The 245,856-nt window shown below is 47.1% G+C and overlaps 4 protein-coding genes and 1 long non-coding RNA gene across 14 annotated transcripts; 3 read left to right on the top strand and 2 right to left on the bottom strand.

Annotated features, from left to right (window-relative positions):
• The first annotated feature begins 4,931 nt into the window (after positions 1 to 4,931).
• Positions 4,932 to 124,170, top strand: Ptk2b (protein tyrosine kinase 2 beta). 5 transcript variants are annotated; one of them, XM_021654565.2, is made up of 32 exons: positions 4,938 to 5,088; positions 24,526 to 24,669; positions 69,885 to 70,125; positions 88,955 to 89,133; positions 89,529 to 89,616; positions 90,669 to 90,748; positions 98,994 to 99,056; positions 99,248 to 99,302; positions 99,715 to 99,855; positions 100,091 to 100,165; positions 100,713 to 100,814; positions 101,882 to 101,999; positions 102,416 to 102,455; positions 102,818 to 102,864; positions 103,641 to 103,691; positions 104,115 to 104,212; positions 104,999 to 105,083; positions 105,421 to 105,521; positions 105,797 to 105,912; positions 106,892 to 106,992; positions 107,158 to 107,247; positions 108,006 to 108,210; positions 110,581 to 110,689; positions 112,008 to 112,073; positions 114,143 to 114,268; positions 118,759 to 118,905; positions 119,032 to 119,067; positions 119,371 to 119,395; positions 120,283 to 120,329; positions 120,972 to 121,109; positions 121,348 to 121,428; positions 123,142 to 124,170. In XM_021654565.2, exons 3-32 carry the CDS (start codon positions 69,922 to 69,924, stop codon positions 123,355 to 123,357), a joined length of 3,030 nt encoding a protein of 1,009 aa, XP_021510240.1. In that variant the 5' UTR covers positions 4,938 to 5,088; positions 24,526 to 24,669; positions 69,885 to 69,921; the 3' UTR covers positions 123,358 to 124,170. The 5 variants fall into 5 exon arrangements, with proteins under 5 accessions (XP_021510234.1, XP_021510281.1, XP_021510240.1 ...); XM_021654559.2 differs by lacking the exon at positions 24,526 to 24,669 and having other exon boundaries at positions 4,932 to 5,088; XM_021654581.2 differs by lacking the exons at positions 4,938 to 5,088; positions 24,526 to 24,669 and adding an exon at positions 53,090 to 53,112.
• Chrna2 (cholinergic receptor nicotinic alpha 2 subunit) lies at positions 124,022 to 149,492 on the bottom strand. 5 transcript variants are annotated; one of them, XM_060391355.1, is made up of 8 exons: positions 149,333 to 149,492; positions 143,232 to 143,384; positions 135,154 to 135,299; positions 134,003 to 134,154; positions 133,558 to 133,602; positions 131,390 to 131,499; positions 127,604 to 128,639; positions 124,022 to 126,489 (listed from the first exon to the last, which is right to left on the bottom strand). In XM_060391355.1, the coding sequence occupies exons 3-8, from the start codon at positions 135,224 to 135,226 to the stop codon at positions 126,364 to 126,366; spliced, it is 1,542 nt and encodes a 513-aa protein (XP_060247338.1). In that variant the 5' UTR covers positions 135,227 to 135,299; positions 143,232 to 143,384; positions 149,333 to 149,492; the 3' UTR covers positions 124,022 to 126,363. The 5 variants fall into 5 exon arrangements, with proteins under 5 accessions (XP_060247338.1, XP_060247339.1, XP_060247340.1 ...); XM_060391356.1 differs by lacking the exon at positions 149,333 to 149,492 and adding an exon at positions 147,340 to 147,385; XM_060391357.1 differs by lacking the exon at positions 143,232 to 143,384.
• Positions 149,493 to 151,241: 1,749 nt separating this feature from the next.
• Positions 151,242 to 191,474, top strand: Ephx2 (epoxide hydrolase 2). The gene is made up of 19 exons (XM_021654550.2): positions 151,242 to 151,420; positions 155,310 to 155,394; positions 159,410 to 159,569; positions 161,634 to 161,824; positions 162,500 to 162,622; positions 165,725 to 165,793; positions 167,186 to 167,281; positions 167,773 to 167,851; positions 170,097 to 170,131; positions 173,168 to 173,194; positions 175,174 to 175,259; positions 177,231 to 177,342; positions 183,677 to 183,751; positions 184,906 to 184,939; positions 186,093 to 186,192; positions 186,860 to 186,929; positions 188,948 to 189,028; positions 189,399 to 189,457; positions 189,616 to 191,474. Exons 1-19 carry the CDS (start codon positions 151,320 to 151,322, stop codon positions 189,692 to 189,694), a joined length of 1,662 nt encoding a protein of 553 aa, XP_021510225.1. The 5' UTR covers positions 151,242 to 151,319; the 3' UTR covers positions 189,695 to 191,474.
• Positions 191,475 to 196,085: 4,611 nt separating this feature from the next.
• Adam2 (ADAM metallopeptidase domain 2) lies at positions 196,086 to 238,363 on the top strand. Its single transcript, XM_021654859.2, has 21 exons — positions 196,086 to 196,149; positions 196,497 to 196,573; positions 198,954 to 199,009; positions 201,041 to 201,119; positions 205,894 to 205,970; positions 206,510 to 206,678; positions 208,881 to 208,937; positions 210,960 to 211,031; positions 212,296 to 212,462; positions 214,057 to 214,138; positions 214,917 to 215,053; positions 219,991 to 220,171; positions 223,772 to 223,864; positions 225,667 to 225,862; positions 228,845 to 228,950; positions 230,647 to 230,830; positions 233,409 to 233,486; positions 233,772 to 233,901; positions 237,035 to 237,194; positions 237,634 to 237,695; positions 238,072 to 238,363. Exons 1-20 carry the CDS (start codon positions 196,086 to 196,088, stop codon positions 237,665 to 237,667), a joined length of 2,199 nt encoding a protein of 732 aa, XP_021510534.1. The 3' UTR covers positions 237,668 to 237,695; positions 238,072 to 238,363.
• Positions 208,518 to 215,507, bottom strand: LOC132656496 (uncharacterized). Of its 2 annotated transcripts, none has more exons than XR_009594242.1 (4): positions 215,136 to 215,507; positions 212,621 to 212,696; positions 211,422 to 211,517; positions 208,518 to 208,904 (listed from the first exon to the last, which is right to left on the bottom strand). It is a non-coding gene; the product is annotated as an uncharacterized LOC132656496 (long non-coding RNA). The 2 variants fall into 2 exon arrangements; XR_009594243.1 differs by lacking the exon at positions 215,136 to 215,507 and adding an exon at positions 214,698 to 214,772.
• Positions 238,364 to 245,856: the final 7,493 nt, after the last annotated feature.

The following is a 245,856-nucleotide window of genomic DNA, read 5'->3' as shown; positions in this document are numbered from 1 at the left end:
GTAAAGGACACCGAAAAGCTTAGTGGACTGAAAACAAGAACCAACTGTTTGCTGTCTGCAAGAAACACACCTGACTGTCAAAGACAAAACAACACAAAACAGAATAAAACAAAACTAATACCAAGTGAGCGGAACACAAGACCAAAACGAAGCAGGAGTGGGTTTATCTGTATCTCATGTAGTTTGTTTCAAGATAAAATTGGACATATGAAGGTGGCTGCATATTAATAAAGGAGATAATAAACATTGGCATACTTAATTTCGCAAGCCAAACACTGCCCCACATAAAATAACAGGTCTGTATGCAATAATAGTCTATCTTCAATCCCCCACTCTGGTCAGTTGATAGGTCTTCCAAACAAAAGATTGTCAAAGAAACGTCAGGGTTAATCTGCTCTATTGATCAAGAATGCTCCATGTAGCCCATCTTCTCAGTATTCCACGGAGTTTACTTTCAAACGCATCATATTTTTTGCCATAAAACCAGTTAACAAGTAAGGAAAAAGTCTGGCATCTTATCAGATCTTAGTGAAATGTAAGAGAAATGAGTAGAAAAACTACAGGAACTACGTAAAGTCGTAAAGCAAGATCAATGCATCATTGGTGTGGCTGACTGGAGGAATTGTAGGGGAAGGTAAACAATTCCTAAAATAGAATGAAGCCGAAACACAGTTTGACAAAACTTTTGCGATGTAGTGAAGGTAGTTCCAAGGCGGGAGTTTAGAGCTCTGAGTGTGTAAATTTGGAAGAAAATCAGAAAGAAGAGTCTAGAGAGTTGGGTCAGCAGTTAAGAATACATAATACTCTTCCAGAGTATTGAAGTTCAGTTCCCATCACCCATGTCAGGTGGCTTGCAACCGCCTGAAACTCTTATCTCCAAGGGGGTCCTACTCCTCTGGTGCCTTGGGACACCTGCATTCACAGATATAGACCACTAAATGTAACTAAAAATAATAAAAATAAATCATAAAAACTATAAAGAATGCAAATAAATAATGCTTCACTTCCAGGTCTTAAAAAATAAAAAAATTTTCTAAACTCCAAATTAGTAGATGGAAAGTGATAAAGATAAGACACAAATTAGTGAAATGGTAATTAAAAGAATAATACAAAGAATGAATGAAGCAAACAGTTGTTTTCTGAAGACACAATAACAATGACACTTTAGCCAAACCAAAGCAAATTAATAAAGTTAGAGATGACAATGGGGTTGTTACAGCAGATAACAATGAAATTTAGAGGATCTTTAGTAGCACACTTTGAAAAACTTCCAGGAAATTAGAAAATAGAGAAGAAATGCTTAAATTCATAGTGATGTCCAGGTCATCCTGGGCTTTAGAATGAGGAAGGAAGGAATGAAGGGAGGGAGGGAGGGAGGGAGGGAGGGAGGGAGGGAGGGAGGGAGGAACCAAAAGAGAAAGAGGAGGGAGAGGAGGAGGAAGAAGGCAGGGGATAGAGAGAGTGAGTGAACCCAGGTGGATTCACAGTCAAATTCTAGCAGACCTTTAATGGAAATTTAACACCAATGTCTCTCAAATTTTTGCATAAAAAAAGGGAAATAATCCTGACAAACTCAGTCTATAAAGGTAGTATTTCTTTGATACCAAAACTGAAAAAGAATGCAACACTAAGAGTAAGAAGAAAATTACAGATCCGTTTCCTTTCTGAAGAACATTCTCAATAAAATGTTTGCAAATGAAATTCAACAACGTATAAAAGATCTCAAAGAATGACAGAATTGGTTTTATCCCATAGATGCAAGGATGATTTGATTTTTGCAAATCAAGTAAATATTACAGCACATAAACAGACCCAGGGACAAAAGTCATATGATCTCACCAGCTCCAGAAGAGCCCTTTCTCAGGTTCAACATCTCTCCACAATAAAAGTCTTACGGAAAATAATCAAAGGAACATACTTCAGTCCAATGAAGGCTACATATGATAAACCTATCATCAATAATCTACCAAGATTTCCTCTACCATTAGGAATGAAACATGCTGTCTTGTCTACCTGCTCTTACTAACGTAATGCTTGAATTGCTTACCTAGAGTAATAAGGCTAGAAAAAAGAAACACAGAGGCCACAAACACAAAAGATTCCTATTTGTGAGTGTTACGATCCTAGAGCTAGGGCTTGTAAGACCCTAAAGATTCTACTAGGAAACTTACACATAAGCTCTTTCGGCAAAATAGCAGTACACAAAATTAGCATACAAAATACAATAGCTTTTCTAAATGCCAACAACAAAAATCACCAAATAGAAATTACGACAAGAACTCATTTATAACAGTTTCAAAAAAATAAATACTCAAGAATCAGGTGTGGTGGCACATGCCTTTTATTCTATCTGTGGTGAGGCAGGGACATTTGGTTCTGGGAGTTTGAGGCCAGTCTGGTCCACATAGTGCATTCCAGGGCAGTTGGGGCTACCTAGAGGGACCATGTCTCAAAAACAAAACAAAGCAAGCAAGCAAACAAACAAAAACCTGTAAATAAACATAACCAAGGGAGTGGAAGATATCTACAGTAAAAACTTTAAAGCACTGGTGAAAGAAACTGAAGATGGCATTTGATGGTAGACAGAATTCTCAAGTGCATGGATTCATGGGTACACAGGAACAATTTGGCAAAATGTCTCTATTTCCAGAAGCTAAATACAAATTAACTGCAATTCCCATCAAAATCTCAACGACATTCTTCACAGAACTAGAAAAAAAAAAATCCTGAAATCAAATAGGAGCCTACAACCATTCAAGATAGCAATAGAAATCCTTAGGGGTATCAAAATAGCTGATCTCAAGTGGTATTGCAGAACTAGGGTAATAAAAACCATGAAATACTAGCCCAAAACAGATGGACAGGACTCTGAAATAAACACACAGGTACATCCACCTTGTTTTTTGACAGATTGGTCAGAAACATGCTTTAGAAAAATGACAAGCACCTCAAGTAGTGTTGGGAAACCCCCCAATTTCCACATGTAGAATGAAACCAGATTCAAAAACCAATTCAAATGGACCAAAGGCTGTAATTTAAGACCTGGAACTTTGAAAATGCTAGAGATATGGCTGTAGTTCATGCATATGACCACACAGAGGCAGCACACACAAACCCAGCTTTTCTTCAACAGTCGCGGCTGCCGGTCCCTCAGGTGGATCTCCCCTCCGCACCACTAGACTGTCACCCATCCGTTCCCAGGTGCAAGAATTCAGAAAGCCACCGTTTGCTGACACCTTCGGCCACCCCACTACGGACACCCTCTGACAGTTCTTTTTGCGTTGCGGTCATTTACCCCAGACACCGTTCCCACGTCTTCTCTGCTCCCACGGCTTTACCCCTTCACGTGTCTTTTTCTCTCCAAGCTCTAGCAGAAGAATCCCACCCGGCTACCTCCGACACGTCATTTCCATCAGCATCCCCTCCAAGCTTGCATGTCAGTGCAGAGATGGTTGACAAACGGGACAGTTCAGGATGAAAGAGAGGGTCCAGCTGGTCCAGCTGGTAGGGTATGCTGTGGAGATGGGGCATTTGAGAGTGGGTGATGCTAGCTTCAGATTAGGGTTTTCAGTAGACATGAAGAATATAGCTAAAATCTACATTTTGTTACATCTTAAGAAACATGAACTTTATAGCATTATTATTATTTTATTATTATTATTATTATTGGTTTTTGGGGGACAAGGCTTTTCTATGTAGCCCTGGCTATGTTGGAACTCTCTCTGTAGACCAGGCTGGCCTTGAACTCAGATTTTCACTTGCCTCTGCCTCCTGAGTGCTTAATTAATTAATTAGCTAATTAATTAATTAAATTCTGTTTTCTCTTGGGAAGCCATCACCACCGCTCTGGAAGGTAGGAGAAAGTGAATGGTCTCCTGGGACAGCAGGCCTGGTCGATTTAGGGGTGGGGTGGGGTGGGGTGAAGAAGTCATGGAGATGTGGCTTTCACAGGTGGTTGGGCAGCTTGAAGTTCATGCCGCCATCTCAGGATTGCTATCATCAGAGACCAAACTGTGACCAGACCCCAAACCCCGCAGGACACAGGATAAAGATGGCTGGGGGAGGGTTTTCTGCTAAGCCCAGCTCACTGACTTCCACTTACGGGAAAGTCAGAATCTTTCCGGGGCTAGAGAAGTGATGTGACCAACTGCCTTTGATCTGCCTCAAGTCCTACAGGAAAGAGGTGGCCATCCTCTTCAGAGGGCCAGCGACACCCGCTGGTGTAGGAAGAGGATCCCAGAAGAAAAACGTGCATCTTCTCTCTTCTTTCCTGGTTTTGTTTTTGAGACATGGCCTCCTACAGCCTAGCCTCACTTTGAACTCCCCACTGCACAGCCAAGGATAATATAGAACTTTTTTTTTTTTTAATTCAGTTTACATCCCGGTCGTAGCCCCATCTCTCCTTCCCTCCCAATCTTCTTATCCTAATTACAGAGATCCACCGCTGCACTCTGTCGTATGCCTTTGGTTCTGGGGATGAAACCCAGGCTGGACACTGTTCAGCCCCTTCCTGGACTATTCTTGAGGTGTGCTCTGGTCCTGTCTGGGCTCAGAAAGACAGTCCTAAGTCTTTCCGACCTTGTGAACTTGTACCAGTCATATCGGTGTCCCTAATATTCCTCTGCCCTGGTGGTGGTGGGGGACACCTCAAGCTCTGGGTCCACTGGGCCACTGCTGAGAACATGAGACAGGTCTGGCGCCCAAAGGCTGCCGAGAGGGGTGCCCGGAAGGAGAAGGCAGGGGTGGTAGGAATTGGGGTGGGGGGTCAACCCAAGGACCCTCCGTGGGGCCCTCAGGCAGCGCTGTCCCCCGGGTCAGCGGGCAGCTCCAGGAATTGCAGGCGGCGTCTATTTCAGAGTTTATGGTAAGAGGCTGGCTCCGGCACACACACAGACAGCACACCCCACCCTTTAAGGAAGTAGGGAGGAGAGCAGCAGGGGTGTGGTTAACGACCGAGAGGAGGAGGGGGGAAACAACCTGTCAGCCTCTTACTCAGCCCTCTGCGGGCAGAGCCTCGCGTCCTACCTGGCGGCCGCTCTCACCTGGCCCAGCCCGGAGCCCTGGCCCTAGTCAGCGCATCGCCCGAGGGTGAGTCCTGCGTGTCGCTTCCCCTCGCCGGGGTCCGGGACAGTCGAACGCTCGACTTAGATGGGAGGCTGGAGGGCGTGTGGGGGGTGGGGGTGGGCTACAGTTTGGGTCCTTCGGGGAACCTGGACCCGGCTGGAATTCCTGGAAAGGGAGCCAGGGACCCTGAAAGTCGCGGAGCAGGTGCGCTCACCGCTGCTAGCTTGCCGCCCTGAGCTGGGGGAGAAGGGATCTATTTTTGGAGTTCTTTTGAGACTAAAGGGTGTTTCCCCCGTTTTGTCCAGTTAGCTTATTCAGACAGGGGAAGGTAGGGGCACGGTTGAAGAAGGCTCAGCGAAGCTGCTGGTCTCTAAAGGCTGGATTTGGGAACCCCAAACTCAACCGGGGGGGGGATTCAGAACCCAACTTCCTAGCGCAGACGTCTGCCCAGGCACTAAGAACTCTTCTCAGTGCCCTTCGTCACCCCAGGTGGCTACATCCCCACACCTGCACCACCCCTATCTCCAGCCTCTGGGACTTCCCCCCACCCCAACCCGGAGCTTTAAGACAAGCGGGGGTTCTCCAAGAGGAACCATACCATAACTCGTGTGCGTGTGTGCGCAAGCGTGTGTGTGTGTGTGTGTGTGTGTGTGTGTGTGTGTGTGTGTGTGTGTGTTGAAGTTCTAAAGTTCACACCAGCCACCCTGGCTCATTCTGAAGCTGCTTTCGCCGTGCCACTCAAGGGTTAAGTTCTGGGCTGCTGTTCCTGCTGCCAGGCTGTGCGTGGGCAAAGCTTTGGGTGGGTGAAGAGTGAGCATATGGGTGATGTTCTGAGGCCCACCAAGCCCTGCCACCTGCCCTCACCCTCAGCCATATGATAATGGCATCTCCCAAACTGGAAGCAAGATTCAGCTGGGCTCCTTGAAGGAACCAAGCTGGAACCCCGGGGGTTGGAGGGTGGCTTTGCAGAAGGACAGGAACAGAGCTTGAGCCGGTCTGGAGACCGCTGAGGGTGGGGGTGCCAGGCAGCCCCTATATGCTCAGGTTAGTAAGCCCTTGTCTTTCACAACTGCTGTGGGTGGGGGGCAGAGGTGCAAGAAAGATGTAGAGCAGGAAAAAAAAAGTGACTCACGACAATAAGGGGGGAGGAAGGAGTCACACTGGTAAGAAAGACCTAACTTTGGCAGGACAGTCTGCTTCCTTCCACTCACTTACCAGCTTCCTACCTGTATCCAGGTGCTGCTTCTTGGTGAGGGGAGGCTTGGAGGAGCCTGTGAGTCCAGCTGGCCAGGGCCGAGCCAGGAGGGGCGGGGCTGCCGTGGGAAGAAGCAGAGTTCCACCAATACAGTGCCAGAGGGTGCGCAGGGCTGGTCAGGGACAGATCATGAATCTCTCTGGCCAAAGCAGCTGTGAGAACTGAGGATCAATAGGGATCAACCAACCAAGAGGCCAGAGCCCAGGAAGTACAAACCCAAAGCTAAGAGCAGCAAAAGAAGATAGTGGGCACTCAAAAGTATCCGAGAAGCCAGGCTTGCTGGGAGCCTAGAGTGCAGAGTTGAAGGGGAGCTGTCACCTTAAGTGGAGGAGGATCCCCAAGGCCTGGGAAGGCGTTCTCAGGCTGCCATGGCAACTCCTCTGGGAGCAAAGCTTGGAACCTTGAGCTGCTTGAAACTTCCCAGCGTGCCTCCAGGGTGGAGGTGCCAGATTTAGCAAATGAAAACACGGGGCATTCAAATTTGAATTTTAAATGAGCAAGTTTGTCGAAGATTTTGTTCTCATCGTAAGCATGTTTCATGCAGTATTTGGGATATACCCAACACTCAGGCATTACTCACAGTTTATCTGAAACTTAGCTGGGTGTCCTCAGACTGTCTGGGATGTGGAGGTTGGTGCTCTTCTGAGAAGTCTAGACTGAGAATTAACTCAAACTCAGCGCTCTGACAACATGCTTAACGCATATTTATTTTGTGACAAGTCCTGATAGAAATGGTTGGTAGCTCATTTCATGATTGGTCATGATATTACTATTCAGAAAAAAAAAATCAGTTCCCCTGTCAATTTATTCATCTGCACAGCCAAGGGAGGGTTTAAAATTTGTAAAAGCAGCTAGGCTATTTGGTGGTACCTTGGAAGGAAACTGGACCAATGGTCCTAGAATCCAACCTATGTAAAGCTGTTGGATTCTCTGTTTGTCTAGGTTTAGGGTATAAGGTATGAAAGTCTCTGGCAATACATGAAAATCCACACTTGGGTGCTACATATTACCTTTAAATAACACATTCACAGTGACCAAAAGAGCATCCACAAAATGCTTGGGGTGCCTCCTTTTCTGTTTGCCGTTATAGAATGCCTAGAGGTCTCCGGGGACCTGAGTTGGTTGATTCCTGTTTCTAGTGAGAAAAGTTAGCTTCTGGACAGAAGTGGGAGTGGGGGTGAGGCGAAGCTCTTTCCTCGGGGTTCCTAACCCATCCACTAGCCTGCTGCAAAGGCAGAGGAGACCAGCAGCTCTCTTTCTGGAGGGTGGCAGGTGGGAAGAGAGGAGTGGCTCCAACTCTAATGAACGGAAGAGAAATGTGAATGGATGAAAAGACACTCTGCACAGAACACCCACAAATGTGCCAGAGAATTGGGTTTTCATTAGCCTTCGTTTTATAGTAAGTTCCTTATTAGAAAACTCGAGCTGGGGCTAGAAGGAAGGGCACCTTGTGAAATCCTTCCTAACGTTAATGAGAACATTCCTAAGGAGTTAAGAGACCTCCTCGAAGGAGAGTTTGGGGGTGGGGGGAGTTGAGTTAAAGAGAGAGAGAGAGAGAGAGAGAGAGAGAGAGAGAGAGAGAGGGTGGAGGTGTTTCTCTGTCCCCAGTCCCTTAGGGTGCCATTCGAGATAGAAATAATTAGAGATATCCTGTCAATGAAACATTCAAATGCTGTGCTGTTTATGTTTGCATGTCCTAAGATCTGCAGAAAAGCCAGGTGTGTCCCTGGATTAGCCTAGCCACTCCCTGAATGTGGCTTTTCAAGCCCTTCAGGGTTTCCTGGGAAATAAGCATTCCACACGCAGAGAACGTGGATGCAGGGATGCGGTGCAAAGCAATGTTACAAGTCATTGTTCCCCCATAATTCTAACTGGGACATATGCAATATTCAGTTCATCCTAGAGTTGGCATGCCCAACTCAGGCGTTTAGGAAATGAGCTCTCGTGAGCACCATTGCAGCCCCACCATTCTTCAGGGATAGAAATCACCCTTGTCTGTGCTGCCTAGCCCTTCCCCTCACAGACCCGGGAGAGCTCTAAGTCCAGCCCTTACTCCACATGGAGGTGACGGTAGTTCCATGTGGCCAAACACTGCTGAGACAAGTACAACTGCTAGAGAAGAGAGGGGAAGGGACAGAGGCTCCCCTGAGGCGGGCCCTCATGAGTGGGGTCCTCAGTCTCTAGTTTTCTCACAGCCCAGGATCTACTCATCTCAGAGTACCTAGCCTGTCAGGAGAATGAGAACTTCAGATATTTAATCAAAAGGCAGTCAGACCAGAGAGGCACAGCTGGGATGGTTTGGGAGCCCAAACAAGGGGGGAGAGGGAGTTTGATAGTCATATGATTCTCATATCTTTCAGGCTGGTCCCAAGCCAAGGGAGAAACAGTGGGAGCCTGGTAGCACTAACACCCAACTTATATAAAAGCAGTTGAATGGTCAGGAGGCCAGAATAATAGTGACTCCAACTGGACCTTCTATGGACCTTCGGAAGGTCATTTATCAGTGGCCTCTTTATCTGTAAGATGTGGGTGGTAGCAGGGCTTTTGAGGGTGAGCTGAGTTCATCTGCATTAGCCAGGACACAGATAAAACAGAGACGAGAGCAGCCATTACCCATAGCAGGATAGAGAGCGTCCATTCTGACTCCCATGCTGTGCTGGATGCCCCTGTGAATGTCAGAGCACTGGCTGTCTGCTGGAGAAGCCAGGCCTCCAGAGCACCGGGGCTATGGCATCAAGAAGGACAGACTATCATTTCAATATCAACATCCCGGGAGGGAGGTTTTGTGCATGCATGGCTTAGGCCAGAGGTCAGCCTCAGGCATTATTTCCCAGAATGCCATCCACCTTGACTTTGCAGATGTGTCCGTCTTCGTTTCTTTCCCTGTTGCTGTGATAAAATCCTCTGACAAAAGCAACTTAAGGGAGAAAGCACTGTCAGTCATGGCAGGGAAGTCAAGGCAAGGGGAGCTTGAGGACGCTGACCCCATTATATCTTCAGTCAGTAAATGGTGCCTCCCACAGGGAGGCCTTCCCACCTCAGTTAGTGCCATCAAGACAGTCCTCCACAGGAATCCCACACTCTAGATTCTGTGAGCTGACAACACCAATAACCTCAGGATCTCTTACCATTTAGGTTCTGCTTGGCCAGTGGCTACCTAGCAAGTCCCAGGGATAGGCCTGTTTAAGTCTTCCCAGTGCAAACATTTTATCGCCTCCTGCTTGCTTTTGTTCTGTTTAAGTTTTTTGAGGTAGGGATTATGCTAAGCAGCCCATCTTAGCCTCAAATAACACCCCCATTGCCCTCCTCCCCAGCCTTCTGAGTGCTGAGATTTCAGAAACGTACTGCCGTGCCCAGGAAATTATTTCTTTTTTTCTGGTATTGGGGAGGAAACTCAGGGTCTCACAAATGGCAGGCAGTCTGACTCTACCAAGGAATTCCACCTCAGTCTTCTCTATTCCTGAAGTCACAGACCACCTCTGACCTAAGAAGAAGAAGGTTCCCCAGCTGACACCTCAGAGATGCCCGAGACAGGCACCCAACAGTTTTTACTTCAGCCGCCCTACTCCCAATCCAGCATGCTCTGCGCTAGAAAACATGGTGTCCACTGATACCCATCAGGCTCTGGAGCTTGAAGGCCCATGTAACAGTGTAGGCAGCAGAACGTGGTGGCTCTTCTTTCTAGGCCTTGCTATAGCGTGCAGAGCTCTGAGCTGTGTGAGGGGGTGGGGGGGGGGGGAAGGGGCAGCCTTTTGAGTCACTCTGCTGTTTCTCAAGGTATAATTATTACTCACGATGACAGTTTGATTGGGAGAGCAGACTCCAGGCTGCACATTTTCATGCATTTCTACCTAGATGCAATGGGCAGATTGATACCGTGTAGAGTTCAGTGTCTGAGAGATAGATCCTCCAGACAGACTTCGGTGGGCTTACTGGTGGGCACCTCTCTGGGTTCTGGGTCTTTCCAGCTTTTCCTTTTGCCCAGTGCTAAAGGGACCAGGACTCTTACAAGGTACCTGGCAATGTGCATAACACTGGCACGAACCGTGGCCAAGCCCCAGGAAGGTCGGGCTTGGTCTATAACTCACTGAATGTTTTCTCCCCCCCCACTCCTCTAACATCTTAGGTGTAGTTCACCAACACCATCATGCTTTCATGTGCTGCTCCTCCCCCTTCCCCAATGTGGCCATCTTTCCTGTAGCCATGGGCCTGCTGGGAATTTCTTCCCAGTTTGGATTTGCCTCTCCCACACGGTTCCTTTCCACAGCAGCAGCAGCGGCCACAGCCGAGGTTCTGGCTACTTGAATCAGGCACACTGTGTCCTGGTTTCTAAAGTAGCTTTGTCCTCTTTCCACTTCCTCCAGGACCCAAAACTCTTTGTTCCTCAGCGGCGTGTGGTGATGGTGCATTTCAAGTCAGTCTTCTCAGTTCACCTCCATACCTTCCTACTCGGGGAGTTGCCTCTCTAAGCAGGCTCAATGCTGGCTCCCCAACATCCGTGCATCCGCTCTTGGAGACATCCGGTTCAGGTCCTTCCACAAATGACGTAGATGCGGGGCACTGACCTCCAGAGTCATCAACTGAGGTAGCTGTAAGGGGGTGGTAAGCCCTGATTCCCAAGCTTCAGGCTTAGTGCTTCCACCTGAGTGAGTAAAGAGAAGCCCTGGGCTCGGAGCCTGGGCCCTGGAGTCTTCGATGACTGGCTATACGGTTTTGAGAATCTCTCTACTGTTTTTCTTATCTGAAAAAGAAGTGGCACCATCTGTCTTACAGAATCCTTGAGAGAAATGCTTGAGGCCTGTCTTCATGCCCCATAAAATATCACAGGCATCATGCCAGGGAAAAGGGATGATTTGAGGGTCAGGAAGACGTGGAGTCTTGGAGAGGGAATACTGGAAGTCATGGAGATGGTGGACCGGTCACTCAAGCGGGGATGTTTCTCCTCAGCTTGGAAGAGGAGATGCGGGTGGAGAAAGATCTGCAGACCTTACTGCTGTGTGTTCAGAGATCACCCTGGGATGCTGTGGAGAGGCTTCACTTATTTTCTCTCTGCATGAGCTTCAGTTTCTCACTTGTAATCCATTTCCCACATTTGTCAAGTGTTGCTCTCCCTCCCCATCCCTCCCTACACACGGGGAAGTAGCCTTCCCTCCTCCCAATCTGAAGGCTCTTATCTACCTCAGCAAGATCACAGTCTATGGGATGGGGGTGGCTACCAGGCGGCAATAAATATCTCTTAAGAGAAGATGGAGATTTATGGTGCCATGGGAAAGGCACAGCATGCATAAGACTGGGGTGGAGAGACTGCTTGTGGTTAGGCTGTGGTCACAGAGCTTCCTCGGAAGGTTAGGTGCTAGGAAACACTCTTGAAGGGAAATGGAACGTTCATCTGTGGGAACTTGGCCTGTTGGTTGTGTCCAAAGAAAAGTGTAAATAGGAGCCTGAGGGTGGGTGGAGAGGCAGAGTGTGAGTGACTCACTGTAGGTGGAGCCAAGGGCAGCAGAAAGCAAGAGGCAATAAAGGTAAAGCGTGAGATAACACCTGGACACGGAAGCTGAAGACTGGACCTTGTTGGGAAAACCAGGGGGCCTTATTGGGAAGGCAGCAGCAGGGAGCTGTTGAAGACGCTGAGTTGGGTAAAGGGGCTGTGATTAGATTTGAGGAGCAGGGTACAAAGTAAATGGGTTAGCAGAAAACTTGAGCTTGTGTGGGGGGTAGACTTTTAACAGTCCAGCCCTTATGAGTTAGAATAAACTTGTGCAATGCAGGGTGATCTCAGAGAGTGGGAGCAGGGTCCGGCAGAGTGTCCAGGCATCAACTGAAGTTTCCATTTTCTTGCTGCTACAGTTGGGCTTTTGGTGAGTTTGAAAGCTGGAAAGAAGGCTTGTGGGAGTTGTATAGGTTGTCTGCATTCTTCTTGATTCCTTTTTTTGTTTGTTTATATTATGGATACACATGCTTGCGTGCACCTGCACACACACATTACACACGAATTCATACACACATGTTCCTTTTGATGGAACTAGCTGTTCTTAGGTCTGTGTTAACTATAGGCCTGTCTACAGTATCCCATGGCGCTTCTGAACACAAAGCATTTGGATCTGCAGATCCTCTTCCATCCACATCTCTAGGGACCACCTAGACAATTCTCTCCTAGCATCTGTGCCATCCTCTTGCTGCAGCCTGCTGCGTCCAACTCTAGAAGCATCCCCACCGGAGTGACTCACCTTAAACCGAAGGCCATTTCCTCTCACCAAAGCCTCCCCTCCCAGTAGCCTATCTCCAGGCCCTTGTTCTCCCAGGCGCTCAGGAGGGTGTCCCTGACCTCCTTCCCTTCCTCTGCGCCTTCACCTTTCCCTGCTCACATCCTGTCCATTTCTGTATCTTACAGATTCTCTCTTCATGCCTCTAATTCTTCCCTTCCCCCTTGTATGGCTCCTACTCAGAGCTCAGGCCTTATCCCCTCAAATTACTCAATATTATTAAAACCTCTCTCCTCCTGCCATCCCTAGGAGCTGTCCAGGATAGAATTCTGAATTTCTTAAATTTAGAATTCAGGGCCCTCCTTTTTAATTTTTGAGATCATTATTTAATTACAGTGTTTCTTACTTCTCTTTCCTCCCTCCAAAGCCTCTCGTATACCCCTGTCCACTCTGCTCCAAGTTATGACCTCGTTTTTAATTAATTGTTGTTGCATGTACATAGTTTATGCATAATGCATGTATATAGGCATAGGCATATCTTTCTAAGTATAACCTGAATGGTCCATATAATGCTATCTGTATGCCACCGAACCTTAATCCAACCTAACCCACCCTTCCTTATACTCCCCAGGCAAAGCCCTTGACCTCGGCCAAGCTGCCTTGCTCACCTGTCCCCACAAATCTCTATTCCTGTGGAAAGCACCAGTCTCATCCAGCTTTCCCAAACCAGGTCCTACCTATTCCTGTCCTAAAGCTTACTCCAATTGCAGCCTCCAGGCTTCTTGGCTGCCATGATCTGCAGAATTTATTGACACATCTTCACATTCAATTCTTCCTAAGCGGGGAGGTGCTTTTTCTTCTTCAGTCCAGCATACACCCTCAGATTCCATAGTCATGAGACTCTGTGTCCCCATCACTCCTTCCCTACACACTTGCGCCTGTCTGAACCTGGCTACAGACTAGCTCTTCCTCATTCCTGGCACTGGGCGTCACGACAGCCAGTTGCGACACAAGCCTCTTGAACTCTTCAGCATCCAGATGCCTTCCTTCGAGGCAGAGATTTCCCAAATCCCAGAGAGGAGCCAGGGATCAAGGCGAGGAGCCTTCAAATGCTTTACAAATCCACTCCTCAGTTCCCTCGGAGGCTGCAGACAGTGTTTTATTTACCACCTCCCTATATTCTTGCTCTGAGGCTGTGGGCCAGGATGAGGAAAGCCAGATGATGGAAACTGAGGTAACCTCAGGGTAGAGTTTCAAGTGCACAGGGGAGAGACTCACAAGGCAGAGATTGGCAGGGATGCCAGGGAACAGCGAGGGTCATCGGTGTACGCACAGTCGCCTGGACTTCACCCTCACAGTGTATACAAGCCTATCTCCTGTGCTCGTGGACTCCGGTGTACATTAACTATTTCCAGAGTCGTCCCTAGCCGGCACCTGACTTGATAGAAAGACATCTATGCCGAGCACTCACATGCTAACCTGTGTTCACACCTACAGGCGCCTGAAAGATTGCAGAACCTTGCTGGGTTGGTGAGCTTAGGTTAGCGGTACACACAGTTGGGAGTTCTTGACACAAGCTCTCTGAAAGGTGTGTGCTTTTCACCTCCAAGTTCACACACAGGTTTACGGGGAGAAAGTTCATAGCTTTCACTTGATGCTCCATGAAACCTGGAGCTCAGAAGGTTAAGACAGGGGGGCTGAGGAGATGGCTCAGTGGGTGAGAGAATTTGCTGGGCACGCACATGGGCCTGAGTCCACACAAATAAAAAGGCCGGGCATGGCTGAAAGTGCCTGTAATTGTAGCTCTGCGGTTGGGGTAGAGACAGGTGGGTCCTGGAGATGGCCAGCTAGTCTGGCTGAAGTGAGGATTTTCAGTTCCGTCAGACCATGTCTTCAAGGACTAAGATAGAGACCAATCAAGGAGGACACATGTGGCCTTCTTCTAGCATACCCATGGGCCCTGCACATAGACACACAAGCTGCATACACACACACACACACCACACTTGAGCACACCCGCAACCCCCAAATCATTTTTAATAAAGATCAAGACAGATTCTCACTAGGTATTATTGTCAGCCTTACAGAATTCTCATAAACGTGATCTCAGGCTTTAGTTCTTCTCTAATTCAGATGAGAGACGCAGGGAGGACACGGTCTACCATTCTGAGAGCCATTGCTACGTTCCAAGGACACAACATGGCACTACCACATGGCTGGCATTTGTGCACCGGGCCGGCTATGTACGAATATGTGTCTGAGAATTCCCATTATCCCAGTAAGGAGGGCCTTTTCTGTTTTACTAAAGCTACTTTGAATATGTCAGACTTTAGGGCAATAGTTAATATTTCATTTTAGTGACACATTTTGTCACTAACAAACTATGTGACGTAGTAGGCTAACTTAAAAATACAGCCTTCCCCAGCTCTTTCATCTGTCTCCGTCATTAGAGACTTCCTACATCAGCCGTGGCTTGTAAATATCACCCCCCGTTGGCCAGGCGAGGTGGCTACTCCTTATTAGCTCACAACATGTTCGTTTCTACAATGACATTTTGAACTATATTTTAATGCCATAAAATGTACCTTTTAAAACACACAATTCATTTTTTAAAAAAAGTTTGTATTCACAGGTTTATATAGCCATCACCGCTGCCAATCACGGTTTCATTATTTTAGAAAGAAACCCGGAACCATGAGCCTTCATTCCCCACCATCCGCCTGACATTGCTAGCATGCTCTTTATTGGTGTGGACTTTGTCTTTCAGACAGAACGCGAGTGGAATTATGACTGTGTGATTGGCTTCCTTCTCATAGCATAATGTTTTCAAGGTCTGTGCATGTTGTCGTATCTCTTAGCCCTTCGTTCAAGTTTCATCGACAAATAGCATTCTATGGTATGGACACACACATTACAAAAAGGTTTTGAGAACTTCCATATGTGCATCCACTGTAGTTACAGCATTTATGTTCATACCTCTAACTCCTCCAACACCTTCTAAGTACCTTGAGCCTTTGTCTTCTATAGTACACACACACACACAATCCAACTAGTGGTGCCTGTATTTACATGGGTACAGGACTGATCTCAGGGCTTTGGTATCAGGTCTCATCCTTGAAGAGAATTTTCTTTCCCCCAGAAGCTTTTGATTACCTGTAGTTCTTCAATTAGGGGTGGGACCTATTGAGCCCCCTCCCCTATGTTGGCAAGGCAGCTGGTGTGATCTTACACAGACAACTTTAGTGTATCCAGGAGACACTATTTCACAGCAATTGACCTGGTTCCCTGGATCTAACAATCCTTCTGGCCCCTCTTCCATGATGCTCCCTGAGTCATTGGAATAGATACATAGAGATGTTCCATTTGGGTCTGGGCACTCACTCCACTATCACTTGTTCTCTGTATTTTGACTATTTGTCGTTCTCTGTATAAGTCCCCAAAGAAACCGTGTAAGTCCCCACGGACTTTGTTGGTGATATTTTATGTCGTAGCCATAAAATATCAAAGCAGTTTTAATTTGAGTTTCCATAATTGCTAAGGATGTTGAATATTTTAAAAGATGTTTTGTAGCCATTTTTATTTCCGCTTTTGAGAACTCTTTGTTCAAACATGTGCCGGTTTGAATAAGATGGCCCCCACAGGCTCATATGTGAATGTTTAGTTATCAGAGAGCCACACTGTTTGAAAGGATTAGGAGAAGAATTGGGCATGAGGTCTTGTTGGAGGACGTGTGTCACTGAAGGTGGGCTTTGAGGTTTCAAAAGCCCATGCCATCCTCAATCTCTCTTGTTCTGCTTGTGGATTGGGATGTAGCTCTCAGCCACTTTTTCAGCACTGCTCTTGCCTGTTGCCATGCTGTCTGCCTTGATGATAATGGACTAAGCTGTAAGCAAGTCCCCAGTAAAATGTTTTCTTTTATAAGAGTTGCCTTGGTCATGGTGTCTCTTTCTTCACACAACAGAATAGTGAGTAGGCAAAATCTGTAGCCCATCTTTTCAAATTAGGTCATTTGTTTTCTTGATTTTTTTTCTGAGTTCTCTGTATATTCTTGATATTAATCCTCTATCAGATACATGGCTGACAGATTTTCTCCCACCCTGTGAGCTTCCTTTTCACTCATTTGTTTCCCTTGCTACACTAAAACTTTTTAATTTTATGGGGTCACACAGTCAATTGTTAGCCTTGATGCCTGAGTAAATTCAGAAAGTCCTTTCCTACACTTGTGTCTGCCTGTGTTTTCTTCTAGTAGTCTCAGAGTTTCAGGTTTCACGTTGATGTCTTTGATCAATCTGGAGTTGATTTTTCTACAAGGTGACAGATAAGATCTGTTTTTATCTTTCTACACATGGACATCCAGTTTCCTCAGCACACTTTGTTAATGCTGTCTCTCCTATGCTGTGTATTTTGACACTTTGTTAAATATAAGATGATTATACTTAGCCGGGGGTGGTGGTACACACCTGTAATCCCAGCACTCAGGAAGACAGAGGCAGGTGGATCTCTGTGAGTTTAAGGCCACCCTGGTCTACAAAGTAGGTCCGGGACAGCTAAGTCTGTACAGAGAAACCCTGTCTCAAAAAAAAAAAAAAAATGACATGACTATAATTGTGTGTACTTAAGGCTACATTTTGTTTTCCTATTTCTTACTTGACAGACAGTTGTGCTTTCTACATTTTAACAAGTATAAATAATGCTGCTGTGAGTCTCATGTAAGTTTTTGTGTGGATATATATTTTCATTTCCCTTAATTATATACATCAGAGTGGAATAATGGGTCATATAGTAACTCTATGTTTAACATTTTAAAATATTTTATCACATTTATTTATTTGCATGAGTGTGTGTGTGTGTGTGTGTGTGTGTATACTCATACAAGGGCATGCCATATGTGTGGAGGTCAGAGAACAACATATAGGAGTCAGGTCTCTCCATCCTGAGCGTCAAACTCAGGTCATCTGGCTTGGCAGAATCATTTTTATCTGCTGAGACATCTTGCAAAGCCCTACATTCAACAATTTGAATGAAAATGGCCTCAACAGGCTCATAAATTTGAATGTTTGTTTCCCAGTTGGTGGAATTGTTTGGGAAGGAGGAAAAGGCGTGGCTTGTCGGAGGACATGTCACTGTGGGGTGGGCTTTGAGGCTTCAGTAGCCCACACCAGGCTCAGTCTCTCTTCCCCTCTTCCTGCCCATGAGTCAGGAATGAGTTTTCTTGTCCCAGAACCTGCCTGGTACCATGCTCCCCACCATGGACTTATCCTCTGAAACTGTAAGCAAGCCCCAGCTTAACTGCTTTCTGTTATAAGTTTCCTTGGTCATGGTGTTCTGTCACAGCAAAAGAACAGTAACTAAATCTCTATTTCTCCATGTTTTTGTCTGTACTTGTTACTTTTTGTAAATTTGACTTTCACCATCTTAGTGGCGAATGTGCTGTGACTTATTGCAAACTTCATTTTAATCTTTGTGATGACTAATGATCCTGCATCTTTGCACATTCTTGTGGACCCAAGATGTTTCCTTTGAAGAAGTATCTATTCAAATCCTCTGGAAATTATTTCTGAAAGTGCACAGTATAACCATCCAATTCACTGTTCTTTAAAAAGCTTTCTAAAACACTTGTTATATGGGGATATGCCTTTAATAAAAATTACTGAGCCTGAATCATTGCTTGAGAAAGAAAACAGTTCTGTCAAATGACCTTTACAAGCATGCCCTTACAGTAAGACCACTCAGGTAGCTTCAGACTCCTATTTTTACCAGTTGACTTTTGTTTGAAATATGGCAATTCAAAGAGAAATTTGTAATTTGAAAGATCTGCTATTACATTTCTCTTTTCTGATTTAGTTTGAGGGAGGAGAAACTTTCACCTTATAGTTACGCAGATGTGATATTTAAAAGTGGGTCAGTGGATGGCAGGATGGGTGGATGATGGAGAGATGATGGGTGGTGAGTGGATAAGCAAATAGATGGAGAGATGAGTAGATAGATAGGTAGACAGATGAAGAGGTAGAGAGGTGGATGAGTGATGCGTGAATAGAAGGGTGGAAAGAAGGAGGGGTATATCAATGGACAAATGAATGAATGAATGAATGAACCAGAAAAGGAATAAAATCCAGTGACCCAGTCAGCCAAGCAGCCAGACCGTTTTTTCCAACTTTCTGTAGGATCTTCTTGTTCCCACTCAGAAAAGTGATGTTGCGTTTTCAGTTTACACTCCACAGAGCTATATACAAGCAGCTTTTTTATTACAAGTTTGAAACAAGATACTATATATTTTTTTTTTTTTGTTGCTTGGAATATCGTTTCCATATTCTTTGAAAAGATGAGGGCTTGGTTCCTGGATGTGGCTGAGAAGCCCCAGATTTTATGCGACAGACATGTGCTTCAGGGACAGGACACAGTGCGAGGGCTTCTCATAGTTCATAATGTTCAGGCCCCTCCATTAGCACTTTTCCTACTGGTGGGAAGACTTCTGAGTCACTGTCACTCTCAAGGACATTTCCCTTCTCTGGTGTCCAGGTGGGACAGGCTATCCCACAGAGACCATAAGCCCCAGGATTCACCTTCAGCTTGCAAGAACAGAAAACACACTTGAGCTGAGAATGAAGCTCTTCATTCTTACTCTGTCTGAGAAATGGAAAGAGGAAGCGTGTCAGGAAAGAAGGTTCGGAAGGAAGCTGTGGCCAGAGACATGAAAAAGTGACAAACACAGGCCATAGCTGCACAGAAGACTTTTAAAGCTTCACAGCGCAGAGAGGGGAGAAGGAGCAGGTGCTCTGTGAATGGACCTTCATAGGAACATGAGGAGTGGGTGCCTGTAACACTCACACAAGAGCTGTACGGAGGGAGCTGGGTCCTGGGAGCGAGATTTAATAGGGAGCATTGTGGGTGGGGCTGGGACTTTTTTTTAAATTTCTCCCCTCTTCTCTCGTGTTCCCTTTCTTTCTTTCTTACTCCTTTCCCTCGTATCGCCCCCTCCATTTTCTTTTCCATCCTCTACTCTCCCCTTCCCATCCTCTGTCCTTTCTCAGGACACAATCAATACCATGTAGCTCAGGCTGACCTCTCATTCATTATGAAGCCAAGGATGACCAGGAACTTCTGATCCTCCTGCCTCACCTTCCTGATTGCTGGGATCACAACCATAAGGCACGATACCCAGTTGAGGTAGCACTGGGGATCAATTCCAGACCAATCATGCATGCTAGGCAAACACTCTAAATGAGCCCAAGCCCCAGCCCTGACTCCTCTTTTTGATGATCGTGATCAGTGGCTTTGGAATTAGGGGCTCAGATCTGTATCAGTCAAGGAAGGCTCCAGATTTGCTTTATGGACTCTTGGTATTTACTCGTGTGTGTGTGTGTGTGTGTGTGTGTGTGTGTGTGTAGGTGATTGTATTTATTGTGGGGGGGGAGTAACTGTACTTATTGTGGACCATGTGCTGTGCTAAACATGTGAATTCAGAGAAGAGCAAACAACTACCCTCCAGACTCCAGACAAGCTGACAGTGCACATATAAGGTGCCAGAGACAGGTACAAATGTCACTGAGTCTCTAAGGCCGGAGCTACCAAGGAAGCTAAAAGGACTTCACATGCGAAGTGGTTCAAGGATAGGTTTTCAGCGGTGGATGGGATCAAGCCAGAAGGGCGGCAAGGTTCTTCCCACACAGAAAGCACAGAAGACTGGCTGGTATGGGAAACTGAGCAGCTCAAAGCACCAAGATTTAGCAGAACTGTGGTGCGAGCAAGGCGAACAGGATGCAGAGAGGTGCCTCGGCACTCGGCGTTATTCTCAGGCAGCCAGAAGCCATTGCATATATAGGAACAGGACATTCAGTTGTACAGGTTTTTAAGCTGGAAAGACAGTCAGCATTTTGTTTTTCATAGGAGGGTTCTGGCCCTAGGCCAGAGCAACTCTATTGCCAAGCACAGAGAAGCTCCAGCTGGGAGATTTGCAGACAGGCATTCAGGGGTGTGGTCAAGGGCTAGGAACCAAGCTGTGCCGCTGATGTACAGCAGGGCACTGTGTAAATCCCTCAGGGACATAGACCTCAGTGCCTGTTATCCACTTGGGCACCTGTCATGTCACAGCTGCCCATCCTGCTGGCTGCCGGACACGGTGGTGGCATGGAACGGTCTCCCAAGGGCTGTTCCACAGGGAGCCCACATCCTGCTTTCTTCTTCAGTACCAGCATAGGCTGTGGGGGAGTGGGGCAGAGGGAACAGAGGGCTTGGCCAGGTTAGCAAGAATCAACCTGCCTCCAGCGGAGGTGCAGAGGGCGAGACAGGGCTTCTTCTCCAGGAATGGGAGACTCACGAAGAGCATGCCTAGCTGAAATGCATGGGTGGGCAGACAGATATGTGTTTTTGGCCCCACGGTTGGAACAGGAGAATAAAAGGATCCCCAGAGTGTCTGGGGTAGGCAGGGTGAGAGGCATCTGGCATAGGGAATGGGCTGGGTGCCGACAGAGGCTCACACCCCTCCTTCCCCCAGTGGCCTCTCCCAGAGCACGCGGCTGCTGCACTCCGCTTTGCCTGGCACATGTTTTCTTGAGATAAAATTATTTTTCACAAGTACATGCTTTGCTAAATGAAGCGGTGGGAAGGCCTTGTTTTGTGCCCTCGGTTTCCTGATCCTAATCCAGCAAAAGTCAGGCTTCACAGCTTGTACTTGGGGAACAACTTTGGTCTGATCTGGGGAGGCTCTAGAGAAAAGATCTGCAGGGAAGTTCAGGTTTCTGAGATGCTCTATGGCCCCTCCGGCAATGATGGACAGCAAAGAGAGCCGGGTTAAAACAAGACACACAGCACCTCACCAGCTGCTGCACAGTAGCTGAGCTCATGCATGGCTTCCCCAGCCCAGAGATATGGCTACTCCAGTGGAGAAGGAGCATAAGCAAAGAATGTGTGAGGACCTGGGGAAGCTGGTGGCAGCAATGGTCACCTCACTGACTACACAGTGAACTTAGATCCCCCAGCATAGCATGGAGTCATGCTTCTCAAGGCCATAGAATCTCCCAGAGACTCACTGAACCTTAAACTCCTGCTACCAGCTCCATGTTTTTTTGTGCTTGTCTGAGATACAGCCTTTCACACCTCTGAGAACCTTGCAAGGAGACCAGGGACACACTTTGGAAGCCTCTGGAATAAGGGACTGCAGAACAGGCCCCCAACAGTCCTTCAGTTGTGCTTCTTAAGGGTGTATCAGAAACCCCTTACCCAGAAACTTGGTGAACATTCCTGTGTCTGTCTACTCAGGCAGCCAGGCAGCAGTTGCTTCCTCTTTCTTGGTTCTGTTTGGGTTTATCCTCAGTGCTCCCTCTATGCAAAATGGTTCTAATGAACCCTGTTTACAACAACAATGCCGTGTCATCAAGATGGCCTTCCATCTGCTCAGGCTACACTGGCCAGTAGGCTGGTTTTGCCAGGCCTTGCCCTTGTTCCACCATACTGTCTTTTTCAGGACCACTTCTCCCGATGCCTACCTGTCCCCCAAATGCATCAGTCTCTGTGCTGTTTGTCACACAGGCCTCTCCTTCTTCTGCCTGATGGCATCCTTCATTGCACATACAGCTTCCTCAATGAGCTCATGAGTCCCCACAGCAGCCCACAGTGTGGAGATCTATCTACTGAGGACTGGACAATGGGAAAGAGGGGACAGCTACCGGGCCCACCAGAAGCTGAGCTGGCTGGGAGCCAGAGCCGGTGGGTTCCTGAGCCTTGAAAATTCTTTGGTTACCAGTTGTACCCAGGGAACTGCCACCCCTGGAGCTATATCAGAAATGTTTTCTTCAGCCAGAAAAAAAAAAAAAAAATACTGCCTTTGGCAATGAAATCTGTCTTAGGAATTTCATCTGTGTTCTATCCCTCTTTGTTAATTTTTAATTTCTTGGGCTCATTCCTTCATCTCTTCCAGATCTTTCCTGTTTACACCTGTGGACACAAAAATTGACTCTTCCCTTGTGCCCTGCAGCTCTCTGCCAGCTCCCTATTGGAGCTTCCCCCAACCCGACCCTGAGTCTTGCTCCTTGCCTCAGTCCACGCTCACAAAGCCCCTGGCATCCCTGAGGGTTATGGTGTCCCCGTGACCTGTGGATGCCACATAAATCCCAGAAGCTCTGCAAGGTTCCAGTCATGACTCTTGGAAGTTCTGCCCTTTGCTGTTTATTTATACCTGTCTAAGGATAGTCACCCTAGAAGGGACCCAGAGCTTCAGAATGCGTGCACCTTAACAGAAGCCAGCTAAACTTCTTGCTGTGCACTGCTGGTAACTACCCTTCAATATTTTATAAGTCATTAACCATTACCACACACACTGATTTCCAGAAAATGCTTGGAGAAAGAACCCCCAGGGCCAGTTCTGTGATGCCATTTTTTTTTTCAAGACACTGATAAGCATGCTCGCTCACCTCTCTGCCCCAAATGCTAAGGTCCTGATGGACCCCAGAGGTTTTGTTAGCAAGGTCTAAGGCAAAGAGCAAAACTCAGAGGCAGGGTTGGGGGAAGGGGCTCCAGTAAGGAGTTGGGGGGCTGAAGCTGATATTCTGGAATGTGTCCCACCAGAGGAGAGGGAGATTCTCCACTGTCAGAGACACAGGTCACAAGGATGAAAGCTGGGGCCTCAGTTTCCAGGCACACCCCCTCTACTTTCCAGTCATGTGACCACAAACACTTCGCATCTCCTCCAGCTCATCCTTCCTACACACTGCATCATGCCAACACTGACAGCCAATGTTTTCTTACTAGGCCATTGCAAAGATTAAACGGCACTGGATTCTCATATAGTTAATGCACTCTGTGTGGGACATTGTATGTCATAGATAATCAATGTTGAGTCATTCTGTGTATCAGCGGGAACACTTAGAGAAGACACAAGTGTGTGGAAGTGTAGCGGAAGGGCCAGCTGAACCCCATCCCTGGTCAGTCTGACTGCATTTACCCCAAATACCAGCTCTGCAGCTCAGAGCCTCAGCATAGTCTCAGTCACTTCCTGTGACTCTTAACCACCTCTACACTGCTGCTTCTTCTCTGCTACATCACTTCAAGACACAGCAGAGAACCGGGTCCCGCATTGACCCCAGGAACCCACGGACTATAGGAAGCAATGAGGACTTTGCAGGTTGCATCGAGACTTGGAGGGAGAAAGGAAAGGGGGAGACTAGAGGGTATAGTATTTGCTACCTCTTTGGTCTCCTCCCTACCCCCGTTCCCTTTGCAGACCAATAAGCAAACCCTAAGACCCCTGCCCCGGGTTCCCCGAGCCTCACCTTCCAGCTGCAATCATCAAATGGGACAGTTCCTACCTAGATAGTTTTCCCCCTAGAAGGATGTCTGTTTCCATCCCCTCTTCATCATTGACTTGCGTCTAAATAAAGGTGTCAAATCTTTGAGGCAGAGTACCCAGTGTTGAGATCTGAGTGAACTTGAGGCAATCACTGTCTCCACAGAGGGGGGGCTTCCCTGTCAGTGCAGAACTGGGGTGGTGCTACTCTGGCAGAGCAGCTTACTGTGAGACCTAATACTTCAGTTCCCCCAAAGGCAAAATAAACCAAGGGTAGGGTGGGGTGGGTTTTGTAGCTTGCGAAGGGGGAGTGTTTGTGTTTCACAGGCTGCAAGCCTGACATTCTGATGGTCGGACTGGATAACTTGTCTGGTCTAGGATTGCTCCATTGACTTTCTCATCAACTGAAGAGACAGGTGAAGGTAGATAGAGTCTGTTATGTACAAGGTGATTCCAGGCCTGCAAAAGAAATGAAACCTTTGACACACCTGTATTTTTCATGGAAGAGGTGAGTCAGAGAGGAGCTTATATGACAGCTGTCACAGAGAAGGCCAGGAGTCCAGGGCCCTGAAGGCCACATGAGGAATGCAGGAAGCAAGATACCCACAGGTTACAAAGAGAAGCTATGGTCTCCAAACTCTTGCTCATGCCTCCTTGCTTGTCCAGGGAGCTGTTTCTCCATACCAAATGGTCCTCACTGCCTCTTGCTTGTTCACCTGTAGATATCCTTGCCAGCTTGCTACCACATCATCTTCATGAAGCCCTCTTGGATCTCCTCTCACTTGGGTCAGAGAAGGGTCCTGGACCAACTGTAGAGGCCACGCTACCTTGAACAACAGCAAGCACTCTCCTCCCTCAGTCTCTGGGTGAGCCCTCAGACAGGCTTGCCTGTTTTTAAATCCGTTCTCAGCCCTGGCTGGTGACTTAGACAATATGATTTAGACTTTATGGTGTGCATAAAGTTCCCACGTGTCTCATAAAAACCCAACTCAACACAGAATTAAGCGTGGCGCACTGCCGCTCTGGAGCTGGGTGGGGCACGGTTCTGCTCTCAGTTTGGACACTCAGGAGTATGGCCTATGTTGGTGTATTTAAGTCTTGGTGCTCTATCTAGCATTTTGTTTATGGATGGGAAATGTCTCAAGAAAGAGATTATATGGAGCAATTCCAATAGAATTCTTTGCTTTCTACTTCAGGGTGATGTGGGGGAAAGCAATAGGTTCTTGTCATAGGGGAGAAAACAAAACAAAACAAAACAAAAAACAAAACAAGGCTAGGGCTGTCACCTTGGAACAAAGTTTTTAGGAGAGAGTGAAGTGGGCTGCTCTCAGCTCTGAAGTACAAACTCTTTCCTAATGGAGACTGTTTCTCTCCACCTCTGCAACTGTTGGAAGTGTCTCCTTCCAATGACGCCGTCCATTACTGGACATCTCTTATTGCTGTGCTGAATTCTCTGACACCGGGGCTAGAACAGCCATGCAGCATACAATGGCCCTCAGCGGCAGGGGATACCCGTCCTAATCAAAGCAGAACACAAAGAATCACTTCCCTTCCTCCTTTCATGAAGGGAGTCTTCAAATGTATGGCCTTTCTCATTCTCCCTGTTTTGGAGAAATAATTCTGTCTCTGTCTTGAAAGTCACGGCCAGCAGTAGACACAACACTGTGTGTGTGACATCAATCCCATTCCCCCCAGACAAGGTCTCACTATGTAGCCTTTGCTTGACTGGAACTCACTGTGTAGACAAGGCTGGCCTTGAACTCAGAGATCTCTCTCCTTCTGCCTCCCAAGTGCTGGGATTAAGGGAGTGCGCCGCCATACACAGGATCTCTTGCCGAGACTACCCCATCGAAGCAAAACCGACAGAGCCTTCTCCTCTTCCCACCTCACTTCCCAACTCTTCCCCAGCATGCAGCTCTCCGGCATGCACAACAGCTAGAACTTCAGCCTTGTGCATCATCTCTGTGCCGTCGCCTAGTAACGGTATGCTTAGCAACCAGTAAAGAAAGTGCGATCACACGATCACACCTCCCGGCATTGTACACGGAGCACTGCAGACAACACAAACAGTTCCTGATTTCTCTCTGCAGCTCCAGGAAGGTAACTTTTAGAGGTGGCCAGCATTCTGCTCCTGGGATACAGTGCTCATCATCCAGAGGCCCAAATTGGTTGCTGTTTGGCTTTCGCTTGGCATTGGGTAATATCTTTGCGGGGGCGGGTGGGTAGGTGGTTCTTGAAGGGCCGGATCTCTCTGCTTGCACTTGTTCTCAAGATGCCTCTGATGCAGTCAGAGAGGCTTGCAGAATCCTCTCTGCTCCCACGCAGCCCTCCTTGCACCGAGCCTGCATCCCCTGCCCCCAGCCACCGTGTCCCCCACATCCTCTTCCATTTGGAGATGATTCTCCACACCCTACCATTTACCCATCAGCTGTTGCTCGCCCTGTGCCTACAGCAGTTGGTTCTCAGCCTTCCTAACGCTACGATCCTTTATTACGGCTCCTCGTGCGTGCTGTGGTGACCCTCTCAACCATAAAGTTATTTTGTTGCTACTTCATAACTGTAATTTTGCTACTGTTATGAATCATCATGTAAATATATGATATGCAAGATATCTGATATTTGACCCCCCAAAAGAGGTTGTGACCTACAGGCTGAGGAACCACTGGCCTAGAGTATCTGTCTTTCACATACTCCTGTGTTGCTGAACTGTCTCAGCTCCCCATGATTTGTATGTCCTCTCTCTCTCTCTCTCTCTCTCTCTCTCTCTCTCTTCTTCCATTTATGTGCATCCCAACCTTCAACCTCTGGATGGGACATCACACAAGGTGCGCACGGGACTGGTAGCTCCCTGTTCAGTCTCCGACTCTCTGGCTGGCCGTATGGCTTCATGACACCCGGAGTCTCCAGTGAAGTCCTAACAATCCAGCTTCTGATCAGGACACCAAGAGACTACCTCCTTGTTCTTCCTTTAGCCCTGCTGCCTCTTAAGTCAAGTTTGCCTTCTGGTTGAAGTCTCAGGACTCAACGACCCGCAGTAGCCACAGAGCAGAGCCAAGCTAATGCCACTTGTTACCTGGGAAAGCAGGCTCGGTTCTCAGCAGCCATGGCATTCCATTCTTTACCTCGGAAATGCTCCCTTAAATCTAGAACTTGTCCTGTGCTGGCAAGACCCGAAGAAGAAAAATGCTCCAATGTTCTTTGTACACTTTGATCCTCTCTACAGTTTGTTTCTGAGAGAAGACGTTTCTTGCACAAATCCGGTCTTGTTTTTGCCGTGAGATGGAAGGAGATTCTTAGCTACCTGAGGCTCAAATAGAGATATGAGAGCCACCCATTCTGTGATGACCTTGGCTGGGACATCAAATCCTGCCAAGACGCTTTATCTCTAAACTGTCAGAGTACATTATAGCAACAGTTCCACCTTTTGTTCCCTGGGGCCCCGTGATTAAGGTGGCTAGGCGGCAGCTGGTTCAGAATTCAGTCTAAGAACATCTTACAAGCCTCTTCTCATTCTAGCTTGGGAATAAAACCAAAAACCAAAAACAAGTGAGTCAGAGCATGACCAAGGCCTAAGAGAGGTGCTGAGAGAGCAGTCCCTGAGGTAGGTGTTTGGGGTTTATGTCACCTGTCCTGCCACGGCAATTATGTGTCGAGTGAGCGGTAGCTGAGTGAAAGGCAGATTTGCAAATGGAGCCTTCTGGAAGCAAGAGGTATCAAAGCACACAACATAGGAGGTTTAGAGTAAGTCAGATAGAATTTGAGTGTTACTGAATCTTGAAGGTTTGGAGTCTGGCCAAGGATAAATAGACATTCCAGAGGCATGAGCACTTACCCCCAACACCTACTCTTAGGCAGTTGGAGGGTTTTCTTATAAAAGAAGATCTCAACAGGAAAGGTGGGAACAAGGCAAGTTCTCAAGGCTCTTGCCTTTCCTTTTCAAAGCCCTTAGAAAGAGGCATGCAGCTTCCCCGAGAGACTTTGCCAACCCCCACCTCGCAAGCCCGTGACCCCATCGGGGACCTAAGCGGGGGCTTCTTGTTAACATTCCTGCTTTTTAATAATAATAAAAAAATCCTCTTAGTCTCTAGAGGTTAGGTATAGTGAAGAGGTCAACCACGGACCGCATTAGAGCTGGCTTTGGAAAGGAAGGGGTATAAGATGAAGTTCTGTGGGGAGGCAGATTGATCAACTTTCTGCCCAGACAGCCCATTTTACTCATCAGTCACAGCTTAGGAAATAGTTCCCAAGATGTGAGTGGGGGTTAATTGCGTTTATTTTTCTCAAAATGTTCCTTTGACTTGCAAATAAAAATACCCAGGTAAGACAATAGGAAAGCATTTCATACCTCTGCTTGTTCCAGTGAGACTCCAGGCAAGACTGGAGCTGGATCTCCAAAGAAGACCTTTTACACTCCCAGTGCAGTCTTTGCCATTTTAAACGTTAAACTGCCGACACTTCACAAGTCACAGGATCGTTTCAGACACATTATCTTTTGAATAAAACATAGACATAATTCTGTGGGGAGATGTTAATCATAAAATATCGGTAGTGAGCCACTCTCTCGAAACACACGTGCAGCCATGGGGTTAAAAGCACTCGCCCAGGGCCCATGTGAAAGTGGAACGCGTGTGTTTGGTTTCTGTAAGCCGCATCCCACGTAGCAGGCAGGGAAACAGTGCTTATGGGGTGGGTAAAAGCACTCTGAACGCCATCCCCCGCACAGGCTCCTGTCTACACCTTTTGTTCCCAGCATCTCTTCAATAAATATGACTCAGTCTGATGCTCAGGTTCCACTTCCTCTGGGCAGGGAACTGACTCTGCGATGCCTATCCTGGCTGACTCAGGGGCCCATGGGCAGGACTGCCTCGTCTTTGCCCAGCCAACCCAGCTCCTTTCTGCCGTGGGATCTCTGCTCTCCCTTGCCTTCTCCAGATTTCTGTATGTTCACTGAAGAACTAGGATGACGTCTCTCCCTACCGCACCGTGCATAGATGTTGGTCCGCTGCCAAAGTGCTTTTTTACACCCACTCACTCCTCTACGTGCGGTGTGGAAGGCCAAGTGAGAGTCACAATGGATTCCTGTGAGAAACAAAAACAAAAACCAAGAGCTGGAGAGGTGGCTCAGTGGTTAAGAACACCGACTACTCTTCCAGAGGACACAGGCTTGCTTCCTAGCACCCACACAGCAACTCAGTATCCTGAAACTTCAGTGCCAGGACTCTATAGACACAAGACCATGGAGCAAATACATTCGTGAGGGTATAGCACTCATGCATATAAAGCAACAATAAAAATAAAGAAAAAAATGTTGTAAAGAAACTCCCCAAACCAAGAGAAGCATCTTAGCCTCTCTTCTCTTCTCTAAATGTCCAATAAGATAAGCAAGGACTTCATTTTTGGTGGGCAGGGGTATGGGAGTGCAATAGTGAGAGGTCCCCACACTTGTAAACCTCTGTTTTGCAATAAGAGTCAGCCAGAGGCTGAGATGGCTCCATGAGCAAAGTGACCGTCTTGTACCCTGAGTTCAATTTCCAAGTATCCGTGTAAAAGAAAGCCAGGCTTGGTGCTAGGCACTTATAACCTAAGCACTGGGGAGATGGAGACAGGTGGATTCTTAGAGGTGACTGTTGAGCAAGCAAGCCTACTCGGCAGGTTTCAAGCTACTGAGAAATCCTGTCCAAAGAAAAACAGGTGGAGGTACCTAGGGAACAATACCTAGAGTTGTTCTCCCTTCTCCCACTTTCATCCATGTGCATACACACACACACACACACACACACACACACACAACCACACACACACACACACATACACATTAAACATAAGAACGGCTTTATCTATTTTGGATGAACATTTTTTTTTCTAAACTCAAATGAGACGGCTTTTGTACCAAAACCAGCAACATTTTCTTCAAGAACCATAAAAGGCAGTGAATGCAGAAGCAGGGTCTTCTCCCCTGGGCCAGCTGAGGGTAATCACCTCAAGGATGTGGAGAAGCGGAGCGATACATGTTCACAAGACTGCCTGCTAGTCTAGTCTCAGGATAATAAAAAAGGACTTAATTAAAATATTTATTCAGCAAATGAAACATGTCTGCTACGTTATATACAAGATTTATTTAGCATTCACTATGAGGGAGCACTAGAAATTGACAATACAATTTTTTCATTGATACAGCTTGTGATGGGTTGAATAGTATGTCTCCATAGTCTTGGGTATTTGAACATTTGTTTCCCAGTTGGTGACGCTGTTTGGGAGGTTTAGGAGGTGTGGTCTTGTTGAAGAAAGTGTGCCACTACAGATGGGCTTTGAGAACCTAAAGACACAGACCACTCCTAGCTTAATGTCTCTGCTTTGTGCTTGGGGTTCAAGATGTGAGCCCTCAGCTTCCTGCTCTCACTACCACCCATTCGCTTTGCACCATAGACTCTCTTCCTATTGAACTGTAAGCCCAAATAAGCTCTTTCTTCTGTGAGTTTCCCTAGTCATGGTATTTCACTGCAGCAACAGAAAAATAACCAATGCGGGACTATTAATTTTGTAGGCTGTGGGTTCTGAGAGACTTTGATAAGGGTGGTATGGCAGAAGGGAGTGACAGTGGCAAGCTGTGAGTCATTCTTGGCTTTGGGAGAAGGTCCAAGCTATTCATGAGGGTACCCCTAATTTCCAGGGCATCTTGCAGCTTGTCAGTCATAGACTTCTCTACCATTGAATTTACTATCATGAGATCATGATAGTATCATGAGATCAGAAGGGCTCAGCTTTCTAATCAACCCCTCGCAAACTGCCCTGTGTGTGAGAGAACACAGATCCTCAAGCACTCTCATTTACACATGCCTCTCTCTCTCTCTCTCTCTCTCTCTCTCTCTCTCTCTCTCTCGTGTGCCCACATATCCTTTAGTTATTATGGCACATCCCTTGATCTACTGAGTAATGGAGGACCAGTGCTTGAACAACTAGGGCACATTTTCAGAGTCATACAGAAAAGAATCCATTAAAAGGCAGGGTTTCCCGCAGTTTAATGAACTTCTCGGCTGCTTAATTTAGTTCTCAGCTGCTAGGGGGTATTTACTCAGGGTACTCAAATGTGCTCTTTCTTGGCCACCTAGACCTGGCTGCAGGAGGCTGATTCTTGACCTTAATGCTCAGCTTAATTAGACTAAGAGTCACCTAGGAGATTAGTAAGGTAAAGCTCTAGGGATGTCTCTGAGCACATTTCCAAAAGCATCACCTCACGATGACTCTGAGCTAACAAAAGATTTAATCCACTGATGGATTCAAATTCTGAATAGAAATTGGTAGGACTGTAGAAAGTGGGACCTGGTTGGAGACCGTGGGTTGTTAGACAATATTGCTTTGAGGCAATACTGTGACCCCGACTCCTTCTGGTTCTTCCCCTTTTCTTCCTGGATGCTATGGAGTGAGACGCTTTCCTTCACTATGCCCTTCCTTCCAGATTTTTCTTCCTTGCCACGGTTGTAAAAGTAGTAGAGCCAGATGGCCCTGGACTGATTCCTCTGAAGCTGTGAGCGGAAATAAATCTTTCTTCCCGTGAGTGAGTTGTTTCCTCAGATATTTTGAAATATCAACCAAAAAAAAAAATCAATCCTGACTAAAAGCAGGGGGACATAGCATCGTCAAGAAAAGGCCTACTACAAAAGAAGAAAGATGAAAAGAAGGAAGACAGGCCCTGCTTATTGTCAGAGTACCTTTTAGTGGCAGATTTACAGACAACAGAAACCCAAAGGGGGATTTTTTGGTTCCCATATTCAAGATGTAGGGAAGACCCAGGAAGAGGCTGAGTTTAAAGAGGAACCAGGGCCTTACACGTAGCCACACATACCTGTGTCTCCCCTTCTATCTGCCCCTCATCCTGTGGCTCTTGCACATGTTGGCTTTATTTTTCTCAAAATAGTGTCTGCTGTGGTCCCAGCTCTGTTGCTCATATAAGAAAGCTGCTTTTCTTAAGCTAAAGTTGAAAACCTGTTAGGTTTGGCTAGGATTGAGCGTCTACTTCTGAATGATCCCCACAGCCAGGCGGGTGAAGAAGGATGTTGGTTGCACTTAGTTACTGTGTTCCATCCTGTGTGCAGAAGTAGGATGAGGCAGCTGAAGAGATGGCCCAACACGATGGGCAGCATCCACTTCACATGTGAAAGGGATGTAAGAGGTGGGGTTCCCACCAAGAAAGTGAGAGACATCTTTTGAAGGGGTGGGAGGAAGAATGGCAGGCAGATGAAAAAGGCGAGCCCCCTGTAAGCCCTGGTGGATTATGGAGTGGTTTGTGATCAGTGGCCACACATCGGTGTGACTGTGGCCATGACTATGAAATGTGAAAGACGATGGCATTGAAAGTGCTTGGAAATCGGTTATGTTATGATATTGCTGAGAGCTGAAACCTTGAAGAAAGAACAAGATAGCAGGGTTGAGAGGTAAGCATCAGGAAGTCTTTTATATAGGGCTGTGCAGCCTGGCCCCCTTCTGTGCAGTTCTATAACAGCTGCTGTAGGAAAAAGGCAGCAGAGTTTGCCTTCCCAGCTGCAGTGGCCTGCTGCCGGGCTGTTCAGAGCGATGAATGTCTTTGCTCATTGTTCTGTCTTCCTGGGCTTGAACCCAGGGTCAGCATTAGTGAGGATCCTGCCACAGAACCAATCCTGGTTTTCAAAGATGATATTTATATTGCACAGCTTATGTCTGAAACTGAAAAGCTACCTTGCCCTCCAGTCTGCATGGGTGATGTTTTTAAACAGCTATTTTTGGTTCTGCCTTTTGACTCTCCATACTGTGCTTTGCTCTTGTTCAAAAAGAGTCTTTGTGTTTTAGCACTCTGCTGGTTTGTATATAATAATGGCTTCCCAAAGATGTCCATATCTTAACTTCAGCATTTCTGAGTAGACTGTCCTGCATGGCAAAGGAAGCTGTGCAAGTGGAGTAAAGTTGAGGGTCTTCAAGGAGATGAGCATTCTGGATGATCATGTGGGTTTCCTGTGATGGAAAAGTGCTTATAAGAAGGAATAAGAGCTGGCTGTGGTGGTGCACACCTATAATTCCACCATTCAGGGAGGCAGAGGTAGGCAGGTCTTCGTGAGTTTGAGGCTGGCCTGATCTATAAATTGAGTCCAAGACTGCCAGGGCTACACAGAGAAACACTGTCTTGAAAAACTAAGAAGAGGAAGAAGAAAGAGAAAAGAAGAAGAAGAAGAAGAAGAAGAAGAAGAAGAAGAAGAAGAAGAAGAAGAAGAAGAAGAAGAAGAAGAAGAAGAAGAAGATCAGGGCTGATGGCTAGAGTAAGAGAAGGCAAAGTCACAGAACAATAGCCATAGAGATGGAGACAGAGAGACAGCAGCGGTGGGATTAGGGGGACAACTCTCCACTGAAGTATGCAAAAAGTCTCTAAAATCTCGAAAAGGAAAATGTTCTCCTCTAGTTTAGTTAACACCTTAATTTTAGGACTTTTGACTTCAAGGTTTATGAAATAAACATATGTCATTCTAAACCACTGAATCTTGTGGCAATACTTCATAGCACCAGTAAGAAATGTTCCTCTACGTTTCTGGACAGCAACTTGGCAGTATGGATTAGGAAGTAGAAAAGAACTTAATGCCTCCTCACTGAGTCATTCTACTTATCTATTACGTATGTATCAAGATGTTTTGTGTTACTGTGTAGGATATAAAAACCTTGGGACTACCGGCCTGAGGACTGTGGGCACGCTTCCTTGTTGCAGCATAACTTGCAACATGATCTTTATACAGATGGCCCTTGCCCTCCCGTAGTGGTTCTCAACCTTCCTAACGCTGCAACGTTTTAACACAGTTCTCCATGGTGCGGTTACCTCCAACCATGAATTCTTTTCACTGCCACTTCGGAACTGTAATTTTGCTCCTGTTATGAATTGTAATGTTTTCTGGTGGTCTTAGGCGGTTCCTGTGAAAGAGTTGTTCAGTTCCCCAGAGGGGTTGTGACCCATGGGTTGAAAACTGCTGCCCTAGAGAATATCGCTCTGAGCAGTATATTGTCATGGCATGTGGGGACTGATGGCTGTATGAAAGAGTGGTATGATGACAAGTCTGATCTATTGAGTCAGCAGCTGCTCACTGACCATGGCTGAGTACCAGGCCTGGGAAGGTGCATGAGGTTGATTACAGAGATGGTAACTGACACAAAAATTTCTCAGAAAAACAAAACAAAAACGACACTTCCCTTAAATTTTGAAGGATCGGTAGGAATGGGTGGTAGCTGTTTCACTAAGTTAGAGAAGACGTTTCTTTTTTCATCTGCACACATGTTAATGACAGCACATGCAAATGCTGCTTGCACACCAACAACTCTCAAGGCACTGTACCCTGAAGCAAATCAAGCACCCTTGAGTTACAGATAATAGAGGAAAATAAAATAAAATAAAGGAAACATCCCAAAGGTCCTCCAGTGGGTGAATGGCTCATCCATGCAATGATATACTGCCCAGTCATGAAAAAATGATTGAGTAATAGATACATGTCATAACTGAGGTGAATCTCCTCAGCATTAGATCGGATATATATATATATATATATATATATATATATATATAGCCAGTTTCAAAAGGTTGCATGCTGGTGGGGTCATTTATATAAAATTCTTTAAAAGACAGTTCCAGCCAGGCCTGTAAATTCAGTTCTCGGGAGACAGAGACAGTACACACAGTACCCTCGCTAGCTTTAACGGTCAGCTTTCTCCACTCTGGAGACATCTGAGAAGATAATCTCAATTGAGGGGTTTCCCAGATGAGATTGGCCTATGGTCAGGCATGTCTGCAGGGGGCTGTCTTAATTATTCATTCATTTTGGGGGGCTCAGCCCACTGTGGGGAGCACCATTCCCTGGACAGGTGACCCTTGATCGTGATAAGAATCCAGCTAAACACGAGTCTGTTTAAACCAGCAAGCACTGTCCTCCATGGTTTCTGCTCTACTTCCTTGGCTGTGAGGTGAGTTCCCTGGTTTGGACAGTGCTGTGTGGAATAGTAGACAGGCCTGGCGTCGGGTTTCTGCCTTGAGTTCCTGCTTTGACTTCCCTCAACGGACTGTAACCTAGAAGCATAACTCAAACAAACCCCTTTCCTTCCCTGGGTTGTTTTTGTCCACGTTGTTTGTTATAGCAACAGAGATGGCGTGCAGTAAGACCCCGTCTCAAAAACCAAACCAAAAGAGACAACCTTGTACAGACGAGAAACAAGTCAGTAGTTCTAGAGATAAAGAGGTTTGCTATAGTCTTGTGACTTTTAAAAGGCCACCGCACAGGGAAATTCCATTCACATTGATAGAACAGTGGAGATTGTGATGGTCATTGTATGACTGTACAGGTGAGACAAAATTACACACACCCACACACATTTGTGCAAACAAGGGAGCTAGTATTGCAGATGGTGAAAACAGGGCCTGGAGAGATGGCTCAGTCCATAAAGTTTCCTCTGCATGAGCATGAGGACCTGAGTTTGGGTCCCCAGAATCCACACCAAAAGCCAGGCACAGTAGCACACACAAGCTGTGACAGGTGGGTCCCTGGGTCTGGCTGGCAAGCCGGTATAACTGGATCAATGAGCTTCAAGTTCCATGGGAGACTTGCCTGAAAGGAAAAAAAAAAAAGGAGAGCCAAAGAGAAAGACACCTGACATTGATTTACAGCCTTATCACACACCTCTTGTACATGCATACACACATAAACACACACACACAAGGATGCACAGATGCAGGCATGCATTGACATACACATGCACACACCGAAACACGCATGCACATGGAAAATGGAGGAAGGACTGTAGCATCTCCCCAGCATTAGAGCAGTGCCTGTTTTCTGGCTTTGATAACGCACCGAGAGATGTCACCATTAGGGAAAGATGAAAGATGGGTCTTGAGTAACAGAACTCTGCTTCCTGTAATCTATAACCATTTCAAAATGGGAAAAAAATAGCTATAGGCTAAAATTTCTTTTGTTCCCAAGAATATCCTCAAAACCTGAAAATATCCAGGGCCATTTGAGTTAGTGTTTGAGCCCCTCGTTGTCCCCCTATGGTGTCCAGATGTTTGTTCATGGCCACATGGGACAGGGAGGTGATACTAGCAACTGAGAGCAGAGGGGACTGGAAGCTCATTCCCCCCCCCGCCCCCGACATCTGCAGGGCATTGGGCTGCTTCATGCCTGCCCATCCCATCACCCGCACCCGGGGTATCATACCCAGCTAAGGAAACAGGGAGATTCTGTGTATGTGAGACACTGTTGATGCCATCATGTGGTGTGAATCTAGCTTTCTGCCTTACCAGCTGTTGATGAGAGAAGGGACATAGCTGGGCAACAGGCTAGAGCAAAATGACCTCACTGGAGAGGCAATCCAGGCAAGGAGACAGATGGCTAAGATTTAGATAAGAAGACAGGCATTTGGTGTCGGCAATTATATGTAGTGAACGAGGAATAGCAGGTGAGATTATATCAGATGTTCTGAATTCTGACTTTAACACTTGAGTATCATGTGACCTCTGAAAAGTTATTTAGCAGCTTTGGAGCTCAGTTTCTTTTCTGGAGGTTGGCATCACAGAAGCCAGGTTGACTAATTTCTTTCCATATTTGCTGTTTGTTCGGTATTTAAACTCTATGTCTGGGTGCGTATACATCTTTGATCATAACTTAACAGTGAGATCTCCCACTTTAACATTACAGTTCCTCCATACAACCTCAGAGGAGCCCAAGGGGGGTGGTGCAACAAGCTGTTATCATGATGCCCTAAACAGTGCATGTTCCTTTGCCTCTGCTGGCCCCAACTTCTAATCTGTTTAGTATGTTTCTTTTCTTTTTAATGCTTATTTATTTATTTATTACACGTATGGGCGCTTTGCCTGCATGCATGTCTGTGCACAACAGAGTTTAGGAGAGGGCATCTGATCCCTTGAAACTGGAGTTACGGATGGTTGTAAGCCACTGTGCGGGTGCTGGGACCTAGGTCCTCTGTAAGAGCGACAGGTGCTCTTAACCACTGAGCAATCTGTCCCGCCCCTACTTAACATATTTCTATGACGTCATTTTATATTATGTTAGCCAAACTTCGTGTTCGCTTTTCCCATACCGTGACCTTTCATTGAGTCAGTTGTGTCTGTTGGAGTTCTAATGTCCTTACGGTCTTTGTAACTTTTGACATGTACTTGGATTCAACAGTCTTACAGTTTCCCCCTCAAAGCAGGAGGTGTTTATGACGAGCTGTCCCTAAACTATTGTCACCTGGTGTTCCAGTGGGACCATAAGTATCCTCGCTCTCCTGTTTAGTCCTTAAGATTATTATCTTGAACTTCGTGTGCCCTCCCTCTATTTGAATAATGCAGAAACACTATTAATGTAGTTTGAGGGACTTTTCGCCTTACACAAACACTCTACTGTTGTGTCCCTCTGCCCCTCTTTCTTCTCCTTCTCCTCTATCGAGTCCTCTGGCTCCCTGTGACCCTCCCAACTGCTCTGACTTTTTGAGTCCTTTGACTTCTGACTCCTGGGAGTCTCCACTCGGGTGTAATGGAGACTTCTGGTTTGGGGGATGAGGAAAGGATGTTCAAGTCCCTTCACTAGAGTACTGAGGATCATACATGCCTCTCTTTCGTTAATCCAGGCAGTATATGTCAATGAATTCACTCTATTCAGGGCTCCCTGCCCTCCCAGCTCTTCATACCCAGCAGGGCTCACAGGACCTGTAAGGAATACACACGAATTCACTGGCAAAGCTGTTATGGAAGGCAAAGGATGCTCTCAGGAAATCCCAGTCCCATCAGAGGCCTATAGGACCCGAGCTGACATGCTACCTGATAGGGCAGCAGGAGCCCAGGTCATTACAGCAGGGATTCCCCCAAGATAATGCTCCAAAATGCTGTGAACTCTCCAGTGACACCATAGATACTTAGAAGGGGGTGCAGAGGAAGAGAGGAAAGGAGAAAGATGAGGTGGAGGAGGAAAAAGAGGAGAGAAGAAGAGAGAGAAGAAAGGGAGGAGGAGGAAGAAGAGGGGAAGGAGAAGGAGGAATCTCCACTACCACTGATGTATTTGGATGAGTGAGATGGAGTGTGAGGAGCTAAAACTGCCTTCCTCCTGCCCTCTGATCTAGATTTAGGGATCCTCCCTCACGTGGATGGTAGCTAGGAGGAAGACTCTTCAGCTCTTCTCTAAATAAAACTTGATGGTCCTAGCCAGGTGTGGTGGCCCGCATCTGTAATCCCAGCACTTTGTAGACTGAAGTAGGAAGATCAGGAGTTCAAAATCACCCTCAGCTACATAGTGAGTTGGAAGCCAGCCTGGGCTACATAAGATTCTGCCTCACACAACAACTACAATACAACGACAAAGACCCTGTTGGTCCAGAGAGTTCTGAACTGGGGAAGGCACAACTCTGGGTCTCCTCAATCCCAAGACTGAAGCCACCGAGTGGGGTCTCATATACCCCATGTGCTTTTACTGTGGCATTGGAAGGTTATATATCCAAGGGCACTGGAAGGGCTTTTGCTACTGCATCTGAGATGGTCTGCCTGTCTCCCTAGGTGATGCTTAGAGATGCTAAGTAGACCCATGTTTTCAATGCTACCAGTGACACCAATTGGGCTTCTGTACCCCATTGAAGGGCACATAGGCCTGCGTGAGTGCACACACAGTGTGATCTAAACACCCTACTTTGGAATTTTTCTCACCCTTAAATCCATTTTTGCCACCGCCTCAGCTCAGTTTTGTCAAGAATGTGCAATTTTCATGATATGAAGGGACAGTCTGGGTCTCCATCGTGGCAGGAAGAGCAGCCTGAGTCTCACTTGAGACTTCTTTTTATTGATACACATCACTGGCAAGTCACTGGCAAGCTGGTACAAAGCCAGGTCTCACCCTCACCCTCTGATGACTCTGCTGACCCATTTGACACTCTGAAGGCAGGGCCAAGTTGAAGTCAGACCTCCGCCTGCACCTCCTGGGCCTACCTTTTCCCTTGGGCTAACGGGCTCCCTCTCTACTTCCGGGGTGTGAGTCACAAGTAGCTCCTGTCAGTGGAGCAGGTGTGTGTCATTTCCTTACTCTGAGGAGACCCAAGGTTGCACTATTTTCCACCCCCACAAACACCCTTATGGGGCTTGGATGCTTGCCATAGACACCCTTCATAAGCTGTTGGGGGGAGGGCTTCTTCCTCTCATTCTGCCATGCCCACCCCCTTCCTTTAGTAAATGAACCCCCCGCTTATACCTGTCTTCGAGCACTGGTTCCCATCCTCACCATGCTTCTCTGAGACCCGGTTCCCCTCTTGCAGAAGACTGGCCTGAAGAGACAAGGCCGGCTGATCTTCTGTCAGCGGACCTTCCCAGGATGAGAGGGTGTTGATAAGCTGAGAGCCCTCCTCAGAGAGAAGAGGTCTAGAACCGCTTGGTAGAAGGGAAGTTCAGCTCCTATTTCCTTGTCACATTCCTGAGACATTGTCTGTGGCAAAGCATTCCTGAGACAACTGTGTGGCCAGAGCAGGCTGAGAATTTTCACGGTACTGGCTCCCCCGGTGGGTCGGCTCCTGTTCTGCTCAGGGAAAACTGGGAAGAGCCTAACCTCACTAAAAAAGGGGCCACAGGAGGGCCAGCTCACTCTGTCAGGCCGTGGCCTGTGGTCTTGGGGCTGATGATGACGGAGCCTTCTGAGCCAACTGGAAAGCTCTCGGGGAATGAGAGATGAAGAAAAAGGCCTGAGGACACCGTCTTGTGAGATTCCCTTGAAGGAGTTGGCCTTTGTAGGTAGAGGGAGCTGAAGGAGCCATAGCTGTTATTCAACCATAAGAAGGGTCAATAAGTGCTGGCGAGATGTGATCTGCTCCACTGCATCCTTAAGCCAGACACAAGAAGTGACAGAAAATACACTTGAGCCTTCTCTTCCCTTCCCTTCCCTTCCCTCCCCTCCCCTCCCCTCCCCTTCCCTCCCCTTCCCTTCCCTTCCTTTCCCTTCTCTTCTCCTCTTTTCCCTTTCCTTCCTTCTTATTTCTTTTTTCCTCTCTTTTTTCTTTCTCCCTTCCTTCCCCCTTTTCTTCACCTTCCTTCCTTCCTTCCTTCCTTCCTTCCTTCCTTCCTTCCTTCCTTCCTTCCTTCCTTTCTTTCCTTCCTTCCTTCCTTCTTTCTTCCTCCCTTCCTCCCTCCCTCCCTTCCTTCCTTCCTTCCTTCCTTCCTTCCTTCCTTCCTTCCTTCCTTCCTTCCTTCCTTCCTTTCTTTCCTTCCTTCCTTCCTTCTTTCTTCCTCCCTTCCTCCCTCCCTCCCTTCCTTCCTTCCTTCCTTCCTTCCTTCCTTCCTTCCTTCCTTCCTTCCTTCTTTCCTATGATGTTTGTTTTGTGTGCATATGTGTATGTGTGCATACATGCACAGGCCTCAGCATATGGTGTTTTCTTCAACTGCTCTCTACTTTATTCTTTGGGAGATCATCTCTCACTGGGCCCAGCCTTGCCTTATTGGCTGGCCAGTGAGCTCCAGGAATCTTCCCATCACCTACACACAGCACTGACATTGAGGGGCATGCTGCTGTGCCCATTTTTTACATGGGTTCTGGGGTGCTGGACTCGGGTCCTCATAAAACAAGTACTTTACCCATTGAGCCAGCTCTCTAGCTGTGCCCTTGAACTTTCTAAGGAAGCCTTTTTCATTCCTCAAGCAATGGGGCAGGCTGCAAAGATGAAGTAACAAGCGTCTTATCTCTAAGAGTTTACAACAAGGGTGTTGCTCCTATGACCTGTACAGTTTCTTTTGTTGAGACCCTTTGTAGCTTGGATCAGAGTCCATCCTGGTCTCTTTCATCTCTGCGTGCTTTTGTAGCCAATCCCTACTCTGCCCAGACCTTGTCCTTTGAGTGATAGAGGCTACTGTATCCCCTGGGCCTGCATCTGGTAATGGGCTATATGATGACTCTTGGCTGTTACTCCAGAATTATCTGCCCTGAACCGAGTGGATTCCAGGTACTCAGTGTCTTTGGTGTGTGTGTGTGTGTGTGTGTGTGTGTGTGTGTGTGTGTGTGAACTCTTATGGGTCATTTTACCACCCCCAGGCTTATGAGTTCCAATTTTTCTCTCTAGAGCTGCAGAGGAGGAAGTGAGGAAACAGACTGGTCCCCGCAGGACTGATTAGAGTGCCTGGCCTCTTGCCCCCAACAGGCTTGTGCTTGCAGAGCATCCATTGGTTGGGTGTCTGCATCCTGCCAAAAGAGCCCCGGGCCTGGCTTTTCACATACCCCCAACCCCCACACAACCAACCCGGCTTTGCATTCTTATTAAATCCTGCAACATCTGCACTATCGTGTTTGTGTCACTGGGTCGGAAGCTGAGAACCAGGACAGTTGGCAATGCACGCGTGACATGGTTAAGAAGGGGTAGAGCTAGAGCTTGCCCCAAGACCTTTCTGCCCTTGGTACGAGGTGCCACCAAGAGCTGATTAGAGAAGGGCTATGCATCTTCAGAGGATGTCTCAGGAATGGATTGGGCTATTTGGTACCACACTCCTGGGTGGATGATGGCCTTCTCCTTGTATTTAGAATAGTCCAGATCCTATTCTAAATACAACTTCAGGAAAGGGGTGTTCCATCCTTTGCTTAGCTTACAAAAAGCCTGTGGGCCAGAGCTGGGGAAATAGCTCTGTTGGTAAAGTGCTACTGTGCAAGCATGAGAACCAGAATTTGATCTCCAGAGCTTGTACCAGAAGAGCTGGACTTGGCAGTGTGTGCCTGCAGTCTTAGCACTGGGGAAGTGGAGACAGATGGATCATGATGGTGTGCTCTCCAGCCAACCTTGCCTGCTAGGAGAGCTCCGGACCTATGAACGACTCTATCTCCAAAGCCAACCAACCAAATAAATGAATGTGGCTGGCTCCCGAGGAACAACACCCAAGGTAGACCTCTGGCCTCCGCAGACATGTTCAACACATGTGCAAGCACGCTCACACGCTCAGGCATGCACAAGAACTTGCAGTCAGGAAAGGAAACATAACAAATTTATAGTGAACAAGAAGTGACATGGAAGTAGAGAGCTCATCCTACTGGGGGCCTGGAGGAAGTTCTCGGGCAAAAATGGCATCTGAGGTGGCTTTGCACTAAGGAGGCTTGTATTTGCTGAGACATGGGATACGGGCTGGTGAGACTCTATTCTGCCCTAGACAGAATGTTACCGCAAATTCTCCAGCTGTTGAGAAACAAGTGTTAGTGACTTTCTCTTTCTCTGCTCTCCCACGATGGCCCCATGCCCAGACAGATTCCAGCCCAGCCTCTCCCCAGACTCCATGAAGCTCCCCACTATTCCCTCCATTGGTTGGTGGAGACAGCATCAGCTCTTCCAGTTGGCTGTGGGTGCTTTAGATTCTGCCTTGGAGTAACTCCCTTCGCCCACTCCTTCTTTATCTGTGGTGTTGTCTGTATCCTGGATGAAGTTAAGCTTGCCGAAAATCAGTGAACTGGCCACCAAATTGTCAACCTCAGGGTCTGTTCTTATGAACCTATCCCCTGACCAACTATGGGTTCAGCCACTTTTGTAAATCTTGGGGCTACTTCTGAACCCTGTAACTGACCCCAGATTTTCTTGCCATTCACTGGTAACCTTCTCATTCACATCTTCTTCACAAACCTTAAAGCTCCAGCTCAGGCCCCACCCTTCCCTTGAGATAAAATCAGCCCCTTTGCTTGCATTGCTCACTGTATGTAATTGCATTTGTACCTCTCTTGCATAAACCACACTGGCATTATTTAGTGTTTATGTTCCTCTCTCCAAATCTGCCTAAGTTCCTGATTCCTCCCTGGATTGTAGCATTTGTATCCTTTCCCTTGTTCTCCCACTGCGTGGGTACTCAGGCTGTCTGTTAAGTTTTTGGTAATCACAATCCTAGCAGTGTATTCCCAGTATAGCTGAGAAAGGCTGGAGACAGGGAGACCCATAACATGTAATTTAACCTTGGTATCTTTTCTATAGGATTTTTCTTTTAAAGTGAGAACAAGGACCTGCCCAAGCCCTCCTTCCTTTCCTAACAAAATACATTGCTCAAACATTTGGCCAGAGTAGGGGTGTGGCATAGCAGATAAAAGCGGAAAGCCCAGATCTGTCTTTTCTTTTTTAGCTCTACGATATTGAGTTATTTCAATCTCCCCACACCTCAGTTTCTCTAGAGGCAACACGGCGGAGGCATGAAGAGGCAGGACCGACATCTCCGGTTTGTTTAGAAATTTGTATGTATGACTGAAACATTCAATGTGCCCACTGGATGCTCATCATCCAAGGCTATTGTTACTCCTGGCTGTTCTTCCTCCTAGAAGACAAGATGTGCACATCAGGAAAACCTGAGAAAAGACCTGGCAATGCAGACTTGTTGCTCAGGGCTTGTTGGTAATTTACCTTTCAGCCACATCAACTGTCCTCAGAGGATAGAGATAGGGGACAATAAGGGTTGTCACACTAGCAGGCATGAGGAAGGATCCAGACACCACTCAGCTGACTGTATCTCTTACGTGGAGTGTTCCCATCCGTGCCGAGACCCAAGAGGCCTTCAGATCCATCCACACTGAGACCTAAGAGGCCTTCAGTCAGTCCTGTCAGCTGCCTTCTTCCCCAGACATGCTGCAGTCCACCTCAGCTTCATGTTGAATGGGGGCAGGACCTCCATCCACTTCCTGTGATCGACAGGAAGTCTGAAACCCAGAGAAATGAATCATGGTTCTTTGATCCTGAATGGCACAAGTCACAGCCTAGAAGATGTCCTGGCACCCGTTCTATGCCAGACCTAAGAACTGGTTTGATATTTTGAGAACAGACTCAACCGTCAGCACCTCAACTTCTTCAGTTTGTCCCCCAGGATGAGGGTAAGGGTTAATGCCCAAGTCCTGGGTTTTGTGTTGATCTAGTTTGTCTCCTATACATGTAGCAGAATCCAGCAGCCATGTCCAGTCTCAAGATCCGAGGCTCCCTGTTCTTGTGATGGCTCTGTCTTTGCCTAACTAACTTGAAAGAGTTCTTTTTAACACCCAGATCCTTGTCTGCTACAAATTCTACCTGCCCCATGTGTCCTTGGGAGCCCTGTCAGCAAAGAGATGGCCAATCTCCCTGGGGCAGTCCTGTAATCCTGTAAATCCCTGTAATCCTGAAAGAGGAACCAGGACTACCTTGGATAAGAGTTGGGAATGGCAGAGAATGCCCAGAAGTGTCCCCTTCTGCAGTTTTTGTGGTGATCCTGCCCCGTGCAGAGGGCTGTTTCGAGCTGGGATCCTGCAGAAGCCTCCTCTATCATTAGAGGCGTTTTTCAGCAAGTCTATTTTGGAGCTACAGCTGGGTGCTTCTCAGAATAAATAGAGCTGTGATATGGGGATAAAAGGAGAAAGAAACCATCTCTTTAGACTCACGCAGTCCCCAGTGTTCTGCAAGTTCCTATTCTCATGGAAGGGTCTCTTTCCCTGGGGCCTCTTCCTCTACAGCTCCAGCAGTGGATCTCCTATAAGCACAGGCTCCTGTCATAGGCAATGTTGGGCTTCCTGTGCTCTGGCCAAGTCTGTGCTGAACTCAGGGTCTCTACAAGTTACAAACTGTAGAGGGTCACAGAGTTCATATGAAGGTTGAATATCCCTTATCTAAAATGTTTGGAAGCAGAAATACCTTGGATTTTGCAGTATTTTGGATTTTGGAATATTTACACAGAAATGATGAGATATCTTGAAGACAGGCCCCATGTCATGTCTAAACATTTATTTCTCATGCACAACTCATATGAATAACCACAGGGTGGTTTCATACAATGTTTTAGTGTGCCTATTGAGATGGCACAGACATGGGATTTTCCATCTAAGTGTCATTGTGCCAAAAATATTCTATCAGTTGAGTATCACAGGCTTTGGATTTTCAGACTGGAAATACTCAGTGTAGTGGTTTGGTAGGAATGGCCCCCATAGACTCATGTGTTTGGAATGCTTGGCCATAGGGAGTGGCACTATTAGGAGGCGTGGCCTTGTTGGAGTAGGTATGGCCTTGTTGGAAAAAGTGTGTCATTGTGCAGGTGGGCTTTTGATGTCATATATGCTCAAGATACACCTAGTGTGGCACACAGTCTCCTTCTGTAACCTTCAGATCAAGATGCAGAACTCACAGATCTTTCTCCAGAACCACATCTGCCTGCTCTGTCAGCATGCAGCCATGCTCTCCACCATGATGATAACAGACTAAACCTCTGAAACTGTAAGCCAGCCCCGACTGTATGTTTTCCTTTATAAGAGTTGCCGTGGTCATGGTGTCTCTTCACAGCAATGAAATCCTAACTAAGACACTCAGCATGTGTGTCTTTGTCTTTCTCAACAAAGGATACAGGAGCTGGTCACCTTCCTCTTTTGAGATAACACAACTAAGATGACATCTTCTCTGGGGATTGCTGTGATGTAGATCCCTAACACTCTGACCACACAGCTTTTCTCCAACCTAACACCACCCTTATCCCAAAGCTGTGCTATATTGAAATCCTTGGAAATGAGCTAGGGCTGCAGGGGACAGAAGGTAAATCTGAGGGCATAGCTATTGACCAATGAGAACATGACGTGAGGTGGTCCCCACGGTAAGGCACCCAGTCCGATGCTTTATAAATACCCATTAAGCATGATTACTAAAGGGCAAAAAAGCAGAATGGCATGTGGCCTCATTTGAGGCCAAGTTATACTGTATCCCCTTGTGTGCCTCCCATGGCAAGCGGGTTTGACAAGGCATGGAGATCATGCAAGCCTCTGGATCACCCTTGGTCACAAGCCCTTGCTTCCTCCTTTTCTCTCTTCTGCTGAGGTGTGCTCAACTGCATTCAACCCCTGCCTCTCAGCTGATGCCAGCTGTATAGCTCAGCCCTTGGGGGGGGTGTTCTTGGGAGACTTCTAGAATCTCAGCATATGATAATCCTGAGAAATGGCGACAGGATGTCAAAACCTGCCACCTGCCCAAGGCCAGGAGTGCTCAGCCTCATCTGCTCTGTGGTCTCACTTCTCAGCTTAGGGAGCCAGGTCCACAGTGCTTTTCTACTTCCTGAAGCCATCTCCAAAGAAAGAGCTGGGGGCGGTAAGATGCTTGGCTTGGAAATGGACCCGTTCTTGGCTAAGTTTCTACATTAGTCTATAGAAATCTCAGGGGGCAGCTAAGTGGCACAGCTGTCAGTGTGGAGTATGGTCCACCTTGCTGAGCTGTGAGGGACATTGTAAGTACCCTTCCCAGTAGCTGAGGTGTGAATGCCAACACCACATCCTGGAGACGGGCCTGACTCTTCTGGCCATACAGCCAGGGTTGAGAATGTGGGTTTTGAACTCAACTTATCTTGGAAGTATATATCATTTCCCCTGTCTTAGCCTGGTGACTTTGGGCTGGTTCTTTAGTCTCTCTTTGAGTCTATTTCTCCACCTATTATTGGAGAATATGAACAGTATCTCTACCGAGGAATTCCTCACTCTTTAATTTACCACAGCATTTAGTGAGCCTACTCTGTACCAAGCATAATGCAGGAACGGACATAGTTTGGGAAAGGCTGACATGGCACCTGTACTGAGTTGCCTGGGCACTCTGCTAGGAGATGGAGTGTTATGTATATTCTACAAGAAAGTTTGCTTAATGCCATAGGAAATGCTTGGTGATGGCTGTTCTTTCATTCACCATTAGAAATATGGCAAAAATGAACCACCTTTTTAGAAAGCATGTTTTCATCTGGTTAAATCATTCTGCTCCTCATTTTGTGGAGATTTTTTATGAGTTGGGGTTTCCTGGGGGAAGAGACCAAAAGGAAGTATAGAAAGAGATTTAGTGTGAAGAGTTGGACAACATGATTCTAGAGGCTGATAAGACCCCAGCTCTACAGTTAGTAAGCTGGAGGCCTTGGAGGGCTGGTGGGTAAGCTCCAGTCTAAAAACTGGCTTAAGACCAAGGGGAGAACCCATGCTTTAGTTTGTTTTAAAAGACAGAATATCCCGAGTCCCATCTGGGAGGTCTTCTGGCAGGGGAATTCTCCCTTACCCTGGAAAGATTCAGTGTTTTGTTCTTCAGTTCTTCAACTTCTCGCACGGGGCCTATCCACCTTGAAGAGGGTGATCTGCTTTATACAGTTAACCATTCAAATACTGATTCCATCCAGAAACGGACTGGGAGATCCTCTCAGAGTGAGGTTTAACTAGATGTCTGATACCTCATGGCTGGCCTAGTCAAACTGAAAAAAAAAAATCATCATGAGGAACAATGGTCAGGGAGGTAGTAGCTGAGAATGACTTTGAGGACAGTGGGAGACCTCTGGGCTGTCCTGGACAGCTACCTGATCCTGCAGGGGAGGGAACCCTGCCTGCGGTCCAGGCAGGGAATCGTAGAGCTTGAGCTAATACAAGGGCCATGCTTTTATCACTTTATGGTTGTCCATTTTTGCCAACATTTAAAACAGTTCCCATTAAAAATCTTATTTGTACTTTCTCAGGAAAACCTTATATCGGGCAGATGTCTTCATATGTGGAAGATAACACACAGAGTTTGAACCCAGGCTGGCTCCTCTAGTCTGTAGACTGCTGTCCTGTTGCCTTGGCCTCTGGTAGTAATGCTCTGGCAACCCCTCTTAAGCTTCTCTGACCAGTTGCTGTCTAAAGTGACCCCACCCCAGGCACCACCAAGTCCTGTAGGGTCTTGGTAGGAAAACTGTCCTGTCCATCTAGGGGGTACTCAAACAGCTGGAGGGACCTGACTATGGCCAACCATATAGAAAGGTCCAGCAGTACACCCCCCTGCCCCGGGTGCTTGCAATGTTTTCTAAACTTGTGCCAACATTTACTATCTCACATATTATTCCTTATTACTGTTATTAAAGCTCTCAAGAGAAACTACTAGAAGAGGTCCTTTCTCCTTATTCTTTTAGAAGGTAAGGCCTAGAGAGATGGGCCTCCGGGTAGACTCTTCTAGAACCACTGAGTGACAAAAATAACATTGCTCTATTTCTGAGCACAGCGTGCAAAACAGACATGTGCAGGTCAAAGAAAGAAATTCTCCAGAAAGCCTAGGACTTCTACTTCTACAAAGCTGGAGGGGTAGCCCACTGAAGAGGGTTTGAGGCAATTCTAATATGTTGCTATTGGGCCATACAGTCCCATGCAGGGACAGCCACCTTCCACAAGGAAGGTTATCCAGGGGAAACTGTTCAAAGGTTCACAAGGCAGTGAGCTCTAGGTTGGGGGCTTCCAGGGGCGCAGAGACCCCATTCTTAGACTGCAGGTTTTTGATTTGGCATTGTAAATGCTTTTCACACAAAGGCAACCGAACCTTTTGCATAGCACATGTGACTCAGGCCGTAAGGGATTTGGAGCTCTAAAGATGACGTGATTTAAATCTGGAGGTTAGACGGTGGTGGGCCCATTTTGATGTGTTTGAATTTGGTGTGACAGTTTATACTGGTGAATAAATGACTGTGACGAAGGAAGACATTTGTTCTCATAGGTCCGCGGGAACTGAGAAAATTAAGTGAACAAGCTCAGGATTGGCTGCTGTGAATAATTTCCGCAGCCTTTAAGGAGTCAGGCCTTTCCTTGGTATCCTGGTCTTTGGCCCAAGGGTATGTAGGGCAGATAGGGATCAGTTCAGGATCTGAGAGTTCCTTAGAAAAGGTAGTTGGAGCTTAGGCTCCACGAGGTTGTTTTGCATGTGAAAAGTATGCTTTGGGCATCTGGCTGACCCCAGAAGCCCATCCCTTAAGGGCTTGACAAAAGCCCAAGTATCAGAGCATCAAGTTCATGGCCTGACAAGAGCACATAAGCAACTTATGCTCTGAGGACTGAAAAGATCAACTGCCCCAAGCGCCCTAGGAAAAACAAGTCAGGCTAGTTGACTTGTTTTCTTCTATCTCAGAGGTTCTGTAAATGGAACCAGAAGGGACCCAAGATTCCTGTCTTACTCCCTCTTTGTACAGAGGGCACTTCAACGCAAAGAGTTGAGCCACCTTTATCTGAGTCTCATGGTTGGTCGGGATGTGTGTAGCTCCTTTGTGAGAGTGCTTACCTAGCAAATGAAGCTCTGGTTTCATTTCCTAGCATCATGAAAACAGGACATTGTGTGCTTGCGGTCCAGAACTTGAGAACTGGAAGCAGGCAGAACATAAGTGAAGGGGGGCAGGGGGGAAGACAGCTCCAAGCTCAAAGGTGACAAAGGGTAGTTTATTCTGAAGCCAAAATAGGAGTGAATGTTCCCACAAACATAGGTTTAGGTCTCCCCAAATACAGTGTCCCAAGGTGGAAGCAGCTTCATGGAGTTTTTGTGGTATTAGAACAAAGTTATAAATCAAGGCATTTTAAAAATACATCAAGGAGATGGCTTACTTCAAGAGGAGAGAACCTCAGCTATAGGCCAGGGATGGTATCTGGTTCTTAGCCCTTCCATTGGTGGAAGAATAGAGTTTTGTTAATACATCCCAAATACATCTGTTCGTCAGGATATTAGGTCTGACACAGAGGCGGGGTCTGGCTCCTTGTGGGGCTAAAGATAGCCAAAGAGAATTTGTAATTAAGCTCTGGGGTTGCAATATTCCAAATGATCCATGGTGTTTGAAGAGTTAATTAGCCTTTGTAGATTCAGCCACATTTCAGGAATTCTTTTTTTTTTTTTTTTTTTTCAGAAATTCTCATTCATAAGTCCAAGGTCATTTTTTTTGCTACATAATAAATTAGAGGCTAGCCTGGGTTGTTTAAGATCCCATCTCAACAACAACAAAATAATGGTTAATTGTAGAGCAGAGCCTATAACTCAATGCTTTACCCATGTACCTTGGGGTTGGATAAGCCAGATGAAACATGCCTACCATCTCTGTCTATAACAGTCCTTAAACATTGGAGAACATAAGCTCAGAAATGCTTCCAGCAGCAACATAGACAGTTCTCTGGGACAGCCGGAAGATGGTAGCACTACCGAGGTCCCTGCCAACCCTAAACTCAGCCAAGACCCAAGATGTCAGAGCTGGGCTGCTGCTTGGGATGAGGAAACTTCAGTATGGTCCCAAGTTTGGTCTGGACCAAGTGCTGGGCAGTTATATTTCCCTCTCTGCCATCAGCCTACAGACTGTCACTCAGGCACACTCAAATAGCTGTGTCATCACTCCCGTTAAAGATGCTTTAGTGAGGCCAGCCAGTGAAGGCTGGGGAGGTCTCAGAAACAGAGAGACCAGATTGACCCCTCTACCCAGTGTTTAAAGAGAAAGAATTCAGAGACCAGACAAAGGAAGGAGCGGGGAAGAGATGTCATTATAGATTGAAGGTACAAGCTTAAATGGGGAGGGCAGCTTCCCCAGAGAGGTGCAAACCCTGGGTTTCTGGACAGGGTCTGGTGTACAAACTTTAATGGAAGGAGCATTATTCATAAGAAAGGAAGAAATATTCACGGGGAGGCGGCGGGCATGACTAAAGGCAGAGCAAAGGTAGGAAACTCAGGAACGGGTGGGGAATTATTTTCTGAATAGCGTTTACTCCCACTCCATGTCCTTATATGAGATTCTAGCATGTGTCATGGCATTAGGTGTGTGATGGGGACCGTGGATTCTGCAAGACGAAGCAGTTAGCAGTTGTTTGGTTCATGCCTGTTCCAGCTGGCTTTGGATGTTCTTGTGTCTGTATCCTTTGAGAGGTCACATGATGTCCTGCTGTGACACAGTCCTGAGGTTGTATCAACCTGTAGGTACTCTGAGACCCCTTCTAGTGCTGAATTGTGCAGTGTTCTGATTTAGTCAGGGATGGTCCAAGCCCAAATTGTTACCACTGCATCACAGAGGCAGAGGAGGGCAGGAGCAGGCAAATAAAGGAGCATTGGAAATTATTAGCTGTTTAAGGGTTGAGGACTGAAAGCTAGAACCCAGGCATCCTCTCTTCTGGAGCTGTCCTCTTTCTTCTGTTCCACAGGCTTCTCCTTCAGCAGGCCCTCCCTCCTCGTGCCATGCACCTGTGCCAGTGAACCTCGCGGTACCCAAGAGTTTCACAGTGTCCATTCATGTTTGGCTTAACGTTCTATCCATATTACCTGTTTGTTGCCAGAAGGGCTGTGGGATAGGCAGTGAACAGGGCAGCCTGTGTTCTAGATTCTTCCTTTCCTTACCTGGCACTCAGCCATGCAACGAGACACTTGACAAGTGATGACAATGTTGACAGCTGAGAATAGAACCCAAGAGTGGGAGGGGAACCTGCTCATCCAGTGCTGTGGAGGTAAAAAGAGTTGGGGTTGTCACCTTACCTGAGAATGAGCAGGGAACAGAATTCAGAATGAACTCGGTATCACACAGGAGCCAATGGATGAGCTACCAGGCCATGGGGAAGGTTGTATGACCCTCAGGGACTATTATGCTCTGAAATTCTAAGTATCCAAGACATAAACCCAGAGAGGAGGGACCTGCTGGTCAGCTTCACATGCAGAAAATATGGCAGGACCACTGGCTTGTCTTTCTAGGACTGGCTTTCAAAGTTCCTGTTCATGATACCTGGTTTTAACCTTGCTCATTTTGATTACTACAGAGTTTTTTTGAGCTGGGAGTGAAATGTAGTAGGTGATTAGTATAGGTGACCATGGTACGGAAGGATGTGTGAATACACCAGAACTTCACCCACAATGTTGTGTTCTGCAGTCCACAGACTGTAAAGACAGAGTGAGGGTCATGGCCAACACTTCCAGAGGGAGAGCTAGTATCTGAAGGCAGATGAAACCTTAATAAGTCCTAGGGAAGAGCTGTGGACAAGAAAGATCCCTTATCGCCAAACGTTTACAGAGATGCTTAAAGGAAGGATCTATGATCACAACCATGACTGATAGTCCATATTGGAGGCATCTACCTGGTGCTTTTGGAGAAAGAGTTCAGAAAGATGAGACAAATTAAGGAATTGGGAGGGTGATTCATTAAGGCAGTGGTTGTCAGCCTATGGGTTATGACCCCTTGGAGGTTAAACAACCCTTTCACAGGGGTTGTCCAAGACCATTAGAAAACACAGACATTTACATTATGGTTCATACCAGTAGCAAATTTATAGTTAGAAGTAGCAACAAAAATAATTTTAAGGTTGGGGGTCACTGCAGCATGAGGAACTGCATTGAAGGATTGTAGCACAGGAAGGTTGATACCAGTGAATTACCCTGAAAGGATATGCTCCAGAGGAGGCGTACTTCCCAAGACAGCAGCGTACCCTGGGATTTCGATAGCCTTATGGGCAGCTTTAATGGAGAGGAAATTATTCCTGGGAACGAGAGTATTATTCATGAATAATAATTTTTTTTCTATAACCGGGATCTTGGCTTGGGTCTTTGAGAGGTTAATGTCTCTGTCCTCAATTTTACTCTCTTCTGAAAAATAGAGGAACAAAAACCTAAAAACAAAAACCAAAACCCCAGAAACGACCAGCTGGGATTCCCAGTGGCAATCCCTCCGTCGCTGTCAAGTTTGTCCACACAGTTGCTTGTTTGCCCCTACCAGTGTCCCCAGTACCTGCCATCCTCTGAATAGGTCACAAGACTGACTGCCATCCTGTAGAAGGTCTCCCCTCTTCTTTATCATTTTCTTCCCTCTCACTTTCTATCCCCTCAGCTGTCATTTCCCCTTTCCACAAAGGGCTTTCCTTGTGGCCAGTGATTTTAACTCCCAGGGTCTACTTGGGAAAGCCTCAGGTCCAGACAAGGGAACTCACCCTTCTGTTTCACCAAGCTAGAACCCTCACAATGGGGTCTTGGGACTACCACAAACAGCTTAGAGAGGAGTGATGCTTTCAGTTTCTTGAGGAACTTTGCTCTAAGCAGCATGAACCTTCACACCCAAGATGCTGTTGGGAAATCATTCTTCTTAGCTAATCTTCTGGGGTTTTATATGACACAGGCTCGAGGGTGAGGGGGTTGCGCTATCTTTCTCAAGCGATCGGGGTCTCTCTCTGGATGTCAACTGAATGCGGTTACAGAGTATAAAATTTTGGTGTGTGTGTGTGAACTGGAAAGTTCTCAATCATCAAGAGAGAAGTGGAATGTGGTCCCTTTGAAGACCCTGAGCTCCCGGCGAGGGTCATAACCTCACACTTACTTCTGAGTGCCTTCCCCCCACCACACACACACATCTTATCTGCCAGAGAAGGTGGCCAGCACCAGTCCCCTGAGCCCTCTGCTACGTCCTTCCTGCCTCGAGTCTGCGGTGTGCCATAGAGAAGTGAGTTGCTATTCTTTTTCTGACTTCCTGTGATCTGAAACCTGAATGAAAGAGAGCCGATGAACCTGTAGAGCAAACACAGCAGCCTCCGTTCCACACAGGGAAGCTGGAGTCACAGTTTTTAGAGGTAAAACCCAGGACTCTGCCTCTGTTTCTGCTAGCATGGCTGCATGGGGTGTGTGAAAAGCTTGGGAGAGGGTGGAAGTAGAGGCAGGACCTTCACTGTTTTCCTATTTGGGTCAATATAGCTTAAGAGGTAGCCAAAACAATCTCAGAGAAGTATCCACTGCTGAACCAATCCACCGTGGGAAGGGAAAACTCCTGTCTCAAATAGCTGACTTCAGTGCTCCGTTTCTTCTCAGTTTACACTGTAGCTGTAAACATGGAGATGCATTTGTGTCAAAACTATACGTAAATTTGAGATCTTGTATTAATTTAACCGAGTCAGCTCACTGGTGTGGACAAGAGCTGACTCTGAATGAGGCTCTGTGTCCTGCTGGGATGGAAATACAATGGAAACACCTTGGTTTTCTTATCATTTTATGTTTCCTTTTTCTTCCTTCCTTTCTCCCCCCCCCCTTCATTTTTCTCCCCTCCCCTTCCTTTTTCTTTCTGTTTTCAGATAAATTGCTGGTCTTTCTTTCTCTCTCTCTCTCTCTCTCTCTCTCTCTCTCTCTCCACAAACTCCCATTCACAGGGCTTTGCTGTTCAAATTGTGGTCCCCAAGGGACTAGGAGATTGATTCTTCCCTTGCCCATCCCTGGCCACTTGGCTCTCCACTCCCTTTGCCTGGCTCTGGGTCCATGTGACCATTTTCTTTCATGGCTCCTCCTTTGCTACCTTTCATGCTATGGAGGTTTCCAGCTGGGTTTTTCCATGGCCTTTTATTTGAGTTTCTAACCAGGGAATGAACAGTCCTTTGGCAGCTGGAAGAGCAGCCAGGAAGCTGCTCTAGATGAGCTCACTCGGGAAGGGGAGGGCTTGCTCTGTGTTGGTATCTGGGTCCTCTCTACTTTGAATTCTCATAGCTAGGGTTTAGAAGACCAAAATTCCCCCAGAGAAACTACCTGTTTCTCTTCTAGTATCCATTTCTCAATAGAAGGCTTGAGTAATAAGACACTAAAAGAGAAAACGACCAGGGCACTCGGAAGTGAGGGCGTGAGACACCCAGGAAGGCCTGAGATCTGTCACAGCTCAGCCTTGATGAGTAACACACTGGCAAGGAAGGCCTTTGGACCGGGAACTTGGTGTTCTGGGATCCCACAGAGGGATGCATCACTTAGTTTCCTAAAGTCGAGTCTCACCAAGAAGATAAGGGCCGTGCCTTCCTAGGAGGTCAAGGGCTGGGAAACAGGGAGGTGTTGGGCACAGGAGACAAAGTGTCAGCAATACAGAACGAACAGGCTCGGGGGATCTAACAAGCTGTGGTCAGCCTTGTATCTTGTACTTGATAGTTGATGGGAGTATATGTCCCCCCACTGGGTCCCCTAAGTGGTAGCTGTGTGAAGAGATGGATATGTCGGTCAGCTCTGCCATAACATATCATACTGTCCACCTTAGGTGGACACAATTCCAATTAAAATCTTAAAAAGAGTCAGAGCTCTGATGCATGCCTTCAGCCAGTCAAAAGGAAGACCACTTGTACTTAAGCATTTGAGGTCTGCTTGGACAGCACAGCAACTCTGTCTCAAAACAATTGTTTTTTTTTTTTTTTAAGCAATCACTAGACAATCAAGGAAAAATACACATGGCTGGGCCCCGCTCCCAAAAGGTCTTCATTAAGGAGTTTAGGGTGAAAGCAGGAGAGATGTGGCCTAGTGATTGGTACCTGTGTGTACATGGACAGCGTGAAGGACCCAGGCATTATTTAAGGGTATATTATGGAGGTAGTGGGAACTGATCTCACTATTAGAATACAGAGCCCCTGGGTGTGTTTGGGGGTGGGCCCTCCTCCCTGGAAGGCCAGAAGATTGTTTACTGCTGTCTCTGCAGGATCTGGTGGCAAAGAGCCAAAGTCTGGGTCAATCCCATTCCATTGAAATCCTGGCCTTCTCTCCATCTTCATGAGATCTTTGTGGGGTAGTTAATTGCTCAGTGTGCGCTTCCATGCATGAGACTGGTGGTTATACGTGTTGTGTGTGCATGTGTGTGTGCGTGTGTGTGCGTGGGAGTACTTTTGGGTTGCTATTTCCTAATGCCAAGCCCAGTGGGATTTCCTGCTTGCCCGGGGGGGGGGGAGTAGAAGGGAAAGATTCTGTTACCTGCGCTGTTTTCAGAAATAACTCTTTCAGGAAGCATACAGCGACAGAAAGAAGGGATGGCTGAGAGCTCAGCGTCTCAAGGCTGGAGGGAACAGAAGGCACAGGATGGCAAAGAAGCCTGGGACATGATCTGAGACTAATCTCCCAGGACGTAGCTTAGACTCCGGTATGACTTTCCATGGTCCCTGGTCTCCCTTGCCAGGCTGCATCAATTGCCTGACAATACTGACAATACCCCAAACCTCAGTTTAGACTGGACCTGGAGATGCTGTTTGCTGCTTAGCCTGGCTTTGTGCTAAGAAGACTGGCCAGTCTTTGTGTGGTCTGTGTGGAGAACACAGGCGGTCAGACTGTAAGAAAAGGGGCTCAGGGAAGAGGCACAGCTTTATGCATGTGGGACAGATGGTACATGTCTTTAAATACACTGAACCAATATAGCAGCAAGAGAGCTTAAAATTGTGTAACTGCATGAAATTCTAAATGTGGGTGTGTTTTCATGGAGTTACAAATTCAGTATGCAAATTCCATTCTCTGTGGCTTAACATTTCTGTATATACCTTTTCATGTACTACTACTCTCGTATTTTCATCATGGTTCAACCGCTATGTTATTGCTATAGCTGAAATTTCCTTCTGAGACTCTTGTCATGATTCTTATCACTCCCTTGTGGTAAACAGCACAGCAGTGAACATCCCCGCACAAACGATCCACTTCCCTCACCCTAGACCCCATGGTGTGTCCAGGTTAGTGTTGATTGTCAACGGGACACAACCTAGAAAGACTGGGGAAGGGCATCTCACTTGAGGAATCACCCAGATCAGATGGGCTTGGGTCATATCCGGGGACGGCTTTAATTGCTAATTGATGTAGGAGGGCTCAGAACACCATGGGCAGCACCATTCCCCAGGCAGGTGGTGCTGGGCTAGATAAGGAGGCTGGCTGGGCGTGAGCCTACCTGCCAGCCAGCAGCAGTACCTTCCACTGTTGGTTCCTGCCACACTTCTTTGGCACTGAAGTTAGTCCCTTGTTTGGAGGCAATGCTCTGCAGAACAGCAAGCACTGCCTTCGAGTTCCTGCCTGGGCTTTGACGGGCAGTGACGCGAAAGCGATAGAAATGAAACTGGAACACGGGCTGCGTTTCTCACACCAGGTTAGCAGGTGTGAACTAGGCGGTATTTTAAAAAGCTTGCTCACCAGAAAGCCAGTTCTGAGTAACTTACCACCCATCAACATAAGTGTCTTTGGTTTTCCCTCTGGCTCTCTTGGCTCCTTGAAGGAGTTTGTAGTTGGTTTCTTAAAGTTGTTTTCATTAGCAGTTTTAACCACGAGGGTTTCTCCATCTATTTTTACTTTCCTGAGTCTTTTCGCACACAGGTGGCATCTTGTTTGCTTGACAGGGCATCTGGATTGTTGTTTTATTCAAGTCACGTTAGAATGAAGGTTGATGGCTGTAGGGTACAGATGGGGACAGCATGTTGTTTGAAGGTTTGGGGTGTGTGTTTACACAGTGCAGAACTTCAGTGTAGACTGGGTTTGCAGACTGGCAGATTGGAGCCTGGCAGGTGGAAGCTTGTCTGAGAGGATGTTTTTGTTGTTTTTAAGATGGTAGTGGGTAGGGAGGGTAGACATTGCCCTCCCTACTCACTACCATCTTTATAGTCGTCTTTTTTTTTTAAGTACTTGGGTTTTCTTTTTATTAGCACTTTTTTTGTTTATTAAATATATGAACCACATAAGGCCCCTTCAATAAAATTCTGTGGATTCATCTTACTACACACTTCACTCTGCTGAAATCCTGTCTTCCTTTCAGGGGTGCATAGCTAGCAACAGATGAAATTATGGGGGAGGAATTTTCGTTTAAGCAGCATTCCGGGAGCCATGTCAGAAAAAGCAATGTGCGACTGGGCTATGCTTCGACACACAGACACAGTCCAGACCTGCAGACCCCATAGTGGAGGTTAGGATGTGTATGGACAAGGTGTGTTGGTTAAAAAGAGAAATTAAGTTTTCATCTGTCTCTTAAGAAAGGAGAGTCTAGGGTGCCTGGCTCAGTCAGTTTTCCTTATCCTCGGAGTGGGAGAGACATCTGCCTTGAGGGGCGTCAGCAAAATAGTGGGAGCACAGACATAAAAAAGGGAACCATGTGTAGCCTAGAAAGCTCCTCATCTAAGTATTTACCAACCCAAGATTGAAAAATTCTATTTGTTCTGAACATTTATAGACTCATTATCATTTTTTCTAAAGTAATAGGGTAAATTATCATTTGCATATTAAGTGTATGAATGGTCTTGGGTTAAGTACAGTCACCTAGAGAGGATTTAGAATCTATCAGACGATGTGCATAGGTTAGACAGAAATGCCATGTCATTTATAGGAGGGCCAGGACTGTCCTTAGAAGCTGACACCTGTAAGGCCTGAGAATGAGTTCCTTGCAGACACTGAAGGATGCCTGCATGCCATAAAGACCCTTCTCCTCCTTCTTTCAGTCACTGTGTAAGTCTTGGCTGAAGGAATGAGTCCGTTTTTTTACATGCAGCCCTGTAACTTTCTGGAACCAGCACCTTACTTGTCTTCTCAACTCTTACTTCTCCCCTGGACCTCAGGGATCTAGACTCTTGTACCCTGGGTCAGGGAGTCCCTCACCCTAGAGCACAGACCCTTAAGCCCTGTGGTAAGCAGGACCTAGCTATATCCAGGGGGGCAAATTTGGGGGTTTTCTAGTTAGTACAACTACGCACTGACTTCTGATAGGCACATTACTTCGACTAACAGTGAGTTTCATTACATTTAGCATTAACCCAAGTTTCTAAACCAGAGAGCTGCTAAATCCAGTCTTCCCCTCCCACAAGGAGAAGACTCCACTTATTTATCGGTTTATGGGAGGGTATTTTATGTAGCACAGGATAGTCCCAACTTGATAATCTGTTGAGCTTGCTTCTGTTTCTTGAGTGCTGGGATTACAGCTGTGTGCGACTATGCCCAGCTTAATTTTTTTTTTTAACTGTAAGAAGGATTTGTCCTATTTCAGAAGTTAAACTTGCCTTGACTCAAAAGTCTGTGAAGATTTTGGGATTCGTGTGTGTGTGTGTGTTTGTGTGTGTGTGTCCACCTGCCTGTGGAGGTGGGAGTGGAAACTTGACCACCCCAGGTATCATTTTTTAGGCTCGGTCTACCCTTTTTTTCTGAGACAGAATCTCTCATTGGTTGGAACTCCACATCCTAGTTAGAGCATACCAGCCTGGTCTGCCTGGCTACCTCCTCAGCAATAGGATCATGGGACCATGCCACCATATCCGGATTGTTTTGTTTTTCCCTATTGGGTTCTGGGAAGTAAAATGGAATCCTCAGGCATGCAAGGCAAGTACTGCATTGGCTGATCCATTTTACCCCCAAGAATCCTTTCTGGTCGGGCATCTGGTCAGCCAGAGCTGTTTGAAAACTTGTGAATTTCCCTGCTTATCATCTGGCTTGTTCATTAACCTCTCCAGAAGATAGGCAGAGATCTCAGTCAAACGCCCAAACAAAGCTCTGGTTGGCCACGGCTCCAGGCCAAGCACCAATTTTGCATTCTACATGACTGGAAGTGGAGCAGTCGTGGGCTGAGGGATGACAGAGTGTGGTTTCCAAAAGGTCTTTCAGCTCAGAGAGTACCAAGCGCCTCTGAAGAAGGTACATGGCTTGCCTGGTGCTTCCACACACCTGGTGCTTTTTTTTTCTCTTGCAGGCCTGGGTGGGAAAACCACTGAGTGCCCAAGAGTGGGTGTCAAAGGTCAGAAGTGGGCTGAGGAAGCCAGTAACCCTGAAAACCGTCCTCCTCTGCCCAACTCTTACACTATCCAGACAGGGGAAGCCTGGAATGTCTTCTCATGAGCCAGTGACCATTTCTCCCTAACTCTGCGTTCAGAGAGATCATGCCGATAGCTGAAATTGGCCATGATGGAAATACTTACACCCGAGAAATGGGCAGATGCTATGAAACAAGGCATCCCCATGCACTGCCAGTAGCTAAACACTCACCAGGCTTTATCCTAACCGCTCCTGCTGCCTCTGAGGTCATACTGTGAGTCACCCTATTGCCAGGTTGTACTTATCAAAAATAAAAGCTTCCCCCCACCATACGAAGTTCAAATTCTTTAACAACATGTTGCCACATTTTGTTCTTGTTTCTCAGTGACCCCCCCCTTCCCCCACTCTTCTCCCCATTCCGGTATGTCATTTCATTTCCTGATCTTCTGGTTCATACTTTCCAGAGTCTCAAAGCCCATGGGCAGGTTTTGCTCAGAGCCAAGCAGTACACTTAAGGATGCTTTGTGGCTCATATCATGCTGTGACTGTTTTGTGTGTGTGTGTGTGTGTGTGTGTGTGAGAGAGAGAGAGAGAGAGAGAGAGAGAGAGAGAAAGAGAGAGAGAACGTGCGTGCGGGCACATGTGAACATGCACTAAATTCTTTCTTTTGGATTATGAATTTCTGTTGGATAGAAGTCCTCTTTTCTTGTCTGCTTGGCTTCTTATCACCAAGCTCTGGTATGGCTCCAGAGAAACAGAAAAATGGAGAGAAGAAGGAGAGGGAGAAAAGGAAGGAGGAGGAGGAAAGGAAGATGGGGAAAGAATGTGAAAAAAGAAAAGGAGAGAGGGAAGGAGAAATGCCATCTAAATATCACTCATACAATGGCAAATAAGGAATAGAAGAATCGTGATTTTTAAAAATTTAAGAGCGAAGACTGTCTCTGACATGGACTCTGTTGCCTGCTTTTGGATCACCTTCCCCCAGCTGGGCTGACTTGTCGGGCCTCAGGAAAAAAGGATGTGCTTAGTCCTGATGTAACTTGATGTGCCAGGGCTGATTGGTAGCAGGGACTCCCTTTTTCTGAGGAGAAAGGGAGGGGAGAAAGGGAGAAGAGAGTGAGAGGGAGGGACCAAGAGGAGAGGAGGGAAGGGGCTGTGATAAGGATGTAAAGTGAATAAATAACTAAATAAAAACAGTAATCTAAGGAGCCCTCTTGGGTTTGGAGGTGCTCAAGAGAAAGATAGATTGGCTACATAAGAGGACACAAATAGAGAGTTCTAAGGAGCTGGCAGTTTGGTTGCAGAATCAGGCTTGAGGGAGCTAAGTGGTGAGCCCAGGGATCCCACCCGGGATCTTCCCATCTCTGCCTTCCCAGCACTAGAATTGGAAGTGTGTATCTGGTAATTTTGTGAGGATGCTGGGGATTGAACTCATGCTGGTGCAGCAAGCACCAACAGGGCTCTCTGCAGCCCATGCTTGGCCGGAGAGAAAGTCTCAAGCCATAACTCGGGTTGGCCGGGAACTCATGCTCCTCCTGACTCAGCAAGCGGTGGGGTCAAGGGAGCCAGCCTGGGTGCTAGGGGCCATGGCAAGCAAAGGTCAAATGGGAGGGAGGTGAATCTGGCCCGCAGCAAGGACCATGCCCTGACCTAATGAGCGGGGAGAACAGAGGTTCCCTCAACAGAAAGGTAAAGCGCTGTGCCTCTGCTGCTCTTTGGGGAGCCTGCGGCGAAGCCAGCTGACCTGTAGGGAGGCAGGTGCTTCTAACAGAAGGCTCCAAGTAGGTAATGGGTGAGGGGGTGGAGAGAAAAAAATAATGTGGTGGAGTCTCAAATGCTTTTTGAATTACGCTGAATTATAGCTGGCAGTAATCACAAGCTTCCCGGCTCATTCCTTTGCCTGGAAAGAAGGGAAGAGATTAGGCAAATGGCTGGTTGTGGTCCAGGAGCTGCAGAATGCTGGCCCCACAGGAACCCGGGTGCTGAAAGGACCAAGTCCGTGTGTACAGCATGGAGCCTGGGGCACAGCCATGCACAGGAGCCCAGGAATGGCTCCTCAAGACTGCAAGGTCACTGCAATTAGTTAAGTGGCTGTGCCCAGCAGGCCCTGAGATAGGAAAGGCCTGCCTTCCCCATTTTGTTGATGTGGAAACGGCAGGGGAAGTGACTCAGAGACAGAGTGGAAACAAAGTGTGCCCCTCGTGACATTCTGACTTCTGCTGGTCTGAGTGGCTGGCGCTTGGACTGTCTCCCGTGGGGCTTCCTTTCACGGAACATGCTTCTCCTTTATCCTCAGGTCAGGCAGGGGAACCGGTGTGGGCAGAGCGGGAACTTGGAGTGGGGGTGGGGAGGCTTTCAAGGTGGACAGTTGGACCCAGGAAGGCAGTCTTTGAACTGGAGAGTCAGAGAGGGCTTCGAAAGCCACTGCATTTACTGCTGAGGCGGGTTTTGAATACTGGGCCTTGCCAATAAATTAGCTTTCCAGTTCTTTCTTTGGCTAATTCCCAGACATTAATTTAAAACAAACACGCATGTCCAGGGCTGTACTGCAATGACCCCTGCTTCTTCAGAAAGATTCTGTAAACAGATAGCATTAGCTTCATGTCTCAATAGAGGAAACAGGGGCCCAAAAAGATCAGCTGATCCAGATGGCCTAGCTGATAAGCTGCAGGGACCTCAGACCAAAACCACCAAAAAATTACGGCTGGCATTTCATAGAGGAATGGCCATTGTATGCACATAGGAGAGTGTGTAATGTGAGAATAAGGGGGTGTCTGTCGAACTGAATACATTCGGCCCTGGGAGTGCTAGCCAGTGCCAATCCCAAAAGGCCAAGCAGAAGACTGTGAAAGGTCAAGGCAGAAAATGGGCCATGCATACATTCCAGGACATGTCTCAAACCAGCTTACAAAAACGTGGTGACCCACACCCATACACCCAGCATTTGAGAGGTGGGGCCGGGAGGATCAAGGGTCCAAGGTCAGGAGCTAGGCGATGGCTCAGTGGGTAAGAGCGCTCGCTCTGTGTGTGAGGACCCAGCACCTCTGAAAAGCTGAGCGTATATCTGTCACCACAGCACTGAGGTGTCCCAAGAGCTCACTAGACAGCTAGCCTGGCTGAAGTGGTGAGTTTTTGATTTTGTGAGAGGCTTCACCTCAAGGCACTGAGGAGGAAGACATCTGATGTCCACTCTGGCTGCACGTACCCGAATAGATATGTTTACCTTCACAGTCATATGTAACTCCCACACAGAGACATGTATACACACAGTGTGTAACACTATAAAAGAATTCAAGGTTACCTGCAGCAGCCTAGCAACCTCAAGGCCAGCCTCGATACCCGAGACCCTGTCTCAAAAGAGCAAGAACAAAAACTCAATTCTCAAAACTGAATTCACTGGGCTACAGCATGAGTTCTCGGCACAGTCCTTATATTTCATATTTTGTGGTGGACACATGAAAACACTGCCAAGGATGCCATCTATCTACCAGCCACAATCTGGAAACTCTGACCCACGCAACCCCCATCTCTAACCATCAGAGCCGGTCAGTGGCAGAGGTTTAATATCAAGCCCTCACTAATGGCAGCGGAAGTTGGCACTGACCTGTCACCTTTAGCAACTGGTATGAGTCAGCGGCGCAGTTGGCATGATGTCAAAAAGATGACACCACTTGACTCATTCTGATGTAAGTTTCACATCCTCGTCCCCGGGGCTGCTGCGCCATATCACTGGGACATCTTGCACTGTGGACTTTGGAGTCAGGCATCATGGCAGCCTCAAGCCTCTGCCACTTGCTGGCTCTCTGACCTGGCAAAGCCGATCTCTGTAAGCCTCAGTTTCCTCTCAAAGTGCACGAGACCAGTTCCAATCTGCCGCATTGTTCTGGGAAATCAGACTGTTGGGAAAACTCCCCGTAGTATATGTAGGATGTGTTCCATATGAGATAACACTGCCTTGCAAATGTCCATCCAGCAAAGGACCTTCTTTCCCTGTGATGATCCCGAGAGCCTGGGGAAGGTTCTGGGAGCACAGAGCTTGGTACTAATGCTGAGTCATCTGGAAGAGATTTGAATCTGGCTTCAGTCCCTCCTCCTTTGGGCAGGTAGACAGACGGCTGGCCATTCAGGAAGAGCATAATTGAATTTCTTCCAGAAGATTAATCGGGGACTCTGAGACTGAATAACCCCCTGGAGTACCCTTTGGAAGTTTGGGCCGAGAAGTTCTTATAGCCAATCAAAATGTTTCCTGTTTTAATTTGGGCTGTTTCCTTGTGTTTGTTATTCTTTGCCTGTGGCCCCGGGCAGTTCTGGGAGGTCCGTTAAAGCCCAGGGCGGCTCAGAGCCAGGGTTTCACTGGTAGCATAGTATGGACATGTCTTTGACACCACTTGGAGGGCCAGGGCCAGACCAGGACACAGAGTGTTGTGGTTACCAGGGCTGAGAGAGCCCAAAGGTTCAGAGAAAGGGGTAGGACATTGGCTCATAAACTGAGGGTCAGATGACTTTGCAATCATTGAGAGCCAGAGACAGGCTAAGGCTACAGGCCAGACATTCAAACAATCAGGACTTGCAGGCACGTTCCGCTGCCAGCAATAGGAGCCATTGGGTTGCCTGTTCTCATCTCATCCTGACTTGGAATTCAGTGACGTATACTGGCAGCTTGAAATCAGCCACGATGGGAATATATACACCATAGGAGTGGGAAAGGCTGAAGGTGAATACTGTGTCCTGTAGAAAGTTACTGGCAGGGCAAACAAAACATGACAAAGTGGCAGTCACATTAGATTTTGGAATCTAGGCAAGCAATAGCCATGGAATGATTTCCTTTCGCTTCCTATTGCTAATGATGGGTTTTCATTGCTTCTCTTCCTTCATCTTCACAAGTCTTCTACAAGGTAAGCAGGGGGTTAGGAAAAGTTAACCCGTTTGCACAGGATTTCAGAATTATTGTTCTTACTAGTTTTAAGTTCTGGGACAGGGACGCAGGTAGAGTGAGCAGGAGAAACTGGAGAATCTAGAGTGAATCTCAGACCATGAGGACAGGCTTCCCATAGCACTACCTTCCAGCAACTCTGCTTCAGAGAGTTTAGGTAATTCCTTGCAGATTGCTGTCTGCAGAGGGTACTCTGGGCAACATTCCTGTGTTAATAGAGATATGGGCACTGCCTTGTGGGCTGGAGTCTTTGCACTCAAATCCTGTGTTTTCATTCTTAGTTCTTATAGGATCAGTAGAGAGAAAGTCTCCCAGGGAAGTCCAGGATTGTTTCTGGGCTGGCAAATACTGTCTGGCACATTTGTTGTTGCAGAGTTTATATCCCCCTTGGGGCAGTAATGCCTCTGTGTGTGCGTGAGTGTGTGCATGTGTGCATTTTAAGGTTTTTCCAGAACCTATGGCAGAATGACGATTCTGCCAGTTTCTACTGCAGTTTCCCAGGGACAAAATGCAGAACTGAGGGGCCCACATCAGGCCAAAGGTAAAAGCAGATTGTGGGTGACCGGAATGACTTTGCTAAAGTATTTCTGTCAGAGCCCTGTGGGCCGTGGGCCTGCTGGGCCAGGGGAAGCTGCTGAAGATAAGAAATCCACATCCTCTGGGCTCAGGCAACGTCTGACTTGTCAGCTGCTGTGGGCTGCTCTTGCTCAGAGGTAGGCCATTAGTATTTGGTCATGGTCAGGATAGGAAACAGGATGTTCACTGTGCTAGACAGTGGGTGGTCAGGTTGGAACATGGGAAGGCCCCCAGGTTTACCAGGTTGTGGTTTCATATATATATTCATATGTATATATGTGTATATATATATGTGCATGTATGTGTGTGATAGATGTATGTATTCTAAATACATAAACATTAAACTATTTGATATTTAATACATATTAATATTTATTAATATAGTTGATTTTTAAGAGTAGTTTTAGGCTTACAGCAAAATTGCAGGAAATGCAAAGAATTCCCATAATGCCACCCATCACCACACTCACAGCCTCTCCCGTTACCAATCCCACACCAAAGTGGAACACCTGTCACCTCTGCTGAAGAGTCACTGCTGCCATGTGGCCTCCTCTGCAGTGTAACATCAGAGTTTGTCCGTCACGCACCATCGACGGCATAGACAGGCGTGCGAAGAGACCAGCCCGCTGTTATGGAACCACAGTAAACATTTCCATTGTCCTAGCAGCTTCCGAGCTGTCCGTTCATCCCACCCCGCCACCTCACACCAGAAACCACTGGCTGAAAAACTATCTTTAAACTTTTGTTTTTTCTGCAATTGGAACCACCCAGGCTGTACACAGACTCTTCTCTTACTTAAAAAAAAAAAAAATCTTCATTTAGCAGTGTATAGGGCTCACACCTTTAATCTAGCACTCGGGAGGCTGAGGCAGGTCAATCTGTACATGTTTGAAGCCAGATTGGCATACACACTGAGACCCTGAGGAAAAAAATACTGAGAAAAATAAAATAAAATCACCTAAGAGTCTTCAGTGTATTTCATAGATTGACAACTGTTCTTGTTGTGTCTGTTTGTGTGTTTTGTGTGTGTATGTGTGTTTGCACACGTGTTCATATCTTTGAGGGTAGCACATCTGTGTGGGGGTGTTCATGCACCCATGTGCATGCGTGGATGGAGACTTGTGAACAGCCTTGGACCCTAACAATGCAGTACCATCCAGTTTCTTTGAAGCAGGGTCTCATTGACCTGGGACTCAACAAGTCTGGCTGGCCAGCGGGACCCCAGGGATCTTCCTGCCTTCCTTGACCCTGGGATGATCAATGCACCCCATCATGTGTGGCTTTTAAAACAACAGCCTGGGTTCTGGGGAGTGAGCTTAGATCCACACGCCTGCATGGCCACCACTGTGCCACGTCTTTACCCAGCCCCAACTCTCCTATTCCGAGTGAATGAGTTTCCATTGTGTGGATGCCAGTCCGCACATCCATTCATCTTGGCTGACCCCTCGTTCTGACAATTACGGATGAGAATGCCTCCCACCTCCACGAGCAGGTGCTGGCGTTGCTGTTACGGTTTCAAATTCTTTGGGTAAATACCGAGGGGCAGGACCCCGGATGGTGTGGTCAGAAGGTGTTTGCTTTTATCGGAGACTGCAGGACTGTCTCCTAAAACTGGATGCCACAATCAGGGGCCCCCACATTCTCGCTGCGGTTTTTCTCGCCCTCTCGGCTTTTTTGAATCGAAAGCATAGCTCTTGCTATGCGATGGCCGTAGCAGATTCAGGAGCATCCTCAGGTCCCTGATGCTTTGCCCTGGCCCTGTCTCCACCCAGGCTTCAACCCTCTGCTTTATCTTCTAGCAGTGATTTTTCCCTCCATCCCCTTCTCACCAGTGATACACGTGACATGTATCACGTGTTGGAGTGTTCCCCAGTTCTCACTATTGGCTATTGAATGTCACCATTACATTAGACCCACTTAAGTATTCTCTTACACTCTTCTCCAGCATTTCAGGGGTATCTGGCGTGTCTAGGATGTGCTCACTCAAGCTGTGGCCCTCTGGATGAGGATGCTACCCAGACTACGGAGACACCGGATGGGATTACCAAAGACTCAGACACACCCTGATCTCTTCATTACGGGTGCTGGGGGTTGTCTGTTGTAAACTGGATGCGGGCTTCATGTCCTTTCCAGTTGTGAGTCCGTGTTCCCTCCAGCATGACAGAGCAAAATTGTGGCGCCAGGTTTCCTGGTGGTCTCTTGAGTGTCTAGCCGTTGGCCTTCACTGTTAGAGCACTGGCATTTTGGTTCTGGTTGGCTTATACTACTGTAACAAAGGACCAGAGGCAGGGTAGCTTCCAAACAAAAAGCATCCAGAGGCCAAAAGGCAAGATCAGGGTGCCAGCACGGTCAGGTTTCGGTGAGGCTCCCTTTTCAGAAAGAGGGTGACAGAGCTCTCCTGGGTCCCTTTTCAAAAGACCCTAGCCCCACCCATTGGAGCTCTACATCTCAACATTCCTACCCTCTCGTGCCAGCACCTTGGCGGTTAGAATTTGAGTATAAGACTAGAAAGGGACTCAGGCATTCAGTTGATTGCAGATAAAGGCCAGTCCCTGGGGTCAAGAGTCATATGTCACTCCAATTGCTTGTTTTTATTCCTGGCTAGGACTATGCTATTTAGGGACAAAGCACCTCCTTCTTCTTCTCAGTCCTAGAGCAGCACTGCCATCATCCCTTCTGGATCCCCTCAGGCCTTGCCGCTTCAGTATTCTCCCCCATCTCCTGGCTGCCAGCTCTGCATCTTTGCCTAAAGGCTTTCTGACATCTCCCTTGTGCAGAACTGACGGGAAGTGCCAGGAACACTGAGCATAAGAAGTGGAGTATAAATACTCCCAGATCCCTCTCTCTCTCTCTCTTTCTCTCTCTCTCTGAGTGAGCTCAAGTACACCGCCCCCTTTTTGCCTGTCTTCCTTTCAATGCCAAGTTGTTCTCACACTCCTAGGGGTGCTTCTTGCAGACACCCTTCAAACAACTTCTGGATTCCTCATAGGTCAAGGAGGAGTCAGATAGATTGTTACGGCAGGGTAGAACGCTATGGCCCAGCATGCGTAGATAGAGCTATACAGACACAGATGAACTTGTAGAGCGTATATACATGTTCTCCCCCCTGTCTGTCTTGTCCCAAGATGTAGATGTCCTTGTGAACTCTGGGCCTGTGCTCCCACTTCCTGCCTGCCCTGACCTAAGGGACATGCCCTGTTTCTCCCTGTATTCTTACAATACCTCCTTTGTCCCTTCCTAAAACATGTCTCCTTTTCTGTTGTTGTTTCTGTGTGTGTTTTGTATGTGCATGTTTTTGTGGGTATGTACACATATACATGTGTGGTGTAAGTGCACATGCAGGTAAAGGTCAGAGGTAAACTTTGAATGTCTCTCTCATTCATTCTGCATCTTATTCTTGGAGACAGGATCTCCTGTTGAGCTGAGAGCTCATGGATTCAACTGGAAAGTCCAGCAAGTTCCTGTTTCTCTCTTGTAGGCCCCATGTTGGGCTTATAGGACCATGTCACCACACATAAGTCTTGCGAGGTTATGAGGATCTGAAATCGGGTCCTCCTGCTTGCAACAAGCTACTTAATTGATTGAGCCATCTTCATTATTTTGTTTTAAAGGAGTACTTCCTTAGAGTTAATGACTATTCAAATCTTTCCTGATACATGATTCAACATAAATAATTAATCATGGTCTGTATTCTGCTTCTAAAATACTCCACTCCATATTTGTATTGTAACACTGCAGCTCTATCATTTTCCCCTTGATTCCTGGTCTAGGCAATCATCCCCGAAAATCACACTCGTGTGAGAAGGGACACAAGCTGGAGGGTTTTTGTTTTGAGACAAGGTCTCATGCTGTAGCACAGGCTGGCCTTCACATTTATGGCAATCCTCTTGTCTCAGCTTCCCAGGTGCTGAAATGACAGAGGGGAGCATCACGCCCACCTTTAGATTGTTAAAAAAATTCTTGGACTCTAAGAAAATCTAGTCCTCACCACAAACACTCAATGACAGCACTGAGGACGGAACTTGAAAGGACATTGGTGACCCCAGTGTGAGCCTCGGCTGATGTCATCAATGAATAATTACAACTTCCCTCACTTCTTTTGGACATTCCCTGCTTTATAATTTTATTTATGCATTTTATCATGTGTGTGCATGTGTTTATTTGTGTGTGTGTGTCTGTCTGTGCATGTGTATGTGGTGTGCATGTGTGTGTGTCTGTGTGTGTGTGTCTGTGTGTGTCTGTGTGTGTGTGTGTGGTGTGCATGTGAATGTGTGTGTGAGAGAGTATGCCCACACACATGGGCATATTCAGGCACATGTATGGAATACACAGTACTGTCTGGAGTAAGCTCTCTCCTGCCACCTTCTGGGACCAAGGATGGTCCTTATGGGATGGTCAAGCCCCTCCCTGCTGAGACGTCTCACTGGCCCCCATCCCCTGCTTTAGGTCAGAAGGAAGTAAGGCCTTAATAGCTCTGTTGGATGCAATGGCTAGGTTAAGCACAGCCGAGATTCAGAGTGAATCACTGATTACCGAGATTCTTATAGTTTACTTCTGTGTCAAGCCAGGCTGCCGCAAGTACTGGCTGTACCATGTAGAAGCCCAGGCTAGCCCCATCTGTCATGCAAAACAACTTTTCACACTAAACAGTGCAGAATAGCCAAGGGCCTTTCTCTGCCCCCTCCCCCCCATGCCCCTTGACTCTCTTTCCTGTGATATCAGATACTCTACATGATGAGTACCTATGAGATCCAGGCCCCCTACATGAAAACTCTGGCTAGTGCTAAGGTTGTGGGCAGAGTAGGCAAGGTAGTGGTCCTGATCTGGGCACTCTGCTGTCTTCTTTGTTCATCTCTTGGGGCTACCTAGTCTGTTTCTTCTCAGATTTTCCTCCCCGTTCCTGTTTGCCTCCTCCTGTTTGCCACCATCTCCCTCCTTTTCCTGTTCTGCTGTGTCATGCTGCAGCCGCCTCCTCTCACAGCTGCTGCATGTGCTAAGTGTGGGCCTCTTGCCCAGGGAGCCAGTGTCAGAGGAGAATTGGGAGGGAGATTGGTCCCCTAGAAGATGGAGCTTGTGTGCTTGCAGGCCTTGAGCCTGGACAATACAGCTAGATGTTTTTGCAGCCAGCTCCCATGTGCTACGGCCTCCCCAGCAGAAACAGCTGGAGGCCTTTGCAGGGAGTTTTTGGGACTAGGACAGCGGGCTGTAGCATCAGTCCTAGAGCCTGGGGTTACACCAGCTGGGGGGATGAGGCATGTGGCTTGCAGAAGCTCACACTGTGGCGCTCTCTCTCTCTCTCTCTCTCTCTCTCTCTCTCTCTCTCTCTCTCTGTTGTCTCTGCAGGACTGAGATGTGCTGGTCCTAGCTGCTGTTTGAAAGGATGTCCGGGGTGTCTGAACCCCTGAGCCGGGTAAAAGTGGGCACTTTACGCCGGCCCGAGGGCCTCCCAGAGCCCATGGTGGTGGTACCGGTAGACGTGGAGAAGGAAGACGTGCGCATCCTCAAGGTCTGCTTCTACAGCAACAGCTTCAACCCGGGGAAGAACTTCAAGCTGGTCAAATGCACAGTGCAGACGGAGATCCAGGTAACGGTGGAGGACTCTGTTCCCTCGGCTAATCTGCCCCTCCTTCTACTTCCTGGACAGATGAGCAATCCTTCTGGAGCCTAGAAACCTCTTCTAGCACTGTCTGGCCAGGGCACAGGTTGGCATGAGGAGAGATGTTTTGAGCTTGCTGCATCAGCCTCCTCCAGCTGTGCGTGCTCTATTTTCCTAGGCAGGATTAGAATATACTGGCCTGTTTTAACCTGCATTTGTCGAACACTTAGTATGCAATTCCACACGGTCAGTCTCTCAGCGCACATGATATTGAATTGTCCCTAGAGTAGACACAATGAGGACACACCCATTCTCTTCCAGAATAGTCCTTCATGAGGACGGGAGGAGAAGAGGACTTGATCCTCAGAAGATTTTTCTGGAGGGCTCAGAATGTGAACAAGGCAACCTGGATACCTTGGGGAAAGTCTTCCCAGGTCCAAAGGAGCTAAATTGGCTCCCCATAACCAGCCCTTCTAAAGTCCCCTAAACCAATGTCCACCTGTGGCTCCTTTTATCAGTGATGTGGTGGTCCTGGCTTCCAGGTTGCCATGCTGTCTTTCACAGTGCACATCACGATTTGTACACCAGGGCAGAATGCAGGGACGAGTGTGCTGTCTCTTGCAGTCAGCATCCTTGCTGTGGCTTAGTGGACTCCAGTTTCCCGTAGCTGGTCTGGTTAGGGTCTTGCTTGCTCATCACATGGATTCTGATGAGAAAACGTGAGTGTGTGCAGAGAGTAAGACCCGGCCACCTTTCAGTATGCACTTTCCTCCCTCCTCTGCTGACTCTTGTGTCTTCCTTGGGTGTACCATTTTTTGCACATAGCTGATGCCATCCACTGCCAGCTCAACTCCTTCGATTCCCAGAAGTTAACATGATTTCCAAGTTGCGGGGCCACCATGCCGCCCGATTTTGATGATGGATGAAGAATCTTCAGTTATTCCCATCAGGATGCTCTCTGTGGAGACACCAGTGAGAGAGCGCTGGAGGACAGATGGGACAGAAGTAGGGGCACCACTTGCCATGAGGAGGAAATGGCGGAGAGCAGCTGGAAGGCTGTCTCGGGGAATAAACAGGCTTATAAACACTAGAGTTATAAGCATCCAAAGGAAAGATGGCTACAAATAATAGAAAGTATAGAACACTCACCTTGGGAATCTGGAGTTAGTGGGAGCTAAGGAGTAGCCTACAGTTGTTGTTTGGTTGGTTTGGTTTCTAGACAGGGCCTTGCTGCATGGCCCAGGTTGGCTTCACACTCAGTCTGCAGCCCAGACTAATCTTGAGCTCATGATAACTGTGCCTCAGCTTCCCAAGTGCTTGTATTACACACATGCAGGGTCCTGAACACAGTTCTTTAGCAAGGAGATCTTCCTGCAGCTGTGTGATGGCTCTGCAGTTATATGTACAACAGGCCTACAGAAGGGCAATGGATCCAAGCTCCGAGTATCTGAAGGATACTCTGGAGGGGTGCAGGGACACAGTGGATAATAAAAGAGTGAGATAACTCTCTTCTGGGAACTTATACCCAAGCCTTTTGATTTTCCCTGCTTATAGTTTTTCCTACTGATGAAACAGCACCTTCTAATGTCATCCCGTTGTTACAAGCTGTGACTTTAAAGCCACCTGGACTTCCAGTCAAGGGAAGCTCCATCTGGGATGCTTGTGTGGGCTTGGACCTGAATGTTTAACAAATCTGTGTGCATATTTTCCCCAAGGGGACCCTGCCCACCTGCTGCTTTGCTGTAGAGACTAGAGATGACAGGTGAAGCATACCTAGCACATAGTGGGTCCAAGGATGTGAAACTGTTGCTTGTGTGATAGATAAGAAGTACCTAGCACATAGTGGGTCCCAGGATTTGAAACTGTTGGTTGCCTGTTCCGTCATTGCCCTGCACAGCTATCTCTGAGAGCTCCTATTTTTCCACAAGGACTGAAAAAAAAACCTTCAGTTTTTTTTTTTTTTATCCACTTAGAGGCCTTCTTTTCAAACTGAGACAATGACTACATTTGTATTTTTTAAAAAGCACATAGTATTCTGCAAGGAGTATGCCCTGAGGCTAGGGATATGGAGATAGGGCATTATAGATCACTTGCCTGGTGTGTACTAGGTCCTGATTTCTATCTTTGGTACTGCAAGAAGGAAGGAGGGGAGGGGAGGGAGGAAAGAAGGAAGGAAGGAAGGAAGGAAGGAAGGAAGGAAGGAAGGAAGGAAGGAAGGAAGGAAAGAAAAAAAGGAAGGGAGGGACGTAGATAAGGAGGGAGGGGGAGATAAAGGAAAGAAAAGAGAAAAGGAAAGGAAAGACGCTGAGTATAAGAAGTAAAGAAGGGAAGGAGAAAGGGAGACAAGAAAAAAGTAAATGAAAGAAATGAATGAAAGACAAAATAAAGGAGGGAGGGAGGGAAGAATAAAGAGGAAATAGAACCAGAGGGAAGGGAAAGGAAGAATAAGGGCTTTAGAGAAAAGATTTATGCTCACAGAAGCTTGGGAAAGGCTTGGTACAATGCTGAGGACTGGGCTGTGTCTCAGCGGTAGGGCACTTGCCTATCATGGGGGAGGCCCTGGGTTCCATCCCTAGAGCACAGCTGCCTCAGCCCTGCTCTGAAAATCATGAACAGAGTCTTTCGCAGCAAGACTTCTCAGAACCTCCAGTGGGCTGTTTTACCTGATAAATTTCTAAGACATGGCCACAGTGTGGTAGTTTTCATTTGCCAACGGGAATTCTTAATTCTCTGGCAAGCCTTCTAAGGTGCGTTTCCCCCACCCCAATTCTGTAGAGCAGGAGAGATGGAGAGAGCAAGAGTAGTGGGAGCAGGGCTGGAAGGTGCTTGCTGTTAGTAGGAGGGAGATGTGGACTTGTACTAAGGGAGTGTTCTTGGGAACAGAGATAAGTCGATAGATTTGCATGTATCAATAAGGTAGAGTCAACAGAGACTGATGATTAACTAAACATGGGGAGGGAACAAAAGGAAAGAGACAGGATGACTCAAACTTTGGCTTGGGCAGCAGCATGGGTGCTGGCATCGTTCATTGTGATGAGAACAGAGGTACATGCTGAATCTACAGCTTCACATGGTTCTGTTTGAAGTATTTTTGAAACATCCCTATGGGGGAATGTGGGCCTGCAGCTCAGGAAGAAAACAGGACAGAGAAAAGAGGATTTGGGTGCCATCATGGAATGGGTGTCAGGCCAGAGAACCAGACCATCTATGAAGAATGAGTATAACAAGAGAAGGGTTCCAGTTAGGGTGATCAGGAAAGCCAGCTTTCAAAAAGTTGAGAGAGAAACAGCAGATTTGGTAATACCATGGATTTGATAATAGTGATGGTGACTCTAATGATGGTAGGGATGATGGCAATGGTGGTGGTGGTGATGGTTGTAATATTGGTGATGATAAGGTAGTACTGGTTATGATCGTGGTATTGATGATGGTGGTATTGTTATTGATGGTGGTGGCAGTAGTGATGGTAGTGATGATGATGATGGTGATGATGCTAACGGTGGTGATAGTAGTGATGATGTTGGCAGTAGTGGTGACAGATGATGGTGGTGGCAGTAGTAACAGAAGTTACTGGCAGTGACTATGCTGATGATTGTGGTGATGATGGTGATGGTGATAATGATGGTGATGGACAACGGTAATAGTGATGAAGGTAATGGTGATGATAAAATCTAACATTTTAAACCCCCTCATACATGTTATCTCACTGACTTCTCAAAAAACCCCTCTGAAACACATGGTGTTATTATCTCTACTTTCTATTTAAGGAAACTCGGTGCAGAGGAGTTAAGCAAATTGTTAGTTAAGTGGTGGGTTTTGTTTTCAAACCCAGACAGTCCTCCTCCAGAGTGTACACTCTTAACCAATTCAGTCTATGCAAAGAAGTGACTGTGAGTCAGAGAATCTAGGATTTGGAAATGAACAGCTCTGATAATGGTTCAGGAATGCGAGATAAAGGAGAAAGTATGAGGAACTGCAGCCTGACTAGAGAGACAGGACCCCAGTGCCTAAGACGAACACCGGAGGAAGGTGGCTCTGCTCTGTCTCTTTGAGTACACTTGAGATGCCTTCATATTTCCACGTGGCAACACTGAAACACCATCGGTAGGTGATTCTGGAGAGAGAGGCCATCTTGGCACAGACATTTGTATTAGCCAACCTCTGGATGGTGGCTGAATGAAATCCTGGCTGTGGATGAGACCATACAGAAGAGCAGCCTGAATAATTCTGTCTTCCACTCCACAAATATTGTTGTGTGGCTCCAGTATCGGCACCTGCATAGGATGTTGGCCTTCTCCAAACATGGTACAAGTCCCCATTCCTGTAGGGCTTCCAGACCAAGGCTATGATACCGACCCAGTCCTATGAATGAATCTTTAAAACGCAATGCAAGTGCTCTGATAGAAAGAAATAGAACCTGGGCAAGCATGCAACACAGAGAACAGGGTTGGTCTAGGCACCAAGGACCAGCTTTGCTTAATGCCTACTTGAGGATATAGTCCCTATGGTTTTAGGGATGGGGCCCAGGCCCACCATCCTTTCCTAAGACCCTCCTGAAGTTAGTGGCTGCTTCCTAACCGCCAAACTCTCCTCCTCATCACTTGGTCTTGACTTCAGTGAATTTTTCTGTTTCATTCTATGTCCCTTTATCATCCTGCCAGTTCTCAAACTGCTGTGAGCCCTTTCAGACTTCCAAACATACATCCCTTTGTAGAAACACTGCTGTAACTTCAACTCACTCTCTTAGCTATGTGTAACAAAACAGAAGCAATGGAGACTGGCCCACATTAGTGTCACAGTTCCACAGCATCCTTATCTGGGCACATTGCCAATTTCAAGGTTTTGTTTTGTTTTGTTTTTTATCTTGACTCAACTTCTCTCTGTGTAAATGTGAATACCCCCATCATGCTTCCTCTGTGATGAAACAGTTATGGCAAAAGCAGGCATGGCAGCACTTACCTATGATCCCAGCTTCCTAGAGGCTGAGGCAAGAGGATGGTAAGTTCCAAGGCTACAAAGTGAGACCCTGTCTCCAGAACAGAACAGCTCTGAAAATAATCACTAGCTTTGGAGGCTAAGTCCTTGCAGGAAGCAGGCAGATGCTAAAGAGACCAGCAGTGCCCAGATGAGAAATATGTGCTACCCTTCTTGAATTCCCACTCTCCTTTGCGTTGGTACTCATGGGAAACCGTGTTTGCTGGGAGCTCTGACTCTCCGTGACAGGTGGAGGCTTATGTCATCACGTTTTCCTCTAACGTGCTAGTTTGCTAGTCTGGGAAAGGGATTAAGACAACATCTTACAAAACAGCAGGAGGATGTCAACAGACGGTACTGCCAGGAGCCTCCATGTTTTCTTCCTATCCTCTAGTACCTCTTTCTTTTCTTTCCCCTCTTTTGCAGGTGGGGGTTACCATAGGTCCTGGGTTATAGCCCAGTTTGTATGCACTGTCCAGGGCTGATCAGCAGTGCCCTGCTAATGTCAATCCAGTCCTGAGCCGGAGGATACATTTTACGATCACCCAGGTCTAAGTGTCGTGCTCCTATCTTATCAGGACACTGAGGGGCTAGCTGTCTTCTCCTCTGGCTGACTCTTGCTGATCTATTCTGTGCAGGACTCCACCCATCATTAGAACCTTCTGCTTCTCCTATGGGAAAGCATCAAGCAAAGGGTCTGCTTTGCCTGTGATACAATGTATCTCAAGAGTTGTTCCCATCAGTGTGATGATATATTGTACCCCAGGAGTTGCTCTCATCTGTATGATGATATAATGTACCTCAAGAGTTGCCACAGCCCAGGGCCACCTCCATCCTAGGTTTGTTTTTCTCAGCCCCTGCCATGAACAGGTGCATGGTCAAGGTTTATTCTTACCAAGTGTAGTGACTCATATCTGCAATTTCAACATTTGGAAAGCTGAAGCAGGGGGATTTCTGGGAATTTGAGACCAGCCTGAACCACAGAATAAGTTCTGGGCTAGCCAGAGCTACTAGCAAAACCCTGTCTTTAAAGGGGACAAGGCTAGAGATAAGGCTCTTTAAGAGCACTTCTTCTTGCAGAGGACCCAGATTTGATACCAAGCACTTAAATGGAGGCTCACAAGTCTGCCACACAACTTGTAAGGGATCTAATGCCCTCTTCTGGCCTCTGTGGGCATCAGCTATTCCTGTGGTACACATTTATGCATGCAAGCAAAATAGTCAGACAAAAAAATATATCTTACTACAACCAAGGACCATTCATGTATAAAACCTAGAACCCTTGCTCAGATGTAGCCCATGGCAGTTCAGTATCTAAGTAGGTTCCCTAGTAAGGGGAACATGGACTGTCTCTGACATGAACTCAGTGGCTGGCTCTTTGATCACCTCCCCCTGATGGCGGAGCAGCCTTACCAGGCCACAGAGAAGGACAATGCAACCAGTCCTGATAAGCTAGTGTCAGATGGAAGGGGAGGAGGGCCTCCCCTATCAGTGGACTTGGAGAGGGGCATAGGAGGAGATGAGGGAGGGAGGGTAAGATTGGGAGGGAATGAAGGAGGGGGCTACAGCTGGGATACAAAGTGAATAAACTGTAATTAATATTAAAAATTAAAAATTAAAAAAAATCTTAAAAGAAAATAAAAGAAGGAAAGACCTCATCTTGGGTTTGTCCTGAACTGAACCCTTCTGGAGCTTCTCTCCACCCTGTCCAGATGCATCTCTTCTACCCTCAGTGGGCACTCTGGGTTGCAGGTGTCCTTTGGATGCTGCTTGCCTGTCAGGTAAAGAGGGTATAGTCCATCTCCCCAAAGCAGTCTGTTCTGCACCCGCTTCTTCTCACTATGATCTCCCGTGAATCCCCACAAGCCTCCCAGAATCCCCAGAGGGGGAAGATTCGGGTACTGTGACACACAGCTCTTCCCTATACTTATCAAGCTTCCCAGAATCCCCCGAGGGGGAAGATTCAGGTACAGTGACACACAGTCCAGACCTATACTTATCAAGACACTTACCCCAAGGCCTTCCTTCAAGTTTAGACCCGTCACCTAACTAGATACAGGGTATCACGGGATGAATGTTTTGGTACCCCCTAATTCATACGTTGAAGTCATAACCCCTACCTAATATGATGGATATAGGGGTGAGAACCTTTAGGAAGTGCTAGCACTGACCAAAAGACCTGTGTTGGAGACTACTACTTCCTGTGATAACATGGAAAGGTGAGGCCCTTGGGAATGTGATTAAATCAGGAATGGCTTGAGGAAGTGCTTAAGAAGAGGTTGAGAGCCTAGTGAGCTGGCTCAGTAGATATGATTGCATTTGCTCTTGCTGAAGACTGAAATTTGGCTTCCAGCACCCACATCAGGTAGCCCACCACTACCTGTGACTCCAGGGTCATGTACACAGCTCCTACTCCCATATACACATAGTGAAAAAATATTAAACATCATTTTAAAAAAGATGTCAATGAGAACACCCCTGCCCACCCCCTTCTACTGTGTGAGGACTTAGCACGGGCCCCATCTTGAAACCCTTGCCGGATACCAGGTCTGATAGAGCTTTGATCCTGGACTTCCCAGAACTGTGAGCAACATATTTTTCACTGTTTATAACTGTCCAGTGAGGTGCTTCATGATGGAAGAAGGAACAGATTAATACCAGGGTCAGGGCAGCAGCCCCCAATGGTTGACAGGCAAAGTCCTTGGCCCACAGGCCAGGTTCTTTTTCACCTAAGCATTCCTCACTTCCTTCAGTCAGAGGCACAAAGGCAAAGCCTCAAGGTTGGAGATGTGACTGGAAGAAAAGGGTGGGGGTCTCCATGCCTGAGGAAGCTAGTCCTAAGAGAAGGCTTGGCCTACATCAGGCTAACCCCCTCCATGAGAATAGCCCAGAGACAAGCAGGAAGGATTCAGTCAGGAAACCACAAACTAGCACCACACAGCGGCATAAAAAGAGGCACATTGACACACACTTCCTCTTTTCTGCACCCTTCTCATTTCCTGTGTGTGGTTCCAGCCCCTCACACATGCAGACACTCACTGTGGTGAGGGCAAAGATGTGAAGCCTGTAGCTCTCTCTTCATTTATCTGTGCACATAGGCCCGTGACGTCCACAAACGAGGAGTCAGGTGTCTGTGCGGTTGTTCTATTTTTGATCAGATGGGTTCATGGTTGAATATCCTCCTTAGAGCTCTTATCACCTCAGAACGAATGCTTTCAGAGTGATAAGTTATGCAAACTTTAGTATTTTGCTCTGCAACCACTATTCAAAATTGATCTGTTATATGAGTCGAGGACTTGGGGCTTATACAGCTTTTGTCTTCATTTCCTAAGTCTGCTTTAACAAGTTACTAGAAACCAATGGTTAAAACAACAGAAATGTTTCTTTCATAGCTCTGAAGACTAGAAGCCCCAAGGGCGGGGTCAGGACCTCACACACTCTTCCCCTCCCTTCCAGTGTCTAATGATGAACTCCTAGTGCTTTTGGGCTTTGGTAGCATCTCCCTGCTCCACCTCTCTATTCCTATTGTCCCCTCCCCCATAGCTCTTGTAAAGACACCCTTGATTAAGAGCCACACAGAGAGTCTGGAAAGACTGGAAACTGAGCTGTTTAGCTTAATTACATCCACATAGAGTCTCTTTTCAAATGTGATCTCCACCTGAGAACATGGGAATGTCTTCCTGGAATTTCAATTCCCTAGTAGCCATCTGTTTGGATCACTGGTATCACATCCAGGCATGTGTGGCGAGAGCACACGGATGTGCAGAGATGAATGTAAGTCTGTTTTGCTTTGACATCCAGCTGGGGTCAGGGAACCGAGCCCAGATGATATGTCTACTACTGTCCCCACAGCCAACGAGGCTGTGGGATGTGTGCCACTTTTTAAGAGATTTGCTTTTATTTATGCGTGTGTGTTTTTGCCTGTGTGAATGTATGCTTGGCGTATGTGTGGTGGCCTGCAGAAGCCAGAAGAAAGCATTGGATCCCTTGGAGCTGGAGTTACAAGTGGATATGAGCCACCTGACATAAGAGCAGGAAGCACGTTTCACCATTGAACGATTCCTCCAGCGCAACTTTGTCACTTCTTAAATAATCTCCTCCTATCCCCTAGCTTGTGATCCTGACTTCAGTGGTACCCAGTTTTTTCAGTGTGGTTTACAGTCTTCCGTAACACTCATCCACTCACCTGTCTGCTCTCTGTCTCCACTGGGTGTCCACACCTTAGGCGAGGACCCAGAACTCATCACCATTTCCTGAAGCGCTCTTTCTAGAGACTAGTTGGAATTCTACTGTGTCATTGTCACCATGACTAGGACATGAAGCTTGGCTGTCAGGTGGATGTAGCCCTGGATGTTAAACAGCTCCCACAACAAAGAATATTTTTACCCCGTTCTAGTTAGTGTTATTATCGATATGACAAAACACCATGATCCAAAGCAAGTTGAGAAGGAGAGGGTTTGTTTGGCTTATGCTCCCACATCGTAGCCCATCATGTAGGAAGTCAGGGCAGGAACCTAGCCACAAGAGCTGATGCAGAGGCCATGGAGGGTTGCTGCTTACAGGCTTGCTCATTATGGCTTGCTCAGCCTGCTTCTTTTTTTTATAGAACCCAAAAACACTAGCTTAGGAACAGTAATAGTCCGGGTCCTCCCACATCAATCACTAATTTAGCCATGCCCTACAGGCTAGCCTACAACCTGGTCTTATAGAAGCATTATCTCAATTGAGGTTTCTTCCCCTCCAGTGACTCTAGCTTGTGTCAAGTGGACATCAAACTAGCCAGCACCTGCCCCAAATGTCAACAGCACCCTGTTGAGACTCTCTAATGCAGATTAAGCACCATAGCAAATGGGAACACTGTAGATCCATCCCCCAGAGCAAACAGCACTCTTCAACTGTTCATTCGGAAGCAAGCCATGTGACCAATTCCCCAAAGCCAACTTCCCAATGAATTATAAAGTCATTATTTAATACGGTATCTTATTAGAGGGAAACTTTTTTTTTAAAGAGACACATTAACCAGCCCAGTACTTTCCTGTTTGCCTTTTTTTATTCTTTCTTCCTCTTGAAGCTCATCTTAGCATTAAGAGCTTTTTTTTTGTGTGTGGCATATTAACAATCAGAATTTTGAATAAAGCAGGTCTATATTTAACAGAGTTTTTTTCCCTAATTTTTGAAGACAACCCTTATGCTTTAAGTCAATTAAAGATAAGATGCTTGTTACTGTCTCAGCCTTTTTATTCTCTCTCTCTCTCTTTTTTTTTTTTTTTGAGTTCTACCTCCCATCTCCATGTATAACAAAAGAGAAAAATGAAGACACTGTTGTATTGAGCTTGATGCTCAGGCCCTAAAACTTGTACAGGTCTTTGCTCTGAGCAGAATGAAGTCATTTTCCTCTGCACTGTTTCTTCCAGAGCGCAAGTTTATAGCCAGATCAGCTCTGGGTGTGGCCTGATCGTCTTGGGCCTAATTTTATTATTCATAATCTTCCTTCTGCCTCTGCTAGCATCCACATATGCTCATGTTATCTCGTCATGGCTTATGGCCCCATCACGATAACTGCTATTTGTTGAGTGGCTAATGTGTACCAAGCACTGTCTGAGCTCTTTACGGAGTCAACATAAGGCAGGCCAGTCATAGTTATGTACCACATGTCAAAACACATTAGCCTGTCATCTAAAGAGAACTGAAAAGAAATTTAAACCTGCACTCTGTTTTCTTAGAAAGTTATCACCGGAAGATTCTTTCTGAGACAGGACATATATATATATATATATATATATATATATATATATATATATACTCCTCAACCAATTACCAGTTAGAACTCAAAGAAGGTCCATATCCATCTGATCCAAGAACAGACACGGGCAATTGCTTTAGTCCTAGTGTGTCAATGTCTTTATTAGATTCATAGGAGTCTTCTAACAAAATACCATCTCTAAGTTCTGAGGTCTAGAGAAGCCAAGATCAAGGTGTTGGTAGGACTGTGCCCTCTGAAGCCTGTGGGAGAATCCTTCCTTGCCTCTTCTCCAGGCGTGGTGATTTGCCTTCATCTTTGGTGTTCTTGGCTTACAGATAGGTCACTGGAAACTTGACTCTTCACCTATCACTTGCATTCTTGTGTGCACGTCTCTCTTGGTGACTTAATGTCCCCCTTTATAAGAACATCAGTCAGATGAGAGTAGAGCCTACCTAATGACCTCATTTTAATTTGACTAGTCTGCACAGACTCTATTTCTCAAAAAGGTTGCAGTGAAAAAAAAAAAAAAGTAGAGGGTGTGGCTCCATCATGCCTTTCTGGAGAAACAAAATTCAGCTCCTAACAATATGTTTCTGGATGTACATTTGAAGTTCTTTGGAGTCCATAGAGGAACCCAAACCCCCGTCAACCCAGGGAAGTAAGGAATGGATTTCCAGAGGCCCTCACAATGCTGCCCAAGGAATCCAGGGGGAGGAATCAAAACCTCTATCAGCTCAGGGGAATCAGGAGCATTCAGGATAGAGGTCTGCATGAAATGACATTGACAAAGACTCTCCTAAAATATGGCAGAGAGAGAAGAACCTGGAACCAAAGGGGCAGTTGGAACCAGGCTATCTTGGTGGAGGATGGGAAGGTACCAGGCTGTCTGGGAGGGCCTTGGTTATTATATTGTTTTTGTTTGCTTGTTTTAATAACCTGGCCACAAATACAAAAAAGCTTAAATAAACTTAAGGAAAAGTTAAGTGTGCCTTGAAGCAGATGAGCCTGAGGACGTAATGAAACAGAGAGGTCACTGGAAGTTCTGGAACGTGGCGGTCACTGGGAAGAAGAGGGAGAGGTCTGTTGCTCGGATGATCTTAGCAGGATCGTTTAATAATGGGAGGATTACGTCATTCTGCAATTTCAGACTTGTGTGAGGGAGATGGGGGGATGAGTCAGTAGGCCAAGTGCTTGCCACACAAGCGTGATGGCTGGAGCTCAGATTCTCAGCACCTACGTAAAAGCTGGTGGGTACGGCAGCCCACCTGCGATCCCTGTGCTCTGGAGAGCCGTGACACAGCAACCCCAGAGCAAGCTCTCTAGCTATTCTAGCAAAATCAGGGAGTCCTGGGTTCAAGGGAGAGACCCTGCCTCAGCATATGAAGTGGAGACTGTCTTTTGGAAGACATCTGGTATAATCCTCTGATCTCCACATGTACCTACACACATGTAGCCATGCAAACACACATGCATGCACACCACACATATACAAGTGAACATTAGAAAGTGGACAGACACAAACTGAGACAGCTATGACATCACTAGATGATGTCATCTCATGATGTCATCATGATGTCATCTCCTCTCCTAAATGTGGTCTACCACCAACTGAGGAGTCTTCATATGGTGCATGACCTTAAACCCTCTGGGTGAGGGGACAAGCTATCCGGATACATTTCTTCTTTGTTTCTGACCTACAAGTGGAAAAGTCAGAGATCAGGGAATCGGGGAAAGGCCTTCTAGTGTCTTCACACTATTTAGTACTTGAAGTAAATCAACATGATCCAAGAAGGAAGGAAAACCCTAGGAACACAAATGTTGCAAGAAAGTACCAGAAGTCTTTTATATTCTAGACTGTAACCCAAGGCAGCTAGAATGTGTGCCCTTGGGCACTGGAAGCCCAAGTACGGGATGAAGGCAAGATCTCTCTGAAGCAAAAGGAGCCCCGGGCTTATCTAAAAAGCCAGCACTTGTTTAAAACTCAGGTTACATATGGCAATTGAGCAAGTAGGGAAACACCATATACTGTCATTTTTAAGGAAGGCTTCATTAGCAGAGAAAGAAATATTGACTCGTTAAATGGCAGCTAATGAGCTGGGGGTCGGGCGCCAACACTGCTTCTCCTGTTGTTTTCGTGCGTGGGAGCACAAGGAAGGCAGGGCTGGAGGTAGCACAGCGCAGATGCGCCCCCTAAACGGAAGGCGTCCTCATCTTCCTACCTGTACTCACGAGCTTCTCCACGGCTGAGGGCTGTGTGCTCGCTGGAGCCATAGCTCCGGAGCTCTTCATAGTGTGCCCATGGCAGATGGCTGAATGCAGAACCATCTGCAGCTTGATAGGACAAGGATAGAAGATCACAGGGGACACTGTGGCCCAGAGAGCCTGCCATCCTGTCACAAGGTCTGTCTCCTCAGAACTAGATTCACAGCCTAGTTTGTTTTTTTTTTTTAATTGTATATCTTATTTTTTTTGAGATACTTAATATCATTTCCTAATTCTTTTCTTCCTTCCAAACCCTTCCATGGACCCCACCTTGCTCCCTTGCAAATTGATGGCCTCTGTTTCTTTAATTGTTGTTACGTGTGTATGTCGGGGGGAGGGGTGTTCTCAAATATATAAATGCAACCTGCTCAGACTGTATGATTTTACTTGCATGCATGTTTTCAGGGCTGACCATTTGTTTTGTCTAACCAGTTGGTGCGCCCTTCCCTGGGCAGGATTGTTTCTGCTGCTCTAAGCATTCCTCACTTGCTTATAGTTTGTTTGTTTGTTTGTTTGTCTAGAGTTTTTTTTTTCCCTCGTGAGATTTTTTCCCCATTTTATTTTGTTATGCTTATTGGTGTCATCTTTATTCAGATCATGTTTAGGCAGCCTTGCTGGTGAGACTTCACGAGCCTAGCTCCCGGCATTTCTAGGAGACATACTCTCACAGCATATCTCCTGTTCCTCTGGCTCTAAGGATCTTCTTGCACCCTCTTCCACAATGATCCCTGAGCCTTCGGTGCAGGATCTGTGTTGCAAGTGTATCAGTTTGATCCGTTAGAGTTATAGTTTTCTGTAATGGTTCCCATTTGTTGCAAAGAAGACCTTTCTCCATGACAAGCAAGAGCAACTATCTGTGGGTTCAGGGATCCATAGCCAGAATGTACTTGGGGATTAGTAAAGTGTCGATTATAGATTCTCCTCCAAGCTCCATGACTTTACTAACCCTGGGCACGCAGTTGTGAGCATCGCATTCATTTCTCCTGGTCATGTATGAAGGACGGACATAGATTACAATGAAGTTCTGCTACAATGTATCTCCACATTACAAAGTTAACTTCATAGGTTAAGGGCCCGTTCACCAGACACTCCTTTCCCCAGATCCTGAGCCACCCAAGCTTTTAGTATACACTGGTGGGTTCCCACTTTCTCAGCTTCAATGATTTACTAGAACAAGTCAAAGTACTGGGGGAAAGTACAATATTTCAAGCTGGAGTTTTACTCTAATGGAGACAGATTAACCCCAGCCAGCGAAGAGGTACACAGAACTTCTGAAAGACTCTGAAACAGGAGGCTTCTGTTCTCAGGCACAGAAATGCGCATCACCAAGTCTCTCAGGTGAACATCCTGATTCAGAGATCTATTAGGGCTTCGGATATAAGGTGTGGTTGATGACACGTGGACTCTTTAGCCACGTGATTCAACTTGATCCCCATTTACCCTCCCACCTTCCCTCCCGCTCTGGCTAACTCTCAGTCTCAAAGCTGCAGCTCTCCAAGAACATGGCCGGTCTTTACAGTCTGAAAAGCCAACACTTGGTTGGTCAGTGCCCCCTCCTCAACCCCGTGCCCCGTGCTCCTGAAACTGTGGGTCCACTGTATGTTAGGACCCAGCATGAATAACAAAGGCAGTCCTATCACATGGAAAATCCCAAGACTTGGAACTAAGGACAAAGACCAACCAAATCCTTTATAATCTAACTTCAGTAATCAGTCTGGTCAGGGGGTCAGAGGGTGGGGATGCCATTCAGTGAGACTGTCTGTCCCCAGCAACATCCACCCTCAGGAAAGACGTTGTACAGCTTGGGTTATGCCAGCCTTGCCTCACGTGAGCACTTCCAGATGGTCGTGTGCAACTGTTAGGAAGGCCCAACAGGCTCCGAACACTGTTTTTTTTTTTTTCTGATCCAAAGTGATATTTCAGATTCACCTTGTGTTCCCCATTTCCCCCCTCAGCCCTGGAATCATCTCTTTCAACAAGAGCCTTGGACCCTTTCCCTGAAGGATGGTGCTTGGAAACTAACTCTGAGGCTTGGTTTGAAATCCGATGTGGTGTGGCATTGCTCATTAAGCCCTCTTAGTAAGGACAACTCAAAGCTCTCCCCCGTCCCATTCAAAGCCAGTCAAACCACCATTTCAGGACAAGCCCTTATGACACAGTCATTTCTAGCTTCCACTCTCCATAGTTTGAGTACTTTTCCTAACTGTAAAAAATTTCCACTATTTTCATTATATTTCTCCTTTTGCTAAGCTCCTATGTAGGTGATCAATAGCACCATCATTCACCTCTCTCCAACCCTGGGCTGGCTGCTAATGCCAGCTCCTCAGCTTTGCTGTTTTGACCCCTGGCCATGTACACGCCACTTACAAGAGAAGGAAAAGGGTAAGGGGGTAGGGAGTAAAAAAGATAGAAGAATAAAACAAAATTTTGTTTTCATAATATAGTTTAAGCTGGATCTTGTAAGAGATTACTGCATTAAAATAATGTTCATTTTAAACAAAAAGTGTTGTGGGCTAGAGAGGTGGCTCAGCATTTAAGAGCACTGACTGTTCTTCCTAGGTTCAATTCCCAGCACTCACATGGCAGCTCACAACTGTCTGTAACTCCAACATGTAGGGATGTTCATTAGAACATAAAATAAAACACAATTTAAAAAAAAAAAAAAAAAAGTATTACTCTTGAGCCAAGCAACATTCCAAAGAGTTTTAGCTAATTTGATCTTCACAAAACTATTTAACTGGGGCTCTGGTTCTTCCTCCTTGTTCTAGATGAAAAGCCTAAATCTGGAGACCTGTATGCACAAATTTCTCAAAGAACTAACTTAAAAATGAAGGAAAAGAGATGGTGAGAACCAACTGTTCAAATTTGCCTTCAATATCCACTCTTAGTTGCTGAGCCACCTCTACAGCCTTCGCAAATTTTTTTTATAAAGCCCAAGACCTTTGGTCCAGAAATTCTACTCTTTTGAATTAATTGAAAGCAAATAGCAGTGTATCACTTTACACTGATTTTCAAAATTTCACAGTAGTTAAAAAAAAACAAAACAAAACAAAACAAAAAAACCCAGAAATGTTCTTGGATTTCCAGAAATAGAGGGCTGAATAAATATAGTTTGTTGATACAGTAGACTATATCACTCATCTCCAAAAAAGAACAACTAAGCTGACATGTGGGCCAGTGGAAGAGCACTTGCCTATCATATACAATGCCCTAGGTTTGGTTCCCAGCATAACAAAACAAGAGAAAAAGAAACATTTCCAGGGTGTGATGACATATCCCTGTAGTCCTAGTGCTGAGGAGGCTGAAGCAAGAGGATTGCAAGGTCAAAAACATCCTGAGCTAAATAATGCTTTGTGTCAAAAAGAGAAAGAGAGAGAGAGAGAGAGAGAGAGAGAGAGAGAGAGAAAGAAAGAAAGAGAGAAAGAGAGGAAGAAAGGAAGGAAGGAAAAAAGAAAGAAAGAAAAAAAGAAAGAAAGAGAGGAAGAAAGGAAGGAAGGAAGGAAGAAAGAAAGAAGGAAGGAAGGAAGGAAGAAAGAAAGAGGAAGGAAGGAAGGAAGGAAGGAAGGAAGGAAGGAAGAGAGAGAGAGAAGAAGGGAGAGGGAAAGAAAGAGTGAAGACAAGAAGAAAACTATGTACCACCATATCAACAATGTGGGCAAATCTTAGACATTATGCTAGGTGAAAAAAGTTGGGCAGAAAAAATGCCGCATGTAAATAATTCCATGCACGTGAAATCCTTTGAAACTGGGGGAGGGGATGGGTGCCTGATGTGGGAGCAAGAGTGGGAGTTAGCCACAAGGGTTGACCCAGAAAGAGAACTGTCTGAAGATGCGGAAAACATGTGTTTTTAATCAGTATGTAGGTCACATGAGTGTATTTATGAGGCAGTCCATGTATGGTTAAAATTTATATATTTTAACATGTTATATATGTATATACACATGTGTATGTGTGTGTCTGTGTGCATACATACCACCTTAAAGAAGAACTGAGAAGAACAATGGTCATGCTTGGGGTGTAAGAATGGCAGCCGCAGCTGGTGGTTGCTGAAGCTTGGCTGTGCGGGCAAGGAGGGCCCTTAGACTCCTGCACTTCTTTTGCATAACTTTGTGATGTTCAGTTCTACATAGGTTCCTAGCTATTGCAAATGAGGTGCTAAATTAATCAATTTCAGTTTGGTAAAGAGTAGGTCCTACCTTTCAGTACCAGAGGTGAGGGCTGCGTGTAGGACTCAGCAAAGATATGAGGGGTTCTGGGTAAAATGTCAGGGTGACCAAGTGGGCAGAGATGAGCAGGAGGTCGGTAGCAGAAGCAGGTGGAGATAGTGGCAGACCTTTGGCCTCATGTCTTCATCCACAGTGGCTCTCTCTCTCCGGAGCCACTGTGGATCGTGTCCTTCTCCTCCAGCCCCAGTGCTGATTTCAGAGCTAACGTCAGAGGGCTGGCATGTGCTCTGGTCCTCATGCCCCGCTCGCATGCGTCTCACAGAGCAGCAGTGAGCTTTTCTGATGGACATTGTCTTCCTTAGGAGGAAAGGTAGTTTTGTGGCTGAGGTCACATCCCATGGAGTTCAAGAGAAGTGGAAGGAGGCAGCTGGAACAAGACACACGGGTGTCCAGGCCCGTGTATGATTGAACATTATTTTAAACCAGCGCTGCTTAAATATTAGGCTTGACATTTTCCTAGAAGAGACAAAAAGAAACACACTTTCTTCTATTTCCAATAAAGGAATTAGTTGTACTTTGCTTACTGAATTAGACAACTTCTTGGTAGGCATGTTTAAAAAGAAAAAAACCACATACAGTCTAAACAACAACGTATCCCTCCTCTCCTTGGCCAGACTGTAGCCTCCAGGCTGGGGTAGGCTGATGTAGGCTGGGTATCCATGCATTTCAGAGTCTCAGCTCACATGGGTCAGTGTCTGTGATGTTTTAAATCTGCATCCAGGGAACTGCGTGCCATCAGGAGTGGTCAGCTCTACTCACTAGATATGGACGCACGGGATAAATGTGATTACCAATAGCTAAGCTTGTCTAGTCAGGGCCTTCTGATGGGCTTCCTGGCAGAAGCTGACACTACAGTTGACATTCGTGTTAATTGGGCTCTGTGTCTGGACCAGGAAGTGGTGGCATTGGTCTGTGGGCATGGGACCTGCTGAAACGGTGGGTAAAAGAACAAAAAGAAAACCCCCAAAGCAGAACAAGAATGTTAGTGGCTTCCTGTCCACTTTTCTGACATTGTATGGGCAGTGTGCCACTTAATTCTTTAATGTTTATCTCCTTCTGTCTCCTTCAGCTCTGCCATGCCCTAGGTCAGCTTGGCAAAGCAAAAACTAGAGTCCAGAGATCCAGGGCTGGGTTCACAAAGCCCAGCTTAGTCCTGGCATTGGTTTCTTTACCAGCTTTATGCATGGGGTAGTACCTGCTTGCTTCTCTGTGTCACGTGGACTCAGTGAAGTCACATGTGGAGAAGTCCTAGCAGGGCCTGGACTTGTACTGCATCCTGCTGGGCTAGACTGGAAGCCGACCAGAAGGGGCTTTTCCCGGGGCACGTGCTCAGCTGGTATTAATTGTTTTGATCTGTGATCTCAGCCTCTGCATCTTGCCCCCACTTCTGCTACGTCCTCCCACCTCCTCTGGGTCTGTCCCGTTTTGCCAAATTGTTCATTCATTGGGTAGAACACACTGTGCACCGAGGCTTGCACTAACGGTTAGAGAATCAGAAATAAATAATACCCAAGACAGATTGGCGCCCAGGGTTAGGGGATGCGCACAGGGAGCTCGTGAGAGCCCAGCAGGAGAGCATCCCTGAATCTTAGCCCTCTCATCTCCTCCCTAGGAGATCATCACCTCCATCCTGCTGAGTGGGCGAATAGGGCCCAACATCCAGCTGGCTGAATGCTATGGGCTGAGGCTGAAGCACATGAAATCAGATGAGATCCACTGGCTGCACCCGCAGATGACAGTGGGCGAAGTGCAGGACAAGTATGAATGTCTACACGTGGAAGCTGAGTGGAGGTAGGAATGGCACCCTCTCTCCGAGCGTCCCTCAGGCTCATAATCTTCTAGAAAATCTAGAGTGGCTTTCTAGATTAGTCATCCCCACAATGTCCTGATGCAAGTATTTTTGAGATCTACCCTGGGTTAGTAGTGAATCCCCATTTCAGGACAGGATCCAGGCACAGTTCCAGACCAGATGCTGCTGGTGCTATGGTGAAGGGGAGCAGAGGGTGGGAAGAAAGAAGAGCCAGGTCAAGGGTTGGTCTTTGAAATAAGGAAACTAGTATCTGTTGCCAGAAGCCTCATAGATATCCTTTGCATACTGAGGGGTAGAGTAGTTTTGACCCTGTGAGTCCTACTACTTTCTTGGTATTCCAGCCTCCCAGCATCATCCAGAATCTGTCTCATTGCAGGTATGACCTTCAAATCCGCTACTTGCCAGAAGACTTCATGGAGAGCCTGAAAGAAGATAGGACCACACTGCTGTACTTCTACCAACAGGTAAAACCACCCCCTTTGCCTTTCTTTTTTTCTTTCTTATAATACTAAAAGCTGAACCCAGGATATCATAACTGCTAAGCAAGTGTTCTTCCACTAAATGGAATCCTTAGCCATTTTTCCCCTGCAGTGTCTCTTGTTTGTTTGTTTGTTTGTTTTGTTTTGTTTTGTTTTGTTTTGTTTTGTTTTGTTTTGTGAGACAGGGTCTTGGTCTGTCTATGTAGCCCTGGCTGTCCTGGAGCTCACTGTGTGGACTAAGCTGGCCTGGAACTCACAGAGATCCATCTGCCTCTGTGTCCCAAGTACCGGGATTAAAGGCGTATGCCACCATGTTGGCTTCAGAAGAGTCTGGTTAAGCTGATAGAGATGGCCTTGACAAACTGGCATAGCCCATAGAGACCTTGAACCTATAATCCTCTGGCTTCAGCATTCAGAGTAGCTGAGATTACAGGCCTGAACCACTAAGCCTGGCTTCAGTTTTATTCAATCCAAAATGGCAATGGGAGAGGGGAATGGAGATGCTTGTCCATGGTGGAATACTTTCTTAGTTACTTTTCTGTTGCTGTAAAGAGGTGTCATAACCAAGGCTTATAGAGATTATTGGGCTTACAGTTTCAGAAGGTGAGTCCAATACTATTGTGAGGAACCTGGCAGTAGGTAGGCAGGCATGGTACTGGGGCAGTAGCTGAGGACCTACATCCTTATCTGCAGGTCAGAGGTAGAAAAAGACAGAGACAGAGACAGACAGAGACACAAAAAGACAAAGACAGAGAGACAGCAACAAAGAGAGACATACAAACACTGAGAATGACTGAGGTTCTAAAACATCAACCCTCGCCTCCAGTGACACACCTACCTCCACAAGGCCACACAATTTAATCCTTTCCAAACAGCTCCTCCAACTGGGGAGCAGGTATTCAAGTTTATAAGCCTCTGAGGGCCATTCTCATTCAAACTACCAACATGACCATGAGAGACACAGCCCAGGAGGCATCAGTTTGCTCCAGGAAGGAAAATGAGGGTGTGAGTCTGACCCTTGGCCTTTCTCTCTCCAGCTCCGGAATGACTACATGCAACGCTATGCCAGCAAGGTCAGCGAAGGCATGGCCCTACAGCTGGGCTGTCTGGAGCTCAGGTAGGTAACCGTGAGCCCTCTTCCAGGAGAGCACAGTGCTGGCTCTAGACTTGTTGGCTTGTCCCTCCTCTAGGAAGTAGAAGTAGGTATATGAAAGACAGAAAGAGAGGAAGAGGAGGCTCACGTCCTGAAGGACTCACCATCTAGTCTTCATGATAGACAAGGGAGAAGGGCAACTCCGACTCTCCCTGGTCCCCTCCCCTCCCGTGGCCTGCCCCTGTCCTTATCTCTAAGCTGCCCATTTGTCCTACACGTCCATCACTGCTGATGTCACTCAGGGATCCAGAAATGCTTCTACAACTGTGGTCTGGGTCTAAAAATACACCACACACGGATAGGAATCTCAGTCTGGGATACCCATTGCTGCATCCCAAGCTCCAGGAGGTAGGTACTCGATCTGTATGTGTGTTAGAGCACCATCCAACCACGGCTCCCAGTTGAGAGTGTATGGAGGTGGCATGTGTGCATGGTTAATTACAATTAGAGACAGAATGAGTAGGTCTCAAACAGTCTTCTACCAGGAGACAATAACCAGAAAGGAGAAAGTGGAGCTGTTCCTGGAAGGAAGCGAAAGATTTCAACTAGCAGGCAATGGATGAGATTGGGGCTGAGAACCGGGCATTCCAGACCCAGGGAATAGTGGAAGCAAAAGCCTTGGCTGGAGAACCACAGGGCATGCGACAGTGGAAGCAATGACCATCATGAGGGCAGGCTGATGACATCATTAGAGTGGGACAGAAGGACAGTCTAAGAAGGCAGGAATTACTCTTGGCTGTTGGGTCCCATTGCCATTTGGGGCAGAAGTGGACCCTGTGGCTAAACCTGTGCTTTTAGCCTGGTCTTGACCACGGCCACAACACCTAAGTTTGACCACCCATCTGCCATTTTTCCCTAGAGTCAACATCTGAGTAAACATTGTGGTTACCTGGGAGGCAGATGCAATAGAGTCCCAACCCCACCTTTGGCCCTGTGGGCTACAAGACCTAGGTGGGACCTTAGAAGATGAACCTTTAGCCAGTCTCCTAGGTTGTTTGGATGTAGTTAGCCTCATCAGAATTGCTGAAGGACTTTCATGACCCTTGCCAGGAAAACCATGACCAACTGTTACTTCTGTTTGGCCTATTGCATCATTCTGGGGGATTTCTGACTCTACCCATGATATTCAGGTTGACTGAAAATAAAACTCTGCTAGCAGTTCCATGGAACTGGGGCCTTAGAGAGAGGTTGATGGGGTCCATGGTAGGGACTGTGCAACAGGAAGGTGAGGGTCCATTTTGAATCGAGTATCTGAGATAGTTGGCCTTTTAAGGACTTAGGTTGGTGGCAGTTGGTGCCAGCAAGCAAGGACCCATTAGCACCCACCGTTAGACTCTGCCATCTTGCATGCCCAGGGCTGGTGCACCAGGGGACTTATGTGCCTTTGTCTTTCTTCTGTGCCTACTGGAGCCCTGGAGCCTGCACCGTGGGCTTCCTCTCAGAAATGAGACAATTCTGAAAAGCTGTTCTATTAATTTCTGTATTTGTGGGATGCTTGCTAGTCTGTGATGTCATTTTGAGATTCCAGTAAGCCACCTGCCCAGATCTGCTGGCCAGTGGCCTCATATTCTTACACCCTCCAATCACCCTTAAACTGTTATTGGTTAGGGCACAAATGCCAAGCATGGTATTCAAGGGCTAGAAAACCAAAGAAGTATCTGCACTGACCTCTAAAGACAGTCATCAAGAGGGTACAGTGTGCTGAGTCTGTTCTCTAACCACTTTAGGGTTGTCCCCAAATCCACATTTGTTTCATGATCCAAGATCCTGCCATATGTGTCCTGAGCCTCAGAAAGAATCAGGCTCTAACTCTGAGGGCCAAGTATGTGAAGTTTCAGTGGGTACATAGAAAACACCTATGTAAGACTGATAGGCTCCAGGCCCAGTGGTTTTCAAATGGAACAGGTAGAATGCACAGCTTATGTGACGATGAAGAGAATGGATGTTTAAAATCGGGTTACCACTGTTTCTCACCAAGAGGAGGACACATTTCTGAAAATCAGACCATATGTCAGAATCCTCTTGAACTATGGTTCTTTGCTGAAAATCACGGGCAATAGTGCCTCGTTCCACCAACACCAAGGATTGCATAACCTGCCTACAGATAAATGACATCACCAAAAAAAAAAAAGACATACCCTTTCCTGGCTTAAAGAAGCATGATATGTGCATATGAGAAGAGTCTAGTGACATCAAACCTCAGGCGACTGGGTTCCTGTTGAGAAGAATTGGGCTGATTGGGAAATAATTATACATATATAATGATTTCATGGATGCTAGGCAAATGCTCTCGCCTGAGACAGACCCCTGGCCCTCGCTTTACTCATTTTTATCCTTATTTAGAGAAGCTTTAGGTTCACAGCAAAAGTTAGCAGGAGACAGAGGGCTCCCACAGATTCCCGGGCCCTGCACACACACAATGTCCCCCATTGTGAGTGCCCCTCGAGACTGGTGTGATTCCTATGGTGGATGAACGCCCCGAATGCACCAGTGTTACCCAAAGTCCACAGCTCACCCCAGCGTCACCTTGGTGCCACACGTTCTGTGAGTGTGGACGAAGGCATGTGTCTGACTATTGAAATACCATGCAGAAGTTTCATTGCCTGGGACATCTGTTGTCTGTCTCTCCTTCCCTGGCCACCATCAATCATTTTATTGCCATCTCATGGTTTTGCCTTTCCCAGGATATCACATAGTCGAAAATGATATTCATTTATTATTTATCAAGGAGTGCTTCATAGATGCCAAACACATCACTTCCTGTAAGTAACCTACTACACATCGTAATATGAAGTTCATGGGCTATCTACTAGAAATTGGGCAGAAGGACCAAACAACTTACCTTCTTTGACCAGATAGAACCAGGAGTATTTCCCACACCAGTGCAACAACAGAACTTGCTGAACCAATCAGTGAATGTGTCTCCCAAAATTTGTTAAGTAGAGACTGACAAGATGAGGCTTAGAGAAAAAAATACGGTGCTTTGCTTCATAAATTCCACAAGGAATTTGACCCTGTGGTTAACCTGTGAATGTTGGCAGCAAGTTAACACTTTTTATCACTTCCAAGTGGATTTTGCAAGTCTTTATCTTGAGTCCTGGAGGTTGGGGGGCGAATCTGCCATGAGTGTGCACCAAGCATAGACTGCTGCCATCTGGTGTCTGTTTCTCAGATGTGCAGGCTCAGCCTGGGGAGAACCCTGGGTACCGGAGGCAGTCCAAGCAGGTGCGGCTTGACTCAGCAAGGCAACAGGGTGTTCCCTGACAGCCACCCAGACAGAAGGATCTCAGCACAGGGACTCTGGGGAGGGCAGATTCTCTAACTGCCCCACCAGGACCTCTCAGGGATGCATGATGGTCCCGAATGTTGGAAACACAGGCTGAGGCATAGTCGAGTTATTAGACACTTCTGTTGGTGGCGTTTCTATGACCAGTCTGCAGGGCGTGGAAGAGAGGGGTCATCAGGGATGGAGGGAATGTGCTATGAAAACTGCACGTCAGGAGACGGGCTATATGGGCCTCCTTTGCCTAATTCAATTCTACTCCATTCACCACTTCATGAAACATTCTAAAATTGCTGCTGGTTTTCTGTTTCACTTAGCAAAATGTCTTCATTTTTAATTTTTTTTTGTCATGGGGCCTCGTGTAGCTCAAGCCACCCCCAAACTCTGTATCTGAGGATAACCTTGAACTCCTGATCCTCTTCCCTATACCTCTGAAGTGCTGGGATGACAGGGTTGCAGTGCACCCTCATACCCAGCTCAAAATTCTTTTAAAAAGTATTGTTTAAGTATTTTGTAAGCATGATCCTTTTTTACAAATCTTAAATCCCACTCATTCTTTTACTCATTCATCCATTAATCCCACAAGGGCTGTGACCTGAAGGAACCACTCTCATCTGTTCTGGGGGAACAATCTCGGCTCCTCATAGGATTCCTCCCCTCTGGCTGGCCTACTCTTTTCATTTCCCTTCAGCCTGAGAAGGGCTCCATCTTAAAGTTTTAGTTTTGATTGACACATAGGGGTTGTAAGCATTCCTCAGCATACATGATTTCTTTATGGTAAGAATGTCCCAAATCCATCCCTCTTGCTTTTGAAATATGAAATTGTTATTAGCTTCAGTCATCCCACAGTGCAGGAGAGCACAGAGCATATTTCTCTTCCCACACTTGAACATTATGAGGTGGTCGGGGTTAGGGGGTAGACACTTCCATATTTGGGCAATTTCTTTACATTATATAAGACAGTGCTACCTCCCTCACTTGTCAGCACAGGGGAAATGAAGGCGGGTCTAGGAAACACTCATTTGGGGAATTGATCATCCACTCTTCCTGATGAACCAACCTGAGAGTCTCTCCATCTCGAAGCCTTTTCTACCCCCATTCCTTGTCTCACGCATCTTTCCCTTGACTTTAGGCTATTTCTGTTTACCTTGGCAAGTAAAAATGCCAATGAGATTTTGTTGCGTTTTGGAATCCCCAAGCCCACCCCAGTGACATACCTCATCCAGCAAAGCCATGCTTCCTAATTTTTCCCAATAGTCTTCCTGCTGGAGAACAAGTGTTCAAACATAATGAGCCTATGGGGGCTGTTCCACCACAATCCACTCCCTGTTCCCCATAGGCTTGTGGCCATATCATAATACAAAATGCACTTAGTCCAGCCGCAAAGAGCCTCCGTAGTCTTTCAGTCCCAACACAGCTTAGAAGTCTGAAGTCTTCGGAGACCGGAGGCAATCTCTCAACCGCAACTACCTATAAAATAGAAAAGCAAACTGCATCCTTCCAGCCTCCAAAGGAGCAGACTACATAGCCATTCTGAACAGGAGGGAAAGACGGGCGGTGAGGAAACACTGGGCCAAAGCAAGACTGAAAACTCTCAGGGCGATAGTTCAAACCGTGTTGCTCCATGTCTAATGTCAGAGGACTTAGGTGGCTCTGCCCCAGTGGTTCTCAAACTTCTTACTACTGTAACCACTAAATACAGTTCCTTGTGCTGTCGTGACCCAACCATAAAATTAGTTCATTGCTGCTTCATAACTGTAATTTTGCTTTTCTTATAAATTGTAGTGCAGATATCTAATATGCAGGGTATCTGATAAGCAACCCCAAAGGGGTCACAACTCACAGGTTGAGAGCCACTGCTCTACCCTTCCAGCTTTGCTGACCGAGACGTGCTTCCCTCTCTTGGGACGCTTCCACTCCCTGTATGCGGCTCTCCCTGGCAGATGCTCATGGCTCTGGCATCTCCAAGGCGTGGAAATCTCCAGAGCAACCCAGGCTTTTCCTTCACAGCTTTGTGTAGTGGCTTCTCGGTGGCTTTGTGCAGGGACTCCCTTGCCACACACCTGGCCTCAGCAGCTTTCCTGAGCCATGGAGCAAGACTCCGCAGCCCCTCTCCTCGTGTATCCTTCATGACTCAGTAACCCAGGAACACGTGGACAGCACTGACAAGTTTGAATGCCCAGTGGATAGCGCCTGGTCTGTTAATTCACACTTGCAAAAGATTTCCTTTGTGGTTGCTTTTTAGGAGAAAATTCTTCAGACTTTTTTTTTTTTTATGGGTTGAAAGCTGAGCTGAGTGATATCTTTCCAAAGAGCACCCTCTCTTTTTTCTATTTCATGTCAGGCCTCTCCTTATATCTTTCAGTACAAGCCTTGGCTCCAACATTAAATTTCTTGGTCCTCTTTTTTCTCCTTAAACTCTATTGTGCATTTCTTTTTGCCCTGTGTGGTCTTTTTGTTGTTGTTGGGCTGCATGAGAGTGCTTACTAATAGCTACACGACAGAGTCAACATAGGCTGTCTTGAAATCTCCTCCACCAAGGAAATTAATCCAATACTTTTTAATTTAGCCTCAGGCAGATTCTTAGGACTAGGGAGGAAAGCAGCCTCCTCTTCCTTCCTTCCTTCCTTCCTTCCTTCCTTCCTTCCTTCCTTCCTTCTTTTCTTCCCTTCTTTCTTTCTTTCTTTCTTTCTTTCTTTCTTTCTTTCTTTCTTTCTTTCTTTCTTTTTCTTTCTTTCTTGTCCAAATATCACAAGAATGCCTATCTCCACATTGTTCTCTTGAACACATTCTCCATAATCCCACTGTTCCACTCTTGTTTCTACTAAGATGGCCCATAAAGCATTCAACTGCTGTCCTAGCTAAAGGTCCAAAAGTCCTCATTCCTCCAAAACACACACACATACACACACACACACACACACACACACACACACACACACACGCAAAACCAAACCAGCATCATCAGGCCTATCTTAACAATAATTCATTCTGGGGCTGGAGAAATGGCTCAGGGGTTAAGAGCACTGGCTGTTCTTCTGAAGGTCCTGAGTTCAATTCCCAGCAACCACATGGTGGCTCATAACCATTTATAGTGAGATCTGGTACCCTCTTCTGGCATCCAGACACATGCAGGCAGCATACTATATAAATAACAAATAAGGTTGTTTTTTTTTAAGCAGGTTGTTTCAGATATAGATTTTTTTTTAACAAACAAACAAACAATACTCCACTCTGCAGGTTGTTTCAGATATAGATTTTTTAAACAAATAAACAATACTCCACTCTGGGTCCAACTTCTGTCTTTTTTTTTTTCTCTGATAAACACCATAATCAAGACAACTTATAAAAGAAAGCATTTAATTAGGTCTTACAGTTTCAGAGGCTCACAATTAAGTCCATGATGGCAAAATGAAGGAGCAGCTCACATTTTGATCTACAACTACAAGGCAGAGAGAGCACTGGGAATGTTGAATCTTTTGAAACCTCAAAGCCTGCCCCCACTGGCACACCTTCTCCAACAAAGCCACATCTCCCAATTCTTCCCAAACGTTTTCACCAAGTATTCAAACATATGAGCCATTCTCCTTCAAACCATCACACTTGATGGCTCAGAAAGCACTAAAATCTTCTTTTTCAGTTCCTTGTCAATATTTATGCTGTTAGAATGCAATTGTACAAAACAAGTGAGTGTGTACAGTCACCTAGGGCACATGTTACATAGCTCACTTGTTCTCACGTGTATGAACGATCTACATTCTCTAGAACAGTCCTGGGAAGGCTTGCTCTGAGGTTTGCTAGAAATGTGATGGGAAGCTGAAATTCAGGTCTCTGCACCCACACTGAGCCCCTCACAAAGACTGGACTCCAGCTGCAAGGGATTTGGCGCCTTCTTCTGGTCCCCATGGGCAGCAGTGTGCACACATGCATGTGTGAACACACACACACACAGACAGACAAAAAATACAATAAGTCTTATAATAAATATTCTTATATAAATATAATTTATATTAATATATAAATAAATATTGTCTAATATAATAAATATTAGACAAAGCGTGATGCTAGAACGTTTCCATGTCCTGGTTAGCAAAGTTCAGGTTCAGAATCCTGAGGACGGCCTGCCTGCTTGCAGTGTTAGTGCAGAACTATCCCCAGGTACTGTTTATAGTGTATTCCTTGTCACTTTATTTAGCCATAATACATAGTGTATATAGTATATGGCAAAATTTATTGCATATGCATGACTTAAAGTTGAGACGTTTTTGTACCGTCTGGCAGTAGGATTGCTAATTGTTTTCATTTTCTTCTGTAAATTCTGTAAGTTCTGTATGTACTAGAGTTAATCGCTTAGATGGAAATGCAACCATAGGCACCCGCATTGGGAGGTGATGTTCCTGAGCTGAGGGCTGGCTGCCCTAGATTATTTGCTTTTAGACATTTTATTATTTGCATACCTTCAATACGTGCGTGTGTGCATGTGTGTACAGGTGTGTTACAGTGTTTGTAGAGGTCAGAGGTTATCTTATGGGGGATCAGTTCTCGCCTTCTATCGTGTGTGTCCTGGGGATCAGACACAGGTCCTCAGGCCTGATGGCAAGCACCATCACCCTCTGAGCCCAAGGGTTGCTTGGTTTTGATGATGCCAATAGAACGACCTATTTTCTCTGCTATTAACTGTGAAAGTCAGAGCTGTAAAGCACATGGAGTTTCTGAGGGTTGCAGTCCATGAATTTTCTCTTTCCTCCCAGTTTCATAAATACCTGGTTTCATTTCTCTTCGAACCTTGTTCCCGCTGGTGGTCCCTGTATCTGATAGAGAAAGATGCTTGTAGGCCAATGCATGGACATTGGATGCCCTACTCTGAGCGTTCCACCCGCCAGCTATCAGCCCTCTTCCCCATGACATCTCTCCTTCTCTCCCCAGGAGATTCTTCAAGGACATGCCCCACAACGCGCTGGACAAAAAGTCTAACTTTGAACTGCTGGAGTAAGTTCTGCATCAGGCATGGCTGCCCCTCCCCTCCCCCAGTGTCCTGCTGTCCTATTCACTTGTCCCTCTCCCCAGCCAGGAGCTCCCAGGACCCAGTTCCCTGGTCTCCAGACCCTTTCACCTCCTTTTGGCTGGTCTGAAGTCCAGTGTGAGTGTGTCAAACGTGGCTTCTATGCTCCTTCTTTCAGAAAAGAAGTGGGTCTGGACCTGTTTTTCCCAAAGCAGATGCAGGAAAACTTAAAGGTGAGGGAAGCAGAGAACACAGAGTCCAGGGAGCCCTGTTCCATGTGTGTCCTGGGACGGGAGCTAGAGGGTCAGAAGAAGAGGACCTATGGCTGTAAGGCTACTCGGCTTAAGACAGCTGATGTGTGTGGTAGGCCCTCGAGGTCTGGGAATCAGGATGAGGTGCACCTGGCTCCATACTGCCCTGGAGGCGTGATTCGTTTCATGACCTGGGTCATGAGATTCCATGCCTCCCGCCTCGCCTTGCAGGGATAGGATGAGCTTCTGTGGAAGCAGCTGTGAGCTTTAGCAAACGCCTCTAAGCTTCTGTCATGGCGGGGCCCCCAGGAGCCATGTTGAGCAGTGGGCAGCCTTTCCACACAATCTAAGGCAGGAACCTTAACTGACTCAGCCCTCCTCACCCGCCTCCCAGCCTAAGCAGTTCCGGAAGATGATCCAGCAGACCTTCCAGCAATATGCATCACTCCGGGAGGAAGAATGTGTCATGAAGTTCTTCAATACCCTGGCGGGCTTTGCCAACATCGACCAAGAGACCTATCGCTGCGAACTCATTGTAATGGCCTGTTCTTCATACCGTCAGCCTACCTGACCTCCAGGCGGGGCATTGTGGGAAAAGAGGGAGGTGGGCAGGGAGAGAAAAGTGATGGGAGGGGGTGAGCTGTACGGTGGGGTTCAGGATGGAAAGGCTGCAGACATGGCGATGTTTGTTTATCCTTATGAGATTTCTTAAAATGTCTGAATATGGCTGGGACACATGGGAAACAGTCCCCTTTCTCCTTTCATTCCAGCAAGGATGGAACATTACTGTGGACCTGGTCATTGGCCCTAAAGGCATCCGCCAGCTGACAAGTCAAGACACAAAGGTAGAGAGAGCCCAAGAGTGAGCCTCAACCCAGCTCCAGTTCAGAGGCCTTTTCTTCCTCCCTGCTTCTTCTTCTGTCCCCACCCTACCCCCATCAGCTCTTCACCCCCATCCCCTTTTTTCCAGGAGAGAAACTTTATAAGGGCATGGCCTCGGTGTAGAATTGTTGAGAGGCTCTGGGGATAGCAGTGGGGTCAGACGGCTCATCATTTGCCGTGACACTGTGAGGAACGATAGAATGCCAATGCTGTTCCTGGGTTCACAAGGAAGAGCTTCTCCCTCACTGGCAGAAGAAGGCAGTGACTCCCTAGGAACCTGGGTCTAGTTCTGGCTCTCCCCCCAACTTGACATATGATCTTGACAATAGCACCTTCCTCCCTTTCTCTTCTGAAACCTGGGCATCTTGGGCTTCGGAGAAGTACCTTCCAGTTTGCTCTCCATCCTCAGAAAAGACTTCCCCACTCTTCACCATCCACCCTCACCCCCGTCTTGACCTTTGTCAGATCCCGGGGTCACATGTTCTTCCATCCTCCCTGCCCCTTTCACAGCCCACCTGTCTGGCGGAGTTTAAACAGATCAAGTCCATCAGGTGCCTTCCTCTGGAAGAGGGTCAGGCTGTCCTGCAGTTGGGCATTGAGGGAGCCCCCCAGGTGAGCACTGGGGAACCTGGGAGCTTTGTGGGTGGAATCTAGTCAAGCCAACCCGTCCAAAATCCAGCAGACACTAGGGGAATTTTTGTTGATCAAACTTGTTAAAAAAAAAAAAAGAAAAATAAAAAAAGAAACAGAACGGTACCCACGACTGGCAAGATAAAGAAGCCTAGAAGCCTACCACCAAACCCAATAATCTGAGTTCAATCTCCTCCCCCACCCCCAGCCTGTGTAATAGGAGACAAATGACTTAAGTGAATTGTCCTCTGACTGCCACATTCACACAGTGGCAACTTTGTGGCTTCTCTTCTTGGCCCCTAGATAGATAGAAAGATAGATAGATAGATAGATAGATAGATAGATAGATAGATAGATAGATAGAGATGGTAGATCGACAGATTCTAGATAGATAAATAAATAAAAACCAAAATAAAATCCTACTCAGTATCCAAACAAGGTTTTACGATAATAATGAGATTTAAGGAAATTTGGAGGAAAGTTGTTTATTTAATATCAGGAAAGAAATAGAAAAAGCTTTAGGGTAGGTAGAGGCAATTAGAAATAAGATACATAGCCAAAGTCTAATATTTAGCAAATAAGCAATGGTTTAAAAATCAAGACCCAAGAGACATGTATCTAGAGGTATGGGAGTGACCTCAGACCACCAAACATTTGTCTCTCTCCTCTAATCAGCATGCGCTGAGCTCCCAATCCCACCACCTCCCACTTTTCAGTTTCTACCTGTACATACCAAGCACTCACGAAATACAAGGCATTGTGCTGTGTCCATTGAGAGATGAGAGCAAGTGAGACCCAGAGCTGACCCTGCAATAAAGAGCAGTGGGGAGCCAGCAAAAGGGATGGCCAGTACGCCCCCTGGTGGCTGTCTCTAACAAAACACACACACACACACACACACACACACACACACACACAGACTACTTAGGAAAAGTGTGGCTGGAATCCCACAGAGGTGGGGCCCTGTCCTGCAGCCTCTTCTTCCTCCCTGTGGGATGGACTCTAGCAAGGCTCTGCTTTCTCACTGGTGGCTGGCCCCTTCTCTACAGTCCTTGTCCATCAAAACCTCGTCCCTGGCAGAGGCTGAGAACATGGCTGACCTCATAGATGGCTACTGCAGGCTGCAGGGAGAACATAAAGGCTCTCTCATCATGCATGCCAAGAAAGGTAGGTTTCTCTTTGGAAGCAGAATAGCCCAGAGGTGGATGGCAGAGGGAAGGTCAGACATTGGCCCTTAGGTAGAAGCAAGGGTTTTAGGAGCATGAGGAGGGCCTGAGTCTATTCTAGGTGGTCAGCTACTGGAAGCAATTGGGGGAGGGGGCGTTTATAACCTCTGGCATAACTGAGCTTTTACTAGCATGTGACCGTTATGTTCTGTGTGACCCTGATTGGGGACCAGTCAGGAAATGGGCGCGGCTGGAGCATGTGATTATCAGCAGGAGGAAGTTTACAAGGGTTCTAGTTCTGGTCCAAGCAGCGTCCTCGGTGGTGCTGACAGACAACCTCAGAAGCAGTGTTCCTTCTGCCACCAATTCGCCCACTCGGTCCTGGTTTCAACCCTCCTTTCCTCTACTTTCCCCTAGATGGTGAGAGAAGAAACAGCCTGCCTCAGATCCCCACCCTGTGAGTACGAGACTGAATCTCAGACTACCTGTGCTAGGGCTGGAAAAACACGCAGTGAACACCACCCCCCCCCCCTTGCTTCTGAGGGAATGCTTGAGTCTCATCATTTCAGCAGGGTGTGTGTCCCCTCCCAGTACACAACCATGGCAGTATTCCCTGCTTGGCCTGCCGCTCTCCTGAGGAAGAGGCTTCTGCCCTTTCTTCCGCCCTTGCCCCTTGGCGTCCTGGGCTATACTATCCCAGCTCACTGACAGCCAGCTTGGCTGCCAGGTGGGTGGACAGAGGTAGAGAGAAGCTGCCTGAGGGGACTGTTGCAGGGCTCTGAGGTCAGCCGTACCCTGCCCTCCCACCTTCTCCTACAGAAACCTGGAGGCTCGGCGGTCCCACCTCTCGGAGAGCTGCAGCATAGGTAAGCATGCTCACCGGACCCTCAGCCTCTGCCCCTCCCTCAGGCTTGCCCACCGCCTCTGCTTCGTCTCCTGATGGCACCAAGCCTTCTCTCCAAGTCACAGTGAAACACCTTTTCCACCGCTTCTCAGCAATGCCTCAGAAATATACCATTAGTTGTAATAGCAAGTGTGAGTAGTTCGCACCATGGAGCCATGATGGTCCTGGTCAGCTGTTACTGGCACAAACAATGCAGTAGATCGGATGAGCCAAACCCGGTCATTTATTCCTCCCAGTTCTGGAGGCTGGCAAGTCCAGTCTCTGCAGATCCTTGCTGGTGAGGGCTCTTTTCCTCACAGCCTCCTCGCTGTGTGGTCACGTGGTAGAGAGAGCACGCTCTAGTCTCTCCGTCCTCTTCTTTTAAGAACACTAGTTTTAATAGGAGTCCCCTCCTTTGGATGTCACCTAACTCTCACCACTTCCCAGAGACCCTCGCTGGTCATCAGACTGTAGGGTAGGGCTGCAGTACGTGAATTTGGGAGAGATGGAACCATCAAGCTAAATGAGTGATATGTTCCTTGGAACCAATGAAACCGAGCAAATAATCCCACACTCGAGCTTAAGTGTCTTCAGCTGTGCCCGCTATTTGAATCCTTGTGGAAGAGCCTAGACTCTCCCACATGACCTCACTCACTCCTTTGTCTGCCCTGGCTTCCGGGTAGGAGCCACGGCCTCATTCCTGGCTGTGCTTGGTGGTGACACCTAGCCCATGGGCTGGGCCCCTTTCTGTCATTGCAGAGTCAGACATCTATGCGGAGATTCCTGATGAGACCCTACGAAGGCCAGGAGGTACGTCTTGAAGAGGCTTGTCACCCCACCACCACCACCACTGTGGCCACAGTCAAGGCCCTGGGAAGCGGCCTCACGAGGACTCCTGGGACACCACAGGGGAACCTTCTGTCCTCCCTTCTTCCTCATTTACATGGGCTCAGACACAGAAAACCCGAGGGACCCTCGGTTTGAGAGCTGACATAGACAGATGACCTTCACTGGGTCTGTGTGGCTTCAGTGAGGACCTTAACGAGGTCCTCTGGAGGAGCCAGGGAGCTGGGAGCAGGGTGATAGAACTCCCCGGGTCTGAGACAATGAAACAATCTAGATGCCATTGCCCAGCCAACCCTGGGATCTTTGCTGTTAACCATTCAAGTTCCCCTGGGAAGAGCGTCTGGACTCTGGGCTCTGAGACGCCCCATGTTTTCTCCCTCTGTGCAGGTCCGCAGTATGGGGTTGCCCGTGAAGATGTAGTTCTTAATCGCATTCTGGGTGAAGGCTTCTTCGGGGAGGTCTATGAAGGTGTCTACACGAATCATGTGAGTCCCAGACTGTTACCTGGCATTCCTTTTCTTTGTCGGAGGGGTCAGAGAGGATGCTACCTGGATTGCATCATGGGTCTTCCTTCACACGGCCTAGGACTATTTCTGGAGCACCCAGGGAGTGAAGGGGATGAGAGCCATTCCTGAAATTGGAGGGATAGTGGACTAGGGTGGAAACACAGTGGACTCTGAGGCTCGTGGGAGAATGCAGAGGAGGAAGTAGGGTAGGATGCAGTGAGAGCAGGGTCTAAGTGGATCCAGCAGGAATTGGTGTCCAGGTCGCTGAAGCTGGGGTGAGCCTTGCCTATACGGTTATACTTCCAGCAGGCTGGAGAGGGCAGAGCCCAAGGAGAGGAGAATGGTGGGAAACCAACAGTAAAGACAGAGTAGGAAGCTTGCTCTCTTCTGATGGAGTGTGTGTGTGTGTGTGTGTGTGTGTGTGTGTGTGTGTGTGTGTGTGTGTGTTCTGCCACATGCCTGCTTGCCTTGTGCAGGTCAGGTGACTCTGTATTCTGGTCTGGACCCAGGGATTTAGCTTTCTAGTCTCTGAAGTCCTTTCTAGTTCTAACACAGGATGATCTGGAAGGAGAAAAGGAAGAAAACATGAAAAGAAATAGAAAAACGGGGAGTGGTGGCTTGAGGAGGGAGATGTGCCACATAGAAGCCACCCCATTTGCCTTCCCTTGGCTGGCAGCCAAGTCTGCAATGGCCTCGCTGAGGCTAGGGAAAGGACACTTTCTCCTGAAAAGCACTGGGGTCCCTGAAAACACACTCCTGTTTCAGAAAGGGGAAAAAATCAATGTGGCCGTCAAGACCTGCAAGAAAGACTGTACCCTGGACAACAAAGAGAAGTTCATGAGCGAGGCAGGTAGGCGTCCCCTGGGGAGGGGCCCCTGACATGCTCCAGGCCCTCAAAGATGAACGAGAGCTGAGAGTCTGGGAAGGAGAGAGGGTGAGAGCAGTAATGGGAACCCACCCCCACTCCCAATCGTAAAAGGTCTCTTTCCTTCAGATTTCACAGCTGGGGCAGGAAACTGCATTTGTCTTATGTGGCTGGGGTTGTCGTCTGGTGGTGGAACACTTGCCTGCAATGCATGGGGCCTGTTCATTCCTCAGGGAAAATTTGAGGGAAAAACAAAACAAAACGAAGCAAAAAGTTTTCTGTATCACCTTTGACCTGCTCCATCTCCTTCTCCCTCCCAAAGTGATCATGAAGAATCTTGACCACCCCCACATCGTGAAGCTGATTGGCATCATTGAAGAGGAGCCAACATGGATCATCATGGAACTGTATCCTTATGGGGAGGTGAGCTCGGGGGCTGATGGGGAACCCTGTGTGACAATCAGGCTGCAGTTAAAGAGGCCTGAGAGACATAGCAAGAGGTCTTTACAACTTCCTGCCTTATGTATTTAGCTGGTAGGTGGAGGAAATCACCAAAACACATTGCCATCTTTGAATTTGCCCCCATAGGAAATAAGGGGTCTTTGGCTGCTGGTAGCCTGGTATGTTGGTGGGGGGGGGGCATGCTGGGGCAAAATAAATGATTCTGACAACTTGACAACTTGTCTGTCTTCCTGCAGCTGGGCCACTACCTGGAGCGAAATAAAAACTCCCTGAAGATACCCACTCTGGTCCTGTACTCTCTGCAGATATGCAAAGCCATGGCCTATCTGGAGAGCATCAACTGTGTACACAGGTACATAGGAGCAGCGTGAGGCTCTTCCCTCCCTTGTCCCTGAGAAGAAGACAGTGCATAGAACTAGAGGAATGTGGTTCCCAAGACAGAACCCTTGCTGGTCTGTGGCGGGCAACTGAGAGTCAGCACTCAGTACTCAGGCAGTCTCCATGGAAACTCCTAGGGTACCGAGAGGAAGTCCGAAGTCTGAGGTTTCACTGTAGCTTTGTGCCTTCTGCTCAGTCCCGGCGAGTGCTAGGGGAGGGCTGCCCTCTTGCTCAGAGATTCATCACTTCCACTTTGCCCACTGGCTGGCATGCAGCTTAGGAAGAAGGCTAGAGAAATGTCCGGAGCATCCTAAGGTCTCCACGATAGTTCTCCAGGATCCCTGACCCACCATCTGCTTTAACTATGGCTGCATAGTTGGCCCTTTGCCACACTCCACTCCTCATTCCTTTGAGACCACACTGGGGTGCTCATCCCACCATGGGATGGGCATGGTCTGTGTGACTTGGAGCCTGATTCTGTGCAAAGCCATGTTGGAGATACACAACACCCCCTTGTTCATTCAGTAAGTGCTGTGGCACATCTACTCAGTATGGTCCATGTTGTAGGAGGTAGCACCAAGCCATGATCAAGAGAAACAAGAATCCTTTTCCTTAGAAAGCTCATATCCTAGCGTGAGGGTCAAATGGCTTGAGCCAAGGCAATGTGCTCATAGGCTTGTTTCCTTTATCTGTCTGAAGTTGGGTTTTAATAGCATCTTTTCAGTAGCAGAAACAGCAGGAAGTGGCATGGCCTGTGGGAAGTCGGTGGGCCCTTTGGGGATGGTAGTGATGCTAAGGATACAGGTCAGCGGGGCACTCTTCAAGGGGAGCCAGATGTTCCAGGAGTTACATCACCTTGGTGGTGTGCTCCTTCATGCTGGGGCCTGGCTCTCTTCACATGTACCAGGGTTCCAGGGCAGGTGCCTCATGCTAGTCTTTCATGCTTCTTCCAGGGATATTGCTGTTCGGAACATCCTGGTGGCCTCTCCGGAGTGTGTGAAGCTGGGAGACTTTGGGCTCTCCCGGTACATTGAAGATGAGGACTATTACAAAGGTGAGGGCCTCCCGGTTACTGAAACAGTTCGTAGAATTCAAAAATCCCAGAGCAAGGAAACCCGAGGTTCAGGCAGCCTCAGCCAGCAGTCTCCAGAGGGTAGGGATATAATTCTGGGTCCTGCCTCCCGAAGTGATTCCTGCAAACCTCTCTGTCCACACAAAGCCTCTGTGACTCGTCTCCCCATCAAATGGATGTCCCCAGAGTCCATCAACTTCCGCCGCTTCACAACTGCCAGTGACGTCTGGATGTTCGGTGAGTGGTGATTCAGGAGGGCCCGAGGAGGTGCTGGTTCTCACGTTTGTGGCCTGGGAAGGAGCATAGGGAGAAAGAGTCTCACATGTGCCCCTCAGGTGCCAGGGGCACTGAGAAGTCCCCAAGGCAGAGGGTCAGTGGGAGAACAGATGTAACATGGACGAGGGCCCGGTTGGGGATAAACTGGGCTCGTCTCCTTTGTGAAGACTCCTGTGACAAGCACGTGCTGAGTCACCCACCCTGCTATATGAGAAAGGCTTCGGGGGGGGGGGGGCTCAAAGGAAACTGACCAGCTTCTTTCAGCGAGGAGTTGAAAAGGAGAGACAGGCCCAGGTGGATCTGAAGGACGTATCACTCTGGACATCATCATTTTTCTTCCCATTTTCCACCTGAGGAAATTAAGGCTCGGATGAGTCAGGGCCTTGCCCAAGATCACACAGGCAACAAATGTCAGTACTAGTATTGTAGTATTACAACTCCCTTCTCCTCCCCCTGCCATGACGAGGAGCCTTTGATCCTCCCCTCCATGAAGAAGTCCTGACACCAAGATGATAGATAGTCTCCTCCTGATTAATCCTCACAGCTCCACGGGGAGGGCTCTAGGGAGTAGACTGTGGTTCATATACTATAGGAATAGGGCTGTCAGTGTCCTAGCTGAACCACTGTGGTGGGCGAGACCTCAGGGGAAAACGGCCAGTGGCCAGGGTTATCCCTGGGGACAGCGAGCTGGACAGTGAGCCCTCCCCCTCTGGTCTCAGCTGTGTGCATGTGGGAGATCCTCAGCTTTGGGAAGCAGCCTTTCTTCTGGCTTGAGAACAAGGATGTCATCGGGGTGCTGGAGAAAGGAGACCGGCTGCCCAAGCCCGACCTCTGCCCACCTGTCCTTTACACACTCATGACTCGCTGCTGGGACTATGACCCCAGTGACCGGCCCCGCTTCACCGAGCTTGTGTGCAGTCTCAGGTGAGCATATTGTGGGGAGCTCTGGGTAAAGGGTGAGGCTTTAGATATGACGGGGTATCCAGCCCTATGCAGCAGGGGTCTTTGTTCCCCTTTGTCCGACAGTAGGGTTCAGGTCAAGGTTGGCGACTTGATCCCCAGCAGTGACAGGTAAAATGGGACTTACATCAGAACTTCCTTCTGATCACCATTTGGAAGGTACCCCTCCCCCCCTTCCAATAGAAGTACAACAGTGCCATACAGTGTTAGAGGACAGAAAGCCGAGACCAATTTCACTGCAAGCTCAGGGGTGAAGGCAGCCAGAGGAAGCCCTGTTCACTCCGGTGCCTTGTGGAGCAGACTACTTATGCTTGTGACCTTTATCGCTCTCCCTCTCCATTTGATAGGCCTTTCCAGTTACGGAAGAAGGAGGTGTCTTGACCTGTTATCAAGACTTATGTGCCTGTTCTGTTTGGGGAGCAGTGGCCTGAGGCTTAGATCCTTCTCATTAACCCAGCTGCTGTTTCACCAGTGTCAGGGGGTCACTGGTGGGGAGGGGGATGTCACCTATCTTAGGGTTTCAGGGTTCCCCATCTTCCTGCCTACCACTCATGAGTGACCCAATGCCTTTTGCTTTTCTTTAGGCTAGGGATCAGCAAATTTCTGTTAAGGGCCCAGATAGTAAATATTTGGGACTTTGCAGTCAATGCAAATCTCTGTTGCAACTACTTGGCTCTTCCATGACAGCCAGAGGGAAGAGGCTGGCTGTGTTTAATAAAGTTCCTTCTGCATACACCAGAATTTGGCATTAGTTTTACATGTCATAAATTAAAAAAAAAAAGAAAAGAAAAATCAACCATGAAAAAAATCGTGGTGGCCATTCTTAACTTGAAACCATGAAAAAAATAGGTAGGAGGGTCAAGATTAGTGTGTGGCCACTGATCGCTGACCTCTGTCTTAAGGAATCTTGCTTAATGGCTAGATAATGGTGTGTGTGTGTGTGTGTGTGTGTGTGTGTGTGTGTGTGCGCGCGCGCACATGAGTGGGTGTACACCTAGGAACAAACCTAGGGTTTTGTGAATGTTAGGCAAGTGTGCTACCACTGACCTATACTCCCAGCTCTAGAGATTTTTTATTCGAGGGCAAGAAAATAGGCTCTAGACAAGACATGGAACCACAGGCTTATAAACCCAAAACTTAAAAGGTACAGACAGTAGGGTCATGTGTTCAAGATCATCCTCAGCACAAAATGAAAAAAAAAAAGTGAGTCTGATGGGAGGCCCAAGGGAGAGGCTAAGAAAGCCTGTGTGAAGATGACTACGTTTGTCTGTGGCTTGGAGTCTAAGCACACTGCAGAACTGTAGTCTTAGAATACCTGTCTGCTCCTGTCTTCCCTCCATGACCCTTCAGATTGAGTCTGCCCCATCTGTTGGTCCTTTGTAACGAAGGACCACATCTGTTGGTCTTTCATAAGGAAGACTTAGGAAGGTTCCAGGATAAAAAAAATAATAATAATAATAAGTGAAAGATATAGTCTAAAAGGTCAAAATATCTGGGGTGGAAAAGGTGAGGTCTTGAGAACCATGGGGAGCATTAGTAATTGCCTATCTCTGGGCTGACACCCACCTCCTACCCCTGGAAGAGACTCAGATCACAGAGGAACTTAGACACTTACTTCAGGCACAACCTGGCAGTCTTCTTCCTGGGTTAAGAAAGGGTCTAACTAACACTTCCCAACCTTGTGTCAAGCTTTGAGAGCTTGCACAAAATGCGAGTGAGCTCTCAGACTCCTCTGCTTGACGAAGCATAGTCGGTTATGGGTACCATGCTTGTGTGTGTGAATGTGTACATTTGGAGGCATAGTACCACATGGCATGAATTTGGCAATGCATCCTGCTTAGTGTTCCTTTGAATATGTGCACCTGAAGACCCTGCAGTAATTCCTGGGGCCTCTTGGCTGAGAAGCACTGCACTAGGAGAGAAAGGCAGGACCTCATCATAGCTGAGAGTAGACGGCAGCCCAGAGCATGCTACAGAGTGAGAATGGGGGGGAGGAAGCATCTAAAGTAATGGTCCCCTGATGTAGATGGAACTTTTTGCCAATAGCTGGTGCAGGAAGACTGGACGTGGTAGCGGTAGAGCCACCAGCCAGCTTCTGCCACCTGTTGGGCTGACTCTCTAAGAATCCATTTGAATCCATTTGTGTGACCCTCTCAAACCTTGATACAAGGACGGCCTCAGGATCCATATCCTAATCTGTCTCACAGACATCTCCTGCTGTAGGGAAGATGGAGGTGGAAATGAGATCTGGTAGCCCTCACCCAGGCCTCTCCTGACTTCAGTGTGTCCCCTTTGACCCGTTTTCTCTCTATATGTGACCTGACTCCTTGGCAGTGACATTTATCAGATGGAGAAGGACATTGCCATAGAGCAAGAAAGGAATGCTCGCTACCGACCCCCCAAAATATTGGAGCCCACTGCCTTTCAAGAACCCCCACCCAAGGTAAGTTGAAGCTGGGCCTCATTAGTCCCATGGGTCACAGCAGAGCCAGGTCTCTTTGTGGTCCACTGCCCTCTCAGAGCACAAGGAGGTTGCTCTCCTACAATCCTCTCTCTGTCCTGAATCCAAACCCCAACCATCCATCACAGGAGAAATCTGCCTGCTGGGAAGCTGGAGCAAGAACTGTTCTTCTAGGGATGGCAGATCAGGTGGCCATTATGATAAGAAAAGGGAAAGTCCTGAGCCCCTGAGACTCGGCTCCACATCCATGCCTGACCCTACCACCCCACCATCAGGTGGCTGAGTTTCCAGAAACCAGGGCTGTATTATCGAGAGCTGACAAAACAAAATACCACAGGCAGAATGACTTAAGCAACAGACATCTAACCATAACATTTGCAGGAATTAGGAAATCCACAGCCCAGAAAACCTCAAATTTAGTTTCTGGTGAGGGTCTATGTTCACTGTGATCAAACACCAGATGAAAACAGCTTAAAGAAGGAAGGGTTTATTTGAACTGTACATTTGAGAATACAGTCCATCACAGCAAGGAAGGCATGGCGGCTAGAGCCTGAGGTCACATGGCATCTACAGTCAAGAAGCAGAAAGGCGAATGCTTCTTCTAAGGTAGCTTTACCATTCTATATGGTCCAGGATCCATCCCAGCTCCTCCCAAAAAAATCATGATCCCCCCCACACATTATTTTTGGAGTGAATCTTCTGTCAGTTAATTTAATATAGAAAGCCCCCTAAAAGACATGCCTAGAGTCTTGTCTCGTTGGCGATCCTAGAGCTGTCAAACTGACAATCAATATTAACTGTCACAGGGCTCCTTCCTCGCTTTCAGATGGCTTCCTTCTCACCATACCCTCATTAATCAGGGGAAATGAGAAGGATTCTCTTAGCATCCTGTGTCTTTCTCATCGGGGGGCACTAATCCTATTGTGGGATGACCCCAGGCAACTCTAATCCTCTCTCAAAGACCACACCTCATAATACTGTCACATTGGGAGGTAGGGCAGCAATATATGAGCAGGTGTGGTTGGGACCGGGCACCAAGGATGAGTCCCTAGCGACGCCCAAACTGGTTCAAGGCCCTTTCTCACAGTCTGTCTCACAGGTGCTGTCTGCAGCCCTTCCCATCACCAACCACGTAACTAGCACTCAGTGCATGGCTGCAAAATGAATCCGATGACAATTTTGTTCCTATCTCTCTGCTGTAAACAAACAGAACTGTCTCTGACCTGACGGTTTCTTGGATGTGTTCTTTTTGATGAAGGGGAGAGCTAGACTGAGATGGGCCTGTGTTCTCTTTTTGTAGCCCAGCCGGCCCAAGTACAGACCCCCTCAGCAGACCAATCTGCTGGCTCCTAAGCTGCAGTTCCAGGTAAGTGTTTAACAAGATGGTGGGGAGGGTTGACTTCTTCCCTCATTAAGGACCTTCCTGAAATGTCATGCCTACACCTATGCAGCGCAGCAGCAAAGACCTGCTTAGGGGATGGAGAAGCCTGGGTCAGCTTTTTCTCAGCAGCCAGGAGAGAATTTTTAACTTATTTCAAAAGAACAGAAATTTGGTTCTTCCAGAAATTCTGCCTGTGGCCCAGTCCAGCCATCTTTGGTGTCTGCTGCTTCCTGTGCCTGCCTGCATCTGCCTTCCTGTATCCCTGGCTTCGCTGACCTCCTGTCCTGAGCAAAGCTTTCTGGGAAGGAATTCAAGGGTGCTGGGGATACATCCATATAGGATGGTCCTATAGACTTGATTGCCACCCAAAGCTCTATACAGAGGCTCTGGCCAGGACCTAGGCGGTCAGCACAAAGGGAGCAGGGGCCTATCTGAAGTGTCTGCGTCCTTGCCAGCCTTGAATCTCACCAAGGCTGTAGCCTGTGACTTATAATGTCCTGTGTCACTCTCTTGCATCTGGGTGAGAGATGACCCAGCCTCCTGCCTTTCCTTCCCCTACAGACCCTAGCACAGAGTTGTGGATTGCAAACAGAACATCTCAAATGACAAGTACCAATATTAGCCCAGCTGACACTCCACACAGGAAGACTGAGCCTTGCAACCAAGCTCACCTTGTCAGGGAGATGATCCTGTGTCAAAACAAGCCCAACCAAGAGTGGACACACAAATCCACTTTACATGAAGAAAATGTCTTGCAGGGGTTGATAATAATAACAGACTGGCAATAATAGTTCAATGTGTAAAGGCGCTTTCTGCCAAATGTGATGAACTGAATTCAATCCCTGGAACCTACATGGTGGAAAGAAAAAAGCAATGTCCAGAAATTGTCCTCTGACCTCCTCAATCACTATATAGCACGCATGTGCGCACACACACATACTATATAAGTTTTAAAAATGTTTAAGGTAATAATATTGTTAGACTGGTGGTTAAAGCACTTGCTGTGAAAGCATGAGGATTGGAGCTTGAAGCCCCAGAACCTTATAAATGCCAGGTGAGCATGGTGGCCATCTGTAATTAGAAGGCAGAGACAAGGAATCCCTAGAACAAACTGTCGAATTTTGAGACAAGCTCTGGGTTTAACCAAGAAACCATGCCTCAGTAAATAGCGTGAAATAGTGATCAAGGATGACCCCTGACATCAAGCCAGGGCCTCCATGTGTACTCACACACACTTCTACAACCACACACACACACACAGAGTAAATAAACTATTATTTTAGTCAAAATAATAGTTTTGCATATTAGTTTAGCATACCCCAGACACACATACACAAGAGAGAGAGAGAGAGGGAGGGAGAGAGAGAGATCTATATTTCTGGGTTTTTCTCCTGTGGATTCAGCCAACCAAGAATGGAAAATATGAAAAAAAAAAAAAAGAAAAGCCCATATCTGCATTGAATAGGTACACGTTTTATTATCGTTATTCCCTTAACAACGTACTATGCCACTGACATGGCCTTTACGATGTATTCAATATAAGTGATCTAGAGACGCTTGACAGTACATCAGAGGACAGCTGTAGGTACACAAACATAGCACCATTTTATGGAAGGGCTTCCACATCTACGGTGCATCCTGGAACCATGCACCCCCTAGGACCCTGAGGGATCTCTGTGTGTGTGTGTGTGTGTGTGTGTGTGTGTGTGTGTGTGCAGCCACTATCTGCAGGTTATCATCACAACCCATGTCACAACTGTGAACCGTAACCCTTTTCCAAAGGGTCCTAAGGTCCCGCCCTTGGTCTCAGGAGATGACCTGTCTGTGAGCACCCGTGTGAAAGGCGCTGTGCAGGAGGAGCGCCTGGCTGATGAGAGGCCACGTTGCTCCTCAGCCGGGCCGGGGAAACAGCGCATCCCATTCTTTGTCTGCGCCCCCGCGGTGTGTCCTCGTCCTTTTACTGTGTGCGTGCGCGCCCCCGTTCGTGGCAGCTAATTGTCCACCCTCTCGCCTTGTGCCCCTGTGCCTTGTGCTTCTCTGCTTCTCGTGAATAGGTCCCTGAGGGTCTGTGTGCCAGCTCTCCTACGCTTACCAGCCCTATGGAGTACCCATCTCCTGCTAACTCGCTGCACACCCCGCCTCTCCACCGGCACAATGTCTTCAAGCGCCACAGCATGCGGGTAAGAGGGCCCTGCATGCTGGGTGTCGGCCTCGCCACAGAGGCTGGTGGAGGGAGGTGGCCTGGGAAGGGTGCCAGTCAGACTACTGAGGGCCTCGGTGGCCCTCCTCAGCCGGACAGGACCTGCCTTTGTCCATACTGGTGCTATGGCCCATGCTGGCAGATTCTCTTCTTTCCTGAGTTCCCAGGAGTCAGGTAAAATAGGCTGTGTAGAGGCTTGTGGGCAGAGCAGAGCAGGGCCTAGGGTTGCCATGGAATAAAGGATCCTGGAGGTTCCCCCCCCCCATGCTGCCTTCCTAACTGATTGCTTAGGTTGCTAAATCTATCCCTGGAGGAAAGGCTTCCTCATAGTGGCTTTCCCTGCTGGTGTGGATATGGGCTCATGAGCCAGCTCCACCACTGCAGCCTCGTTCTCTTCAGTGACTGCTGAGGCCCCGAAGCATCCTGGACCAGATGCTCAGGTCTTCTGCACGAGGGCACTTTTGCTTGTGGGCGGATGTCCACAGCCACAGCCTCCCTTGTTGTCGGTTGCTGTGAGCGCTTGCTATATTTTCCCCAGCTACGGAACAGCCCAAAACACTTATCATTTTAGCTTGCATTGTATATGTATATACAGTCACAAACACATAACTCCAAAGATTTTGTGGAAAAGTGCATGTTTATTACAATATATTTGAGAAAGTATGTAGGCAATCACATTGATACGCTTCTGCGCTGTTATTCTTGATTTAGCAAAATTTGAAACGAGCATAATTTGAAATTCCGGGCAGCAAGATCTGTTATGAAATCAAATTTTCTCAAACTCGCTCTATTTTTCTCTGTGACATTAATTTAACCAATTTCTGTCTTCATATGGGCTTAGCCATAATCAACCCACGGGTTTTAAGCACGTGCTGTAATTTGGGCAATGCTCACCACCCCCCTGCCCTAGACCCTTTATTCGCAGCTAATTAAGTTTCAGGGAGCTTTGTTTGAAATGGTGGTTGTCTTGGAAAGAGGCTGTTTAGTGCCTGTGAGGGGCAGCCCTGCCTTTGCCTCTGCTGTGCGTCACTGCCAGGACTTTGTTCGCTTCCATAAAGACAACCTGGGCAGGTCTTTTGTGACAAGGGTTGAGAAGTGATTTTCATAAAGGAACTCTGCCTGAAAGAACATAATGAATACTTTTTAAATAAGTAAAAAAAAAAATAATAATAAGTATAAACCCCATTTTATGGTATCTATGAGACAGTTTCTTTCCAGCGGCATTCTGTCAGGAACGAACAGGTTTCCCACGAAGCATCTGAAAGCCATTAGGGAAGATTCAGAGGTGACAAAATGGTTTCCTCTACAGAATGGCTCCTCTGGGGTCTGAGGATTATCACATGGCAGTGATGGTAGCCCTCTCCCTCCAGGGGCATCACAATTCTGTAGTAAAGATCAGAACGGAGCACCAGAGTGCTGACCTGGGTACTGAAGGAAGAGCCAGGAGGCGCTGCCTTCAAGGCACAGGTGCACACTCACTGTACCACCTGTATGGCTCCCAGGGATGCTTTGGAATGGGGAAAATGGCAGTACAGAGATGGGCGAGAAGGAGGTGGCACCAGGAACCAGGACTAAGTGTTAAAAAGCTGTATGGTGAGGGGCAGGGGCACCTCTTCGCTAGAACAAGGAGAGTTTTATGTGGAGGTGTAGATGAGGTAGGAAGGATGAGCCACGGCAATTACAGGAAACAGCTCATGAACGGCATTCTGTAACACAAGTTCCTGATTCCTTCCAAGAAGTGTAGGTGTCTGCCACCGAGGAAAAATACCCAGAGTGTATTTTGCCCAAACTACAGTATAAAAAGGTTCAAGGTTTAGAAGTTATTATTAGAATTACTGGAGCTGGGAGAAGGCTCTGTGGATAAGGTACCTGCCAAGCAGGCACGAAGGAAGACCAAAGTTTGGATCCTCAAACTCACGTAAATGCCGGGTGGGTGTGCTTGTCCACCTGTAATTCCAGCCCTAGGAACACAGAGAATCCTGGGAGCAAGGTGGCCATGGAGATTAGCTGATTATCAGTGCGTTCTCAGTTCAACCAAGGGAGATAATATGCTTTAAGGATGTGAACAGCAATTAAGAAAGGTGACTGTCTCAACCTCCAGCCTCCATGCACACACATGCTCCAGCAACACATGCCAGCACGCGTATAAACACTTGTGCACATACACCCAGATAAAGAAAAAAGCAAAAAGCGCCTCCTTTCACCCTTTAGTTTTATTATGCAATTAGAAGGCATCAGAACAAGGTTTCCAGCATGTGTTTGCTAAAATATTTGCCAGGGTCAAGCCTGGAGCATACAGCACATATTACTTGTGGGAATCTCTTGGGGCCTATGAAATTGTTTAGTAGATTTCAGACCCCAGTAACTTATCCTATCAACATTTAATCTTCCTCAGACTATGTGTCTTCTTTTATATTCCTATTTAAAGATTCTGACAGTTAGGTTCACCACTTATTGAAAGTCCAGGGTAGCCATAGACCAGTATTGGATTTAACTGGGGATATTTTTAACATTAAAATGTTTACTTTTGTTTTTGGAGCACTGGTGTCTTAGGTTTTCTTTCTGCTCCCATAACAAAATACCTGAGGCTAGTACTTCACACAGAAAAGAGGCTTAGTTAACTCAGTTTTGAAGTGCTTAGAACATGGACAGCACCTGCTAGGCTCCACTGAGGATCTTCTGGCCACATCATAACATTGTAGATAGTGTCATGTTAGGGGAACAAATAACTTGTTCTATTATTCATTTATCCCGATGGGAACATAAACATGTTCTCCCAGAATCCAGGCCTGCGACACGTAGCTGCTTAACAGATGTGTTAAGCAGGATGTGTTGGATGAAGAATATTGTAAGAGGCACTGGAGAGATGGCTCAGCGGTTAAGACCTTCTTTTCCAGAGGTCCTGAGTTCAATTCCCAGCCGCCACACAGTGGCTCACAACCATCTATAGTGGATCTGGTGCCCTCTTCTGGCACGCAGGCACACAAGCAGATCAGGCATTCACATATACAAAATAAATGAATGAATATTAAAAAAAAAAAGAACGTTGTAAGAAATCAACACTAGTAATTGAATCTGTATGTGTGATGGGCAGGGTACCCCAGTAAACCATTTTAAAGCTATATTGTAACAATCAAGCCTTTTCTATAGGGTTAGTGGGGAACTCTTTTGAAGCCTGGGAGAGACGCTGCTTGTTAAAGTTATATATGATTTTTCACTTTAGCTTCTTCCTTAAGTGACCTATCAACTGGCCACTGCAAAGGGAAGGGACGGTTGATTCCTCATGAGGACACTTGAGACTGGGAGATTTATACTGAACAGAAATTTATCACTTCCAGTTTTGGAGACTTGGAAATCTAAGATCAAGGGCCACCTCTAGTGAGGGCCTCCTGCTGTTTTCTACCACGGCAGAAGAGATTATGTGGTTGAGGGAGCACAGAGCGAGGGCAAGAGGCAAACTCACCCTTCTGTCAGGAGTTCACATGTGTCTCAACTTGTTCATAAACTCAGTGCCTCCACAATCTTCAACTCGCCCCACCTCTCAACACTGTTGTCCTGGATATCTAATTACTGACGCATGAACTTTGGGGTGGGGAGGCACATTCCAGCCATAATAGGAACTTCTGGTGTTCATGTCACAAAAGGACCCCATCCCTGGCAAAGGGTTCTGCAGTCAAGAACACACACAACCTTCTTCCTCCAGGAGACCCTGGAGGCCAAGATACATACTCACAGTAGACGAAAAGCAAAATAGTTTGGAGGGACTGAGAAAATAACTGTTCAAATGCACCCTGGGAAGATTGAGGGGGAAAGAGGGGAACATCAGCACCCACCTAAGAAACAAAACTAAGAATAAGTCCAAGGCCCCACAGGCAAGCGAAGACAAGGATCAAGGCTAATGAGGAGGAGGAAGCGTTCATCTTGTGTCTGTGGCGTTATGCTTTTGGAAGTTCCGTTCTTCATCTCATCTCTTAGCTCATTCCTCTTGTCCTTCAGTTCTATCAGTCAAGCTGTTATCTTGGCCAAAGATAACAGGGTGCATGATGGTGGGCACAAGCAGTCCTGTACACCAGGAGCCCTAGCTAGCCTCACCATCTGTAGAAGCTTCCAGACCTGCCACCATAATGCTTAGGGTTTGGGGCAGGTTTTGTATTTCTGAGTCTGTTACATCTCTGCAGCCATCACAAATGCCAGCTGAGGAAATGGGCGGATGGTTGAAAATAGAACGTCGTTGGCAGAGCATGTGATAGTCGGAACCCAGTGCTCCGGGGTTTGGCACCCTGTTACAGTCAGGCATGTGGAAGAGGCTGAGACCAGAACAAAAGTGTCTGCCTTTGTGGCTACGGGATCAGGAATAGGCAAGAAAAGAGCAGCAGGCAATGCCAAGGTTTGGCTCCCCTGGGGCCCTGCAGCAGCTCCTCCCTGGGTCCAGCCTGAGGACGGGACTCATTGCAGCTGTTGCCCTCACAGGAGGAGGACTTCTTCCGGCCCAGCAGCAGAGAGGAGGCCCAGCAGCTCTGGGAGGCAGAGAAGATCAAGATAAGGCAGGTCCTCGACAAACAACAGAAGCAGATGGTGGAGGATTCCCAGTGGCTGAGGCGCGAGGAGAGAAGCTTGGTGAGTAGCCCCCCGCCCCACCCCTCGCCCTCTCTCTGTTCCTGCCCACTGAGGTGGATGCTCCCCTTGAACTGTTCATACTTTCTACTCTGGAACCTAAGTCCTTTGCTTTGGTCTCCTCCGCAGGACCCTATGGTTTATATGAATGACAAGTCCCCACTGGTAAGTCACCAGGCAAGGCCTCTTAGAGCCACAGCCTGAAAAGGCCTAATCTTCTCAGGACCCTGGGCCTGCCAGTTTCTGCCCTTCAGGCTGACCTCATGCCTCTCTCCACCCAAAAGCCCATGGGGACCCATACTGTTAGTGCTGCCTTGGCCTCTAGAAAGGTCACGTGGGATCAGGAGCTCTCAGATCCCCTCACTCATGGCTGTGATGTCGAAACTAGAAGTGGGGTGGGCAATGAGGGGCATAAGACGTTCCCTGGAGGCAGAATGGTGACACCTTTCTCTCTTCTGTTTCTTACAGACTCCAGAGAAGGAGGCTGGCTACAGTGAGTGTTTCCTTGGGGTAGCTTCTGCCTGGGGTGTATTAAGGGTGTGGTCCTATCCTTGTTCACTGTCCTGCCAGGAGCCGAGGGCTGTCTTTGATTTTAAGAAGGAAAAGGTACCCTCTGCCTTGTTTTGTCCTGAATGTGTGGACTCATTTGGATTTTTGAAAGGAGCCTCCCCTTCAACCCTACCCAGCCCCCACGCTGTCCATCTACCCCTGCCCATCTACTCTAACGGAGTTGGTGACTTCTTTGAGGCTCCTTTCTTTTTATCCCCCATTCGCATGCATTTCTTAAATGAATCTGGAACGCTCTCCGTTTCCGGTTCCTGAGCTAACGATCTCACTCTCCAAGATGAAAACTAAGACCGGGGGTGTAAGCGGCTGCCTTGGATGAGCGAGCTGCTCCTGCTTAGTGGTGGGATCAGAAGCGAGCCAGCTCACTAGCTCTCGAATCTTTGCTCACGATGACGGCAGCTCCGCCAGGCTGTGTGTGCTGTTGCTCATTAGAGTAGAGTCAATAGTATGACAAATCATCACGGGTCTTAAAATGTACCCCTCCCTCCCACTCCCACCGTGCCAGGGTGAGCTCCACAGGCTGTGGGACACTTTCCCATGGATGCTTGCTCAAAGGCAGCATTGCTGTACACCAAGGCTTGGAGTCTTCTACGCTCGCTGCAGTCATGTGTCCTTGCCTTGACCTTTTCTTTCTATGCCGTGGGCAGGTCTTAGCCCTGGCTATTGGGAAGGCATGAAGACCATAATCCTTGGTCTTGGGGTCTCCTGGGGTCTCCTGAGGGTAAAGATGGGGCATTGGCTTGATTATAAGGAGGTAGAACGAGAAAGCCCAGGTACCGAGAGCGTCACTACTCCCTTTCCTTCCTATTGTAGCGGAGTTCACAGGGCCCCCACAGAAGCCACCACGGCTCGGCGCACAGGTATGTATTGGGGTTACAACTGCCCAAAACTGAAATTCTCAGTGTCCCTTGGGATAATCCAGTCCAGTATCATAATTATAAAGATGAGTGTCAGAGAGCAGATGAATCTTGCCTAAGGCTTCACAGCTAATTCACAACAAAATGGGAGAAGAGCCAGGTTTTTTGTTGTTGTTGTTGTTGTTGTTGTTTTTAATCTCCTAGGCCTCTTCCCTTACTGGGGGAAAGGTCTCATTTGTTCAGCCTAGGATCAGGAGGTGTGGGCCTCTTCTCTTCCTGAGCTTTCCCCTAGATTCCAGCACCCTAATCTCTACTGGTTTCCTTGGTTCCAAAATGTGTATTCTCAGTATCAGCTTTGCACAAAACTTACCTGAGAAATGTTAAGACAATGTAGACCCCAATGCCAGATGACGTTCAGATTGAGCTAGTGTGATACTGGGTGCTTTATTGACACACCAACATTTTTGCTTGGGTCCCCCAATGGGTGGACTGTGACCCCAGAGACAGAAGGGGAGCCTCTACCCCTGGGACAGAGTGCTCTTGTTGCAAAGCAGAGGCCTTCTCACTGGTTGATATCTGTGCATTCCTGGGAAGGTATTACAGTGATAGAGGGGTCCTCCTGGCTCCCCATGATGTCTCTTTCAGTCCATTCAGCCCACAGCCAACCTGGACAGGACCGATGACCCTGTGTACCACAATGTCATGACTCTGGTGGAGGCCGTGCTGGAACTCAAGAACAGGCTCAGCCAGCTGCCCCCTGAGGACTATGTGGTGGTAGTGAAGGTAACTGACAGGGCGGAAGCGGATCAGGGTGGTAGGGGCTGCCCACCCGGAGCCTGGAAGGAAAACTACCCATGCCCTTCGCACTGGCCAGCCCGATAGACCCCAAGGAAACAAGGGAACCCCACAAGTCTAACCCCAGGTGGTCTCAGAGGGCAGACGCCTTCCTAAAGTGCAACTTCAGGGGGAGCAGCTTTTTCCAATAGCAAGTGGAACAGCTGTCCCGCTCTTGTTCTCTTAGAATGTGGGGCTGAACCTGAGGAAGCTTATCGGCAGTGTGGATGACCTGCTGCCCTCCTTGCCGTCCTCTTCTAGGACAGAGGTGAGTGTCCTCATTCCCTCAGCCTGGCCTGCTGTACCTCCTCCTGTCTCTGGCTGTAATTCCCATCAGAGGCTCACTGGGGCCACGTGGGCATCCTTAACTCTCCCAACAGATATCTGTGCAGAACATCGGGACAGTTAGCACCAATGAGCACTGAGCCTGCTCTGAGACCTAGTAAAAATCCCAATCCAGGTCTCATATAGTCTCAATGGGTATAAGCAAGGAGGAGAACATTCTCCTTCCATGCCCTTCCATGCCCCCCACCACATCCTTTACCTAGTAAAGTTCCACACTTAGATTAAGACAAATGTCTTAATCTATCACTGAGATAGCAAACTATTGCTGAAGTCCAGGGGCGTCCTGCTGTTCTGACGGAATGATGCAGAAGGATGTCCCCCAAAGATGTGACCCACACACAGAGTAACCTTACACTGCCAAAGGAACTTTATTGAGCTGATAAAGTTAAGGGTCCCAAGCAGGAGAGGATACAGTGGAGTGTCCAGGAGTCCAGGCTCAGATTCAGGGAATGTGAGGACAGCAGCTGATGTCAGAGGGATGCCTCTGCTGGAAGGGGCCATCAGGTAATAACCTCAGAGCTGGAGAAAGCAAGGGTCAGACTCCCCTCCCTGGACTCTCTAACAGGAGCACAGCTCTGGATGACCTTATGCCCCTCCCCCAGAATTCCAACCTCCAGTTCGTGAAAAGTTTGCACCCTTATGTCCCTGTGGGAAACAGACCTGTTTCTTGTCTGGAAAATGCAGTGTGTTGATGCCTTGCCTTCCAGTGGTCATCTATGTGGCCCGTCCTGTCACGTGATCTCCACCATCTCTGGTTGCCCAAGGCAAAACAGAACAAGGGCAGGGCTGCCTCCCCTCTAGGTGACAATGACCTGCTAAGGAGTCCCAGCTGGTCTGGTGCCAACAGAGAACTGAGATGCTGTGAGAACCTGGGCAGCTCACTGGGTGGATTTCCCATTGCAGGTCAACGGGAGTGTTTGGCATAACCGATTTATTTACCCATTCTTTTCATTGGACAGAGAGCTTTCATGCTATGTATTTATCATGCTAAGCACTAGTGATGCAATGGCTAAATAAATATGGGATCCGAACTCTGTAGACGAAAGCATAGGTGTGTTAGTTATTTTCTCATTGCTGTGGCAAAATACTCCAGGAAAATGCCCACAGAAAGGAAAGAGTTATTTTGGCTCCGTAGTTTGAAGGTATAGTCCACTGTGGCTGGGAAGGCACACTGGAAGGAGTGTGTGGTGACCGCTCACTTTGCGTCTGGAGCCAGGAAGTGGAGGAATGATGAATGCTGGCGCTCGGCTCACTTTCTCAGATTTATTCATCCCAAAACCTCAGCCAGTGGAATGCCATCACTTTTAGTGTGTCTTCCTGCCTCCGTTAACCCTAACTGGAGACTCCCTCACAGACATGCCCAGTGTCATCAGTGTGGCAATCAAGATGATCCATCAAAGTAGGTCAATGTGTTTGACCCCTGTGACCATAGCACGTGCAGGGATTGCCGCTGTGAAGGAGGGCGCTAGCCTGTTCAGGCAGGCTTGGACTAGGGTCTGGGAGGACTCCAGCCTGTGCAGAGGGGCGGACTAAGCCCTGGCTTGGAGTGATTTGCCCCCAGGGAACCTCTGGTGTCTCAGGCAATACCCTTTCTGAGCCACCCCTCACTCGACCTCTCTGTATGCTTGCCCGCCAGATCGAGGGGACCCAGAAACTGCTCAACAAAGACCTGGCAGAGCTCATCAACAAGATGAGGTTGGCTCAGCAGAACGCCGTGACGTCCCTGAGTGAGGACTGCAAGAGGCAAATGCTCACAGCATCCCACACCCTGGCTGTGGATGCCAAGAACCTGCTGGATGCCGTGGACCAAGCCAAGGTTCTGGCTAATCTGGCCCACCCGCCTGCGGAGTGACCAGAGGAAGGGCCACCTGCCTGCATCTTCTGCCCCTACCTGTCATGGTGTACCTTTCCTGCCTTGCCTTTGGTTATTGGTCTTCTAGGGAAGGCTGAGAAGAGTCCCCCCCTCACCACTTTGCACGACTCCCCCTTCCCCAACCACCCCAGGCTGTGCTCCTCGGACTACATCTGGACAGAGAGGACTCTGGGCACAGACACAGGGTGGGGTGACATAGTTCATAGGGGTACTGCTGCCAGCCGCTCCCTCTTACCCCAGCCTGGGTAGCTGCGGCATCATTGGGGTCATGGTTGTACCCCTACCAGCCAAAATGGCTATCTGCATGGACATTTGAGAGCCAGTATTTCCTTCCTCTTCAGCCCTCAGGGACCCCGATATGGAGGGGACAGGGAGGGGCTTTATTTGTAGAGAGGCCGGTGAGAGGAAGGCTGGGCCTAGCTCTCTTGTACAGTGTACATTGGAATTTATTTAATGTGAGTTTGGCCTGGATGGACAGCCATGGGCCGTAGTCCAGGAACAAACCAATCTGGCCATAGGGCTCTGTGTTTTTATCAAACTGAGTGCCACAGGGAAGAAGCAGAGAGTCGGAGGTCAGAATGGGACTTTGTGCCCTTCCTGCATTTCTCTTCTCCCTCTTTTCTTCTTCCCTCTTTTCTTACTCTTCTTCTTTTTTTTTTCTTTTTCTTTCTTTTTTTTTTTTTTTTGCTCTTCTCCCTTTTCACATCTGCTCCTTTCTCATATGTTTGTGGAGAACTTCCTTTTGCCTCCCTTCTTTTTGATCTGTGGTTGAATTAAAATCATTACCATTTACTTTGTGGCTAGCTTGACTGTATTGTTTATTTGATCTGCTCTTTGGCGGGGGGGGGAGTGCAGAGAAAGTTGACCTGGAGCTGCTGCCCTGGGAGAATCGGCTCTACCCCTGTCCAGTACAGAGCAGGAGCTGTGTGGTACTCTCCTGCCCTTTGCCCCAGGTGGGCGGTAGCAACACCTCATCTAAAAGGCAGCTTTCCAGGGAGATGCTGTGCAGTTCCCTCTGTGGAACACTTCGTCTCCTGACTCTCCCCGAACCTCCTAAGCTCTGGAGGAGACTAGATGATACCAGGGACAGCTGAGGTGGCTGACCTAAAATCATGGCACCCTCGACAGCAGCCGTCTCAGCTTTGTTCCACGGTTCTGCTCACGTGCCAGGAGGATGGGAGATGTAAATAATGCAGCAGGCAGCAGGAAATCGCATCTCAGGGCTTGGAACACTGGTGGGGGGGGGGTGCAGGCTGCATTCCCTGGAGCAAGTGGAAGCCAAGATCTGAATTGGTGACTGAGTCCAGTCTCATGAGAACTGGAAGGAGGGTGTCTGGGTAAGGCCTCTCATAAGCAAGCTCCCCTTCGGTCTGTGAAGGTGCAGTGTGTGGGGTTCAAAAGAAAAGCACCCTACAACCGAGAAACCAGAAGTTCACCCTACTCTGCTTCCTATCTTGGACTCTATATTGCTAAGCCATCCTGAATCTGATTGCTGTTAGCTTCTGGGGTCTGGCTCCTCAGAGACTGGGCAATGTCCTAAGAGGCCGATCCCCTGACTTTTGTGTTGTGAAGGGTCTTAGAATATTACACATTCAAGAACAAGTTGCATAGAACAGTTCAGAGCAGGTTAGCCACCTGATGGGGCCCTGGGAAGGCTGGGGAAGAGACCTCCCTTAAGCTTTTAGGGAATTATAGCAGTTCTGGAGCCCAAAGCAACCCAGCTTGTTCCTTTCCACTACTCAGAATGAATGATACAGTGAGTGGCTGAACTCTCTCACCCCGCATGAACTGGAGAGAATAAGAAAAGCAGAGAGCCTGCCCAGAAGGAGTACACAGTTGAAAGAGCTTAAAGCAAGGATCTCAGTTCCTATGCGAGGCATGCTGACGGAGCAGGGAATTGGGCCCAGGGCCTGTGGGTGGCAAGAGGGATGCCAACAGTGAATATTGCCTTCTCAGTTTGTCCACTTGGTGACTTTAAGGTGGCCATGGAGCCTGTAAGCAATTATTAGACCTCTCTGCAGCACGGAACAGTGAGACAGGATGCTGAGGGCAACCTGGGGACTCAAAGGTGCCCTTCAGATGAATGACAGCCCATGCGCTTATACTCAATATTGCCATTTCTCTGCCCCAAGCATCCACCAGGGCATCTCGAAGAGCGGTTCTCAACCCTCCTTAACCCTGCCACCCATTAATACAGTTCCTCACATTGGGGTGACCCTCAACCATAACTCCATCTTATTGCTACCTCAGAGCTGTAATTCTGCCACTGTCATGACCTGTAATGTAAATGTCTGATATGCAGGATATCTGATATGTGACCCATGTGAAAGGGTCTTTGAGAACCACCGATCCAGACCTTCCTTTGTGCCCCACTCCTTCCGGAAGTGGCCTTATCCCTGGTATTTCCTCACAAAGCACATGGAGACAGGTTCGGAGGAAAGTATGAACTTCCTCCTGCGCCTGGATTAAAGATACCCCAACCTGCCTCCCCAGCTTCCGCTCCCAAGTTGTCTGTCCTCTCTGATGCTCTGAATCCAACGTGTTGTTCAGAATTCTTCCGCGCCAGGCTTAGTCCCATGGGCCCACCTTTGGGCCTGTATTCTATTTCTCTTTGCCCTGGTCTGCCCCCCCCAATCCCTTTGTTTGACCTTTTGGTCACATGCAGTCCCTATTGCTCTTTCAGGAACACCTGCCTCATGTCCCCGTCAAGTCATTCCCCTTCTGCAGAGCAAATGGCTTCACCTTTCCTAGCTCCTCAGCATCCCTAAAGAGGTGTCACGTTGAGTGGCCTCAGCGCTGTCACAACAATGGTACCACGAGCTCTTCCAAGGAGGAGGTGAGGTCCAGGCTAGTCTGGGGGCCTCATAGAAGCACGGCAAGCAGATGGTATTGACGCCGAAAGAACATTCTAGAGACGGTTCCAGTTAGACAAGACCAGAAGTTAGTTGCCAAGGCCACCTTAGAGCCAACACGAGGGACGTGAGGTCAGATCATCCCAGCTAGGAAGGGAGGAAGGAAGAGTCCGATCGTCCCCAGGAAACAGACGATAATGAACAGCCAGAGGAATATCCGGTCTACCACCATGGCCACATACTTCCAGTCTTCCTTCACCTGAAGTAAGAATTGGGCTTACAGTGACAAGAGCCAGGCTTTGGGAAGAGCAAATGTCCCTCCCCCATCCAGACCCACGGAGGCAGCAGTCAGCAGACTACTGAAGGCTTGGGAAGCCACAGTTATCTCACGCATGGAGATGGGCGGAGAAGCAGGGGTTAGCTCAGGGCTGATGCATCTCTGGCAGTCTCACTCTCTCTTTCCCGTTTCCATGTGATCCCCGGTTCAGGAATCCAAGGGGGCATGAGGAGAAGCTGGGACCACCAAGAGAGCATGGAGCCTCAAAATCAGAAAACCTGAAATGTAGCTCACAGCAGGCATAGAGCTGCCATATATACTGTGCTGTCCCATGCTACCTCCACCCACACCTGAAGGGGACAGAAAGAGGCAGACTGTGGCTCAGAGACAAGTCAGTGTGGAAGAGCCGGGGCTGCTTTTTCATAGGCCAGGGCAGAAGATTTAAAATCTTTAGACATTGTCAAATTAACCGTCAATGTTCTTATCTATTCAATAAGGTCACCTCACAGTAACCTCAGGCCTCTCACTCCTCCATTGGATGCTAAGGGGATGACCAGGTTCTGGGGAGGGGAGCTACCCGGGCTCAGCGGAGAAACTGCAGGGTTTATGAGTGAACAGGGAAAGTCACAGAAAGCCCAGAGCCCAGGCGAAGGAGAACACAGGGTAATGCACTGATCACATTTGTACTTGGTTTTCATCCCTGCCAAGAGCAGCCTCTCTCTCTCTCTCTCTCTCTCTCTCTCTCTCTCTCTCTGCCATGCCCCCACCTTCTCATGAGAAAGGCTGGCCAGAAAAAGGCTGGCCAGAGGGAGGCCAACATCTGAGCACCCGGGTTTCTGCTCGCTCTCCCTCACTTAGGTTGAACAGAGTGGAAGAGGCTCTGTGATAGTTTGCCGTCGGCCTGGAGGTGACCAGAGAATTGCCAGCTAGTGTTCCCCTCTCATGACTGAGTCCAGACTCCTCGGACATGACAGAGGGAGGCTGGTCCTTACAGGAAGGGAAGGGGTTACCCAAGCTGATGCCCAGGGGTGGGATTATTCCCTGCTGAAGCCAGCAAGATCACCCATGGAGGGGCCCCTCCGTCAGCCCAACTCACCGAAGAGTCGGCGTCTTCAGACCTCAGGTGGTCAGCGATGTAGTGTACACCCTCTAGTGCTTTTTGTATCTGAGGAGACAGCAGGATCTCACTATCCTGGGATGGAGCCTTGGCCTTGGGCCCCAGAGCCTTCAGATGCAGGCTGCCATGGCCATAGAGGACTCCCATGGAAGAGTCTGGGAGGCCTGTACACATACATATGTTTTCCTCCTCCTCCTCCTCCTCCTCCTCTTCCTCTGTCTCCTCCATTTCCTCAGCATCCATGTTGGTCTCCAGCCAGCGGTACGTGGGGCCGAGCTTGAGACCCGGGGAGCCGTGGAGCGTCATAGGCGGCAGGGGTCGGTTCATCATCAGCCACCGGGGTATCCGGCCCAGCAGGGCCACCCTCACCCAGCCAGGCATGTTGTGGGTGCTGGGGGAACGGTGGTGGACGTTGAGCACGAAGACCGTGATGACAATGGAGAGGGTGACAAAGATCATGGTGAAGAGCAGGTACTCGCCGATGAGCGGGATGACCAGGGAGGTGGACGGGATGATCTCGGTGATGAGCAGCAGGAAGACGGTGAGCGAGAGCAGCACCGAGATGCACAGCGTGATCTTCTCGCCACACTCGGAGGGCAGGTAGAACACGAGCACCGTGAGGCAGGAGATGAGCAGGCACGGGATGATGAGGTTGATGGTGTAGAAGAGCGGCAGCCGGCGGATGACGAAGTAGTAGGTGACGTCCGGGTAGATCTCGGCACAGCAGTCGTATTTCTTGCTGTTGTAGGTCCCGGTGGCGTTGATGATGGCCCACTCGCCGCTCTCCCAGTAGTCCTTCAGGTCCACCGTCTGCTCCATCTGCTCCAGGTCGATCTTGGCCTTGTCGTACGTCCACGAGCCAAACTTCATCTTGCAGTTCTGCTGGTCAAAGGGGAAGAAGGTCACGTCGATGCTGCAGGAGCTCTTGTAGATGGCCGGGGGCGTCCAGTGCACAGTCCCCGTGAAGAAGAGGTGGGCCTTGGTCATGTGGGTCACCGCAAACTCCCCATCTGCGCTGGGAAAGAGGAGACAAGCTGGGGTCCCGAGGTACTTGCCTCCTCCAGGAAACTGGCAGCAGGGCAACTGGGTAAACAAAGTCACCACTGACTGGCCGGCGAGGGCCATTTGTGCAAGAGTGTGGATCTCTCCTACAGACAGATGTATCTGAGCTGTCTTTTCAAACACCAATTTTCAATCTTTTCAATTTTGTTTTAATTGCAGAAGTAAAAATTTTACAAAAACAAACAAAAAAAACCATATTATTGCCATTTTGATGTTATACTTACATATCTGACTACTGTAGACTGTGACTCACTTTTGCATATTCTTTTTTTTTTTCCTAGACAGGGGTTTCTCTGTGTAGCCCTGTCCTGGAACTCACTCTGTAGACCAGGCTGGCCCTGAACTCACAGAGATCTGCCTGCCTCTGCCCCGGGAGTGCTGGGATTAAAGGCGTGTGACACCACCACTCAAATTTTGCATATTTAAAAATCATGGGACGTTTATAGTCTGAGACTCCCCCTTTTTTTAAAGATTTATTTCTTATGCATACTGTGCTCTGCCTGCATGTACACCTGCATGCCAGAAGAGGGCACCAGATCTCATTATAGATGTTGTAAGCCACCATGTGGTTGCTAGGAATTGAACTCAGGACCTTTGGAAGAGCAGCCAGTGCTCTGAGCCATCTCTCCAGCCCTGGCCCCCTATTTTTATCCACTTAGCATATTGACGTTTTTGTGGAGTTTGTTGTTGTCTCACTATGTAGCCCAGGCTGGCCCACAACTTCCTGGCTGGATTTGAACTTGTGAGCCTCTTGCCTCGGTACCTTCAGTTCTGGGGTAACAGGCGTGCTCCACCATACCTGACTGTAATGATTTTTGAGCGTTTTGACTTCTCTCACTATGCAAATGGGGAGCTAGCTGCAGAAGGGGCGGATCCTGGATTCTGCGTCCAGATCTTCTGTTCCTTTCCAGAAGACACTAACATTTTGGCTGGCGAGGAAACTCCCTGTAGTCTGTGCCTTTAGCATGGTATTGGGGGCCAGTTTCATCTGCCAGGGCCTGTACCTGAGGGATGTGAGATGTGATCCCTGCCCTTGGGGAACTACATGAATTCAAGTGACACCACCATACCATAGGGCATTTGGAATGCTCCTGGAGGGGCTGAATGGGGTCAGTAAGGCCTTGACCTGGGAGACGAGGGCATAAAAGCATCAGGGTTCACAGAAATAAGGGAGAGACTGGCAGGTGGGATTTGTAGAAGACCGAGCCGTTTGCCGCCGCCGCTGCCCCCACCCCCCACCCCGGGAGTATATTCTAGTCTTTCAAGCTCCACCCCAAATTCCCACCTTCCACCCAAACCTACAGCGATGCTCTTGGTCATTTCACATAGCTACCACTAGATGGCAACAGGCTCCCATTTGGGGCAAGAGACCACGTGACCTCATTGACCCTTTGCCTACTAATCTGGAGGAGGGCGTGGGGAGCACTCGCTTTAAACGCCTGCAGCGCCCCGGATTAGCCTTTGTCCTCCCGGCAGATCTTCTGTGGCAGTCAGGTATCAGCGACCAACTCCCTGTCGACCCTCTTAAAACTCAAACCCGTCCGCTGCCGGGACTTTGCTCCCGATCTGTCAGGCAGAAGCAGAAACTAGAGGGATCCTTAGGTGCCTGCTAAGGGCCCTGAGATGGGGCTTGGGGCAGGGGTGGCCTGACTCCGGCCAACAGCAGGTGCTTAAGGCTTACGCCAGCAAGGGAGTTGACTATGCTATCCCAAATCATGTGACCCCCTCCCTCCCTCCACACACACCAAGGGCATTCTGTTCCTGTTCCTACCTCAAGAAAGGAGCACCGTGTCCCCCACTGGGCTGCTTTAGAAAGCGTGCTAGCAAGAGACACTGCCACCATCTAAGAGTTAGCATCCTTCCCCAAGCAAAAAGGAAAGAACAGCTTTCGGTTTATTTTACGAGAAACTCGTGTGTGTGTGTGTGTGTGTGTGTGTGTGTGTGTGTGTGATATGAACACGTGTGGGGGAATGCCAGTGCACATATGTGCATGTTCATGTGCCCTTGTTATGCATGCATGACTGTTGGTGTATGTACATATGAAGTGTGTGTGTATGTGTGTGCACACATGCTGGTACAACATGTGTGCATGTATGTGTATGCAGTGTGTGAGTATGTGTGCCTGCGAGTGTAGTGTATGACCACAGGTGAGGGGTGCTGGTGCGCATGTGAGTGAGTGTGTGTGTGCTAGTGTGCATGTGTGCATATATGTTTGTGCTTGTGTGTGCATATATGTTTGTGCTTGTGTGTGCATGTGTGAACATGGTGGCGTATACATGTGTGGGTGTGATGTTGCATGTTTGGGTGTGAATAGGCCTGAGGACGTCGTCCAGTGTCTTTCCTTAATCGTGTTCCATCTGTACTTCTTGAGACAGGTTCTCAAGAATCTTAAGTTTGCTGTCTTGGCTAAACTGACTAACCAGTGAGCTCCTAGGATCCCCTGCCCCCAGGGCTAAAGCCTGTCTGTCTGTCTGTCTGTCTCTGTCTCTGTCTCCGTCTCCGTCTCCCTCTCTCTCTCTCTCTCTCTCTCTCTCTCTCTCACACACACACACACACACACACACACACACACACAGTCATACCCAGCTTTTATGCGGCTGCTGAGGATTCAAACTCAGATCTTTTTGCTTGCACACCGAGGCTCTTACTCATGGAGCCATCTTCCCACCCAGGGTTCGTTTTAATCAATAATCGGCTCCTTACTTGTTGTAGAGGACAATGTCTGGGATCCAGATCATCTCTGAGGGGACCCGGAGGGAAGTGATGTTGCCAAACTCGTCTGGGTCCCAGCGCAGCTTGTAGTCATTCCATTCCTGCTCAGGGGAAGGGTCACATCAGGACACTGTCGCATGGGGACCTCAAGATGGTCTGAAATGAGCTATGGGACCCAGAGGTCCCCCAAGTCCCTCCCCACAGAATTCAAAGGGGGCCGTGATGCCAGGAAAGAGCTCAGCCATGGGAATCAGGCAAACCATCTCTGATAACCAGCCTGCTCTGCTCTGACTTTGGTAGCCGAAATCCCAGGCTGCCAGTCCAGCACACCTGTCGTTCCAGCCCTCGGGTGTCCTCCAGCCCTTGTTCTGACAGGAATCTGTTATGCAGTCACACGTTGACAGAGCAGGACCTGCCAGAACTAAAACTAGACAGGGAAGCCGGAACAGTTTCCTGGGACCTTCAAACTATGCTCTGGAGACCTCCCCATCCAGGAGTCCCAGCAGGAAGAGAAAGCTCTAGGTCCCAGCTACACTTCCACCAGAACAGATCCAAGTGGGTTTTAAGACCAGATTTTGTTTGTTTTCTTGTTGTTTGTTTGTTTGTTTGTTTGTTTTGTTTAATGGGGTTGCATGTAGCCCAAGCTTTCATCCAGCTTACAACGACCTTGAACTTCTCCTCCCCAGCACCCACCTCCTAAGTATGAGGGTTGCCTTCATGCCACCACACCCAATTTATGTGGTGCTGGGGAATCAAACCTAGGACTTCCCAGGCAAACAATGTACCAAACTAGGCTATATGCTTCAGTTCCCAAAACAGAGTTCTTATTATTTTGGGTTTAAACATTTGGGGATGCTAACATCAAATGGAGGGATCTGACTATCAGAGGCATAAGATAGCCGAGTCACCCCCATACAGATAAGGACTCCCAGAGGGTTGATAATTCTCTGGCATCTCAGGCTCGTCCCAAGCAGCAATGAAAGGCCTGGCTCCACCACAGTGTTCTTCCTTCTCCTCTTACACAAGCCCTGGCACAGGTGACCAGGACAATTGTGGTGACCTAGGTTCTAGACCTCCCCAACCCCTGACATGACTATTTGCCTTTCAAAACTTCCTCTTCACTCTGGTTCGATTGGTTCATCTATAGGGATGAGGGTGAGAACTTCCGCTGACTCCAGAGTGAATAGGGATTGGCTCAGAGTGACCTCTGACCCAAGTGTCTAATTTAGAAGCATCTATCACACAGCTCGACACCATCCAGGGCCCAGTGAGTCAGGGACTGTGTATAGGACACCCACATCAAAAAAGGGACCTATTCAAACGACTCTGATATGTCACCACCTTGGTCTTTGTGGGTTTCTGAGTGTTAGCTAGAGACAAGGTCAGTCAGGTACCCATGGGGCCAGAATAAGAAGCTAAGGGCAGGGGCTAGCTTCCCTTCCTGGTGTTCTTCTGTCATCCCCGTTTTAAGGCCTTGGGGTTAGCTGGGCAGAAGGATGGTAAGGTAAGATTCCAGCTCTAAGCAGCCCCTGAGTCTGCCCAACAGTGGCCCACCCGAGCTCCACACTCTTCAGTTCTTCTTCCACGGAGAGATGGTATTGTTGTCTCCTCCCGACTCCAGATATTTTTGTAGACAGAGGTTTGACAAAGAGAAGCCATTTTAGACAGAAACAGACTAACCACAGCCGGCCAAGGTCATCATTCAAAGCACAGAAAGCCATCTGACCACCAGGTCACAAACGCATGCAGTGTGGTAAACGGGTCATTGCTTTACGCCTGTGGGCTCTGGGGTCATCTGTCAGGCAGCACAGTCTCTGAGACACATGTAGAAAGAGATGGGTCTTGAAGCTGGGCATATCTGGGTGCCCTCTCGTCCTGTGATGTCAGGGTGCTGATTTAGTAAGCTGTCCTACAGGACCTAGAACTATGAAATGCTTGAATCTAGGAGAGGGTCCCTTGGTATTGTGGGTAGAAACAACAGCAGAATAAGACAATGGTCATACCAAAGCCAGCCTCAGGGAGAGCAGCCTACAGTACTTTAGGTGTGATTATGACTCATGAATTCAACATCTAGCTGCTCCTTGGTCCCTTGATAGTGAGGGTCCTAGAAGGGGCCAGAGACTATGCATGGCTGCCAACTCCTACCAGGGAAAGCTTACCTGCTTTAGCCAGACATTGGTTGTCATCATTTGATTCTTCTCATCCTGGAGTGGCAGAGATAGAAATTAAGAACAGTTGGGGTGACTGATGAATCAGCCCAGAAGACAGACACATCGGGGATCCATTCACAGGACACCCAAGCCCAGCCATCCCTCCTACCTTGGTCACCAGCACTTAAATTTCCCAGGGTCACCCAGGGTCACCCTGGGGATCTGAGGGGGTGACCATGGGTTTTAGAAAACTATCTTCTGACAGCCTGTGCTCTTGGGGCCTCCAAGGCTTGGGAAGGAAGGCAACCCAACAAGGTAGCTGCATGCTGTGGCCAGGGTGGGCCTTGAGGGCTGGTGGGAGAAGAGCTAAGCTGAATCCAGGGATGAACATGAGAGAAGAATCAGCTGGTCTGGGGATCGATCAAGGGCACTCAGTGTGAAAGGGCAGGCCTACCACATCGATGAGCTGGGCAATGGACAGTCCAAAGCGCACAATGACCACATCAGAGGTATTGGGCACTGGCCGTGCCCAGCGATTGTAGCCCCCAAACAGGTGTTTGAACAGGCGGTCCTCAGCCTGGGTGTGTGAGCCTTGCTGGGACACCACTGTGGAACAGGAACGAAAAAGAAGAGTCTGCATGAGGTCAAGGAGGCGAGCCTGTGGCCTTCTTTCCACCTCCCATGAAAGCAGAGGCACTCAGCATCGTATCCCCTCAGCATAGGGGTGGATAGAGAGGAAGGCCATCTCAAACCCCACTGAGAATTCCACAGATTAAGCCGTATCAGCACTTAGCAAGCAGCAATCACTCTAGGTGCCTTCCTGTAAAAGGTCAGGTAGTGTGGGCTGCCACAGCCTAGCAAGAAAGCTCAGACCTAGAAACCAGTCTCAGCGAGAGCCAAAGAGCCCCAAGGGGTATGGGGATGTGGGGGATGGGGGCGTGGGGGATGGTGGTACAGGGGATGGCTGAAGAGAGGCTCTACCCACTGCTGTGAGCCTGGCTGATGGTGAGATTTCTCCTTTCCTTCCACTTTTCCAGCAAGCTACTGACACCCATGAGAACATCTTCTCCCACACAGGGTACTACCCTGAGTTCTTAAATCGCCAGCTCTGACCAGTTCTCATCAGCTGGGCAAAGCTATGTGAAACTGTCTGCTGGAATTTATCACGCCTTTATCGTGTTTTGCATAATAGCTTCTCCATTCTGGGACTCTGCTGCCTTACAAAAATCCAAAAAAGCCACTAGGACAGAAATCACGGCAATAACCATAACTACTGCATGTGAACTTGCACACCGGCCCCAGCCCGTGTGCTGGGTGCCAGCTTCCTTCACCCCCACAGCAATCTTCAGTGGTCTACGATGTTGTTTGCATTTTGCCAACAAGATCACTGAAGCTTGGGACCTTTAAGGTGACAAAGCTCCTGGTACTAGTGTTGAGCTAGCCACCCATCTCTATCCTGTGGTACCGGCTACCCAGCTGATGGCTTTAAATGCCCCCTGTAGCCTTGAGGATGAAACAAGCTGGCCTTCCGGAGAGTCCACCATGTGGCCTGTAAGCGCACAGGGGGAAGATGAAGTCCTAGTGGTAGCGGTGGCATCCACTCACCTGCTGGCATCAGCAGGAGACATCGGAGACAAAGATGTATCCAGGACTGGAGAGCAGGATGGAAGGGGGCCATGGCTTCAGAGGATTCTGGTTTCTCTTGGACCTCCAGGAACTGGTTTCCACGAGGCCCCGTCTCTCCTCTGCAACTGAATAAGCCAAGGGAAGGACTCTTAGCGTCAAGGGGCATGACATGTACTGTCTTTGTCTTTCAGAAAGGTTTTAAAGCTGAGCAAAAGGCCATCAACAGGCCTGCCTGGAGTGTGGGGATTCTTGGCTGCTCTGCTTCTCGGAGGAGACAGACCTCTCTTTTCTGGAGTCACTTAACTGTTGACAAGCTAAGACACGACTGATCTTCACAGAGGAAGACGGTACTAGCATTCTTGCCCTAGTGCCCTCGGCTCCTTATCTGTAAACTGGGGATAACCATGTGGATATAGTGGCCAGCAGAAGAATATGGCTAACCAGTGACAATGACCCAAAGATTCTGATAATCAAATGCTTGTCAGTGATGAACAACTGGCCAAAGGTTGGCCTATCTAAACAACAGAATACAATGCAGGCATCAAAAGGGAATCAGGTGCTAACATGGCGTGTGTGATTGAAGGGATGAACTTCGCAAGCTCGCTTTGTGAAAGAAACCAGCCTCCTGGTGCACGAATCCGTTGGTACGTGCATTCCAGGCCTGTCGAATCTGGAAATACGTTGCAGATGAGAGTGAGTGGAAGGAATGGGGAATGACTGCTAATGATCAACGGGCTGTCTGCAGGGCATGGAGAAGGTTCTAGAAAGACTTAGTGGTGATGGTTGCACAGTTCTGTGAATGTAATAGCATGGACCAAAGAGCGCGTTTTAAATTAGAAATGAATATTTCAAAAAATGCTGTTACTTAAAAAAAATGTTCTTGGTGAGTGAGCTGTGGCCGTCCTCTGTAGACTAGGAAATGGTGAACCTGGAGCTGATGCAGGAAGGTCGTAGGGCTGAGAAGGAGAGATACTTACGATGGTTAAAAAATGTCCCACACGGGGGGGGGGGGATTTGGAGGGGAGGATCCTCCTAAGCTGATGAATTATTTTACATAGTCTAGGACTCAATCCCGTGACCACAGCAGTACCAAGTATTGCCCTTCAAAGCTTACATATCCAGGGCTGACGGGATGGTTAAGTTAGTAAAGGGCTTGCCTTGTAAGCACAAGGACCTGAGTTCGAGCCCCAGAATCTATCTAAAAAAGCAGGGTGTAGGGGCTTGTGCTTGTAATCCCAACACAAGGGGAGTAGAGACAGGTGACCTCTGGGACTTGCTGGCCACCCAGCCAAACCTATGTATGTATTCATGTCCACCTGCGCACAAAGTTCATATATCCAAACGTCCACACGGGGTACCTTGTGTCTCTCGATTAGAGCTGGAACACCGGCTCTTAGCACAGACATGGTATTTCCTTTTGACAGTGACGAGAATGTCCTGGGATGTTCCGGAATGTTTTGGAATGGCGATAGGCCCACACCATTCCCAAAGCCCCGAATGCCACTAACAGTTAATTTTCTGTTGTGTGTACTTAACCATGATTTCAAAAATAGGTGTCAGAGTACGTTTTAAACATAGAAGCGGCCACATCCCCGCAGGAATCGGGAATCAGAATTGTTACCGACGGAGCTGCGAAGCTGCCTTTCTCTGGTCCTTCCTCTCTAGTCTATCCTGCCCTGTCCCAGGCTGCCAGCGGAGAACCTAGCATCACCAGCCAGCTGCTGCCTCTCCATACTGCCATCGCTCTGCATCGCGCTCCTCGCCGCATCCAGAGTCTGCAAGCGTGACTTTGAGTCCCGGCCATGTCGCTAACACCACTGGGAGTTCAGCTTGTCTGTGGGGCAGCTGTGACCTCCTGGGACAGGTACACAGTCCAGTGGAGTCCCAGGAGTCCGTGTGTAAACTCCAGAACCCCGAGGAGAAGGGCCAGGCACTGGGCGGCAGTGTGGAGGTCAGTGCACCATGACCCAGTGACAGCACACAGAAGCAGTCCGAGCCAAGTAGGGAAAGAGTGAGCGGGGGAGTGCCAACAGGCTGCCGTTTATGGAACGTATTTGCTGCTACAATTGACGGCTCCAGGATGTGCTTAGGGGAAGGCTACGCCGGCCTCAATTTTCACAAAGTATTTCAAGTCAGGGGCTCGTTAAAATTTGCAATGTTCTGCCCCTAACCCACAGCCCCACCATTACTGAGTTCAACCTGTCACCCAGCCAGATCCTGCGTGCGCACCCCCCTCTGGGGTCTAGCCTGGGGTAGTTGTCCTCACACCATCAAGCACCCCACAGAGAGCGTCCAGGCCCCACTGACACCTTTACAGCGTAACGACTGCACCTTAGGCTTTGGAATCATTGCAAAAGAGTGTGCGGAGACTACAGGAGCTAGACCAACAGGGAGTTTGCTTGTGAGGCTGTGTCTCTTAGAAAGGTCAGCAGCTACACCCACCGAGCCTCACCAACATGGCTGCCTAAATATGAGCCGAACAAGGATGATAATAGATATACTCACATGGAAGGGGGAAACCCACGATGCCTCCCCCGCATGAGAAACTACAGATGGGGATGCTGAGAGCTGGAGAAATAGTCTTCCCCAGTGGAGAGTACACCAATTAGCTATCTACCACCAAATGGTCAGCCCTGAAACATACACACAAGTATCATTATACAGGTCAGGCAGGTTGTGTTTATGTATTATGTACATGGGAATATATATGTGTAAATATACATACATGTTATACAGATTATGCATACATATTAGATAGATTAAGCACAGAAATATATACATACATACATACACATAAATATATACAGACGGGCACACATGTATGTATGTATGTACAATTTTTAAAAAGTGGCCATGAGTTTGAAAAAGAGCAAGAGGGGAGATGCATGGGAGGGTCTAGAATGAGGAAAGAAAAAGCAGAAATGATGTGGTTACACTATAATCTCAAAAAAATATTAAAAAAAAAAAACAACAGTTTTGTTTATCACCTGTTCCTTTGGGAGAATACCAGCCTGGCCACTGGTTACTTTCATTCCTGTGCTATGCTGTACCCAACCTGACCTTGCCTTGCCCTGGTTCTCGTAGAGCTGCCTGGCTTTGTCCTGACCCTTCTCCAAATGTCCCAGGGAACAGATCTAAAAGACCAGTGATTTCCAAAAGGTGTCTGCTCTGGAAAGCTCTTCCAGAACAGCGCCCCCCTGAGGGGAGCAGCAGGAAGACCAGCCAGGGGAAGCAAACCTCACAGATGGCACCATGCTGAGCCACCTCTGGAGTGCCGGCACCCTAGTGCTGGGCCTGCTTCCCCAACCCCAGCTCCTTTACTTCCAGGGAACGTGATCAGGGCCAGCATGTTCTTTAACCTTGTCATCTTTCTTTCTCCTGTGAGCCTGCAGACACCTGCTGTCTCTGGGGGCTGGGATTAGAGGCATTTTAACTTTCTGACATTTTTTTCTATACTTTCCAAATTTCCTACCACAAGCATTAAGATTGAAACATCTTTTTAGTGTGCAGCAACACCCGTTGCGTGTTTTACATGGCCTCCTCCAGGCTCGAATATGGCTCTACTCAAAATTCACACAGAACTTAGATTCCCGTCCGCCATCAAAGTGAATTGTGTGATGGGAGGAGTCCCCAAGAGATGTGATAAACGAAGCATTGCCTGTGCGGACAGTGGATAGAGCCTTTAAAAGGAAGATCCTGAGCTAGTTGCTGTGGCACACGCCTTTAATCCCAGCCCTCGGGAAGGCAGAAGCAGGTGGAGCTCTGTGAGTTTGAGGCCAGCCTGGTCTACAAAGCGAGTCCAGGACAGCCAAGGCTACACAGAGAAACCCTGTCTCAAAGAAAGAAAGAAAGAAAGGAAGAAAGAAAGAAAGAAAGACAGAAAGAAAGAAGGAAGGAAGGAAGGAAGGAAGGAAGGAAGGAAGGAAGGAAGAAGATCCTGACCTTTGCTGTGACAGGGATGAACTTTGAATACATTATGCACAAACACAGTGTAACTTCACTTTCAGGAGAAAACACCTGGAGTCATCAGATTCCCAGAGACAGAACTTAGAGGTGGATGTGGGGTGAGAAATAATATTCAAATGTGGGGAGGATCTAATGGGTCTGGAGACAGACAGGATGGCAGGATACCGCATTGCCCTGCTTACCTTCGATGGACTGAGGACATGCATGGCGTTACCTCTATTCTATCACAATAGTGACAGTACACCTGAGTGCATCTGTAATCTCACTGTGTTTAAGGTATCTAAACTCGCAGGCCTCCAAAACTCGGGCAAAGGAGACAGAGGCTCCAAGAAGAGCAGAATCCTGCGGTGAACTTTCTCCTCAGGGGGAGGACTCAGAAGCCCTGTTGTGGAGTCACTTTTTGAAATGAAGGCCAAGGTCTCAGCTCACTCTGTGTCCCCTGCAAAAGGTGCCTAGGAAGAATGGGGGCTAGAAGAACTGATGGGAAAAAGCAGGGCTTGCCACTGGAGCTGGGAAATGTGACTAGGGGAACCAGCAGTTATAATCTGGTTACTTAATTTGTGTGTAATTTTGTGTATGTGTAGTGTGTGTGTGTGTGTGTGTACATGTGCAGGTCCCAAGTTGAAACTGAGTGTCTACCTCAATCAGTCTCCACTATGTTGAGGCAAGGTCTCTCACTGAACCTGAAGCATGACAGCTCCAGTTAATCTAGATCTCCAGCTTGCCCTTGGGGACCCTATGTCTCTGCTTCTGAAGTCCTGGGATTGTAAGCAGCCTCCACGTCTGCCTGGCTTTTTACCTGGGTCCTCAACTACAGTCCTTACACTCGTGTGCCAAGCTTTTTATCCATCAAGCCATCTCCCCAGATCCCCAGTTACCTATTCATTATTCATTTCCTTCTCCTACCCTGTAGGGCTGAGGTACCGTGGACAGGGGAAGAGCCAGTCCAGAGCAGGAGTGGGGTTGAATGTGTCCAACCCCAGAAATATCTAGAGAGTGGTAGGAGTGAGGACTGCTCTGTCCCCTGCCCCGGGGCCTGCATGTTCCAGCGCAGGCAGTCCTGCACACCCGCACCTTCGCCCATGCCAGAGGAGGTCCTGTAATCACAGCCGGGCTAAACTGCCTGCCCTGTAAGGTCGTGTCCAGCAAGCACCTGGAATTCCCCTTCATGCAAATGAGGCACTTCCAGCACCTCAGCCTCAGCCAATGATGTACACTCCCCCCAAATGCCTCTACTCCTCCCCGTTTGTCCCCCAGCTCCCTAATTACACAAGCTGCTCAGTGAAGACTGTCTCTGGAGAAGTCTGTTTCTCATCACACCTGCCGCCTGAGGTCTCCATCACACACCCTGGCCATTCTCACCTCTCCTACCCTCTCAGGCCACTGGTCTGATCACCTGGCAATCATGCCGTTAAGGGAGGGGGAGTGGAGTGGGGATGACACCACCTCACAGTTTGCCCACCAGGCCAGCAATGTGCACAGTGAGTAACAGGGACGGGGAAATGAAATCACTTGGATGACAGAGAGGAAGCATAGGAAAGAATAATTCTAGATAACTCGCTAGCTGTGCACACCCTGATGTGTGATACCTGACATACTCGGTTATCCCCCATTGTTGGTTCTGAGACATCGAGGGATGCCCCAGTCCCTCAGGCTTCTCTTCCAGGCTTTAAACAGCTAGCCTTTTGTGGAAGTCCTCCCTAAAGTTTGTTTCTGAGAAAGACTTTAGTTGGACTAAGCTGAGAGACCTGGAGTAGTGACTTGCCTTTTGCCTCTCTTTCTTTCTCTCATCCTCTTTATCCTGGGAAACCCTCAAGGCCACCAAGTCTTCAAATTTATTTGCATGTGTGAGTAATTTAAGCCTCATCCCCACTGCCGGAACCAGTCAGGGGTTACGAAGAGACCTTGGATGGCTCAGTTGGCTGATAGCTGGGCTAAGGCTCAGTTGGCTGATAGCTGGGTTAAGTTCCCAGAACCCACAGATTACAATGGCTTGTAACCCTAGTTTCAGGGACCTGGTGTTCCCTTCTGGCTTCCACAGGCACAAGACAGATACATGGTGCATAGACATACATGTTGTCTGTCTATGTATGCACAGTTGCACACACAAATTAATAGATAATTAAAAAATTAAAAACCTCAGTTCCTCATATGCACTGTCCCATGGACATAAAGACACACTGTTTAACAAGCTGGGTAAAGGCTGGAAAGGACCATGCCAGGACTGTCTCCATGCTAATTCCTAGATCTTTCTGAGTACAATTTGCATTGATATTCCCTCAAGCTTACAAAGCACTTTGGTACCCTTGCCCACATGAGAACATACATCCCCCCACCCCCCGGAGGGTCTGGAGGAAAAGTGCTAATGTCTCCTATGCGCAATTAAAAGGCTGCTGTTCAGAGAAGTTGAAAGAGTTACCCTACTTCACAGAGCTTAAAAATGACAAAACATTAGAAGCCCTCTGCTTCGAAATTATATGGGGTTAGCAGCAACCTTATGGGTGACTGTATGAGCTCAGCCAATACGTGGCAGTGTTCTAGAAACACTGACACTGTGGCCATCGTTGTCAAGCTGCCATCAAGACTGGGCTCTGGGAGAGATGAGGTGTTCATCCCCAAGCTGGACTCACATGGATCCAAAGCTCTAAAATGTTCCTCTGTGTGGAAGTCAGTGACTCTTCATTTCAACCAATACAGTGGCTGCAAATTCCCAGATCTGAGTGTATCACAAGGAATAAAGATTTGCTTGCTCCTGTGAATGAGGCCAGAGGTGCAGCAGGCATGTTGAAGTTGGACTGTTTAGAGACTCTGGGAGAGATGTCTGTTAAGGGCTGTCTGGAGGAACGTGCAAATGAAATGCAATTGGCTCCAGAGGATGTGCTTGAGTTGCTTCGGACCTCCACCTTTTGCAATTAGCCCACCGTGATCATGTCACTAATTTGTCACCAGAAACCAAAGGAGAAATTGCTCCCGGTAATCAGCAGTAATTAGCGTAACCTTCCACCGCCAGTTACAAAGATTTACAGTGAAAGGCTTTGGACTCGGAGCCCCAGCACCAATCAGATTAGCAGTTCTGGGATAAAGATGACAGTGGGATGATGGCACTGTTTGTTAAGCCTGAGTAAATGAGGTCCAGGCAAACGAACGCACAAACAAAAACTATTCTGAGTGTAAAGTGTGCATGTCCCCATCAGGATGATTCTCACCAGGGCCTTGCACACCCTCCGCAGACCCGGAGCTCATTAACAGCCTTGCTCCCTTACCTTGGTTCGATTCCACTGAAGCCGGTGTGTAACTCACACTGTCCACCTGTGTCGCACTGTCACACTGTCCTCTTCCCTGTCCACCTTCCTACTGCAGCTGCTCCATAGCTACTCACTCATCAGAACACAGTCTACCCTTGCCGGGAGCATTGCCTCTTCCCGTCAAACTGCCGTCCAGAAACCCCTCATCCCACACACCACAGGCAGCTCAGTCCTCCACCAAAGAGACCCCCCCAGATCAGAGGAAATGATGCTGGACTGTTTGTTTTCCCAAATAACACTCACTAACGTGCTCCTGGGATGAAGAGCCCATGCTTTGCTTCCATGGCTGCTCTGCTCAGCGACCTGCTCACCACGGGAGCTTAACCTCTCAAGGTCGGGTGGAATCCTGAAGATCACGTGCCTTCGTTAGCTGACTCGGTACCTTGTCTACTAACTCTAGCTTTGATCCACACAAGCCGTGGAGGTCTTGCTACCTTTCAAGTCAGTAAAATCCCATCTGTGCCTGTGAGTCTAATTCTTATAAGAGTGTAGAACGTTCACTGAATGAATACCTAAATGAACAAGGGAATGGTAGTGATAAGGATGCCGAAGTAGACGCTACTACAAGACAGAAGTAAACAAGCCACCCTGAAGTGATGCTTTCACAGCATTCTGAAGGGGGTCCCAGGAGCCTGAATTTTGGCCAGCAGCAGGTGACTTCCAGCATTCTGATATTGCCATTTCCTAAGTGCTCACAAACTAACTTCCTTCTGAAATCACATCCACAGTCTCCCCAACATGCTCAGCACCTCTAATCTAAGCCTCAGGAATCACTTGCTTACTTACCTGTGTTCATAGAAGAAGACAGGGCACTCAAGGGATGCAGGGAAGCAGCCGGCTTGGAGACGGGGGATAGCTGAGGTGGGTCCCTTGGAAGCAGAGTGGCAGGTGCAGAATGAAGCTCATTCTCCTCAGCTCATGGATGCACGGATGCAGAAACTGGAGGGTTTGGAAGGCACTTTTGGATGAGGGACTCAGGCTAGCTCCTAGGGGTGGGTGGCCGAGTTCAACAAAATGCTCAGTCTTCCTGGGGCTGTGCAGCTCCAGGAGACAGAGGTGGCTCCGTGTAGGTGCCACTGAAGAGGCTGTCTTGGAGAGCCACCAGCAATACGGCTTCTGCAGACGGTGCTCTCATACTGTGCACTCTCTCTCTTTCTTTCTCTTGTTCTCTCTCTCTCTCTCTCTCTCTCTCTCTCTCTCTTTCTGTCACACACACACACACACACACACACACACACACACACACACACACACACTGAAAGGGGAGGAGGAGTCTATGACTGACTGCTCACTTTGTGTCCAGCACAGACAGATGCGGCTCTGGCTTCTGTTCAACCAATTACTAGGATGGCTTGCTCCCCGCTCTGGAGTGTCCATAGATCCCTAAACACCCCCCTCCCAGATGAGGTCCTCTAGGACTGTGGTTCTATCTGTCATAACAATGTACCGTTGTCAGCAAAATATGAGTGAGCCATGGAACACCCAGCCGACAGTTGCCTCCATCCTTTCTCACCTGCTCCAACTACTATCTGAGGGGGTCAGAGACAGACCCTGCCTGCTTTGGCTTCAGGCCCGTCTTCTTCTTGCCCTTCTTGCAGGAGACCCCGATCTCTGTCTTCTAGAGATGCCAGGTTGTCATGCTCCAAATCTACAAGCTGACCTTTGGTGCTCTTATAATTTGCAGATTATCACAGCCAGGCTGGCACCTGCTTGTCCGCCTGTGTTTAGTGGTCCTAGGCTTTCTCATGACTTCACGTCTTCTCCCCTATGGCCCTTTCCCCTCGGCACCTCCCATTCCAGTAACTCCAAGCTTTGCCTCCCCATTGAACTGCTTATTCTCTCTGCTTTCTGACTTTGATGGACATGGGTTGCTGAGCGTGATTTCCAGTTCTTCTCAGTCACAGATTTGTGACCTCAGGCCAGACTCAAAAGGTGTTCTTGCCTCATTTTCCTCACAAGTAAAAGGAGGCTGTGAATGATGGTGACTATCCATAGGCCTTCTGTGAGGGGTCCATGAGCCCATATGCACTGTGAATAGTTTCCAACAGTAAGAGTGTGATGTTTGTACAAACACAAACATTTGTACTCATTACATTTATCGATGAGCATTTGATTGCTAAAATCATGAAACACTCATATTCTCATGAACCATGATTAAAAATGTTGCATCTTGGCATATGCAAAAAGGAAGCTAGCTATATGCATTATTCATCTGGAAACTGGAAGATAGGAAGGAGAGAGGGAAGAAAGAAGCAGAGATGGAGGGAAGAAGAAAAGAAGAAATGGAGAGAAGAAAGGAGGAGGGAGCAGGAAGGATGGAGGAAAAGAAAGTATCAGGTTATGTCTGATACTATGTCTGATAAGATTCTTGTCTATCAGCAATAGAAACAACCATCACTTCAGTAAAGCAGAGGATGAAGTCAATGGGCAGCTTGCAGCAGCACTTACAAAACTGGAGGGCCTGCTTGGAGGCCAGGTGGGAGAAGTTAGCTCTGCTTCAGCCCAGAGCAGCCCCATTGCCTATATGGTGGGACAGGCACCAGAAACCCCCCCCCCAAAAAAAAACATGGTTGGTACTGCTATAACCTGTCCCTGGAAACCAGCCATTGCCGCTGCTGCCTCCCCACAGTCAATTCTCCTCCCCCCTCTGGTTATTCATGCCACTGCCTCCTCACACAAAGGTCAAGATCAGCGCATCTGATTAACTGTGTGCTCGTGAACTGGCGGTGAGGGAGGCTGAAGAGGCAGGCGTCTGTGTTGGGGACTCCTGGGTGGGTGGTGGGCTTTGTACCTCCAGCAGTGGGGGAAGATTCCTCAACTCCGTAAAAGGTAGAATTCTGGGAAGGTCCTTCACCTCTGTTGAGCGCTTTTCCTCTGTGTGGAGACACACACAGCCTTCCACAGATGCACTTCCAAAATTGCTCCACTCTGCTTGTTCTAAGAACTCACACTCAGAATTTTGAGTGTGGTCAGACCCAGAGCATGGTTTGAGTCTGGTCAGATACAGATATGGGAATGGCCACCACAAGAGAGCAGTTTATAGTCACAGATCCCAGCTCACAGTGTACCACACACAGAACAGCACTGGGTGTGTGTGGGGGGGAAGGGGTTTGTCAGAGTGGGCAGGAGGAAGGAGGTACAAAGGGGCAGGCCCTTAATCTGAGGCCTCTCACCCTGTTCTGGACAGGTTTGGGTTTTGAGGGGTGGTTGTTTGCTTTTTTGTTTGTTTCTGTTTTATGAGACAGTATCTCACTATGCAGGGCACCCTGGAACCCACAGAGATCTGCCTGCCCTGGCCTCTGCAGTGCTGGGGTTAAAGGTGTGGGCCCAGTTTCCTAGACTGCCTTACCTTGACACACCTAGAATGATCTGGGAAGAGAGCCTCAATTGAGAGATTGCTTACATCAGATTGGCCCGTGGACATGTCTTGGAGTGCGTGCGTGTGTGTGTGTGTGTGTGTGTGTGTGTGTGTGTGTGACCTTCATACAGTGGGGTCCACCCCACTGTATGTGGCACCATATCTGAGTCAGGTAGTGAGTTCCTTAGTCCAAAGGTAATGAAGAAAATGCTGAGCTCTAACAAATATCCCTCAGAGAAACACAGCGCTCATTCTAACCTTGGGGGTGCATTTTAGGAGGCAGCAGCCACAATGGCCTCCACGGCACAGGGCAGTGTGCTCTGCTCAGGAGACACTGCTCAGGTAGGGTGTGATTTTGTCCATAGTTGCTGGCCAGTCATCTCTGCCCTGTGGAACTCAGTCAGGATGGCTGGTGTACAGGCCCGGAAAGTGACAGCGAGCTGCTGTGCAGGTAACTTTTAGTTACACAATCTCGGCCATGCAAACCAGGGCTATGCAGCCCAGGGCCATGCAGACCAGAACCTGTGCACATAAGAACAGCTGGAAAGCTCACAGCATTTCAAGGCTACATGCGTGGATGGCTAGGATTTGTTTATGTAAATTTCCCAATGGATACTGCCTTATTTTTCTAGATTTGTGTCAATGGCCTTCTCTCTACACAGCATTCACTCCCTCAGCGTTCCACACTGTCTTGGATGCGTTCTAAGGGACCTGGAACTGATTTTACTCACTGCACTGAGTGGGAAGGGAGCTCATACCAGGGTCTTCCATTAGCAGACTGATGACTATAGCCGGCCAAATATTGAGAAATTTCCTACCAGACTTCTGTTACTGCAATGAACTAACTACCTGAGAAAAGCAACTTATAAGGAAGAAAGGTTAATTTTGACTCACAGCCAGGCTGGTTGACTTTGTTGCTTTGGAGCCTGTGGTAGGAGAAACTGCTCACCTCACAGAGTCTGAGGGGCAAAGGGAGAAGCAGGAAGGGACCATGGTCCAATATCCCATCCAAAGGTACCCACCCCCACCCCAGTGACCTAACTCCCTTTACTAGGCTATACTTTTCAAAAGTTGCCACCACCTCTCAGGGATCCCCAGGCTGAGGACCACAGTATTAAACCATGGACCCTGAAGAAACACATACACAGAACATCGTGTTCCCCTAGCTCAAACCTAGATACCAAAGCGCTTCTCACAGCCCCAGAGATCAAGATGCCTCCGAGCCTTGGAAGAGGAAGCCCCTCCTGCTATCGAATCTTCACAAGAAAGCAAAAAGTCAACACCATGTGTGCACATGCCCATGGGCCACAGCACTCACATGAAGGTCAGAGGACAGTGTCCAGGAGTCTCCTTCACCGTGTGGGTCCCAGGTATTGGAGTGAGGCACCAGGCCTAGCAACAAGCCCGTTTATCAGCCGAGCCATCTATGTAGCTATTGGCTACATGCAGACTAACCCCAGACATGCCGTGTTTTCTAAACACCAGCCAAACCTCCCAGGTCAGAGAGCATAGGAATCTACGTACATACATACTCACCGTGGACAGAAGTGAGAGGAAGCTTGCAAATTTGGGGGCTATTTTGTGTCTCCTTAGACCCTGTCTGCTGGGGCATGTGGCGATCTGGAGGCAGGAAGGGACAATGGGTGGGAAGAAGGCCATGGGTAACCCTCAAGCAAGATGGTTATGGAGTTTGCAGCTAAGGCCGACAGAAGCAGCTTTCTGCGCCAAGCGCCATTCTTCACGAAAATCTTCCTAGTTCATGACGTCTCATTTCTCCTGGGCCAGAGCTGGAAACTCAACTAATGTTAAGAAGCGGGCAAATCACAGGATGGAAGGCAGTTGAAAGAAATGCAAGCCTGGACTGCAGCCACCTGGAGTGTCTCACTCTCATTTCCAAATGTCCCTTTGCTACATTTCTTGAAACATTTCCCTTTCAATGTTAAAGCTTCCAGAGGCTGAGGCAGGAGCTTTGTGGTTTCTGGCATGGTTATAGGGGTAAGGGTTGCCAGTCCCATAGAGAGGCAACTGAGAGGGCTGTCTGTGTGCCCCTGAGGGTGCCAGCTCCAGCACATCAGCAGATCTAACCTTGAACTTGAGTGCAGGTTACCCTCATTCTGTAGGAAGATAAAGGAGGAGATCAGTGATGGTGGAAGTGTGTCGCTTGGTGAGCCCTGAGAGCCAGTGGCGTGTCAGTGCCCAAGGTTAAACAGCAAGGGGTAAGAGCAAGAGGGTTCTGGGAGATTGGGGAAGGGGGTAAATTAGAACAGCTGAATTGTTCAGCTGGGAGCAGCAGAGTCTGATGATGTGATATTAATGTCTGTGTCTTGGGGGGTCTAGGAGCAAGGGTGAGGATCCTGATCACCTGCTTATCCCCACTCCTTGGGGCCACACAGAGAGAGGAAAACAGCAGAGCACCCCAGGGAACCTCAGTGGAAGCAGGTTCCTTAAGTAAGAGCCACAAGCCAGGCAATAAGAGAAGAGGAGAGCAGGAGGGACAAGAGAAGAAGGGGAAAAAGGAAGGTCACCGCATGGTAGATTTTACTAATGATGTACCCAGATTTCCAAAAGGCATAGAGAGACCCAGAAGATACTGCAGAAAGGTTTAGAAGGCTGATAGTGAGCATTCAGAAGGAATAGACAGGTGGATCTCTGTGAGTTCTAGGCCAGCCTGCTTTACAAAGTGAGTCCAGGATAGCCAGTGCTACACAGAGAAGAAAAAAAAAGTGTCTCTGTTGGTGATGATAGAATATTTGTGTGGGTCTTTGGCAGCCTGGAGACCTGAGCTCAGAAAACCAAAAAGAGTAATAGCACAACCCAGATAGGAGCACAGGATCAGGCTCATGCGGTTGACTGCTGAAGCCCCGGGGTCTGCACCATCCCTGCCTGAACGGTAGCTATGAAACTGCCATTCAAGGCCCTTCTCTCAAGTCCTCTGGCTCACCAGCTCCCGCCTGAAGTCCACCAGAGCCAGTGAGCCAGGCTCACAGGTCTTTACCCTCGATTTACTTCTAGATGGGAAACAGAGTGGATGGAAATTGAATTCTGTGGTTCGAGCAGCTCTTCTATAAAAATCCACGGTTTGTATCTAAGCTGTAAGTGTCTAACAGTGTTCTTGTTTATAGGTCCGGAGTTTTGTTTTTGTTGTTTGTTGTTTTTCAGTCATATAAGCAGAATGAGGATTGGTAAGGATATTAATAATTCAAAGAAGCTTGGGGAGGATGAAAGAAGCCAGTATAGATAGAGATCCTGCTGCCAGGGGCCAGAGAGACAGCCACCACCAAGGCAGCTGCCACCAAGTCTGACAACCAGAATTCAATCTCAGGGACCCATATGGAGGAAGGTCTAGAAACAAAAACACCACTGTAAGAATGGGCCATGCCATGATACAGCTTCAACAAGGCTGTTGCCAGGCCTCTCCAAGGTACCATGTCCACCTTAGGACCAGATTGTAGATGCTCTGCCTCAGCCTCCCTAGAAAAACTAGATGATTCCACTCTAGCCATTACTGGGAGAAAATTCCAGCACAAACCTGTTTCCTCGGGTTGTCCATTGTCGTGCGCAGTCTCAGGTAAAGACTCTGGCGAGCCCAGGTCACATGACCAGTCTCAGGGGGCCTTTGTGGAGTCTACCACAAGAAAACAGCACACAGAATGTGAGCACTGTCCAAATACAGAGACGCTGTTGGAAGGACTGCGTGGCTCTGAATGACAAATACCACCACGGGATGGAGCTTCCTGTGTGTAGGAGACTACAGACACGGAGCAGCTGAAATAATGACTGGACAAAGGAAATGACAGGCAGCCAGCCTCAGTCCTCTGGAAGCAACTGGCCTCATTCGGAATTCAGCATTCCATTAAACTAAAACTCCCTGTGGCACTTAGCTTTTTGTCTGTCACCCAAATAGCTCGCTGGGACACAGTGAGTACTTTGTAAATATCTGTCGAGTGAGCTAAAGGAGCTTCCCACTAAAAATGGCGCACTTCAGACCAAGCGAGCATCAAATAGGACGTGAATTTAGCGCCCCTAAGAAGCAGCTTAAAGTTGAGCTCAGCGGAAATACCCACAGCAGGGAGACTGTTCTCCTGTAAAAGTAAACTCCTCAGCCAACCCCCAGGGGGATTAAAGGTATGCCTTCCCACCTCAAAAGGTCCAGATAAAAAGTGGGTCTTCCCACTTCAAATGATTTAAGCAAAAAAAAAAAAAAATTTTCCCTCACAGGTACACCCAGATACATATTATAATCAATCAGGTTGATGACCAAGAATATCCATCACACTGTCTTTGTGTGGGGGGGGTGGGGGGTGGGGGTGTGTGTGTTCCCCGCTCACTCTGTCTCTGTCTGCATGTGAGTTTCCTGTTTGTTTCTTTGTCTTGGGAGCCAGGATCTCCTGTAACCCATGTTGGTCTTGAACTTGGTATGTAGCTGTGGCTAACACTGAACACTGGGGGCTTCTGCTTCTGTGCCCGGAATGCTGGGATCTAAGACCATACCCAGCTCATATCCTCTTCTCTGTCACCTCACTTCTTTCTCCAACACTCCACAGCAAGTTCTTCCCAAAAGGAGAACTTTTCTCTTCTCAGGGCAACACACCACATTTTCAGCCACTTCCTGCTTCTCAGGTGTGAACCTCAGAGAATACAATCTGTCACAGACAAGACCCAAGGCAAGAAGAGGAAGTGTCCGAAAAGCTCACAGAAAAATAACCCACAGTAAGCCCATTTCCTACCACCTGACTGGCGGCAGCCAGAGCAAAGGCAGATGTCAATTACTGATTTCAGTAAGGGAGACAGTTTTCACAACAGCCTTGGAACTAAACGGTGGATTTGTTAATTGAACTCATTAATGGGTGAGGTTCTATTTTCCCTCTTAACCAGGGAGAGTACTGGGCCAAGGGGCAGGAAGGTTCCAGAAACCTCCAAGAAGCCCAGCTCACTTTTAAGCAGTGTTATTTCATAAACAGGGCACAGAGAGGAAACAGACTGGATTTATTTCGTCTAAGCTTCAAGAGAGAAAGTATTCTGGGCTGGCAAGCTCTGACTGGAGGGCTGTGTTGTATTACAGAAACACTGCTTGGAAAAGCAGGCAGATGGGAGAGGGATACCAAAATGTGTCCCACATTAGAGAAGATGGTCCACAGAGCCGGTCAAGGCCAAATGCTGAAGGAGGAAATGTTTAAAATGTCCCCTCTCCCTCCCTCCCTCTCTCTCCGCTCAAGATCAGCCCTCTCTCCTCATGCCCAGCCTGTTTACAAATGGTCAAAATGTGAGAATGCCGCAGCCTTCGCAGTTTTGCTGGGACTCTAGTCCTTGGGCTAGGCAGGAGGAAGCGGCCGAGATCAGGATTGACCCTTGGGCGGGACGCTCCAGGCTAGGCCGGGCTGTGTGGGTGGTGGGCGGAACGAGGCGGGGCGGGGCGGGGCTGAGCCTGGCAAGGCTCTAATCTTTGGTTTCTCCAGTCCAGGCCTCAGCCTTCCAGCTCTGTGTGTGTGCTGCCTGGCGCTGCAGCCGGGGCCGCCATGGCGCTGCGTGTGGCCGCGTTCGACCTTGACGGAGTGCTGGCCCTTCCCTCTATCGCCGGCGCCCTCCGCCGCACCGAGGAGGCCCTGGCGCTGCCCAGGTAAGGGGACCCGCGCTGGGTCGGTGTCCCGCCGGGTCACCCTGCCCACAGGTTCAGCCCAAGTTTCAAACTGCTTCCCGGGTGAGCCTGGGCAAGATGGAAATCATTGCCTGGTACTAAAATGACTGTGTGCACTAGCAGATCCATTGCGCTTCTAAACGCTAAGTAATCAAACCTTGCTAAAGATGCATAAATAAATAAACTTTGCAATTGCCCTTTGCGAAAGGAGGCGTTACAGGAGAACTAGCACAACAGCAGTTTACAGAAATGACCCACAGCCCCGGGATTGGGGGACTGGGGAACTGGGGGCCAGGGGCGGCGGGGGGGGGGGGGGGTAGTCACTGATACCAGAAAGTAGTAGCTCGGTTTCAGACGGGGGACGGGGGAAGCAGGGCAGTGTAGAAAGTGTCTGGAAGAAATAGATCAAAATAGTCAGACGTGGGGCTGGAGATAAGGCTGCATTTAAGAACCGTAAGGAATCCAACGCCCCCTCCTGGGCCTCTTAGGGCAATTGTACTCAAGCACACACACACACATTTTAAGTTTGGAGGGTTTTTTTGTTGTTGTTGTTTGGTTGGTTGGTTGGTTTTGTTGTTTTCTTGGTTTTGGATTTTGTTTGTTTGTTTCTGGTGTTAGGTTTTTGGAGACAGGATTTCTCTATGCAGCCTTGGCTGTCCTGGAACTCACTTATAAACTAGGCTGGCCTCTAACTCAGAGATCTGCCTGTTTCTACTTCTCAAGTGCTGAGATTAAAGGCAGATTAAAGGCACCACCTCCAGGCTACACATAATTTAAAAAGTAATAAAAATAAACATTTTTAGTATCCAGATGTTACTAATTGTATGTGAGCTCATGAATAATTTTCTTCTATTTTTTTCTCTTTATTTTCCATCCTTTCAGTTTAACAAACATGTTTTATAATAAGAAAGGAGGAAAGCATATTCATTAAAAAAATTGAAAGGTGAAAGGTTACCCTGGTAGAACCTGAGGAAAATAAGGAATGGGTATTTCCAAATTACCGCTGGAGGAAGAGGCATCATGGCAGCTTGGGTTCTCCAGATCTGCCACATTCAATGAGCCTGGAATTCTTATGACTCCAAAGGCCAACGGGGATTAACCTTTCTACCGTATCGACCGTGCATGCCAACTCGGCGGCTGCTCAGCACCTAGAACCACGCACCTCTTCAGATGTAGAGACTGGGGCTTGGCAGGGAGATTCCCCTGCTTCATCTCACAGCAGCTAGCCTCAGGGCGCTGCGATCCATGCCCTTCCACCCAGTGTGATTCCTCTCGCTCTGGCTCATTGTGACATGCACATAAGTAAATGCAATAAAAATTAAAGTTCATGTCTTCCAGCGGCAGGGACATTCTTGTTTATCCCAAATTGCTTTTACTTTAAAATAATCCCTGCCTGCCATCACTGTATAAATGTAGCAATGCCCTATTGCAGTCATGCTATTTCTGTTTGCTCATCTTTGATCAACCCCTCTTTTCCAGGCAGAAGCAAATAATTCCCTTAGTTTCCCCATCTTGTTTACACACTATCACTACCTGCTTACCTGTCACTGTGAGTTTCCTATGGATGGGATTGTTATTTTCCTGTCTTTTACGTCACAGGTTTTAGCATACAACCTTGCACACCTTAGGCGACTAATAAATGCTTGTGGCATCTGACTGCACTCTGATGCTTTAAAACTGCACGGCAACTGCTTAAGGGCCTGAGGACTCCCACTGAGGAGACGGCGGTGCTTCTGACCCTAGAGTGAGGTGGTATTTGCATTGCTCTGAGTTCACCATGAATTGTTGAATGACACATTGAAAATGTGCCGATGTCAACTGTACCTTAAAAAGATTGTTCAGAAAATACAGATGGCAGAAGTGTGACAGAGACGAGAAAGCTGGGTAAGGCCACAGATCTTAAGAGTTGATGATTCTACCTGAAAGAGGGTTTCCTCTGTAGACAGAAACAAAATTCCCAAGTAGGAGATAATTGTTCTCATAACTGAGGATGGAAAATAACTGCAATGGGTTTGGCGGTTGCAGCTAACAGCAGGCCAGCCATGTTCGTTTATCAGGGCTTCAAAGGAGCAGCACAGACGGGCTGGCTTAGCAAGAGAGTATCCCAGAGGGCAGAAGTCCAAGATGGAGGTTTCAGCAAAGTTGATGTCCTAGTTTGTCTTTTCTTTTTCCGTGATAAACACCATGGCAAAGAGCAACTTGGGGAGGAAAGGGTTTTCTGGCTTACAGATTATAGTCCATCATGGAGGCAAGCCAGGGCAAGAACTCAGAGCAGGAGGAACCTGGAGGCAGGAACTGGAGCAGAAACAATGGAGGAGTGCTGCTTACTGGCTTGCTATTCTTGGCTTTCTCAGCTACCTTAGTTATACAACCCAGATATGGCTCTGCCCGTAATAGGCTGGGCATAAATCGGTAATCAAGAAAATGCCTCACAGATGTGGCCGCAAGTCAGGCTGGTAGAGGCAGTTCCTCAACTAAAATGCTCTCTTCCCAGATGTGCGTAAATTTGTGCCAGTTTGACAAAAAGTAACTAGGACAGGACAGCCTCTCCCATGTCTACATGGACACACAAGCTTATCCCTTTAAGTAGTACCAATTTCCTTGCTTATACCCAAGATCTCCATGTTACTATTACAATATAAAATACTGTCTGACATTTAAAAGTCCCATCGTCTTTAAACATTTCAATAAAAGTTCAAGATCTCTTTAAAAATAGAAAGTCTCTTAACCGTGAGTTCCTGTAAGGTTAAAAACAAGTTACACCCCAATTCCAAGAGAATCGAACCAGAGTACAGTTACACTCAGATCAAAGAAAACCCACACTTGAGCACTTGAGTGTAAAGAGCTCAGTGTCTGACATCTGGGACTCTCACAATTTTCTGTTACTTCCCCAGAGCTGGCAGCTTCCACATAGCTTGTCTCAAAGGCTCAGACCGGCTCCCCTCTACACCTGTCACTGTCTTAGGTAGATGAACCTTGGTCCTGTTACTTCTAACATATTGGGGTCTCCACTTAAACTGAGGCTTGTGTCCCTGCTGACCCTGTCACACAGTGCTAAAGGTCAATTGCTTTCCCGGGCCTCTTTCATCCCACAGCTTTCCTGTCATCTAAACTAATACCATTGGGGAGACTCTTACACATTGCCAAGTTTGGCTGCCAGTGTGAGATATGGCCTTGCCCTCCCCCTGCCCCCAACCCTCTGCTGACCCTGATGAAATACCTCTCAGAGGATTTAATCACAGTGATTCTGGTCTCTTGTTAAGCATATATGATTCTTCATCCCCCGCTGGCCAGAAGCCATAGATTCTTACTACAAAATATCCCATTATATTTGTGACAGTTGGTTCCCTCCAGTGAATCTCTCCTTGGCTTGAGGTTAGCATCATCTCCGCTTGTCCAACCATGTTCTGTGCTCTGTGTGGGTCTGTGTCTAAATAGCTTCTTTTCATTATAATACCAATCATGTTAAATTAGGACCAGCCCCAAAGACCTCATTAACTTCATTATCACTTTAAAGATTCCATCTCCAAATATAGTTCCATTGTGAAGTACTGGAAGGTAGAAACTTCAGTGCAGGAATTCTGAAGGAGAGATATTTCAGTCCTTAACACACATGTTTTTTAGAAATTAGAGATTAAGATAAAATAGGAGCTATATGTGCATAATAGATACCAGGAAAAAAAATGTTCCTTTTGAAGAATGTGAACTAAGAATGGCTACATGTGAACAAACTTGACCTGGGACTATATCTTTCTGTCCTTTTGACAACAGTTTGTCTACAAATATAAATGGCAGCTGTCTGTCCCTGCTGTGGGACACGTGATGAAGCCAGCAGAGAGCTGGTGATGGTGCTGTTTCTTGTGTCTTCCAGAAACTTTCTGACTGATGCTTTCCAGAAGGAATGCCCAGAGGGACCCAGTGAGCAACTCATGAGAGGGAAGATCACATTTTCCCAGGTGAGAGGACGCTATGCGGACTGCTGGGTGGGGGGTGGGGTGGGAGGGGAGGATTCTCTGCTTCATTCCTTTTCCACCCTGACCTTCAACTCCCTGTGCACATGCTCAAGTCTCCTTGACTCCTGCAACCCCCATAACTCACAGAGCAGCAAGACACTGGAAGGTGTGTTTAGAACTGGGTGGCAGTCTGTCTTGGTCAACCTGAGGGACAATCCAAGCCTTGAGGAACTGTGACAGGAAACATGACCACCAGAGTAGCTATTTCAGGACAGGATCACTGGAACCATTAACAACTACAGAGTGGGGGGACTTTGGAGTCAGGTACTGGGGTTTGAGTCTACAGGCCCTACTTACAGGTCAAGACCACAGCAAGGTGCTTAACTTCCCAAAGCCTCCATTGTGCTATCAGTAAAATGGGGTGATGACACCACCCATGTCTGAGTGTGAAGCCTTGGTAAAAAAAAAAAAAAAAAAAAAGTTGTTCCTGGTACTAAATTCTCAATTATTTCTTATAAGATAGTCAGGATGTAATACCACTTAGATTCTCCATTGGTGTGTCTATAAAGAATCTGCAAGCACACAGATTTTTTTTCAAATCTACCTTTTGAAAAATTGTACTATTATAGACACTTACTACTCTATCAGAGAAATTGGGGACCCCCTTGGTAAAACGAAAGATTGTAAAGAGACCGAGGATCAGGGTTTCTGCTGCAGGATGGTGTCGTCTATATATGACAGTGAAGCTGCCGCCTAGACAAAACCATCACGATGATATCAGCAGATGACAAGCCAATGTGGATGGGGTAGATTTCACAGGGCCCTGTCCCTAGGTGAGGAGCTATAGACAAGGAATGACTTCTAAGAGAGGGAGAATCGGTCTTCTTCAGGGATGAGCCATCCAATCGATTATCCAGTCCCTGGTGGTCAGCCCTAAACATACATGCATACATACATACACACACGTACATGTATACACATAGATGTACACATGTGCTCACATACATATAAACAAACAGGCTACACCGGATTAGAGGGAATAGAGGAAACACGGGATGACTTGGAGGAGTGAGGGAGGTGGGCATGCTGTAAATACAGTACTTGTGTATGAAAATTTTGAACAATAATTGAATTTAAAAACACACACGAAGCATTATGAAAATCCCATAATAAAATCCATTACTTTTTGTGCTAACTTCAAAATTAATAATAATAATAAGATGATGAAAGAAAGAAAGGAAGGAAGAAAAGGCCTACATGTATGGGATATTCTGAGAACATTGCAGTCACTTTATCATGCATGTACACACACATGCACACACACTCATGTACATACACACACACATACAGTGACAGTACAGGACAGTTGTGCCAGTGTTTTGGGGAGCAACTTTTCTGGAGCTTTAACCAATAAAAACATCCACAGCAGCACTGTTGAGGATAGGGAGGGGCTACTGTGTGTTTTCAGTGCCACAGGGAGGGGTTTAGAGTGAATTTCCAATAAGCAGTGTCATGATCTGCATCTGATTTAGACTCCCTGAGCAGTTTCTGTTAATCTAGAAATTCACTGGGTTAGAAGAAGAAGCCTGAGAAATTGACTTGTACCAGAATAAAAATGCCTAAAAAAAAAATTAAATGTCTTTTTAAAAAATTATATCTGGAAGTTGGCCTCGTTTGCATTCTCTTACATGGCGATAAACACCATGACTCAAAGCAGCCTGGGGAGGAAGGGGTTGATTTGGCTGACAGGTCACTGTCCATCACTGGGGAAAGTCAAACACCTGGAGGTAGAAACTGAAGCAGAGGGCTGGAGAGAGGCTCGGCCATTAAAGGCTAGGCTCACAACCCAAAATATAAGGAACGCAAGCAGAGACCATGAAGGCGAGCTGCTTACTGGCCGGCTCTCGGGCTTATCCAGCTACCTTTCCTGTAGCACCCAGGACCTCCTGCTCAGAGCTGCTGCAGTGGGCAGGATCCTCTCACGTCAATCATTAACTTAAAAAAAAATGCCCCATAGATGTGCACACAAGACTATACACCCTGATGGGAGGATTTTCTTATGGATGACCCAGTTTGTCTCAATTTGACAAAAACTAGGCAGCCCAGGAGTGAACTAGCTTAGCTCTCTTTATGTGCAGTAGGAAACAGAGGGTGCACACGGGCTATAGCTGAGACAGATCTCCAAACTGAACACACTCGTGTCTTTAGCACCAGATCAGAAAACATGCTGAGCGTGGTGGGATCCTCTCTCATCGCCCTTCCCATGAGCGACTGCTGGTTCATTCCTAACCCTCACCATTCCTGCCTCTGTTAGCATTTGTGCAAGCGGAACTTGGCTGCTGGGCGTCTTCTGCTCAGCCTTGTGCCAGGGCTCCACTGCACGGATGCACTCCACTCTGTGCACCTGTCCTGAGGCTGAGGGGATTCTGGGTAGCTGTGAGTTTGAGATACTCACGCATAGTGTTGCTGTGGGACGTATGTGCGGTGATCCGTTCTGTAGTGAGCTTGCTAGGACTCTGTCACGGCTGTCATAGCTGCTAATGTAATTATGCTACAGAAGACTGGGTGGCTCAAATATCAGGTGTTCATTTCTCACTGTTCGGGAGGTCAGAGAACCCAAGGCATCTGAGGAGGGTGCTCTTCCTGGATTCCAGTCAGCTCTCTTCTTGCTGTAGCCATAGAGGAGAAAAAAAAACAAGCCCCCATGTCTTTTTATACAGGCACTAGCTCCATGCACGGTGGAGACTCCACTCATGACTCGGTCACCTCTGAAAGCCCCCACCTCCAGAGAATATACCCTGAGGGTTAGGGCTTCAGCGTATGCATTTCCAGTGGGATGCAGACATTTAGTCCATCGTAAGCTGCCATGGTAAAGCGCCGCAGACTGGATAGCTCAAACAGAAACGGAAAGTTCTAGATTGGAGTGTCAGAAAGATTGGTTTCTTTTTACAGACAGCCAGTTTCTCACTGGATCGTTACATGGCTTTCCCTCTGTGTGTGTGTGTGTGTGTGTGTTAGCTTTAGGTTGCTAGAATAAAATGTCTAAGGCAATTAACTTATAAAGGGGAAATATTAATGTAGCTCACAGATAAGAGCCCAGTCCAAGATTGGACAGCTCCATAGTGTTGGGCATCTGGTATGGACAGCACAACTTATGCTATGGACCAGTTAGAAGAAGAGAGAGGATAGGAAGCTAACATCCCACAGTCCCCTCTGAGCACGCACTCCCAAGGACCTAAGCATCTTCCACCCTCTATGTCTTCCAAAGGCTCCACCCTCCAACAACAGTGCAGCCATTTGGATCAAACTTGGAGGATGGCATCCCTGTTTAATCGTAGCACCAGGCTATGTTCTGATCTTGTCCCCTGAGGATGCCCATATTACTGAATTAGAATTCATCCTAATGGCCTCATTTTACCTGAATCTCATCTATAAAGTCCTTCTCTCCAAAAGTCATATTCTGAGGTGCAGGGGATGAGGACTTCAACGTTCCAGTTTTGAGAGGACCTTATCATTCAGCCCATAGCGGTAATCATTTGTGTAGTTTCTCTTTGAAGTCTGGCTGTTATCTTAATGTCTGTGACCATTTCCCCAATGTGTATGTTAAGATTCTGGCCTATGGCCTTAGGCTGTGGAGCCTTCAGAAAGTAAGTAAGTCAGGAGAGTACAGCCCTTCAGAACGAGGTTAGAGTCTTTGGAGAAGGGACTATAGAGAATTAGCTAGACCTTTCTCCTTGGAGAAAAGTGAGCGGCATCCTCTGTGAAACAGACCCCATTCTGTCTGCATCTTGACTTTGGCCTTCACACACTTCAGAATTGCGGGAAAGGAATTTAAACTACTGCCTAGATACCCAGCTGCTGTTATTGTATTGCAGCTCAGAGCACTTTCATCCGTTTCTCCCAGGGACCGCGTTCCCGGGGTTGGAAGACACCCATCTGAACTTAGTGGGGCTGCCGAACCTTCTCCAAGGTTGCAACCACTGACCCCGCTGCCCTCCCACATCTGTTTGCTCTACAGTGGGCACCGATCGTGGATGAAAGCTACAGGAAGCGCTCCGAAGCCTGTGGAGCCAGTCTCCCTGAGAATTTCTCCATAAGTCAGATATTCAGCCAAGCCATGGCGAAAAGGAGCATCAACCGGCCCATGCTCCAGGCAGCTCTTGCTCTCAAAAAGAAAGGTAAACGTCTCCATCCTGCCCGTCCCGTGGCTCAGCTCCACCAGAGCCCCATTGGGAAACTGAGGTCAGAATACAATTAAGCGTGTTTCAAGGTCACAGGTCTGACACACTCTTAAAGCAAACCACCAGAGCCAAGTTCACTACATTAGACAACTCTCCACCATTAGGATCCCTAAGGAAATGACATAATTTTTTTTTTTATAATAAGGCAGTCACCAGTAACTGCTTTATGAACAAAAGTCTGCCCTTTTGTTGGTACTACTTAGTTTCAATAATTACTTAAGTTACCAAATTTTTGTTACAGATTTTAAAGCATGGCTCTTAAGCAACTCTGATTTTTCCAGTTTTGAGTGTCAGAGTGTCAGTCTTAGGGTGTCAGAGTGGCATGATGAGCTGGTGTGAGTAGAGAGGATGTCAAGTGGTCTAAGGTATGAGGTCATATCCATTTGTTGCTAGGTATTTTATTTTAGTGTCTGCCTCTTCTTCATAAGTATCAATGAAACCATCCCCATCAGACTTACGTCACTGTGGTCCAGGCATCTGCCTCAGTCCATATGTGCTGCTGTAACAAAAGACCTGAGACTAGAAGGTTTACGAAGGGCAGATACTGCTTCCTATACTTCTGGAGGCTGGGAAGTACAAGGTCAGGAGGCCTATGTTGGTGAGGGTCTTCATGCTATATCCCACCATGTTGGAAAAGGGAAGGGTAGAATGTGTGAATGCTGGAGAGACAAGATATCCAGCCTGCGGCCCCAGTTATTCTACAATAAGCATTGACGTCCTTCACGAAGACAGAGCTTTGATGGTCTGGTCATTTTGTTAGACCTCTGCCCACTAACATTACGACAGTAGGAATTAAATTTCCAGCACAAGCTTTTAGGAGACATAGTCAAGCCACAGCCTGTCCCATGTCCATAGCTCTTCCCTCGTCGTCAGCTCATCTGTGTCTTGTTTCCAGTATCTCCTGTTTCTTACTGTGGCTCACTGGGTAGATAGAACCAGGAGATGATGCTGTCTCGATTTGGATTTCTCCAGTTTTGAAATGGGAATGCCATTTCTGATGGTCAAGGCAAGTGTTTATTTTTAGAGGGCGTGAGGTCCTTGTACTCACAGATAAGCACTAGAAAAACCAGAAATGTTAAACAGGTAAGGTTGTCTCTTCAAAGGAAGAAGATGTATACCTGTTTTCTGCCAGGGAAGCTGGGAGTGAATATAGTTAATAGTCTGGTGTCTTGTGCTTTCTGTAGGATTAGGCCACATTTGAATCCCCTAAAGTGTTATGTTTATCTCAGTCATTCTCCCATTGTTCTGAGTCAATAGAACTGAGTCAATAGTCATTTTATATGGAAGAGGTCATATGTACTTTGTACAGCGTTTCTATGGAAACATGTCTTAAACTTTGTTGTACACACAGGATTGAGTTAATTATCATCAGGAAACTTTTTTTCCAAAATGGTGCTGTGCTTAAATATGCCTAAACAAATGGCTTGGTGTCAGACTCTAGAACCAACATGGGCTACTGAATCGTATTGAACCTGATTTCCTTCTTTCCTCACAATACTCTTCCCACCCTGGTCACAGAGACCCTCGCAGTCCTTAAGCACAGGCAGAGTTATAATATAGACTACATAGGCCCACTGAACTTCACTGTGGGCTCTGAGCAGTGTGTGCCATGGTCATCTGTCAATATAAGATAGGTAGATCTTCCCTGCCTGCCACAGAAGTGGAGAAAACCACATGAGCTGATGAAACTTAAGACACCCTTGTAAAATGGGGCAGTAGTGTCAAAATGCTGATGTTCAAGTGGTAAGGAATGGAGACCGCTCTTCAGAGAGCTTCATGCTTTGCTTGCTCTCAGGACTGTGCCAGGAGGCGCTCATGGGTAAGGATGATTCTTTCTCAATCTCTCTAATGAAATCTGTGTGTATGGATTGGAGTAAGTGAGCAGGATCCACAGTAGGGACCTCCCCAACCTCAGGGGCCCCTTTCAGGCACCCAGAGTATTGCTGGACAGAGCTCTTTCTGAGCCTGAGCTGACCCACTCTCTGGTAACTTCCTGCTCAGGATTCACGACGTGCATCGTCACCAACAACTGGCTGGATGACAGTGACGAGAGGGGCAGCCTGGCCCAGATGATGTGTGAGCTGAGCCAACACTTTGACTTCCTGATAGAGTCCTGTCAGGTCGGCATGATCAAGCCTGAGCGACAGATGTACAAGTTTGTACTGGACACCCTGAAGGCAGAACCCAATGAGGTCAGTAGACACTCCTTTTCTGGGGAAAAGGGTGTCCCAGAAGTCTTACAACAAGAGAATGATTGATTTACAGACTGGGGTGAACTTGGGGCCTGGCATCACGGTCCTAGCCCATTCTTCCCGTGTTAGGAGGGATGTTCTTGACCTGTAGCTCTGTCTAGAATGTTCCATTGGTGTGTGGCTGTACGTTTCATCAGATTCTGTTAGAGCAGCTACCCAAGTTTACTCATGAAGAAACAGAGACCCTGGGAGACTCTGCCAAGAACACAAAGCTAGTGAGAGTCAGCCCACCAAAGGGTGGTCAGCTGTGGGTCTCCTTCTGCCACAGCCTCCCTAACCAATCCCTGTCCAAGCATCACGTCCCACCTGAATCCTGTCTCTGAATGAAGTGTCCTGGGCGTCACTTTGCTGAGACACTGTATTATGATCTACTCTTATCTTAAAGGGTAACTGGACTGAGGTCCCTTTCCTTCATGCACTGTCCCTTCCTTCTGCTGGACCGTCTCATCACAAGATGCTCAGGACAGAAATAGACCCCTCTCCATCCCCAAGAATCCGTGCTCTTCATTTCCTCACCATAGATCTGCCCCTGGTCCTGTTCTCCTGTGTTTCCTTTTGAGAATCTCCTCTCACAAGACGCTTCCTCTGGCTGACACCCCTATTGTTCGGGTCCAGGTGGTTTTCCTGGATGACTTTGGGAGTAATCTGAAGCCAGCCCGTGACATGGGGATGGTCACCATTCTGGTCCGCAACACAGACTCGGCTCTGAGAGAACTGGAGAAGGTCACAGGAACACAGGTAACTTCAGGTCTGGGCAGAGAGTTTGGCTTCTTGTCACACCTCTGCAGTGTGTGAAGAGAAGGTGGCAAGGAGACCAAGGTGTGCCCTGCTCTGTGGGTGATTCTGGGGAAAAGAGAGTCCATTGCCCATGATTCAGGAAATCCACACCCCTGACCAACATCCATCCATTTCCTTCTGTGCAGCCAGTAAGTGAGAGTTTAAGCCAACCTTTGGCAAGTCAGGACACTAAGACAGGAGAAAGGCATGGAAGGGCTGGAAGCTAGATCAGTTGGCAAGTGTCTGCCACATAAGCAGGATCTCTGGCACTCCTGTGGCACATGTGTGTAATCCAAGCACTGGGGACACAGAGACAGATAGATCTTTGGAGCTCTAGCCAGAGTCTAGCCAGTCAATACACTCATATTTGGAGAGGCCAGGATTTAGAAATTCATCGTATGCATTTCAGGGAAAGACACAATTCAGTTTATAACGCAACAGCTTACATCTTTAAATTAAAATATGTAGAATAAACAACCACACGACCTGAAGTGTCTTGCCCACGCTCGGCTTGTTCCCTCTAGCCCCAGAACTCTTAGAAGCAGAGGGAAAACCGAGGGCAACTTGAATCCAAGCATCCGCTCTCTTTGTTGCTAAGTTTGTCTCCTCTTCCTAAACACCTGCCCTACACCCTTCCTTTCTTCCCATGGGTATGGGGAAGTGTGCTCTATGGTCCAGAGAAGGACTATACTTTGGGTTTGGAATGAGTGAGTTTGTTAAATATGTAGCAAGCCAAAGTAAAAGGATAAGTAGCAAGAGACAAACAGATGATAGATTAGATAGATAATAGTTAGATAGATAGATAAGATAGATAGATAGATAGATAGATAGATAGATAGATGATAGATAGTAGATAGATACATAGATAGATACATAGATTTTAAACATCACCAAATTGGGTGCTCAAAACTTCTGGCAGAAAGAAATCTTCTGGTGTACAGAGTGTCCCTTGAGGTGAGGCTTCCCAGTGAAAGAACAAATGGCAGGAAGGTGACACCATCAAATCAGGTGCTCATAATCACCCAGCAGAGAGCAGCTGGGGAAGATGAGGATGTGGGCTGGAGTTCTCTGCTGAGCTTTCTCTCCCTGGCTGAGCCTCCCACAGCAGGCACTGTTACATCATGGCGTACACAATAGTAACCCTGTGTTGGAAGCGGTTCACTTTCTCACTGTTGAAGGACGTGGGGCTTTTGCTTTTGGGCTGTTTTGCACTTCTTTGCCCTCCATGTCACAGAATCAGGGACACAGCCCAACCCCAGATGAGGCGCCTTGGAGGACACTTAGAGACAAACATGCTTGTGTCTGAAATGGGGTTGGGGCAACCCTGCTTCCAGAGCCAGCGTCTCAGTGAGCTCAAACAGTATCTGACAATTTCCCAGCGTACTGTGCACCACAGGAAGCTGCAGGAGAGGATCACTATCATGTCCTCGTCTCCAGTACTTTAAAGTTGGGGTAAGATACACTTAACAGAAAGCTTACCATCTTGGTCATTATCAACTGAGCAGTTCTGTGGTATTAGGTACATTCAGAACACTTTGGAGTCAACTCCATCCTCCTCCAGGGTCTTCCATTAAAAAAAAAAAAAGCCAAAACCTTGTCCCCATTAAATAATGACTCACACTGTCCCCCAACCTACACTCTACTTTCTGTCTCTGCGAATCTGACTTCTTGCCTCATATGAGTGGAATTACACACTGTTTGTTTTACTTGATATGATGTCCTGAAGGTTCCTCCGTGTTGTGGCATGACCTGGGTGGGACCCACTTTCTGATCTGGGAAGCCTCTTCTGTCTTTAAAGGGGGAATAAATTTCAGAACCTGTGCCCCCATTTTAGAGGGTAGGCAGCAGAGTCACGACGGGCAGCTTTCTTAGGTGGCCCCATCTGAACTAGAGATGGCGGATGTAGCAGTGAAGAATGGGTAGCCTGCACAGTCAAGGCTCAGGCAGTAGGAGACCTGTGTGTGTGCAGCAGCACAGCCTCTGATATTGATACTTGGGGAACTGACGCCAGTAAGGTAAAGAAGAGAGTGTTCCGGAACTTTCCTCCTCACCTAGATGTTTTCCCTTTAAAGACAAGTCAGGAGAAGCCTCAGACAAGGACAAGGGCCAAGATATAGGCTGTTAAGGGCTGGGCTCTCTGAAACTCACATACTAAAATGGCGATGACCAGATTGACTACAGGGCCTTGGAATAGGTGATTAAGGACATAGGAGACAGGAAGGGGGAACCACAGCCTAATGTGACTGGTCTCCATGTAGGAAGTAGAAACTATGCCATAGGCACACAGAGGGACACATAAGGACACAGAGGGAAATGGCGATCTATAAACATAGAGCAGGGTCTCAGGAGAAACTGGCTCTGCCAACACCTTCCTCTCGGACTTTTGTCCTCCCAGACTGAGGAACTAGCTGTCTGTGGTTGAAAGCATGCAGCCTGTGGAACTCTATGGTAAGAACTCGGACAGTCTAAGACGACAAGCACAGAGTCGGGCTGCAGAAGATTGAAAGGCACAGACTGTAGGACTGCAGCTGACTGAAGGGAGACCCCTTCCTACAGAGGCCTCACAGAGAGGCAGTAGCCACGCCTGGCCTGAGTCGGGTGGCCATCTGCGGACTTCTGTGGAAGATGGTCTGAAATCACAGAGAAGTACAGGTCGTGTGCTTTGCTCATTCATATAATGTTGGCAGCCCCAGGGCCTTTGTGGAACACTGTCAGTCATTCAGGGACTTGGGATGACAGACAACCTACTGTCATCCACTGAGGGCTTCCAAAATCACATAGGACTTCCAGCTGAAAGATGGGAGATTAGCAACGGTAGAGAGTCATGTGTGGGATCTTTTGGTTTGGGGTCTTTTTTTGGCTTGACCAGGGACCTGTGCACTCCTGTCTGCATTCCATTGGCCAGAACTCAGTCACAGGACTCCATTGGACCGAGACAGCTGATGGAGTCCAGCCGTGCCTGAACTGGAGGGGCGTGATCCATGAGGACTCACTGAGAAGGGGTGGCAAAGGTCATGTCTGGGGTCTCACATTTGTCTTTCACTGTACCCATCATGCTTTCAGTTCCCTGAGGCCCCTCTGCCAATCCCCTGCAATCCAAATGACGTCAGCCATGGCTATGTGACAGTGAAGGTAAGTCAGCCAAGTTCCCTCTGACCACAGGACATAGAATGATATGTGAAATAACAAGGGCCATTGAGTTGTCAGTGCACAAAGGTGCAGACAGGAAAACAAAAGGGAACAAAGCATGGTGAGTGACTAGAGCCCTTGGCGGAGCATATATTTCTTGTGATGGGCTAGGACCCAGTCATGTGACTACATCAACTGTTAGCAGGACGAGGCATGTCTGGAAACGCCAGCATATGCTAGGAAGAAGGGATAATGCAGATATTAGAAAGCTTAATGGGTTGTCTTGCCAATAGAGCCACCCAAAAGGTCTATACAAACAATCATATTTAAATGGCAAACAGCTAAGGAGTGGAGACAGCTCGGCCAGTAAACCACTCACTGTGAGCCTGAGGGCCTGCACTCCATGTGAAAAATAAAGCTAGGTATGGTGGTGTGTGTTTACAATCACAATTGGGAGGCAGAAACAAATAGATCTCTGGGGCTTGCTGACCAGCAAGAATGGCTTACTTTGTGAGTTCCAGGCCAGTGAGAAGTTCTATCTATTAACTAATTAATAACTAATAACTAATTAATTAAATTGACAGCTCTTAGGGGATGTGTCTTAATTCCTTTTCTGTTGCTGTAATAAAATACCATGGTCTAGGCAACTTATGGAATAAAGAGTTTTAATAGGGCTTACGATTTCAGAGGATTAGAGTTTATGATAGTTGGGCAAAGGCATGGCAGCCAGTGGCTGGAACATCAGGTGAGAGCTCACATCTTGATCCCCAAGCAGGAGATGGAGAAAGCACGCCTAGAAGAGCACAGACCCATCCATAAGGCCACACCTCCTAATCCTTCCCAAGCAGTTCCGCCTGCTGGAAACCAATTAGTCAAACACATGGGCCTGTGTTTAACACATAGGGTTATTCTCACTCAGCCCAGCACAGACTGATACCCAAAGTTGACCTCTGGCTGTCACTAATGCATACATGCACATATACCCTCAAATACATCACACAGACACACACACATACAAAGTAAACAGTTTTTTCACAAAACAGGCATACGATTCTACACATCACCATTTATTTTCTACAAAATCAGCTCCGAGTTGAAAATCATGAGACGTTCCCAGTACCAAGTCACTTTGGAGAAGAAGCTAAATCGTTTTCATTCTGTTTGCTCCCAACTGTATAATCTTTTCACATCGTAATGAAAACCACCTGGGGTGTTACCCACGCTGGCTACTGGCAGTTCCCAACCATTGTTACCTAGCCTTTGGGTCTTGAGCCAAGGCGGTTGGGTCAGACAAGGTCTGGTTATGCCCTGCAATGGCTATGGAATGCCATCAAGGAACCCAGTTCTGCCCGCCCTGGCACCAAGAACACTGTCACAGCCCTCTCTCTTCCACAGCCGGGGATCCGCCTGCATTTTGTGGAGATGGGCTCTGGCCCTGCCATATGCCTCTGCCATGGGTTTCCTGAGAGCTGGTTTTCTTGGAGGTACCAGGTAAGGGAAACTGATGAAAGTGCTCCCCAAAACAAGGGTGACAAGAGGGGGGGGCATTTAGATGGTGTGGACCAGCCTGAGACCTTATGGACAAATCACCTCCAAACTGGGACCACAAGTCCTGGGCGTAGGAAGTACCTTGGGGCTGTACTGATCCTGAAGACACCCTGCACAGATTAGAAGGAGGTCCTCGAGGGCATTCTGCAACTCTTGCTGGGAAATCGTAGTAATGAGCACAGAGATGCACAAAGGTTTTGCCAAACAAGATGTTCTGTTGAGTGTGTTTTTATGCACGGTACAACCCTCGCCACTGTCCATGGCAGTCTTATGAGATGGACCCCTTCTATCTCCACGGGAATGAGACCAACGAGTGCCTTGTGGTACTCTAGGTGAAGCCATTTACAAGACAACGGGAGGACGGGATACAAAAAGGAACATGGCTAGGGACGGGGGAGACATACCGCCATGCCCTTGAACTGTTTTGTTTTCAGATCCCTGCTCTGGCCCAGGCGGGCTTTCGGGTTATAGCTTTAGACATGAAAGGCTATGGAGAGTCGTCTTCTCCTCCCGGTGAGTTGGCGGACCTGTAGGTGTCCTGTATGGCTTCTTTCTCTCCAGCCCCCTTGAGCTTGCCCTGTACAGCTTGAGGACATCTGATGAAGCCCTGATCCTTTCCCACCCATAGTGTCCCGTATCTGTGGGCCTGGGTTGCTCCTCCTTTGTACACTCTGAGTGATGCAGGAGGCCCACTGGCTTGTACCAGAAGGTCATCTGCTGGTCATCAGGGGTGCAGAATGTTGGATACATCCTATAGGATCTGTTTCTAGAGAGGTTTTTATATACGTAGCTGAAAGACTGAATTTAACTCCTTAGCTTTCCCTACCCTGTGCCCTTGGCCACACCTAGTCTGCATACTCTCTGTGAAGGTGGCTGCTCTTGCTGCCTCATGCCAGTAGGCTCATACAATAGCTAACCTTTTATGACTGGCTGATCTCACCTAGTATCTTGCCTCTGTGTTTATCTTTGTTGGATTGCAGTGTCTCTTTCAGGATGAATGTTTTCAGTGTTCAAACCACTACAACATTCCTTCACCAAAAACCACTCAGTGGCCCCCATCTTTTGGCTACTTTGATTAACACTGCTCTAAATATGGGCACACACGCACACACACACCTGTGCCTGCCTGCCTTTAGAACTGCTGGATTCTGCAACAATTGTAGGTCAGATCTAAGCCCTGTGGCTACAGACCCAAGAGTAAGCATTAAATAGCCTCTCAATCCTGAGGCCATTTGCATGTTTATGAGCATTTTCCAGATAGGAAGAGCTCTTCACTCTTCATTTGTCTCAGGTTCTAGTGAGTTCTTAGTCCAATGGTTCCCCAGTGCCCAGGTGTGGAAACAGGAGCATGATACAGCCAGGCATTAACACAGCTCCTCCAAAGGGCAGTGATACTGTTGACAGCTGGGCTCTCTAAACTGCTTCCCACTCCCTTACACAATGATCACAGCTGTCACATCTGGCTCATGTCTGAAACCTGCTGACCCAGACTGGGGCTTTGTCCACTCACAGGACCTCCTTGACATGTCATGCTGGAGGGTGTGGTAGGTTGTTCCTTAACTGTGGCAGTGTCTGCTCAGTGCCTCCTGCCTTCCGAATGACACGAAACTGAGCTTTAGACTAAAGGGAAGCTTTCCTCTTCAGAGCCCAGGGAAGTCAGATTTCCAGTTTCAGTTAGAGAACATTTGCATTGTATTTACCTAAGGACAGTCTGCTGGGAAGCGTGATATAGTGACGGAGCAACATTCTTAATAGAATTGATGGGAAGTGAAGGATTAGAACTGTTACTGAATGATTTTGTTACTTTTCTTATATTTCCACCATTTGTTTTTGTTGTTGTTGTCATTTGGTTATTTTTTTTTACACTTCTTTTTTTTTTTTTTTTTTTTTTTTTGTGCTCACTGGAATGGCTATTATTGGTTTTTAAAAAAAAATCCTTACTCCCCAAAGCAATCTTCTTCAGGTATCATGTAGCCCTTATCAAAACTGCAACAGTTTCTTTTCCCCCTGAGGGTTTACTCTTCATCTTGGCTTCAAATTTGCTTCCTTGCCCTCCCTCCAGAGTGCTCAATGGCATATTTTTAGACAGAAATAGAGAAATTCTATAATTCATGAAGCACAACACGTACCCACAAAAAGTTGGACGCGTTTTGAGAAAAAGCACAAAGCTGTAGGGATTTGAAATTAAATGTTGTGATTTCAAATGTTATTCCAGGTTCTCAGTAGTTAAGTGGTATGGTACCAGTATGAAGACTACGATAGCAGTATGAAAAGTGGAGCAGATGAGAGAGCTCAGAAGTAAAACACACACAGAGTTAACTGGCCTTTGATGGGTCCCAGGAACACACCTCAAGGAGGAGCTGGCTCTTCAATACATGACAGAAACAAAAACAAAAAACAAGCCCAAACAAAATCAAATTGGACTTTTATCTTATATTCAAAACCCAACTGAAAATAGACTTAAAAAGTAAACAGAATCAACATAGTGAAAAGTTTTTTTTTTTAAATAAAGGGGACTTCTTATTTATAAAGTTAAAATCACATTCTCTTTCTCTGCACGTCTCTCTTCCTCTTCCTTTCCCCCCTCCTCCCTTTCTCTGTGTGAGGGTCTCATTATGTAGACCGGGATAGTCTTGAATTTGCAGAGATCTGCCTATCTCTGCCTCCTAGATGCTGGGGATTGAAGGCGTGTACCAACATGCCTGGCATTTATTTACTTATTTTTTTTATCCACTCAGTCATTCATTTCTAATTGCAGAAATAGAAGAATATGCCATGGAAGTGTTGTGCAAGGTAAGAAGCCTCTCCCGTGACATCTGCCCTGTCGTTTCTCTTCAACATAAGCCAGAAACGTGGGTGTCCATTTAAACCTTGAGAGAGCACAGGGCCCAGCATTTGGGTGTTGATTCTCACCGGACAAGGAGGTGAGAGTTGTAAGTGACAGCCAGCCCTTGCGAAGCAGAGCATGTTGCAGCCTGAGGCTGCTGCTCCTGGGTGACAAGGGGTAGGTCCAGAGTTGAAGTCTTCCGTCCTCCACTCTTCCCTCCCTGCCCTGAGCATCACCAGCCACCAGTGTTGGGTGTAAACTTCCAGGCGGAGCTGTTCTTCTGCCTCAGTTTCCCAGCTGTGACTCTCCTATTCCCTGTCTTGTTCAGATCTCCCAGAAAGTCACTGGAGGTGCTTCTCCCACCTCATCGCCATCCACTCACCCGGCCTCCCACTTATTTCAGTCAGAATCTGTTCTCAGGATGGGTGTGCTGGGTTCCTCCAAAAAAACAAAAACAAAACCCTCACACCTGCAGGGGGTCCCAGGGCCAGAACAAACAAGATGAAGAGAAAAATCCCTCCCCTCCTGTCTTTGAGGTATCAATAGTACACTCACTACCAGGAACTAGCCCAAGAGAACTGAAAAACTGGTGATGTTCAAAGAAGCCCCATGCCTAGTAGCTGCAAGTGGAAACAGCCCACACACCACCAGTTGATGGGTGGGAGGGTACTACGCCATAATTTGTGCCCTGGAAGGGTACTCAGTCGTGAAGAGTAGTGAAGCAGTGGAGTGTGTCCCCGCAAGAGTGAATCCGGAAGCTACAAAATTAAGCAGAAGCCACTTACAAAAGCCACATACCATGGAACTCCATTACATGAAATGCTGAAAACAGGCAATCCAGAGGGAGCTTAGATTAACGGCTGCCAAGACACAAGGGAACGGGAACGGAAAGGGAAGCCTGCTGGGTACAGAGCTTCCCTTCAGGGCCGTGAACGCTTTCTGATGCTGGATGGTGACAACAGTGTCACAGCTCTGATTATGCCAAACCCACTCAAGCGTGGACTTTAAACGGGCTAATTATATGGCGTGTGACTTACGTTTATAGCACTCTTTTTAAAAGCCAACACGATAACTTCAATGTAAGGTTGCGTTTTAAAAGCTGAAATTGGTTTCAAGTACAAGGTGGGAGAAAATGCAGTGAAGGCCCTTATCGCTGCTTGTCTTCAGGTGCCTATAATGCGTTCTCACCATAGTTTTCTAGGTATCCCGTAAAGCCATTTCCCTCAACTAAATTTGTGTGGCAGTTCATCAAATAGCTCTTAGTTTTTGTAAAGCTGGGCTCTCCTTTCATTTGTTGTTGTTGTTTTTTTTTAATCTTCAATTGACAGGTAATGTGTTCTGTCATCATAACAAGGTGTTTAATATCCATTGTGGAGCGGTCACGTCTAGGTAACTGACAGATGTGTCGCCTCACATAGTCATCATTTTTTGGTGGCAGCACATGACAGTTACCTGACATCCTGCACGAGTCTATCATCACTAGTTTATAGTCACTTTTCTGTACAGTAGGTCTCTTGAAACTTCTCTCTTTCTCTGAGCTTGTGTCATTTCAGCATCACGCTCCCCATGTTGCTACAAATAAGCCGATTTCACCCTGTTGTGTCTGACTAGTATTCCTTTGTGTGTGTGTCCCTAATTTTCAACTGATGAACACTTAGGTTGCTGCCATCTTTTGGCTTCTGTAAAAATCCTGCAAGATGCCTATGTGATTTTTATTTTGGGATGGGAGCCTTTATTCTACCCGAAAGCCTTCTGTATGTTGATAGCCTTGGGATTCCAAATTTAAAATGCCGGGTAGCAATAATATCTTTTAAAGTTCTGTAGTATTTGGGGGTGTGTCTACACCCAGCCGGCCCCTCCGCTGTGTGTGGCTTTTGGTGTAAGGCTTTGACCTTTGCAGCTCACACTCTCAGGTGTAAGTTGCAGTGAATGGCTGGGGCTGCATGTTTTACAAGGTTCTTAGGACCCAAATATGATTTTGAGCTTGTGGAGTCTGAAGAAGACACTGAACTCACTCTACCTTCTGTGATGAACTAGAATGTGGAAAGGTGTACAATGAGAATTTGAGAACTTTGACTTCTGTAAAAAATATATATATATATATATATATATATATATATATATATATATTATAAGAACATGTTTCCATTTGAATCCCTAGTGTCAGGATTTGGGGCTGCTTCAGATTGTCCACAATCAGCTGACTGATTTGCCTCATGCTCTAGCCAAGACACGATTTTGCCAGCTGCAGATAGTTTCTGTGATGGTGTGACGTTTGGAATTCTGGGGACTTTTCAGAGGGTATATAAATGCTAGGGCCCCAAGAGGCGGGGTGGGTTGTTGGTTAGTTGTTGGTTGTTGGTCATAATTTGTTAAGTAGTTGTGCGCAAAGAAGAAACAGCAAGAAGAAATTAGATGGTGGTGAAGGTCAAACTTGTCCCCAGGAACTTGATGCCCCTAGTCAGCAGGAAGTAGTCTAATGATAACATCACCCCCTTCTGATCCCTGGCTTTGTTCAGGGATCTCTTTCCTTTCCTCTCTCTCCTTTTTTTCTCTTTTATCTAGTGTTAGGGGATGGAAAGGGTGGGGGGAAAAGGGTGGAGAAGAGTAGGAGAAAGAAGAACCCACAAAGCAGCAAAAGAGCAGCTACAAAGGTACTTTCTTGTACTTTAGCAGGGTGTGTGGCCCATGCTGTTACCATTTTTTGGGGTCTGCGGGCTCCCAGAATTGATGGCAGAATATGAAGTAAAGTTGTTCATGTGTGGTTCCCCAGGCCAGAACCCAGGGTTCCTATCAGAGACTGTGAAGGTCTCAGGAGACAGGGGGAGCACTGTGGTTCAGGGCAGGGGTAAGGCTCTCATCACAGAACTTTCCCCACTGACCTCCTATTTCTTTGTTTTAATGGAGTTTCCCTGAGAGTATGTGGCAGGTGTGAGGCTAAGTTTCTGTCCACCTTACCTGTCTAATGCCATATCTGTGTGCCCCCACGTTTTTTATTTTAGGAGATGGTGACATTCCTGGATAAGCTGGTGAGTCATTCCTTTGAGCTCTTTGGAGGATTCTGTGTGGATCTTGCTAACAAAAGACAAGCTGGATGCCTTAGGAGGGTTGGCTGTTAGTGACCATGAGCAGAGAGAACTAAGGCAGGAGAGACAGGCAGTGGTTGTGGATAGGGGAGAGTTCCAAAATTAAAAATATATATCCAAGAATGAAGATGGAGTAGGTGTTTTGCTCTTCATTCAAGAAAGGGGAAGTAAATCCCTCTTGTTTGCTTCCTACCTTGGGGGAGAAACCATGAGCATCAGGTAAAGATGTGGGGAAATAATCTAAAAGCTAATATTTCACAACTCATTAAAACTTGAGTCGCTCCTGACGAATTTCAGATCCTTACTCGGTGATGACATTGTTGGCAATGTCAAGCTGGGCCACAGGAATAAAAGCTAGTGGCCATGGTAACCTGAAGAGTGTATGTACTATTCCCCAGACTACTCTGCCATGCCCTCTGCCTCACAGCATTAGGCTGGAATAGAATACAGATGTTCTAGGCCAATAGCAATGGAGGGAGAGAATAGAGAGCCACAGAGCAGAGGGGTCTAGTTTACTAACTGAATATAAGATCGAGAGACAGCTGGGGTGACGGACTGCTGGTTCAAGAGTAGGCACTGTGCCAGAAACAGGAGAGGACGAAGGCTGCCTCCACTCAGGGGAATTGGGTCTGAAGTGTCATGTGTGTGCCCCTGTGTGTGTGTGGCTATGCTGTATGTGTGTGATGGAGTCTAAATGAGCATGGCCCAGTCTTTACTCTGTGGTCTCCTTAATGCACAACTTTTATCTGGCTGAGTATATTTCCAACTGGAAAGAGGGACTCGTGGTTTCAGGTCAGGATGGTCACGTATCCATCCCCAGACAGATATGGTAGGACACAGAAAGGAACCTGGGCCAGCTGTGCACCTGCCCCCAGGGGTAGAAGTTGAAGCAGCTGGGACAGATGTATTCCCCGTGGACAGTGTCCATTCAAGCAGAAAGTCCCTAAGGTCTGAGTTGTAATAAACAAAGGAGATCAAAATTAGAAATATCAGCTTGGGAACCCTAGGCTCACTGAAACTATAGGAAAAATATGGCGAAGGAAATGCCTGCTGTTGAGAACCATCAGAATGATGAGAGCTAAGGGAACCACACAAGGCTACTCCTGATGAGTACTGGCCTCAAACAGGAAGGCAGGATAGAGCCTGCTGGGACTTAGTGAAGCTACATAGTAGGGAGGTGACTGTGCATAGACCACCATGGGAAGCTTGATAGTAGCTATGAAGGAACCGAGCATGGCAGGGACTGAGACAGTGATCCTCCTTCAGAGGGGTGGAAAGGCTGAAGGCATCTGAAAGGCCTCAGATGGCCAACTGGGCAGGATGATGGAGAAGAGAAGAGAGCCTGATTTAGTCTGTGCCGGGAGACCTGTGTCACAATTGTGACTATCACTTGCCACGTGTGTGGTACCAGGCAGATCATTTCCCAGCTGTATAACAGGCGTTCTGACTGCTGGAAGGACTCCAGATGTGGATACGACACCTCCACAGCTCCTGGATATAGTAGGTGCTCAGTCAAGGGGAGCTGTTGTCATTAGCAACAGCGGCAGAAAGGGAAGAAGAGATGAAAGGTGGACTTCTTGTGGCTAATTAAGGGAGAAAGGCCCTCAAAAGAGTAAGGGTAGAATTGTAATCATGCAGTGAGTGATTGACCTTGGAGCATTTTTAGGGGACAAGTGCGGGTGAAACAAAAATTGATTTGGGAGGAGGGAGAGAGAGAAAGAACTCAGGCTAATGTCTTCCAAGCACATTCATTCAAAGCCTAGTCGTTTGCAGAGATGGAGGGAAGATGGGGATGTGTGAGAGGTGGGGTAAGAATGATGCGTGCCTTAGAGGAGTTTCTGGGCGTTCCTGGTAGCCTCACTGGGCTCCTCCTTCCCCATTCCAGAAATCCATCCTCAGCGCGTCTCTTCTTGTTTCTCTAGGGAATCCCTCAAGCAGTGTTCATTGGCCATGACTGGGCTGGTGTGCTGGTGTGGAGCATGGCTTTCTTCCACCCCGAGCGAGTGAGGTAAGCATCCAGATGCGGGAAGGATTTTCCAGGCTGGACCCTGAGAATTACAGGCTCCTCTGCTCTGCAAACCTTCTAGAAAACAAGTATGTGACAGGGAAGGTGGACTTACTGAGCTCCTGGGAACAGCCTCTAACCCAATGACTGACAACAAGGCGAGTAACTTGGAGCCAGAATGTCTTGTGAGAGCCCAGGGCTGACTCCGTGCGCAGTGGATAAAGAGGCTATAGAGGGTTTATAGAGTCGTGCCATTAAGCAGCAGGCGAGAGTTCACCCTGAATCAAAAGTCAGAAATGTGGCCTTTAAGTGGTATTGTGTCACATGCCTTAAATGCTTAAATCCCAGCATTTAGGAGGCTGAAGCAGGGGGATGGTGAGTTCAAGGTTACCGTGGGCTACAGAGAAAGAGAGAGAGAGGGAGGGAGAAGCGACCATGTGACAAACTGTGTCACCTCTAGGCCTTGGTTCCTTCAACCACAAAGCTGCAGCTGGAACTTGCAGCCAGCCAGGCCCACATCCGGAAATGCTGTGCGTCGTGCAGCTGCCACGGCTTGTCATGGTCACCGCCACAGTGTCCACAGTCATTATTATCCAGGTTCTGTCGGGAGCTTCTGGGTGACCCAGAACTGAGCAGGGGCAGTGGACCTCGTGGTCCCCCACAAGTGAGCTGGGAAGCTGCGGTTAGCACCTCTGTCTCAGCAGGTGCGAGGAATGGAGGCAACGGCAGCCCGTGTCCCCAGCTGCTGCATCGCCGTTTACGTGGTGATGTTTTTGAAGAGCAGACCCAGGGAGGGCTTCATTTGGTCAGCCTCAGCCCCCTTCACATGGTGGGATTACATCAAAGACAGAAATGACTCCGTTTTTTAAGATATATTTTATTCATATTTATTTTTAAACACATTTTTATTCTGTGTGTGTGTGTGTGTACAGTGTATGTTTTTTTATATATATTGTGCATACATGCCAGTATATGGGATACAGCGCCCTTGTGTGGAGGCCAGCACAATCCATCAGGCCTTTTTCTCTGTCTCTCTGGTTTATTACCTTGAGATGGTATCTCTCCCTGAACCCTGGCTTTTTTGACTAGGCTGGCTGGGAAGTTCTCTCAGGATCTGCCTCTCTCTGCTTCCACAATGCAGGAGGCTGTAGGCACTTGTAGCCATACCTGGATTTTTACATGGGTGCTGAGAATTTGAACTCACATCCCCAGGTCCTTGTGTTTGTTTTTGAAGAGCAGACCCAGAGAGGGCTTCATTTGGTCAAGTGTTTTTACCCACTGAGCTACCTCTCCTGATCCCTCCTCAAACACTTCTAAAGTGTATGTTGTACTGCTCCTCTCCCTGACCCCCCCCCCACTCACACACACTCCTTCCTTCCCTCTTTCTCCTCTTTCATTTCAACTGGAAATATGATTGATTCTTAAAGAATCAGATTTACCAAAAAGTTACTGTATAAGCAATTACAATGCTGCTGAAAACAAGCCAATGGAAATAAGCATGCTCTATAGCTTAGAGAAGGCCATATGTGTTATTTTATTCAATTTAATCTCTTCCCAGAAAAAAAAAATTAGAAACATTTCACTGGCCAAAAGGAGGTTTTGCCCAAATAGCATCAGACATGAGTGAGACATCCCAGAATGCCCTGGACTCCAGTTCCTCCCTCATTCCATCTCAGGCTCCCTAACCCTTAGTTCTGTGGTGATCGATTCCAGCACTTCCCGAAAGGGGTATGCGTGTGTGTGTGTGTGTGTGTGTGTGTGTGTGTCCACATATGTATGTGTGTGTCTAAGGCAGGTAGGTTTTTTAAAGAATAGAGTGGGGGAAACCCCCACAGGTCAGGAACCTAATCCCGCCCTCCACTCACTGCCAGACTGAGACCTCACTTCAGCTTCTGTTTCAACCTGAAATGTTGTTTCTGAGTCCTGTCCGTCTCCTCACCAGGTCCTCTGCGTTAATGTTGCTTCTTCCTGCAGGGCCGTGGCCAGTCTGAACACTCCATTCTCGCCACCAAATCCTGAGGTTTCCCCTATGAAAGCGATCAAGTCTCTCTCAATTTTAAATTATCAGCTGTACTTTCAAGAACCGGTAGGTGTGGGGAGCACCAAGAGCAATGATACCAATGTTGTTGCTCTTCTCTTCTCTTCTCTTCTCTTCTCTTCTCTTCTCTTCTCTTCTCTTCTCTTCTCTTCTCTTCTCTCCTCTCCCCTCCTCTCCTTCCCTCCCCTCCCTTCCCTCCCCTCCCTTCCCTCCCTCCTTTCCCCTCCCCTCCCCTCTGTTCCCCTCCCTTGCCCTCCTCTTCTCTTCCCTTCTCTTCTCTTTCTCTTCCTCCTTCTGTTCTGCTCTCCTTCCCTCCCTCTCCCCACTCCACCCTTCCTCCCTCTTTCAGCTTCTCTCTGTCTCTTAAATATTCTGAAGCATTAGTTAGAAATGACTTTGCAGACAGACTCAGGCATGCCGACCACAGATCCAGTGGGTTCTTTTTGAGTAGGTGAACATTTCTCTGTGTCTGTCTGGGAGGCCACAGGCTGAGGAGCAGGTGATGGTGCCAGGCTGGCTTCTGCTGCCTCTGTGACGTGTGGGGCAGGGGCTGAGTGCTCACTTGAAGGTGTTAGTCTCAGGCTCTTGCTTAGGGACCTTGTACTCTGCTCACTGACAATTGAGCCTTGTGAAATGGCACCAACAGCCAAAGGGCCCTGCAGCAGGCACTCGAGGGTGCTGAAAGAGGTTTTTCTAGGTAGCAGCACAAGTTCCACAAAGATGACTTTCTAAAACAGCCCTGGACTGTGGTGATCCTTGTGATGGGGTCTGACAACGCCTCTGACAGGGGCTCTCTGAGAATGCCGTGAGTCGCCTGGTCAGAAAGCGCTAGAGTCTGTCCTCGATGCTAACCAGTGAACTGAGCTGGACCGTGGGAAGACTTCTGAACCAAGCAGGCAGAAGCCACGCCTCCTTCAGGAATCCCCACCTCCTCAGGAAGCCCTGCTCCTCCCACCACCATCCAAGAGCTCTACCTGCTCAGTCCCACATTGCTATGTGTGTGCTCCTCTCTCGCCTTGAGGGCCAGGGTTCACCTTGCTCTTGCAACGTCTGTGGATGGCCCTGGGTTACAGCAGGGCTGAGCCAATGTTCTCAAAAAGGAGACTCCTACAGCCACATGCACAAAGCCACGTGGTGACCACAGTCCTGGGCCTGGAAGAGGTCACCTTGTTTGGTTCTGAACATGGTGCCCCTTGAGGCGGACTGACCCTGGATCTGTGCCCATGGTAGGGAAGAAGTGTGGACATTGGTCATCCCCACGTGCTGACTTTGCAGTTGGAGATGTTTGATGAAAGCCATGTTGGCTTGTTAATTATGAGCCCGCTAGTTTGTAAGATTCAATTACAATGGAGAATCAATGGACGCCTTCTGCAAGGTGATGAATGCCAGGCGAGAAACGGCAACGGGAGGCTGCAGATTGGCAGTGATGGATGAGAGCCTGCCCAGCCTGCAGATCGACCTCGGTCAGGGTTCTTATTTATAGAGAGCCAGCTTTTCCCCAGCAGCTGCTGCTGAGGATGAGGTCAGGGGCATATGTCAGTATCTGGGGCCCTGCAGAGGCCCCCACAGGGCTCTGACCTGGTGCCTAGAAAAGTAAACAGATACCAAGGGGTGATGAGACTCAGAAAGCACATACATAAGTGGTTCTGCTCATCCATAGCAGAGTCCATCTTGCTGACAGGGAGAGGGGACAAAGGTGAAGGCCAGAACAGGAGAAGATCTGAGAGCGCTTTTGCTCCTGAATATGTGAGGAAGGCTGCATTTTCACCATGACAAATGTTTTGTCAGCCCTGCAAGGAAGGGACAGCTCCTTCTGACCCGAGGGCCAGCATTAAAGGATGGCCTTTAGAGTCTAACACACAGGGCTCCAGCTGCAGTACTGACGCTCATGAACTGAATTGATTTACTCCTTTCTCTTATTCTTAAGAATTTTCTTCTGTCAGTGACACTGTGAGGTGGTTTGTGCAGTGCATAGCTCACGTTTGAGAATGACAGACACCGATGAGGTAAAACTCAAAGACTACACACACTCAGGCCTTAAGCAGGGAGTGTCCATGAGCTGCTCTGATGCTCTTGTCTTTGAGAAAAGGGAGCATCTTCACAGTTGGGATGGCAGGTTTTCATTGTTATCTCAGGTGACATTCTTATTCTCAGCCAAAGAGAAATTGAAATCAGGGCCTGGAGTGAACGTCTCTTTCCTCTTCCTTTCCCCTCCCCCTATGTTTTATTTCATTTTATGTTATTTTTACAATTTATTCAAGTTATATTCCAATTGTAACTACCTCCCTTATCTCCTCCCAGTCCCACCCTCCCTCCTTCTTCTCCCCATCTACCTTCACTAGTCCACTGAAAAGGGGAGATCTCCTCTCTAGCCTAACAGCTCTCATCCGGACTGCCTGAATCCTTTTCCTCTGTGGGCTGGCAAGGTTGCCCTGTCAGAGGGAAGTGATCAAAGAGCAGGACATCAAGTTCATGTCAGAGACAGCCCCTGTTCCCCTTACTAGGAAACCCACATGGAGACTGAGCTGCCATGGGCTACATCTGAGCAGGGGGTGTAGGTCCTCTCCATGCATGGTCCTTGGTTGATGCATCAGTCTCTGCTGGCCCCTCTGGACCCAGAGTTTTTAGCTTTTTTTTTTTTTTTGTGGAGCTTCTGTCCCTTCCACATCCTTCTATCCCCCTTCTTCCATAAGACTCCCTGCACTCTTTCCAAAGTTTGGCTGTGAGTCTCTGCATCTGCTCTGATTCCCTGCTGGGTGGATTCTTTCCGAGGACGTCTATGGTAGACTCTCATCCTGTTTCCTGTCTTCTGCTGCTTCTGGTGCCTATCCTGTTTGCCTTCTGAATGAGAATTAAACATCCTCCCTAGGGTCCTCCTTGTTGTTTAGCTTCTTTAGGTCTGTAGATTTTGGTATGTGTATCCTAGAGCATCTTCAACAAATGGTGCCTAGCCAGACGTCTACAAGTAGAAAAATCGAAATAGATCCTCATTTATCACCCTGCACAAAATTAAAGTCCAAGTGGATCAAACAAAGACTTCAACGTAAAACCAGACACACTAAACCTGTTAGAAGAAAAAGTGGGGGAAAGTCTTGAACTCATTGGCACAGGAGACAACTTCTTGAACAGAACACCAACAGCCCAGACTCTAAGGTCAACAATCAATAAATGGGACCTCATGAAACTGAAAAACTTCTGTAAAGCAAAGGACACTTTTGTCAGAGAAAAACAACAACCTACAGATTGGGAAAGGATCTTTACTATCCCTATATCTGACAGAGGGCTAATATCCAGAATATATAAAGAACTCGAGAAATTAAACACCAACCAATCAAATAATCCAATTTAAAAATGGGTTACAGAACTAAACAGAGAATTTTCAACAGAAGAATATTGAATGGCAGAGAAACACTTAAAAATATGCTCAACATCCTTAGGTGTCAGAAAAATGCAAATCAAAATGACTCTGAGATTGCATCCTACACCCATCAGAATGGCTAAGATAAAAAATTCAAGTGACAACACATGCTGTCGAGGATGTGGAGAAAGGGTAATCCTCCTCCATTGCTGGTGGGAATGTAAACTTGTACAACCTCTCTGGAAATCAATCTGGCGCTTTCTCAGAATAACCATACTTCAAGATCCAGCTATACCACTCCTGGGCATATATCTGAAAGATGCTCCACCATACAGCAAGGACATTTGCTCAACTGTGTTCATAGCAGCTTTATTCCTAATAGCCAAAATCTGGAAACAACCTAGATGTCCCTCAACCAAAGAATGGATACAGAAATTGTGGTACATTTACACAATGAAATATTACTCAGCTATTAAAAACAAGGAAATCATGAAATTTGCAGGCAAATGGATGGAACTAGAAAAGATCATCCTGAGTGAAGTGTCCCAGCACCAGAAAGACACTGATGGTATATCCTCAATTATTAGTGGATGTTAGCCATATAATACCAAAGGGCAATAATACCAAAGGGCAAATTCTACAGATAACTTGTGAGTGATACGTTGTGTGCCACCCTGAGAAGTGTGATGAAATCTCACATCATCCTGCTGCTGTGAATCTGCTCCGCGTTGACAGGCGGGGCGGGGTGGGTGGAGTCTATTCCAGGGTTGCTGTCATTAATTATTCTATTAATTGTTCTATTTTGGTAAACATACTAAAATGTCTTCCCTCTTCCTTATTCCACTAATTTTCTTTATCTTGTCCTGCCTTGGGCTGCTTCTCAACCCCATAAACACCTTGCCTTACTTCATTCTTATTTTTCCTTCCTATTGACAAAGCAAAACATACTTGGATGCCCAGAAAAGGCTCAATGGATGGGAAACGGGACAGGTAGGCATGGAAACATACAAGGAAGGAACATGAGTGAAGTGCTGACTCCAGCTGGGCTTTCAAAATCTTGTTTTCTGTTGTGCCCTGGTGTATCTGGTGGGGAAAACCTTCAGCCATTGAAGGGTCCTCGGTGTTGGTCCCCTTTTGTGCTAGTTTTATTCCTTGGCAGCTGTAGGAACTGTACGATGCCATCAGCTGTGGTCAGTGCTGGCTAGTACTCTCTATGCCTCTGTGACCCAGACTGACCTTTGGCTTCTGTTCTGCATCAGGTGTAGGCTTCATGTTGGTCTGAAGCTCATGGGTATATGGAGGGAAAGGTGGCTAGTGTCTGCTAGGTGCTGTGTGACCTCCATTGCGCTGGACATCAGAACCTGGGGTGCAGGTCCACTGGGGGAATGTTGCTAAAATGAAGTCTGGTTCTGTGGAGCTGCTGGGAATCTACATTCTAAACACCCACCCAAGTGAGGAGATGTTCCCAAATCCCAAGCCTGGAGCAGCTAGGCCCAGGATTGAGTCTCCAATGAATTATTGGGGAGTTAGGAAAAGTTACACTCTCTTGCCCAGAGAAGGTCATGCACATGCCCAATTCTGTGTTAATTCCAAGATATTCTAGAACTTCTGAAGGCTACCCTAAGCATACCCAGCTGTTTTGTCAGGAGACCACCCTCTCTTTTCTCACTGGCCTGGGGCTTGCTTGCCTAGACCTGACTGGCTAGCCAGCAAGCTCTCAGGATCCACCTGCTCTCACCTTGCAGTAGCTGGGCTTGCAAATGGGTGCCACCTCACTCAGCTTCTTCACCTGGGCATTAGACATCACACACATCCCCATTCTTACAGGACAAGTAGTCACCAGCTGAGCTGTCTCTCTAGCCCTCCCGGTCAGGGAGGCATTTCAGACACATTAGCATGGTATTCATCCCCTAGTCCAGCAAGTCTGTGCCTCCAGACCCTTCCTCCATCTGCACAGGCAAGCCCCACTCATCCTCTCCAGTCCAGCTCCAGTGTTCTCTCCTTCAGTAAAAGCAACCTGTTGCCTTTTGGGTAAGCGGGGTAAACTGTCACTTGCTTTACAGTCCTTGCTGCTGCTTTATTCTCGAGGTGTTTGCCACCTGCCTAACTCCCCAAGAACCCTTTCTTTGGCACAACAGGGAATTAAACAGCATTCACGGGATGAGTTAATGAACATGAGTACTTCCCAAGAAATACCAGTCATAGTATTTCTGACATTTTGACTGTATTTGCAATGACCAGTCCCCCTCCACATTACAAGGCCATCTCTGTTTTGCCATAAGTAGCTCATAATTATATATGTTAAATTTTAAAGGATGATATAGAAGAAATGTAAGAAGAGAGGGTATTGGGAGGTGTGGACCTCTGTGCTTCCTCTACCTAGTTATTCCTCCTTCCTGCAGCCTGGCATCTGGACCAGAAGGCGTTTGAGAGCTTGTCATGGCCCATAATAGATAAGCAATTATCTGTAATAACACTCTCACGAGACAGAAGGACCTGGTAATTTGTCACCACCAAGGACTGAATTTCCTAACAAAGGAAATTTGCTGCCCTGTCCGTAGGAAGATAGCCCTGATAGCACTCTAAAGGTCTGACCGATTTAGGACCAAATTAAAGAAGGTGGTTGATGTTCCTCCAGTCAAATGGAGAAGCATGAGCGGAAGCTGTGAACAGAGATGTCTCACCACGTATCTTCTCAGAGCCTGGCCGCCAGCTTAAATCTGTAGCAACCTCCTTGCAAGTCATACCTCATTGTGGGAATCCAGGCAATATAAAAATAGCATTATCCACAAACCCACCTCTCTGAAAGCATCCCTGGTAGCATCTTCTATTCTAGTTTAACCTTTTTCTAACATACAGCTAAGAATAAAAAATTCAAGGAGTGTCATTCTAACAAAACGTGGGCTGGATGGGACAGAAGGTAGGGGCTCCTGGCCATTTGTCAGATGAGAGAAGGCCACGGTTTCCAGGGCGTCCTGACGGGATCTTTTTTTTTTTTTTTTTTTGCCTTCTTGACTGTTCTAGGGAGTGGCCGAGGCTGAACTGGAAAAGGACTTGAGTCGGACTTTCAAAAGCTTCTTCCGAGCACATGATGAGCGGGTAAGGTGCATGTGTGTGTGTTCTAATGTGTGTGCATGCATGTGCCTGTGTGTATGTGTGTTTGTGTGTGCACGCGCACTTTCTGTTGGTTTATGAGCTCATCTTTAGTGACATTTAACCGGTACCAGCCTGTTTGTTATGCACTCTGGACCCACTCTCATAGGTGGTTCAGCATTACTTGTCCCACATTCTGGTGGCAGTGCCAACCAGGCTCACTTCTCCGTTTGCATCACACTTCCGGAGTTTCCAGATCACACGACCGGTGGAAATTCAAATGCACGCACGTGTGAAGGCAGGCCTCTGATGATGAAATTGTAGGGACGCCTTTCGGTTTGCTCTTAGTACCAAGCTGAGGCAAATAAACTTTCCCTCTGCCTGGCATGGGAAGACCTTTTCATCGTACCCTTCTGCGGATGCTTCTGCATATTGAGGAGCCCTGGCCTGCCAGCTTTCCTCTGTGGCAGGGCAGGGAGCTGCTCATTCCCAGTCCCTACCTTCTGCAAGGCTGAGCTCTCACCTCATTGCTGCCAGTGGCTGGCAAGACCAAGCCATTGCTTAGATCTTCAAGTGACTGCAGCAACTGTGGATGGGAGCTTCAGCTCCGTCATCTCTGACCCTGAGAGGCTCCTCTGCTGCCTTCCAAGTTTAGCGTGTGTGTTATAGCACAGGCCCATTTACTGTTTCAGTTTCTATGAATTCAGTTATTCTTGGCCAGCCATGATCCAATAACACCAAAGGGCAAATTCTACAGATAACATGTGACTGATACGTTGTGTGACACACTGAGAAGTGTGATGAAATCTCACATCATCCTGCTGCTGTGAATCTGCTCCTCGTTGACAGGCGGGGCGGGGTGGGTGGAGTCTATTCCAGGGTTGCTGTCATTAATTATTCTATTTTGGTATTGGCTGTCATTCCTAGTTATCTCATGGTAGTGCCTCATCTATGAGTCGTAGGTGTCATGCACAGGACAGGCCTGGAGCACACAGTGCCCAGTGTTCTGTGCTATCCTCGGTTTCTGGCTTGCATTCCTGTATACTTTAACACAGAGCACCCCCCCCCCCCATGCAAGAGTTCTGCTGTGATGGGTTTTGAGTTACAGTCTTCTTATTTGACCTCACTCACGACGCCCTCCCTGACTTCTCTTCCCACAGGGTTTCCTCGCTTTGCATAAAGCCACTGAATTGGGTAAGAGGTATCCCTTGGGGGGGGGGGCAGCAGCCGCAGCAGAATGCTAATGCATCCCTCTCCCTTCTGCCCCAGAAGGAGCCCCAAGCTTGCCCTGCTGTTCTGAGCTTTGACTTGCCAAACAAAGATCCGCTAATGACTAATGATACTACCCTAAGTCTTCCCAATAGGGTGCTGAGTGTCAGAGCCCTGAGACGCTTTGAGGAGTTGTGGAGAGTATCTGGGGCAATCCGTCCCTTTCTCATGAGGACCCCCTCCCAGGATGGAGAGGTGGTTGCTGTAATGCCACCAGCGTGTGCGAGGCAGATGGCATTAGACCCCACCTAAATTTCCACGGGCCCTTCCACCCCATGGTCCTCTTCCGATCACTCCTGTTCCCACTCACGAGGACCATCTTGGTCACCCTGCTGAGCAGGATTTAGCTAAAATCAGATCTGGGCTCACCTCCAAGGCCTCAGCATCCAGCACTGATCCCACAGATGCTTGCTTGGCTCCCAGCACTGCCTCCTCACCACTGTCCATTCGTATCTAAGTAGTGATGGTCACTGACACTATTAATGCTGTCTCTCTTGATTACAAATGGAGGAAGCGGGCCTTAGGAGGTTGACCTGTGTCAAGAGGCCAAGCTGGGGCCTGACCCTAGAGTCCTTCTCCTCTGCGGATAACTGCTTCCTTGCCTCTATTCTTCTCAGTCCCTTGCTAGTCTGTCGACTCTGTGTCCTGAGTACCTGGCTGGGAGGCCTGGGTGGGGTGCTGCCCACAGAGTTCTCAGGGTTGAACAGAGAGGCAGACTCCTACTCCTCTGACATTTAGCATCAAAGCCTGGAGTGGTTGCCTCCTTTGCTTCTAGGGTTGTAGCGTGAAACACTATGTCTGTCCCTGAGGTGCCTTTAAGGGCACTTCCAGGACCCTGCCTACCTCCAAAGACAACATGGCACTCTATACTGAGAACCCCACAGTTGGGAGGATCCCCGAGGAAGTCAGTGAAGAGAAGGCAGATGGACAGGCATTAAAGGCACATGTGACCTTTCACCCCACGTTCAGATGGGAGCAATATCCGCTGGGAAAGGCAGCTTTAGAACCACTTGGCCTGCAGTGGGAGACCTGCAGTGGGAGACCTGCAGTGGGAGAGGACACAGCTGTCTTTTTGCAGGAGTCCTTGCTGACACTCCAGAAAATATCAGCCCTAGCAGGATTATTACTGAGGAGGAAATCGAGTTTTATGCACAGCAGTTCAAGAAGACTGGCTTCAGGTAAAAAGAAGGGAACCCCAGACAGGGTGGAAGGGTGCTCAGCTGTTGGAAGAGGGAGGCAGTTACTCCCACGACAGCTCCCGTGAGTATCAGAGTGACCTGCCCTACAATTGAATGCCCCCAGTGCCAGGAGGCTCACTACCTGTCGTGCGCAGCTTCCTCTGGGGTATCTAGTTTGTTCCTTCTTATGTTTGTGGGTCCCCCCAAAGGCAGAGGTTTTTAGTTGGCTCACCTCCTCCAAGAACTGAGACATGCCTATGCTATGTCTCCAGAGAAGCAAAAACCGTGTGAACCCAAATGTGCATTCCTTATGGCCTTTGTACTATCTCCCATCTGCAATGTCCCTTCTCACTGAGCTTCCTGGGGCAGGAATGTGGCTTCTGTGTGAGCATGGGCCGACCCAGGTTCCCACTCTCTGGTACATACCTTGAAGATGAGGATAACTCATAGGGTCAGCTGCTGGTGGCCCCCAAATCCTCTCAGAGGTACCAGCCTGGTGGAAGAGTTCCTGTCCTTGGCCTCGCTGAGGAAGCAGCAGGTGGGAAGAGGCAGTGTGGGGGGGACCCCACTCTTGTGTGCTGCAGCATGATTGTCCGAGGGTCACTGTGAGCCAACGGTGCTCGGCTCCTGGAAGCTCACCTGCATTGCCATCTGATCCCCTCCGCAGAGGTCCCCTGAACTGGTATCGGAACGTAGAAAGAAACTGGAAGTGGAACTGTACCGGGTTGGGACGGAAGGTGAGCACGTGAGCACTGCTACACACACACACACACACACACGCACACACACACACACACACACACACTTAGATATACCACACACACAGACACCAGATACGCACATATATAACACACACACCAGACATACACACAAATGTGCACACACTCACACACCTCACACTGAGACACCACACACACACGCACGCACACACACACGATCCCAGAGCTGCCTTTACTGTGCTCCCACCTGGCAAGACCTGGGTTCTGCACAGGGATCTTGGCTTCTTCCTTGCCTCTGGGGTTGGGGTGGACCCCACTCAGGGTTTCCGGTTAGGGCCTCTTGCTGGTGAGAGCCCTGGACTAGCTTCTGGTGCTAAGGATGAGTAGGACCCTGGCCAGGCAATGACACTATTGTATGGGATGTTCGAGTCTCCGGGTGGCAACCCTGGTCAGGGCTGCAGACTGGCCAGGGTCACTTGTAGGGATGACAGGGACAATGGCACCGATCCACAGAGGCATGCTAGGCTCGTAAACAGAGGTGGCTTTTGCCTCTGATTATGTTACCTCTTGATTTTATCTTGAATCTCAGTTTCCTCATTTGTCTGCCAGATGATGATGGTTTTCAATCTCTCGGTCTATAAAGATAATAGTTTTGCATCTTAAATGTTAAAACACAAAACTTGTATTTTTTTTTAACCAGTACATCAGTTTAGAAGCCAGGCCTTCATAGGCTCCTCTAGGGGTCCAGTTACCTCCTTTTTTCAGTACTTGTAATGGGGTGCTTATAAACAGGCTAGATCTAATCCCTGCATGACACTGGGAAGACCAAGATCATGTTACCAGCAGTGCCTGCCTCAGAGCTGTGCCGCTGAGAAATGGGTCGGCGCACAAGAAGCTTTGAGGGAGGGCCCTGGCACAAAGTAGCTCCTCAGCTAATACTCACCGTCATTGTCCTCACGGTCATCTGTGACTGACACGTATGGCCAGGCTGCAGTCCCACAGAACAGAGGGGTCCAGGGGTGGAGGGAAGCACGGACGACTCTGAAGGGTGGGCAGGGTGGTGCTCAGGCTGGAATCACTGTCAGCAGCAGCAGCACTTTTGAACTTCACGGGTCCCTGAGGGAGAGTGATGAGGAGCAAGGCGCTCTGCAGAGTCCTCAGCCAAGTCGGCCTGAGGCTGCTTAGAAGCGACTTAAAAAGATATGTCAGACGTCCGGTGCATGCACGTAATCCCGGGTACTTCAGTGTGAGTCAGCAGGATCGCTACCCAGCAACACCCTGACTCAGACTAAAGTTAACAGGGTAGAGGCCACAGCTCCATGGCAGAACACTGGCTGGGTGTGTGTGAGGCTCTGGGTTCCACCCTTAGCACTGAAAGGAGAAAGACAGGAAGAGATAAACCAAATAACCGCAGAGTGAGAAGAGAGTCTGTGACTCTCAGCATCCCTGGAACTCCTAGGGATGTGTCATATCTGCCCCTTCTGGTAGTACTCGGGTAACTGTCATGGCTGCCCCACTCATGCTCTTGAATCTTGACTTGGTGGTGGTGGTGGTGGGGAAGGTTTGTTCATTCATGTTTCTATGTGCAACAAATGTACGCAATGCCCGCAGCGGCCAGAAGAGGGCATCAGATCGGCTGGTGGCTGCCAGCTGCCATGTGGGTTGCTGGGAACCAAATCCTGTCTTTGGCACAGAACCTGAATCTTTCACAGGAACAGCAAGCGCTCTTAACCACTGAGGCATCTCTCCAGCTCCTGGCATTATCTTATTAAATCAAAAGGAGTCTTGTCCTTTAAGAATATCTATTTTTCCTTCCTGATGCCACTGATTTGGTTCTGTGAGCTAACTGAGATAAGACAAGGTCAGCTGCACTGACCCTTCTAACACACACCACACACACACACACACACACACACACACCACACACACCCCACTGCACTGATAGATCCAAATTCTGATGAGCCTTCCCTGAAAAGCTTGGTGGGAGCAGAGCCAGCGCAGGGCAAACGCCTTCTCATGAGATGGGTTTTCCCCAGATCCTGGTCCCAGCTCTGATGGTCACAGCTGAGAAGGACGTCGTACTCCGTCCTCAACTGACCAAGAACATGGAAAAGTGGGTAAGGGAGTAGCCCGGTACAGTGGGTATCAGAGCGTCCATCGAAGAGAGCACTGGTGCCAGAAGGGAGGCAGCAGAGGTGGACATCCCCGAGGGGCTGGTTGGGGGTCAGCGAAAGTCCTGCCCTGACCCAGCTTCATTGCTGACCTCACTGGATCCTCCCTCGATGCTCCCTTTCCCTGCACTGATGAGGTCTCTTTGTCATTCCTCATTCCTGTCCTGAATGACACAAGGGTCTTCCAAAGGCGGTCTGTGGAAATCATAGAGGAAAGGGTCTCCTCGCAGATGGCCCTGCTGGGCATAGCACGGGCCCCAAACCAGCCCTTTTAAGCATTCTGCTGCTCATCTGCCTGTGTGGCGTTTTCTTTCAGATCCCTTACCTGAAAAGGGGACACATCAAGGACTGTGCTCACTGGACACAGATAGAGAAGTAAGGAGCCTGGGGTCTCTGGGGGGGGGGGGGGAGGGGAGCGTGATTCCATGGTCACCTGATCTATGAGCTGTCCAGCTTCGTTCTGCCCAGCTCAGGTCTGCCGGGTTAGGACAGTGAGTTCAGACAGGTTGACCTGCCCTTTGCTTCTCTTCCAGACCTGCTGAGGTGAACCAGATTCTCATCAAGTGGCTGGAGACAGAAGTCAAGAACCCATCATTGACCTCTAAGATTTAGCCAGAGGCATGTCCTCTTCTGGGGATGCATGTTAGTGGCCTTATTCAGAACTAGCTGCATCATTCTTTGGCCAGCCAGTGATTATCTTTAAGTGAAAGTGATCAGATGTGATGTAATTTTAGGTCTAGGAGAAAGTGTGCGTTTAGTTCTTTGAGGATGCCCACACCATCAGATGAAGGATCACACCTTGACCGGAAGGAGTAGGACAGCCAAACCCAAAACTGTTCCTTTGCAGCCAAACCCAAAATTGCTCCTTTCGAAACAGCTGATCCAAGATTAGGGACCTTCATTCATTAGAGCTGAGACCTTGGTGCTCTTGGGAAGCCAGGCAACTGCTCAGAGTGGGCATTGCTTTCTGATGGACAGAAGCCTCACATGGGCCTCCATGGTGTTGTGTGTGACCTAGACCAGCCCTGTCCAGGAAGCCTTCCTGAAGGATGCTGTGGGTGGTCCATAATCTGTTTCTAAGCAGTATGTACTCGGGTATTGATCCAGATAGTATTTGAAACTTGCTATAGAGTCAGAGGAAGTAAATTTCAGCCATCACTCTGCCAGGCTTGGGCTGACCTAGCTTTGTGCCTCTCCTCCCCACACACCCTCCTCCTTTCCCTTGTCACATCTAGGGAGACGCCGGTTCTTACTGATTTGTCTTCTGCACTTGTCTGCCCTCTGTCCTGCTTTGAACAACAGAGTCTTATAGAGGTAGCCTTCTAGCTGCCATTGGATCCTAAAAGCTTTGCCCTGGGTACAGTCCATGCTCTGAGACCCACCCAGCCCTGCCCCATCATCCCATGATTTCTATCAATAGCTGCTCTCCAGCTTTTCTCTCCTTGAACCTTGCACTCACACCAGCCAAGCTCTCCTGACCTCCACCCAAGCTGTGCACGCTCTGCTATGGAATCTTCCAGCTCCCTCCTCCACCAAGCCCCAGTCTGGATGATGTACATATCCTCTCTCCTTCCTGCCCAAGCTGGGTATCTTCACATCCACTCAAATGCACATAAACCCTCATCACAGGTGGAGTCCCTCATTCTCTCTCTCTCTCTCTCTTTTTTTTTTTTTTTTTTTTTTTGGTTTTCCAAGAGAGGGTTTTTCTGTGTAGCCTTGACTGTCTGGGACTCCCTTTATAGACCAGGCTGGCCTCAAACTCACAAAGATGCGCCTGGCTCTGCCTCCTGAGTCCCTCATTCTTATAACGAGCCTGTCCAGGGGAACCTGACCGGGTGGGGGCCTTTGTCCCAGTGATTGAGCTTTTTGTGTTGAGAATGTGCGTCCTAAGTCTGGAACCAAGCAAGCCAGTATAGACAGCTGATCTGCTCCGTCCTTGCTGTGATCTTGAGAAAGGGTTCCTGTGCCTTAGTTCCCTCAGCTTTAAAGAGAACATCAATAGTAACTAACACTCAGGTGGGGGGGTTGTCACTGTGTGATACATATATATATATATATATGAGGGGCAGCTATAGACAGCTGGTTCTGAGGACTCTTGTCACAAGACCTCAGAGGGCTTTAGATCCCAGTGACACCAGGATCACCATCACCCTTTTGGACCTTAGAAGTGAAGGGCTTGTTTGCCAGGCAAACATGTGACCCTGTGGAATGCCTATATGAGCCAGAAAACATTATTTTCCTGGCTAGATGTATGCAAGCTCATCTGTAAGGAAGATTCCTCTGAGAAGGTCCCCCTAAACCAATGGAACGCCTCACATATTCCTGAGCCCAATGAATTGGCTCCAAAGCATTGCAAAAGTAAAACAAACACAACCAGACTTGCAAGGTTGAAGGTCATAAGTGATGCTAGGTGGGCAAAGGTCTCTGGGTTACATAAGAAAATACCATAATACCTAGAGGGTCAGCTCTGGGGATCTTTGGGCCGGGGTTCAATTGCTGCCGCTTTGGCAGCCAAGGGGTTAACTGGAGCAGAGAGTCATTCAGGTGATATTTTAAAGTAGACTTACTTGGAGTCGTTCCAAAGTTATTTTACTGTAAATTACTCTCAATGAGTGTAAATAGCCAAGGCAGTCTTCTCTCCTTTGTTTTATTTTTTTATTTTTTAAAGAGGCGAGGCAGCCCTGTATTTATCTGAGGGAGGGGGATGGCCTGCCGTCAGCGATCTGAGCTGCTTCATGCCATCTGACTTCCAAAAGAAGTCCTCCCCAAAGCCAGTCGGCTAGACTGACTTGCTGTTCTTCTTAAGGTGTGATGAACCCATGGCCTTGAGACTTGATAAGCTAATTTGCATATTGCCCATACCGATATTATCAGCAGCACTTTGAGAGAGAGAGAGAGAGAGAGAGAGAGAGAGAGTATGTACTGAAACCTAAGTGTTCCAGTGCTTAAATGCTTAAGCATCTTAAGAATAGCTATATATGAGAGTCGGGGGGGGGGGTAGGCTGGAGAGATGGATCAGTGGTTAAGAGCACTGTCTGTTTTTCCAAAGGACCTGGGTTCAATTCTCAGCACCCACATGGCAGCTCACAACAGTCCAGGGCATCCGACCCCCTTACACATGCAGTTAAAACACTAATGTACATTAAAAAAAAAAAAAAAGTCTGTGGGACAGCCTCTGAAAGACGCTACTGGATCAAGGTATTAAAGCAGAGGCTGAGACTCATAGCCAAACTTTGGGCAGAGTGCAGGGAATCTTATGAAAGAAGGGGGAGATAGAAAGACCCAGAGGGGACAGGACCTACAAAAGGAGACCAACAGAGCTAAAAGAACTGAGCCCTGGGGCCCCTGAAGAGGCTTGATTCCGCAACCAAGGACCAAGCATGGAGAGGACCTAAAACCCTGGCTCCGGTGTAGCCCATAGATTCAGTGGGTTCCCTAGGAAAGGGGACAGGAGCTGTCTCTGGCATGAACTCAGTGGCAGGCTCTCTGATCACCTCCCCCTAGGGAGTGCAGCCTTGCCAGGCCACAGAGGAAGACAAGGCAACCAGTCCTGATGAGACCTGATAGGCTAGGGTCAAATAGAAGGGGAGGAGGACCTCCCCTATCAGTGGACTAGGGGAGGGGCATAGGGGGAGAAGAGGGAGGGAGGGTGGGATTGGGAGGAGACAAGGGAGGGGGCCACAGCTGGTATACAAATTGAATAAATTGTAATAAATAATAATATTTTTTAAAAGAGTCGTCTGTAGATTTGAAGTTATACTGGCCAAAAGATAGAACTACACAGGTTCAAAGATTAAAGTTTAATACTTGAAAAAAAACTGAGGACTTAAAAAACACACATACAATGGATCAAAAAACAAAAGTTGGCTTTTGGTGAAACATGAAATTGAAAAACTCTTAGTTAAAATAAGAGGAAAGACAAAAGAGTGCTCAGGACAACTCGGGGACACCCCCCCCCAAAAAAAATCAAGTGACTGATCACCCAGAACCAGAAGAGCACCGAGGGACTGCTAATAACAGCTGTGTACCAACAAGCCTGTCAGCCTCGGAAGACGCGAATAGACTAGTCACAGCAGCCACCCAGAATGAACCCTGGAGAGACAGAACACTGAACAGGCCTAACAACAATCAATGGTTTCAAATCAATAGTAAGAAAAGGCCAGGACCAAGTAGCTTCGGTACTGACATCTGGCCCAACTTCTAAAAAACTAATCAAACATTAAACTATTAAACATGAGGGATGTGAGAAGATTCTCCATACTCATCCAATGAAACCAGCATTTACTGCCCTGATACCATAAACCAACAAAGACACAACAAAATCTAAAAACTAATCACCCTAAGTGAACACAAATACTAAAAGAGAAAAACTTCTCAATAAAATGCTAGCAAAAAAAAAAAAAAAAATCCACATTAAGAAGTTTCTACAGCATGATCAAGTGTGATTCAGGACAGGTCAGTGTGTGCAAGCCAAACACATGAGGCAAGGAAGAAATCATGATGAAAATTAAACTCTAAGGACTTGATGTTAATGAAATAAAGCCTATCCAATATACAATGAAATACAGAACATGCAATGTATAATACTTAATGAAGCTAAAGCAGCAGTTGGGTGGAAACTGATACATTTAAATAGACACAGGGAAAAGAGAAGTTTTAAATAATATATAAACTTCCATTTTTAGCAGCTAGGAAAAAAAGGACAAATTGCAACCAATGAAAACAAGGATCAAGTCAACAAAAATTGGGAAAATATTAACATATGAGTGAAAACTGGGTCCTTTTTATAAATTTTCAATTCAATAACAACTGACCACATGAAAAGAGAAAATTTATGTTATCAATACTATTTTTTTAAAGTCATCTATCTAGAGGCCACAGCCTTTTAAAGGATGACATAGGAGGGGGGTACTTAAATAATTTTTGCAAAAATACTTAAAAATTTCAGAAAATAAATGAACAAAACCTTTCAGAAATAAACTGCCTCACACTAGCACAAGTGGAAAGAGGCTTGGATATTTTTTAAAAAATTAGATTCACAGTAAAACTAGTCCTCTGACAAGGAAAGTCCCAGCTTTCATCCCTTCTGTTCACAAATGCTTGGGGAGCAGGGAAGAAAAACACAGGATTACACTAAATTCTGAAGAGATTACAGAATGAGGCTGCCCCTCCAGAGCCTTCCAAGGGGCCAGCATGCCTCTGATGCAAAAAAACTTGGGTGAGTTCACTGAGGCAAAAGAAAACTGAAAGGGTCTCATTAATTTGGAGACAAAGATTCCAAAACGGATGTAGGTAAGTCAATCCAAAATACATGAAATGTTCAAAACTTAGCACGATGCATTTCAAGGACACGAGTCTGCTTCAGTAGTTTAACTCCGAACATGGACTGAAAAATGAACGAAGCCTTGTGACCAGTGTACTTACGCAGAAAAGGGATTTCAATAAATTGACTATCCATGATAAAACTCATATGAAAATTCCATCTGGCTGAGATAAAAGAAAACTGCTGATCATGACTAATAGTAACAATAAAACTCCTGAAAGCAAACAGTGTGCACAGATTTTTACAGTCATTACTTCCAACAAAGCGATCCTATCTAGGATGTATTTCCAGGTTCCGCGTACAAGAAAAGAGAGGCAAAGCTGCCTCTTTAGAAAGCAGGGGGGACAGCATCTCAAGGAGGCAAATGCCCAAGAGGCTATCTATAATAGATAACAGTATATAATGAAATATTATATATGGTAATATGTTAATAAAATATTGTCATATATATTGTCCATAGACACAGAAAAAAAGTATGTGAGAGGCTAAACATTCGTTAGCCATCAGGGAAAACAAATTCAAACCAAAATGAAATAGAGAAAGTGAGGGCAGACATTTGTTCTAGCTGCAGTCTGTTGCAGTGAGGAGCACCGTGGCCAGCAGGAACTTAAGGGAGGAAGGGATTTATTTGGCTTACACTTCCAGGTCACAGTTCACGGAGGGATGTCAGGCAGGAACTCAATCGGGCACTTGAAGCAGAAACCAGGAAGAAAAAATGGTGTTCGCTGGCTGAGCCCATGTTTAGTCAACTCTCCTACACAGCTCAGGACCACCAGCCCAGGGAGGAAATTCACCCCCTAGACACACCCAGAGGCCAATCTGACCTGAGCAATGCCTTAGTTGAGGCTCCCTTCTCAGGTGACTCTAGGCTGTATCAAGCTGACGGAGCTAACTAGGAGAGCGCTGACCAAGAATCTAGAGTCTCCATACACTTCTGGCGGGATGTAAATTAGTAACCCAGTCTTGAAGGATTCCTCAGGAGTATTTCCAAAACACACTCTCTGATCTGGCAACTCCCCTCTGGGAATAAACTCAGTATTAAACCAAATCCACACGTAGAGATGCTCATAGACAAATACCGAATACGCGGTATAAGTTCAACGTGCACTCCGCACCAATGGGAACCACCCCGGGACCTTATGTGAAGGAATACAAGCGTTTCACCGTCTCGAGGAAAAGTTCAAGGCAGACAAAGCTGGCCTGTAGCTGTGGGCACCGTCAGGGAACAAGCTGGAGCTTTGGTGGTGCTGGCTCAGCTGCTCATCTGGGAGGTAGTTACACTGGTTTGGTCCCTTGAATACTGTTAGTCAGACTGTCCACCTATGCTTGACACTGTCCAGATATATGTAAAGCACTGTTACATATCACAACATAATATTGTTATTAAGAAGTAAAAGTTCACGTATGAACCTCCCTGCTCCTCAGCCGCTCCAAGGATTCTGTCTCTCCCTAGTAACTTTTTGGCTCCCTCCACCGCCCATCCTCCCCTTCTCCTCCTCTGGTCTCACATAGAATTCAAACCCAACCAGTCTTTCAAAATCCGCCTGCTTTCACGGAGCAGGAGCGAGCAGCACCCAAGCCTCCCAGCGCAGAGCTGTGCGGCCCACAGCCCTCACCTCGCGCTCCCAACTGCCGCGGGCCAACTGCCATTCCCCGGGCTGGGGTCCAGGACGCCAGGCCATGTGGCTCGTCTTGATTCTGCTGAGTGGCCTTGGCAGGCTTAGCGAACCCCTAACAAAAGGCAGTAAGTAACAATCCGCCCTGGGGCCTTTGGGTGCCCGCTCTGCTTGCCTTTCCCTTCCAGATGGCCTTGGGCGCCCCAGGCTCGCACCTAAACTTGGATCGCACCTGCACAAGCCCAGGCCACCAACTCACCACAGCTGAAAAGCGAACCGGATGCGTGGGGCTTTACCATAGGCCCAAGGACCCTAAGAAACCAGAAACTGGGGGATGGGGTGATCCCAGGCTTGGCCCCTACAATCCTCCGGTTTTAGATCCTTTTTCTTGTTAATGATGCTTCATGGGATAAGCATGAAGGCTCTCCGCGTGCAAGGAGTGTGGCTCTGAGAAATGCCTTTTGCACCTTTGCAGCTCACAAGAGATTACACGTGCAAGTCACGGTACCAGAGAAAATCCGGTCCGTCACAAGCGGAGGCTACGAATCACACGTAATTAACTTTCAATTTGCTTATGGATTAGAAGTTACACAAATACTTTCTTTTTCCGTGCTCATCCGCTGGAGTGTGCATTTAAGCCAACATTACCAACGCTTGGAGACACTGTTGGTTACATTGGGTTTCTCAGCCCGGTTCTTTTCTGGTGTTGAACGCTCACTTATAGATCTGATCCACCAAAGGCTCTCTTCCCATCCCTGTGTTTGGAGGACTATTTCCACGAGAGGTGATGGTTGTCATTTGACACCACGGCGTATTTAGAACTATTTTTCCACTTTGTAAATATGATTCTCATTAAGATTTTTCTTTTCAGAGCCTGGCGGTGGTGGTGCATGCCTTTAAGCCTAGCACTCAAGAGGCAGAGCCAGGCAGATCTCTGTGAGTTTGAGGCCAGCCCGGTGTATGGTCTGAGTCCCAGGAGAGCCAGCCTGGTCTATGACCTGAGTTCCAGGACAGCCAGCCTGGTCTATAGCGTGAGTCTCAGAACAGCCAAGGCTACACAGAGAAACCCTGTCTCGAAACACGAAAAAAAAAAAAAAAGGATTTGTTTCAAACTGTTTTTGCTTCTCTTTAAGATTATTATTGTCCTTTTTTGTTTTGTTTTTTGTTTTTTGTTTTTTTTTTGTTTTTTTTTTTCAGTAAGTTCTAGACTTGTTTGTAAGCTGTGTTACTAAAAACAGCAACCTTTGAGGCTGGGTCACGGACAGCCTGGTCTTTAAATGCTCATGTGTCCTCAGTGCTTCTCCAAGTGCCGCTCTGAAAGGTGAAGCTTGTAGATTTTTATACATCTTTTTATACATCTTTTTTTTTTTTAAAAAAAAAAAAGGGAATGTGTGTGTTTATGAAACTTTGATCATTCAGTTTAAGAGGGGCAGTTTTAAAAAGTGGTCGTTTCCTTTTTAACTGGAAAACAAACAAGGATGCTACGCGGAGGGCACTAACTTCCAGAGGAACTCGCTGGAATTGATCTGCAGTGAGCAGAGAGGAGGATATAGAAAGCAGTGGTTTTTAAAATGGAGTCCATGGATCGGGTTTACAAACCGACAGCGGGGGGTGTGAGGACCTAAAGCTCTGATGTATCTTGAATGCCAAGGGAAGAAGTTGTCTTAAAGACAGAATAACTGGAGAGACAGGGGTGCTTGCTCGGTCTTGAGAACCAGCAACAATGCTGACCGTGCCTGCAGCCATGTTTTACGTACTTATGGGGGAATAAAATTTACCATAAGTCAAAAATTATGGAAAATAACCACTGTTTAAATAATATTCATAACGAATGGCGAACAGGAGATTTGTCATACTAGCTAGCTGGGCTGTCAGCAAGGGCTATGCTCTCCTGAGTGGACCTGACACTAGTTTCAATTGGTATCGGTGTTTTGGTTATTAGTATGATTTTTGGTGACTTGGAATCTTCCCTCTTTTTAAATCTAGTATAGCTAAAGTACATGACAATTAAAAACTAGTATCAAAGCAGCTTACAGAGAAGTCAAAATGCCCCTTAAAAACAACATAAAGTTGAACTATTAGAAGTATCCTGTAAGAGATCTAGAAAGAAGTAGAACTGCCTACCGTTATTTCTCTATTTACTATTGCCCTGAAAGTACTTACCAAGCCATGCAAGAAGGAAAGAAAACAACAGAAAGAATGGCTAGGCATAACAGTTGGGAAGGAAAAAAAAAGCCTATCATTTTTTTACAGATGAGATAATTATAAACAAAATAAAATCTGTGCTAAGTCAGAACAAAACCCAACAGCAGGAAATTGTATAAGCATGATAGAAATACAAAAATGCACCACCGCATTTTTATTTTGGCAAAAGAAAAAGTATAAAGCAGGATTTTTAAAAAGGATCTGTCTTACACTACCTAAAAATCTAATTTCAAGTCAATCTGACTGAAGACAAAAAAAGGGAGAAAGCAAAGACCTTAATACATGCTGAGCTATGTTATCATTTCACACTTATGGATTAAAAGGCACCAGGTCTCTGCAGACATACAGAGCCAGGACTGGTAGCCGCAGGGAGCATTTCTAAACCTTCATAACACTCGTGAGCTCTGTGTCCAAACCATGAGCAGATTCCGTAGAATCCACAAACACCACAACACTGTGCTCCTGGCATCTTGCTCTCCTGTATGCGGAATTTCTACGAAGCAATTTTGTTAGATTCTGCCCAGTTATGAATCATGAGTGTCAGGGTGATCTGAGTCTTTATTGAGGTAGCACAGTTACTGGATGAAAACTAAAATTTTAGAAAAAAAGCTATCTAAAATTTATTTGTTGTGTTAATATGATTTGGGGGTGCATTCATGTTTTTTTTTAAATATTTCTAACTCCAGCATCCTGTTTCCTTGTAATTTAAAATATTTTCTCCTTTCAGGTGGTCTACAATCTCACAATTGAGGGGAAAACATACACTCTGAACCTAACGCAAAAGTAGGTGACTTCACATGTTGTCATTGTTGGTAATTACCTAAAACGTAATGATTTTATGTCTCAAATTTTCCTAGTTAGGGGCTGTTCTTTTTTTCCCCTTTTGGCTGTTTTTTGGTTGTTTGTTTTGTTTTTTATTTTTTGAGACAGAATCTTTCCATGTAGCCAAGGCTGGCCAAGTACTCATTGCTCTTTCCCCAACACATTTTTCCCCTTTGTTTTTTGTTTGTTTGTTTTGTGTTGTTTTTTTTTTTCTTTTGAGACAGAATCTTTCCAGGTAGCCAAGGCTGGCCAAGTACTCACTACTCCTCAGTCTCCCAAGTGCTGGGGTCACAGACAAACACACCACCACTCCTTGATTTGTGCTTCGTCTTTCTGCATCATCTTCAGCTTTGCGTTTAAAAGACTATGAAGTTTCTGTAACCGATTCCTAGACCCGGTGCCCCTAGGGGCTGGAGCCATCAGCAGCCAGCACCTCTGGTCTCTTCCAGCCCTCCTGGCTTCTCTCCAGTTATCTTTGCAGCTGGTTTGTTTCGGAACTGACCACCAGCTTATGCCTGACTAGGCTGGCGCCATGCCCATCCTTCCCAGCATGGGACACTTGTGCTGTGAACAGAGCTAGTACCAAAGTACCCTGTGAGGCTACAGCACAATCCCAGGGCTTTGCTCTCACCCCACCCAGCTCTCCAGGATGCCGTGGGGGCATGCCTGGGGCCTTCGCTTGACAAGAGTTTGGGTGACTGGCTCATCCACTTGCTCACTGAAGCCATTACATGCTCACCAATCTATTGCATGGATTTATCCATACCCTTCCATCTTCCCTTCCCATAACACTCTGTGCACGGTGATTTCTTCGGATTTTGACTTTCGCTCTTACTGATTTGTTTTGGGCCAGTTTTAAGGATTGTTTTCTATGAGCATCTGACTACTTTTCATGTTTAAAAGCTTCTGTACAAGTACACATGTTAGTTTTCTGCAAATGTCTTTCATGGCTTCTCTTTCCGTCGTTTAATTTTTATTTTTTAAAGTTCTCAAAAGATTTTTCACTTATGCCTGTGTTTTCTTTTTTCTGTGTGTATGCATGCACACCGCATGTACACAGTCCCTGCAGAGACCAGGTGAGGGCATCCGAGCACCCAAATTTAGAGTTGTAGAGGTCTGTGAGCTACCACCTGGCTGCTTAGAGTGGACAGTGTTCCAAACCACAGAGCTGTCTCTCCAGCCTGTATTCCACTTTTTCCCTCAACAGAACTTTCCCTTACACTGCATTGTTTACCTAACTGTTGTTACCTCTCTTCCTAAGATTCAGGCTTTGGACCCACCTTTCTATATACGTGTGTAGCCACTGTTCTAAACTCCGTTTTGTGACCGTTACCTCCTATGACCCTTTCCTACCTCTCTCAGGGACATGGCAGCCTCTCTTTGGAGATGGCTCCTTTTCCATGCCATGTCTTTGGGCCGTGGAGGCTTTGGGAATGACTTAGCAGATGCTTTTGTCTGATCCCTTCTGCATCTTTCAGCTGGGCTCAGCATTTACTCTTATCCTTATCCCTTATCCCGGTGTCTCAGCAATGCTGGGGATGCTTGGGATTCATTCTGCCTGTAGGCTACAAACGTGGCCCGGAGAAGGCAGCTTCCCTTCAGTCCACGGTCTGTGCATAGCAGGCATCTTTATCTATATGGTTTCTGGTAGGGCGATGCTATTGTTTGGGTGGCTTACAAAGAACAGCTTTGATTTTAGCACCTAACAGAGCTAAAGGGTCTGGACACTGGACTGGAGAGATGGTTCAAGGTCCCGAGTTCAATTCCCAGCAACCACATGGTGGCTTATAACCGTCTATGGTGAGATCTGGTGTTCTCTTCTGGGCACAGACTGAATGATGTATAAATAACAAATAAATGTTTAAAAATATGTGGACACTGAAAAGTTTTTTTTTTCATAAATTTACCTAGAGATGATGTATGATGATGAACTTCAAGTTAAATGTGGGAAACAAGTTTCTATTTAAACGCATTTTATCTTGGCTTTTGCAGAGCGTTCTTGCCTCCCAACTTTAGAGTTTACAGTTATGACAACGCAGGAATCATGAAGCCTCTTGATCAGCATTTTAAGGTATGGTTCCATCTCCCTCTGCCTCGGTGGTATGTGTGGTCCTAGAGTTCACAGTGTAGACACCCTCTTTAGTTCTGACATGAGCTTAATAATTTCCTTCTGTTGATATGTGCTTAGCCCATGAAGCAGGTGATTATTAAAGCAAGTCAGACTACAGTGTTTCCAAACTATTGGGTTCACACGTATACAAATGTGCACGTGTGAAAAGCCTCGATTTCAGTCAGGGGAGCGATATCAAGGACAGCAAGGGAACCCCTAAGTGTTCTCTGAAGTTTGCCCAAGGATCAAATGAGAACACAGGAAACAATGAGAGAATATTACATTTTCACACCTTTGAAGCAGCTGGAACTGTGTTTAACGGTATCTACATTGGGGGATGGGAGCAACTGAGGGATGTGGACGGAGCTGCAGAACTGCCCCGTGCCTGAAGTACACTTTCTTATCATTGCATTGTCCTGTCTTGTGCTTGCTGCTTCCCCTCCCCACCTTCTCTTCCTTCTTTCTTGTTTTTTTCTCTTTTGCATCTTCATTTTCTAGATAATGATGCCATCATTTTTAGAGGCTTCGATTTTAACAAAACCAATAGGCATGGTCTTTGTGTCTTGTTTTCTTTTCCTGTCGCTGTGATAAGAACACCCTGGCAAAGGCAACTTAAGAGAGAGAGGTTTTGTTCTGGCTCCTAGTTTAAGTTCATCGTGGTTGGGGAAGGAAGGCGGCTAGAGCTTGAAGCAGCTGTCCACATGGCACCCATGGTTAGGAGCAGAGAGTGATGGTTGCATCCTACTGCTCAGCTGTCTTCATTTATAAAGTCCTGTATTCCAGGCAGGATTAACTCACAGTGGATGGGTATTCCCAACTCAATGAACAAAATCATGTTAATTCCCAGTGACCCACCTCCCAGGTGACTCTAGATTCTGTCAAATTGACAATTAACACTGTCACACTTTAGCAAACACACGAGGCTATATGGATATAGAAATAATGCATATTCTCCAATGGTGTTGTGTGCTACACAGAAAGAGATTTACATGAGAGAAAGACAGACAGACACAAGGCCACAATAACCCACACTTGAACATGAAGACATAAGCCTTTAATCTCAGCACATAGGAAGTAGAAAGATGAGGAGTTCAAGGTCACCCTCAGCAACATGGGGAGTTCACCAGCCTGGACTATACCAAGAAATAAACAGAACAAAAACAAAAATCTTATGAAGCAAAAGCCTACATGATAACAGATATCAAACTCAGGGTTTAGACAGGAAGTTTGGAGCCCAGGGCAGCTAGGTACAGTGAGTATAAGGCTGCTTGTATAAATGGTTAGATTCTGTCTCCTTGTCTTCCCCTTAGTCCCCCGATTATAACTTTGTATAACCCAAGTATAACTTTGAGAAAAGGCTGAGGAAAGAGTGCTTTATTTAAAACTTAAAACTGCTGGTATCCAATGCAACAAACATAGGGGTTTGAGTAGATAGTCTGGGTCTCTGGCACTGCCTTCAGCCTGTGTCTAGCCTAGGAAAACCCAAGTCCATCAAGTAGGTAAAAACAGGAAAAATTACAGAGCTGTTTTTATGATTTTTCAAAAACTATTTTCATCCCTAAAAGCAAACTCTCCTAGAAATAACAACATATGCCAAAGAACAAATCAACCTCTTAGACAACCATGCTCCATGTCTTGATCCTATCACACTGGGAATCAGCGGCTCAACAAATGCATTTTCGGGGAATCCAAGCATGCAGCCTCCAGAAAATGGGGAGAGTCTGTTAAATTCCTCCTTTCCCCAATCATTTTGTGCTTGCTTGTTTCTTTACAAGCCTTGCGGTGTTTTGTTTGAAATTAGACATTCTGCATAGCGTCATGTAAGCAATCTGAGTTTTGTCTCCTTCACCCCTTGACACTTGTAATTGTTACTAGTTTTATTAATTGTCCGGTAACTGTCTGGATTATCCTGGCAAAGTCTGTCCTCTCTCTCTGTCCACCATGTGCTAAGTCTGTGCTGTCATTTTATAAGAAGTCAAAGGTTAAGGTTATGCCCTTGGTCAGCCTGGAAGAAAGTGGCCATTCAGGCTTCTCTTTGTCTTTTCCTTCTTACCACAGCAGTATCAGACTGTTCCCAGTTGGCTGGTTGCTGCCCTGTTTTAAACCCCGGGGCGCACATTCTTCCACAGCTTCCTCCAGTTCAGTGTGTCTGCCTTGGCGGGACAGCTGCGTGGGTCAAGGTCCCCTGTCTTCTTCGACCCAGGACACTCCTCCTCTCCATCTTCTTCCCGCCTGGCCCTCACAGGTTAACCAGCTACTTGGAGGCTGAACATGGAGAGAGTTCACCAATCTAGCACAGCCTTCTCCCTACAACTTGTTCCTTTCTGTCTGTTTTTAATATGCCTGTAGGCACGAGCTCCTCCTTGTTCTGTTGCAAGTAACATGCCAAAATAGACTGGTTACTACCCACTTGAGAGCCTCTCAGTCAGTTCTGGCAAACAGAAAGTGCAACTGTGTCCACTTCTGGCAGATTCAGCATCCTCATCTTCGCTCTTTCGGGCATCTTTCTAGCTCACTCTTGGTCTTTGCTAAAAGCTGCTGCTGATGAAAGGGTTTCCTAGGCACAAGTTGGACCAGTTCCTTTGGGTTTTTCTCGATCAGAGTTGGATGGATACACCAAGGCTGACCTTGACTTCTGATTAAGTGAAGCAAATCCAAACGTGGAGACTTCAGAGGATTTGTGTGTAGTGTCCCTCTCAACAGGTCAGGTCATCCTGTAACTCCACCTCCCTATGCTCTGCTAGCTTCTTTACTTCCTGTTAACACCCTCCTCTGCAGAGCAAGGCCTTCTTGGCAATTCTCGGTGGACTGATTTGGAAGGGTTTCTTTACCCTTGCTTCTGCAGTGAAACAAACCTACCTGGTGTCCTAACTGGCTTTTTATGCTTCACAGTTCTCCAGACTTCCTAGTTGATCCTCCATTGTGCCCAGTTTTCCCTTGGCATTCTTGGTCATGGTTTTAGAATCTCTTGGTATTTAGTATTTCAAAATTTAGTATTTTCAGATTGAACTCTCATTCTGGTTTTCCCCTTCACTCTGTGATACTTTCCCCTTTATTTAAGTATCTCTCTCTTTTTCTCTTTCTATGTGAGTGTATGTGTGTGTATGTGTCTGGTGTACTTTGGGGGTTTTGTTTTTGTTTTTTCTTTGAGACAGGATCTAATTATGTAACCTTGTCTATCCTAGAACTTGCTTGGATTGACCTTAAACTCCCAGAAATCTGCCTGCCTCTGACTCCAGATGGCTAGGCTTAAAGGTGTGCACTATCACAGCTGCTAATATATTTTTAATCATATTCAATGATGCAATCAAAATACTTACTAATCTTTGACAAGTTTCCAGTCTTGGACTGGAGATAGGGTGATAGAGTTCTTGCCGAGGATGCATGAGGTCTTGGGTTCAATCCCCAGCACTAAAGGAAATCAACTTTAAGTGTTCCCTGTCTTGTTCCAGGAACTCCTCTGGAGCCAGCACCTGGCTTGCAAGCTTTACGGGGCTTAGTTTCTGCCAAATTCCCATGTTAGGATCAGAATATTGTCCCCACCCTGGAGAGATCACTGTGCAGTGCCTCAAAGCCAAAGAGGGATTCTTGGGCTGAATTTCAACAGCACAGTTCAACGGGTAATCAGAGTAGGCCACTGGGACCCTCACAATTCTCAGCTCACCTGCTCAGGAGAGGTCACAAGTATCGGCACAGCAAAGAAGTGTTCTCCTGGGACCCGGGTCCTGCCTCTCTTTGCCTCTCCAGTAGTTCTCTTACTGCTTTGATGGGAAAGCCACTTAGAATAGAAACTAAGGCTAGATGTTGTCACATGGTCGGGCTGGCATCCATCTCGGATCCAAGTGGGTTCTGCCCGCCCTTCCTGAAGAGGAGCTTGCATTCTGTAAGTGTCCTGTCCTCAAAGACAGACGAGAAGAGAGAGATGGAAATACTCCTCCGGGGATTTGGCTGGGTGGGTGGAGTCAGCCACTGGAAAGCCCTTGGGTCTCTCTGCGGTGCCACAACCTCAGTCCAAGGGCTGACACAGGAGCTGTGCCTGAGCAAGCATCTTGGGACCTCCTTCTGTGTCTCTCCTCTTCCAAGGCTTTGCGTCTCATTTCCAGAACCCCGGAAACCCTGGCCACCCTCCAGAACCTGAAGACTGAACCATTAGCAGCCCCTTGCTCCCTTGCCTGTCTCCCTTGCAGAAGACACGTGGGAGTAACGAGGAGCTCGGCGAACGTAATGGCCCTGTTTCTGGGGTTATTATTGGCCTCTGTGAGAGGGCTCTGTGCAAGCCAATCGAGCGACTCAAAATAGTCTTGAAAATTAATTTCCCTTTTGGATTCATTTTTCTGCTCTAACAAGCAGAATTAAGTCAGAAGAATTCGAAAACAAAACAAAACGAGTTTTTGTTGCTCTTTACCTTATCCTGATTATTGATAAAGAAAATAAAAAGACAGAGGCGGACAGACTTCCGGGAGATGGAGACAAGCCTGATGTACATAGTGAGGTCCAGGCAGCCAGAGCTACAGAGTGAGACCCTGTCGAGGGGGCCGGGGGAAATGGAACTGTAAAAGATGTATGTGGTTGTTTGTTTACAAAGAGCCAGAAGAATACTTTGGAAAGTTGCGGAGTGGAGCTTTGGGAACCACTGTTATTTGGTTCACACACAAAATAGCCGGCGATTGGAGGTATTTGATAATGTTATCTTTACCACAAGGGATATATTGTGTATTTTATCTTTGTGTTTCAGAATATCTGCTACTTCCAGGGATCCGTCGAAGGCTATCCAAATTCTCTGGTGATTGTTAGCACGTGTACTGGACTCAGGTTGTAATACGTAATTGTATATAAAATGGTGTGTGGTTTTTAAATTGGTGTATGTATGTGTGTGAGTGTATGGAACACAAAATGGGTCATACATGGAAATTATTTTAGATGCTAGCTTCTATCCTCATACTGAATTTAAGTTTTTCTTAAATTTGGAGCTCATAAAAAATTTCTCGGGATTTATTTGTTATTTTTACGTGTAGATGTGTGCGCCCACATGAGTACTAGAGGAAGACCCTGGAGCAGGTGGTTCTGAGCTGCCGTGTGGAGCTGAGAACCACACGTGGTCCTCCACGAGAGCAGGAAGTGCTCTTATCCCCTCGGCATTCCTCCAGCCCCACAGAGCCACGAAACATGAATAGCTGGACAATCCCAGCCACATCACTATTCCATGCCACTCAGTGTGTGGCTCCTCAGTAACTCAGTAGGAATTAGTGACCTTACGAAAATGTGATAGTTACGTGGCAATTGGCTGACACTTTCCCAAGCGTTGTTTCATTTATAGCTTGTATTTTTGTTGTCGTCTTGTTTTCCGTCAGGGGCTTTCTTCAGTTTGGAAATGCTAGCTATGGAATCGAACCCCTGGAGTCTTCCATTGGCTTTGAGCACGTGATCTATCAAGTGGAACCTAGGAAAGGGGACTCATTACTCTACACTGAGAAGGGTGATGACCTAAGGAGCCTTCAGTATAAGATACGAAGCGTCAAGGTGGGCCATCAACTAGGCCACAGCAAGTCATTTTCTGCTAAGCAAATTATTTATCTACATAGATACCGCAGGGATATGCTGATCAGAAAGCTCATCCGGCACGATCTTTAAAACTGGTTTTGCAATTCCCCCCACTGTTTCTTCACTGCCCTTTGTTTCTGATGTCATCAATTTACATAGTTTTGGTCCTTAAATAATTGCTTTTCTTCTTGAACAATTCCATACATGTTTATAATGTACGTGGATCGTGTCCACCCTGTCCCCCTGTCTCATCCCACTCCCACTCTGCCTGCAGCTCTGCTCCAAGTATGTTCCCACCCACTCTCACGGGTGTGTGTGTGTGTGTGTGTGTGTGTGTGTGTGTGTGTCACTGAATTTTATTACACTGGCTTGCATAGGTGTGAGTATTTTAAAGACGCAGATGTCTCAGTGAAACTCTGCTTCTTCCAAACGGCGTGTTGTTTCCTTGTGTAGCGGCTTAGTTTTATTCAATCATTCGTGGCCTCAGTTGCACAGGTGTAGACTATCATGGATTAAGTCATTTCTCAGTCATGTCATTGTTCCTCCTCTTACACTGTTTTTATTAATCAACTATTCCAAAATGGCTTTATTTTTATCCTCTAAGAAACTTTAAACTGTTTCATGCTGTTTTGTGTATTTTGTAGTAGAGATTACACTGTCATAGTGCACAGTAAGTACAAAGCTTGCGTGAATGCTACACCTGTGAGTGATAAGCCCCTATACACATCTGTAAGGACTTACTGAGACACACACCCATCGCTGCTGTCCTGTATCTTGTTGGTATCTGCTTTGACAGTTAAATACAGTGACAGATCTGCAAGCACAGTCCCTCTTTTTCCATTTTGACCTCCTTTTCTTGGAAACTACTTACACATTTTTGCATTTTTAGGATTACCAACTCAGGACACTATGTACAAATGGAATTATCCAATGTGTCTCTTTTGTGATTTTTTTTAACCCACCAATGTGCTCATAGTTGTAGTATTTTGAAATGTTAATTCTTTTTTACGTTTGCATAATATTCCATTTCAGGAGTATACCGCATTTAACTGATTATCAGGTTGGAGCAATTGGGTGGTCCTCACTATTTAAATAATACAGTGCTGCCTGGAACAAATGTTTGTGCTGACATGAGCTTTCATTTCCCTCAGGTATATGCTAGGAACTGAGTTGCTAGGTCACCTGCTAAGTGTATTTCACACTTTAGCGAGCTCCCAGATTATTCTCCAGAATGAAGGTATCTTCTGCATTCCCAGAACTCAGCCTCTGTCATGATCTAGTTACATGTGAAGTAGGAGCTCATCAGCCGTGAACGTCAAACTCTTTAAGGCCTACAAATCTACCTTGTGCTGCTATGATTATTCTACTTCCGTGTATATTACATTCCTCACTTCATGGGTCATCACCATGGCTGTTCCTGCCACCAATGTTTGCAATAGGCAACGTCCTTTCTCCTTTTTACTCACCTGCTTTGGGTCTATCATCATCTTTGGAAATATAAGTCATAACGTTTTAAGGATGATTTCTACTCTGGTTAGAAATCTGGTTAACTCATTCTATAACCACTAAAAGATTCATGCAATCCCTCCATCCCGGATATGCTTGAGTGCTTTTAACAGGACATGTTTACAAGTGTAGGATGTTCATTTGGAAGGTGGAACAAAGAAGGATATCCAGAGAGGTGTGTGACAGCGAAGGTGACAGGGACCAGAGGTCCCCGCCTGACATGAAAACAGCTGATTGGCAGATACAACACTACTTCGACAGAAATAACCATGCAGACAGGGCCGTGTGGTCAGAAAGGAAACCCGAAAGGTCTGGGGATGGCTGGGTCCTCATTTATTGAATGATAAAATTATATAAACTCTTAAGTAGAGCAGAGATCCATTATCTAAAAGCAGCTGTGAAAACTCACAAGCAAGATATGTGTGAATACGGAGAATACGGAGAAAGGGAGAGGTGAGTTGTTTTCTGGATAAAATAAATGTTTGGTGAGGTGCAGAGAGGTGACTGGGGATACAGGTGAGAGGGCTCTGGGAAGCTTGCTTTGCTAGTGTCTCCGGTTCTATTTCTGAATATGAAAGTCTCACCACGTTGATCTCATCATCAGTCGTATAAAACTAAAGAGAGATTGAGGTCGTTCTTGAATGCTGAATAGAGCTTGTGGATTTTTTTTTTCAGCCACTGAAAGTTTTCACTCACTATCTGGAAATACATGTTATAGTTGAGAAGCAAATGGTAAGTACATTCCAACTGTATCTGTCTTGTTAGTTACTATTATCATCATCATCATCATCATCATCATTATGATTAGCAATGAATCATTAGAAAAGCAATTCTCCCGTGTCTCACAATCGATTTTTGACAGAGGAGAGTTGATAACTCCACATTACTGGCTTTTAATAAACTATCAATTCCTTGCACTCTTTTGCTGCTGTTGTTGTTGTTCCTTCATTATTCCTTTTGCCACAAGTGGAGGTTTGGGGTCTTTTATTACAACAGTTCCTTGGGTTTTACTTTACCTACTTGTCTGAGGATAGGCACGTATTCACACATACTTGCAAGAACCCGTGCACATCCTGTCATCTCTCTTCACAGACTCTCTTTCTCTGCCAATGCTGCAGCTGCCAGCAACTGCCACCAACGCGGTCAGGATTCTCGAGCCACTACATTCTGCTTCCTAGCTACACACCTCCCTCAACCCAGTCTCACTGGCTTTCATGATCCACTAATGTGTTCTTCATTTCCACACCTTTTTTTCTTTTTCTCCCAAAATGTTGTGTAAATAGGATCACTCGGTATGTAACATTTTGGGAGCTTTTCACACACAGATCCTGGAGATCTTCCCAGCCTTAAGTTACTTCCTGGGGCTGGAGAGGTGACTCTGCGGTTAAGAGCACTTGCTGACCTTTCAGACGACCTGAGTTCAGTCCCCAGCACCCACGTGGGAGCTCACAACAGCCTGTTAAGTCCAGCCCCTGTGATCTAGTGCCCTCTTCTGGCCTCCTTGAGCACTGCATGCATGAGGTGCACAGGTACACACACAGGCAAAACTCTGAGGTAGTCACATCTAAATCATTTAAAACTAACATTTTCTGTCTGGAACTATTATTCTTAATTTATTTTTCTTTATTACATTTTTATATTAATTAGTTTATTTACTTTGTATCCCAGCTGTAGCCCCCTCTCTCATTCCCTTCCAATCCCACCCTCTCTCTCGTCTCCTCCCTGCCCCTCTCTAAGTCCATTGATAGGGGAAGTCCTCTGCCCCTTCCATCTGACCCTAGCTTATCAGGTCTCACCAGGACTGGCTGCAATGTCCTCCTCTGTGTCCTAGCTAGGCTGCTCCTCCCACGGGGTGGTGGGAAGGTCAAAGAGATAGCCTCAGAATTCATGCCAGAGACAGTCCCTGTTCCCCTTACTACGGAAGCCACTTGGATACTGAGCTGCCATGGGCTATGTCCAAGCAGGGGTTCTAGGTTATATCCATGCATGGTCTTTGGTTGGAGAATCAGTCTCAGAAAAGACCCCTGTGCCCAGATATATTTGGTCCTTGTGAAGCTCCTATTCTCTCCAGGTCATATTAACTCTCTCTTCTTTCATATGATTCCCTATACTCTGCCCAAAGTTTGGCCATGAGTCTCAGCATCTGCTTTGCTACACTGCTATGTAGAGTCTTTCAGAGGCCCTCTGTGTTAGGCTCCTATCCTGCTTCTCATTTTCTCTTACTTCCAATGTCCATCCCATTTGTCTTTCTGAGTGAGGATTGATCTTCTTACCCAGGGTCCTCCTTCTTGTTTAGTTTCTTTAGGAGTACAGATTTTAGTATGTTTATCCTATCTTATAAGTCTAGTATCCACTTATAAGTGAGTATATACCATGTGTGTCTTTCTGTTTCTGGGATACCTCACTCAGGATGATCTTTTCTAGGTTCCACCTGCAGATTTCATGATTTCCTTGTTTTTAGTTGCTGAGTAGTATTCCATTGTGTAAATGTACCACAATTTCTATATCCATTCCTTATTCTTAATTTATTAATAGTGGAATTATATCTGTGTATTTTTCAGGTCTTTTTATTTTCCATTTTTTACACTATGTATCATGGTACAACTAAAATAATGTTAATTAAAACATGTTAGTGATTTAAACAGTTTATTACTTTGCTATATTAAAGTTCTAACAGAATTGCAGCCATCACTGTTAAGCAAATATGTGTATGTATAAACATATGTATATGTATTTGGCAATTTTATTTTATAGTATGATCATATCGGGGCTGATTCAACCATTGTCACTCAAAAGATTTTCCAGTTGGTTGGACTGGCAAATGCTGTAAGTATTTTCATTTTTGTCTTTTTAAAAATGCTTTTACACTTGTGGTCTTAGTTGCTTTTATATCACTGTGATAAAACACCTAGTAAGGAGAGCAGGGGCTGTCTCTGACATGGACCCTGTTGGCTGCTTTTGATCACTTCCCTCTGGTGGGGCTGCCTGGCCTGGCCTCAGTGGACGTGAGTAACCTCAATCTTGATGTGGTTTGATGTGCCAGGATGGGTTGGTGGGGGGGCCTCCCCTTTACTGAGGAGTAGGAGAAAAGGGGGTGAGGGAAAGAGAGAGGGAGGAAGGGGAGGCTGGGAAGAGGGGGGGAGGGGGCTGCAATTGGGATGTAAAGTGAATTTAAACAAAAAAAAAAGAGTGATAAACATAACAAAGGCAACTTACAGAAGGAGGGGTGTCTTTGGTCTCATCGCGTCAGAGGGTTAGAGTTCTTAATGGTGGAGAGAGCATGGCTGCAGGCAGCAGGCATGGCAGCTAGAGCTGGAACGGAAAGCAGGAAGCAGGGAGAGTGCATGGGGAGCGGTGTGCAGCTTTGGAACCTCCAACCCCACCTCCAGGGAAATAGTTCATCCCACCAGGCCACACCTCCTAAACCTCCCCAAACGGTGCCACTGAGTGGTGGCCAGCATCCACATGCCAGCGCCTCTGAGGGACACTACCCCAGAAACTACCATGTTTGCTGCTGTTCTAACAACCCCCATACCTCCTTTGGGGGCGCTGCATTAAGATTCATGCTGAGTGGTGTGAGGACCACCAAGTTGAGTTTGAAGTTTCTGCCCTCCTACCTTGTACAGTAGGTCATTGTAAGGGTCACACACGAAGAGACATCCCTCGAGGGGGCTTAGTTCTAGAAACACAAGCGTTTCCAAGTACCCAAGGGGCTAAAGAGATGTCTCAGTGGTGAAGAGCACTTGTTGCTCTTGCGGAGGACCTGGCTTCAATTCCCAGAACCCACATGGTATTTCCCAACCGTCTTTAACTACAGTTTTAGGAGATCTGACAACTTCTTCTGACTTCCTTGGTGCCCATACTTACATTCAGTCAAAATACAAAGAAAATAAAATGGATGAATCTAATTTCAAAGATCCAGTATGACTTTTATGACCAGGACACTTACCACTGAGTAACTAACACTTTTAAATAGCGACCTACACTGCAGGTTTAAGTGCATGACTTGAGCTCGTTTTTCAAAGCTCTTTTGCCCAGTCCCTTTAGATCATGTTGCTTGAACAGGTTTTCTGTCTGTGTTCTATTTTAGATCTTTGCCCCCTTTAATCTTACAGTAATTCTGACTTCCCTGGAGTTTTGGATGGATGAAAACAAAATCTCGACCACTGGCGATGCTAACCAGTTGCTCCACAGGTTCCTGAAGTGGAAGAAGGCTTACCTTGTTCTGCGTCCCCATGACATGGCCTTCTTACTCGTGTATGTGCATTTGCAAGCTATGACAGGTCATGCCAAGAAAAACTGGCATGTATGGCCCCCCTTCCCACAATACACAGGCGTTTTAGAGAGAAAACAAGTTCTCTGTGATTTCTCCCCTCTGTCTATACACGCAACCCTTATCATAACACCTTACTTACCATGGTTAGGGTGATTGGGGTCCCTCGCTTGTCGGTCTGTAGTTGAGCTCACCTCTTCAGTCCTGCTTCCAAGAGCCTGCTTACCAAAGTACACACATCACTCCAGCAAGGGCCCCTAGTTGTGCATTACAAGTTCATGACTGCTTGGAAGGCCTGTCTGGGTTCTACGAATGCAGCCATTTTGCTTTGCTTTAAAATAATATTATTAACAACATTATAATTATATATATATATAGCATAGTTTATTATTATTATAACAACAACAAGGAGAAACTGAACAGATGGCTCAGTGGGTATAGTGGGTACTGTGCATTTGTGAGGACCCAAGTTCAGAGTCCCAGCACCCGTGTGAAAGGCAGGTGGCCTGTGCTTTTGTGACCCCAGGGCAGAGAGTGTAGCGCAGACAGATCCCTGGAGTTTTCTGACCAGCCAGTCTAGCCCAAGCAGCAAGCAGCAAGCTCCAGGTCAGTTAGAGACCATGTCTCAAAAACTAAGGTAAAGAGGAGTAGCTGTGGCCCTTTAATACAGTTCCTCATGTTGTGGTGACCCTCAACCTAAAATTATTTTCATTGCTACTTCATAACTGTATTTTTGCTACAGATATGAATTGTAATGTAAGTATTTTTGGCAATGGAGGTTTGTCAAAGGGGTCTCAGCCCACAAGTGAAGAAACACTCTCCTAATTACCGTCAAGGTAATGCAGCCATACTGGGCTGAAATTTTTAGTATGCAAGCCTCTCCTATTTAATTGACACTTTTTTTTTCTACCATTGGTAATTTCAGAACATGGAGGAAATGCAGAGCTTTTAGTGTTCTGTAGCACGCATGCCTGCAGTCTGGCAGGCTAACTCCCCCAGGGTGTGAGGAGACTTCTCTTCCCTGACTGTGCCCCGTGCCAGGTTCATTGCCTTTTACTTTGTCGTTTTTTAAGGAATTTTATTTATTTTTATCGTATTTATTTCAGAGAATATATCCATTTTATTCTAAAATAGTCACTGCATTAAATTCATAGAAATCTATATGAAAATGCACCTTCTGGGCTGAAGAGATGGCTCAGTGGTTAAGAGCACCAGCTGCTCTTCCAGAGGTCCTGAGTTTAATTCCCAGCAGCCACATGGTGGCTCACAACCATCTATAGTGAGATCTTGTGCCCTCTTTTGGCATGTAGGTGTACATGCAGATAAAGCAATCATATAAATAAATAAATAAATCTTTAAAAGAAGAAAAGAAAATGCACTTTCTGAATTTTAACTGATTTTATCATTTTTAGAAAAAGCAGAAACATTGGGCACACCCTAACCCATGTCACAAAAATGTTAGTGGAAATTTTAAGGGTTTGAATCAGTGGGCAAAACTAAAATTTGTCCTATGAAAATAGAGCATTAACTGTGCATACTTTTGCAAAAGTCTGTGATAATAATCTGTTTTCAATTTAGCTACAGAGAGAATTCTGATTACGTCGGCGCCACCTTTCAAGGGAAGATGTGTGACAAGAGCTATGCAGGGGCCGTTGCTCTGGTATGCGATGCTTTAATCTGCTTGACTAAACGCTTAGTGGGAGGAGGACCTTTTGCTGGAGAGTACTCGCTCCTCTGTAGAGGACCCAGTTCAGTTCCCAGCACCTACTACACCCTTTAGCTCATAACTAGCTGGGACTCGAGCTCCAAGGGATCTGATGCTCTCTTGTGGCCTCCAGAAGCACTGCTCTCTCTCTAATCACTCACAATTTTTAAAAAGAAATTGATTGCTTTCTTGTTTTATTTTTTATTCCACATGTATGAGTGTTTTTGCATGCATGCATCCTTGTACACCACAAGCATGCAGTGCTCTCAAAGGCCAGAAAAGGGTGCCAGATCTCCTGAAACTGGAGCTGTAGACAGCTGTGAGCATCTATGTGGGTGCTTGGAATCAAACCTAGGTCCTCTGGAAGAGCAGCAAATGCTCTGAGGCACCGAGCCATCTCTCCAGACCTTGCACCTTGCAGTTTATTTTTATTCTGCACCTCAATATTCTAACTGGAATGGGTCCCACTTAAACTTATTTAAATTATTTTTTCTGAGGGTCTCCCTTGACTCACATTATCAAAAGACACGTTTTTGGCTCACTCCTGTGTTTGCGCTGTCGCCTGTAGCACACTGTTGCAAGGTGGACGGTACTTCTGTGGCTAGTACGGCGCATGCTTCCACGGCACTACGGTGGCTATCGTTAATAATTAATTGCCTCTCCCTAGCCGCAGGTGGAATGCCTCCCACAGTGTGTACACGCGCATTTGTGGTCTGGTGTGTTTTCTTTTCAGCACCCCAAAGCCGTAACTCTGGAATCACTTGCAATTGTTTTAGTTCAGCTACTGAGCCTGAGCATGGGGGTAGCGTACGACGACCCGAGCAAGTGCAAGTGCGGAGCAGGCGTCTGCGTGATGAACCCGGAAGCGATGTAAGAGCCTGGGCTTTGGCGCCTCCCCTCTATAGAGTTCACGTTAAGCCACTCCCTGCGTGTTCATTTAAAGGAAACGAACCTGTTAGAAGCTGGGCGTCTTGGGTAGGTTTCTATCGCTGTGATAAGACACCACGACCAAAAGCAAGTGGAGGAGGAAAGGCTTGGTTTCATCTTGGCAGAGTCCATCACTGGAGGAATCAGGGACTAGAACAGAAGCAGAGTCCTGGAGAGGCACCGGGAAAGCTGTTGACTGGCTAGCTCCTCATGCCTTCCTCAGCCAGCTTCCTTAGTCAACTCGGGACACCCTACCCACAGTGAGCTGAGCAGTCTTGCATCTGTTGATCAGTAAAATGCCCCACAGACATGCCCTCAGGCCGACCTGATGGAAACATCTTCTCAGTTGAGGCTCCCTCTTCCCAGAGGACTCCGGCTTGTGCCGGCTGAGCCTCAGCCCCAGTCCCTCTGCAGTGTTTAACCACTGAGTGGCCTCACTGCGAACTCCCCTAAGCCAATTAGTGGAGAAAGAAAAACAAATCTTTTTATGTTTGTTTGTTTGTCGTAATACAATTGTAATACAATTCTGTTTAGAACCAAAGACGGGGGGGGGGGGGGGGATGAATGTCCCGGTGAGTAGACTTCAAACAATCCCTCTGACCTTGCGCCTTTTGTGAGAGACGTGCCAGGGATCCTGGCTGTCACAGATTCCAGCGCTGTCACACTGACTCAGGCCTCTGGTCAGGATGTAGGTGCTGCAACGCTGTGCGTGCAGAGACAAGCAGATGTGGAGAAGAAGCATGTGGAGCCCTGCAGACTGAGCACAAAACACAGCTCTGGGTCCCTGAGTTTCACCCCCACCGAATCAATCAACACAACTGGATAAAAATTACTGGGGTTGGGTGGGGGGAGGTTGTAATCTGGTTTCTTAGTCCCTACTTCCTGAAGCACTGCATAAAAAGGGTATGTGCCCAGCATTGGCTTGAAGCCTTGAACACCATCTAGAGGGTGTGTGTGTGGGGGGGTGTACACAGAAGGATGTTCACCATCCACTTTCCTCTCTGTCATCCTCTGTGTGGGACCAGCACCTGACGGTTTGAATAGCCATGGAGTATCTCAGAACACTGCCCCCTAGGGACGTGAAGGGATAACTGCATGTGTGGGGGGGTCTATTTCCTTTTCATTTCCTACCAGAAAATACATACTTCAGAAGCAGCGCTCCGAATGCCTGCTAACCTTTTGACAACCAGCCTCTTCATCAGGCCACCCACAAAACAAGCCCCAAGATGAAAGGCTCCCACTGTCCACAGGGGCCTATCTTCAGGGACAGTAGCAGGATACGTACTGGCTCATGAGCGTAGTGTCCAGCCAGTGTGCCAGGATTCTCTCTCTTTGCTCTGGACTGTGAGTGTGGTGTGACCGGCTGCTTGAGTTTCACGGATAGATGGTGGCCTGGAATTGTAAACGGGATTAACCCCTTACTACCCGAAGTTGCTTTTGGTCAAGGCATTTTCTCAAAGCAGTAGAAATGAGAGCAGGTGGGTGGCACCCTTCAGAATGTAGGATTTCCTCATCTTCCATCATTGTTGAAGTGAATAGTTTGGTTTGCAGCTGTGGTCTATTGTGGTGTTTCTGGCACTGTGAAGGTCACAGGGTTTTACAACGTTGGTGTTGCTGCTTTCTAGCTTATTCGATAGAGCTGAGCAATGAGACCACCTAGGATTGGATTGTTCGTTTTTAGGAAGGGGCTTGTTTATTTTTAAATTACAAAAGTTGGGGGCTACTCTTTTGCCACTGTGCGTCCATCATCCATCATATCAAAATCAATTAGCTAAAAGTAATAAACTTCTTACTATAGTCTTCATTTGTTGCCCTTTGAGAGCAGATCTGTTCAAGGAACTCAAGTCTCTAACTAAATTCAGGAGATGTTGAATGGAGGAAAGAGAAAGAGAGCACCTATGGAGTCGGTGCAATGATTGGAGCTGTAAGCCCACTCACTACCTGGACGACCTGTCATTCACACTGTGCCCGAAGCAGCAGCCATTCCGTCCTCACAGAACGGTCACAGACGTGACAGCACCTCAGTGGGAAGCCTCGCTGCCATGGCCTGCTCCTTAGCCTTTGCAAGTCCTATTGAACATCCTTGAAAATGTTTTATAGCTGGGAACGGTGGTACACGCCTATAATCCCGGCACTCAGGAGGCAGAGGCAGGTGGATCTCTGAGTTCAAGGCCAGCCTGGTTTACAAAGCAAGTCCAGGACAGCAATGGTTACAAAGAGAAACCCTGTCTTGAAAAACAAAAACAAAAACAAAGTGTTATTTAGAGTGGTGTGTGTGCGTGTGTGTGTGTGTGTGTGTGTGTGTGTTCGAACATAATGTATGGGAGGGGTGCACATGCCACAGCATGTATGTGGAGGTCAAAGGACAGGTCTGAGTTGTCTTCTTCTACCTTTATGTGGGTTTCTAGGACTGAACTCAGGCTGCCAGGCTTGTGCAGTAAGCGACGTTAGCCATGGAGCTAACCTGCCAACTCTATTGCTTTGTCTCTACTTGTTCTCTGGTACTTAGATATAAACAATGCTGGTGAGATGGCGCAGTTGTCATGGCACTAGCTGCCATACCTGATAACCCAAGTTCAATTCCTGGATCCACTTGGTCAAAAAGATCCAACTCCTGCAAGTTGCCTTCTAACCTCCGCTTGCATGCTGTGACCCACGCATGCCCACACGCATACGTGAATAGGAATCACGTGACAGTGGTTGGAAATGTATAATCAATCCTTTTATGTGTAGCTAATATCACCGAAAGCTATGTTCAACTAGGTTGTGCCCACCCACAAACACACACACAATTGCAACCATGGGGATTTGTTTGTTCAAAAATCTCTGTTGGTCAGCCTTGTCTCAGTAACATCTTCACACAGCAATACAATACATGAGGCTCTGAGACCATCATGCTCATTATCTCACACCTGAGCAGCTTCATATAAGCCATGCCCACCATGGGAACATGTAAGCTTATGATCATAAGAGTGCTATGTGGTGTTATGGTTGAGAATAATAAAAACCATAATAAAATGACTTAAAAAAAATCTATTATTTAAGCAGGTGGCTTCAATCATATAGTCCTATTCTGGTTTTCCCTTTGGCTTATCTAATTATTTATTTGTTTGCGACAGTCAATGCTACCTCCCTGGAATTTACTATGTAGACCAGGATGATCTTGAACTTGGTGTAATACCTCCGCCTCTGCTTCCCAAGGGTTAGGATAACAGAGAGGTGATACCATGCCTGGATCACTGCTTCAATTTTAAGCAAACAAATAACCCTCCTGTGCTGTGCTGGAAGGAAACCAGCTAAATCAAGAGTGTTCTGGTTGACAAGTGCCTTAAAGGAAACATCAGTGAAGGGATTAAAGACTCGTGAAGGGGTGATGTTTTCAGTGTGTGCTGAGAAGCCATCCCTGTGGGGTGAACAGTTAGGAAGAGGGAGAACTGTCCGAGTGGATTGAGCAAACACTTCCTGGGCAGAGAAATTGGCCTTAGATCTAAGACAGGCAGGGAGGCCAGAAGGAGGGTGTCCAGCAGCATGAACGTGAGTGAGGAGAGGAAGGTGACTCGAGAGACACGGGCCGAGATCTCGTAGGCTTTGCTTTGGTGAGAAACTACAAGCGATCTGCACAAGAGGTCAGACAAGATGGATGGCGTTCCGAGCAAGGCACTGAGGGCAAGGACCGAAACGCCTGCTCAGCTGGGCTCCCTGCTTAACTCCTAAAACACGGTGAAGTCTGGAAAGCTGTCCTGGAGAACATGCTAGGAATGTAATTTGCAGGTGGACCCGAAAGTATTTCGTTATAGCCCTGGGGTTGGTGAGCTACAGAAGATACTTGGACATTTTGTCCTGGTCAACTCGAAGTTGGGACCTCTGTCCTTTTCCTGAGTTTTCGGTGCTTTGAGTGAATCCTCTTCTCAGCTCTAGGAGACACACTGTGCCTTTGTCTCTGTGTTAGAAAGAAGGAGCTGAAGTTGCTATGAGCTCTTACAAGAACACTGTCTCACTGGTGCTTCTGTTGCTGTGATAAAACACCTGACCAAAGCAACTTACAGGAGAAGGGTTTTTTTTTTTTTCAGGCTCACACTTCAGGCAGCCGTCTGTCGTGGTAGGGGAGTGACAGGAGCCAGAGCTCCAGACAGCTGAGCATCCACAGTCAAGAGCAGAGAGAGAGGAAGGAAGCAAGGCTTGTGTCGGTGCTCAGATACACTCTCCATTTCACACAGGCCAGGAGCCCCTTGCCCAGGGACTGGCCCTGTCCACAATTAAGCTGTCTTCCCACATCAGTTAATTGAAGGCAGTGCTCACGGGGTCCTAAAATCCTCAGCCGTGCAGGTCCCTCAGAGATGCATGTAATCACATACATCCTTCTGTGTACTTCACATCTCCTCTAGCGGATGTACACGCACGGCCCTGTTGTGATGTGTTCAGGGGGCAGGGCCAAGGGAAACCGCCTGTTCTCCCTGAGCAGATACAAGTTCTCCCCAGGACTTTTGATCCATAGTTGGCTGAATCTCGTAAGGCTGAAACTCAGTAACTCCTAGTGCCAAGTGTGTTTTGTGCTAGGACTGAATAACTCCACAGGATCCTTCCCCACACTTGCTGGTCTCTTGAGTATGCAGTACGACAGCACCTACCTCCTCGGTGTTATAGCCAAGGAGTGTGTCAAGCTGGATCCCTGCCCCGCCTGGCCCCACATAAACCCAAGGCTGGCCACTGTCCTCCACGCATGCGAGCATGCCTGTGCTACTTAGTCCTTGCACAGTTGGCTCCCTGGGCAGACGGAGATCTGCACGGCCCTCGGGAGTACTTGCTTCCTGCCTAATGTTGTATTCTGAGGGTAGAGGGTCCACAGGAACTCCAACACTTGACATCTGGGCTCTTTTCAGTCATTCCAGCGGTGTAAGGACCTTCAGTGACTGCAGCATAGAGGATTTTTCTAAGTTTATCTCAAGTCCAAACTCCCATTGTCTTCAGAACCAGCCGAAGCTACAGCCATCTTACAAGGCGCCCGTCTGTGGGAACGGAAAGTTGGAAGGAGATGAAGTTTGCGACTGTGGAGGAGACAAGGTCAGTGCCGATTCAGGAGGATATGGCCAGAACCTCCCAAGTATTAACACCTACACACCTACATCATCCTTCTGTCCATTTGCTTCATTTCTCATAGTCACCCTTCTTCAAGGGCCTTTGCAAGGAACACACTGACAGACTCAAGGGTGAACTAATGTCTTGGCATATTACTGATTGGTGGATTATCCATACAAATACACTTGCTTTTTATCCCATCCTAAAGAAATGGTACACAGTGAGCATTTGCAAGCTGACGACTTGATGATTGATGCATGTGTACCATAAGAAAGCCACCACAACTAAGCCTGTCCACTCACATCATCAGCATGCTTTTTTCTTTTCTTTTTTCCTACCAAAGAACCTCTCTGTGTAGCCCATGCTGGCCTCAAACTCAAAACCAATCTTTGGTTCCAGCTTCTTGAGTGCTGGGTTTGCAAGCTTAAGCCAATGATCTCTGACTTATGGGCTCACCATCTTCCTCCTGCCTCTCCTCTCCTCTTTTTCCTCTTTCTCCTCTCACTCCTATTTTTCTCTTTCCTCCTCCCCTCTCATTCTTGTCCTTTCCATCCTCTCCTTCTCTTCTCCCTCCTGCCCTGTCCTTCTCCTCATTCCTCCTCCTCTCCCTCCCCTCCTCTTCTCTCCTCTTCCTCTCCTACTCTCTCTCCTCTCCACTCTCCCTCCTCTTTCCCGTTCTTTCCCTCCAGTCTCCTCTACTTCCCTTGCCCTCCTCTCCTGTTAAGAGTTAGGATGCAATCACTTAGCGATTTGCAAGTGCTTTGCTTGGATATATTTTCTTGCAACTGTCCGAGATGAGCAATCTTTTTATCTCCATATTGGAAAGCAAGAACTAAACTTGATGTCATTAAGTAACTCTCACAAGGATATTGTCTTAATTTCATTTCTTTTGCTTTGATAAAATGCCCTGACAAACGCAACTTAGGGTGAGCTGACATAAACCATTTATCCCCAAATTCTTGTAGAGTGCTAATAATTGATGGCAAGCAATCTCTCATTTCTCTCTCTTATGTCAGGATTAGGACACAACCTCTTAGCAAACAAAAAATATACAATGCAGTCTGTTCACTGCAGTCACTACCGAACATTAGACCTCCACAGCGTATTCATGCCACTTATCCACATGTAACATCTCTGGACACCTGTGTCCATCCTTCCCTGCTATGTGCCTTCCATTCTAATTTTTCAAACAAGCCATTTTGAAGGTTATTAAGTCCTCTCCCAGCTTCCTTCTCTTCCTCTCAGGCACACTCTTGCCCAGCCTTTCGAGTAGAGTTATTTGCCATTCAGAGAGGCAGATGTGAAGTTCTTGCTGTGGACTAAGAAAATGCAGATGGCATATTTGTAGTTTGGTAATGAAACTTTATTGGCTTTTACCAACATTTAATCACCAAGTTAAATTCAATATTTATGTCAAAATTATTTGAAATATACCTATAACCATAGGGAGTTTTTTTTTCCCCCAAACCAGGTAAGTCTTATGTAAAACTGTGGGGTTGGAGGGAGGAGGGATGATAGGATGAAGGTAAATGAGATAATAGGATAAAATGAAGTGGAAACAAGCTGTTATCATAACTGCTGCGAGTACTGTGTCCCTGGGGAACCAGGGGGCAAGTGGTCATCAGGATTCTCTATGGCTGGGGACACTGATAATGTACCCCTCACAACAGAAAAAGTGCGTTTCTGTTACTTAAATGGCGTCCGGTTTCCTTTCCTGCTGCTTTGATAATCTACACGGACAAAGTGGTTTGGAAGAGCAAGTGTATATTTTAGCTCCCAGCTCCCAGGTGTAGCCAGTCCATCACTGCAGAGAAGTCCAGGCTGCAGGAACTTGAAGCAACTAGTCACATCCACGGTTGACAGCAGAGAGAGAACAGTGCCTGCATATTTCCTCAAGCTCAGTAACTCTTCTACTCTCACACAGCCCAGGACCCAATCCTAGGGAATGGTGCTGCCCACAATGAGCAGGCCCTCCCGGCCACTGATGTAGCCGAGACATTCCTCTACAGACATGTCCCCAGGCCAGCCTGATTTAGACGGTCCCTCACCGAGACTCCTCTCCAGCTGATTCTAGACTGTAGCAAGCTGACAAAACAACCAGAAATTAATAGTGTGTTTTTAAGAAATTGCTGCCCATCACCCTGGAGGTTTTGCTTGCTTTGGCTTGAGTGGAAACACACTGAATCTTCCCACTCAAAGTTGACAACAGTGTGTTTTAGCTTCATCCCATGCCACCGAATTGAGTTCTAACCGCTGCAATATCCCTTCCCTGTAGATGCCCATGTGGGGAGCAACAGCTGTGATGTTCACTGAGCAGAACAGTTGTGTAAAATGCAGAAACCTTCCCGTGCCCTCATGAGAGTCTTGCTGGAAATCACACTAAGAAAACTGACCTCCACAGCTAAGTCTGGTCTGCTTACAGCATGTTTTCCCAACTTACCATTTGAAATCTCTGGGGATTAAAAATGTGTGTAAGAGGCTAGAGAGATGGCTCAGAGGTTAAGAGCACTGGCTGCCCTTCCAGAGGACTTGGGTTCAATTCCCAGCACCTACAATTCCCACATCAAAACTGCAACTCCAGTTCCAGGGGACCTGACATGTCCACACTGATGTACATTCAGGCAAAACACCAATTCACATGAAATAAAAATAAGAAAAAATTATTTTCAAAACACGTATGTATGTGTGTGTGTAAATGTAGGTTCCAGTTTTATTAACCCTAATAGTTAAAGCTAGTAAAGCAGATCGCACTCCTTTACTAGTGATGCCAAAGCAGCAACCTCAGTCACGTTCAAATCCTGCTTCATCTTCCAGCCCTTCATTACAAAATTAAAAATGACTGCTATATGTGGCAGTATTATGCCTGCAGCCCAAGTACGCTAGGAGCAGGGATGGAAGCAGAAGAATCAGGTATTCGAGGCCAGCTTTGGCGGAATGCCTTTGAGGCCAGCATGGACTAATGAGACCAAGTCTCAAAAGAAAAAGGGATGGGGTTGGAGAGAGGGCTCGGCAGAGGACTTGAGTTCAGTTCCCAGCACCCACACGGCGTCTCACAACCATCTGTGATTTCAGATCTGGGGATCTGCTGCCCTCTTCTGACCCCAGTGGGCACCTACAGTCATGTATTCCATGCACACACACATGCACTCTCACACACAGAAAGAATTTTTAAGGAAAAAAAAATCTTTAAAATGCCCATAAACTATTATTGAGAGTTATATTACTGAGGCTCCAAAGTGTCTCATAAATCCTGACTGTAGCTTCTCTTTATCCCACATCCTATATTTATTCAGCCTTTGTCTACCAGGGACCACCTCAGTGTCTCCACTGGGACGGATACTGTGGTATCAGAGGAGTCTAATGCTGACCCAGCAAGCTCTGTCCTAGGAATAGAGACTAGGAGGTTAATGCTTAGTAGTAGATCAATGTCTGTAGGTGGAAAAGAAGTGACTCCGTTTCTTTCCCTGTTTGCCAGCATGAAAGGCAAGTGCCCGTCTGTAGGCTATGTAACATGTGGCCATTAAAATGTCGATGCAGTGTGAATGGATTCAGAAAGACACTTCAGGCGTGTGGTCTGCCTTTCAGGGCTGTGAACAGAACCCATGCTGTAACCCTACCACCTGTGGGCTGTCCGTCGGTTCAGACTGTGCTTCGGGGCCATGCTGTCAGGACTGTAAAGTAAGAGCCTTTTCTTTCTTTTTTTTAATTTTTTCCCACTTTTTTAAAAGATTTTTTTTCTTAATTATTTTTATGTGTATGGGTGTTTTGTCTGAGTACCATGTGCATGTCCGGTGCCCACAGAGACCAGAAGAGACCGTCAGATCCCTTAAGACCAGAGTTACAGATGGTTGGCAGGTGCCGCAGGTGCCATGTGGGTGCGGGGCACTAAACTTGGGTTCTCTGGACAAACAGCCAGTGCTCTTAACCACAACCATTGAGCCATCTCTTCAGACTCAAGCTTTTTCTTTTAAAGAATATTAACATTTCTATTTTTTTTTTTTTTGCATTTGTGGGTGATTTATCTTTATATCACAGTTATTACTATATGGACCTTTTCAAAATTAACTTATAATTCCTTTTTCCAAGTTTACCATTTTTTTTTTAAATTCTCCTTTCATATAATATATCCCAACTGCAGTTTCCACTCCTCCCAGCCCTGCCCCCTCCCTGCCCTCACACATAAGCTCCCTCTCCCCCAGATCCATTCCTTCTCCATTTCCCTTCAGAAAAGACCAGACCTTCCAGGGATATCAACCAAATACAAACCCTCATATCAAAAGGCTGGGTGAGGCAACCCAGCAGGAGGAAAAGGGTCCCATGAGCAGGCAAAAGAGTCGGAGACACCTCCCCCATTCCCACTGGCAGGAGTCCCAAACAAACCCAAACACCAAGCTAACACAGACATAGAGGACCTAGTACACACCCTTGCTGCTTCAGTCTCTGGGAGTCCCTGTGAGCGCTGTTCAGTTGATTCCATGGGCTGTGTTTTCCTGGTGTCCTCCTGGTATCCTCAACCCCTCTGGCTTCTGCAATCCCCCCACACCCCACTTCCACAGGACTTCGTGAGCTACAAGTAGAGGGACCCCATGAAGGTCGCCAGGCATTTCTATTTTTTTTCTTTTCATTTTTTGTGTACAGGGTTTCTCTGTGTAACCCTGGCTGTCCAGGACTCACTTTGTAGATCAGCCCGCCTCTGCCTCCCTGAGTGCCGGGATCACAGGCATGCACCGCCACACCCAGCTGACATTTCTATTCTTAAGAAAAATAATTTTAAATATTTTATTCTGTTTGTATAAATTTTCCACCTGAAATGTCAAGATTATTGTTGACAAGTCTTTCAATTATGAAATTAATTTTATTTAGCATTTGTATAATATTTGAAAACTAAAAACTAAAACAAAGTACGGGTTGTATGAAATGGCTGAAATGGAAATATCGCTCCTATTACGTGACATCTATAATTAAACCTGTACTGCAAGCAGCACATGTTTTAACTTAATAGTGTATTATTATTATTATGATGTTTCAGTTTTTTATATGTGTGATATATTTACATCATTTCCCCTCCCTCCTTCCCCCTCCAACTCTTCCCACAACCCTTTCACTCTTTTTTCTTAAATCCATGGCTTCTTTTTAGTTATTTTTGTTACATACATATTTACATATGTAAATGTAACGCACTGAGTTCGTTCGCCATTGCCTATGCGTGTGTAGAGCTGACGGCTTGGGGTTGGATGATGAGTGCGGTGGCTTGCCCCTGGGGAAGACTCATTCTCCCTCTCCCAACAGTCACTGGTTGCCCGTCTCTTCATCTGGGGTGGAGCCTTGTGAGAGTGCCTGTCCACCCCCGGGGTGTGTGTGTGTGTGTGTGTGTGTGTGTGTGTGTGTGTGTGTCGGTAAGAGCCTTTATTTCCACATGACCTACACAATCTCTCCGCTTCTCTGCCGCCTCGTTCTCCGTGACCCGCCTCACCCGTCAGTTCAAGAACAAAGGGGAGGACTGCAGACCTACCAGCGACGAGTGCGACGTCCCGGAGTACTGCAACGGCACGTCCGCAGTGTGTGAGGAGGACTTCTTCGTCCAGAACGGGCATCCGTGTGGAAACAATAAGTGGCTTTGCATTAACGGCACGTGTCAGAGTGGAGCGAAACAATGCCGGGAATTATTTGGCAGCGGTACTTTTACTCATTTGATTTTTTTTTCCACTTAAGCATTTTCTGGGTGCTGAAAGGAAATGGACGGGTCTGTTTCGTTTTGTCTGTGGCACTGAGAATTGATCCAAGGCCACACCTGCCACAGGAGCTCAGCATTCCCTACCGCCAATATCCCCAGCCCCCACCCACTTTTCCACTCTTTATTTTTGAGCTGGTGTCTTGCTAAGCTTCCCGGGCTAGCCTTTAACTCGCTCTCCATCCCAGTCAGGCCTTGACTTTGTGATTCTCCTGCCTCAGCTTCCTAAGTAGCTGAAGTTACAACCTGAGCCACCAGACCCGGTTAAGAAATAGATGATATCAAAATGGGTGATATCAAAATCCAAGGAAGAACATTGGGCAGTTCATTCAAGGAATGCCCTCCCTGGACCCAGAATAAAAACAGTAACTTGAAAGGATTCTGAGTAGGGAAAAAGAGTGATTTTTGTTGCCAGTTACTAGTTACGCCGTTATCATGGGATTTCCATGTTTTCTGAGAAATCATAACCCACAGTGCTCTGCTTTTCTCTTTCTTTCCTCAGGATTTTCTTTGTTGTTGTTGTTTTGATGTTTTTCTGTCATCATGATATGGTGTGTGTGTGTGTGTGTGTGTGTGTGTGTACACTTGTGCGTGTGGGTTGCTCTTCATTGTTGTAACACATATTTGACATAAAGGCACTTAGAAAAGTTGGGTTGGAGTAACAGCTTAGTTGGTAAAGTGCTTATCGTGTGCAATGACCAGGCTTTGGTCCCCAGACTCCATGGAGAAAGGCCTGGCACGTTGCATGGCGCTTGCAGTTTCAGCAATGGGAGGGCAGAGACAAATGGGTCTCCGCCTTGGCCCCTGAGGCTAGGTGGCCAATCAGTCCAGCCAAATCTGTGAGTTCTGGGTAAACTGAGTTCCTGCCTCAAAGAGCAAGATGGAGAGCAGCTGAGGAAGACACATGAAGTTAAGCTCTGGCCCACACAACTAGACACAAACGCACACAAAGACAAAGGAGGGAGGAGGAGAAAGAGTGATGGAAAGTAGAGAGAAGGAAGAGAGGACACTGTTTGGCTCAGTCTCGGGCCTTGGTGTCCTTGGCCCACTACTTTCAGCGTACTCTGTGTTGGTGAAACGGCACATCATGGCAAGGGCCTGTGGAGGAAACTTAACGCTGGCCAGGAAGCAGAGGAACGAGTGTCTGCTGGGGGTCTGAGCCTCCCCTTGAAGAACACCTCCCCCCCCACTGTGGCTTACCTTCCACCAAATGTTCCAGCACCGCGCATTTAACACTGAGTCTGTGGGAACATTCAGAATCCAAACTACAGCTCTGTGTGTTTCTTCTTTATTTTTTAAGTGTATTTATTGTTGTTACTGGTGTGTGTGTGTGTGTGTGTGTGTGTGTGTGTGTGTGTGTGTGTGTATGATGCATCATGCAGATGTGCACACCTGTGGAGGTCAGAGGACAACTTTCAGGATCCAATTCCCTCCTCCCACTGTAGGTTCTCGAGATGGAAATCTGGTCTGGTTTGCATGGCAATTACTTTTAACTGCTGAGCCATCATGCTGGCCCAGCTGCGAACGTCTGCTTAGCGGTCTCCAAGTGTCGTGGAACTAAGTGTTACATTATCACACACACCTCAGAAATCAAGCATGTGCTTCTATTTAATCATCTAGAATGTCTTCCATTTCTATTTTTTGATACTTGGGGTGGGGGGGAAGACTCTGAAGGAGCAGTTAGAATTTTTAACCATCTCTCCACTCCACCTAGTTCAGTTCAGCTGCTTTTTTCTTTCTTGTGGATTGTATCCTTGTGATATTTTCCCTTGTATATGTCAAGATACTTTCTCAGTCATTTTCACGCAGCTAGCTGTCTTTGTTCTGTTTATTCCTGAGTGACATTTCAGGTGAAGACATATCTTTAGCTAAGAGTTGTTGGCCCAGCTTTCCTCTTCCGCAGCTGGTGTTGGAAGGGTCTGTCTGGGGACTGCATGTCCTGCAGATGGGGCGCCCATCTTTTTACTCTGCTATGACCTGAAAGGTGAGGCCACTCTTCTGGATTCACTGGATATTGGTTGATAATTGCTCTTCATCTGACATCATGCCTCATTCATAGATCTCCAGGGTTTTCAGCTGAGCTCTGGTACACACACAGGCAGGTGTAAACCCATGCTGCAATCAAAGCCAGTTCTCCAGACTCCAGTTCCTCTCTTGCCCTTCTTTCCTCTCCGGAGGAAGCTGGAAAGGAGCCAATGGGGTGTGAAGGGTCGAATATTGTCCCCGTGGCTATGAACTGCTTTGAGTCTGCCTGCTTTCTGGTCCACAAACAATCTACTGCCTTAACCAAGCTCAAAAATCTTTATTTCTTATCCACAACCAACTTGGCAAATGATTTCTGAGACCAAATGACCCATTAGCTTTGCGTTCACTAACTGAGCACCCAGTGACTGTACAGGGATACGGTTGTGGCTGGTCACCTTCCTCCAGCCCAGCAACGTAGTGGTCAAAGGTCCCCGTCAGTGGTTTCAACAAGAGTAGAATGGATGGAGGTTGAAAACAGAAACTGTTCTCTAAGTAGTTTGGATCTTGGGAGAATTGAAGCTAGAAAAATCAGAGACAAAATAATTGGTGAGTGGTTTGGTTGAAAAGCTGTTTATGCAAAAAAAAAAAAAAAAAGAAGTCTACCTTTGTTCACCAGTGAGTCTGTTATTTGTTTAGAAGACTAGCTTTCTCTTTTACGTGTATGGGGTTATTAACATTACACATTAGGCACTGTGTAGACCATGTCACATCTCAAGTACTTCACTGAAGCGGGTTTGTGCCATCCCCCATCTGCCTTCCATTCAGTTCTATGTGACGGTTGTATTCTGTGTGGTGCGTCCTGAACCACTTCAGGGCGTGAAAGCGTTCGCTCCTTATTTTAATGCCGCACACTAAACCTCCAGAACGACCAACACCTTTTTGCCTGTCTACCCAATTTCCAGATGCCGACTTTGGTACAGATGAATGCTACAAAGAGCTGAATTCCAAGACTGACATATCTGGGAACTGTGGGATCAGCACTACCGGGTACACGGCCTGCAGACCTACGTACGTCTCCTGAAATGCGCCCAGACTCTGTCACCTCACACACGTCAGAGGTGCAGAGAGAGGCTCCGTGTTGTTTCCCACACACCCAGGCTGCTGTCCCGGTTGATTGGGACTTTGGCTGGGCCTGAGTTATTCTCTGTCTTTTGCCACTCTGTTTTATTTCTGCAGAGGTCCTCTGGTCAGCCGTAAGCATTCAGTTTTTTAAAAGTTTATATGCTGTCTCCGTAATTTTACGAAGAGCGAACAATCCTGGCTTGGGGAGATGGCTCAGTGCATGAAGCGCATCCTACTCAATCATAAGGGCTGGAGTTCAGATCCCCAGTGCCCACGTAAGAGCCAGGTGTGACGGTACACATTTGTCAGTCTGCTGTTGGAGAACAGTGGACTCGCTGCCAGCCAGTCTAGCTGTAATGGTGAGCTCCAGGTTTGTCAGGCCGCCCTGCCTTAAAAAAAAAAAAAAAAAAATTGAGGCAGATCTGGATGGATAAAGACCTGTCATTGACCTATGGTCTCCACACAGATGCGCATAGGGAAGTGCATGCACAGACACACAACGCATACACATTACACACACAGATGCACACACACAAAGCTTGTTTTTTCTGTAAATTTTTGTTTTATGTGTATGGACATATGTCTGTGCGTGACTTGCATGCCTGACACCCAAGGAGGCTAGAAGAGGGTGTCACATCTCATGGAAGAGGGGGTATGGTTGTGAGTTAACCCATTGGGTGATGGGAATCAAACTTAGGTCTTCAGGAAGAGCAGCCAGTGCTCTTAACCACTGAGCCATCTCAGCCAAGGATCGGGCATTCTTTATACAGGTAAGGTAGAAGAAAAGGAAACATGCTAATGAAGAGCCTGTAAGGCCATGACCAGGGGCATGTGCAGGAACAGGACAAACACATGGTGTTTCTGACATACGGTGACATCCCCCAGGGCCACCTGCAAGCACCGAAGTTTTGGCGCCCTAGAGACATCCCCTAGAATTTGGCCTGTGTTGGGGGCTTTTTTTCAAGGGTGTCAGAAGGAAATGTTTGCTGTAAAAATGTTTTCATGAAGCTGGGGCAATTCCATGTCTGTGTGTTCTAATACGTATGTGAGGAGGGAAGATTAGGGTGTTAAGGCAAGGCTGTGGTTGCTCTGTCATACTGGCTGGGTGATGGGATGACTGCTGAATGTGAGGGTCACACAGTACGCATGCTCTCGCTCTCTCTCCCCGCCTCTCTGTCTGTCTCTCCTTTTCTCTCTCTCATGTGTATGTGCGTGCATGTATGCTTACATATACACGCGTGTGTCTTGTATGCAGATATGATTTGCTGAAGGTGCCAGTGTCCTGGCTCCATCTTTTGTGGTTGTGTATCTCCTCTGTACACCCATGTTGTACTGAGAATTTTGCAATTTTTTAAAAGAAAACAAAGATTATAAAAATGTGGTTTTGTATTAAATCACAATTTTATTGTGAGTAAGGTTCAAATACAAGTGAAAAAAAAATCACAAACAGTAGCCCAAATAACCGCTGAGTTCACAATGAAGCTGTTAGCAATGTGGGAAGGACTCTGAGCATGTCCCTCATAACTAATTGCCTACATCTTCTTGCCAACCCCAGTGCTTAATTTAAGTCTATTTGTTTTTGACATCACATTCAAGTATCTCTCTGTTAAAATTATGGCTTATGTTTATCTGTAAATTACAGTGACCTGAGGTGTGGGAAATTAATATGTAGATATGGAAGTGAAAATATCATTAAAATAAGATCTGCCACTGTTATTTATGCCAATATAAGTGGGGCAATCTGCATCTCCCTGGAATATACCAAAGGTCATGAAGAGAGTCCGATGATGTGGGTGAGAGATGGAACTGTCTGCAGCGCAAAAAAGGTAGGCAGCCAACCTCTCCCAGTAACTCCCAGTGTTCCGTTGCATGTCTTTATTGGTATATATGCCTAGTAACATGTTCTCTTGGGGCTGGAGAGGTGGCTCAGAGGTTAAGAACACTGGCTGTTCCTTCCAAGGTCCTGAGTTCAATTCCCAGCAACCATATGATGGCTCACAACCATCTATAGTGAGATCTGGTGCCCTCTTCTGGCATGTAGGTGTACATGCAGGCAGAACACTAAAGTCTTAAAAACAACAAAACAAACAAACATGTTCTCTCAAAATGTAAGTGTGCAGTCAACATAGAAGTTTGGAAAATAAGAACAAATTTCAAAGAATAAAATGAAATGAAGCCATTGAACTTGCACAGCTGATACTGCTGTGGATACCTCATTGGCTGCTTCACGCTCTCGGTGGAAGTCACACAAACTCCCAGAAGAGACAATCTCATGGTTCACCCATTGCATTTTGTTGTATTTTCAAAACGTTGCAGAAAGAGAGCACTTCTGATGTGGATTATCTTTTGGTGTGGTTATTCTTAAATAATAAAGGGTTCACAAAGTAAAGCAAAAAAAAAAATCAATTTAGCTAGCATGTGATGGTTGGTTTTAACTCGCAATTTGCTGCCTGGAAAGAGAGTCTCAGCTGAGGAAATATCTAGATCAGATTGGTCCAAGAGCATCTGTAAGGGATTGTTAATTGATGGAGGAAGACACAGCCCTTGCGGGCAGCAGCATTCCCTAGGCAGGAGATCCTGAACAGTATTAGTGAGAAATCCAGCTGAGAGCAGAGGAGCAATTAAGCATGTAAGCCTGCACGTATTCAGTTCTCCCTGTTCTTGATTATGGATGGGAGGTGACTGGCTGCTTGAGTTCCTGCCCTCAGTGATGGAGCACAGCGAGGAACTGTAAACCTGACAAGTTCTTTCCTCTCCGAAGTTGTTTTTGATCGGGACGCTTTATCACAACAGAAATGAAACTAGTGTATCACGTGTCTGACAGATGCTTGTGATTTCCACTTTCACATGTATTACCCTGTGCATGTGGTGTGTTAAGACCCCCCTCAGGCCTTTTCTCCCCCAACACTTCAGGCACCCAATATCGACCGGAGTTCTCATGCTATTCATTATGTTCCTAGACTTATTCATCCTCCATCATCCTTCACTTTAAGTTGTAGTACTGCAAGATCACATGACTTCTCTGAATCTTTGTCTCATCACTGCCGGCTTTCTGTCGGTTTCTGCGCTCCTCCTAGTTTCCATACATAAGTAATGTCACGAAGTATATGTTGTTCTGCATCTGTGTGATGTCACTTATCATTAGAGTTCTTCCATATCGCCAAAGTCAGATTTGATTTCCTTTTAAAAACTAAGTAATATTTTATGGGTAGAAGGAAGATAGACACATGCAAAGGTAGAGCCACAATTTTGTTTTCCAAATGAAATATTTTAAATTTCATTAGTATATCAAACAGTGTATTGTGCAACATCTGTATACAAGATCAAAATTAAACCATTAACTCTGAATGAAATACAAGAGAAACAAATCAAGCAGAAATCACGTGGTGGGGGCACAGTTTGCCTGTGGAAACAGGCTGTTGTAACTGCTGTTGCCCTGATCGTGACCAGCAGGTGGATTGCCCAGTTGGAATCATTAGGTTTGGGTGATAATTTGTGTGTGTGTGTGACAGTAACTGAGGGTATGAGAGGTCAAAATGTCAAAACAGGGTTTTCTCTGTTTGTGGCTATATTAACACCAGTCAGTGGGTCAGAGGCCCCTCGTATAATGGCAAGGATGACAAAATTAATAATAATAATAATAATAATAATAACAATAACAATAATAATAGTCATAGTGTACAGTTATGGCCTAAACAGCGGCCAGCTTGATGGCTCTCCTTCCGTTCCTTAGGCTCTGGTAGCTCTTCTGGCTCTTCTCCATCCCACAGACTCAGACACTCAGTCTTCGGCTTCATCTGTACCTCATGCCCTGCCCACACCTGCTGCTCAGCCCATGCAGTGAAGTGTTCAACTCTCTTAGTGTGTTCTCTAGAGCTAGACTTTCTGCGTAGTCCCTTTACAATTGATATCTTTGTGTATATCCTTTTTTTGTTTTTTATGTCATTGTCCTCATTTTATATATATATATATATATGTATATATGTATATATATATATATATTATGTGTAGTGTTCTGCCTGCATGTATGCCTGCACACCAGAAGAGGGCACCAGATCTCACTCTAGATGGTTATGAGCCACCAAACGGTTGCTGGGAATTGAACTCAGGACCTTTGGAAGAGGCGGCCAGTGCTCTTGACCTCTGAGCCATCTCTCCAGACCTACTCTAGTTCTTCATCTGTATTTTCCTCTAGGGATTGATCAGACTGTTAACAACAGCCATTTAAAATTAAATTCCAGTTTTGCTAATCGTCATTTTGTCAGTAGCCAGTGTAACTGGACTGAGGTGGTATTTCAAGGTAGTTTTTTTGTTTGTTTGTTTGTTTGTTTTCTTAAGAGAGTATGGAATGCTTTTAATTAAGGGCTGAGTCTGGCCGGCATATCACTTACCTTTCCATTCTAGGTTTGCATGAATAAAGAATGTATAGAGGACACGTTCTTGCAATATGATTGCACCCCAGAAAAATGCAACAATCACGGTGTAAGTAAGGAAAACGCACCAATCGCCCTGTACGTAGCAGAACTGTGAATGAGAAAGGGAAACCTGGGAAACTGCACAGGAGAGCAAGGCCTAAGCCCTTCTCCTTCCTCGTCCACCTCCTCCTCCTTCCTCTCTCCCTCCCTCACTTCTTCCCTCCTTCCCAACAAGGAAGCCACATAGGAAAGTGCTTGTTATCTTAACGTAACCACTAGTTGACAGATTTCCTGGGTGTAAATGAACCTGGCCGCCTGTCTTACTTAGCCTGTGACTTTATGGTGTCTTCAGGTGTGTAATAACAAGAAAAACTGCCACTGTAACCCCACATACTTACCGCCAGACTGTACAAAAACGCAAGATTCCTGGCCCGGTGGAAGCGTTGATAGTGGCAATCAAGAGCGAGCCCAGCCAATCCCCGGTGAGTCTCACCGACAAGTAGGGAACATAGTTAGAGCGTTGTGGGACCAGGGAATTAAAGTGCTTGCCTCACAAGCTTGAGGACCTGAGTTTGATCCCCAGAGCCCACATAAAGATGTGATGGTGGCTCAGACTTGGAATCCATGGATAAGAGTTGGGAAAACGAGAAAGGTGCTTACCACCCAGCTCTGGAGCACACGTACATGCTCGAGCTTGAGAACACACGCTCGAACACACAGACACATGCACACACACACACACATACACTGAGGAGCCTACTAGGAGCGTTATGTAAGTCAGCCTACAGTAGTTGTAGCAAGGTCCAAAGTTTTGAGATACTCTTTAGAGTAAATCCAGAAGAATGATGATTTTTTTTCCTATTGCTCCTGCCTTCCCTGTGAAGAGTGTGGCATCCTTCCCATTAAACTGTGTGCTCGTGAAAGTTGTACAACAGAACTCTCCGTCAGCTTTCCCCCCTTGTTTTTCAGTTTGTTTACCTCCGCTCCCACAAGCAACCTTGTTTTACTGTGAGTTCTCAGTTAGAGAAGCACGGCTGCCCCAGCTTGCTAGAACTCTTAACTCTCTGGAAAGTGAGGGCTTGGTCCTGATGATTTCGTGGAGCTACATAGAAACCAACAGACTTGGAGAAGTTTCTGGAAGTGTGCAAAGCCACTTTTAGAAGGACACAGCACCACACACTGGCCATATGAAGATGAAAGAAACACTATCATGTAAAGCACAAAGCTTTAAGACCAAATTGTTTCCCCGTAGGGCCAGTTATCTGACCAGGCTTATCACGCCATTCTGTCTTTTAATACGGATTCCAAGACTTGTATGGCTGACACAGGAAGGCTTCTTCCTATGACCACACTAACCTAACCTGGAGAAATTAGCATAATTACTGCACCTACAATGGCCTCCTGGCAGCCGGTGCCAGCCTTTCGCATGAGGACAAGAGAGCACAGGATTCCAAGATCTTCGTTATTCTTAATCATGTTACTCCATCAACAGTACCTGGTTACGGATGCTATCAATGAGGACCAGAGAAGCCTGGCTGTGGCCCTTTGGTCGCAGACCTCAGCCTCTCAGACTAAGGACCCCTATCAGCAATGAGGATCCACAAAATAAGGTTAATACCCCACCCCAATGCCTGGATCATTGACCACCAACAAAGACCAGAGGGGTTTGCCACCTCCAAGACAGCCACCACCGACTCTGTCGGAGTTCAGGTTCCCAGAGTCACGTGTGGATCAGCAGCTGGATCAGAAACAAGGAAGAATCAGAATCCCTGACTCTGGTTGTACAGACAGCTGGTACCATTCCATGGGTCCTGAGGAGACTATAGCTTCTCGAGAGGAAGGGACAAGGAAGGGGAAGGACCCTGTCTCTGTAGGCACCTGAGGGCAAGAGCAGGGAACCCAGGCTGTCTGCCCTCCACCCAGTCATCAGAAAAGGAATCGCCTCATCTTGTGTGCTCTGACCTGGAAAGGCAAAAAGAAAGCTTGAAGAGGTCAGTCCTATTGGAAGAGTTGTGTGGCTTGGCTGGAACTCCCAGCTTTCTGCCTTTCTCCTAGTGCTAGGTTACAGATGTTCTCCACCATCAATCAGCCCACGAGATGTTCTTAAAGCAGAAACTAGTACAATCCTTGGTGCTGAAAAAAAAAAATCAAGGGAGCATTAAATTGAGATTGAGATTCCTTGCCTGCCACAAAGCAATCAATAGACTAACAGAATTATCTGGCCAGTTTGATAAAGGACATCCAAAAAATTGAAACCAACACATTATGTGATGAGCAATATCTATTTCCCCATAAAATTAGGAGCAAAGCAATGAAGTCTGCTCTCACTATATGTATTCCGTATTCCGTATATTTCCTATGTCCTGGGCCTTGAACTAAGGAAAGAACAAGACAGGAACAAAAGAACAGAAAACAGAAAAGAGGAAACGATGTTGCTTTTATGATACAATTAACCAGAGAGAAAGTCCTAACAGATTAAAAAACAAAAACAAAAACAAAAAACAATTCTCAAAGGCCTCTCTATATAACCTGGGCTGTCCTGGAACTCACAGTATGTCCAGGTTTTTAAAATGATGTGTATGTGGTGTGTGTGTGTGTGTGTGTGTGTGTGTGTGTGTGTGTGTGTGTGTCTGTACACATGAGTACGGATGTTCTCAGAGACCAGAGATGTTGGGTCCCCCTAGCTGTTATGAACCAACTGAAGTTAATGCTGTATGAAGCAGATCATTGATCTAAATATGAAAACTAAAACTACAAATATTCTGAAAGGAATTGTTGAAAGAAGAGTTTGTAGGAAAGGATATGAAGACTTGACTGAATAAGACAATTTAGACCTAAAATATTATGTAAAGCAATTTTTTTTTTACTAGAAATAAGAGTTTGAGACCACCTCACTGGTAACTGGGACGACGCGCGAATTCCTTTTGTCTATATGATCAAACAGAGACTCCCTGGAACAGAAAAGTCTCTGGTGAAAAGCAAGGAATGTGAGCTGGAGAGATAGCTCAGCTGTTGACTGCACTTCTTGCTCTTGTCGGGGACCTAACTTTGGCTCCCATGACCCACATGGTGGCTCACAACCATCTATAATTCCAGTTCCAGAAGATTCAACATCCTCTCCTGGTCTTCTCAGCCACTGGTCACACACATGGTGTCCATACATACATGTAGACAAACACTCATGCACATGAAAAAAAAGACTTTAATCCTTTCAAAAGATAGACACGAGGAACTGGAGAGACAGCTCAGCAGTTAAGAGCACTGGCTGCTTTCCAAAGGACAGGGGCTCAATTCCCAGCACCCACATAGCACCTCACAACTGTCTGTAACTCCGACACCCTCGTAAAGACAGACATACGGGTAAACACCAATGCACATAAACAAAATGAACAAAAAGATATAGACAAAAAGCAAAGCAGGGACAAGACTCTTAGCCAAGGAGCTGAAGAGCTCGGGGGTGGGGGATCTGACGCCACCGTGTCATCTACATCAGATACAAATGCGCTACTGATAAAGTTTGCAATGGGGTAAGATGTTTGTCACTGCAGCACACAGTGTCATCAGTGTTCTTGTCCTGGTGACCGCGTTCTAATCCCCGGTACGTTTCTTTGCCAGTACGGCCCTCCATCGCAAGTGCTTACAGCTCCAAATCTACACGGTGGCCATTTTTCTTGATCATCCCCTTCTACGTCTTGATCTGCGTCCTGATCGCCATGCTGATAAAACTTCATTCCCAAAGGAAAAAATGGAGAACCGATGACTTCTCGAGCGATGAGTGGGTGGATTTCACACCTGTTTTCCTACTTTCATAGTTAGTTGGCATAATGGGGTATCAACATCAAGGCAGCTATAGCTAGCAACTCAGATTTAACGTTTTTCTTCGTGTGGAAACTGAGTACTTAACACATTAATGATTAATATGATGAATATTCAGGGTTTTTTTAACCATCAGGTTTTAATCTTATAAAAAATTAGTGGGAACCGGGTGGTGGTGGTGGTGGTGTATGCCTTTAATCCCAGCACTTGGGAGGCAGAGGCAGGCGGATCTCTGTGAGTTCAAGGCCAGCCTGGTCTACAAAGTGAGTCCAGGACAGCCAAGGCTACACAGAGAAATCCCGTCTCGAAAAACAAAGCAAAAGAATTTGGGAATGAGCTCACTCTAGCAACCTTGCATCACTGTCCCTCAGAAACTGTCTCTGTCTCTAACTATATAGGCAATTTGAAAGTGAAACTGAATCCAAAGAGTAGTCTGGACAGCAAAGATTCCAGTGTCAAGGTGAGCCTCCAGCATTCCAAGGGAAGGAGAGGAGGAGGAGTAAAAATGCATGACATAAAGGGTGATGATCATATAGTTCTAGATCATGCAACAGTGCATAATTTGCAGTATTATCATTTATATCCATAACACAAGAGTGTTATAAATGATATTACAATTTATCATTGAACTATGTCAGACTCCACCACACACCAAAAAAATCATTATGCTTCCAATTACATCCTTTAGAATTCTTGAGTTCAAATGGTGAACAAAGCTAAATAAGAGACTTAAATTTCTGTTCCTCATGAGGCCCTCCTGGGGCCTTGGTTGCACCCTGCATGGTTTAACCTGGTTAGACCTATGACAGACTCTTCTCCTTTATGTTTTCTTTCAGAGTAATTCGTTTCAGTGGACAGAAAAACAGTGGAAAAGAAAAAAATATGCATTACCTGATTGCCTTGGAAGTCAAGCCTGCATATTGTGGTTTCCATCTGGCCAGAAATCGTATCTCTCCATACACATGTATGATACATATATGTGCATATAATTCCATAAATGATTTGCTTGTAAGAAATGTATGATTATGAATTTTGTACTATACTTTGATATTTTACCTATTTCTGGTAGCCAGAAGGCATGAATTGTATTATCTAGTAGGCACATTACACAAAAGGTTATAAAATAAAGGTGGTACCATGACTCATATACCATGGATATGCTGTCATGTTGTAGTTCATAACCAGCACAAAAACGGTGACCCCAGGACTCAGAGGCCACTCTAAACATGGTGTCATAACACATGGCGTTTATAGAAGATGCGTGTTGAAGTGCTCGCAGATTCAAAATGAGGGATGAAAACACACAGACGGGCGCCTACACAAGAGAAGAGCGTGGGCTTGAACCCTGGGAATCCTCGCGGAGATGAAAGGCATCAGGAGTCAAAGGGTCAGTTTAAGGGGACAAAAAAATGAAAAGTATAATATTTTCTGGCTGTTCCTGAAATCCTGGGAGTGGAGCTCAAGCCAACCTGTGCCACCCAGACCCTGTGAGCTTTCATGTACCGTTTTCACCATACACGAAGCAAACTTTAGCCAGACAAGTAGGAAAATCATTAAATCTAACGAGGAATTCAAACAATGTAGTTAACAAAAGTAATCTGCTTGACTTATAGGGCTCTGACAACAACAGGAAATTCTATACTGCAAATTATGTGTGTATGTATGTATGCATGCATAACAAAGAAGTAAGGTTTGATGTACCATGTAGAATATTTCAGATCATGCTTTTTCACTAAACTTCAGGTGAATTCCTGGGAATGCCAGTCAACTGGTAGGAGCTTGTCCAGCATGCCCTGTGGTTCGATCCCAGGACTGAAATAACTGGTCGTAGGGGAACACACCCATGGTTCCAGCCCCAGGAAGGTGGAGGCAGCAAGATGAGAAGCTCTTAGTCATTTTTTGTGAGCTCAAGGCTAGCCTGGGCTACATGAGATTCTGTCCCCCACCAGAGAGAGAGAGAGAGAGAGAGAGAGAGAGATTTAAGGTAAATATATGATGAAATGTTCAAGCCCTCGTAGTATTTGAGGCAGGCCAGACCTTCACTAAGAACACTTAGTGGGACTTTATATGTATTTTGAACTGTGTCTTTTAAATATTATTGGGAAAAAAAGGGGGCGGTGTAGTTAGGTCTTGAGCTTAGAAGATATCTAAGCTATTTGAAGATGCTAAAAGAAAAAAACTTAAGGAGTTTGCTATTTTGTTCACATATAATGCATATCATCCACTCATACATGCACGTGTGCTCACCTGTTTGGACATGTGTGTTCAGGTGCACACGCACATGTGTGCACATGTGTATAGAAGTTAGAGTTTGACATAGGTAGGCGTGTTTTTGATCTCTTTCTGCTTTATTCTAAGAGGCAGAATCTCATCATCAAAACCAGAATTACAGCTGAGCTGTCACATTCATCTGTCTTTGGTGTCCCCCACCCAGACAAACCTTAGGAAAGCCCATGGAATGTGCTAAGTCCTCCTCCCCCTTACTTCAGCCTAACTTGCAGGTCAGCCTAACCTAACAGGGCTATCCCAGGGGTCAGGGGGACCCAGGAGCTGGTCTGCGCGCTTACACAGCAGGTGCTCTGCCCGCAGGAACTCACTGCTCATCCCTAATCTACTGTTTTTTACAGGGAACAATGTAGAAATTAACAAAAAAGATTTAACAAGGAACAAAGAAAACCACAGTACTGAAAGTAAAGCCAAAATGACTTACTTAAAAAAAAAAAAAGATAAAAATAATTATCTTATTTTTCTGAAGATAGAAGAAGATTATTAAGGCAGATGTGACCATTGTGTCAAATAAGATTCATGCAGTCATAACAAATAAGAAAGTTGAATTTTTTTCTTTTTGTTTCATTTTTTGTTACAGTTTATTCACTTTGTATCCTGGATGTAGTTCCCTCCCTGGTCCTCTCCCAATCCTGCCCTCCCTTCCACTCCCCACCCCATGTTCCTCCCCTAGTCCCCTGATAGCGAAGGAGGTCCTATGTGACCCTAGGCTCTCTCTGACCCTAACCTGTCAGGACTGGCTGCATCATCTTCCTCTGTGGCCTGGCAAGGCTGCCTCACCCCTCAGGAGTAGGTGATCAAAGAACCAGCCACTGAGTTCATGCCAGAGACAGTCCCTGTTCCCCTTACTAGGGAACCCACATGGAGACTGAGCTGCCATGGGCTACATCTGTGCAGGGGTTCTAGGTTATCTCCATGCATGGTCCCTGGTTGGAGTATTGGTTTCTGCAGGACCCCCTGGGTCCAGGATTTTAGGTTCTGTTGCTCTCCTTGTGGAGCTCCTGTCCCCTCCAGGTCAGAAAGTTGGGTTTTATTAGGTGAAGTTGAGAGGTTCAAAAACTTAGAGTTAATTCCTAGGACTGGGGCAAAATCACCAGATCACAGTCCTTTCAGAGCAGAGGTCCAGCAGCAGTCCCCAACCCAGATAAACCTTAGGAAAGCCCATGGAATGTGCTAAGTCCCTTACTTCAGCCTAACCTGCAGGTCAGCCTAACCTAACAGGGAAGTCCCAGGGGTCAGTTGTCTCCCAGGTAGCCAGGCCTGACCATTTGCAGTCTTGGTGCCCAAAAACAGATCAATCATTTTAAAGGTCAGCTCCCCTAGAAGCCTTCTTACCCAATCCTGTAATGCCAAGACTTGTACTTCCCTGCTTGTGTTTTGTCCCTCTAAAAACCTTGTTCTCCTGGAGTTGAGGGTCACTTGCCCTTTTGTCTTTGTATTGTGCTTTGCATCAGACTCAAATCCTGTTGGTCGTTTGGGGACTCGCAATCTGGGTATTACAAAGTAAAAGTATTTTAGTAAAAATGACACTTTGCAAAACTAATCAAAACACAATTTTAATATCTGCAAAGGACTGTCATGTTTTTTTTGAAGCAATCATTAATCATACTTCACGAAAAGAAACATGAAGTCTCAGGTCTAGACAGCTTCCTCAGAAGCCTCAGATATTTTGGTTGCTTTCAGGAGGTCAGCAAACACTGATAGCAAAATTTGGCAAGAATCAGTCAAACTGTGGAATCGTCTGCTTAGCCGAGCCAATAGGCTCTGAGCTACATGAGGAAGGGCAGGTGGGTATCGACCCAAGTTTATTTGACTCCAAAGCCCACTGGATGGAGCCGAGCCATGCTAAGAGGAAGTGTGTGCTTTATCCTGAGCACAACCAAGGAGAAAATGGAGGCAATTAAGACTAGCTCCCAGCCCTCTTGGAAAAGTGACCTTAGAGGAAAGGTGCTTACTAATAATGGCCCTGGAAGGACAAAGGTTCTGTCTTGGAGGTTGTTACAGTCCGTGTGAAAGAGAGAGTGTCTATTGTCCTGGCGCAGTCACTGGGCTTATCTGTAATGAGAACTAGGAGATGGCTTTGTTCTCCAGCACAATGCTTCGCGGCAGGGACTCTTTGTTAGAACAAGACTGGATTGAGTCCAGTCCCCAGCTGAGAATGGTCCTCCTTGACTCAGAGCTGTCTGGGGAAAGCCCAGCCACAAGGCTGACTGCTGGCCTACCCACTATCCCATCACTGGGGAGGCCAAGGGTTAAAGAGACTTCTTACCCACAGTTCTCTTTCCTTACCTGCAAAAGGATGATGTCTGAGGAGAGTCTCCAACAGGTAGTAAGCATCAACTCTCAACTGAGCTGGCATCACCAAATAACCCCTCCTTCCTGCCTCCCCCCTCCCAGCCAGGTCCCCACAGCTCTCCCCTCTGGGTCGTTCTGAGCTCAAAGGCAGTCTCCATCTGGAGAGCCTTCTGTCATTTGCTGGGACAAGAGGTAAGAGCAGTCTTGGGCCCAGCTCAGTAATGGCTTTGAAGTCCTTCACCGGAATTTACACTGTGTTGGACTCCAGATTTGCTTCATTTGATAAACACAAAAATGGGACTGCTTTTCTTCTCAAGAGGAAAAACCTTTCTACACATACAGTGTCAGGAAGGGAAGCAGCAGCGAGGTCTCTGGCTGCAAAGCAGGAATAATGCTCGCTGCTGTCACTTTTAGCAAAGCAGGTTCCACTGCTTAAATGTCAGGATGCTTAATGTCCTTGCGTGGGGATAGCTCCATGTCCCTTAGAACCCGCCCTCTTCTACCTCCCAACACTAGCTCCTCTTTTACACTTACTTAACAATGTGTGTGCGTGTGTGTGTGTGTGTGTGTGTGTGTGCGCACGCGTGCATACATTCATACATGTGCGTATATTCGTGTGTGTGAAGTCACTTAGCACTTAAAGCAGATTTCAAGCCTTGTAAGCCCACTTTTGTTTTAAAATTTAACCAGAAACTAAAGACTAGAGAAACAAGGTTTGAAAAGGATGTAGGCAGTGTTCATGAGAGAAGGTTCTACCTCACTGATGGGGATCCCAATATCTGAAAGTGAGTCCTTCTGTCTTGAAATGGTAAACCTTTCCTAACCTCTGGAGCACAACAGCTCCTTCAGGCTGCAGGGACAGAGCAGGGCATTAGAGACCCAGCTTGTGGCTCATTTTGTAAAGAAAGAAATGAAGGGGGTCGGGGGAGGAAAGAAGTGAGGAAGCTGAGCTTTTTTTTTTTTTTTTTTTTTCCCTCCTGAGACAGGGTTTCTCTGGGTAGCCTTGGCTGTCCTGGATTCACTTTGTAGACCAGGCTGGCCTTAAGCTTACAGAGATCTGCTTGCCTCTGCCTCCCTGAGTGCTGGGATCACAGGCTTGTGCCACTGCGCCCATCTGGAAGCTGAGCTTTCAAAGGGATGAAACTAAATCTCTTTCCACCTCTTAGGGGCTCCTCATAGCTAGCTGCTAGCAATAGTTGGGTGTTTTCCAGCATTTTCTCAAATTTGCTTTTAATTGAATGTGTGTGCCAACAGGAATGTGGATCTCCTTGACTATAATGCAAATTGGCTCATGCTGCATTTTCATTTGATGGCTCTTGAGTAAACTTCCCGATAGGAGAACAAATTTATCTCATTCTTTTTAAAAGCTCCATGGCATTTAAGGACAGAGGTGTGGACCATGACTTGGTGTGTGTGTGTGTGCTGATCTTCTGCCAAGGGTCAGGTATTTCTATTGCATTGTCCAGCTAAGAACACATAAAGTGCTTCTCTGCGCTTCCCTGCCCATCAGGCTGTCGTCTTATTTCATGTCCGTCTTTTTTTTTTAAATTCTTAACTGGTACAGATTCATTACGGGGAAAAGAACCGAAGACGGTGAGTTTTAAACCTGGCATGTTCACACCCAGTTAGTTACCACTCATAATCTACCTGACCTCAGTTTGAAAGGTTCTGCTTAGGACGTGGTCTGGTCAACTCTTTGCTGCTGTGATGGGCAAGAGACAAAGCAGTCCTGCAACGGTGGTGGTACCTGAGCACCTTGGGTCCTTTCAGAGCCACCCTGAGCCTGACCCTCCACGCCTCAGCCTCTGAAGGGTGTCTGAACAGCAGACACCTCAGCTGTACCAGAGGAGCTCCAGAAAAGCAGTGCCACAGAGGGGGGAGGGCACGCTCCTTGTGGGCAGCCCCATTTTCTGAGTTTTAGTGCTGCACTGCATAGGAGTGGAAAAGTCCAACTGAGCACTAGGAAGCATGCAAGTTTTTTTTGGTTTTTTGTTTGTTTGTTTGTTTGTTTGTTTTTTCCAGTACAAACAGGTTTATTTGAAAGAGGGAAAGGAGTTAGGGCCTGAATGAACCCTGAGAGAGAAAGAGAGGGAGAGACAGACAGTAGGAGAATGTAAGAGAGAGAAAATGGTGGTACCCCTAGAGAGAGATTGGGGGAGGGGGAACACGGGCCAGTAGGATTTGCTGAAAGAGGAAGAGGCAGGAGGATATAGAGTTCGAGGCCAGCCTGGGATACACCTTTTTCCCTTTTCTCTCTCCTATATTCTCTCCGTCTCCTCTTAAGCTCTCCCACTGTGTGTCTGCGTCTTTCTAAGGCACGCCCCTTCTCTCTCTCCCCTCTTCCTTTCCACAATAAAGTTAACCAGCCTGCCACCCCCTGTCGCTCCTTCTGTCTGCTCCTGACTGTAATGTGATCACTTATTTCAAGTTTCTGTAGCCCTGACTTGCCTGCAGTGACGGGCCTGGAATTGTGAGTCAAATAAACTTTTCTCCACTCCGCTGCTTTTGCCAGGGTATTTTATCACAACAATGAGGAACAAAACTTGACGTTTCCTTCTGAAGCAAGAAGAGGGTTGGTTAGAAAGGACACCCATCCTTCTGAGTCCTGTTGAGGGTCCCCTTCATGTCACCTTCACTAGAGTTGTATCTTACGGATCTCATTCCTCTAACACTTCAGAGAACACTTTGAGGTAAAGCCCCATCAGTCTTGAAATCCTTCCACTCACCCCCGGGGGATAGCTTTGGGTACAGCTGAGCAGATTTGTTCTGTGGGCTTTTCACCAAAGCTCACTTCTCAGCTCATTTCAGAAATGAATCTTCTGGGCTGTAGAGTATGCCTTCATTGTGGGCAGAAAAACAAAGTTTCCAAAACCATGTGCAGCATGACAACCTTAAAGACAGTGATGCTGTTGATGACACCAGGTGTTTGCAAGCCTAATGCCACTCATGAATGAGTGAGCCATGCAAGAAACATACAGAAGCCCTCACAAACCCCCATGTGACAGATGATGAATCAAGCCAGGTCATGGAGTGCAAAGGACATGAATTAGTGCTGGGGCTTGAGCTGAGTGCTGTTAGGCTCTAAAGGCCATCCTTTAGCTCTGGCTCAGGAGCACAGAAGGAGCAGGCAGGCCACTTGTGAAATGTTGTGAAATGCAGCCTTTGACAGCTAGAGTCAGATAACTCCACTGGCACAAACCCAGGAGCACAAGCCCTTTTATGGTCTCCTGTTCTGACCCTCACCTTTGCACCCTTTCCCTGTCGGCATGATGGACTTGCATGTGAGTGGGCTGAACTATTTACCTGTGCGCACTCTCTGAGTCTTACTGTTTACTCTTCTAAATGCCACGTGCTACCAGAGCCCTGTGGGGGCCTCTGCAGGGCCCCAGACACTGACACATGCCCCTGTCCTCATTCTCAGCAGCTACTGCTGGGGCAAAGCTGGCTCTCTATAAATAAGAACCCTGACCGAGGTCGATCTGCAGGCTGAGCAGGCTCTCATCCATCACTGCTGATCTGCAGCCTCCCGTTGCCGTTTCTCGCCTGGCATTCATCACCTTGCAGAAGGCGTCCATTGATTTTCCGTTGTAACTGAATCTTACAAACGAGCGGGCTCGTAATTAACAAGCCAACATGGCTTTCATCAAACCTCTCCAACTGCAGGCCCAGCAGGGGCAATGATCAATGCCCCTACCCTTTCCCTGCTCCCATGACACCAGTCCAGAGCTCCCAAGAGGCACAAGGAACAGAACTAAACAAGGTGACCCCTCTAGGTGCCCAAGGGCTCAGTCATTGTCACTGACCACTTTGTGCGTGGGGCTATGGTTTGGGTTTTAAATGTCTCCACATGTGTATTAAAGGCTTAGTCTCTAAGTTGGTGTCATTCGGAGGTGGTGGGAAATTAAGACGTGGGCCCTAGAGGAAGGTCTTCTGGTCACAAAGGGCAGGCCGTTAATGGCAGCCTACCTCCAGCAGCACTGTGTTGAGTCACCACCATCCCCGAAGCAAAGGGACCAATTGGCAATGAAGCAAGGCTTACA

Source organism: Meriones unguiculatus, chromosome 9 (genome assembly GCF_030254825.1).
Source record: "Meriones unguiculatus strain TT.TT164.6M chromosome 9, Bangor_MerUng_6.1, whole genome shotgun sequence".
NCBI lineage: Eukaryota > Metazoa > Chordata > Mammalia > Rodentia > Muridae > Meriones > Meriones unguiculatus.
Note: the sequence above shows the minus strand (reverse complement) of the source record. Positions and strands in the feature narration are given on the sequence as shown.

What these genes read in the sequence shown, in the direction of transcription:
- Adam2 (XM_021654859.2), top strand. Translation starts at nt 196,086, where the DNA reads ATGTGGCTCGTCTTGATTCTGCTGAGTGGCCTTGGCAGGCTTAGCGAA. An exon ending in GCGACTGTGGAGGAGACAAG is followed by an intron (nt 220,172 to 223,771) that starts GTCAGTGCCGAT and finishes TCTGCCTTTCAG; the next exon opens with GGCTGTGAACAGAACCCATG. An exon ending in GATGACTTCTCGAGCGATGA is followed by an intron (nt 237,195 to 237,633) that starts GTGGGTGGATTT and finishes CTAACTATATAG; the next exon opens with GCAATTTGAAAGTGAAACTG.
- Ptk2b (XM_021654559.2), top strand. Translation starts at nt 69,922, where the DNA reads ATGTCCGGGGTGTCTGAACCCCTGAGCCGGGTAAAAGTGGGCACTTTA. An exon ending in TCTAACTTTGAACTGCTGGA is followed by an intron (nt 99,057 to 99,247) that starts GTAAGTTCTGCA and finishes TCCTTCTTTCAG; the next exon opens with AAAAGAAGTGGGTCTGGACC. An exon ending in AACTGTATCCTTATGGGGAG is followed by an intron (nt 105,522 to 105,796) that starts GTGAGCTCGGGG and finishes GTCTTCCTGCAG; the next exon opens with CTGGGCCACTACCTGGAGCG.
- Chrna2 (XM_060391355.1), bottom strand. Translation starts at nt 135,226, where the DNA reads ATGGCCCCCTTCCATCCTGCTCTCCAGTCCTGGATACATCTTTGTCTC. An exon ending in TCTCCTGCTGATGCCAGCAG is followed by an intron (nt 134,155 to 135,153) that starts GTGAGTGGATGC and finishes CCTGTTCCACAG; the next exon opens with TGGTGTCCCAGCAAGGCTCA. An exon ending in CTGAAGACGCCGACTCTTCG is followed by an intron (nt 126,490 to 127,603) that starts GTGAGTTGGGCT and finishes TTCTTACTTCAG; the next exon opens with GTGAAGGAAGACTGGAAGTA.
- Ephx2 (XM_021654550.2), top strand. Translation starts at nt 151,320, where the DNA reads ATGGCGCTGCGTGTGGCCGCGTTCGACCTTGACGGAGTGCTGGCCCTT. An exon ending in AGCTGTACTTTCAAGAACCG is followed by an intron (nt 177,343 to 183,676) that starts GTAGGTGTGGGG and finishes TGACTGTTCTAG; the next exon opens with GGAGTGGCCGAGGCTGAACT. An exon ending in GCATAAAGCCACTGAATTGG is followed by an intron (nt 184,940 to 186,092) that starts GTAAGAGGTATC and finishes GTCTTTTTGCAG; the next exon opens with GAGTCCTTGCTGACACTCCA.